The sequence below is a fragment of the Oncorhynchus mykiss genome, chromosome 32 (assembly GCF_013265735.2).
Source record: "Oncorhynchus mykiss isolate Arlee chromosome 32, USDA_OmykA_1.1, whole genome shotgun sequence".
NCBI classification, from domain to species: Eukaryota; Metazoa; Chordata; class Actinopteri; order Salmoniformes; family Salmonidae; genus Oncorhynchus; species Oncorhynchus mykiss.
In genome coordinates, this window is record NC_050572.1 from 24705509 (window position 1) to 24975033 (window position 269525).

Below are 269525 nucleotides of genomic sequence, written 5' to 3' on the forward strand. Positions count from 1 at the left end.
AGCCATCCTTGTTGAACTGACATAAATTCTGGCCACACTATATTCTCCCAAGGATTTAGAAAACAAATACAAAAACACAAAAACAAACACACACATGCACAAACACACATGAATGTGCACACACATGAATGTGCGCACACACACATACTTTTTCAAGCGCATTATTAAGTGAACTTCATGATTGGCCAGAAGTATTCTTGGCCAGTTGACTGCAGGGGGTAAAAACAACAGATGATGACCCTCTGATAACTAGAGCATGTCACTGTAGAGATCCCTCACAGGGAGGAAGAGAGTAGGAGAAAGATACTGGGCTCCTCTGCCGCAGTCTCAGTCCCAGTTTATCAGGACTGTGTGCCCTCTAACCCTTCCTGCATCAACCAGCCAGGGACTCAGCAGGCTGCTGATGGTAAGACATATATACCTGAGGCAGCTAGGCCAGAGGTGAGAGCTTAGTGTCTAATCTTATAACGAGAAAAGACAACGTTGGCAAGACAGCTAATGGCCGCCCTGGCTTTGAGCTAGGCTTGGGCTACAGAGAGAGAGATAGTGGCTAGAAGAAGCTGTCTCCAGGATGTGTGTGTGTGTGTGTACTGTGTTATTTTTCAACATTGACAAATGTGATAATTTACAGCCATGTCAATAACAAGTTCAGACCATCATTTATGAAGTGTGCCTTGTGGTATTGGACTCAGACCTTCAGTATTTCAGATGGCCAGCGGTTAACATTGCAGATAATATTTTCCAGTGGTAGGGACATTTGCTGGGTCTTCTATGATCATGTTGAATAGCATAATTTTCCCATTGAACGAGCAATTGATGATCTGAGTGTTTAGGCCTACAACATTTATCCCACTTGAGTAGATGATCATAGCCATTGAACATTTTAAACAAACAAACAACCAAACAGGGTAAGTGATTAGTGATTAGAGGTCGACAGATTAATCGGAATGGCCGATTAAATAGGGCCGATTTCAAGTTTTTATAACAATCGGAAATCTGTATTTTTGGGCGACGATTTCCGATTATTTTTGTATTTTTTTTTATACCTTTTATTTAACTAGGCAAGTCAGTTAACTTCTTTGATATAGGGGGCGCTCTTTCAATTTCTGGATGAAAAAACGTTCCCATTTTAAACAAGATATTTTGTCACAAAAATATGCTCGACTATGCATATATTTGACAGCTTTGGAAAGAAAACACTCTGGCTGTGGAGGAGCTAGGAGTCAGCTTACCTTTTCCACGTTTTCCCCAAGGTGTCTGCAGCATTGTGACGTATTTGTAGGCATATCATTGGAAGATTGACCATAAGAGACTACATTTACCAGGTGGTCGCTTGGTGTCCTCCGTCGCAATTATTGCGTAATCTCCAGCTGCAGTATTTTTCCGTTTGACTCTGATGAGAAACCGACTGCCAGGAATGATTTTTCATCGAATAGAATTGTGAAAAACACCTTGAGGTTTGATTCTAAACAACATTTGCCATGTTTCTGTCGATATTATGGAGCTAATTTGGAAAAAAGTTTGCCGTTGTAAGTGACTGCATTTTCGTTTTTTTTCCTAGCCAAACGTGATGAACAAAACAGAGCTATTTCTCTTACACAATCTTTTTGGAAAAAATGAACATTTGCTATCTAACTGAGAGTCTCGTCATTGAAAACATCCGAATTTCTTCAAAGGTAAATTATTTTATTTGAATGCTTTTCTTGTTTTTGTGAAAATGTTGCCTGCTGAATGCTAAGCTTAATGCTATGCTAGGCTATCAATACTCTTACACAAATGCTTGTGTAGCTTTGGTTAAAGATGACAGTGTTGTTAACAAAAGGCTAAGCTTGTGTTTCAATATATTTATTTCATTTAATTTGCGATTTTCATGATTAGGAAACGTTGCGTTATGGTAATGAGCTTGAGGCTATGATTACGCTCCCGGATACGGGATTGCTCGAAGCTAGAGGTTAAGAACACATTCTTATTTTCAATGACGGCCTAGGAACTGTGGGTTAACTGCCTTGTTCAGGGGCAGAACGACAGATTTTCACCTTGTCAGCTCAGGGGTCCAATCTTGCAACCGCACAGTTAACTAGTCCAACGCTCTAACCATTGTACTCCACGAGTAGCCTGCCTGTTACGCGAATGCAGTAGAAGCCAAGGTAAATTGCTAGCTAGCATTAAACTTATCTTATAAAAAACAATCAATCATAATCACTAGTTATAACTACTAATCCAGTTTAGCAGGAAATATTAACCAGGTGAAATTGTGTAATTTATCTTGCATTCATTGCACACAGAGTCAGGGTATAAGCAACAGTTTGGGCTGCCTGGCTCATTGCGAACTTATTTGCCAGAATTTTACGTAATTATGACATACATTGAAGGTTGTGCAATGTAACAAGAATATTAGATAAAATACCGAACGGTTCCGTATTTGACTGAAATAATAAACGTTTTGATTTCGAAATGATAGTTTCCGGATTCTATCATATTAATGACCAAAGGCTCGTATTTCTGTGTGTTATGTTATAATTAAGTCTGATTTGATAAAGCAGTCTGACTGAGCAGCAGCATGCCCGTAATCATTCATTCAAACAGCACTTTCATGGCTGGTGTAACCAATGTGAAATGGCTAGCTAGCTAGGAACCACCAACTTTCATATGTTCTCATGTTCTGAGTATGGAACTTAAACGTTAGCTTTTTTACATGGCACCCATTTTTACATGGCACATATTACTTCTCCAACACTTTGTTTTTGCATTATTTAAACCAAATTGAACATGTTTCATTATTTATTTGAGGCTAAATTGATTTTATTGATGTTTTATATTAAGTTAAAATAAGTGTTAATTCAGTATTGTTGTAATTGTCATTATTACACAAAAAAAAAAATGGCCGATTAATCGGTATCGGCTTTTTTGGTCCTCCAATAATCAGTATCGTTGTTGAAAAATCATATTCGGTTGACCTCTATTAGTGATGCATAGTAAACTGGACCAAGGGTGATGGTGGTGATGGAAGACATCGACCGACAATGAGCGTCATGCACTGTAATCATAGGGAGGATCCTTCTGAAGGTGTCAGAGTATAGAGAGATTAGAAGGGAACATAAAGACAAGGATTCCGTGGTTCTGTTGTTCTGTCCCATTCCATTAGAAGACAAAGAGAACATGACGTAACGGCCACCCAGCGTGGTAAGTGTCCATATCGTTTATTATACAAACATAAACTGAACACTAAGAACTACAAAACAATAAATGTGAACATGAACAAAAACCAAACCGAAACAGTCCCGTGTGGTGACAGACACGGAAACAAACACCCACCAACCAACAGTGAAACCCAGGCTACCTAAGTATGATTCTCAATCAGAGACAACTAACGACACCTGCCTCTGATTGAGAACCATACTAGGCCGAAACAGAAACCTAAACATAGAAACACAAAACATAGACTGCCCACCCCAACTCACGCCCTGACCATACTAAATAAAGACAAAACAAAGGAAAATAAAGGTCAGAACGTGACACATGAAGAAGTGATGCAGATTAACATTATCTACTCTACACAGCAGAGAGGAGTAATAGATTATACTTGTCATGATGATCGAAGATGGAGGAAAAGTATAGGCTGTGGGTGTGTGTGTGCGTGTGTGTGTGTGCATGCATTTGCAGCACACGAGCCACTTAACCACTATTCTTGCTAATGCAGATGTCACCCCGCTGTCACAGATGTCTCTCTCTCTCTCCCCATGTCTCTCTTTCTCTCTTCAACTCACTCTCTCTCTAACTCACTCTCTCTTCTTTTGTTATTTTCTTTCCTCCTATGCCAGTAGCAACACAATGCATGGTGAAGCTCAAATCCCCAGGAATAGCTAGCTAGCGCCTGCATGCATCAGCTCAATGCCAAGGCAAACAGAATCAGCAGGAAGGAGATTAACATAATGCAACAGAGACGAGAGGCCAATTCATCTAATATAGAGAGGAGGGGGGAGGATACCATGCGCTACAGAGAGATAGACAAGTGTACCGTGTGTGTGTGTGTGTGTGTGTGTGTGTGTGTGTGTGTGTGTGTGTGTGTGTGTGTGTATCATACTGTACACAGCTAGCGGAGTAAATTATATCCAGTATGTAAAAATAGAGCTGAAGGCACAGCTGGCCTATAATTTGAAAATAAATCCATAGGCTTTCTGAATTACTGGGATTTTCTTAAACACACAAGATGGTTTGAAATTATCTTCAGAGCTTGGTCTTAGTTTATCTCTACTCTTAGCTCTCTCCCTCTCTCTCATCTTTTGTTCTTCCTCCTCCACTTCTCGTCATCAAACCCCATTTAGATGGAAAATAATATCCTGATGACGTCACTGTAATCAATTATGGTATTGTTTAAGTTTCCATGGGCAACTGAGAGAGCACCAGCAGGCCAAGTCAATTATAGCCTATGGGCTGCGTCAGAATGGCACCCTATCCCATATATAGAGCACTACTTTTGACCAGAGCCATATGAGCCCTGGTCAAAAGTAGTGCACTTCATAGGGAATATAGTGCTATTTCGGACTAAACTTGTTAACTTTCATCATCAGGTAATCTAATGTATTTAAACCAGTAGTACTCCGCACAAAAAAGGAAAAACCTTAAAATAAATTCTCAACGTAATTCCACATACAATATCAGTCTGAGCTGGCATAATTATTGTTGGATGTTGGTGATGAGTAAGCAGCTATGCCCTCATCAGAAAGTATCATATTAGAGTGAAAAAAATGAGTGAGGGAGTGAGAGAGGGAGTGAGAGAGTGAGTGAGTGAGTGAGTGAGTGAGGGAGGGGAGGGGAGGGAGGAAGGAAGATCAAAGCTCTTCTCCTCCCCTGGAGGTGATCATCATCTGTCTTTCCAAGGACTTCCCGGCCTGCCAGGCCCATCCACACACACGCACGCACACACACACACACAACACAGTGACACACACAGTGCACAAGCCTCCTAATACAGACGCACTAGCCCATCGCCCGCCGTCATTAAAATTTCATACAGACACGCAGTGGAGCAGATTCACACAACCAGCTACTACCATATATACCAGGCCCTACAGGCTACAGATCTAGATCCACCTGACTGACTCTCACACACTCTGATCATCTTTCGCTCTCTTTCTCTCGCTCTCTTTCTCTCCCCCAATCTCTCCCATTCTCTTTCTCCTCTTTCCTCTCTTTGGCTCATGATCCCTCTCTCTCTTCCCTCCTCTCTAGAGACAAAGTAGAGTCGCAATTCAACGGCTCAGACACGACAGGTATGTGGCAGGGTCTACTGTCAATCACGGACTACAAAAGGAAAACCAGCCCAGCCGCGGACCACATGTCTTGCTCCCAGACAAACTAAACAACTTCTTTGCTCGCTTTGAGGACAACACAGTGCCACTGGCACGGCCCGCTACCAAAACTTGCGGGCTCCACTTCAGTGCAGCCAACATGAGTAAAACATTTAGACGTGTTAACCCTCCCAAGGATGCCGGCCCAGACAGCATCCCTAGCCACGTCCTCAGAACATGCGCAGACCAGCTGGCTGGTGTGTTAACGGACATATTCAATCAATCCTTATCCCAGTCTGCTGTTCCCACATGCTTCAAGAGGGCCACCATTGTTCCTGTTCCCAAGAAAGCGAAGGTAACTGAGCTTAATGACTATCGCCCCATAGCACTCACTTCCGTCATCATGAAGTGCTTTGAGAGACTAGTCAAGGACCATATCACCTCCACCCTACCTGACACCCTAGACCCACTCCAAATTGCTTACCGCCCCAATAGGTCCACAGACGACGCAATCGCAATCACACTGCACAATGCCCTAACCCATCTGGACAAGAGGAATACCTATGTAAGAATGCTGTTCATCGACTACAGCCCTCATTTAACACCATAGTACCCTCCAAACTCGTCATCAAGCTCGAGACCCTGGGTCTCGACCCCAAACCTGTGCAACTGGGACCTGGACTTCCTGACGGGCCGCCCCCAGGTGCTGAGGGTAGGTAACAACATCTCCACCGCTCTGATCCTAAACACTGGGGGCCCACAAGGGTGCGTTCTCAGCCCTCTCCTGTACTCCCTGTTCACCCATGACTGCGTGGCCATGCACGCCTCCAACTCAATCATCAAGTTTGCAGACGACACTACAGTGGTAGGCTTGATTACCAACAACGACGAGACGGCCTACAGGGAGGAGGTGAGGGCCCTCGGAGTGTGGTGTCAGGAAAATAACCTCACACTCAATGTCAACAAAACAAAGGAGATGATCGTGGACTTCAGGAAACAGCACAGGGAGCAGCCCCCTATCCACATCGACGGGACAGTAGTGGAGAAGGAGGAAAGTTAAGTTCCTCGGCGTACACATCACGGACAAACTGACACGTTCCACCCACACAGCACAGTGTGGTGAAGAAGGCGCAGCAGCGCCTCTTCAACCTTAAGAGGCTGAAGAAATTCGGGTTGTCACCAAAAACAGTTAGTGTTCAACATGTTTAATAAGGACAATAAACGTGAACACTACAAAATACAAAACAACAAATGTGAGAAAAAAACGAAACAGTCCTATCTGGTGCATAGACACAAAGACAGAAGACAACCACCCACAAAACCCAACACAAAACAGGCTACCTAAATATGGTTCCCAATCAGAGACAATGACTAACACCTGCCTCTGATTGAGAACCATATCAGGCCAAACATAGAAATAGACAAACTAGACATACAACATAGAATGCCCACTCAGCTCACGTCCTAACCAACACTAAAACACAAAGAAAACACAAAAGAACTATGGTCAGAACGTGACACAACATTAGACTTTATAACGTAGTAGAGGGCGCAGAAAAAGACTCTATGCCCAAATTCGTGGAGGGTCTATTCAAGGACATACTTGAAGACGACACCGACCTGGGACTCGAGAGAGAGCACACCTAGCTCTGGCCTCAAAACCCCTCAGCGGCGCCCCACCAAGATCCATAGTATTATGGTTCCTAAAATTCTCAGTCAAAGAGAAAGTCTTACATGCAACCTGGAAAAAGCCTGTTAACTTCCAAGGCTAATGAGTGTTCTTTGATCATGACTACGCGGGATAAATACTGAAAAGAAGGAAAGAATACACCCCCATTAAGAAAGCACTCAAAGAGAAGGGTATTCGCTTCCAAACACCATACCCGGTAAAAATGCAGGTATACCGCAGAGAAAGGCATGGATCGTCATTGTCGTTGTCGACAAGCAGGGTCATGGAGAAAGAGGGAAACCACCTCGGCGAACGGACGTTCACATCCGAGAGAGACTCAGGCATTTCCAACGGGAAGATGGAAGACACTGAATCGGATTTAACAGAATTAATAGTTACCGCGATCTGTTAAGACTTTGGGTTGTTACGGTTGACATTGCAATCGGTAAAATATCTCCCCTAATTTCCCGCAATGCTGAAGAAGGGTGAGTAGCCAAAAGCATGTGTTGTTTATGAACACACTAAGTAGCGTCACGTTAATAACATATATATTAGCTAAGGATTCATGACACATTGACAACGGGGCGACAGAAGGGCATATCAAGGGGAGGAATCATGATATGCACGCATGACCAATATATTTTTCACTTGTAATTAACCGATGTGTATAAGCGACGAAATAGGCACCCTTATTATTTTCGGTTCCACCAGTTCTTGTTTGTGACTACGTCACACATTTTCATATCTGAGCGAGGGGCCCATCCTGCGGACAGGCTCATCCCCTCAAACTCCAGAGGCAATAGACAGTCCTCTGACATGGGAGTCCAAATACCAAAGTATTTTCCCACTGTGGTTTACTTTATTATCGTTCTTGATTTGTCGTTCATTTTTAGGTTCATGATAAGCAGACAGATATGGTGCACAGGTTTTTTTTATTTATTTTGATGCATTATCGGGAATTTAAGGTCATAAGTCTCAATGTAAACGGACTGGGGAGTGACATCAAGAGAAGTAAGGTAATAGCAAAGATGAAACAGGAGAGAGGTGACATACAATTCTGGCAGGAAACTCACTTATCCACACCTGAACACGAGAAACTCAAGAAAATGGGATATAACACTTTTTTTTTCTTCTTACAAAATGGGTAGAAGGGGAGTTGCAATCTTGATCCCAAATTCAGTTAACTTTGAGTTTATGTCAGAAATAAAAGACAAGGAGGGTAGATTTATACTTGTTAAATGTAAACTGGATAACAAGGAAGTTACATTATTTAATGTATACGCACCCCCAGGGAGTGACATGGTTTTCTACGGGAAGGTGTTTGATTTAATTGCCACAGAAACCACTGGCACTCTTATCTGTGGAGGGGATTTTAACACAATTCTAAACTCAAAATTGGACAGCACAAATCAAAATAGGAAAATGAGCCTAGTTGCTAAAAAGATCAATAGGATACTGCAGGATCTAGGACTGCTCGATGTACATTTTCCATTAACTAAATATACTAAAGTATATACATTGCAATATGTTTATGAAACAATATCACAACATAACAGTTATAAAATGACATCACTACTGACAGTGTCTTTCAATATGCACATTTACATTAATGAGCCATTTGGGACAGGCACTACAAAGTCAGCCCAATTCCCTTAGCTCGGGTCCTTATCCAGCATACCCGGAAGCTACAGAGATAGAGAGGAACAGAATAAACAAACAAAGCGCTCATCCACAACATAGATAAGTATAATACATATTGCTTATATTAACTATGAACATTGTCATAAGTGTGAAATGTATGTACTAAGACAGAAGTTAACTTGTATGTCGACCCACATTGTTACCTTATCTGATAATGGAGCAGGGAGGAGTAATGAATGTGTGCGTGCTTTAAAGTACCAAATGCTGCCCACGGCCAGTGACGGACTTCTACGTCACACTCCAGGTTAGACTACTTTGTTATGTCCAGTGCAGATAGACACAGGCTTAAGGATTGTAGGATCGGGCAGAGCGACTTATCAGATCATAACGGAGTTTACCTTACTCTACACCTTGATAGCAAACCAAGAAATACTATATGTAGACTTAATACAAGCATGCTGAATGATCCAGCATTCAAGGAATCAATAAAGACAGAATTGAACATCTATCTGGAGAATAATGATAACGGGGAAGTATATCCTGCTATATTGTGGGATGCAGCTAAGGCGGTTATTAGAGGAAAGATCATAGCCACATCATCTCTCAAGAAAAAGATTAAAGCACAGAAACTGCTGAAATATATTATATTATTTCAAAATAAAAGACCCCAAAACAAAGAAAATCGCATGCAAATTAGAAGAAATAGAGAATGCATTTGAATCATATTACACAAATCTGTACAAGCAACCAGAGAAGGCAGATGCACAGACAATAGAGCACTTTTTGAACTCACTTCATCTCCCCTCAATTGGGACAGAGCAAAATAGCACCTCTACTTAAGGCCTGTTTTAACTGGACTCTGTGGGAGGGGGGTCTCCCACCGTCATGGAGAGGCCATCATATCTGTAATCCCAAAAGAGGGTAAAGATAAGAAAGAATGCAGTTCATATAGACCTATCGCAATTCTTAACACATATTATAAACGATATGCATCAATAATAGCCAAAAGAATGGAGAACAGAATCCCAGAATTGATTGACGGAGATCAAACTGGTTTCACACAAAATAGACAGACACAGGACAATATAAGGAGAACACTACATGTCATGGACCACATTACTCAGAATAAGACAAGTGCAATATTAATCAGTCTAGATGCAGAAAAAACATTTGATTCAGTGGGATGGGATTACCTATTCCAAGTTATAGAAATATTTGGTTCCAACAAAGAAGTGATACAGTGTATCAAAACACTGTATTCATGTCTGACCGCTAGAATAAATATAAATTGACATTTGACATAAATTATAAAATTAGAGCGAGGGGCAAGACAAGGACGTAATCTTTCACCCATGCTCTTCTCCTTGTACCTCGAACCATTAGCACAGGCAATAAGACAGGACCCAACCTTAGAGGGAATAACAATAAGAGACAGTCAACATAAGATATGCATGCATGCTGATGAAGTTCTGTTATACCTTGAAGACCCAGGCACAAGTGTACCCAGATTGATGGATGTTTTACAAACATTTGGAACATATTCAGGGTATGTGCTTAACGTACACAAGACCCAAGCCCTAGTATATAATTATACCCCACAGGAAGAGCTGAAGAGTAGATATAACTTCACCTGGACCTCTTCATCCATTAAATATCTGGGAGTAAATTTACCAAAAGATACACCCAAACTTTATTGCATGAATTACGTTCACATCAACAAGAAAATATACGATGACCTAGACAGGTGGAATTCACTTCCCTTTGATCTTAGTAGTAGAATTGAAACAATCAAAATTAACATCATGCCAAGGTTACTGTATTTGTTCCAATCACTGCCCATAGAAATCCCGCCTAAACAGTTTAGGGAATGGGATAAACGGATTTCAAGGTTCATCTGGAACAGTAAGAGACCAAGAACTAGATATACAACATTACGATTACCAAAAAACTGTGGGGGTATGGCCTTACCAAACCTGAAAGAGTATTATGTGTCAGCCCAATTGAGACCTCTGGTCTGTTGGTGCAATTCAGAATACGAATCCAAATGGAAAGACATCGAGACTACTTTGACAGAGATACCCATACAGTCAGATTTGGGAAATACGGACATGGTAAAATAAATATACAAGACAAAATCAGTGGATTAATTTCTCTCTGAAGACATGGTTTAGGGTAGTTAAGCAAAATAATTTAGACAGGGAGATCAAACTGCTGAGTTGGCCCGCATACGACCCCAGCTTCATCCCTGCAACTCAGGACAGCAGTTTTAAACAATGGACGCAGAAAGGCATCACATCATTCAGTGCAATTATAAGGAATGGGAGATAACTTCCAGGACCTAAGTAAAAAAAAATATGGCTTGGATAAACAAGATTTTTACAGATACCTACAAGTTTGACACTATTTCTTAAGGGAGATAAAAGTGACTGACCCTCGAGCACCTCCAAAATTAATCCAAGTATTCACTAACGCATACAACTTGGGGAGTAACAAAAAAAAACATTTCAAATCTCTACTTGAGTATTCAATCCTCAAATAAACATTCTACAAACTATATTTTTTTTAAATGGGAGGAGGAACTTAACATTGAAATAACTGATGAAACATGGTTGAACATATTAGAGACTCAACAAAGCTCCACTAACTCAAGGTCATGGAGAGAATTCTGTTGGAAGAATGTTACACGTTTTTTCATGACACCTAAACTGAAATCAAAACAGACTGACTCACTACACCCTTGTTGGAGAGAATGCGGTCTATTGAGGGCGGACCACTCTCATATCTTTTGGACTTGCCCCGCAATAGAAACTTACTGGGGAGAAATAAGATCTAACATTGGAAAAATAATGGGATTTGACATAGAACAAACATTAATTTCTTTGTACATGGGTGAAATACCTGAAAAGTACCTCTTGAAGGTCCTACTGGCAACCAGTAAAAAGGCTATCACTAGGAAATGGCTACAAAAAGACACAATGGATAGACATTGTAGAAGAAATACACCACATGGAGCGTATGACAGGAGAGAGGTCAAGAATACTGGGAAAAATGGGTTTTGTACTTGGAAAAGGTCTAATTCAAAGATGTCAATGTAACTAATATGATGATATGATGATGAAGATATGAAGTGCACTGTAACTGCCAGATCCTTTTTTGTTGTTCTTTTATTTTACTTTATTTGTACTTTCTTTGTGTTCCTACAATAAAAACAAAGTATTCAAAAAAAAATGTAAAAGCTGGGACCGAGAGACTGAAAAACAGCTTCTATCTCAAGGCCTTCAGACTGTTAAACAGCATTCACTAACGTTGAGTGGCTGCTGCCAACATACTGACTCATCTCTAGCCACTTTAATAATGAAAAAATTCATGTAATAAATGTATCACTAGCCACTTTAAACAATGCCACTTTATATAATGTTTACATACCCTACATTACTCATCTCATATCTATATACTGTACTCTATACTAGAGGTCGAGCGATTATGATTTTTCAGCGCCGATACCGATACCGATTATTGGAGAACCCCCCAAAAAATCGGCCAAACAAAAAAGATAACGTTTAAGTTCCTTGCTCAGAACATGAGAACATATGAAAGTTGGTGGTTCCTTTTAACATGAGTCTTCAATATTCCCAGGTAAGAAGTTTTAGGTTGTAGTTATATAGCAATTATAGGATTATTTCTCTCTATACCATTTGTATTTCATATACCTTTGTCTATTGAATGTTCTTATAGGCACTTTAGTATTGCCAGTGTAACAGTATAGCTTCCGTCCCTCTCCTCGCCCCTACCTGGGCTCGAACCAGGAACACATCGACAACAGTCACCCTCGAAGCAGCGTTACCCATGCAGAGCAAGTGGAATAACTACTCCCAAGTCTCAGAGTCATAAACAGCGCAATGCTTGAAGCACAGCAGAGAGCTTCTGGCAAAACGCACAAAAGTGCTGTTTGAATGAACGCTTACGAGCCTGCTGGTGCCTACCATCATTCAGTCAGACTGCTCTATCAAATCATAGACTTAATTATAACATAATAACACACAGAAATATGAGCCTTAGGTCATTAATATGGTCGAATCCAGAAACTATCATCTCGAAAACAAAAAGTTTATTATTTCAGTGAAATATGGATCCGTTCTGTATTTTATCGAACAGGTGGCATCTCTAAGTCTAAATATTCCTGTTACATTGCACAACCTTCAATGTTATGTCATACTTACGTAGAATTCTGGCAAATTAGGCGGCCCAAACTGTTGCATATAACCTGACTCTGCGTGCAATGAACGCAAGAGAAGTGACACAATTTCACCTGGTTAATATTGCCTGCTAAACTGGATTTCTTTTAGCGTAATATGCAGGTTTAAAAATACATACTTCTGTGTATTGATTTTAAGAAAGGCATTGATGTTTATGGTTAGGTACACATTGGAGCAAGGACAGTCCTTTTTCACGAATACGCACCGCATCGATTATATGCAACGCAGGACACGCTAGATAAACTAGTAATATCATCAACCATGTGTTGTTATAAATAGTGATTATGATTGATTGATTGTTTTTTATAAGATAAGTTTAATGCTAGCTAGCAACTTACCTTGGCTTACTGCATTCGCTTAACAGGCAGGCTCCTTGTGGAGTGCAATGAGAGGCAGGTGGTTAGAGCGTTGGACTAGTTAACTGTAAGGTTGCAAGATTGAATCCCCGAGCTGACAAGGTAAAGATCTGTCGTTCTGCCCCTGAACAAGGCAGTTAGCCCACCGTTCCTAGGCCGTCATTGAAAATAAGAATGTGTTCTTAACTGACTTGCCTAGTTAAATAAAGATTAAATTAAGGTGTAAAACATTTTTATTTTTTTAACAGCCAAATCGGTGTCCAAAAATACCGATTTCCGATTGTTATGAAAACTTGAAATCGGCCCGAATTAATCGGCCTTTCCGATTAATCAGTCGACCTCTACTCTATACCATCTACTGCATCTTGCCTATGCCGTTCGGCCATCGCTCATTCATATATTTTTATGTACATATTCTTATTCATTCCTTTACACTTATGTGTATAAGGTAGTTGTGAAATTGTTAGGTTAGATTACTTGTTAGATATTACTGCATGGTCGGAACTAGAAGCACAAGCATTTCGCTACACTCACATTAACATCTGCTAACCATGTATATGTGACAAATACAATTTGATTTGATTTGATTACAGGTGTGGTGTCGGAGCTTAGGAACTACTGGTTAGATATTCAGCTGCTGATGCCCAGTCAGCCTGAACAGAGAGAGAGCGTAAAAGAGAGCCAAGGGGTTATTGAGATAGTAGATACCTTGCTTATAATGTATACTAACATATCACATTGACACAACATTGCAAATAGGTTGTGAGAAAGTTGGTAATGACATACCATATGACAATGTTGCGACAACCATATTTTGCTTATAGGGGTTAAACATATTACACACAACACCCAAGCAGTAACATCAGTGATTCCTCCATATTTGGTTTTAAGGTACACAACACTATTTCTGAAAAAAGTAACTAGGAATAAAATAGGAATATCTTATTTTGAAGATGCTTAGGTGAAGAGATCATCTCCACTTTCAAAGGAGAGGAAGTCAATAGGCAGTTGACAACAACAATAGGTCTACATTCACCACGCCAAGGCCATGCCTTGCACACTTTGTGGATGAGGCAACGATACGATACGCCTTAAAACAGGGTTTCCCAAACTTGGTCCTCGGGACCCATGTTTTGTTTTTTGCCCTAGCACTACACAGCTGATTCAAATAATAAACTAATCATCAAGCTTTGATCATTTGAATCAGTTGTGTTGTGTTAGGGCAAAAAACAAAATGTGCACCCCTTGGTGCCCCGAGGACCAAGTTTGGGAAACGCTGCCTTAAGATATGATGCTTTAATACTTGGATGTATTCATCTCTTTTAAGCACAACAGCGTGGCCGTGGTAACCGTAGCGACCTCTCATGCAGTTAGATGCCACTGAACCCATTCAGAGGATTCAGCAATGGCTGTCACCCTCGTCCAACCCCTCTTCACAGATATAGAATAGCTCCTCTACCACTAAAATACCATGATACTCTTTTCAACTGTTCTGACATTGATGCAGCCGGCAGGGAGAATGGGAAGCTTTGATCAACGTTATCGTCATGTAAATTCCCCCTGCCTCCGGGGGTGGAGGCACATACTGTTGGCTGCTCTGACTGCTCTGTAACCTTGCTGATTGTGTTTAGGGGATGTGCCGCCAGAAAAACGCCTTAAACCCAGAGAGAAGAGAAGCTGCATCTTCCTTTTCCTGTTCCCGACACGCTATCATCCAGGCATGGCGAAGCGAGCACCGAGTTAGAAGAGTTGTCTCTCCCGACGACGATGTTAGGCTATTGTCATTCAGCGGGAGAGAGGGTTGGGACAGGAGAAAGAGAGAAATTAAGTGGATAGAAGCGATGTGTCAAGGCTACATTTGTGTCATCTGCCCAAACTCTGTTCTACCACGATACACTCTGTTTAACTAACTCGCCTGGCTGGCCTGGAATCAACTCATTTTGCCAATTTTCACGGTGAACCAGCAGGGGGTGGAGGCAATGAGGGGACATGAGAAATGAAAACAAAAAAAGGAAAAAATAGAATTGTCTCTCTTTTTTTTCATGTGCTTAGTACATTTGATCCAGCTCTGTCAGAGCTATTTAGAAGTCACAGCAGAATCAGACTAACTGGCAGTGAACTTTAGATGTGACAGATTTGTTGATAGGGATGGCCAATGCCTTAATAAGATATCATTTTCTCTTACAAAAAATTCCTTCAACAAAGAGGGAAAATTAGAGGGAACACAACTATCCATAACTTAAGCTACAAAACTGTTGTGTATAGGGCATATTTTATTTAACAACATTAACAAATAGGCTACATAAATAAAGAAATCATTAATAAAGCTATACAAAGTTATGTTAACACTTTTCATCAGACACTTTGGCTACATCAGTAGTAAATATAACAAAACAGCTACTAGACATCACATAATACCAGGAAGTGATGCATGATAGTGAAAACTGCTGTCTGCAGTACAGGGACAGTTTCTATTGAACCAGGAAAAAGTCAACATCAAAGGCCAATGAGTCTGCTGAGATATCATCAATATTATAGTATGCTTTTATCATTTAACATATCAACGCTATCTGATATTCATTTTACAAGGTGTCGATAGTGGAGGCATTTCAAAATTGGCAGAAGCAAAAATGCTGAACATTACTCAGAGGGGAGAGGAGAAAGAAAATGATGCGCTATAGTGGATTGGCTGGCTGGCTGGCTGAAACATACATTTGACAGTTCTCTACAACCACACTTTCCACTGAGTTGAGAGGCATTTCACTGATAGTTCCAAAACAACTTTAAAAAGAAAGTTCTTCTGGAGGAATTGTGTTCACCAAAACAAAACAACTTTATAATTTTTTGGAGAAATATGTATGACCTTTAGCTTGGTCTCAGATCCGTTAATGCTGTCTTACAAACTCCTTTAGTCATTTTTTAAGGAGTTGGAGAGACAGCACAAACAGATGTGGGACCAGGCGAAATGACTGCAAGGTAAGTCTTGTAATAAGATTACTAGAGCTGTGAAATCAAAAAGAAAGTATATGTTCAAAAAGTAACAACCCTTTGTCTACGTAAGTCTCACAGACTGCTGTTCACAGGGCATTCAATACAGAACAGGCAATGGTGTATTTTTAGGTTCCCTTGGCTTAGCCCATCCAAAAGTGTTGGTGGGTGTACTGTACTCAGAGAGAAACTTCAATTTTGTGGTACAGTTATGGCTTCAGCTTAGGCAAAAGCAGTGAAACCATACACATCTCATCTCCCCATTTTCAGTCAGTCCTCTAAGACGTTTGAGACCGAGACAGACAGTGTGCAGACTGTAGACTACAGGTCAGGCAGTATGGTTGTACTCTATGTGGGCTGAGTGTGCTCCAGTGAGCTCCAAAGTATCCGGCTGTAGTCTCTGGGAGTCTAAGGGAGATGGAGCTCTCACAGGCAGGACAATCATCTTTTAAATCCCCCTCTCTTTGATAGAACCCTGGAGTTCTGTCGGAGTTCTGCTAGGCTGATCCACCCTTCAAGCATTCATTAAAACTCAGCCACAGGGTAGCACAGGGCCCACGGCTGGGCAGGCAGAGCACACCTGACGGCACTCAGACAGTCAGTCTGAAAACTCAACTACTGAACAATACAGGCTAGTTTGTACATGCTGGAGACTATGAGAGAGAGAAAATGTTTTTGTCTTGACTGTCATAAATATTATTCTCAGACCAGTACAATCTTTAAATCATTGCTTGAATAACTTAGTCTAGTATACACATGACAGTTACTAAAGTAGGCCTCTTGTAACCATTATTTTGGTACAGTACATTAGTGTTTCTGGGTTTATTTTGAGTATTATTTTGTGGATACCCCCACTACCCAACCGTGCCCCCAAAAGTAACTGCAGGCCGACAACTAGCTGGATTTAAAGGGGATGGGGAAATAAATCATAAATCATTCAATAAAACTGGAATAAAATACAACTTTAAATATTCTCAAAGAAATAATAAATAAATTACAAAGCCATCTGAGACATGAGCATATTCATATACACTTTTGTTCAAAGTATTCAAAATATGAATTGATCTAGATTACATAAAAAATAGGGTTTGAATACTTATGTCATGCAATAAAATGTAAATTAATTACTTAAAAATCATACAATATGATTCTTTGGATTTTTGTTTTAGATTCCATCTCTCACAGTTGAAGTGTACCTATGATAGAAATGACACAGACCTCTACATGCTTTGTAAGTAGGAAAACCTGCAAAATCGGCAGTGTATCAAATACTTGTTCTCCCCACTGTATGTAATAATAGCTGTTGTCTCAATTGAAAATGCAAACACATACAGTAGGAATCACGAGTCAGTTTCATCCTCCTCCACCAAATATATGGAAGTTTTTGGGAGATGTTTGAATTTCACCATGGATTAATAAGTCATACGTTTATAACTTGGAAGGAGGAAACCCAGTGGTTTGATACAAAGCATGAAAATATAATCGGACATCAATGTTTGATGGAGTGGCATGTAGCCTGGAGGTTAGAGAGGCAGGCCAGCAGTCGGAGGGATGCTGCTTCAAATCTCAGGTCTGACGGGAAAAATATTTTTGGAAGATAGCTGGCTACCAGAGGGAGCTGCACACAAACACACACTCACAATAACACACACCAACAGTGTCCATACGCAGCGCCTCAATACTTGTCCCCACCAGTTAGGCTACAGACTGATGAAAGATTCAAAACACACACGATAAGGGCCTTCACTCTGTAATGAAGCTCCAGCTGCCTGAAGTAACACACACACACACACACACACACAAGCCCATAGAAAGTGCTGTGGCTGGTGGATTCACACACACAGCCTCTGAAATATTAAGACTCACATTGACAAGCGGGGCTCTGGAAAGCATATGCTGTCTACTTTTCAAATACTCATCTTAGCTGAACAGATGTAGTTCAGGCTGGTAGTGTAGGTTACTGTAATACACGTGAGTCTACCCATGTCTTCCCATGTCTTTGATTAAATGGCGGAAAAATGTAAGTCTATTGTTACTGTGTTTATCTTCATTTGTGTTTGGTTTTGAGCAAAGCCATTTCAGTCAGGGTGACTTAGTTTGGGCTTGTTACAGTTCTTCTGAAATAAATACATATCACACTCAGTACACATAGTGGTAATACAGTACATTGTCATGATAAAGTCTTTGTGATAAGATGGTATTCAAGATATGACCTGACAAAGCCTTTATATGTTTACTTGTGCACAGTGACTTATCAGAAGACCTGCAGTCAGAATTTTTTTTAAAAAGTCAATACTCTATTTGACCCCAAGGACTAAACTAATTCTGAAGAGAATATCAAAATGAAATTCATCTATCGGAAAAGGAAGGAAAAGCAATCAATGTCATACACGCACACACACAGACTGTCATCTTCAGGGGCAACAGTGATTCATGGTCATCAAATATCTAAAAGCTCACAGAGTAATAGGCTGTTATTTTTTGTAATGAGAGTTCTTCCAGTCACTCATTCATACCAGGGACAGATAAATTAACTATATTTCTATTAACTATATTTCTAAGTTATGGATAACCTTTTATTTCATATGAGCAGAGAATACAATGGTGCCATAATGTTTAGGCAGTTCATTCACAACGCATGAAAGCAAATCCAATTATGAAGAGCAGTGCTGGAAATGGCTGCTACTAACATTCATTTACAGTTAGTTAATATTCAAGTGTGAATGTCTAAGTAGTTTTGATATGACTGCATAATCTATGTTGCGTGTCAGTGTGATGATCATTTGTCGGCCCGCTGATGACATTGGTCATTAAGAGGATGATTTCCCGTGTCAGAAAGTTAAAACATTAGCTAACTCACGTAGAAGAGGAAGGATAGGGACAATTAATCATTCAACGCCTTTGTTCCTACAGCCTTCAACATTATTATGAGAGAGAGAGAGCAGTGTAAGAAAAAGGTGAGGGAATGAAAGATAAAGAGAGAATTCGAGAGAAATAGAGAGTATAAGAGAGAGAACAGTGCAATAAAAAAGTAAGAGAGAGAGAGAGGGAGAAAGAGAAAGAGGGAAATAGAGAGAGAAATAGAGAACCAGAGAGCGAAAGAGACAGTTTTCAGAGATCTGTGTTTCTCTTGAAAGGAATAAAGAGAAATGTCTTCTTCACGTAACCTTCAGACAAACATAAAATAAACAAATAAACAAGAAGCTCGCTGAGTAAACAGAACAGAGCAAGGGAAAGAGAATTGAAAGATCTCAAACATACTGTATGTAGGGTCTAATGATGTGGACCCGACCTATGATGTTTTGTTAACCATGCTCGAATGATGTGTAACGTTGCCTGAAACCTGAAGACTTAAGTTAGCTCCCCAAACTCAGCTATTTAATGCAGTCTAGTGGAACACAGGAGACCAGAGTCATAGTATTTATAGATATCCTGAAAATATGAACAGCTATTTCATTATCAAATTAGTGCAGAGTGTAAAGTATTAAAGCATTTACATGTGACATTCAAACAACCTTGAACTGAGACGCTTACGCTTCTAATTTGTTCAGTTATGGGATCCATTTCACTGGCTGCGTTGAGACCTGTAAGTCTAAAGGTCTGTGTGTGTGTGTGTGTGTGTGTGTGTGTGTGTGTGTGTGTGTGTGTGTGTGTGGTCTGTCTGTCTGTCTCACTCTCTCTTAAAAGTATAGTGGTTGAAAATCCCAGTGGAGACTCATTGGTCTTTATAAGGAGTTTTTTTTTAAACAGCCTAATACATGCTCACAGGCATTAAAAATTATCTAATAGCCATGATCACAGATAAAAGAGCTGTCCATGCAATGCATTACAAAGTCAGACCAAATTGAAAAAAATTATAAAATAATGTCTGTCTCTGGTGAATACTCAAAAGGGGTGTCAAAATATCCCCCCAAAATCACAAATAGGAGTTCTCATAAATTCTCTTTGTTTGTTTTTGACTACTGTGTCCTTGATGTGTCAAGGAAAAGAAAATCTGCCTTGGTGAAGATGCTCATAAATACTGTGAATACATTTCTCTTGACACCTCTTGAGGGATTTGGGGAGAAAAATCCCCATTTCCCAAAACAGCGGGACGTTTCTGTGAACTTTTCCTTACCTCACATGTTGAACGTGTGACTCAGAACATAACATCTTACTTATTTATTATTTGTAAATGTTCCTAGAACAATCCATTCTTGGCGCCAACCATCCAAATGTAATTAAGCATGTTTTAGTGAATTCTAATGCAGAGGGAAATAATTATCTTGAAACATTAACTCAATTCATACAAATCACCCAAGAGAATACTGAACGACTAAAACTCAGGCTGTGTTCAAATAATCATACTAACCGCACTAACCATACTATTTGTGACGTAAATTGAGTATATACAGTTGAAGTCGGAAGTTTACATACACTTAGGTTGGAGTCATCAGAACTCGTTTTTCAACCACTCCACAAATTTCTTGCTAACAAACTACAGTTTTGGCAAGTTGGTTAGAACAACTACTTTGGACATGACACAAGTCATTTTCCAACAATTGTTTACAGACAGATTATTTCACTTATCATTCACTGTATCACAATTCCAGTGGGTCAGAAGTTTACATATACTAAATTGAAAGTGCAAATCAATCACAGAACAACAGCAAAGGACCTTGTGAAGATGCTGGAGGAAACAGGTACAAAAGTAGCTATATCCACAGTAAAACGAGTCCTATATCGACTTAACTTGAAAGGCCGCTCAGCAAGGAAGAAGCCACTGCTCCAAAACTGCCATAAAAAAAGCCAGACTACGGTTTAACTGTGCTTGGGGACAAAGATCTTACTTTTTTGGAGAAATGTCCTCTGGTCTGATGAAATTGAAATAGAACTGTTTGGCCAAAATGTTTGGAGGAAAAAGGGGAGGCTTGAAAGCCGAAGAACACCATCCCAACCGTGAAGCACAGGGGTGGCAGCATCATGTTGTGGGGGTGCTTTGCTGCAGCAGGGATTGGTGCACTTCCCAAAATAAATGGTGTTATGAGGATGGAAAATTATGTGGATATATTGAAGCAACATCTCAAGACATCGGTCAGGAAGTTAAAGCTTTGTTGCAAATGGGTCATCCAAATGGACAATGACCCCAAGCAGAGTTCCAAAGTTGTGGCAAAATGGCTTAAGGACAACAAAGTCAAGGTATTGGAGTGGCCATCACAAAGCCCTGACCTCAATCCCATAGAAAATCTGTGGGCAGAACTGAAAAGGCGTGTGCGAGCAAGGAGGCCTACAAACCTGACTCAGTTACACCAGCTCTGTCAGGAGGAATGGGACAAAATTCATCCAACTTATTGTGGGAAGCTTGTGGAAGGCTACCCAAAACGTTTGACCCAAGTTAAACAATTTAAAGGCAATGCTACCAAATACTAATTGAGTGTATGTAAACTTCTGACACACGGAATGTGATGAAATAAATAAAATATTAAATAAATCATTCTCTCTGCTATTATACTGACATTTCACATTCTTAAAATAAAGTGGTGATCCTAACTGACCTAAGACAGGGAATGTTTACTCAGATTAAATGTCAGAAAATGTGAAAAACTGAGTTTAAATGTATTTGGCTAAGGTGTATGTAAACTTCCAACTTCAACTGTAGTATGCTTATTGGTCATAGTACGGATATATTTAGTATGCCAAAAGTTTGCCTTACAACATTTGCCAAAATAAGAAGTATACTGTACAAGCAGTGGACATTACTTCCATGCTTTTAGGACCCATAATGTAATTCTTCCGAAAATGGGTGTCACGACTTCCTCCGAAGTCGGTCCCTCTCCTTCTTTGGGCAACGTTCGGCGGTCGACGTCACCGGTCTTCTAGCCATCGCCGATCCACCTTTCATTTTCCATTTGTTTTGTCTCGTCTTCCATCACACCTGGTTTCAATCCTATCAATTACATGTTGTGTATTTAACCCTCTGTTCCCCACATGTCCTTGTCCGGTATTGTTGATTGTAAGAGTTTGTGCCCGTTATGTCTGGCGTGCGAAGGGTTTTGTCCGATTGTATTTATTTATTTGTGTTTTTTATTATTAAACTGCACCGTTGTAACATAGTATTTTCTCTCCTGCGCCTGACTTCTCTGCCGCCAGTACGCACACGTTACAATGGTCTTGGCTTCTCATCGTGTTCAGATTTGAAGAAAATGGCGGAAAATATGCAGCCGAAGTCCAACGAGAGCGGATAAAAATGTATTTCTTTGACAAATTATGACAAATGTTGAGCAATGTAATAAAGTCATGACTTTTCAAATAAGGTACCTTACGTTATGTTGGCTGACAATTTGTTAGCTACGTTATCCTTATGAACCACATAGCATATCATTACAGCAGTATGTACCGGTATGTTAGCTAGCGACCTAACATTAGTTGGCTACTAATACATCAAACTTTCCAGTATATTAACTATATGCTATCTAACTAACTACCCAAGCTTATTGACTTGATTATTCCTGTCGTTCTTAGCTTATCTACTGTAAGTGGTGTAGTCGTTGTGCAATCTGAATGGACATTTGGGGGCTTTCGTGAATTCGCGCTGGCTATCTACTCCGATTTCAGAACACTCTCGTCTGAGTGTACCAGAGTGCAGAATAAATTATGAATTTACGAAGGCTCAACACCCTTTGAATATGGCTGGTGTCAGTAAACATCGGCAAAAAGAGTAATTAAATTGTTGCCATCAGCACAGTTACAGTCACCAACGCTCTGAATAACATGAAAACTGCTAGGGCAAGTAAAATGGTCAGAGTGAGGAGTTCCCTTATTTGTGTCTGGAAATAGCTACCCAACGTTAACTTGGGAGCTTGACTGCCATTTTAAGGTCAGAACGCCCGAATCGACCCCACTCCCCGGCCAGAGCATCCACTGAAAGGATACAGTTTGTTTACAGTATACTAAATTGAACTATTAGTATATACTAATTAAATATGTACTATACAGTATGTTAGTACGGGCATTCAAACACAGCTTCTGTTTCTCTCTGTTTCAGAATTTTCTTTCACAATCCCTTATCTTTTTTCTTTCTCTCTGAATTTCTCTCTCTCTACTCTCTTTCCCTCTCTCTCTTCTGACCTGCATTTCACTCCTCTCCCAGGCCCATATTAACAGTAACTGAATCTTTACCTTCTTTGAAACTCTATTCACCATGGTCAGAAATAGGGCTAGTGAAAGGCCTTTTCAAAACATGCTTTAATCTAGCTGGAATGTCCGAGATTGCTTCCATATGTGCCGAGATGCACATCAAAGTTCCTATCCTTCTTCCTGGTCCAAATGAATGGATACTGACTCTCACTGTGGCTGTTTCCTAAAGTTACAGTGGTTAACCGAAGACATGTGTGTACACACACACACACACACACACACACACATATATACAGGGATTAACCGGAGATTGTAGACAGTCCCAGTGATGTCAGCAACTTGAAAAGGAAGGGTCGGTCGTAGAGGTCGACCGATTATGATTTTTCAATGCCGATACTGATTATTGGAGGACTAAAAAAAGCATAAATAAAAAATGAAACATGTTCAATTTGGTTTAAATAATGCAAAAACAAAGTGTTGGAGGAAGGTAAAAGTGCAATATGTGCCATGTAAGAAAGCTAACGTTTCAGTTCCTTGCTCAGAACATGAGAACATATGAAAGCTGGTGGTTCCTTTTAACATGAGTCTTCATTATTCCCAGTGTCACGACTTCCACCGAAGTCTGTTCCTCTCCTTGTTCGGGCGGCGTTCGGCGTCTTCTAGCCATCGGCGATCCACTTTTCATTTTCCATTTGTTTTGTCTGTTTTCCTACACACCTGTTTTTCATTTCCCTCATTAATTGTTGTGTATTTAACCCTCTGTTCCTTGTGTGCTTGTGCACATGTTTACTGGTTTGCGTCGGGTTTTGTACGCATGTTATTTCTTTATGCCGTTGGTTTTGCAATTAAACTGCTCCGGCTATTACCTAGTTATGCTCTCCTACGTCAGACTTCCCTGCCACCCCTTACACCCAGGTAAGAAGTTTTAGGTTGAAGTTATTATAGGAATTATATATTTCTCTCTATAACATTTGTTTTTCATATATCTTCAACTATTGGATGTCCTTATAGGCACTTTAGTATTGCCAGTGTAACAGTATAGCTTCCGTCCCTCTCATCGCCCCTACCTGGGCTCGAACCAGGAACACATCGACAACAGCCACCCTAGAAGCATCGTTACCCATCACTCCACGAAAGCCAGTGTGTCACTTCTCTTGCGTTCATTGCACGCAGAGTCAGGGTATAGGGGAACAACTACTTCAAGGTCTCAGAGTGAGTGACGTCACCAATTGAAACGCTATTAGCGCGCACCCCGCTAACTAGCTAACTATTTCACATCGGTTACACCAGCCCAATCTCAGGAGTTGATAGGCTTGAAGTCATAAACAGCTCAATGCTTGAAGCACAGCGAAGAGCTGCTGGCAAACGCACGAAAATGCTGTTTGAATAAATGCTTACGAGCCTGCTGCTGATGCCTACCTTTGCTCAGTCAGACTGCTCTATCAAATATAAAATCATAGACTTAATTATAACATAATAACACACAGAAATACGAGTCTTAGGTCATTAATATGGTCAAATCCGGAAACTGTAATTTCGAAAACAAATGTTTATGCTTTCAGTGAAATACGAAACTGTTCCGTATTTTATCTAACGGGTGGCATCCCTAAGTCTAAATATTGCTGTTACATTGCACAACCTTCAATGTTATGTCATAATTACGTAAAATTCTGACCAATTAGTTCGCAACGAGCCAGGCGGCCCAAACTGTTGCATATACCCTGACTCTGCGTGCAATGAACGCAAGAGAAGTGACACAATTTCCAAGTTTAATATTGCCTGCTGGCCTCCCGGGTGGCGCAGTGGTTAAGGGCGCTGTACTGTGCCAGATAGTCCCTGGGTTCGCGCCCGGGAGGTCGCGGCCAATTGGTCTAGCGTCGTCCGGGTTAGGGAGGGATTGGTCGGTAGGGATCTCCTTGTCTCCTTGTCTCATCGCGCACCAGCGACTCCTGTGGCGGGCCGGGCGCAGTGCGCGCTAGCCAAGGTTGCCAGGTGCACGGTGTAGCCTCCGGGTTGGATGCGCACTGTGTTAAGAAGCAGTACGGGTTGTGTATCGGAGGACGCATGACATTCAGCCTTCGTCTCTCCCGAGCCTGTACGGGAGTTGTAGCAATGAGACAAGATAGTAGCTACTACAACAATTGGATACCACGAAAAAGGGGTAAAATTCAAAAAAATATATATAATAAATAAAAATATTGCTTGCTAACCTGGATTTTTTTAAACTAAATATGCAGGTTTAAAAAATATATACTTTTGTGTATTGATTGTAAGAAAGGCATTGACGTTTATGGTTCGTGAAACTATTTTTTATTTTTTTTTGCAAATGACCTTTTGTTAAATCATCCCCCATTTGGAGAAGTTGGCTGTCTGTAAAGGCTTCTAGGAGTAGTGGGTGGAGGAGTCAGGCGCAGAGAGCAGGGTAGTTCAAAACGTGGATCTTTATTCCAAGAACAGAGTAACGGTCACACCAAACACAAGGGCGCATAAATACCCAGTCCAACAAACAGGACAAAACTGTCCGGAAAAACGGAATCTGCAATAATCCACACACTATGAACAGAAAAACAGGCCCGCACAAAAGCCGGCGGGCCTACCGGGTTTAAATAGCCCAAAACAAAACCCAAACAAGAAACAGGTGAAACTAATCAGACAAAACTAACTGAAACAAAAAAGGGGATCGGTGGCAGCTAGCAGGCCGGCGACGACAACCGCCAAGCGCCGCCCGAACAGGAAGAGGCACCATCTTCGGCGGGATTCGTGACACTGTCTTTGTCTTCTGTACTTAGATAAAATTCATATCAAGATCATCAGACAGGCTATATGTTCACCTGTCAGCCAGCCACACAGAAACACACACACCCATGCACACACACACATACCCCCACACGCATACAAACATGTGCACAGCCACAAACTCCTATTGAGTGAGCTGTTTGTTTGTCTAAATGCTGATAGTTTTTCTCTCTGAGAACTTTTGAGCTCATCATAGTCACAAACACAATGCAATCATTTTGCAAAATAACACAAAAGATCCTTCACAACATATAATATGACATCTTGACATTTAAAAGATAATACAGCAATCTGTTATTCATTTACATAACGACAAACTAAACCATACCATCAGAGTGCAAAAAATATATATCAATGTGTGACATTTACAATGGAAAATATGAAATAAATTACAGAAGTATAATTGCTTAGTGTGATAGATACTGCCACGCACACACACTCCTCTTCCCCGATCAATGGTGTTGGACAGGGAGCTCCCGTATTGACCAGCCCAGCAGGAGTGATGTCCCGTGCTGCCCCCTAGGCCTCATCCATCTCCCTCTCTGTGTCTTTGGGCTAACCAAACCACACGCCTTACTGCTCATTTAAATGCCACAAAAATCAGCATTGCAGACATATGGCCTAATCAGAATAAAGAGAGAGACATACTCTGGGTAGAACTGGTTGGTCGTACTACAGCTAAGATCCAATGGATTGGCCTAAAGGCCCTTGCAGTCACACGCCAATTAAAAATGTTTCCTTTGCATGACAAAGTAAATACAAGCACTGACTTCTTGAATGACCTCACCAACTCCATGTCCAAAAGGGTTACAAAGGGCATAACAAGGGTTGCGCTTGAGCTAGCTCAGGGGTCACACACGAACAGCACCCTACCAAGCTGCCTTCTCAATTTACTAAACTGCTAACAGAGCCACTCATTGTGAAATAAACACCTAATTGCCCCTAGTGGGGCAATAGAATGTAGTACTCAAGGCAAAACAGAACTGCCATCTCTGAGTGTGATATTTCTTCAATGGCTAAATCCCAAATGGCACGCTATTCCCTATGGGCCCTGGTTATAAGTAGTACACTATAAAGGGAATAAGGTGCCATTCTGGTGCCAATGTGATCTCAGACAACATAACCATTAGTGATAGAGAGGTATAATCCATGCCTTGTATAATCCAAGTATTGTATTCAGCGGTGGATGTGGTAGTAAGGGCCAATAACTCAGACAGGATGGAATTTCTGATTGGTTTTATGAAATTACATTTACATTTTAGTCATATAGCAGACACTCTTATCAAGAGCGACTTACAGAAGGAACTAGGGTTATGTGCTCACGGGCACATCAACACATTTTTCACCTAGTCGGCTTAGGGATTCGAACCAGCAACCTTTTGGTTACTACCCTGAGGATGAACATGTAGCTTAACATCCCAAATCACCATCATTGTAGTCTTGTTTGGTCCGACTTACATGCTAGCAGGACACTTTGAGTGGCTTGTTGTGAGACTTGTTGTTGTATTAAAAACCAGTAAGTAGGCCTGCACACTGTATTGAAAACTAAACTAAATATGACTCTTGTAATCACCATTAGAGGCTTTTATTTGGGGATTAGTAGGACTGTGGGATAATCGCAACCTTGTCCTCAAACGCTCTTGTGACAGGTTCATTGGCTTGAACCCCAGTTGTCCCCAACTCTACCCTGGCCCGGCCGCTGCTCTACCATGGCTCCTCTAGTAAAACCCCAGCTGTGTCAACAGGTGGTGTAACCAACCTCCCCTTTAAAACCACAGGTGGGTGGGAGCAGAGAGGAGAGAGAGATGGAGAAGCTAGAGGATAAAGTGGAGTAGATGTATATAGAGCGAGAAGGAGGAGTTGTAAATTAATAAACTATTTTTCGCTGTTGAGATAAAATGGAGTGTTTGTGGCTTTTGTGTCCTGGGACAGTAGACTACAAGGACACAAAAATTAAGATAAACAGCCTACACAGATATGGACACACAAACACTCACTCATTCACACACACACCCACAGTCTCCTTCCTCCGCCACCAGTTTTCCTGGAGTTCTTGTTTCCAGACGACTGACTGACTGTGTCCATCTGTGGTCACTCTTCATCCAACATGTCTTTTTCTCTGTAAACGTGCCTTTCCTTACATAATGAGTACTTGTAATGAGTGGAGTGGCTATGTTCATTAGGTTTAGTGGATGGAGGGACAGGCAGAGAACATCTGTCCCTGGATCTGTTTCTCATCACCATGACCTTCTATAGGTCATACAACAATCACACAGAGGTCACAGCCATCAGTCACAGTTATTTGACAGCACCATGGTGTTTAATACAGATGTTTTTTATTTATATTTTATCAGTATTTTATGAAGGTGTGTATGCACATCAAGTAACAGGGTACAAAAAGTTAATTAATGAAAAGAGATGAAACACACTTTTTGATTGGACCCAAATCAAAGCTAAACAGTAAGCTATACAAAATGGTTTCCTTACACAATAAATATTAGGCCTAAAATCAATAAAAGGTCTATGGTATATGTTCTGAGAAATAATTAACTGGTAGATTAAAAGTAGAGAGAGGAATGAATGAATCTGACAAAACCATGTTCATATGTGTGCTTTTAACCTTTTTCAAGACGTAGAGTGGTGAGGGTATTGTAATATACAGTTGAAGTCGGAAGTTTACATACACCTCAGCCAAATACATTTAAACTCAGTTTCTCACAATTCCTGACATTTAATCAGAGTAAAATTTCCATCTTAGGTTAGTCAGGATCACCACTTTATTTTAAGAATGTGAAATGTCAGAATAATAGTAGAGAGAATGATTTATTTCAGCTTTTATTTCTTTCATCACATTCCCAGTGGGTCAGAAGTTTACATACACTCAATTAGTATTTGGTAGCATTGCCTTTAAATAGTTTCTTGGGTCAAACGTTTCAGGTAGCCTTCCATAAGCTTCCCACAATAAGTTGGGTGAATTTTATCCCATTCCTCCTGACAGAGCTGGTGTAACTGAGTCAGGTTTGTAGGCCTCCTTCCTCGCACATGCTTTTTCAGTTCTGCCCACACATTTTCTATAGGTTTGAGTTCAGGGCTTTGTGATGGCCACTCCAATACCTTGACTTTCTTGTCCTTAAGCCATTTTGCCACAACTTTGGGAGTATGCTTCGGGTCATTGTCCATTTGGAAGACTCGTTTGCCACCAAGCTTTAACTTTAACTTCCTGACTGCCACATACTTTTCCATCCTCATGATTCCTTCTCAGCACCTCCTGCAGCAAAGCAACCCCACAACATGATGCTGCCACCCCCGTGCTTCATGGTTGAGATGGTATTCTTCAGCTTGCAAGCCTCACCCTTTTTCCTCCAAACATAACGATGTTCATTATGGGCAAACCACTCTATTTTTGTTTAATCAGACCAGAGGACTTTTCTCCAAAAAGTACAATCTTTGTCCCCATATGCAGTTGCAAACCGTAGTCTGGCTTTTTTATGGCAGTTTTGGAGCAGTGGCTTCTTCCTTGCTAAGCGGCCTTTCAGGTTATGTCGATATAGGACTCGTTTAACTGTGGATATAGATACTTTTGTACCTGTTTCCTCCAGCATCTCCACAAGGTTCGTTTGATCGATTTGCACTTTTCGCACCAAAGTACGTTAATCTCTAGGACACAGAACGCGTCTCCTTCCTGAGCGGTGTGACAGCTGTGTAGTCCCATGGTGTTTATACTTGTTCATCTGTACAAACAAAAGTACGCGTGGCACCTTCAGGTGTTTGGAAATTGCTCCCAAGGATGAATCAGACTGGATTTATTTAGCTTTTCCCATGATGTCAATCAAAGAGGCACTGAGTTTGAAGGTTGGCCTTGAAATAAATCCACAGGTAAACCTACAATTGACTCAAATGATGTCAATTAGCCTATCAGAAGCTTCTAAAGCCATGACATCATTTTATGGAATTTCCAAGCTGTTCAAAGGCACAGTCAACTTAGTGTATGTAAACTTCTGACCCACTGGAATTGTGATACAGTGAAATAATCTGTCTGTAAACAGTTAGAAAAATTACTTGTGTCATGCACAAAATTACTTGTGTCATGCACGACTTACCAAAACTATAGTTTGTTAACAAGAAATTTGTGGAGTGGTTGAAAAACTAGTTTTAATGACTCCAACCTAAGTGTAAGTAAACTTCCGACTTCAACTGTACATTTGCCTTTAGCAGTAATGCAATGCATTGACTAAAAGTTACAGTGACATAAGTTGTTTTTCAGCCCTAAAATGCCAGCATCCTGCTAGCGTCATCCTGCCATCACTCAGAAAATGTATCTTTTGAGACGGAGAGGCAAAACATAAGAAGAACCAGACAATGGACATGTTTGCCACAGTCTACGACACATCAGAGCATGCTGGGTAAAAGTACAAGGTAATGTCCCAAATGGCACACTATTCCATATATAGTATACAGATGTAGGATCTTAAGGATTTGAACCAGTTTTACTGCAGGAAAATAATCCTGCAGCAACAGGAAATGTGAATTATAATTAATGGACATTTTTATGGGGCTTGATACATTTTTCTCAAGGGAAAATCAAGTCTGAAATGTAAAAGTGTTTTAAACCTAATAATACACTACAAGTTGAACATTTCCTGCAGGGCCCATAGGGCTCTGGTCGAAAGTAGTGCACTATATAGGGAATAGGGTGCCATTTGGGACGCACGCTAAGAGTGCCCCTGGCAAGCCCAACTATGACAAATAGAGCTTTGGTTAGATACAAATTGAATTATTCAGACTCTTCAGGCTTACTGCTGGATGTGAAAAAGATCATTGGTTTGTGTTCTCATGTCCATCCTTCATGGTATGGCAAAATGACAATGCCTAAGGGGAACGTAAGGTCACAATCAATCACCCTGTATAGCAGAAAGAGTGAGAGAAGGGGGGAGTCTGTGTGTGTGGGAGATTCATCTATCAGCGCTGAGCGAAATCTGACCTGATCAAAGCAGGGAGGAGTGTCTGTGTGAGAGAGAATGTGGTCTGCACTGTAGCTACAGTATGTATGCACCCCAACAGGGTCTGTATATGGATGAGAGGAAAGAGAAAAATAGTAAAAGTAAGAATGATTAAATGACTATTACATGTCAATACACCTATAGTATAAGACAATGGTATGTTTATGTCATGTCCCTTTGAAGCATACAGTCATCACAGAGGTTCCGAGGGCCATTGTTGAATGTTGTATTCATCCTCAATTATTCAACAGCAAAGCAACCTGTTTCAAGGCTGCTGGGTAACCTTGACCTTTGGTGGTTAGATGTTTTCTGTTGAGCATTGCATGTATTCACCCACGTCCTTACAAACACACACGTCACACTCTCTTTGTACTCGTATGTTCTTTAAAGAATCACTGGAGAAGGCCTCTTTAAATGATGCTACACTGGCTTGATTCCGTGGCCATGACCCACTGAAAGCATAGGACAGCTACACATGTAAGTGTAATACTGTATATAGGACAAAAGCATGGACCGGTAAGTGTACATTCAATAAATGTCAAAAAGTATGTGGACACCTGATCGTCAAACATCTTATTCCAAAATAATAGGCATTAATATAGAGTTGGTCCCCCTTTGCTGCTATAACAGACTCCACTCTTCTGGGAAGGCTTTCCATTAGATGTTAGAACATTGCTGTGGGGACTTGCTTCCATTCAGCCAGAAGAGTATTAGTAAGGTCAGGCACTGATGTTGGGTGATTATGCCTGGCTCGCAGTCGGAGTTCCAATTCATCCCAAAGGTGTTCGTTGTAGTTGAGGTCAGGGCTCTGTGTATGCCAGTCAAGATCTTCCACACAGATCTTGACAAACCATTTCTTAATCGTCCTCGCTTAGTGCATGCAGGCATGTCATGTTGAAACACGAAAGGGCCTTCCCCAAACTGTTGCCACAATGTTGGAAGCACAGAATTGTCTAGAATGTCATGTATGTATGCTGTATGCTGTAGCGTTAAGATTTCCCTTCACTGGAACTAAGGGGCCTAGCACGAAATATGAAAAACTGCTCCAGACCATTATTCCTCCTCCACCAAACTTTACACTTGGCACTATGCATTTGGGAAGGTAGCGTTCTCCTAGCATCCACCAAACCCAGATTTGTCCGTTGAACTGCCAGATGATGAAGCGTGATTCATCACTCCAGAGAACGCGTTTCCACTGCTCTAGAGTCCAATGACGGTCAGCTTTACACCACTCCAACCGAAGCTTGGCATTGTGCATGGTGAACATAGGCTTGTGTGCGACTGCTTGGCCATGGAAACCCATTTCATGAAGCTCCCCAAAAAAGGTTTTTGTGCTGACGTTGCTTCCAGAGGGAGTTTGGAACTCGGTAGTGAGTGTTGCAACAGAGGACAGATGATTTTTCAGACTATTTTTTCAGCACTCGGGGGTCCCGTTCTGTGAGCTTGTGTGTCTACTACAGTACTTTGCAGCTGAGCCGTTTTTGCTCCTAGACATTTCCACTTCAAAATAACAACACTTGCTCCCGAGTGTTGCAGCGGTCTAAGGCACTGCATCTCAGTGCTAGAGACGTCACTACAGACACCCTGGTTCGAATCCAGGCTGTATCACAACTGACCGTGATTGGGAGTCCCATAGGGCGGCGCACAATTGGTCCGGTTTTGGCTGGTGTAGGCTATCATTGTAAATAAGAATGTTTTTATTAACTGACTTGCCTAGTAAAATAAAAACATACAGTTGACCCGGGGCAGCTCTAGCAGGGCAGAAATTAGACAAACTGACTTGTTGGAAAGGTGGCATCCTATGAACGTGCCACGTTGAAAGTCACTGAGCTCTTCAGTACAGTCATTCTACTGCCAATGTTTGTCTTTGGAGATTGCATGCCTATGTGCTCGATTTTTATACACCTGTCAGCAACGGGTGTGGCTGAAGTAGCCGAATCCACTCATTTGAAGGCGTGTCCACATACTTTTGGTGTAAATGCCAATAGCAAAGTGTCTTTAGAACAAAAGCAAAGCAAAAGCAAAGTGTCCATACATACAAAGTAGGTATGGACATACATACAAAGCCTACATAGGTTACATAGAGCGACATGCAACACATCGAGAGCAGATCTCCACAGAGCCGACATGAGACAAGTCATTTGTATTACTTTGGCGATACAGGGTGCATCGGCTCTTGACTCATCCTTAGAAGCTCTTTCTCTCTCGCTCTCTCTCTTTCACTCTCTCTCTCTCTCTCTCGCTCTCTCTCTTTCACTCTCTCCCTCTCTCTCTCTCTCTCTCTCTTAAAATAGTTCTCAAAGCTGAGAATCATTTGCTGAGATCCCTCCTCCTTCACAAAGTATAGATTTCAGTGCTGAGGAGTGAAGTTGCTCCATGGGTATTCTCTGGGCTGTGAGGCTCTGAGCTGGAGATCAAAGAAGATCAGGCCTGATGATCTGTGTAATGTTTTAGATAGTGCTCAGGGCCTGTGGACCTGACTGGACTGCTCAAACCTGTGTGTGTGTGTGCATGTGTTACAGGCCTCAGTCTGTAGAGGTGATGGACTTTATCACAGGCATAATATATCACTGCTCAGTTACTTACACTGACACTCCACTATGACACATTCAGTAGTACAACAGCCTACATACACTCTTAGAAAAAAGGGTTCCTAAAGAGTTCTTCAGCTGTCCCCATTGGATAACTATTTTTGAATCTATGTTTGGTGCTTAGGCTGCTACTAGGGCGCCATGGCAGCTTCCAGGTAGAACCCTTTTGGTTCCAGGTAAAACTGTTTTGTGTAAAAGGATCTACATGGAACGCAAAAGGGTTCTACCTGGAACCAAAAGGGCTCTTACCTGAAAGTTGCCATGGCGCTTTAGTAGCAGCCTAAGCACAGAGCGCCTGTAAATGTGTACATATTTAGTTATTTTTTTTAGGTGTTTTTAATTGTTGATTTTTTTATCAGCTCTTTTTGTTTTTGATAACATAGAGTTGTTAATGCATATATCTGGGTTTTTTGAGCCACAAATTTGCAGATTGACTGAGAGGTTTACACTTTTTGACTTTTAACCTTTATTTAACTAGGCAAATCAGATAAGAAATAATTCTTATTTACAATGATGACCTACCTTTGGCTAGCTAGCTAATGTTTTTGTTTGAAAAAACACATATGGACACAGTACCAGCTTTTTTTGTTTCACCTGGCTGCCAATTCTTGATCTTCTGAGAACATAATTTGAGGAGTGGCCTGAAGCGAGAGGAATGGGAACTGGAGGAATACAGCAGTGCTGAAGCTCGTAGTGAGGACGACTGGCTACTATTCTGAACTTTGTGTGGTGAGCTTTCTGGTGCCCAGAGCTGCTGAGGCATCACCCAAGTGGTGCTACACAGAGTGGAAGAGGAGCAGTCCAGTGGCTATAAGACTCAGGCTGGTTCCCAAATCTCTACAAGATTATCAGCAGACTCCAGCACCATCATCTGACCAGCTACCTCCACTCAAGCCATAAACTGCTTTCAAAGACAGCTTCTATTGGTTGACCTGTCATGATATATTCCTTGTTTGTTTTTTGCTCTTGAAGCGCTTTGAGATTCTATGAAAAGCGCTTTCGAATTAAATGTATTATTATTATAAATAAGACAGACAGTCGGGTTGGCATCAGTGCTATCTCACTGTCAAATGTTTTGACAGTTTGAAGAATCTAAAAATGCCTTTTTCCCTCCTGATGTTCAAAGGCAATTCGTTCTGTCATTCCTAACGCACTTGATGATAGCAGCAACCCTTCTGAGAAGAGGGGAAAATATACATCAGCTTGACAAGTCAGTCAGACAAATGACCGACCCCTCTTTCAACAAACGCACAACACACACACACAAACAGCTACACACACACAGTCTTCAGACATCTCTCTATCTGTTTTTTTTTTATCTGTAAGTCTGATATCAACCCAGGTGGAAACAAAACTCTGTCTCAGTTAGGGGGACAGACCTGGTTTGAACTAGCCCCCCACTTTGACTGATCTGTCACCAATTTTAACTAACAAGTTCATGCAAAATTTTCTTGTCATTCTTGATTAGTGCTGTAAATGAAGGGAGGGACATTCTTGCCTTGGACTCTGTGCTTTACAGACCCTAATAATAGCAGAGAATATCCCACTTACTAGTAGGAGGCCTACACAGACAGTTCCTAACCAGTCATCACAAACAACAGTCTCATGGGACCGTGATAACCATCAACCAGGGTTTGTATCAGCACCAACTGTTTATCATGAACTTTGTATCAAATGTGTTCAGCATCGAGGCCAATTCCAACAGAACAATGGATATTAAGGGAGGCTACTGTGCCAGCTGATCTGGTCACCAGTTAAATTACGTGGAGTTAATGGCGCTGGAGGAGATGACCGCCGTTTTACAGTCTCCTAACCAATTGTGCTATTATGTGGGTTTTTTCGCGATATTTGTAAATGATATTGTACATAATGTTTCTGCAACCGTATCTTACGGAAGAAAAGAGCTTCTGGATATCAGGACAGTGATTACTCACCTCGGATTAGACAAAGATTTCTTCAACAACAACAAGCAGGACTCACACAATATTCTCCAAACACCCCACAGGGCAGACGTCCCAATTATTCACAAAAGGAAGCGACGCAGAAGACGAAGAGCCGGATGCCTCGTCCGGACTCGAAGAAGACAAATAGGAAAGTTGCCGTTACCGTCAATATTACTCACCAACGTGCAATCATTGGACAATAAACTAAACGAGGCACGATCACGAATATCCTACCAACGGGACATCAAAAACCCTAATATCCTATGAATCGTGGCTGAATGACGACATGGATATTCAGCTAGCGGGATACTTGCTGCACAGGCATGATAGAACAGCACACTCCGGTAAGAGCAGGGGGAGCGGTCTGTGCATATTTGTAAACAACAGCTGGTGCACGAAATCTAAGGAAGTCTCTAGATTTTGCTCGCCTGAAGTAGAGTATATTGTGATAAACTGCAGGCCACACTACTTGCCTAGAGAGTTCTCAGCTATACTTTTCGTGGCTGTTTATTTACCACCACAGACAGATGCTGGCACTAAGACTGCACTCAGTCTTAGTGCCAGGAAATAAGGAAATAAGCAAACAGGAAACCACTCACCCAGAGGCGGCGCTCCTAGTGGCCAGAGACATTAATGCATGGAAACTTAAATCAGTTCTACCAAATCTCTATCAACATGTTAAATGTGCAACCAGAGGGGGAAAAAATTCTAGATCACCTGTACTCCACACACATACGCGTACAAAGCTCTCCCTCGCCCTCCATTTGGTAAATCCGACCACAACTCTATCCTCCTGATTCCTGCTTACAAGCAAAAATTAAAGCAGGAAGCACCAGTGACTCGGTCTATAAAAAAATGTTCAGATGAAGCAGATGCTAAACAACAGGACTGCTTTGCTACAGCTCCCTGATTGAGTCTGTAAAACCAACATTCTTCAAGCAGACCACCATAGTCCCTGTGACCAAGAACACAAAGGCAACCTGCCTAAATGACTACAGACCCGTAGCACACACATCCATAACCATGAAGTGCTTTGAAAGGCTGGTCATGGCTCACGTCAACACCATTATCCCAGAAACCCTAGACCCACTTCAATTTGCATACTGCCCAAACAGATCCACAGATGATGCAATCTCTATTGCACTCCACACTGCCCTTTCCAACCTGGACAAAGGGAACACCTATGTGAGAATGCTGTTCGTTGACTACAGATCAGCGTTCAACACCATAGTGCCCTCAAAGCTCATTACCAAGCTAAGGATCCTGGGACTAAACACCTCCCTCTGCAACTGGATCCTGGACTTCCTGACAGGCCGCCCCCAGGTGGTGAGGGTAGGTAGCAACACATCTGCAACGCTGATCCTCAACTCTGGAGCTCCCCAGGGGTGCGTACTCAGTCCCCTCCTGTACTCCCTGTTCACCCACGACTGCATGGCCAGGCACGACTCCAACACCATCATGAAGTTTGCTGACGACACAACAGTGGTAGGCCTGATCACCGACAACGACGAGACAGCCTATAGGGATGAGGTCAGAGACCTGGCCGGGTGGTGCCAGAATAAGAACCTATCCCTCAACGTAACCAAGACTAAGGAGATGATTGTGGACTACAGGAAAAGGAGCACCGAGCACGTCCCCATTCTCATCGACGGGGCTGTAGTGGAGCAGGTTGAGAGCTTCAAATTCCTGGGTGTCCACATCAACAACAAACTAGATTGGTCCAAACACACCAAGACAGTCGTGAAGAGGGCACAACAAAGCCTATTCCCCCTCGGGAAACTAAAAAGATTTGGCATGGGTCCTGAGATCCTCAAAAGGTTCTACAGCTGCAACATCGAGACCATCCTGACCGGTTGCATCATTGCTCGGCCTCCGAACCGCAAGGCACGACAGAGGGTAGTACGGCCCAGTACATCACTTGGGAAAAGCTGCCTGCCATCCAGGACCTCCACACCAGGCGGTGTCAGAGGAAGGCCCTAAAAATTGTCAAAGACCCCAGCCACCCCAGTCATAGACTGTTCTCTCTACTACCGCATGGCAAGCGGTACCGGAGTGCCAAGTCTCAGACAAAAAGGCTTCTCAACAGTTTTTACCCCCAAGCCATAAGACTCCTGAACAGGTAACCAATAAGCCTGACTAACAGGTGTCTGTATATAGCCTTGCTACTCTTTTTTCAAATGTTTTTTACTGTTGTTTTATTTCTTTACTTACCTACCTACACACACACACACACACACACACACACACACACATACCTTTTTTTCGCACCTGTAAGTAAGCATTTCACTGTCTACACCTGTTGTATTCGGCGCACGTGACAAATAAACTTTGATTTGATTTAATTGGTGGTTCTTGAATACTGTTATTTACTTGTCAATCCAGAAGGAGGAAGGGTTCATTGTAATCAGGCGTGCAGGGGAAACTGTGACTGACCAGACCATTCCTTCTGAGTGATATCACAGCCTCATAATCAAACCCACCCGTTCTCTGAAAATTTCCCGGAATGATACGGAATGTTAGGAATCTTCCTGGGAATGCCACTTTCAAGAGACTATAGAGACCAGGCCTAATTAAAACTCCAGAGTTCTGTGAGTCGAGTGGAGGACTCCCCTTTTTCCCTGGAGCAATCCCGAGAGGATTTCAAGAGAACTAGAAATTTGGAGCAACACTAAGTGTCACGACTTCCGCCAAAGTCGGCCTTTCTCCTGTATGTGCTAGTGTATATGTATGTTCCTATTTGGAATTTTTGCTTGACTTTTTTGAGTAAACTCTTGTGTTGCTCAAACCTGTGTCCTGCGCCTGACTCCGCTACATCTCTGCACCCAATCGCTGACACTGAGAGGAATTCCAGAGAACTAGAGAGAGGATTTTGCTGATGGGATGTACATAGCAAGAGTATAGCCTTAGCTACTGCAGAGGTTTTATTAAATCAACGACAATGCAAGCCAATATTTGCTGAGGCATGTTTTCCTCAAGTTTTTGCATCGTCTGGTCTGGTCTGTCTCAGTTGTGAGTGGGTGTGTGGGAGGCTGAGCAGGGTCGTATTCAATAGACTGACAGGAACTTGTCATGTGACCATACAGGAAGTCCAACAGGAAGCAGCCGGGCAGGGAAACAGGAAGGAGAATCCAGAGAGAAAGAGAGAAAGAAAGGAGAGGGTGTAGTAGGTTTGTTGAGATGGAGAGAGAAAGAGAGAGGGGTGGGTGAAAGAGCTCACGACATGGCTTGTTGATACACCGGCAACACTCAGCAATTTTTTTTCCTCATTGACTGACTGAATGGGGAGGAGATTTTCAGGAACACATTGAATGGATCTGGCTCCACATGCACTAGGAAGCTCACTTATCTCTAAAGAGGATTGTCTCTCTCCATCCCCATCTTCTTTGGGGAGCAAGCAGAGAGGAGAGAGGGTACTGGGCAGGGTGCCAGGGACGCCCCTCGCCAGACGTGGTGGATGGCGTATGGGTAGAAACGCTTGGCACGGACGGGGAGAGGATATGCCAACAGTCTCACTGGCATCCACCTACTCCTGCAGTTCAGAGAGAGGTGAATAACATCTCATATTGCCTCCAGTAAACTCTCAACACCCCACATACAGAATTCACACACACATGCAGGCTTCATTACATACAGAAACAGTCAAATATTTGGACACACCCACTAATTCAAGGGTTTTTCTTTATTTGTACATTGTAGAATAGTAGTGAAGACATCACAACTATGAAATAACACATATGGAATCATGTAATAACCAAAAAAGTGTTAAACAAATCAAAAAATATTTTAGATTCTTCAAAGTAGCTACCCTTTGCCTTGATGACAGCTTTGCACACTCTTGGCATTCTCTCAACCAGCTTTACCTGGAATGCTTTTTCAAGAGTCTTGAAGGAGTTCTTGTTGGCTGCTTTTCCTTCACTCTGCGGTCCAACTCATCCCAAACCATCTCAATTGGGTTGAGGTCGGGGGATTGTGGAGGCCAGGTCATCTGGCTGGGCGGTATACCGTATTTTACTATATACCGGTATTTATGCACGGACCGGTTTGGGTTTTTACTTTACCTTCTATAACAGTATTTTAATGTTTAATTTGTTAAATGTGATACGCCATGAATAACGTCCATTTTTATAGTTTACTCCGCTACTTGAGTCATCCCTCTCCGCTCTCTCTCTCTCTCCATGCCGCTTTCCACACAGACCTAGTCCCACCCCCAGTCACTCAAGGAGCGCATTTGTTGTTACTTGACCACAAGACACTTTCGTTCAGTCTGCATGGTCAATGCAGCACATGCAACAATGTTGATGACAACAATGCTGCTTCTACTTTGATCTTATTATAAATCCACAAGTGTTCTATAATTACAATATTAGTTTGTGTTTCTTACAACTGCAAACAGATAGTTTGTATTTTCTTAGCAAGTTAAGCTAAATCGTGTTAGCCACTAATGCTAATCGCTAGCTAATAAAAGTACTGAGTCAGAGCAAACGGAGCTAGCTAATACAGGCTGATACCAGTACTGGTGGAGGCTTAACTCAGCATGTTGTTTGTGCAACAGTATCTTCGAAATCAAAGAGGAATAGGTGAAGCATGAATATGTTGGATATATGAATAAAGATTAAATGTAGCCAAAGATTATAGGGTCCCCTTGGAAACACTGAACATCCCTTTGGTTCCTACCCTGTCACAATAACTTGTCAATGGCATTTTCATTCGTTGTCATGTCAAACAACACTGTATTCAAAGCGCCCACTATTACATTTTAACTATAGAATTAGAATAAACATACTATTTCCATGATTCCAAAAGTTTCCCCAAGTGCTTTGATCTAAATCGCAATTGCAACATTTGGTTAAAAATAAGGCCTAGTGGGCCTCCCGGGTGGCGCAGTGGTTAAGGGTGCTGTATTGCAGCGCCAGCTGTGCCATCAGAGTCCCTGGGTTTGCGCCCAGGCTCTGTCGTAACCGGGAGGTCCGTGGGGCGACGTACAATTGGCCTAGCGTCGCCCGGGTTAGGGAGGGCTTGGTCGGTAGGGGTGTCCTTTGGCGGGCTGGGCGCAGTGTACCAAGGTGGCCAGGTGCATGGTGTTTCCTCCAGCGCATTGGTGCAGCTGGCTTCCGGGTTGAATGTGCGCTGTGTTAAGAAGCAGTGCGGCTTGGTTGGGTTGTGTATCGGAGGATGCATGACTTTCAACCTTCGTCTCTCCCGAGCCCGTACGGGAGTTGTAGCGATGAGACAAGATAGCTACTACAACAATTGGATACCACAAAATTGGGGAGAAAAGGGGGTAAAAATTAAATAAATAAATAAATAAGGCCTACACGGACATTATCTCAAATGAGTGCAGGAAATGCAGAAATCTATGGAAATGCAGGAAATTATTTTAGGTTGATGTTATGGTGAGTAAAAGAGGACCCAAAAGCGAACTAACTTAAACAGAGCTTCTTTAATAACCAAACATAGGTAGGCTCAGATAGACCGGCAGATTCCGACAGGACAGGACAAGGTTACAGCAAACATGACGATAGTCTGGCTCAGGCATGAAACACAAACAAACAAGAATCCGACAAGGACAGGAGCAGAAACAGAGAGAGATATAGGGACCTAATCAGAGGGAAAAAAGGGAACAGGTGGGGAACGGGGTGAATGGGTAGTTAGAGGAGACAAGGGACAGCTGGGGGAAAGCGGGGGAGAAAAGGTAACCTAACACGACCAGCAGAGGGAGACAGGGTGAAGGGAAAGGACAGAGACAAGACAACATGACAGTACCCCCCCACTCACCGAGCGCCTCCTGGCGCACTCGAGGAGGAAACCTGGCGGCAACGGAGGAAATCATCAATCAGCGCACGGTCCAGCACGTCCCGAGAGGGAACCCAACTCCTCTCCTCAGGACCGTACCCCTCCCAGTCAACTAGGTACTGATGACCACGGCCCCGAGGACGCATGTCCAAGATCTTACGGACCCTGTAGATAGGTGCGCCCTCGACAAGGATGGGGGGGGGGGGGGGGAAGACGAGCGGGGGCGCGAAGAACGGGCTTAACACAGGAGACATGGAAGACCGGGTGGACGCGACGAAGATATCGCGGAAGAAGAAGTCGCACTGCGACAGGATTAATGACCTGAGAGATACGGAATGGACCAATGAACCGCGGGGTCAACTTGCGAGAAGCCGTCTTAAGGGGAAGGTTCTGAGTGGAGAGCCAAACTCTCTGACCGCGACAATACCTAGGGCTCTTAGTTCTACGCTTATTAGCAGCTCTCACAGTCTGCGCCCTATAACGGCAAAGTGCAGACCTGACCCTCTTCCAGGTGCGCTCGCAACGTTGGACAAAAGCCTGAGCGGAGGGGACGCTGGACTCGGCGAACTGAGATGAGAACAACGGAGGCTGGTACCCGAGGCTACTCTGAAAAGGAGATAGCCCGGTCGCAGACGAAGGAAGCGAGTTGTGGGCGTATTCTGCCCAGGGGAGCTGTTCTGACCAAGACGCAGGGTTGCGAAAAGAAAGACTGCGTAAGATGCGACCAATAGTCTGATTGGCCCGTTCTGCTTGACCGTTAGACTGGGGGTGAAAGCCGGAAGAGAGACTGACGGAAGCCCCAATCAAACGGCAAAACTCCCTCCAAAATTGAGACGTGAATTGCGGACCTCTGTCCGAAACGACGTCTGACGGAAGGCCATGAATTCTGAAAACATTCTCGATGATGATTTGTGCCGTCTCTTTAGCAGAAGGAAGCTTAGCAAGGGGAATGAAATGAGCCGCCTTAGAGAACCTATCGACAACCGTAAGAATAACAGTCTTCCCCGCTGACGAAGGCAGTCCGGTGACAAAATCTAAGGCGATGTGAGACCACGGTCGAGAGGGAATAGGAAGCGGCCTGAGACGGCCGGCAGGAGGAGAGTTACCGGACTTAGTCTGCGCGCAGACCGAACAAGCAGCCACGAAACGACGCGTGTCATGCTCCCGGGTGGGCCACCAGAAACGCTGGCGAATGGAAGCAAGCGTACCCCGAACGCCAGGGTGGCCGGCTAACTTGGCAGAGTGAGCCCACTGAAGAACGGCCAGACGAGTAGGAACGGGAACGAAAAGAAGGTTCCTAGGACAAGCGCGCGGCGACGGAGTTTGAGTGAGTGCTTGCTTTACCTGCCTCTCAATTCCCCAGACAGTCAACCCGACAACACGCCCCTCAGGGAGAATCCCCTCGGGGTCAGTGGAGGCTACTGAAGAACTGAAGAGACGAGACAAAGCATCAGGCTTGGTGTTCTTAGAGCCCGGACGATAAGAAATCACGAACTCGAAACGAGCGAAAAACAGCGCCCAACGCGCCTGACGCGCATTAAGTCGTTTGGCAGAACGGATGTACTCAAGGTTCCTATGGTCAGTCCAAACGACAAAAGGAACGGTCGCCCCCTCCAACCACTGTCGCCATTCGCCTAGGGCTAACCGGATGGCGAGCAGTTCGCGGTTACCCACATCATAGTTACGTTCCGACGGCGACAGGCGATGAGAAAAATACGCGCATGGGTGGACCTTGTCGTCAGAGAGGGAGCGCTGAGAAAGGATGGCTCCCACTCCCACCTCTGACGCGTCAACCTCGACAACGAACTGTCTAGAGACGTCAGGTGTAACAAGGATAGGAGCGGATGTAAAACGATTCTTGAGGAGATCAAAAGCTCCCTGGGCGGAAACGGACCACTTAAAGCACGTCTTGACAGAAGTAAGGGCTGTGAGAGGAGCTGCCACCTGACCGAAATTACGGATGAAACGACGATAGAAGTTCGCGAAGCCGAGAAAGCGCTGCAGCTCGACGCGTGACTTAGGGACGGGCCAATCAATGACAGCTTGGACCTTAGCGGGATCCATCTTAATGCCTTCAGCGGAAATAACAGAACCGAGAAATGTGACGGAGGAGGCATGAAAAGTGCACTTCTCAGCCTTCACAAAAAGACAATTCTCTAAAAGGCGCTGGAGGACACGTCGAACGTGCTGAACATGAATCTGGAGTGACGGTGAAAAAATCAGGATATCGTCAAGGTAAACGAAAACAAAGATGTTCAGCATGTCTCTCAGGACATCATTGACTAATGCCTGAAAGACAGCTGGAGCGTTAGCGAGGCCGAAAGGAAGAACCCGGTATTCAAAGTGCCCTAACGGAGTGTTAAACGCCGTCTTCCACTCGTCCCCCTCCCTGATGCGCACGAGATGGTAAGCGTTACGAAGGTCCAACTTAGTGAAAAACCTGGCTCCCTGCAGGATCTCGAAGGCTGAAGACATAAGAGGAAGCGGATAACGATTCTTCACTGTTATGTCATTCAGCCCTCGATAATCTATGCAGGGACGCAGAGACCCGTCCTTCTTCTTGACAAAAAAAAACCCCGCTCCGGCGGGAGAGGAGGAGGGGACTATGGTACCGGCGTCAAGAGCTACAGACAAATAATCTTCGAGAGCCTTACGTTCGGGAGCCGACAGAGAGTATAGTCTACCCCGGGGGGGGGTGGTTCCCGGAAGGAGATCAATACTACAATCATACGACCGGTGTGGAGGAAGAGAGGTGGCCCTGGACCGACTGAACACCGTGCGCAGATCGTGATATTCCTCCGGCACCCCTGTCAAATCACCAGGCTCCTCCTGTGAAGAAGAGACAGAGGAAACAGGAGGGATAGCAGACATTAAACATTTCACATGACAAGAGACGTTCCAGGAGAGGATAGAATTACTAGACCAATTAATGGAAGAATTATGACAAACTAGCCAGGGATGGCCCAAAACAACAGGTGTAAAAGGTGAACGAAAAATTAAAAAAGAAATGGTTTCACTATGATTACCAGAAACAGTGAGGGTTAAAGGTAGCGTCTCACGCTGAATCCTGGGGAGAGGACTACCATCCAGGGCGAACAAGGCCGTGGGCTCCTTTAACTGTCTGAGAGGAATGTCATGTTCCCGAGCCCAGGCCTCGTCCATAAAACAGCCCTCCGCCCCAGAGTCTATTAAGGCACTGCAGGAAGCTGACGAACCGGTCCAGCGTAGATGGACCGACAAGGTAGTGCAGGATCTTGAAGGAGAGACAGGAGTAGTAGCGCTCACCAGTAGCCCTCCGCTTACTGACGAGCTCTGGCCTTTTACTGGACATGAAGTGACAAAATGACCAGCGGAACCGCAATAGAGACAGAGGCGGTTGGTGATTCTCCGTTCCCTCTCCTCAGTCGAGATGCGGATACCTCCCAGCTGCATGGGCTCAGCACCCGAGCCGGCAGAGGAAGATGGTAGTGATGCGGAGAGGGAGGCGACGGAGAGCGCGAGCTCCTTTCCACGAGCTCGGTGACGAAGATCAACCCGTCGCTCAATGCGAATAGCGAGTTCAATCAAGGAATCCACGCTGGAAGGAACCTCCCGGGAGAGAATCTCATCCTTTACCTCTGCGCGGAAACCCTCCAGAAGACGAGCGAGCAAGGCCGGCTCATTCCAGCCACTGGAGACAGCAAGAGTGCGAAACTCAATAGAGTAGTCTGTTATGGATCGATTGCCTTGACATAGGGAAGACAGGGCCCTGGAAGCCTCCTCCCCAAAAACAGATCGATCAAAAACCCGTATCATCTCCTCCTTAAAGTCTTGATACTGGTTAGTACACTCAGCCCTTGCCTCCCAGATTGCCGTGCCCCACTCACGAGCCCGTCCAATAAGGAGAGATATGACGTAGGCGACACGAGCAGTGCTCCTGGAGTAAGTGTTGGGCTGGAGAGAAAACACAATATCACACTGGGTGAGGAACGAGCGGCATTCAGTGGGCTCCCCAGAGTAACACGGCGGGTTATTGATTCTGGGCTCCGGAGATTCGAAAGCCCTGGAAGTGGCCGGTGGATCGAGGCGGAGATGGTGAACCTGTTCTGTGAGGTTGGAGACTTGGGTGGCCAGGGTCTCAACGGCATGTCGAGCAGCAGACAATTCCTGCTTGTGTCTGCCTAGCATCGCTCCCTGGATCTCGACGGCTGAGTGGAGAGGATCCGAAGTCGCTGGGTCCATTCTTGGTCGGATTCTTCTGTTATGGTGAGTAAAAGAGGACCCAAAAGCGAACTAACTTAAACAGAGCTTCTTTAATAACCAAACATAGGTAGGCTCAGATAGACCGGCAGATTCCGACAGGACAGGACAAGGTTACAGCAAACATGACGATAGTCTGGCTCAGGCATGAAACACAAACAAACAAGAATCCGACAAGGACAGGAGCAGAAACAGAGAGAGATATAGGGACCTAATCAGAGGGAAAAAGGGAACAGGTGGGGAACGGGGTGAATGGGTAGTTAGAGGAGACAAGGGACAGCTGGGGGAAAGCGGGGGAGAAAAGGTAACCTAACACGACCAGCAGAGGGAGACAGGGTGAAGGGAAAGGACAGAGACAAGACAACATGACAGTTGAAGTTGAATTGAACAGTATAAAACAATCAGAATGGAGAACGACCCATTGAAATAATTTATAATATGTGTTGCCACGGACTACTCATGGACTACTCACGGACTACTCATGAAGCAAATGTAAAACTTTTATTAATCCAAACACAAAATACCGTCAAATACGACATACCATCAAAGATTGTAAAAATTCCATGATATGATATTTTGGCCATATCGCCCAGCCCTAGCACTCAAATTGCCCTTACACAGCCTGGAGGTGTTTAGGTAATTGTCCTGTTGAAAAACAAATGATAGTCCCACTAAGCACAAACTAGATGGGATGGCCTATCGCTGCAGAATGCTGTGGTAGCCATGCTGGTTATGTGTGCCTTATATTCAAAATAAATCACTTACAGTGTCACCAGCAAAGCAGCCCACACCATCATACCTCCTCCTCCATGGTTCACGGTGGGAACCACACATGCAGAGATTATCTGTTCACCTACTCTGTGTCTCACAAAGACGCTATGGTTGGAAACAAAAATCTCATCAGACCAAAGGACAGATTTCCACCGGTCTAATGCTTGTGATTCTTGGCCCAAAGTCTCATCTTCTTATTGGTGTCCTTCAGTAGTGGTTTCTCTGCAGCAATTTGACCATGAAGGCCTGATTCTGTTACTGGAACTCTGTGAAGCATTTATATGGTCTCCAGTCTGTGGTGCAGTCAACTCTAATGAACTTATCCTCTGCAGCAAAGGTAACTCCGGGTCTTTCTTTCCTGTGTCGGTCCTCATGAGAGCCAGTTTCATCATAGCACTTGATGGTTTTTGCGACTGCACTTGAAGAAACTTTCTAAGTTCTTGACATTTTCTGCATTGACTAACCTTCATCTCTTAAAGTAATGATGGACTGTCGTCTCTCTTAGATTATTTGAGCTACCTCGTAGGGGTGTTATACAACTGATTCGCTCAAACGCATTAAGAAGGAAAAAAATTCCACAAATTAACTTTTAACAAGATGGCATAGCAGTCAGACGTCTTTGTCCTGTCGTGTCCCTTGTATACATCTTTTTACATATTTTCTCTTCGCATATCCTCTAAAAATATTATCCTAAACCTCAACTTCTAAATACTCTCCTGCAACCCGCCTCACCCAATGTGGCATGGATCTGCTTTTTTCTAAAGTATTTCTATTTACTTCGGCTCTGGAATCCCTCAACTGAAGCTAGCCAGCTAACTACCTACCAGCTATCAGTTAGCAAACCGTTGCTAGCGGTCATCAGCTAAGCTTTAGCTCGGAAAGCTCTCGCCAGTTTGAACAACGTCACTCAAACCAGAGTATAACGGACCTAATTCTCTCCAAATCCGCAGATTCCTAACGCAAACTCTGAACATTTTCATCTGGATCTTGGCAACTAGCTAACCGCAATCCCGGGTGACCACTCCTGGCTAGCGTTTCCATCCCAGAGCAAGCACCAATTAGCCTGAAGCTAGCCCGGCCAGGGCTCCTGTGCTACAACCGAAGCCCAATGCTGGGCTACAATATCCGGACCCCTTCTACTGCCGGTATGGGGCACGGAACCCCGCGGATCCTCTACGACTGGAATACCGACATATCTGTCCAAGGATTCCAACAGGCCCCTCAGGCGCGACGCCCGCTGAAGGCCCATTCTGCTAACCGCGGCCTACTAGCTATCTAGAGCTACTTGGAAACCTACTACTTCTACGACTGGTCTATCGACGTCACCGCATGAAGAGGCAAAAACAGACTTACCCCCATCGCAACGTCCCCCAAAGGCTAACTTGCTAGCCCCGGTCTACTAACTGCTAGCTTGCCTGCCCCGGTCTGCTAACTGCTAGCTTGTTTAGCCCCGGCCTACTAACTGTTAGCGTGTTAGCATCAGACTGCTAACTGTCTGAATCGCCGTGTTCCCAGTCAGCCCAACCACTCACTGGACCCATATGTTCATTTGGCTACACATGCTTCTCTCTAATATCAATATGCCTCGTCCATTACTGTCCTAGTTAGTGATTACTGTCTTATTTCACTTTAGAGCCTCTAGTCCTGCTCAATATGCCTTAACCAACCATGTTGTCCCACCTCCTACATATGCGATGACAACACCTGGTGTAAACGTCTCTAGAGACTATATCTCTCTCTCATCAATACTCAATGCATAGGTTTACCTGCAATGTATTCACATCCTACCTTACCTTTGTCTGTACACTATGCCTTGAATCTATGCTATCATGCCCAGAAACCTGCTCCTTTTACTCTCTGTTCCGAACGTGCTAGACGGCCAGTTCGTATAGCATTTAGCCGTACCCTTATTCTACTTCTCCTCTGTTCCTCTGGCGGTGTAGAGGTTAATCCAGGTCCTGCAGTGCCTAGCTCCACTCCCACTTCCCAGGTGCTCTCATTTGCTGACTTCTGTAACCATAAAAGCCTTGGTTTCATGCATGTTAACATTAGAAGCCTACTCCCTAAGTTTGTTTTACTCACTGCTTTAGCACACTCTGCCAACCCGGATGTCTTAGCCGTGTCTGAATCCTGGCTTAGGAAAACCAACAAAAACCCTGAAACCTCCATCGCTAACTATAACATTTTCCGCCAAGATAGAACTGCCAAAGGGGGCGGTGTTGCAATCTACTACACAGATAGCCTGCAGAGTTCTGTATTACTATCCAAGTCTGTACCCAAACAATTCGAGCTTCTACTTCTAAAAATGCACCTTTCCAGAAACAATTCTCTCACTGTTGCCGCTTGCTAGAGACCTCCCTCTGCCCCCAGCTGTGCCCTCGATACCATATGTGAATTGATTGCCCCCCATCTATCTTCTGCGCTCGTGCTACTAGGTGACCTAAACTGGGACATGCTTAACGCCCCGGCCATCCTACAATCTAAGCGTGATGCCCTTTCACACAAATTATCAAGGCTAGCTTTTTCAAACAGAAATTTGCATCCTGTAGTACTAACTCAAAAAAGCTCTGGGACACTGTAAAGTCCATGGAGAACAAGAGCACCTCCTCCCAGCTGCCCACTGCACTGAGGCTAGGAAACCACCGATAAATCCACTATAATTGAGAATTTCAATAAGCATTTCTCTACGGCTGGCCATGCTTTCCACCTGGCTACCCCTACCCCGGTCAACTGCTCGGCACCCGCCACAGCAACCCGCCAAAGCCCCCACCATTTCTCCTTTACCCAAATCCAGATAGCTCAGTACAGGTGCATCAAAGCTGGGACCGAGAGACTGAAAAACAGCTTCTATCTCAAGGCCATCAGACTGTTAAACAGACACCACTAACATTGAGTGGCTGCTGCCAACACACTGACTCAACTCCAGCCACTTTAATAATGGGAATTGATGGGAAATTATGTAAAATATATCACTAGCCACTTTAAACAATGCTACCTAATATAATGTTTACATACCCCACATTATTCATCTCATATGTATACGTATATACTGTACTCTATATCATCTACTGAATCTTTATGTAATACATGTATCACTAGCCACTTTAACTATGCCACTTTGTTTACATACTCATCTCATATGTATATACTGCACTCAATACCATCTCCTGTATCTTGCCTATGCCGCTCTGTACCATCACTCATTCATATATCTTTATGTACATATTCTTTATCCCCTTACACTAAGGTAGTAGTTTTGGAATTGTTAGCTAGATTACTTGTTGGTTATTACTGCATTGTCGGAACTAGAAGCACAAGCATTTCGCTACACTCGCATTAACATCTGCTAACCATGTGTATGTGACAAATAAAATTTGATTTGATTTGACATTCATCTTCTGCACATCTACCATTCCAGTGTTTAATTGCTATATTGTAATTACTTCGCCACCATGGCCTATTTATTGCCTTAACTCCCTTATCTTATCTCATTTGCACTCACTGTATATAGACTTTTTGTTTTATTTTGTTCTACTGTATTATTGACTATGTTTTGTTTATTCCATGTTTAACTCTGTGTTGTATGTGTCGAATTGCTATGCTTTATCTTGGCCAGGTCGCAGTTGCAAATTAGAACTTGTTCTCAACTAGCCTACCTGGTTAAATAAAGGTGAAATAAATTAAAAAGGCACACCTATTAATTAAAATGCATTCCAGGTGACTACCTCATCAAGCTGGTTGAGAGAATGCAAAGAGTGTGCAAAGCTGTCATCAAGGCAAAGGGTGGTTACATTGAAGAATCTGAAATATAAAATATATTTTGATTTGTTTAACACTTTTTTGGTTACTACATGATTCCTTTCCTGACAAAATGGTGCCGGAAAAAATGACAGCAGTTTTACAGACGCCCAACCAATTGTGCTACTGTATATAGTCTGTCTACTGTATATTTCTTTACCTACCTATTGTTCACCTAATACCTTTTTTGCACTATTGGTTAGAGCCTGTAAGTAAGCATTTCACCTGTTGTATTCGGCGCACGTGACAAATAAACTTAGATTCGATTCCATATGTGTTATTTCATAGTTTTGATGTCTTCACCTTTATTCTACAATGTAGAAAAAGGTAAAAAAAAAAAGAAAGAAAAACCATTGAATGAGTAGGTGTCCAAACTTTTGACTGGTACTTTACATACACACACACGTACACACACTGCAAGCTACATCCAATATGCCAATATGCACACACATACACAAACACACACACACACATACACTGCAAGCTTGGGAGAAAAAACACTGTAATTTGACGGAAATATAATCAGCTGGAAATCAAAGCTAACATATGCACTTCCTCGTTGTGAGAGTGATTGCCGCACACTGTTATTAAAAAGAGAAAGAAATGCAAGTGATACTCAACATCTCAAGTTGGTCATCAGATTTGATGAGAGCAGGTTAAGTATGATGAGAATTAAGAAAACATTTATGGGCAGACGCTCAACGATTCCAACAGGCATCACTAATACATTTTACAGGTAAGACACACTTTACTATATTACCCATTAGATATTAGGCTTATTACTCAGGCTAACAGTCACCCCTACCCTTAAAACATTATTCAGATGTTTCAGATGCACAAAAGCTGTGATGAGGCTGTCAGTGTCTAAGGAGGAAGAGGAGAGTAGTTAAAACTTTGTCAGCGTTATTTAGACCTGCCGTCTCCTAGGTCTCTACAGAAACAACTATTCCACAAAGAGAGAAAAGAGAGAATCACATCTTTGGAGTGTGGTCATAAGTTGTTAATGAGATTTATTCAGTTCGGTTCATTAAGGCTGGCCGCCTATATAATGGATATTAAAGGAAACATGAGTCGTGGTGTGTGTGTGGGAGAGGGGGGGGGGTTGAACCGGGTCTGCAATTACCTCTAGAGAACCCCCTATATGAGAGAATTAACTCATCAGAGTGGATGAGAGCAAGAGAGAGAGCGATGGGGGGAGTAGGAGAGAGAGAGAGGTTTGTGGTAGTCATTTCTTGCTGTGGTCTTCAGTTTGCAAGTCTCCAAACTAAAGTACTGCATTGCACCGCTGCTCTGAATGTCTCACCAGCAGCAACATCAGACTAGTCTAATTCTGAATCCAAATCTCCTACACACCAAGAGAGGAGAATAGCAGGAGGAAGAGCAGAGGATGGCAGGAGGAAGAGAGAAGGAAGAGAAGAGGATGGCAGGAGGAAGAGAGAAGGAAGAGAATAGGATGGCAGGAGGAAAAGAGAAGGAAGAGAGGAGGATGGCAGGAGGAAAAGAGAAGGAAGAGAGGAGGATGGCAGGGGGAAGAGAGAAGGAAGAGAGGATGGCAGGGGAGGGGGAAGAGAAGAGGGTGACCAATCCGAACAGGATTGCAAAATTACATCTATATACTGTACATAGGCCTACACAGTGTATATTCTCAAATACTCTGAGCATGCGTTTTAGGACAGAAAATCTGCCCTTTACACAACACACACACAGACAAATTCACACACACATCCTCTGTGTGAAAGGTGTTACATGTAAATCCTTGGTGTCAATTAAACCACTGACAGATATAGGCTACTGAATGCATGACTCATATGGCACATGTGCACTGTTGTAAATACAGTATATAATTCATGGTTACAAAACCAAATACTCACATACTATTGGTTGCTGTTGAGAGTAAACTTTGATTATATAAAACTCACGTTACTCTCATCAAAACATTTACACAACAGGAAAAGTAAACTACAGTAAACGTCCATTGATGGCTCTCAGCCTGGCCTTAGGCGAGGGGGATTAGAATCTGGATTTGTGGATTCAGTTGTTACTACATCAAGGAGCACACTTGTATTTGCAGATGCAGTCCCATGAACTGATTGAACCAGACAAACTGCTGTGCACACAACAATGGTGAAATATAGCGAAATATGTGTATTTTTAGATTTTTTCTATTTAACCTATATTTAACCAGGTAGGCCAGATAAACTACGACCTGGCCAAGATTTTAAAAAAGCAGTGCGACAAAAACAACAACAGAGTTACACATGGGATAAAGAAACATACAGTCAAAAACACAATAGAAAAATATGTATACAGTGTGTGCAAATTAAGTAAGGAGGTAAGGCAATAAATAGGTCATTGTGGCGAAGTAATTACAATTTAACAATTAACACTGGAGTGATAGATGTGCAGAAGAGGATGTGCAAGTAGAAATACTGGTGTGCAAGAGGAGAGAAAACAAAAACAAATATGGGGATGAGGTAGGTAGTTGGATGGGCTATTTACAGATGGGCTGTGTACAGCTGCAGCGATCGGTTAGCTGCTCTGACAGCTGACACTTAAAGTTAGTGAGGGAGATATAAGTCTGCAACTTCAGTGATTTTTGCAATTCGTTCCAGTCATTGGCAGCAGAGAACTGGAAGAAAAGGCATCCAAAGGAGGTGTTGGCTTTGGGGGATGACCAGTGAAATACACCTGCTGGAGAGCGTGCTACGGGTGGGTGTTGCTATGGTGACAAGTGAGCTGAGATAAGGTGGAGCTTTGCATAACAAAGACTTATACATGACCTGGAGTTAGTGTGTTTGGCGACGAATATGTAGCAAGGACCAGCCAACGAGAGCATACAGGTCGCAGTGGTGGGTAGTATATGTGGCTTTGGTGACAAAACGGATGGCACTGTGATAGACTGCATCCAATTTGCTGAGTAGAGTGTTGGAGGCATTTTGTAAATTACATCACCGAAGTCAAGGATCGGTAGGATAATCAGTTTTACGAGGTTATGTTTGGCAGCATGAGTGAAGGAGGCTTTGTTGCGAAATAGGAAGCCGATTCTAGATTTAATTTTGGATTGGAGATGCTTAATATGAGTCTGGAAGGAGAGTTTACAGTCTAGCCAGACACCTTATTATTTATAGCTGTCCACATAGTTGTCCACACATTTAAGTCAGAGTAGTGATGCTAGTCGGGAGGCCAGGTGCAGGCAGCGATTGGTTGAAGAGCATGTATTTTGTTTTACTAGCATTTAAGAGCAGTTGGAGGCCACGGAAGGAGTGTTGTATGGCATTGAAGCTCGTTTGGAGGTTTGTTAACAAAGAAGGACCAGATGTAGATGTATACAGAATGGTGTCGTCTGCGTAGAGGTGGATCAAAGAATCACCTGCAGCAAGAGCAACATCATTGATGTATGCAGAGAAAAGAGTCGGCCCGAGAATTGAACCCTGTGGCACCCCCATAGAGACTGCCAGAGGTCCGGACAACAGGCCCTTCGATTTGACACACTGAACTCTGTCTGGGAAGTAGTTAATGAGCCAGGCAAGGCAGTCATTAGAGAAACCAAGGCTGTTGAGACTGCCGATAAGAATACGGTGATTGACATAGTCGAAAGCCTTGGCCAGGTTGATGAAGACGGCTGCACAGTATTGTCTTTTATCGATGGCGGTTATGATATCGTTTAGGACCGTGAGCGTGGCTGAGGTGCACCCGTGACCAGCTCGGAAACAGGACTGCATAGCGGAGAAGGTATTTGAAATGGTCGGTGATCTGTTTGTTAACTTGGCTTTCGAAGACTTTAGAATGGAAGGGGAGGATGGATATAGGTCTGTAACAGTTTGGGTCTAGAGTGTCTCCCCCTTTGAAGAGGGGGATGACCGAGGCCGCTTTCCAATATTTAGGAATCTAAAAAATCAAATCAAATCAAATGTATTTGTCACATACACATGGTTAACAGATGTTAATGCGAGTGTAGCGAAATGCTTGTGCTTCTAGTTCCGACAATGCAGTAATAACCAACAAGTAATCTAACCGAACAATTCCAAAACTACTACCTTATACACACAAGTTTAAAGGGATAAAGAATATGTACATAAAGATATATGAATGAGTGATGGTACAGAACGGCATAGGCAAGGTGCAGTAGATGGTATCGAGTACAGTATATACATATGAGATGAGTAATGTAGGGTATGTAAACAAAGTGGCATAGTTTAAAGTGGCTAGTGATACATGTATTACATAAAGATGCAGTAGATAATAAAGAGTACAGTATATACATATACATATGAGATGAGTAATGTAGGGTATGTAAACATTATATTAAGTAGCATTGTTTTAAGTGGCTAGTGATATATTTTACATCAATTTCCATCAATTCCCATTATTAAAGTGGCTGGAGTTGAGTCAGTGTGTTGGCAGCAGCCACTCAATGTTAGTGGTGGCTGTTTAACAGTCTGATGGCCTTGAGATAGAAGCTGATTTTCAGTCTCTCGGTCCCTCCTTTGATGCACCTGTACTGACCTCGCCTTCTGGATGATAGCGGGGTGAACAGGCAGTGGCTCGGTTGGTTGTTGTCCTTGATGATCTTTATGGCCTTCCTGTGACATCGGGTGGTGTAGGTGTCCTGGAGGGCAGGTAGTTTGCCCCTGGTGATGCGTTGTGCAGACCTCACTACCCTCTGGAGAGCCTTACGGTTGTGGGCGGAGCAGTTGCCGTACCAGGCGGTGATACAGCCCAACAGGAATCTCTCGATTGTGCATCTGTAGAAGTTTGTGAGTGCTTTTGGTGACAAGCCAAATTTCTTCAGCCTCCTGAGGTTGAAGAGGCGCTGCTGCGCCTTCTTCACAATGCTGTCTGTGTGGGTGGACCAATTCAGTTTGTCTGTGATGTGTACGCTGAGGAACTTAAAACTTACTACCCTCTACTACCCACTAATCTCAGACGATACAAAAGAGAGGTTGAACAGACTAGTAATAGGGGTTGCAACAATGGCGGCGGATCATTTTAGGAAGAGAGGGTCCAGATTGTCTAGCCCAGCTGATTTGTAGGGATCCAAATTTTGCAGCTCTTTCAGAACATCAGCTGTCTGGATTTGGGTGAAGGAAAAGCGGGGAGGGGTTGGGCCAGTTGCTGCGGGGGGTGCAGAGCTGTTGTCCGAGGTTGGGGTAGCCAGGTGGAAAGCATGGCCAGCCGTAGAGAAATGCTTTTGAAATTCTCGATTATCGTGGATTTATCGGTGGTGACAGTGTTTCCTAGCCTCAGTGCAGTGGGCAGCTGGGAGGAGATGCTCTTATTCTCCATGGACTTTACAGTGTCCCAAAACTTTTTGGAATTAGTGCTGCAGAATGCAAATTTCTGTTTGAAAAAGCTGGCCTTTGCTTTCCTAACTGACTGTGTATATTGTTTCCTGACTTCCCTGAAAAGTTGCATATCGCGGGGACTATTCGATGTTAGTGCAGTACGCCACAGGATGTTCTTGTGCTGGTCAAGGGCAGTCAAATCTGGAGTGAACCAAGGGGTATATCTGTTCTTAGTTAAAAAAAAATTGAAAGGTGCATGCTTATTTAAGATGGTGAGGAAAACACTTTGAAAGGACAACCAGGCGTCCCCTACTGACGGGATGAGGTCAATACCCTTCCAGGACTCCCGAGCCAGGTCGATTAGGAAGGCCTGCTCACTGAAGTATTTTAGGGACCGTTTGACAGTGATAAGGGGTGGTCGATGAGGCTGTGATCGCCTAGATCCTGGTTTAAAATAACAGAGGTGTATTTAGAGGGCAAGTAGGTCAGGATGATATCTATGAGGGTGCCCATATTTACGGATTTAAGGTTGTACCTGTTAGGTTCCTTGATCATTTTTGTGAGATTGAGGGCATCTATCTTAGATTGTAGGATGGCCAGGGTGTTAATCATATACCAGTTTAGGTCACCTAACAGTACGAACTCTGAAGATAGATGGGGGGCAATCAATTCACATATGGTGTCCAGGGCACAGCTAGGAGCTGAGGGGGTCTATACCAAACACAACAGTGAGAGACTTATTTCTAGAGAAAAGAAAAGTAGAAGCTCAAACTGTTTGGGCATAGATCTGGATAGTATGGCAGAACTCTGCAGGCTATATCTGCAGTAGATTGCAACTCCACCCCCTATAGCAGTTTTATTTTGACGGAAAACGTTGTAGTTGAGGATGGAAATTTCAATTTTTTTGGTGGCCTTCCTAAGCCAGGATTCAGACAGATACAGGACATCAGGGTTGGCGGAGTGTGCTAAAGCAGTGAATAAAGCAAACTTAGGGAGGAGGCTTCTGATGTTAACATGCATGACCCCAAGGCTTTTACGGTTACAGAAGTCAACAAATAAGAGCGCCTGGGGACTCACAGGGCCTGGGTTAACCTCTACATCACCAGAGAAACAGAGGAGGTGTAGGATGAGGGTTACAGCTAAAGGCTATAAGAACTAGTCGTCTAGTGCGTTGGGAACAGAGAATAAAAGGAGAAGATTCCTGGGCGTGGTAGGATAGATTCAGGGCATAATGTACAGGCAAGGGTATGTCAGGGTGCAAGTACAGTGGAGGTAAACCTAGGCATTGAGTGACGATGAGAGAGGTTGCATCTCTGGAGGTACCAGTTAAGCTAGTTGAGGTCTCCGCATTTGTGGGGTGTGTGACAAAGGAGCCATCTTAGGACTGTTGAGAGGGACTAGGGGCTTCGCAGTAAAATAAAAGAAAGAGAGGGAACCTAAACAACAGTATACAAGGCACATTGACATTAGAGAGAGGCATAAAGCAATCACAGGTGTTGATTGGGAGTGTAACGCTTTTCGTCCTCCTCGTCTGAGGAGGAGTAGGAGAGATCGGACGAATGCGCAGCGTGGTACGTATCCATAATTTATTTTAATGAGAATGAATACAAAAAGAACAAGAGAATCAAAAAGAAAACCGAAACAGTCCCGAATGGTGCAAACACTGAAACAGAAAATATTCACCCACAAAACACAGGTGGGAAAAGGCTACCTAAGTATTATTCTCAATCAGAGACAACGAACGACACCTGCCTCTGATTGAGAACCATACCAGGCCAAACACATAAACACAACCTAGAAAAACGAACATAGACTGCCCACCCTAACTCACGCCCTGACCACACTAACACAAAGACAAAATAAAGGAACTAAGGTCAGAACGTGACAGGGAGAGCTAAGACAACAAGGGGTAAGACAACAACAGGTAAACAGCTAAAACAACAACAACGGGTAAATGGCACTGAATGGGCAGAGGGTCAGTTGACTATACATAGGGCCTGAGTTCGAGGCTAGGGCCGACAGATAAACTAAATTAGGTACCGTGTTAATGAACGCCGTGTGCATGCAAGGCGAATTAACTTTGATGATGTTGAACAGAACAGACATGACTCCAACCTAAAATGGTTCTTTGGCTGTCCCCATACTGTAGGAAAACTCTACCTGGAACCTACTTGGAACCAAAAAGGCAGAGAGAGATAAGAGCGAGAGATGGGAACAAGTAAAGGGAGCAAAAGAAGGGAGCGAGTGCTCTCTCGCTATAGTACGAGTCATGTGCCCGTACCACAGTTGCGCGTGGCAGAGATGCCAGAGCATTAGGTAACAGAGAGGATTATTCAGATGAGCATTGGAAGTGATTTGCATTGCTAATGAACGCAGTATTTAAAGCAGAATAACATACCCTTTAAATAACATCTGCTGAGAGGAGAAATCCCACACCTCCTCTCTCCTCTCTCTCTCTCTGTCGCTCTCTCTTTCTCTCTCCTTCCCCCATCCTCTGTCTCTCTTCTCTCTGTTAAAATAGTTATAATGCAGGAGGGGGAGTGTAGCTCAGTAGCGGAACATGAAGGAGGCAGTGATCAATCCACGTCTAACATCGCACTGAATTAACGTTGGCTTCTCGTCTCCCCTCAGACGCAGAGAAATGTGTAATCAGCATTTAATAGATGGTTTTGCAAAGAGGTGAGAAACATGCTTCACATTAGAGGTCAACTGATTAATCGGAATGGCCGATTAATTCGGGCCGATTTCAAGTTTTCATAACAATCGGAATTCGGTATTTTTGGACACCGATTTGGCCAATATTTTAAAATGTTTTATACACCTTAATTTAATCTTTATTTAACTAGGCAAGTCAGTTAAGAACACAATCTTATTTTCAATGACGGCCTAGGAACGGTGGGCTAACTGCCTTGTTCAGGGGCAGAACGACAGATTTTTACCTTGTCAGCTCGGGGATTCAATCTTGCAACCTTACAGTTAACTAGTCCAACGCTCTAACCACCTGCCTCTTATTGCACTCCACGAGGAGCCTGCCTGTTAAGCGAATGCAGTAAGCCAAGGTAAGTTGCTAGCTAGCATTAAACTTATCTTATAAAAAACAATCAATCAATCAATCATAAACACTAGTTATAACTACACATGGTTGATGATATTACTAGTTTATCTAGCGTGTCCTGCGTTGCATATAATCGATGCGGTGCATATTCGCGAAAAAGGACTGTCCTTGCTCCAATGTGTACCTAACCATAAACATCAATGCCTTTCTTAAAATCAATACACAGAAGTATATATTTTTAAACCTGCATATTTCAAAATCCAGGTTAGCAGGCAATATTAACCAGGTGAAATTGTGTCACTTCTCTTGCGTTCATTGCACGCAGTCAGGGTATATGCAACAGTTTGGGCCGCCTAATTTGCCAGAATGTTACGTAATTATGACATAACATTGAAGGTTGTGAAATGTAACAGGAATATTTAGACTTATGGATGCCACCCGAAGGATAAAATACGGAACAGTTCCGTATTTCACTGAAAGAATAAACGTCTTGTTTTCGAAATGATAGTTTCTGGATTCGACCATATTAATAACCTACGGCTCATATTTCTGTGTGTTATTATGTTATAATTAAGTCTATGATTTGATAGAGCAGTCTGACTGAGCGATGGTAGGCACCAGCAGGCTCGTAAGCATTCATTCAAACAGCACTTTTGTGCGTTTTGCCAGCAGCTCTTTGTTGTGCTTCAAGCATTGCGCTGTTTATGACTTCAAGCCTATCAACTCCCGAGATTAGGCTGGTGTAACCGATGTGAAATGGCTAGCTAGTTAGCGGGGTGCGTGCTAATAGCGTTTCAAACGTCACTCGCTCTGAAACTTGGAGTAGTTATTCCCCTTGCTCTGCATGGGTAACGATGCTTCGAGAATGGCTGTTGTCGATGTGTTCCTGGTTCGAGCCCAGGTAGGGGCGAGGAGAGGGACGGAAGCTATACTGTTACACTGGCAATACTAAAGTGTCTATAAGAACATCCAATAGTCAAAGTTATATGAAATACAAGTGGTATAGAGAAAATTAGCCCTATAATTCCTATAATAACTACAACCTAAAACTTCTTACCTGGGAATATTGAAGACTCATGTTAAAAGAACCACCAGCTTTCATATGTTCTCATGTTCTGAGCAAGGAACTTAAACGTTAGCTTTCTTACATGGCACATATTGCACTTTTACTTTCTTCTCCAACACTTTGTTTTTGCATTATTTAAACCAAATTGAACATGTTTCATTATTTATTTGAGGCTAAATTGATTTTATTGATGTATTATATTAAGTTAAAATAAGTGTTCATTCAGTATTGTTTTAATTGCCATTATTACAAATACATTTTAAAAATCGGCCGATTAATCAGTATCGGCTTTTTTTGGTCCTCCAATAATCGGTATCGGCGTTGAAAAATCATAATCGGTCGACCTCTACTTCACATGTTTGATTAATTCATCCACATGGCCTAGTGTAGACTACACTCTGAACTGAGGTTTTGTGACATCAATAAGCACTTCAAAATAACTTGATTGTATTCATTTGGAAGTCAACACTGAATGACTTTCACGTCACAATAGGAAACAGAACACTAGAAAAAAGTACATTTCACAGCAAGGACTATAGTAATAACTATGTAATTACAATATAATTATTATGTAATTGAAACACAGTTAACACCCTAGTAAAGATACTGTTGCAATACAAGCACTCTATTCTCAATATAGCTCAGGCAATTGGAAGCTCTCGCAACCATTTATATGCAGATACAGTCTTATACTCAGCTAGCTTCTCCCCAGATTTTGTGTTAAACGGTCAACAACAAAGTTTTCTTAGTGTTCAACAAGCTTACTCTGCCCTTAACCTTGTTCTGAACACCTCCAAAACAAAGATCATGTGGTTTGATTACTACCGCTAAGGGTTTAGAGCTTGTCATCTCATACAAGTGCTATCTGAGATACATACAGCAACCCTCATCTTCCACATTCAACACCCCTTCTGACAGTCACATTATGCTAAAGGTCCCCAAACACACACATCCCTGGGTCGCTCCACTTTCAGTTCACTGCAGCTAGTTACTGGAACGAGCTGCAAAAAACACTCAAACTGAACAGTCTTATCTCCATCTCTACATTCAAAAACTCAATCATGGCCACTCTTACGGAAGCTTGTGGCTGCTTTGCGATATGTATTGTTGTCTCTACTTTTTTGCCCTTTGTGCTGTTGTCTGTGCCTAACAATGTTTGTACCATGTTTGTGCTGCTACCATGTTGTGTTGCTACCGTGTTGTTGTCATGTTGTGTTGCTACCATGCTGTGTTGTCATGTGTTGCTGCCATGCTGTGTTGTTGTCTTAGGTCGTGTGGTGTCTCTCTTGTCGTGATGTGTGTTTTGTCCTACATTTGTATTTTTAATCACAACCCCCGTCCCCGCAAGAGGCCTTTTGCCTCTTGGAAGGCCATCATTGTAAATAAGAATTTGTTCTTCATTGACTTATCTATTTAAATAAAATATTAAATTAAAATAAAACATCTGAGAAAAAAAAGGCCAGAAGGTGCATTATTTGTGTTTAACACACTCTTATACTTCTATTTCCATAAATTGACAACACTCACAAACCAACAAACCATATATTTAATGAAGCAAAGCAAACACAGACCATGATGCAATTTTTACATAAGGTTCACTCACTGACAACATTAAAGAAATAAATCAGTATGCCAGCTCAGTTCTGCCTTCCACTGAACAAGATATCTTCCATTCATTATTGATGCTGTGTGAGGGGTGTGGGGAGGAGAGGAGGAGGGGAGTTTTCCCCTCAAGGCACAGGAGGATTCCCAGAGCCGGGACTGGCATCAAAGCCTTCTCTCTAATCTGCTCTCCTCTCTTTCTCATCCTCTCTCTCTCTCTCCCTCTCTCTTTCTCTCTTTGACTATCAATATTACATGGTTTGTCTTACTCATTTAAGTCTGTTTTTCCTTCTCGATATGATTTCATTATACTGTGATTTGCCATGTGCTATGAGGGATAAGACAATACAATATTGCGGTATCATTAGTATTTATAAAATACCTAATTAGGACGATTAATTAGCATATGTACAATCAAATATATTTTGGGAGAGTCAAATCTATAGATGTTCTATAAACAGTATGTTCAGTTACATCACATTTAGCCATGCTTCCCCTTATGAATTTATTATGTTACATGATACAGTAAGTGGCAAGGGTTTAACTTAGGAAACTATGATACAGAACAAGATATAGAAAATTGATTTTGTCTGTGCCTTCCCTTCTGCTGACAGAAATAGGTTCGGAGATGAAGCCGTCACAGATCTAAATTCAAACATTTTGATGTTTGACATCTCATTGTCTGACATCTCCCCAGCTCTCCTCTACCATCCTCTCCCCTCATTCCCACTCCTCTGCTCCCCCTCCTCTCCTCCTCCCTTTTCTTTCTCCCCTCCTCTCCTCTCCCCTCCTCCCCTCTCCACTCTCAAAAGAGTGAGTACTCATAAAGCCGCCGGCCCAGATGGCATCCCTGGCCGTGTCCTCAAAGTGCGTGCTGACCAGCTGGCGGGCATCTTCTCTGACATCTTCAACCTGTCCCTGTCCCAGGCTGTAGTCCACACTTGCTTCAAGGAGACCACCATTGTCTCAGTGCCCAAGAAAAAAAGGTGACATGCCCAAATTAATATTGCCTCGCCGCACTCATAATTATCAGTCATAATGATGTGCTTCAAGAGGCTGGTCATGGCCCACATCCAGGCCAGCATGCCAGGCACACTGGACCCATTCCAACTTGCCTACCGCACCAACAGATCTACGGAAGACGCCATTTGTATTCACCTGGCCAAATCACATCTGGACAAGAGGAACACCTATGTGAGAGTGCTGTTCATTGACTACAGTTCAGAATTGAACACTATTGTTCCCTCCAAGCTCAACACCAATTTCAGAGCCCTGGGTCTGGACACCAAACTCTGCAACTGCATCCTGGACTTCCTAACGGGCAGACCACAGGCTGTGAGGATTGGCAACAACACCTCTTCCACACTGACACTTAACACAGAGGCCCCACATGGGTGTGTCCACAGCCCTCTGCTGTACTCCCTGTTCAACCACGACCGTGTGGCTTTGCACGACACCAACTCCATCATCAAGTGTGCAGACAACACCACGGTTGTAGGCCTAATAAGCAGTCAGCCTATAGGGAGGAGGTAAGTAAACTGGCAGCCTCTCTCTCCCTCAATGACAGCAAAACAAAGGAGTTGAATGTTGACTTCAAGAAGCAGAAGGAACATGCCCAAGGCCACATCAACGGGACTGCAGTAGAGAGAGTCAGCAGTTTGAAGTTCCTCGGTGTCCACATTACCGAGGACTTGACATGGAGCAACAACACTACCACACTTGTCCAAGGGGGCGCAACAGCATCTCTACTTCCTAAGGCGGCTGAAGAAATTTGGTATGCCACCAACGGTCCTCTCCAGATTCTACCGCTGCACCATCCAGAGTGTCCTGAACGTTTGCATCACGGCCTGGTACGGGAAATACTCCGTCCACGACCGCAAGACCCTCCAGCAGGTGGCAAAGACGGACCACTACATCACTGGGTCCGTGCTCCCATCCATCCAGGACATCTACTGGAAACGAGCCTGAGGAAGGCACGCAGCATCATCAAGGACCCCACACACCCCAGTCACGAACTGTTCACTCCCTTACCGTTGGGCAAACGGTATCGGAGTATGAGGTCTGATAACAACAGGCTTAGAGACCATTTATATCTACAAGCCATCAGACTGCTGAACACTTGAACTGGACTGACCACCTGCTCTGATTCTCAGCACTTTAGCACACAGGCCCTCACTCATGCACACACCCACCCACCCCGACATTCCCACATCCACACACAAACATATACATTCATGCTACACACACACACATCACAAGTGCTGCTACCAGACTCTTATTATTATTGCTATATACTGCACAATTTAAACACTTGCCCCCCAATCCCCCATTCCCCAAAATAAATTGTGCCTTCCTGTATTACAATAAATAAATTGTGCCTTCCTGTATTATACTTATGCTAAAAAATGTATTATATTCTACTGAGCCATTTACTTTATGTTCACAATCTTATATTTTATTGTTTCTTATTGTTGCTGCATTTTTTTAGAAAGAGTCAGCAAGTAAGCATTTCATTGGACGGTGTATACCATGTGTAACTTCAAACAGATGTTTCTTCAACCCCCCACTGCCCACATCCAGACCAGGACACTAGTGTAGGTCCCCGAGCAGGCAACAAGGCAGGCATTTGCTATGGTACAGGTCCCGGGAAAGCTCCAGTGAGCCAAGGCGGGTCTGTACAGACAGACAGGGGGCTAATATCAAAGTGACAGCAGAGCATCAGGATGACACAATACACTACAACTCTCACGGCGCAGGGAGAGGCTTTAGTGAATCATGTATTGATCTCATCAACTCACTGCTACATGCGACAACATATATTTTTCTCTGTAACGCTACTGCTACATTAGCGGAACATGGCTTTCTTTTCAATAATTTATAACAGGGTATCAGTGTTTTTTATGTTTATGGGATCGGCAAACACATATTACAGGTAAGCACACGAAAAGTTGGTGTTCAAGCTGTAACTCTTGCATTGACAATGCTAGCTTGTGTTGTGTGAGAGACAAGACATCAATTCCTTATGAGGTCTAAGTTACGTGCATACAGTTGCAGTCTGAAGTTTACATACACTTAGGTTGGAGTAATTAAAACTTGTTTTTCAACCACTCCACAAATTTCTTGTTACCAAACTATAGTAATGGCAAGTCGGTTAGGACATCTACTTTGTACCGCTCAGGAAGGAGACGTATTCTGTCTCCTAGAGATGAACGTACTTTGGTGCGAGAAGTGCAAATCAATCTCAGAACAACAGCAAAGGATCTTGTGAAGATGCTGGAGGAAACAGGTACTAAAGTATCTACATCCACAGTAAAAATGAGTCCTATATCGACATAACCTGAAAGGCCACTCAGCAAGGTATGCCAGCAGCATACCACCCTGCATACCACTGCTGGCTTGCTTCTGAAGCTAAGCAGGGTTGGTCCTGGTCAGCTCCTGGATGGGAGACCAGATGCTGCTGGAAGTGATGTTGGAGGGCCAGTAGGAGGCACTCTTTACTCTGGTCTAAAAAAATATCCCAATACCCTAGGGCAGTGATTGGGGACGCTGCCGTGTGTGGGGGCTGTCTTTCGGATGGGATGTTAAACAGGTGTCCTGACTCTCTGAGGTCATTAAAGACCCCATGGCACTTATTGTAGGGGTGTTAACCCTGGCTAAATTTCCAATCTGGCCCTCAAACTATCACGGTCACCCAATAATCCCCAGTTTACAATTGGCTCATTCATTCCCCGGGTTGTTGCTGCAAATGAGAATGTGTTCTCAGTCAACTTACCTGGTAAAATAACAGATAAAAAAAAATTTAAGGAAGAAGCAACAGCTCCAAAACTGCCAGAAAAAAGCCAGACTACAGTTTGCAACTGTGCATGGGGACAAAGATCATACTTTTTGGAGAAATGTCCTCTGGTCTGATGAACCAAAAATAAAACTGTTTTTATTATGTTTTGTTATGTTTGAAGGAAAAATGGGGATGCTTGCAAGGCGAAGAACACCATCCCAACCGTGAAGCACGGGGGTGGCAGCATCATGTTGTGGGAGTGCTTTGCTGCAGGAGGAACTGGTGCACTTCACAAAATAGATGGCATTATAAGGATGGAAAATTATGTGGATATATTGATGCAACATCTCAAGACATCAGTCAGGAAGTTAAAGCTTGGTCGCAAATGGGTCTTCCAAATGGACAATGACCCTAAGCATACTTACAAAGTTGTGGCAAAATTGCTTAAGGACAACAAAGTCAACGTATTGGAGTGGCCATCACAAAGCCCTGACCTCAATCCTATAGAACATTTATGGGCAGAACTGAAAAAGTGTGTGCGAGCAAGGAGGCCTACAAACCTGACTCAGTTACACCAGCTCTGTCAGGAGGAATGGGACAAAATTATTGTGGGAAGCTTGTGGAAGGCTACCCAAAACATTTGACCCAAGTTAAACAATTTAAAGGCAATGCTACCAAATACTAATTGAGTGTATGTAAACTTCTGACCCATTGGGAATGTGATGAAAGAAATAAATCACTCTGCTATTATTCTTACATTTCACATTCTTAAAATAAAGTGGTGATCCTAACTGACCTAAGACAGGGAATTTTTACTAGGATTAAATGTCAGGAATTGTGAAAAACTGAGTTTAAATGTATTTGGCTAAAGTGTAAGTAAACTTCCGACTTCAAATGTATGTATGGACTTCAACATAAAGAGACAACAGAGAGAGACACCACAAGGTCTCCGAAGGAGAAGCAATGCATAAGCAGCAGAACAAAATGAAAATGTCAGGAGAGAGAAAGGGGAAATAGAAAGAGAGAGAGATAAAGCAAAATATAGGGAGAGCGAAAGAGAGAGACAGAGAGATAAAGAGATAGAGAGAGAAGGGAGAGAAAAAGAGACGGAAGAGAAAAAGAGAGGGAAGAGAAAAAGAGAGGGGAGAGAAAAAGAAAGGGGAGAAAGAGAGAAAGAGAGGGAGAGAGAAAGAGAGGGAGAGAGAAAGAGAGGGGAGAGAGAGGGGAGAGAGAAAGAGAGAAAGAGAGGGGAGAGAGAAAGAGAGGGGAGAGAGAGAGGGGAGAGAGAAAGAGAGAGGAGAGATCGAGAGGGGAGAGAGAAAGAGGGGAGAGAGAAAGAGAGGGGAGAGAGAAAGAGAGGGGAGAGAGAAAGTGAGGGGAGAGAGAGAGAGGGGAGAGAGAAAGCGAGAAAGAGAGGGAAGAGAGAAAGAGAGGGAGAGAGAAAGAGAGAGAGACAGACAGACGGACAGACAGACGAAAGAGAGCTATAGAGGGAGAGGCAGCAGCGAAGACATGTATTGTAGTAGAGTATAATCAATATATCTTATTATTCATATATTTGAGATACATTGAGGATATGGAGTAGATACTGAAATTAAGAATCTATACATTTGACATTTTTCTTCCCTTAAATGTTTTTATATACTCAATTTCAGAAAAATGCACTCACTGCTAATGTTTAAAATGCAATGTTAATTTATTTGATTAATGTAAATATTGAAGATGTATGTGCATATTACATAGCTCTGATTTAGGCACAAGACTACACGTCAAAGTACTGAGTAAAAAAAGCTGTCAATCATTGTATTGCTGATACAATTAATAACATTATAAATGTAAGGGAGGACTCCAGGCTATTGCATCTCCAAGGTTTACTCCATTGATATATTTCTTAATCTCACTAATATTACATGGCTCAAGTCTTAATCATTATCCCCAATATGCAACATCTTCATTACCAACCAGCCAAGGTTTGCAAGCTGCTTCGCTCACAGAACTAATTTGGATGATACCACACATCATGAATTCTTATAAGAATTCCAAGAAGGAGCTCCTAGAATGGGATTTCACATAATTCTTTAAGCCCGAAGTTCTGAACCTTTCGTCTGTTGTACTCCACAGAACACAATGCTATGAGAACACTGCAGTTGAGAAAGATATCCTAATGTTGTAGCTTGTTAATTAGCAGATTCCTAAGTCAATCAGAGAGCATTAACATAGTGCAGAGCATGTGCAGTGCAGTCGCTTCAGTAGAAGAAACATCAAAGGGGTTCAGCATCAGGCATGAAAGGCATTGGAAATTAGCTTGGAAAAGAAGCGCCAAGCCATGCCTAGCCTGCACGAGGAAGAGAGGAAGAAAGTAGGGAGGGAAGAGACTGCCTGGTTGGCTGATACAGGTACTGCTGCCTCAAATTAAGTTGTTACCCAGCAGGCAGGCAGGGTATGAGAGGGAAGGTGGGGGAAAGAGAGAGAGCTAGAGAGAGGGAGAGAGATAGAGAGGGTAGGAGAGAGGGAGAAATAGAGAGAGAGGGGGGTGCTTGAATTGCAAAGATGCCTTTACATCTTTCCCAATTGTGTCAGTTCAGAGATCTCACGTTTTGATTATGCAGCACGTTTTTCTATTTCTGTGTTCCTACCACTGTTGCGCCCTCTATACAGGCAGAGTATGCACGATGATTATAAACACATGGATAAATGCTAATCTTTCATCTGTCTAACATCCATTTATCCATGTCTTATTACTTAATATGGGTGCAGCATAAACATCTAACAATCTTCTCAGATCAAATAATGAGCCCTATGTGAAGCACTTGGCCTGCATATCTGCAATAGAGATTTCCAAAGCTCAGGAATCATATAAAAGGCAAGGCAGTGAAGCTGTCAGCCAGGCATTCAATGTTATTACATGGTATTACTACCATTACTCTTTCACTTATCACTGTATACAATTGGCCACTGCTGAGGGACTGGAAGACACATCATCATCATCATCAAAACAAACTGTAGCAAAACAAAATTACCATACTGCAGACAACACTAAGCAACTGCATGTGCTGTCAATAGCAACAGAAATGAGGCTTGCCTACTCCGACTGAAGCGAGGCATAGGCTATTTGCCATTTGTTCATCTTAGATAGATCTAAAATATTCGCTTATTCCAGACTCAGCAACTATCGAAGTCAGACATCATGACGTGTATCAAAGAAAGCCTTCCCACGAGGGCATACTGTTAAGTTACCTACTTCAGTTTACCTTCTCCTTCACCGTGTGTGGACGGACTGGACAGGCTGAGCACCCACCAACACATCTCCATGACGGGCATATTTACTGTAGACATCATCATCTTCATGAGCTTCACGCTGTTAAACCGTATGACCTCAGCAAATAAGTTCAGAGAATTGTTTCATTCTCAGCGAAATACATTTTGCTGTGGTATAGCCTATGCAACCAATAGGCCTATGTCCACAAATGCAATTTATTGCAGAAACATACAGTAGCCTATAGAACCGTGACAGGCACAATTGAGTATTTTGACATCGTTTTAAATAACTTACCCGCAGCCCTCCGCCACAGCGGTCATCCTCGTATTGTTTATTCTCCGGTTAATATGCTGTTTTTTGTCAGTTGGAGTTGTTCACCTCCGGGCTCACCTTTGCCTGACACCAGGACCCTTCCCGCGTTTCAGTTAGAGTCTGGAGCGCTAGGTGTCTCGTGCCTAGGATTTCTGGCGCCTACGGACCTATAGCTTCTCGCGCGGGTTGTGGCTGACGCTGCGCGCGAGACAGCACTAAGAGTCAGAGAAAAACATGGGCAGGTGCTCAAGGTTGTCTCGAGGAAGCCTGCTAGTGACAGACAGTTGATGATTAAAGAGCGTGTTCCGTTGACACGGTTACGACATAAATATTTAGGAGGCGCAGGTGTTTGTGTAGATGACTGTAGTTCGCCGGCTCCTCGCCTCTGCCGGATGCCTTGCAAGTCAAACGCTGTAAAATAATGTAACGCATCAATTAAAAATTGGTTAGGCTATTGAAAATCTTCATACTGTATGAAATGGCAGTTAGCCTACATAGAAAAAAGGTTATATCTAGAACATGAAATGGTCACACCTGTCTTATGGGGACAGCCGAAGAACCATTTTAGAACAATATGTTTTAAGAATGTACGTCAAACATGTTCTAAACACCTTTGACAGATAGTCTAGCCAACACAATATCAAGTCAAAGGAGTCATCACATTATACAACTTTTTCAGAAACGAACAACCTTTCATCTTTCTGCCAAGACTGCCATTTTGAGATGCCCAGACTGATTTCATTCCTCTCAGTATGCAAATGTTAGAAGATTAAATACTGATCAAATGCTCAAATATTTAAAACTCTGTCCCTCCCTGTCTAACCAGTAGGCTATAAGTCAGTGACATAATTACAGAACCAACACACTTCTTCCTTGCAACAAGCCATTGTTCCCAAGATAATTAGGAAGTATACTATTCTCAACTACTACAGAGCAGGGCAGCAAGTTGAGATATATTGTGCTCAGTTTGGGTAAATCCTGCAGCAGAGTGGAGAAACCTGGGAATTGTGCTCAGTAACAACGGCACACGCCCTCCAGAGGTGCTTATGGTGTTATTATATAGTGCAGGTGAAAGATTGGAGCGTGTGCCATTGTCTTGTCAATGTTGCCCCTCTCTTCCCCTCTCCCCCTCTCTCTCCTCCCACACCCTCTCCCTAACCTGCTTCATTCAGTGGAAAAATATGATGTTATCTGCCGCACCGGGGCTGAGTGTGCATTCTTATTCTTCACAGAGATATTGTCTCTCCACTCCTCTGCAGACAGGCAGAGAAAAGAGAGTGATGGAGGGAGAGGGAGAAAAGAGGAGAGCGATAGAGAGAGGAAGAAGAGCGATGAAGGGAGAGAGAGAGAGGATGGAGAGCGATGGAGGGAGAGAGAGAGGGAGAGAGAGAGGGAGAAAGAGAGAGAGATAGACGGAGAGGAAGAGAAAAGTGAGAGATAGAGGAAGAGAGAGAGAGGAGGGGTAACTCCTATTTTTGACACAATATCAAATCACAGCTTTATATTGTGTCTTTCCAATTCACAACTGAACCAGATAATTACCAGTGGCTATATTCACACGGCCCTGACACTCAGTTAGTCTCTCTTACACACGCACGCACGCACGCACGCACATACACACACACACACACACACACACACACACACACACACACACACGCACACACACACACACACACACACACACACACACACACACACACACACACACACTCCACAGCAACAGAAACAGTGCAGGTTCATTACCAGATGAGCAGACCAAGGTGATATTTCAACCCAGAGTGTGTAGGTGTTGTGTGTGTGTGTGTACCTGTACAAAATCTGCAAGATGTCTACAGACAAGCTTTCCTTAACAAGAACAAAAACATTCTTAGTATATCTTGTTCTCCTAAGGTAGTCAGAGCAGACAGTTACCGTTATGGCACGCCTCCACTACAGTATCCACTTCCCTCACTAAGCCACTACAGTATCCAATACACTCACTAACACCCACTATAGTATCCACTACCCTCACTAAGATCCACTACAGTAGCCACTACCCTCACTAAGATCCACACAGTATCACCTACACTCACTAAGATCCAATGCAGTATCCACTACCCTCACTAAGATCCACTACAGTATCCACTACACTCACTAGGATCCACTACAGAATCCAATACACGCACTAAGGTCCACTACAGAATCCACTACATTCACTAAGCCACTACAGTATCCACTACAGTATCCACTAACCTCACTAAGATACACTACAGTATCCACTACACTCGCTAAGATCCACTACAGTATCGACTACCCTCACTAAGATCCACTACAGTATCCACTACCCTCTCTAAGATCCACTACAGTATCCGCTACACTCACTAAGGTCCAATGCAGTATACACTACCCTCACTAAGAACCACTACAGTATCCACTACACTCACTAAGATCCACTACAGTATCCACCACACTCACTAAGATCCAATGCAGTATACACTACCCTCACTAAGAACCACTACAGTATCCACTACACTCACTAAGATACAATGCAGTATCCACTACACTCACTAAGATCCAATGCAGTATCCACTACCCTCACTACGATCCACACAGTATCCACTACCCTCACTAAGATCCAATGCAGTATCCACTACACTCACTGAGATCCAATGCAGTATCCACTACACTCACTAAGATCCACTACAGTGTCCACCACATTCACGAAGCCACTACAGTATCCACTACACTCACTAAAATCACTACAGTATCCACTACCCTCACTAAGATCCACTACAGTATCCACTACATTCACTAAGCCACTACAGTATCCACTACCCTCAATAAGATCCACTACAGTATCCACTACCCTCACTAAGATCCACTACAGTATCCACTACATTCACTAAGCCACTACAGTATCCACTACCCTCACTAAAATCCACTACAGTATCTACTACCCTCACTAAGATCCACTACAGTATCATCTACATTCACTAAGCCACTACAGTATCCACTACAGTATCCACTACCCTCACTAAGATCCACTACAGTATCCACTACCCTCACTAAGATCCAATCCAGTAGCCACTACACTCACTAAGATCCAATGCAGTATCCACTACCCTCACTAAGAGCCACTTCAGTATCCACTACCCTCACTAAAATCCAACGCAGTATCGACTACACTCACTAAGATCCAATGCAGTATCCACTACCCTCACTAAGATCCACTACAGTATCCACTACACTCACTAAGATCCGATGCAGTATCCACTACACTCACTAAGATCCAGTACAGTACCCACTACACTCACTAAAATACAATGCATTATCCAATACACTCATTAATATCCACTACAATATCCACTACACTCACTAAGATTAAATGCAGTATCCACTACCCTCACTAAGATCCACTACAGTATCCACTACACTCACTAAGATCCAATGCAGTATCCTCTACCCTCACTAAGATACACTACTGTATCCACTACACTCACTAAGATCCAATGCAGTATCCACTACACTCACTAAGATCCACTACAGTATCGACTACCCTCACTAAGATCCACTACACTCACTAAGATCCAATTCAGTATCCACTACACTCACTAAGATCCAATTCAGTGTCCACTACACTCACTAAGATCCACTACAGTATCCACTACCATCACTAAGATCCACTACAGTATTCACTACATTCACTAAGATCCAATGCAGTATCCACTACCCTCACTAAGATCCACTGCAGTATCCACTACACTCACAACGATCCAATGCAGTATTCACTACACTCACTAAGATCCACTACAGTATCTACTACCCTCACTAAGATCCACTGCAGTATCCACTACCCTCACTAAGATCCACTACAGTATCCACTACACTCACTAAGATCCACTACAGCATCCACTACATTCACTAAGCCACTACAGTATCCACTACCCTCACTATGATCCACTACAGTATCCACTACACTCACTAAGATCCCATGCAGTATCCACTACACTCACTAAGATCCAATGCAGTATCCACTACACTCACTAAGATCCACTACAGTATCCACTACACTCACTAAGATCCACTACAGTATCCACTACACTCACTAGGATTCACTACAGTATCCACTACACTCACTAAGATCCACTACAGTATCATCTACATTCACTAAGCCACTACAATATCCATTACAGTATCCACTACCCCCTCTAAGATCCACTACAGTATCCACTATCCTCACTAAGATCCACTACAGTACCCACTACACTCACTAAGATCCAATGCAGTATCCACTACACTCACTAAGATCCAATGCAGTATCCACCTCCCTCACTAAGATCCTCTACAGTATCCACTACCCTCACTAAGATCCACTACAGGATCCACTACAGTATCCACTACCCTCACTAAGATCCACTACAGTACCCACTACACTCACTAAGATCCAATGCAGTATCCACTACACTCACTAAGATCCAATGCAGTACCCACTACCCTCACTACGATCCACACAGTATCCACTACCCTCACTAAGATCCAATGCAGTATCCACTACACTCACTGAGATCCAATGCAGTATCCACTACACTCACTAAGATCCACTACAGTGTCCACCACATTCACGAAGCCACTACAGTATCCACTACACTCACTAAAATCACTACAGTATCCACTACCCTCACTAAGATCCACTACAGTATCCACTACATTCACTAAGCCACTACAGTATCCACTACCCTCAATAAGATCCACTACAGTATCCACTACCCTCACTAAGATCCACTACAGTATCCACTACATTCACTAAGCCACTACAGTATCCACTACCCTCACTAAAATCCACTACAGTATCTACTACCCTCACTAAGATCCACTACAGTATCATCTACATTCACTAAGCCACTACAGTATCCACTACAGTATCCACTACCCTCACTAAGATCCACTACAGTATCCACTACCCTCACTAAGATCCAATCCAGTAGCCACTACACTCACTAAGATCCAATGCAGTATCCACTACCCTCACTAAGAGCCACTTCAGTATCCACTACCCTCACTAAAATCCAACGCAGTATCGACTACACTCACTAAGATCCAATGCAGTATCCACTACCCTCACTAAGATCCACTACAGTATCCACTACACTCACTAAGATCCGATGCAGTATCCACTACACTCACTAAGATCCAGTACAGTACCCACTACACTCACTAAAATACAATGCATTATCCAATACACTCATTAATATCCACTACAATATCCACTACACTCACTAAGATTAAATGCAGTATCCACTACCCTCACTAAGATCCACTACAGTATCCACTACACTCACTAAGATCCAATGCAGTATCCTCTACCCTCACTAAGATACACTACTGTATCCACTACACTCACTAAGATCCAATGCAGTATCCACTACACTCACTAAGATCCACTACAGTATCGACTACCCTCACTAAGATCCACTACACTCACTAAGATCCAATTCAGTATCCACTACACTCACTAAGATCCAATTCAGTGTCCACTACACTCACTAAGATCCACTACAGTATCCACTACCATCACTAAGATCCACTACAGTATTCACTACATTCACTAAGATCCAATGCAGTATCCACTACCCTCACTAAGATCCACTGCAGTATCCACTACACTCACAACGATCCAATGCAGTATTCACTACACTCACTAAGATCCACTACAGTATCTACTACCCTCACTAAGATCCACTGCAGTATCCACTACCCTCACTAAGATCCACTACAGTATCCACTACACTCACTAAGATCCACTACAGCATCCACTACATTCACTAAGCCACTACAGTATCCACTACCCTCACTATGATCCACTACAGTATCCACTACACTCACTAAGATCCCATGCAGTATCCACTACACTCACTAAGATCCAATGCAGTATCCACTACACTCACTAAGATCCACTACAGTATCCACTACACTCACTAAGATCCACTACAGTATCCACTACACTCACTAGGATTCACTACAGTATCCACTACACTCACTAAGATCCACTACAGTATCATCTACATTCACTAAGCCACTACAATATCCATTACAGTATCCACTACCCCCTCTAAGATCCACTACAGTATCCACTATCCTCACTAAGATCCACTACAGTACCCACTACACTCACTAAGATCCAATGCAGTATCCACTACACTCACTAAGATCCAATGCAGTATCCACCTCCCTCACTAAGATCCTCTACAGTATCCACTACCCTCACTAAGATCCACTACAGGATCCACTACAGTATCCACTACCCTCACTAAGATCCACTACAGTACCCACTACACTCACTAAGATCCAATGCAGTATCCACTACACTCACTAAGATCCAATGCAGTACCCACTACCCTCACTACGATCCACACAGTATCCACTACCCTCACTAAGATCCAATGCAGTATCCACTACACTCACTGAGATCCAATGCAGTATCCACTACACTCACTAAGATCCACTACAGTGTCCACCACATTCACGAAGCCACTACACTCACTAAAATCACTACAGTATCCACTACCCTCACTAAGATCCACTACAGTATCCACTACATTCACTAAGCCACTACAGTATCCACTACCCTCAATAAGATCCACTACAGTATCCACTACCCTCACTAAGATCCACTACAGTATCCACTACATTCACTAAGCCACTACAGTATCCACTACCCTCACTAAAATCCACTACAGTATCTACTACCCTCACTAAGATCCACTACAGTATCATCTACATTCACTAAGCCACTACAGTATCCACTACAGTATCCACTACCCTCACTAAGATCCAATGCAGTATCCACTACACTCACTAAGATCCAATGCAGTACCCACCTCCCTCACTAAGATCCACTACAGTATCCACTACCCTCACTAAGATCCACTACAGTATCCACTGCATTCACTAAACCACTACAGTATCCACTACCCTCTCTAAAATCCACTACAGTACCCACTACACTCACTAAGATCCAATGCAGTATCCACCTCCCTCACTAAGATCCACTACAGTATCCACTTCCCTCACTAAGATCCACTACAGTATCCACTGCATTCACTAAGCCACTACAGTATCCACTACCCTCACTAAAATACAATGCAGTATCCAATACACTCATTAATATCCACTACAATATCCACTACACTCACTAAGCCACTACAGTATCCACTACAGTATCCACTACCCTCACTAAGATCCACTACAGTATCCACTACCCTCACTAAGATCCAATCCAGTAGCCACTACACTCACTAAGATCCAATGCAGTATCCACTACCCTCACTAAGAGCCACTTCAGTATCCACTACCCTCACTAAAATCCAACGCAGTATCGACTACACTCACTAAGATCCAATGCAGTATCCACTACCCTCACTAAGATCCACTACAGTATCCACTACACTCACTAAGATCTAATGCAGTATCCTCTACCCTCACTAAGATCCACTACAGTATCCACTACACTCACTAAGATCCAATGCAGTATCCACTACACTCACTAAGATCCACTACAGTATCCACTACACTCACTAAGGTCCACTACAGAATCCACTACATTCACTAAGCCACTACAGTATCCACTACAGTGTCCACTAACCTCACTAAGATACATTACTGTATCCACTACACTCACTAAGATCCAATGCAGTATCCACTACACTCACTAAGATCCACTACAGTATCGACTACCCTCACTAAGATCCACTACACTCACTAAGATCCAATTCAGTATCCACTACACTCACTAAGATCCAATTCAGTGTCCACTACACTCACTAAGATCCACTACAGTATCCACTACCATCACTAAGATCCACTACAGTATTCACTACATTCACTAAGATCCAATGCAGTATCCACTACCCTCACTAAGATCCACTGCAGTATCCACTACACTCACTAAGATCCACTACAGTATCCACTACCCTCACTAAGATCCACTACAGTATCCACTACACTCACTAAGATCCACTACAGCATCCATTACATTCACTAAGCCACTACAGTATCCACTACCCTCACTATGATCCACTACAGTATCCACTACACTCACTAAGATTCCATGCACTATCCACTACACTCACTAAGATCCAATGCAGTATCCACTACAATCACTAAGATCCACTACAGTATCCACTACACTCACTAAGATCCACTACAGTATCCACTACACTCACTAGGATCCACTACAGTATCCACTACACTCACTAAGATCCACTACAGTATCATCTACATTCACTAAGCCACTACAATATCCATTACAGTATCCACTATCCCCTCTAAGATCCACTACAGTATCCACTACCATCACTAAGATCCACTACAGTATTCACTACATTCACTAAGATCCAATGCAGTATCCACTACACTCACTAAGATCCACTACAGTATCTACTACCCTCACTAAGATCCACTACAGTATCCACTACCCTCACTAAGATCCACTACAGTATCCATTACACTCACTAAGATCCACTACAGCATCCACTACATTCACTAAGCCACTACAGTATCCACTACCCTCACTATGATCCACTACAGTATCCACTACCCTCACTAAGATCCCATGCAGTATCCACTACACTCACTAATATCCAATGCAGTATCCACTACACTCACTAAGATCCACTACAGTATCCACTACACTCACTAAGATCCACTACAGTATCCACTACACTCACTAGGATCCACTACAGTATCCACTACACTCACTAAGATCCACTACAGTATCATCTACATTCACTAAGCCACTACAATATCCATTACAGTATCCACTACCCCCTCTAAGATCCACTACAGTATCCACTACCCTCACTAAGATCCACTACAGTATCCACTACACTCACAAAGATCCAATGCAGTATCCACTACACTCACTAAGATCCACTACAGTATCCACTACCCTCACTAAGATCCACTACAGTACCCACTACACTCACTAAGATCCAATGCAGCATCCACTACTCTCACTAAGATCCAATGCAGTATCCACCTCCTTCACTAAGATCCACTACAGTATCCACTACCCTCACTAAGATCCACTACAGTATCCACTACCCTCACTAAGATCCACTACAGTACCCACTACACTCACTAAGATCCAATGCAGTATCCACCTCCCTCACTAAGATCCACTACAGTATCCACTACCCTCACTAAGATCCACTACAGTATCCACTGCATTCACTAAGCCACTACAGTATCCACTACCCTCACTAAAATCCACTACAGTATCCACTACCCTCACTAAGATCCACTACAGCATCCAGTACATTCACTAAGACACTACAGTATCCACTACCCTCACTAAGATCCACTACAGTATCCACTACCCTCACTAAGATCCACTACAGTATCCACTACATTCACTAAGCCACTACAGTATCCACTACCCTCACTAAGATCCTCTACAGTATCCACTACCCTCACTAAGATCCCATGCAGCATCCACCCCACTAAGCCAGTATGAGCCACCAGTTTATCCTCTCATCTGAGCTCATTAATTACTCATCTGAAGTGCAGATGCTGGCCGTTAGGTCCTGGCCTCTCTATCAACCAATCAATGACGTAGAATAAGAGGTCTTAGAGCGCTATCATGATAGAGTGGGCATTGATCCTGAGTAGTGTGTCTGAGACAATCACATTGATAACGTGTGTGTGTGTGCATGTGTGTGTGTGACCTGTGTGTATGTGGTGTGTGTGAGCAATGTGTCTGAGGTTAACACATTAATAACGGTCCATAATGGTCTTACAACAGTAAGCTTGGATAAATGCATTAATGCAAACAAGATAAGGTAACTCATTCAGCGGTTAGAGGTCGAGAGTTAAGCTAGATATGGCCCAGAATGAACCACACACCAGGGAAGAGAATAGATCTATAGATGGAGGAGGTGGGTGTAAACCGAGAGCATCTCCCTAGGTGGTTAATCCGCTCAGCATTGTTGCTGTGTCTGCAGCAACCAGCTCAGTGCAATAATCAAGAAAAAGGTTGTGAAGGGGAGGGTTCTATTGCTGTGTGTGTGTGTGTGTGTGTGTGTGTGTGTGTGTGTGTGTGTGTGTGTGTGTGTGTGTGTGTGTGTGTGTGTGTGTGTGTGTGTGTGTGTGTGTGTGTGTGTGTGTGCATGTGCGTGCGTATGTGTGTGTGTGTGTGCCATAGATGCCCATCAAGCTGAAATATGAAGGACATTAGAGCTAGGTTGCTGACTTCACACTCTGAGAGGGGGTAAAAATATGTGATCTTGTACGGTATGAAAAAAAGGCAGAGGGGTTTAACCGTTTAAAACAGATGAGCTGACAGTGACAGGTAAGTGTTTAAACTCATATTTATAACATGTGGGGGGGGGGGGGGGGGGAAACCTGCACCAGAGGACATCTAAACCACTGCTGTCTGAGTGAAATATTCTCCTGCCAAATGTACTTTTTGTAATTATGTTGGTGATTGGAACGGTGCAGGAGGACAGAACATTTATCCTACAGCAGACTTACCCCACCCGGGAACCACACCAAAGTTATCTTCCCCACTTTACTCCTCAGTCGATAGATGGACGGATGGCAGCTCTGTCAAATGGTGAGCTGTTAATAGGAGCTGGCTGGTTTCTCTCTGTGAAGAAAATGAAAATAAAACATGGACACAATGATTACTGTACAGTATGGTGAGGTAATGGGTCAGCATTAAAACCTACTGGGTCACACACACACAACTTACCGGCCAACTGAAGCATCCATGTGACTGGCACCAATAAATCATAAAAAATGAAGAATCCATTAGAAAAGGTAAAGGCACTGACTGGGAATGTTCCCTCCAAACAGGTATCACTGATCTTTCAGTCTCATTGTCCAGACATACACATCCATCCATCATCCATCCCCATTCATTTAGGAATGTTTTCTATATTTTCCAATGGTCCCTATGGGAGGGTTGTTTTTCTGCGATACCTGACACTGTCTGTAGTTGATGATATTTTTCTAAAGCTTTATGCTGAGAACAACACCTTTCATTGAAGATGGATGACTTTGTATGTTCAGCAACCATGTGTGTGTGTGTGTGTCTGTGTGTGTGTGCGTGCGTGCGAGTGTGTGTGTGTGTGTGTGTGTGTGTGTGTGTGTACTCTTGGTCTATGATTTCTTATTTGTGACAGCAGACAGTGGTGAATTTATGTTCATGATGATTCCTGAGACAGTTCAATCCATCTGTGAGTACACACACACACACACACACACACACACACACACACACACACACACACACACACACACACACACACACAGAGAGAGCTGGAGGGGACTATTGAGGTCAAATTCAGGGCAGAGAAAATAACAATAACACAGAACCGATAATACCAGACAGACAGCCCTGAAAACGGTACTTATAGCGTTATTACAGAATCCTCATGGTCATCATATATTGGAATATTTTGTGCCGACGATGGATCCATATGAAATACCAGCACTCCCTCTAGTGATGAAATGGTGTATCCATAAAATGAGACTAATATAGTCACTGAGGAAAATACAGGTTATATTAATGCTGTAATGAATGGTTTGCAGAAATACAATGTTTGTTCAGTTGCTACTGTAGCTCCAAGTCAAGCTCTGGAAGGATTAGACTTCACTCAAGACATAAATTAGGTCAAATCTAAATTATTATGTAATCGTTAGCAGTGGTCCATTAGGAACTCTAGATCTTGACATAGATACTTAGTATTCAGTTCTAGATTTCCCAGTGCTAGCAACTGATATAAAAATAAAAATAAATTGCATTACATCAAATATTTGTGAATATATTTCACAGGCAAGTTGTACTGAAGACGTAGTACTTTTATATCATCACTAGATGGAAGTAGATGGTTACATTTGATATTGTTTGGCTGGATTTCAATCCCTGGAAAGTGTCCTACCAATTAAATAAGATAGTTAAACTACCAGTAATCATTCTGGACCAAATGTTTCACAGCCACCTTCACATCCTCAATACCAGCTTATCAACATGCCTGTGGGACGGAGGACAAGACATTGCCAAAGAACTCTGCTATAAAGTGTACCTTTTACCTCTCACCATTGTCAACACATGGTGCAAATGCCAGCATCACACACGGACACACACACACCGACACACACATACACGGACGGACGGACAGACGGATGCACGCAAATGCACATGCACACATGACCACCAGCAGCGTCCTTTGAATCACTTCTTGAACATGGTGGTCAAAGCCAGGATCCCTGTCTGGGTCGTTAGTGACAGTGTAGTCAATGTTAAATGCTGAATTTACTGTTTGTGTTTAAACTCTCTGGCCAGCTATTGTGATTTTGGTCTTGGAGAGCAGAGTGGAGAAAGAGAAGGGCTTTGATGTCCAGAGCAAAACTGGTTCTGGGGCTCCATTTTCAGACGGACAGCCCTGTGTGAACTGTGTTCCTTCACATTGGGATCACTTATCAGAAAATAATGACACTTGGAATGGGTGTGTGTGTGTGCGTGCATGTGTGTGTGTATAGAGGCCTTGACCTGGGCTGAAAACAAAACTCTCTTGGCCATAAAGACTGGGTGTGTCCTGTGCTTTTAGTCTTAAATCACACCGAAACTACAGTCCTGCAATATTGTATAACACAATGTATTTATATGCAAGATACATAGGCACGTACACTGTAATTACAGTGTAGTAGACATGATATAGTCTTGGTAATGTGGCATGATAATGTGAGCACCAGCATTTTTAAGTGAAGCGCAAACATTGTATTATATATGTTAATGATGCCATTTACCTATAGGGTCACCCAAGTTAATCTACGCCCACCTTTACAGTGAACTGAAAAATGCCTCCTTAATTGTGTGTGTATGTGTGTGTGTGTGTGTGTGTGTGTATGCCACGTGTGTGAATTGGTCTGGAAGTCTCCATGTTGATTTTAACGCCGGGCGACAGCTTCCAGAACAGCGTTGTGGTCGCCAGAGGGAGAGGGTGTGTGTGTACTCTGCAGCTGCAGCACTGAGCCTTTATTTATAGGGGGACTGTGGATCAGACAGAGGCTGGGTTCACAAGGCTGCCTCTCCCAGCACATTATCCTATTTGTATTTCACATTGCTGCATGGCACTATGACTGAAATCTGCACAAATGCACACACACACACAGATGTGCACACACACACAGATGTGCACACACACACAGATGTGCACACACACACACACACACACACACACGCGCACGCGCACGCACACACACACACACACACACACACACACACACACACACACACACACACACACACACTGGGAAAGCTCTTCTAGACCGGAGTCAGGTGACTACAAAGTAGAGAGTTATGTTGTTGTCAGCAGACAGAAATTGTGTTTTTTTCTTTCTCTCTCAAACTCATACTTGTCAGATTGTGTTAGGCAGATGTTGGTGAAGAGGTCAAATGGTGGGGATACTAGATTCATAGATGCTTAGAGTGTGCTGAGGCCCCAAGGACATCAAAGACTCAACTTCTGCTACTTGTGAATTTCACGTTTAGCACTTGTCTTGATGGGTAATAAAACATTCATATGGAAATGCCACACTAGGATATCCAAGAAGACTATGAAGTAAAGTTAGTACTGGAATCAGCCGTACTGACAACAAGTGCGAAGGCAAAGTGGAGTGAATGACTGTCAGGAATTGTGCTAGTGTAGCAGATCTGAAGTAGTGTCACCTTTAGCCAACCCAGACCATAGTTTTGGCAAGGTATTTGCCAGCACTAGCTTCGGGAGAACAAAGTGTTGTTGTTGCCGAGGGTTTGCGTACCAGTTTGACAAGTACAGGACCGTAACTCAAACATTATAGTTGGATCAACTCACAAGAGTAGGACACCATGTGTCCCAGAGATCCTGGTATGGATCTAAATCAGACAGAGGGGAAACAATAGAACAATGAGGAAGTAACAGAAGATCTGGGGTCCGAGTTTAATTAACAAGCTCTTAGACCCTGGACTGATTACCTCCTGTATCCCTCCACGCCTCTTCCTCCTCAGGCAGACAACAACACCATAGAAATATAAGGACTATCCACACTAGCATACCACAGAATAAAGCAATGTTTGCACATTGGAAGGTAGCCTTCCTTTAAAGTAAATGTTCTGTGATGTGTGGACCAGTTTTCATATTGAGTGTATATATGCCAAGGGAAAAAAGCAGGACATCCTAGTAATGTTCCCCATTCTAGTCATTGCATTTATATGGACAATACTCTAGACCATCCAGATCAAGAATCCCATTCACATGGATAAATTAAGGGGGTTAACCAGTTCACAGCACTCTGTCACACCTGATAAATTATATGATTACTGCATGGATCTGGGAATTCTATGGATGAGAGAGGTTACCTCAGTCTAAGTAGGATTCCAATGGTTCATCCACCAAAACCAATTGCTGCCTCTTAAATGGCATTTTGAGCAGGGTCCATGGGGTACTTTTGATCAGGGTCCATGGGGTACTTTTGATCTGGGTCTATGGGGTACTTTTGATCTGGGTCTATGGGGTACTTTTGATCTGGGTCTATGGGGTACTTTTGATCTGGGTCTATGGGGTACTTTTGATCAGGGTCCATGGGGTACTTTTGATCTGGGTCTATGGGGTACTTTTGATCTGGGTCTATGGGGTACTTTTGATCAGGGTCCATGGGGTACTTTTGATCAGGGTCTATGGGGTACTTTTGATCAGGGTCTATGGGGTACTTTTGATCAGGGTCCATGGGGTACTTTTGATCAGGGTCTATGGGGTACTTTTGATCAGGGTCTATGGGGTACTTTTGATCAGGGTCTATGGGGTACTTTTGATCAGGGTCTATGGGGTACTTTTGATCAGGGTCTATGGGGTACTTTTGATCTGGGTCCATGGGGTACTTTTGATCTGGGTCTATGGGGTACTTTTGATCAGGGTCTATGGGGTACTTTTGATCAGGGTCTATGGGGTACTTTTGATCAGGGTCTATGGGGTACTTTTGATCAGGGTCTATGGGGTACTTTTGATCAGGGTCTATGGGGTACTTTTGATCTGGGTCCATGGGGTACTTTTGATCTGGGTCTATGGGGTACTTTTGATCTGGGTCTATGGGGTACTTTTGATCTGGGTCTATGGGGTACTTTTGATCTGGGTCTATGGGGTACTTTTGATCTGGGTCTATGGGGTACTTTTGATCTGGGTCTATGGGGTACTTTTGATCTGGGTCTATGGGGTACTTTTGATCTGGGTCCATGGGGTACTTTTGATCTGGGTCTATGGGGTACTTTTGATCTGGGTCTATGGGGTACTTTTGATCTGGGTCTATGGGGTACTTTTGATCAGGGTCTATGGGGTACTTTTGATCTGGGTCTATGGGGTACTTTTGACCAGGGCCAATACAGTACAGGAGTTGGATCCCCTGTCACCATTCCAAGATTATTCACAAATGTTTTCAGTTCAAAATATCAAAACATGGTTAACCTAGACCTCTCTACCACTCTGACTTGGTTACAAAAAAATATGAGACGGAACACACTTCATAAAAAAAGTGGTTAGCCATATAGAGACATACTGTATAAAGACATTATTAACCGATTCCATGACACATGGTAAATTAACTGATAAATAAAACAATGCAGGAGCTAAACTCTACAAATAGCACTGCTGGTTGATTTGAAAAGTCTTATTCAATCGATCAATAATATAATAATACTCTTCTAAAAATGTTTTATCTGAAATTTACAATCTATAGAAACTATGATAATTGAAATTTTCAGAACTTTTGTGAAACATCACAGGACAGTTGAAACACAAATGTCAAATACAAATCAAAACTAGATGGTGTTCAGCAGTAGATGAGAGGGGTTGAGTGGAGCTGAAGGGTGGGACTGAAAACAAACAAAAGATAATTATTGTAAAATAATATGTGTCTGTAAAATGTATATAGTATGTATAAGCTAGAAGTAGAAGCATAAGTGTTGTTGTCCATTTGTTTACTCCAATTAGAGGAGGGTTAGGGGAAAATAATAAAGGAAAATATATATACATTTTACATAATTACACAAAAAATATATATATGGGGATTGGAAATTATGCAGACCATTACATGATGCAAGCCACAATCTATCTACAATATTGTAGCTGATCTACCCCCTAAAAAAATACATTATTAATCTACTAAATGATGTCAACAGCTGTCATTAGGTCATTAAATGTATTGGTAAAAGCTTCTGACTGCAGTGTCCAACTTGAGACAGACAGACAGACAGACAGACAGACAGACAGACAGACTGACTGACTAGATATATGCAGTTGCAGTCCAATGGCTTTTTTCTCTGTGCGGATGTGAGAGGTTATGTGGTTTGACCTGTGGTTTGGGTGCTTTGTGGTTTTATAGCCCGCTGCTCTCTCCCTGGTCCCTCCTCTGGCCTAATCCTCCCTCTCTCTCTCTGCTGCTGTATCCTCCCACTTGTCTATGTCTCAGACCTGGGTTCAACTACTATTTGAAATAATTGTAAATACTTTAGCTCGGCTTGATTGAGCTTGCCTGGCGCAACGGAACCAATAGAAACATTTCAAATGTACAAATCTCACTAATCTGACACTAAAATTATGCAGTCATTGCAGTGTAAATATTATTACACATTTATGTGTGAATTTTAACTCTGTTAGAGTGTGAAGGGACAAGGACAACCCAGCAGGCCACACCTTCCCCTAACTTGGACGAAGCTGGGCCAATTGTGCTCCGCCTCATGGGTCTCCTGGTCGCGGCCAACTGCGACACAGCCCAGGATTGAACTCGGATCTGTAGTGACGCTTCTAGCACGCTTCTAGCACTAGCAGTGCCTTAGACCGCTGTGCCACTCGGGAGGCTCCCCTCAGTTGAAGTTTCTGAAAGTTATTTGAAAGGAGTGGTTTAGGAAGTTCATTCAGTTCAGGCACATTAACGTTCAACCCATACAGGACTGTAGATGCTGTTCAAGGACATGAATCTTTAATGCTCTAAGTCACTGATGCATAACACAGCAGATAGTGATAGAGAGAGAGCAGACTACTCTATTCCCTAGTGCTTGGCTTAGGTCCTAGACAGCAAGGCAAGAGCTGCATGCTTAGAGAAGGTACTAACCGGGGTAGCTGTATAGTAGGCTTTTTAGTGAGTGATTTAGTGAGTGAGTAAATGGTAGCACTTTACATAACAGCATGGAATAAAGTAGTATATACAGTAAGCAATTCAAAACATATACGCCACTGAGAGCAGCAAGATTAATGGACAAATGCTAAGCAGGGTCAATGTAATTTGCTACTCTTTGAGTGATGGTTTCATATTTTACTGCAATGGGCTAAATCAGGTTCACTCAGGGTGATTCTTGGTAGTCTTAAACAAACATATACACCTCATACACATGGTTATGGGCTTTAAAAAAAGAGGACATCTGTACCATATCAGATATAGAGGTGAAATGTATTCAATTTTGAGTTTCACAGAAAACTGAAATATAACTAAACAGTTTGACATAGAAACACCGGATTTTGTCAGTTTAAAAAAAAAAAATCTTTATTAATTATGAAATTATGAAAAATAACCTGATCAAATGCACTTAAATATTTTGGCTTGCCCAGTCACCCTCTGAATGGCACACATACACAATCCCTGTGTCAATTGTCTCAAGGCATAAAAATCCTTCCTTAACCTGTCTCCTCCCCTTCATCTAAGTCAATTTAACAAGTGACATCAATAAGGGATCATAGCTTCACCTGGATTCACCTGGTCACTATATTTCATGGAAAGAGCAGGTGTTGTACAATCAGTGTACATTTTACACTAGAGTCCAGAACATTCTCAGACCATTACGGCAGTTACAACGGCACTAAAAACGACCAACAACCAGACATCCCAGCGACATATTAACACAGATGATATCATTAATGGAAGGGCACCTGTTTTAGCTTATAACTTCATTGCCTGGTGTCTGAACTACTGCCTGCCTGCCAGCCTGCCAGACAGTACTGTGTCACAGATACTTGACCAGAATTGATTGGTATCGAAGGACGCCCTACAGCACACCATGGTAAGGTTGGGACACATCGGACAGCAAAGAAAGACGGCCACTACCTAGCACTAAACCAGATAGATTACTGCAGATACCACTTTTATTACAGTCTAAGCCTACTCATGTGTTTGGTTGATAATATAACTTTATTCATAGCCTAAGGCTACACTTGTGGAAATAAAATAGATATAATTCTGTCATAGCCTAAACCCATTATTGTGTTATGTTTGAAATACACCCCTACTATGAATAGTTAGGGGGTGGTTAGTGCTTTATTATATGAAGCCAAAAAGGGAAAATGGATTTAACTTGTTTATGTTGGTACAGTCAGTGGCGACCTGTCATTCAGGGCAGGTAGGGAAGAGCATTTTTTGCCAAATAAATTATATACATGGGGGGGGGGGGGTTGCCTGTTTTGCATGTTATTTTGTCATTAATACATGTCACATATCAGTTAGCAAACAAAGTAAAATATTTAATTAAATATTTGAGTTAATAAAGCCTCCATACATTTTTGCTTTCTTGAATAAGGCAGCTACAAAATACAGGTGTTTCAGCCTAGCTCAGTGCTTTCTGTGGTGGTGGGGCAGCCAGCGGAAAACATGGAGCATAGGGGTTGGTAATGTTCTCTAGTTGCACCGTGATTCGCTCAGTGTTCTATCACTCATGGGGACACTACGTCACTGCCAAAAATGCAAGCCCCTTGGGTGCTACCGTAGAGTTACATTAGAAGTGCCCATCCAAGAAGGCTCAAGGTCATTGGCTACAGATAAAATGATGTCAAATCACATTATATCTACAGTAGCTTTGATTGGACTGTTCATGTTAACATCATATGTTCAAAATCTTAGCTAGCAGTCATCATCATGAATCAAGTCGACAATCTACTGGCAAATCCCTTTTAATCCTTGTCATTTGAATAGAAATAATGAAGAGAAATTAAAGGTAAATGTATTGGTGCTCATCGGCCATAAACATTAAACAACAAATTGGAAATTGCACTTTCAACAATGAGTGGTTTGGAAGGAATCAGTGGCTAACTGTAAACATTGCAAAGAAATCACTAGCCTGCTATTCAGTGGAGTGGGTGTGTGGTCCCAATTCTAGGTTTAAGGGTCTATTTTCCAAGCTTAAAATGATAAACATTCAACATTGGCCATGCTATCAATCCAGCATGATTTCTCAAAACAACTGTTAACTTAGAACTGGGAAATCTGACTTCAGTGAGTTCAAGACAACTGGGAACTCATGAAAACATTTGCTACGAATGGGAAAATAGGTTTTGAACGGTCAGCCAACTCGGAGTTGAAAATCGGGAACTTGGGCCTCTTTATAGAGCTACGACCTGAAGATCACTGATGTCTTCATGATGTGGCCTTGTTTTTTTACATTTCCCAGTTGTCTTGAAAGCACCATAAATCCGGAGAATGCCAAGACTTTGATGACAAAGTCTGATGACAAAATTTGCCCACAAAAGACCGCCGCACCACCTTCCTGTTCAAGTGAGCAAAGCACAACAAGGTGAGTCCAAAAATGCCTTGTATGCTGCTGCAGAAATTATGAAATATGCCAGGGAGATACGTATACTGTAGCTAAGAAAGTAATACTAAGTATGTTGTGTAGTAAGCTGTTAGTAGCCCATGTGCCTCACCCTAATAATTTGGTCTATTTTCCCCTCTTAATTTCTCCTACTGTTCTGACTTGGTGATGCACATGTAGCCTATAACCTAATTTAGAGAAATGTAATCATTGAATATTGTAAGAGCTTTCATTGTCTGCTTATATGCTCCTTTTATTTATCCTACGGTGCTGACCTGGTGTACAGGGAGAACACTGTAAGAACGGCCCATGTTCTAAATTCTGTCACTGTACATTTCAAAAGTGCTGAACAAATAGTTATATTCACTACGTCCTTCCTAGCTCGCTCATTAATGTCTTCATTGAAATTACGGATTGCCTCTTATCCGCTTGTCATCCACTTATGCCATATTTTGTACTTCTCAATTGTTAGTAGAAACCACATTTGTTTAAGCAAGTCAGCCATATATGCTATGTTTTTTGACTAGGGTTATGGTCATTAGTAGTGCACTATATATTGAATAGGGTGCCACTTGGGACATTGACCATGATATATTTAAGCAATAAGGCCAGAGAAGGTGTGTTATGTGGCCAATATACCACGGCTAAGGGCTGTTCTTTGGCATGACGCAACGTGGTATATTGGCCATATATCACAAACCCAGAGGAGCCGTACTGCTATTATAAACTGGTTACCAATGTAATTAGAGTAGTAAAATTAAATGTTTTGCCACACCCGTGGTACACGGTCTGATTTCACATGGTCTTCAGCCAATCAGAATTCAGGGTTCAAACCATCCAGTTTATAATCTGCCTTGAATTCCCCTCACAGTTAGGAGGCATACTAAATGTAAAGGTTCCCTGATTCTTCCAACCAGGTCCAGGTCCAACCAGGTCCAGGTCCAACCAGGTCCAGGTCCAACCAGGTCAAGGTCCAAGAGAGAGAGAGAGAGAGAAATGTGGTCAATGTCATTACAAGTAAACCTACTGCTGTTTATTCAGTGGTCTAGCCATGTACATGGTAGCCTATAGTTTGAAGAGAGGAGCATATTGACGCTATGAGATTAAAACACACACACATGCATACGCACACAGACACACGTCCACACAAAGGTGAACTGATTCTTCCAACCAGGTTAAGGTCCAAGATAGATCAATTGGGGTCAATTGTCATTACAGTAACCCTACTACTGTATATTCAGTGGTCTAGCCATGTAGGTGCAGTTTGATGAACATATTGACGCTATACACAAAAACAAATACACAGTCAGACACAGACACAGATAGACACAAACACAATATTATTTTGGGAGTAAGTGGATTCAACATCATTGAAGTTATAACTGTATGAATATGTGTTTTCAACTTAGGTTACACTACATCTGTCAGAAGACACATGTAAACTAGGGGTGATGCCAGTGGAGGCTCCTCAGAGGACGAAGGGGAGGACCATCCTCAGCGAATTTTCATAAAAATACAAATAGTGAAACATTTAAAAAGTTATCATTGTTTTGATAAAACTACACTAAATATATTAATGTGACGAAACAATTGATTAAAACACACTGTTTTGCAATAAATGTTTATAGTAGCCTCAACAGCACTCTGTAGGGTAGCACGATGGTGTAGCCGGAAGGACAGCTAGCTTCCGTCCTCCTCTGGATACACTGACTTCAATACAAAACCTAGGAGGCTCATGGTTCTCACCCCCTTCCATACACTTACACAGGAATTATGACAAATTCCTGAGTGTCACGTTCTGACCTTTATTTCCTTTGTTTTGTCTTTATTTAGTATGGTCAGGGCGTGAGTTGGGGTGGGCAGTCTATGTGTGTTTTTCTATGTTGGGGTTTTGAGTTCAGCCTAGTATGGTTCTCAATCAGAGGCAGGTGTCGTTAGTTGTCTCTGATTGAGAATCATACTTAGGTAGCCTGGGTTTCACTTTTGAGTTGTGGGTGTTTGTTCCCGTGTGAGTGTTTGTTGCCACACGGTACTGTTTCGGTTTTGTTCGATTCACGTTTATTGTTTTGTAGTGTTCAGTTTGTCTTTAAATAAACGTTATGGACACTTACCACGCTGCGCATTGGTCCTCGGATCCTTTTCGCTACTCCTCCTCAGAAGAAGAGGAAGAATGCCGTTACACTGAGGACATCTTCCAACCTATCAGAGCACTTGCAGCATGAACTGACGTGTTGTCCACCCCAAAAAAAAGAACAGAGTATGAATCTAGTACTGAAAGCATAAGCTACAGCTAGCTAGCACTGCAGCGCATAAAATGCGGTGAGAGAGAAAGACAATAGTTGAACAGCTTTGAACAAATACATTTCTTCAAAAGTGAAGGAGAAGCAAGAGAGAGAGAGACACCTACACAGAGGGATGCTATGTTAGCTAGCTGGCTATGACTATTCAACACAACACTGGATCTCTGGTCACATACAGCTGATGTGTTGTGCATTGAAGTCCACAAGCAAAGGGAAAAAGTGAGAGGAGTATTAAAAAAAAAAAAAAAAATCCACTTTAGTATAGTGCGTAGACGTGAGAAGGAACTCAATGTGGCTACTATGAAAATTAACTGTGTGTACGTTTGATCAGGGGTGTATTCATTCCACCGATTATGTAGAAAAACGTTTCTTAAACGGGAAGATAAAAACAGAACAAAACAGGGATAAACATACAATAATTTGTCCAACTGAAACTCTCATTTGCAACTGTTGGACTAATGATTACACCTTAGATCAGCTAGAAGCATGCAAGAGTGTGCAAGGCGGTATTGAATGTGTCACTGTCCATTTTTTCTTTCGACCTGTGTACACCTACGTTGTAAACTTTCATTCATAGGCTAGGTTGTAGCAACCTCAGGATAGGTATAGGGCAAATTTGAGTATAAAGTAGTAGTTTGAATCTATCGATGTTGGCCTCCAGGGTTGCACAGTGGTCTAAGGCACTGCATCGTAGTTGCTAGCTGTGTCCCTAGAGATCCTGGTTAGAGTCCAGGCTCTGTCGAGTGCCGGCCGCGACTGGGAGACCCATGGGGCGGTGCACAATTGGCCAAGCGTCGTCCAGGTTAGGTGAGGGTTTGGCTGGCAGGGATGTCCTTGCCCCATCGCGCTCTAGCGACTCCTGTGGCGGGTCGGGCGCATGTACGCTGATACGGTCGCCAGGTGTACGGTGTTTCCTCCAACACATTGGTGTGGCTGGCTTCTAGGTTAAGCAGGAATTGTGTCAAGAAGCAGTGTGGCTTGGTTGGGTCGTGTTTCGGAGGACGCATGGCTCTTGACCTTCGCCTCTCCCGAGTTCGTACAGGAGTTGCAGCTATGAGACAAGTCTAACTGCCAATTGGATACCATGAAATTGGGGTGAAAAAATGTCAAATAAAAATATCATAATAATAATAATAATAAATCAATGTTACATTGAGCTGGGTAATTGGAATATGAATAACAGTCACCCGCTATGCTGTAATAGAAATAAGGCCATGCTCATTAAAAAAATAATCATCCTCCCTCATCTTAAATGGCACCAACCGCCACTGGGTGATGCTTGGTTTGTTTCCTGGCTGACAGGGATTCAAACAACAGCTCTCTGATTCCCCATAGCGATCAATCCGAGCGCTGCAGTTGTCAGTAGGCTACACTTCGTTTTCCTGGGTCCATGTTGAAGTTGGTCAGCCCAGACTTTCTCGCATACTCAGCTTCGTCGGGTCATTCCAGGGCACGCGTTGCATCTGTTCCATCGCGCTCGTCCCGCTCGCAGGTACAACAAACACCGACTACATCCGCACAAACTCAGTAAGAGAGGAATGCCCCGGCGTAGTGTCGGAAAATAGCATTTCTGTGTGCCGACCTGCGTATGTGGTATGTTGCCCCATTTTTATGTTATTCTTTGCTGCGTATGTAGTATGTTGTCCAATTGTTGTGTTCCTCTTTGAAACATCAATATTCCGGTGCAGGGAAAAGGTGCTGTTGAAAAAATTACGTCCGTTTGTAGACGTTCCAGAAGTCGCTAGACTGTTCATTCGTTTGTCGATAAGAAACACTCCCTTTGCCTGATTATTGTCTACTTTCGTCGAATTGTTTTTTATACGATCTCTTGAGTTGGTGTTTGTTGTTCAGGCTAATGGCGGTCTGAAATCAAGGTTTTATAATGTGGGCGGATGTGAAATAATTTTGTGGCAGAATCGGCAGATTAATCTAGGTGTGCATTTCGAATATTTTTTTGTGTTGGCTACAGTTTGCATCAGAATTACAACTGCTGCATGCCATTGGCCAGTCAACAAGTATTTATAACGTTATATGGATTATAATTTGTTGCTGGTCAGTCTTTAGACACACACAGGCCGGGGCGCTTTATAATTCAAATGCGCTGTTCAGAACATCTGGATAGCCTGCCCCAAATATAAACACAACTTTGTCATGCAGGTTATTGTCTAAGTAGGCAAAATAAAATAGCCTATGCTCGCCTAACAACTTGATAGATGCAGAATGAATAATTAATAATGGCTTAAGAATGGCTTTGTGTACGTTAATAGGCCTTATTATTGGGCTATTAAAACTGTCTTGTAAGAGAAAATATTACGCGTTTCAAGTTTAAATGGTCAAGGGAAATGCCTTTCTTGCAAGCTCTGACCCAACAACGCAGTAATAAATATCAATGTAGTACTAAAAATAATATAAGGTGTAACATAAACACAAGAAATAGAAATAAGAAATATGTTGCCAATCACAATCAATGCTGAATTTCAAATGTTCAAAATAATATCCAATATGTATGAGTCATTCGTTCTTGAATCATATGAATCATAAGTTATGCATGAAGTAGCCTAACTGTAAGCTATTTGTCATTGGAGACACTGACCTATATAAGGCACAGACCTTTTATATGGAAAATAAATACGTAATTTAGGCCTAGGCCTATGGCACAACACGGAAAGTCTAGAGATGTTAAAGGGGTGAGGAAATGTTATACAAGGTAAGGAGGAAATAGATGGTTGCTCTCATCGTTGAGATAACGTAGCTTCTCATGGCTGATAGGCGGGGTTTTGATTGGGCACTGTGCAGGTCGTCTAATAGCCCATTGAAGGCATATCAGTCATGTTTGGAAGTAGCCAATATATTGCCTCTGTAACTTAATAATTATTTTAGGCTATAACGTTGCACCATCACTCATTCTTAGCCTAGACTACTAAGTGCTGTGAACGATTTTCTTTTCCGTTGTGGAAAGTTAATTATGATTTAAACCTCTACCATTGTGGGTAGTTACAATGTAACAATATTTTGTTGGAATGGTTACAATATTACGTCACGTGGATCTGATAAACATGTTCTGCAACCTCGTGTCAACGTGCCTCAGAATGAAATTGTCCTTCTAGTGTTGCCGTAGATAGAGTTTCGGGACATGTATCAGAATTCTCCGCTCTCATGGATTCTGCTGTTCTGGCTGGGGGTATTTCAGGTCAAACGACAGCCTTCACAGCGATGCCGTGTGAAAATTGAAGTCAATTTGCGAACTGGTGAAGAAATCAAAAGCTGACCTGACGGTACGAGTAGACTTACAACACCTACATCGATTAAATATACATTAGGATAATTTGTGACACGAGTTAGCCCTAGTGTAAATGAACCGGGCGATATCCTAATGTAGCCCAATTGAAAGCACCAAAGCACGCCTGCAGTGGATGTCTGATAGCCACTGGATTACGTAAATGTCCAATCCTTTCTCATCTGCCAGGGTTTTGTATTCAGGCTATTGAAACTTCGAGGTTGTTAGTTTGACACGGCATGAAAGCAGACTTTTGAATGTCCTCGGTTGGCCTGTACTATCAGTGGACTTGCAGGATAACTTCTGATAAGGGAGTGTTCGAAATGTACACAATTGTTACCCGGAGGAAAATGGGGGAGGGTCATGCTTTTTCAATTTCAGTGATCAGGGGGAGGGGTTATTATTTTTTTATTTAGTCAAGGGGGAGTCATGTCATTTGTAATCGATTAATTAACAAACCTAACACAATCGTAAATCTAAGCACTGATGGTAGCACTATAGTTATGGGGGTGTATCCAAAATATTTGTGCTATTTTCACCACCAAAAATTATCAGCACAGTGCTGGCAGTGGCATGAAAGGGCTGGGTTTTGATTAATAAACCAGTTGTGGGTTTATCGAGGTTAGGCCCCTCACTGGCCAATCAGAACGTGCTCGATTGATAAATATGTGGTTGCTTCAAGTGGTGTATTTTATGTTTTGCCTTGGAATCAACTTCAATGTTAGGCCATTATAGTTTGTTATACAGCTTACAGAAATGAAATAATTAAATATCGACCCATCCCATCTTTGCTAAATATGTTAACTTGAACCAAATATTATGTTTTATATAAATATCGGGGCCATCTTCGCATTCACACGTCTCCAGAAGTTGCATTGCACAGACGTTCTCACCATAAAACCAGGACAGTGTGTATCATTCAAGTTTTTCACAGAATTTTATTAAAATCAATTAGTTCGTTTTTTTCTCAACAACAACAATAAATGCATGTTCAATTTAATTATATCCTTAAATTGAGGTTAGCTGAAGGCTGGGACTAAAAACGAACAAAAGATAACTCATGTAAAATATACTGTCCGTCAAATGTATGTATAAGCCGAAAGTAGAAGACTAAGTATTGTTGTCCATTAGTTTACTCCAGTTAGGAGAGGTGTGGTAGGTTTAGGGGAAAATAATAAAGGAAAATATATTAAAACAAATATATTTTTACAAAATAATATACATTACCTGTCAAAAGTTTGGACACACCTAATCATTCCAGGGTTTTTATTTATTTTCTCCATTGTAGAATAATAGTGTCAATGTCAAAACGATGAAATAACACACATGAAATCATGTAGTAAACAAAAAAGAGTTAAACAAATCCAAATAAATTTGAGATTCTTCAATGTAGCCACCGTTTGCCTTGATGACTCCATTGCACACTCTTGGCATTCTCTCAACCAGCTTCATGAGGTAGTCACCTGGAATACAAGGTGTGCCTTGTTAATTTGTGGAATTTCTTTCCTTAATGCGTTTGAGCCAATCAGTTGTGTTGTGACAAGGTAGTGGTGATATACAGAAGATAGCCCTATTTGGTAAAAGACCAAGTCCATATTATGGCAAGAACAGCTCAAAAAAGCAAAGAGAAACGGCAGTCCATCATTACTTTAATATATGCCAGTCAATCCATAAAATTTCAAGAACTCAGTTTCTTTAAGTGTAGTCGCAAAAACCATAAAACTCTATGATGAGACTGGCTCTCATAAGGACCGCCACAGGAAAGGAAGACCCAGAGTTACCTTTGCTGCAGAGGATAAGTTCATTAGAGTTCACTGCACCTCAGACTGGAGCCCATATAAATGCTTCAGAGTTCATGTAACAGACACATCTCAACTAGAGGTCGACCGATTAATCGGAATGGCGGTTGATTAGGGCCGTTTTCATAACAATCGGAAATCAGATTTTTTTTTACACCGATTTGGGCGATTTAAAAAAAATATATATATATATATTTTTTTTACACCTTTATTTAACTAGGCAAGTCAGTTAACACATTCTTATTGTCTATGACGGCCTAGGAACGGTGGGTTAACTGCCTTGTTCAGGGGCAGAATGACAGATTTTTACCTTGTCAGCTCGGGGATTCAATCTTGCAAACTTACAGTTAACTAGTCCAACGCTCTAACCACCTGATTACATTGCACTCCACGAGGAGACTGCCTGTTAAGCGAATGCAGTAAGAAGCCAAGTTAAGTTGCTAGCTAGCATTAAACTTATTTTAAAAAACAATCAATCAATCATAATCACTAGTTAACTACACATGGTTGATGATATTACTAGTTTATCTAGCGTGTCCTGCATTGCATATAATCGATGTGATGCGTATTCGCGAAAAAGGACTGTCCTTGCTCCAATGTGTACCTAACCATAAACATCAATGCCTTTCTTAAAATCAATACACAAGTATATATTTTTAAACCTGCATGTTTAGTTAATATTGCCTGCTAACATGGCTCGTTGCGAACTCTGTGAAGACTATTTCTTCCTAACAAAGACAGCCAGCTTTGCCAAACGGGATGATTTAACAAAAGCGCATTTGCAAAAAAAGCACAATCGTTGCACGACTGTACCTAACCATAAACATCAATGCCTTTCTTAAAATCAATACACAGAAGTATATATTTTTAAACCTGCATATTTTGCTAAAGGAAATCCAGGTTGGCAGGCAATATTAACCAGGTGAAATTGTGTCACTTATCTTGCGTTCATTGCACGCAGAGTCGGTGTATATGCAACAGTTTGGGCCGCCTAATTTACCAGAATTTTACGTAATTATGACATAACATTGATGGTTGTGCAATGTAACAGGAATATTTAGACTTATGGATGCCACCCATTAGATAAAATACGGAATGGTTCTGTATTTCACTGAAAGAATAAACGTCTTCTTTTCGAGATGATAGTTTCCGGATTCTACCATATTAATAACCTACGGCTCGTATTTGTGTGTTATTATGTTATAATTAAGTGTATGATTTGACAGAGCAGTTTGACTGAGCGAGTAGGTAGGCAGTAGGTAGGCACCAGCAGGCTCGTAAGCATTCATTCAAACAGCACTTTCGTGCGTTTTGCCAGCAGCTCTTCGTTGTGCTTCAAGCATTGCGCTGTTTATGACTTCAAGCCTATCAACTCCCGAGATTAGGCTGGTGTAACCGATGTGAAATGGCTAGCTAGTTAGCGGGGTGCACGCTAATAGCGTTTCAAACGTCACTCGCTCTGAAACTTGGAGTAGTTATTTCCCTTGCTCTGCATGGGCCGCGGCTTTTGTGGTGCGATGGGTAACGCTGCTTCGAGGGTGGCTGTTGTCGATGTGTTCCTGGTTCGAGCCCAGGTAGGGGTGAGGAGAAGGACGGAAGCTACAGTGGGGCAAAAAAGTATTTTGTCAGCCACCAATTGTACTCAACTGTTCAGAGAGACTGCGTGAATCAGTCCTTCGTGGTCAAATTGCTGCAGAGAAACCACTACTTGCTTGGGCCGAGAAACACGAGACTGTCCTTTTGGTCTGATGAGTCCAAATTTGAGATTTTTGGTTCCAACCGCTGTGTTTTTGTGAGACGCAGAGTAGGTGAACAGATGATCTCCGCATGTGTGGTTCCCACCATGAAATATGGAGGAGGGGTGATTTGCTTGTTTGGGGGTGCTTTGCTGGTGACACTGTCAGTGATCTAGTTAGAATTCAAGGCACAGTTAACCAGCATGGCTATCACAGATACGCCATCCCATCTGGTTTACGGTTAGTGGGACTGTCATTTGTTTTTCAACAGGACAATGACCCATTTTTTTATTTTACCTTTATTTAACCAGGCAAGTCAGTTAAGAACAAATTCTTATTTTCAATGACGGCCTGGGAACAGTGGGTTAACTGCCTGTTCAGGGGCAGAACGACAGATTTGTACCTTGTCAGCTCGGGGGTTTGAACTCACAACCTTCCGGTTACTAGTCCAACGCTCTAACCACTAGGCTACCCTGCCGCCCCCAATGTGTAAGGGCTATTTGACCAAGAAGGAGAGTGATGGACTGCTGCATCAGATGACATGGCCTCCACAATCACCTGACCTCAACCTAATTGAGATGGTTTGGGATGAGTTGGACCACAGAGTGAAGGAAAAGCAGCCAACAAGTGCTCAGCATATGTGTGAACTCCTTCAAGACTGTTGGAAAATTATTCCTCATGAACCTGGTTGAGAGAATGCCAAGAGGGTGCAAAGCTGTCATGTCAAAGGGTGGCCTCTTTGAAGAATATAAAATAAATGTTGATTTGTTTAACACTTTTTTTGGTTACTACATGATTCCTTCTGTGTTATTTGGTAGTTTTGATGTCTTCGCTATTATTCCACAATGTAGAAAATAATAAAAATAAAGAAAAACCCTTGAATGAGTAGGTGTATCCAAACCTTTGACTGGTACTGTATATTGACAAAAAAAATATGTGGGGGATTGGAAATTATGCAGAAAATTACAATAATTGAAGCCACAATCTATCTGAAATATGAAGTCCTCTGTTTTAGTGCTTTTTGCTAAATGAGCTGTACAGGTTTTTGTTCTATTACAGTTACCTTAGGGTTGACGTACCAAATAACAATCATAATTATTTTGTGTATTTATTTGTGTATTTTCTCCCTAATTTCATGATATCCAATTGCGATCCAGTTATGATCTTGTCTCATCGTTTCGACTCCCCAATGGGATCGGGAGAGACAAAGGTGGAGTTACTCGTCCTCCGAAACATGACCCTCCAAACCGCGCTTCTTAACACTCGCCCGCTTAACCCGGAAGCCAGCTGCACCAATGTGTTGGAGGAAACACTGTTCAACTGATGACCGAGGTCAGCATTAATGGGTATTGTGTGTAGATTGCTGAGGATTTTTTATTTATTTAAGGGTGTAACGTAACAAAATGTGGGAAAAGTCAAGGGGTCTGAATACTTTCCAAGGGCACTGTACAGTTCTTGACCAAAGCTTGAAACTGAACGTGATTAGAAACACAGTTTGTGGATTTTGGAGTACTCTTCATTTCAAAGTACTTTTAATATCTACAGTGAGTAGAAGTTAGGTATTCTCATTAGAGAATATGAATATAGTCTAAGGTATTTTGGTATTTCTGTACTAGCTGTCCACTGCCATAGGGTGCGTCAATGCTCTGTTCAAAAGTAGTGTACTATGTAGGGAATAGGGCTCCATTTGGGATGCAGGCTTCATTCTTTGACTTTAATGAGATAACTAACTTTGGCAATGTTATTGGATTTGTACAGAGACTTGCATGGTATGCTACCAAGAGGTGTCTTTTAAAATGTCTGCCCTTTCAAACCCTGCATGTCTTGTGTCAGGAGCAATTTGAGTGTAGCCTAATCCTGTTTTATTGAGGGAAAAACTGAGATGGAGCAAATTGGGTGCTACATGGTTGGTTGTTATTCCAGCTTTGACTGCAAAATTCTGGAAACTTTCCCCAAATTCTCTGGTTTTCTTAATCTTCGTTGGAGGACTCAGGATTTCCTGCTTTTGCCCTCATGAGTCTGGGAATTTCTTACTGTTCAATACAAGAGCTTAAAAGAATAATATTAATATTGAATCATGGTTGTGATTATTTATTGCTTGGATTTAAATGCATCAATGTTGTAGAAATGGTTTGGTTTGATTGAGTATTTGTAGTGGTGATTGTTTGATTTGAAGGGTTGAGTAGACACTCTCAGCTTGTAGATACAGTGCTGGGTAACGGAGAGTTGTCTGTTGATCCTATTCCCTATATAGAGCACTACTTCTGACCAGTCCTATGGGACACTATGGTACCTTAAGTCACACACGAGGTGCTCCAAAAGGGAGAAGGTTTATCAAATAACATGCCAGTTTTCTTATATCTTCCAGAGGTCAAGGGCTTCTTCCGAACAAAGCCCATGGCGAAGTGGTGTACTTTTGTTTCCTTGTTGATTTTTTTTCTTTCTTCTTCCATGAATTGCATGTGTTTTATCTCCATGAAGGGGCAGACTGCCTGGCTATCTTTTTAAAGCAAAAAAAAAATCAACGTAAGGAAAGAAAAAAGGATTGCGTGGTTTTAAAATGTATAAATAGTTTTGAGTCTCAAAGTAAAGAAATAGTTTTACTAGATAAGCCTAGGCTATATTGTAAGTGAGGCTTGTCAGTTAGTCCCAGGGTTGTTTTCAGTGGTTGCCGTCTTTTGTTTTCTTCCAGTGAACAAAGTAACCCCAAGCCATTTGCGAAGAAGCTTTGAATAAAAAGAAACTTGCTCAAACCTTGCATTATGACAAAAAAGACTTGCTGTGTGTTGGTCAAACCTTTAGGGAATAGACCAAATGTCTAAAGGCTGGATAGGGCATGAGACTTGCAGCACGTCTTTTTAAAAGCTATGATTAATTTTAACGGCACAGCCAAGTTCAAACATATAACTCCTGCACTGTTGAATAACTCAACTATTACAACCCTCACATTCCCATCCCATTAAAGCCTACAGTGTCTGTGTCCCAAAGGGCCCATAGGGCTCTATCAAATGTAGTGCTCTATATAGTATCTCCATACATTATCTCCTCAACCAACAGTAAAGGATTGTTCTATGTCTGTCCGTCCATGCTTTCTCCATCCTGCTCTACTCCATGTTAGGCCAGTCACTCTTCATGAAAGTCATAGTTTAATTCTCTGACTTGCAGTCTCTTGCAGTCTCTCACCCTACATACACAAACATTTCATGAGCTATTACGGGTCAGGCCAGACTCATATGTTCTACTCGGAGTTCTGAGGCCTGCGGCCCGAGTTTTGGGTTCTCCATGTCAATAATCAGTTGATGGATACCGCTACACCCTGCTCCATGCCACCTCAGAGTTGTTGTAAGGGCTCAAGGTCTTCCTTCTAGGTCTGCTCAGACCTGGGTTCAAATACAATTTTTTTCCTTCAAATACTTAATTATCTTGCCTGGCAATATGGAACCTATTGAATAGTCTGTTAAGTACAAACCCACGCAAACCCCTTATGGGCCTTGGTCAAAAATAGTGCACTTTAAAGGGAATAGGGTGTCATTTGGGAGAGAACCGTTATCTCACATCTTTGAGCGAGCTAAAATGCTCTCACTCTCACTCACACTCACTCACTCATATTTCATCACTGACCGGCTGGCTGGCTGCAAGCTGTGCTGTGTTCTAACTGTTCTGACTATATTCAGGCTGCTAATGCCCACTAATCAGACTGCTAATGCCCACTAAATCACACTGCTAATGCCCACTAATCACACTGCTAATGCCCACTAAATCACACTGCTAATGCCCACTAATCACACTGCTAATGCCCACTAATCACACTGCTAATGCCCACTAATCACACTGCTAATGCCCACTAATCACACTGCTAATGCCCACTAATCCTCTGCTAATACCCACTAATCCTCTGTTAATGCCCACATTAAATTATATTGCACTTTAGCAGAATTTTTAACATAGAGGCTGGGATTCAAACAAATTGACTTTAGAAGGTGATTTCTGCTCTAGCTGACATTGGCATTGTTTTCAGCCAACAGCTTTTAATGCAGTGGGCTAAATTAGGGTCATGGAGAGTGTTTATTGTTTATCTTAAACAAATATAATTTGAAACAAAAGGATACACCACACACGTGTTTATGGGCTTAAACAAAAGAAGACACTATGTACCAGGTCAGGTATAGAGTTGAAATGTAATTACTTAAAACAAATATATATATTTTACCCCCTTTTCTTCCCATTTTCGTTGTATCCAATTGTTAGTAGTTACTATCTTGTTTCATCGCTACAACTCCCGTACGGGAGAGACGAAGGTCGAAAGCCATGCGTCCTCCGAAACACAACCCAAGCAAGCCGCACTGCTTCTTAACACAGCGCGCATCCAACCCAGAAGCCAATGTGTCGGAGGAAACACCGTGCACCTGGCGACCTGGTTGGCGTGCACTGCGCCCGGCCCGCCACAGGAGTCGCTAGTGCGCGATGAGACAAGGATATCCCTACCGGCCAAACCCTCCCTAATCCGGACAACGCTAGGCCAATTGTGCGTCGCCCCATGGACCTCCCGGTCGCGGCCGGCTGCGACAGAGCCTTGGCGCAAACCCAGAGTCTCTGGTGTCACAGCTAGCACTGCGATGCAGTGCCCTAGACCACTGCGCCACCCGGGAGGCCCTAAATGTATTACATTTTGAGTTTGCATACCAATATTACACTTTATATACATAACAAAAGACTGAAATATAACAAGACTTTGATTTTTATTTTTTTTAAGAAAAAAAGTGTTTTAATTTTGAAATGATGAAAAATATGTATAATATTCCACCCATGAGCACACTAGAGGGTGTTTAGTCATTTGACTGCAGGAAAGGGCTACAAGTCTAATGCTGTGTGCAGCTCGTTAAATCTGTGTTGGTTTGAATCCAGCGCTAGACCTTAACCTACCGTATGATGATCCTGCTTACAAAAGCAGAGATACTTGTTAGGTTATGGGCCCCGGTCAAAAGTAGTGCACTATATAGGGAATAGGGTGCCATTTGGGACGCAACCATTGAATGCAAACCACTCATGTGTTCCTGTGAGGTAAAACAAGATAATTGATCCAAGTTCTGATTTAGATAGTACAGTGTTTTGGAATGGTGCGATCGTTAATCACATGAATCTCTTGAAGCGGTAAGCGATCGGATTATATAATAGGTCAGGTTGTTTACTCCTGCAGGAGAGTAAGTATTATCCACCTGATTCAGCACTTCTCCACAGAGGCTCCTCTGTTTAGCTCAGTGGGTTTGTTTTTTCCTTAACGTGCCTATAGGGGAGTTTATGAATGTTGCAGAAAATAGACATTGGCCAGATGGCAAACAGACAGGCAGGCCGCTACAGGTAGCATTGGGTTGGTATGTTAAAATGGATGAGCCCACAGAATGCCCCAGAAGGAATTGTACCTGGTCCATCTCATCTCTGGAAGATGTGTCTCCTGATGTGCCACAGACCTGTGTTCAAATACTATTTAAAATATTTTATATAATTTTTTAACATTCAAGCCCAGATAAAATATTTCAAATGATTTGGAATGATATTTGAATCCAGGTCTGATGTGCATACAGGCCCCTGGGAGGGTCTGGATGGCATTCAGCAGGGGAGTTGAGCCACGGTTTGGAAGAGACAAGATGTTTTAAAGAATGTATGTTTTCTTCTGTTAAATGAACGGCGTAGTTTAATGGTCGTCGGTGTCAGATGACGCAACAAACAGCAAACGCATGTCTGGTGCTGTAAAGAACAGAACACACACACACAGCACATGCCTAGAACAGAACACCGCTGTATGAGGAAAGGACAGCATGAGAAAGACGACTTGACAGCTGAGTAATGAAATTGTCTTGTGTTCCTGTGGTCTGGTGTTTGTGTGTGTCAACCCTGGACAAAATGTGCAGCTTGGCAGCGAAGTGGCAGCTTGGCCTCTTGACTACCGACAGCAGCACCAAGGCTATGTCCCAAATGGCACCCTATTCCCAAATGGGCTCATAGGGCTATGTCAAAAGTAGTGCACTATGTAGAGAATAGGGTGCTATTTGGGACACAGCACAAGCATCTGAAATGGTTTAGCACAACCTCAGATAGTCAACCCAGCATGTTCTCAGGACCATCTTAATGATTCTTACATTTTTATCAAGATCACAGAAAAATGCTAAAGAGAGAGCTTTGCCCAAACACAAACACGGCTTCTTCTTTCTGCTAGCCTGTACATGTTTGAACATAATTGCTGCATTTCTGGTTTGTTTTCTTTACAATGTACTGTACCAACCGATGTGATGTGGTCTGGGAGGTGTAGGGTTCTTAATTTGACCACCCTGTTGCAGGATAACTTTCAATGCAATGCATTTGGATTTCCACTTAGAAATTTCAGACTTGATTTTCCCTGATGAAAATAATAATAATTCACATTTCCTGTTTTAGGATCTTCATTTGAGCCAGTTTGCTACATCTGTATAGTGGTGAGGCTTTGTTGATTGAACTGGTAAGACCTGATTCAGGTCTCTTCTCATTTCTGTTCCTGAAGTTGTCTGTAGTGACATACATTACCATGGCTCTTGTAGTAGTGACATGTACAGTACCAGTCAAAAGTTTGGACACTTACTCATTCCAGGATTTTTCTTTATTTGTACTATTTTCTGCATTGTAGAATAATAGTGAAGACATCAAAACTATGAAATAACACATATGGAATCATGTAGTAACCAAAAAGATTCTTCAAAGTAGCTACCCTTTGCTTTGATGACAACTTTGCACACTCTTGGCATTCTCTCAACCAGCTTCGTGAGGTAGTATCCTGAAATGCATTTCAATGAACAGGTGTGCCTTGTTTAGTTAATTTGTGGAATTTCTTTCCTTCTTAATGCGTTTGAGCCAATCAGTTGTGTTGTGACAAGGTAGGGGTGGTATACAGAAGATAGCCCTATTTGGTAAAAGTCAAACTCCATATTATGGCAACAGCAGCTCAAATAGGCAAAGAGAAATGACAGTCCGTCACTACTTTAAGACATGAAGGTGAGTCAATGCAGAAAATTTCAAGAACTTTGAAAGTTTCTTCAAGAGCAGTCACAAAAACCATCAAGCGCTATGATGATACTGGCTCTCATGAGGACCGCCACAGGAAAGGAAGTCCCAGAGTTACCTCTGCTGATAAGTTCATTGGAGTTGACTGGACCTCAGGTTTCAGCCCAAAGTAATGCTTCTCAGAGTTCAAATAACAGACACATCTCAACATCAACTGTTCAGAGGAGACTGCGTCAATCCGTCCTTCATGGTTGAATTGCGGCAGAGAAATCACTACTAAAGGACACCAATAAGAAGAGACTTGCTTGGGCCAAGAAACACGAGCAATGGACATTAGACTGGTGGAAATCTGTCCTTTTGGTCTGAGTCCAAATTGGAGATTTTTGGTTCCAACCGCCGGGTCTTTGTGAGACGCAGAGCAGGTGAACAGATGATCTCCGCATGTGTTGCTCCCACCATGAAGCATGGAAGAGGATGTGTGATGGTGCTTTGCTGGTGACAGTCTGATTTATTTAGAATTCAAGGAACACTTAACCAGCATGGCTACCACAGCATTCTGCAGCGATACGCCATCCCATCTGATTATGCAGTTAGTGGGACTATAATTTATTTTTCAACAGGACAATGACTCAAAACACACCTCCAGGCTGTGTAAGGGCTATTTGACCAAGAAGGAAAGTGATGGACTGCTGTATCAGATTACCTGGCCTCCACAATCACCCGACCTCAACCCAATTGAGATGGTTTGGGATGAGTTGGAACCGCAGAGTGAAGGAAAAGCAGTCAACAAGTGCTCAGCATATGTAGGAACTCCTTCAAGACTGTTGGAAAAGCATTCCTTATGAAGCTGGTTGAGAGAATGCCAAGAGTGTGCAAAGATGTCATCAAGGCAAAGGATGACTACTTTGAAGAATGAAAAATATTAAATATATGTGAATAAACACTTTTGTTTTTGGTTTCTACGTGATTCCATATGTGTTATTTCATAGTTGTGATGTCTTCACTATTATTCTACAATGTAGAAAATAGTCAAATTAAAGAAAAACCCTTGAATAAGTAGGTGTCCAAACTTTTGACTGGTACTGTACATTGCCACCCTTTGGCCTATACAGAAATACATTGGCCTGGTGTTCAGCAGTGTGTATGTAGGTAAAATAAGTAAGCCTTGCCCGAGCCAGAATGGCCCACAGGACAGCAGCCTCCCACTGTGCACAGACATCAATTCAACATCTATTCCATGTTGATTCAATGTAATTTAAACTAGTGTGTGCTGTTTCTGTAACGTGAGGCAGCTTGTACACGTTTCATCAGAGCAGAGAATCTTGTTTCTCATGGTGTGAGTCCTTTAGGTGCCTTTTGGAAAACTCCCAAGTGGGCTGTCATGTGCCTTTTAATGATGAGTGGCTTCCATCTGGCCACTCTACCATAAAGGACTGATTGGTGGAGTGCTGCAGAGATGTTTGTCCTTCTGGAAGGCTCTTCCATCTCCACAGAGGAACTCTGGAGCTAAGCGTCACGTCTGAAGAAAAACCTGGCACCATCCCTACGGTGAAACATGCTGCAGGGATGTTTTTCAGCGGCAGGGACTGGGAGACTAGTCAGAATCGAGGGAAAGATGAACGGAGTGAAGTATAGAGAGATCCTTGATGAACCTGCTTCAGAGCACTCAGGACCTCAGACTGGGGTGAAGGTTAATTTTCCAACAGAACAATGACCCTAAGCAGACAGCCAAGACGATGCATGAGTGGCTTCGGGACAAGTCTCTGAATGATCTTGAGTCGCCCAGACAGAGCCCGGACTTGAACCCGATCAAACATCTCTGGAGAGACCTGAAAATAGCTGTGCAGCGACAGTCCCCATCCAACCTGACAGAGCTTGAGAGGATCTTCCGAGAAGAATGGGAGAAACTCCTCAAATGCAGGTGTTCCAAGCTTGTAGCGTCATACCCAAGAAGACTCAAGGCTGTAATCTTTGCCAAACATGCTTTAACAAAGTACTGAGTAAAGGGTCTGAATCCTTATGTAAATGTGATATTTCCGTTTTTTTATTTTAAATTTGCAAAAATTTCTAAACCTGTTTTTGCTTTGTCAATGTGGGGTATTGTGTGTAGATTGATGGGGAAAAAACAATTTAATGATTTTTAGAATAAGGCTTACCGTAACAATGTGGAAAACGTCAAGTCTGAATACCTCCCCAATGCACTGTATATGGATGCTTTATAAAGCCAGACACATTTGTGGACGCAATTAAGTTGGTTTCCTCTCTCCTCATTTTTCTTAGACAATTAAGGCAAGGGCTGTTTTCTCATCTCTTAATTCTGATTTTGCTTCTGCCGCGTTGTTCTGAACACCAATATTATGGGTAACTTTGCAATTATGCACGTAGCAACATGGTCTAGAAAAAGGCACCAATTCAACAGCACAGTGATGCGTTTCAGAACCGCGGACAGCGACCATTATCCAATGCGTGAGAAAGCTAATTTGTCCTAAAAAAATAATATTTTTTGTGTTGCACTATTGTTCTTACGTTATATAACCATAAACAATTTCAGTAGCCTATGTCTTAGACTGCAGGACTGTGCCATACCCACTGCCTCAACAATAGATCAGTCCACTCAGACCGCATCGAATCAGATAGGTGTCTTGTACATCAAGGTTATTTATTTATTTGTTTTTTGCTACTGTTTGACTAAAGAAATCTCAGTTTACCAACAGCCTATCGACCAAAGAATTGAATAGTCGACTAAATAGTCAGCCCTAGTCCATAAAATGTTTTAAGCTTTACGTAGAAGCCTAAGTGTTGTTGTCCATTAGTTTACTCCAATTAGTGAGGTGTGGTGGGGTAAAATAAAAAAAAGGCAGGGATTGATAGATGGGTAACAATAACTAAGCAGACATTGAATATCTCTTAAGCATGGTCAAGTTAATAATTATACTGCGGATTATATTTAAATCACCCAGACACAAGATAGTCACCCTTCTGAAATGAGCTCCAAGACAGGAACGAAACTGCTCAGGGATGTTACCATGAGGCCATTGATGTTTTTAAAACTGCTACTGAATTCAATGTCTGTGATGGTAGAAAACTGAGGATGGATCAACAACATTGTAGTGACACCACAATAATGACCTAAATGACAGAGTGAAAAGAAGATACACATTTACAGAATAAAAATATTCCAAACATCTTGTGTGCAACAAGGCAGTAAAGTAATACTCCAAGAACAACACAGCAAAGGAATACACTTTTTGGCCATAAATGCAAAGTCTTATGTTTGGTTCAAATCCAACAAATCACTGAGTAACTGCCTCCTTATTTTCAAGCATGGTGGTGGCTGCGTCATGGTCGGGGTATGCTTGACATCGGCGAAAACTGGTGTGTTTTTCAGGATAAAAAAAAACGGCATGGAGCTATGAACAGGCAAAATCTGAGGAAAACCTTCTTCAGTCTGCTTTACTCCAGAGACTGTGAGAGGAATTCACCTTTCAGCACGGCAATAACCTACAACACAAGGCCAAATCTATGATGAAGTTGCTTACCAGGAAGACAGTGAATGTTCCTGAGTGGCCAAGTTACAGTTTTCACTTAAATCTGCTTGAAAATCTATGACAACTTAAAATTCTTCAAGTATCTTGACGGAGCTTGAATAATTATTTAAAACAATAATGGGCAAATATTACACTCCAGGTGTGCAAAAATCTTAGACTTACCCAAGAAGACTCATAGCTGTAATCGATGCCAAAAGGGTTTTTAACATGTATTGATTTAGGGAGCTAAATACTTATGCCACGACTATATTTTAGTTTTTAGTTGTTTTTTACTTTGACATTACTGTATTTTGTGTAGATTGTTGGCAAAAAAATTAAAATGAAATGTATCTTAATCCCACTTTGTAACAATAAAATGGGAAGAAATCCCAAGGGTCTGAATGCTTTTGCAAGGCACTGTACATTACCATCACTACATAATCTGAGATTAAATTGCTACATGATTTGCCATTTTAGAGGAACGGAAACTAGGAAAGAGTCGGTGGTTGTAATTGATTAAAAATATAAAAAAGTATGGATTTCAGAGACAGGCATGCAACAGAAGAGGACAAACATGGGTAGGGGTGCACAGTAAAGGGTTCAAAAAAGTTTAAACATTTTAAAGAATCTTTTGTGTTGCACCATTGTCCACATAGCTAGTTGAAGGTTCATTTCAAAAACTCTAGTCTGCGTTTAACTTCGTGGAGCAGTTGAGGCTCTTGGCTAAGGGAATAGGGTGCCATTTGAGAAGCAGCCATGACCTCCATAATTCAGTACAACATGCAACTCTGAGCCAAATTCCATCTGCTCATTTGCTGGATGAACTGTGGTGTGTTGTAAGCTGATTGGCTGACTGGGGTTCTACTCGCAGCTGTCAGAAGCAACTGTTTAGCAACCACACAGTATAGAGACAGTAAATCTCCTTGCAACAACAGTGGTCAATGCTGGCTGGAAGAGCTTTCTTTCTGCAATGCTTGGCTGCCAATCCTGCACATTGCAGACCTGGGTTCGAATAATATTTGATCTAATTTCAAATACTTAACACTTGGAGCGCGAGAATTCCATAACTGCTAGAATTGCCATGATGGTCATTCTGACCATTTTAATATTTCAATTGTGTAAATTTCAATGGTATATTCCAATTCCTAAATTAATGCATTTATTATGTTAAAATAAGTCATAAGAAACCTCACGATACCAAACGATGTTGAAACTAATTTCACACATATAATAATAGATGTGGCCTTAAGATACAATTGATAATATTGTTAATTTAAAAAATTGAGAATGAAAAGAATGATGGCCAGTGCAGCATCCATTGACACGAAGGGAACAGAGCTTAACAAACAGTCCATGTAGGCAAGACGTTTTGAGGAGATTCTACAGTTTCTAATGAACCTAGTTTTGCCAAAAAAACTCTCAAAATTGCACGGATGGGCACTGTTTCAAAATATAACTAGAATAAACACGGCTCACACGTTCCTCATGAGTACTGGCGACAATCAGCAATAGTCATTTGGGAAAAATATCCTTTCTATTTTATTCTGTTATGTCCCATAATATCCTTACTGTAAAATACACACTGAGTGTACAAAACATTAAGAACACCTGCTCTTTCCATATCTGAATCCAGGTGTGATCCCTTATTGATGTCACTTGTTAAATCCACTTCAATCAGCGTAGATGAAGGGGAGGAGACAGGTTAAAGAAGGATTTTTAAGATTTGAGACAATTGAGATGTGGATGGTGTATTTGTGCCATAAAGAGGGTGAATGGGCAAGACACAATATGTAAGTGCCTTTAAACGGGGTTTGGTAGTAGGTGCCAGGCGCACCGTTTTGTGTCAAGAACTGCAACGTTGCTGAGTTTTTCGCGCTCAACAGTTTCCTGTGTGTTTTAAGAAGGGTCCACCATCCAAAGGACATCCAGCCAACTTGGCACAACTGTGGGACACATTGGGCCAGCATCCTTGTGGAATGCTTCCGACACCTTGTAGACTCCATGCCCTGACGAATTGAGGCTGTTCTTAGGGGGGGATGGTGCTAAACATAGCATCTCCAGGACTCCATGCATACAAACCACTGATGAGCATCTTTGGAACATCTACCTTTTAAAAAAAGTCTAAAATCAATTTAATATACACCATCACAATACATCCATGATTTATTTTATTCAGCTCTAAAGAAACATTATGATATGAAGAAAATGTATTTCAGAAGAACAGAATATGAGTTTGTCTACTGTATGTTATCTGGCTATGTTCCATGCCATAGACTGTAGGCTAGTTCAGTTAGCAGACAAGATATGTCCCATGGCATTATTTTATATTATATGATTTTATAGTAAGAAGAATATTATTGAACTTAGCTGAATAAAATAGAAAGGATATTTATCCCATTCCGGAGCGAGTGTGCATATGAAGTGGCTATGTTGAGTGTAATAGTGATCATTTGAAACAGGTCCTATAGTGAATGGAGGCCGCTTTCCTTCACTCATGCTGGGTAGGCTACTCCAGTTAGTTCCCTCCACCCCTCAACCACTGTTTGAGGAGTTTGTAGCCTCTTGCTGTGCGACAGATGTTATTCCGCCCAAACTCTGTATGCCATGGACTCTCTAACGCTGTTCCTGCAGCTACCCAGTGCTTAATTTGGGAAGTGAAATCTGTTCGGGAACATCGATAGTAACATATTTTCACAATAAAACATAGGGAATTTTTACATGTATATAATTACTATTACTAGGCTATTCATAATCAAATAAAAATTCACTGTAATTGTAGACTAACTCTGTATACCGCCCTGTACCATCATTCACTGAACCAACATCAATGCCTAGGCCTTTATGTTCTCTCCCAGACTCATGAATAGAAAGTTTGGAGTCCGCTTTCCCGCCTGTTTGTTTCTCAATCATGCTGGTTAGGCTACTCCAGTTAGTTCACTCCACCCATCAACCACTGTTTGAGGTGTGGTTCAGGTAACCAGTCTATTCAGTATGCATAATAATACAGTCCACACTCAAAGGCCATTACTAGAATTTCTTACATTTTTGAGTGTAGTTTAGACCAATCATGACTTCCCAAATTAAGCACTGGGTAGCTGCAGGAACAGGGTTATCGAGTCCATGGCATAGAGTTTGGGCGGAATAACATCTGTCACACAGCAAGAGGCTACAAACTCCTCAAACAGTGGTTGAGGGGTGGAGGGAACTAACTGGAGTAGCCTACCCAGCATGAGTGAAAAACGTACCATTTAAAAAAAAAAAAAATTCTGCATGCGTAATATGCGGTAGGCTATATATTGTGTAATGGTACAATCATTGTAATTTTTTTAGGGGGGCTTGGGGTCATACAGTATGTAGCCCTATCCGTATGCGTACACTCTAATATGCATATAGGTGTTCTGAATTAATCATCACCTTAGAAAGTGCTGTCTATTTCATTGGATTTGAAACAACATACACAATTACCATGTTTTCCACTGAGTTTTGTCTTAAAATTGATCAATCACAGTGAGATGAAAAAAGCATGATACTTTTTTGATTATACTTTTTTATGTGCTTTTTGATTGCATTTGCATTGACGTCAGAGTGGTTAGAGGAATAGAGCCCTGAGTACCAGACCATTAGGACCTGATGGAGGAACAATAGAGCCCTGAGTACCAGGCCATTAGGACCTGATGGAGGGACAATAGAGCCCTGCGTACCAGGCCATTAGGACCTGATGGAGGAACAATAGAGCCCTGAGTACCAGACCATTAGGACCTGATGGAGGGACAATAGAGCCCTGAGTACCAGGCCATTAGGACCTGATGGAGGGACAATAGAGCCCTGAGTACCAGACCATTAGGACCTGATGGAGGAACAATAGAGCCCTGAGTACCAGGCCATTAGGACCTGATGGAGGGACAATAGAGCCCTGCGTACCAGGCCATTAGGACCTGATGGAGGAACAATAGAGCCCTGAGTACCAGGCCATTAGGACCTGATGGAGGAACAATAGAGCCCTGAGTACCAGGCCATTAGGACCTGATGGAGGAACAATAGAGCCCTGAGTACCAGGTCATTAGGACCTGATGGAGGAACAATAGAGCCCTGAGTACCAGGCCATTAGGACCTGATGGAGGGACAATAGAGCCCTGCGTACCAGGCCATTAGGACCTGATGGAGGAACAATAGAGCCCTGAGTACCAGGCCATTAGGACCTGATGGAGGAACAATAGAGCCCTGAGTACCAGACCATTAGGACCTGATGGAGGAACAATAGAGCCCTGAGTACCAGGCCATTAGGACCTGATGGAGGAACAATAGAGCCCTGAGTACCAGGTCATTAGGACCTGATGGAGGAACAATAGAGCCCTGAGTACCAGGCCATTAGGACCTGATGGAGGGACAATAGAGCCCTGAGTACCAGACCATTAGGACCTGATGGAGGGACAATAGAGCCCTGAGTACCAGGCCATTAGGACCTGATGGAGGGACAATAGAGCCCTGCGTACCAGGCAATTAGGACCTGATGGGGAGACAATAGTGCCCTGCGCACCAGGTTATTAGGTCCTGATGGAGGGACAATAGAGCCCTGAGTACCAGGCCATTAGGACCTGATGGAGGGACAATAGAGCCCTGAGTACCAGGCCATTAGGACCTGATGGAGGGAAAATAGAGCCCTGAATACCAGACCATTAGGACCTGATGGAGGGACAATAGAGCCCTGCGTACCAGGCCATTAGGACCTGATGGGGAGACAATAGTGCCCTGCGCACCAGGTTATTAGGTCCTGATGGAGGGACAATAGAGCCCTGAGTACCAGGCCATTAGGACCTGATGGAGGGACAATAGAGCCCTGAGTACCAGACCATTAGGACCTGATGGAGGGAAAATAGAGCCCTGAGTACCAGACCATTAGGACCTGATGGAGGGACAATAGAGCCCTGAGTACCAGGCCATTAGGACCTGATGGAGGAACAATAGAGCCCTGAGTACCAGGCCATTAGGACCTGATGGAGGGAAAATAGAGCCCTGAATACCAGGCCATTAGGACCTGATGGAGGGACAATAGAGCCCTGCGTACCAGGCCATTAGGACCTGATGGGGAGACAATAGTGCCCTGCGCACCAGGTTATTAGGTCCTGCTGGAGGGACAATAGAGCCCCCATTAGAACCTGATGATCGTTAGTGAGTGGTTTTTAAGATTTGAGACAATGCATGTCCTGAGTGCATAAGAGGAGATTACTGTGACTCAACGGTTACGTGGAATTTGACTGTGGTCATGACTCGTGACTGCCGGTGTGGCGATAATATGGTCACCGCAACAGCCCTAGGTGTTCCTTATGTTTGGTATACTCAGTGTACGTGTTGACTTTGGTAGAGCAGTGGAATATAAGTGTGAGATGTCAGCCATATAGCCTCGTCTACTAAGCACTAATACATTTAACTCAAAACATGCTATTCTGTTCTTTTGAAATACATTGTCTTAATATCATATTTTTTATGAATATCCAAAATTAAATATGAATGGTTTCTTTGTGTTTTTGTATATTAAAGGGATTTATTAGACTGGCAGCTATTGGTAATTGTTCAGGCCCGGAGATTCTACTGTTGAATATGCATACGGTCATTTTGACTGTCATGGCGCTTTGAGGTAGAAATACTCAGAAAGTTTTTGTCTTTTATGATATTTGCACTACATGTCCACATACTTTTGGTCACCTGCATCTCATTCCAAAATCATGTTCATTAATATTGAGTTTGTCCCCCCTTTACTGCTATAACAGCTCCCACTCTTCTGGTAAGGCTTTCCACTAGATGTTGGAGCATTGCTGTGGTGACTTGCTTCTATTCAGCCACGAGCATTAGTGAGGTCGGGGATTGATGTTGAGCGATTAGGCCTGGCTCGCAGTCAATGTTACAATTCATCCCAAAGGAGTTAGATGAAGTTGAGGTCAGGGCGCTGTGCATGCCAGTCAAGTACTTCCACACCGCTCTCGACAAAAGTGTTGCCACAAAGTTGGAAGCACAGATTTGTCTAGAATGGAACCCTGATGGAACCCTGGTCACTACTGATCATCCTATGAGGAGTTGGACTGTTTGGGAATTCGTTGTTTTCTAGTTGTTTTTAATGTTCACTTGCTGTAGCATTAAGATTTCTCTTCACTGGAGCTAAGGGGTCTAGCCTGCACCACGAAAAACAGCCCCAGACCATTATTCCTCCTCCATCAAACTTTACAGTTGGCTCTATGCATTGGGGCAGGTAGCGTTCTCCTGGCAATCACCAAACTCCGATCTGTCCGTCGGACTGCCAGATGGTGAAGCGTGATTCATCACTCCATTGAAAGTTCAGAGTCCAATGGCGGAGAGCCTGTCAGCAACGGGTGTGGCTGAAATATCCCAATCCACTAATTTGAAGTGGTGTCCACATACTTTTGTGTACATATAGTGTATTTCAAAGTACTGCTAGAGTATAAAATGCACATATTTAGGAAAAGTCAAGGACAGGTGGATTAAAGGTTTTTATTCAAATTAAATGATTGAAATTACAAAAATGTAAAACAGTCTGCAATCGCTCAAAGCAAATGCTCAAAGTAGTTGAAATATCTCAAATGGGGATTGAACCCAGGTCTGCATGTTGCACATACTGTACTCTGATATGAACACATTAGAATGTCCTAGGAGGGATATATTTCAAGAGGAGTTTGGAGTGAGAACTAAATGTCAACCCCTCCCGCTGTCCGAATCCTCCCACTCACAACTAATCATGACCCATGGCAGCCGCAGAGTTGGCTTCCTTTTCCCCATTATAGGAAGTGAGAAGTTTATGGCCAAAATCTCAACCACAGCTTGTTGTAACACTGAGCGTGTGATATATGTTTTGGCGGCAGGTAGCCCAGTGGTTAAGAACATTGTGCCAGTAAAGGAAAGGTCTCTGGTTCAAATCCCCAAGCTGACTAGGTGAAAAATCTATCAATGTGCCCTTGAACAAGGCACTTAACCCTAATTGCTTTTGTAAGTCTCTGGATAAGAGGGTCTGCTAAATGACTAACATGTATGTACTGCTTGGGCGGTCTCAGACATACAGCATGTCCATGGAGATATTTTGAGTCAGAGTGAGTGAGTAAGTGATTGTGTGTGTGTTCAGCTCTAGCTGGTTGTTTGACATTCACTGATTGCTTTCATGATAATCAACAGTGAAACTACTTCCACCCCCACACACCCCTGTCCTGTACACTGGGCCAACTTCCTGGTGAAGAGAGAGATGGTGCCGTTCTGTTGTCTCTATATCTCTCCCTCTCTGGCTCGCCCTCCCTCTTTTGTAAATGCTCAGTGCTGTTTCCATAATCACTGCACCGTAGTGGCAGCAAACAACACATTGTGGATACTGATAGTGTGAGTGGCGGTGAGAGTGGAAAAAGAGAGGAAGAGAACGTAATAGAGATGGCGATATATTGATAAAGAGAGAGTAGCAAAAGAAAGCACTTCATCGTGAGCGAGCTACTTGTAATTGGCCCTTGCTCAACCCCCCCCCCCCCCCCCCCCCCCACACACACACACAGGCAGAAGCCCTTATCCCAAAGTACCTAGCCACTCCTTCACCACAATGACTACAGAGGACGTCACAGCCAGGCCAACACTAACGATACAGACACTTATGATGCTTCATATGAATGGGCCGCTAGTCTAGTACTGATTAACTTGGTTTGCATCCCAAATGGTAGCCTATTTTTGCGTAGGGAATAGGGTGCCATTTGGGACTTACATTGGTGTCAGGCTGGGGCATCATGCATGCCAACTCAAGATTTATAAGATTTATACACTGGAAATATAAGCTTCTAGCAGATATTGTTTCCTTTATGGGTAATTCCCTCAAAGATAGGGAGTTTGGCCATCAGTGTGCCCTAAAAGAAAACCTAAGGGTACATGAAGCCTCTGGTATAAGGATATCATAATCTAGGCTAAATCATTTGGGATTGATAGTCCTTATTTACATATTTCACATTTCATATTTCTCCGCAGATAACAAATGAAAGAAAACAGTCAAGCGGAGATAGTTTTGAAACAGATGAATTTGTTTTGGAACAAACTAATTGACCTCAGTGGGGCCTTTCGGAGCAGTTGGCAAAGTGTTCTCATGCAGAGTTCTATGAAAGACTACGAGGCCTGTACCCTGGCAGAAAGCTTGTCAGGCCTGTTACGCCATTGTGTCTTGGTTTCCGTTTTCCCATCTACTAATACACTAATACCTTCACTATTGATGGTTATTGAGCATATATAGTGCACTACTTTTGACCAGAGCCCCATGCCTTATAGAGTATGGCTATGCAGTACAAATAGATTAGCATAATATCGTTCGAACTGCAGCAGCCCCCCCCCCCCCCCCCCCCCCCCCCCCAAAACGTTTTATTCTTGAGTTGGAGCTTGTTGAGCAGAGGCTGGCTGTACGCTAGAGAATACAAAACATAAAGAACACCTGCTCTTTCCATGACATTGACTGATCAGGTGAATCCAGGTAAAAGCTTATTATTGATGTCACTTGTTAAATCCACTTCAATCAGTGTAGATGAAGGGGAGGAGACAGGTTAAAGAAGGATTGTCAAAGTGCCTTTGAACGGGGTATGGTAGTAGGTGCCAGGTGCATGGGTTTGTGTCAAGAACTGCAGCGCTGACGGGATTTTCATTCCCGTGTATATCCCGTGTATATCAAGAATGGTCCACCACCCAAAGGACATCCAGCCAACTTGCCACAGCTGTGGAGTCAACATCCCTAATGCTTTAAAAAAAAAAAAAATAATAATAATTTTTTTTTGTTGAATTTTACCCCTTTTTCTCCCCAATTTCGTGGTATCCAATTGTTGTAGTAGCTACTATCTTGTCTCATCGCTACAACTCCCGTACGGGGAGACGATGCGTCCTCCGATACACAACCCAACCAAGCCGCACTGCTTCTTAACACAGCACGCATCCAACCCGGAAGCCAGCACCAATGCGCCGGAGGAAACACTGTGCACCTTGGTTAGTGCACACTGCGCCCAGCCCGCCACAGGAGTCGCTGGCGCGCAATGAGACAAGGACACCCCTACCGACCAAGCCCTCCCTAACCCGGGCGACGCTAGGCCAATTGTCCGTCGCCCCACGGACCTCCCGGTCGCGGCCGGTTACGACAGAGCCTGGGCGCGAACCCAGGGACTCTGATGGCACAGCTGGCGCTGCAGTACAGCGCCCTTAACCACTGCGCCACCCGGGAGGCCCCTGTGGAATGCTTTTGACACCTTGGAGAGACCATGCCCTGACGAATTGAGGATGTTCTGAGGGAAAAATGGGATGCAACTCAATATTATGAAGGTGTCCCAATGTTTGGTATACTCGGTGTATGTTTTGGTTCTACAAAGCTGTGTCCATCGATAACGTTCAATGATCAATTAATTTCTTTCATTCTTGCACCATGCGATCAATGATCAGTTATAAACATGTATTTTACTTCTCTATGCTGCCTGCAACATGATCTATTTTCCTGCGCACACATTTAAAAAAAAAATTGTGGTCGGAGCACATCTGCACAACACTATTTGGCAAGACAGCACAAAGAGATCTAGATCCAGGCTAAGCAAACCGCTGTATACCTAACTGATTGCTGTAGTCTCTGTTTGTGTATGTGTCCTCAGAGAGAGGTTGTTAGACAGGCAGAAAGATTAGGCCACATCAAGGTGATTTGATTTGAAGGACCACTCAAATGATGCGCCCTGATCTAAAGGAAGAGACGGAGGAGAAGAAAACAACATGTTTTTGTTGAGGCCGAGGGCCTGAATTACTGGAGGGTAACATTTGACGTCCTCCTATCTGTTATCTATTATCCTAATGTGAACTGTCTGGATTTCATCAGCATCCCAAGTTGCACCCTATTCCCTATATAGTGCACTACGTTTGACCAGGGCCCTAGGTGCACTTTGTAGGGAATAGGGGGCCATTTGGGATGCTGTTCCCTTTTCTCAAATCTGGATCTCCCCTTCAAGCAGAGGATTGGGGAAAATATATTGGCCTACAATATACAGTACCAGTCAAAAGTCTGGACACACCTACTCATTCAAAGGGTTTTCTTTATTTTTACTATTTTCTACATTGTAGAATAATGGTGAAGACATCACAACTATGAAATAACACACGAAATCATGTAGTAACCAAAAAAAGTGTTAAACAAATCAAAATATATTTCATATTTGAGATTCTTCAAAGTAGCCACCCTTTGCCTTGATGACAGCTTTGCACACTCTTGGCATTCTCTCGACGAGCTTCATGATGAATGACATATGCTGAGCACTTGTTGGCTGCTTTTCCTTCACTCTGCAGTCCAACTCATCCCAAATCATCTCAAGTTGGTTGATTGTGGAGGCCAGGTCATCTGATGCAACACCATCACTCTCCGTCTTGGTCAAATAGCCCTAACACAGCCTGGAGGTGTCATTGTCCTGTTGAAAAACAAATGATAGTCCCACTAAGCGCAAACCAGATGGGATGGCATATCGCTGCAGAATGCTGTGGTAGCCAAGCTGGTTAAGTGTGCCTTGAATTCTGAATAAATCATCGACAGGTGTCACCAGCAAAGCACCCCCAAAGCGGATATGATCCGTCCACCTACTCTGTCTCTCACAAAGACACAGCGGTCAAATTTGGACTCATCAGACCAAAAGGACAGATTTCCACCGGTCTAATGTCCATTGCTCGTGTTTCTTGACCCAAGCAAGTCTCTTCTTCTTATTGGTGTTCTTTAGTAGTGGTTTCTTTGTAGCAATTGGACCATGATGGCCTGATTCATGCAGTCTCCTCTGAACAATTGATGTTGATGTGTCTGTTACTTGGGCTGCAGTTTCTGAGACTGGTAACTCTCTAATGAATGTATCCTCTGCAGCAGAGCTAACTCTGGGTCTTTCGTTCCTGTGGCGGTCCTCACGAGCCAGTTTCATCATAGCGCTTGAGTGTTTTTGCGACTGCACTTGAAGAAACTTTCAAAGTTCTTGACATTTTCCGTATTGACTGACCTTCATGTCTTAAAGTAATAATGGACTGTATTGTCACGTTCTGACCATCGTTAGTGTGTGTTTGTTTTCCTTGTTTTAGTGTTGGTCAGGACGTGAGCTGGGTGGGCATTCTATGTTGTGTGTCTGGTTTGTCTATTTCTATGTTTGGCCTTATTTTCATTATTTTGTAGTTTATTCATGTATAGTTTTCCTTTATTAAACAAACATGAATCATCACAACGCTGCATTTTGGTCCGACTCTCCTTCACCTAAAGAAAACCGTTACATGTATTTTTTCTTTGCTTATTTGAGCTGTTCTTGCCATAATATTGGCACCCCTACCTTGTCACAACACAACTGATTGGCTAGTTAAAAGTTAATTGATGGAATTTCTTTCCAAGGCACACCTGTTAATTGAAATGCATTCCAGGTGACTACCTCATGAAGCTGGTTGAGAATGCCAAGAGTGTGCAAAGCTGTCATCAAGGCAAGGGTGGCTACTTTGAAGAATTTAAAATTTCAAATATTTTTTGATTTGTTTAACACTTTTTTTGGTTACCACATGATCAAATCAAATTGTATTTGTCACATGTGCCGAATACAACAGGTGTAGTAGACCTTACAGTGAAATGCTTACTTACAAGCCCTTAACCAACAATGCAGTTTAAAGAAAATTCCTAAAAATGTAAGAAATAAAAGTAAGAAATAATTAAAGAGCAGGAGTAAAATAACAATAGCAAGGCTATATACAGGGGGTACCGGTACAGAGTCATTGTGCGGGGGCACCGGTTAGTTGAGGTAATTGAGGTAATATGTACATGTAGGTAGAGTTATTAAAGTGACTATGCATAGATAATATCAGAGAGTAGCAGCAGCATGGGGGGGGGGGGGGGGGGCAATGCAAATAGTCTGGGTAGCCATTTGATTAGATGTTCAGGAGTCTTATGGCTTGGGGGTAGAAGCTGTTTAGGACCCTCTTGGACCTAGACTTGGAGCACCGGTACCGTTTGCCGTGCAGTAGCAGAGAGAACAGTCTATGACTAGGGTGGCTGGAGTCTTTGACAATGTTTAGGGCCTTCCTCTGACACCGCCTGGTATAGAGGTCCTGGATGGCAGGAATCTTGGCCCCAGTGACGTACTTGGTGGTACGCACTACCCTCTGTAGTGCCTTGTGGTCAGAGGCCGAGCAGTTGCCATACCAGGCAGTGATGCAACCCGTTAGGATGCTCTCGATGGTGCAGTTGTAGAACCTTTTGAGGATCTGAGGACCCATGACAAATCTTTTCAGTCTCCGTCTGGGAAATGGGTTTTGTCATGCCCTCTTCACGACTATCTAGGTGTGTTTGGACTATGTTAGTTAGTCTGTTGGTGATGTGGATGCCAAGGAACTTGAAGCTCTCAACCTGCTCCACTACAGGTCCGTCGATGAGAATGGTGGTGTGCTCTGTCCTTTTTCTTGTAGTCCACAATCATCTCCTTTGTCTTGATCACTCTGAGGGAGATGTTGTTGTCTTTGCACCACACGGTCACGTCTCTGACCTCCTCCTTATAGGCTCTTGTTGTTGTTGGTGATCAGGCCTATCACTGTTGTGTCATCGTCAAACTTACTTAATGATGGTGTTAGAATCGTGCCTAGCCACGCAGTCATGAGTGAACAGGGAGTACAGGATGGGACTGAGCATGCAAGTTATTTAGCTCGTCTGGTAGGCTCGTGTCACTGGGCAGCTCTCGGCTGTGCTTCCCTTTTTAGTCTGTAATAGTTTGCAAGCCCTGCCACATCTGATGAGCGTCGGAGCCGTTGTAGTAAGATTCGATCTTTGTCCTGTATTGATGCTTTGCCTTTTTGATGGTTCGTCGGCGGGCATAGCAGGATTTCTTATAAGCTTCCGGATTAGGGTCTCGCTCCTTGAAAGCGGCAGCTCTAGCCTTTAGCTCAGTGCGGATGTTGCCAGTAATCCATGACTTCTGGTTGGGGTATGTATGTATAGTCACTGTGGGGAAGACGTCATCGATGCACTTATTGATGAAGCCAGTGACATATGTTGTGTACTCCTCAATGCTATCAGAAGAATCCAGGAACATGTTCCAGTCTGTGCTAGCAAAACAGTCCTGTAGTTTAGCATCTGCTTCATCTGACCACTTTTTTTTTTATTGACCCGAGTCACTGGTGCTTCCTGCTTTAAGTTTTGCTTGTAAGCAGGAATCAGGAGGATAGAATTATGGTCAGATTTGCCAAATGGAGAGCAAGCTTTGTACGTGTCTCTGTTTGTGGAGTGCAGGTGGTCTAGAGTTTTTTTTCTCCGCCTGGTTGCATATTTAACATGCTGATAGAAATTATGTAAAACTGATTTTAGTTTCTCTACATTAAAGTCCCAGGCCACTAGGAGCGCCGCCTCTGGATGAGCGTTTTCCTGTTTGCTTATGATGGTATACAGCTCATTGAGTGCGGTCTTAGTCCCAGCATCGGTCTGTGGTGGTATGTAAACAGCTTCGAAAAATACAGATAAACTCTCTAGGTAGGTAGTGTGATCTACAGTTTATCATAAGATACTCTACCCCTGGCGAGCAAAACCTTGAGACTTTCTTAGATATCGGGCACCAGCTGTTGTTTACAAATATACATAGACTGCTTACCCCTTGTCTTACCAGAGGCTGCTGTTCTATTCTGCCGATAGAGTGTATAACCCGCCAGCTGTATGCTATTAATGGGGGATGAGGGCCTGTTTGGAGTAAATCCCTCTCGTCCGACTCATTAAAGAAAAATTATTTGTCCAGTTCAAGGTGAGTAATAGCTGTTCTGATGTCCAGAAGCTCTTTCGGTCATAAGAAACGGTAGCAGCAACATTATGTACAAAATAAGTTACAAACAATGCGAAAAAACAAACAAAATAGCACTGTTGGTTAAGAGCCAATAAATTGGCAGCCATCCTCTCCGGTGCCATTCTATAGAATGTATAAATTCCATATGTGATATTTCATAGTTTTGATGTCTTCACAATTATTCTACAATGTAGAAAATAGTAAAAAAAAAATGAAGATAAACCCTTGAATGAGTAGGTGTGTCCAAACGTTTGACTTGTACTGTATGCATGTGATAGTCTGCAATGTCCTCCAGTGTCCTGTCAAAATTCCGTAGTGGCTGACTGGTTTGGCATCCATACACAGTGATTCCAGAGGAACAAAGCTGGAGCTGAGGCAGTCTGATTGGCTGAACTGAGGTTTTTTCTAAAGGGAACCCGTGTGAATATTTAAAGAGGTCTGCGGTTTTCACAAAAATGCTTTGTCATATTTTGATGGCTGCTCTTGTCATGCCGTTTTGGTTTACTGTTTTTCTCCCTGCACAGTTTCCCTCAGAATGGGAGTTCCCATTCTGTTGTAGTCTGTTCTGTTTTTTTCAGTTTCTAGTTAGGGTCAGTTCTGTGTCGTCTGGCTCTGGCCTCCTCTGTTGACTGTCTCATGGGTGTTTTATGATGTAAGGGCGGTAAAAAATGGAGAGATTAAAAGTGATTTAGTTTCAGGCAGAGATTTGAAAATGAGCGAGAAAGAATTAGGGATGGAAAACGAGAGAGGGAGGAGAAGGGAAGAGAGCTGGGTTGTAGCCATGTTGAAAGAAAAGTCAATGCAGGCCCATTCTTATACTTCTCCCAGCAAAGACGTCCATATTTCAACTGACACGTATTCCATCCAACCTCACAGAGCTTTGTTCCCCTGCCTCTCTCTCTCTCTCGCTCTCTCTCTCTCTCATCTCTCTTTCTCCCCCTGTCCTTCTCTCTTTCTCCCCCCCTCTCCTTCTCTCTTTCCCTCCATTTCTCTTTCTCTCTCTCTAGGTGTATGTTTTTGATGATCAGAAGGGGACCTCTCTCTTTTCACAGAATGAGTGTCTGGCCATGACACTCTCTTTAGTCTGGCGCTCTCTGTCTCATTGTGCTGAGTAGCTGTCTGTCTGTCTGTGTCTGTTTGTCTCTGACTGTGCCACAGCTTCAAACACACCTTCCTCTACTGGGCTGTCCCCGACTAAAAACAAATCTTGGTTGACCAAGAGTAATTTGTTCTTAGACCAATCGATTGGCTGAAATTTTAAACATGTATTTTTCCATATATAGACACATCCTATGTGTTTTAATCAAATCAAATATATTCACTGAGCTTGTCTGATGTTTTAAGCTCACTGTTTGATTAAATAATTAAGAGGGAGTACGACCGCAATTGATTTGATTGTGCAGGGGTCAGACTTGCTGCGCTTTGTTAAAAACAAATGACAACTAGAGTCTGTGTGACTGGCACCCATTGTCTCTCTCACCTCCCTGCTGCAGCGACCGCCACAGAACATCGACAGTGTTTATCACGCTGTTCGCGTTGCTGAAGCAATAACATAATTACAGCCATTTCTGACTGAAAAGCTCTGTTACTGGAATTCCTCATTTGTTTAGGAAAAACATTCCCTATTCCCTCAACACTTGCTCTCTTTACGGGACACATGCATGCATCACATCCACGTGATCAATAGGGTCTGACCTATAGCATATGATAATCACATCAATAAATTGGTTATAACAAACTCTGAACACCGTAACATGTGACAGCAAAATGGATGTGACAAAAAAGTTTGAAACGGGAGAATGTTTACTGGTTGCGCTGGGGGTAAAGGGGAAGACAGATGTGTCGAATACATTTGACTAGTTGTGTAAAATACTGGAGATAAATAATGTATGGAGTAAGCTCTGCGTGCATATTATGTGTGTCAAACAGCTGCGGTTAGATTACAAAATACATTTTCTGACCGTTTGGAACAATGTAAACAACACAAAATATAATAATACGTTTACAAGAGAGTCCGTTGTAACTTTTTTTTGCTAAGCCTTTTTTTTACAGCAAAGACTAAAAACAGTCGCATTCATTTGTGAAGGCAATTTCCGAAATGGAATGGTTTTTGTATGGTTTACGCTAATTATTCAAGAGTCGCTTTGTTATTTTATAAAAATGCTTGATTGCATTTCAAATCATGAATGACTAGCATGCTGTGTGATGACATGACCAAATGAATGATTGATTGATACAGTAGCCTATAAAAGTATTGAAATACAGGCCTCCATATGTTATGGTATTAAGATTAAAAAGGATGTGCTCTTAGGCATACAGCTCAATGGTGGTTATACAAGGCTGCTATACTAAGTCTACTAATGACAATGACATTTATTATTATTTAATGATATTCATAATAATTATGCTAATAATACTAATAAGGAGATCAAGAAAAAGGAGGGTTATTATTATTGTTATAGATATTATTTTTCTGACAATTTGGAAGTTTAAACAACACTAAATAAACGATAAATAATACCAGAGAGGCTGTTCTAATGAAAAAGTGTGAAGCCTTTTTACAGCATAGCAAAGATTTAAAAACAATTTGTGAAATTGTTTTCCGGCATGTTGTAGTTGCTTGAGGATAGGTGCGGAATCAGTAGGCTATTAAACAAACACTCAAACAGGCAACAGAAGCAGGATCTTATTTCTCTACAAGTCAAAAGTTTGGACACACCTACTTATTCCAGGGTTTTTCTTTATTTTGATGACCTGGGAGAATGTTAAGAGTATGTAAAGCTGTCATCAAGGCAAAGGGTGGCTACTTTGAAGAATATAAAATATATTTTGATATGTTTAACACTTTTGGTTACTACATGATTCCATATGTGTTATTTCATAATTTTGATGTCTTCGCTATTATTCTACAATGTAGAAAATAGTAAAAATAAAGAAAAACCCTTGAATGAGAAGGTGTGTCCAAACTTCTGACTGGTACTGTATATGGATGATTTATAAAGCCAGGCACGTTTAACAGTTAAGCTATTGATTTATAGACCTAATTCAGTTGGGGTTTACTCCCTCCTCACTTTTCTTTCTTAATTAAGGCAAAGGTCGTTTTCTCATCTTATAATTCCACTGCTGCCTCCGCTGCATTGTTCTCAACACCCATATGCTGGTTAACTTTCCTATTATACATATGTCTAGGAAAAGGGGCCAATTTAACAGCGCATTGATGTGTTTCAGAACTGTGGACAGCGACCACAAGAAAGCGAGAAAGATAATTTGTTATAATATGTATTAGTGTTGCACCATTGTTCTTATGTAATATAACCATATACAATTTCAGTGTCTTAGAGTGATGGACGTTGCCATCCCAACGGCCTCAACAATAGATTAGCCCACTCAGACAGGTGCGAATCAGACTGGTGTATAGGCTACACACCATGGAAAAAAAAACATTTACTTTGATATTGCTCGACTAAAGAAATCTCGGTCGACCAACAGTCTATCGACCAAACAATCGACCAGTTGACTAAATGGGGTCAGCCCTACTACATTCTAACCCCTCTTATTCAATTGACAAAGGTCAAGCAGAAAGTTGAAACACCACTATAGTACATTAATAGCTGACTGGTGTGGCTCGCTGGCTCTTTACAAAAAGGTGTTTTAAAGTACATAAAGTTAGAGCCTGTGTAGGCTAAGTGGTGAACATACAGGTTTGAACATACTGAACTGGAACTTATATAGAAACTAAGGGTGTTTCTCTCAAATCCATACCACTTAAACTGGAATGGTTGCTTTGGCTTTGTCCCAAATGGCACCCTATTCCTTACATAGTGCACTACTTTTGATCAGAGTCCTATGGTCCCTGTTCAAAAGTAGTGCACTATGTAGGCAATAGGTCGCCATTTTTTTCAACATCCTAGAAATAAATAATTGAGTTTGGAGTATTTGACTATAATCCAAGTTGTGCAAGTTTTAAAAGAACTCTGTCCCCCTGGCTTAGCGCCATCCCCCTGGCTTAGCGCCATCCCCCTGGCTTAGCGCCATCCCCCTGGCTTAGCGCCACCCCCCTGGCTTAGCGCCATTCTCCTGGCTTAGCGCCATACTGTCATCTACTTAATAAGAGAGAGAGAGACTACATGTACAGTATTAGATAAGCCTTGTAGTTGCATTGTAACTAATATTATTTTTCTCTATATCTTTTCATGTGAATGGACCCCTCCTTTCCTCTACTCCACCTCTACTAACAGGTAAGTCCTTTCCTATAGAGTGAGCCATATGAGTGTGTGGTTATAACCGGGTTTAGTCTCTTAACTGAAGTGTGTGTTTACATGCGTGTGTACGTGCATACATTTATGCGCTGTGTGTGTCCAGGCCTTACATGTATTGATGTGTATACTGGGCTCATCTGGGAAAGAGACCTCCCACTGGTCACACTGGTTGAATCAATGTTGTTACCGCATAATTTCAATAAAATGACATTGAACCAACGTGGAATAGATTCTGAATTGACATCTGTGCCCAGTGTGTGTGGTCTCAGCATGACTTCCTGTGGAAGTAAAGGTTCCCCCCCCAAAAAAGCATGCTCCTTGTACAATGCAGCCTGATACTACCTCTGCAGTGAGGACTCAGTCAACTGTACAGCCGGGGAGGCAGTGGGCTGCTCTTCTGCACACCTGGGTTGAAATACTACTTGTTTTCTTTAATATTTAGAGTGTTACATTGAGCTTGCCTGGAGTACCAGATAGGCGGAGACCTGGGTGTGCACTTTTGGGATCTATTCTGTTGGTTCTGTTGCGCCAGGCAAGCTCAATCAAGCATGATTAAGTATCTGAAAGAAAACAAATCCTTGTTCAACCCAGGTCTGGCCTGCTAAACTGTGTTTATGCGCTTTATGGAGCATGGGCCGGCGAGGGACACACACACACACACACACACACACACACACACACACAGGGCTGGACAGACGGACTTCATTTTTACTTTTCAGACAACATCTTTTAGGTGCACTTACTCATACACACACACAATACACAAATCACCCCCTTACTCAGCCAGGCCAAGGAGAGTGAGGAGGGTTAGGGAGGGTTGCACCAAAGCAACCTATCATAGCTAGTCTTGTCTGAAGTGTGTGTGTGTGTGTGTGTGTGTGGTACCCATCAAAAAGCTGGTCTCTGGTTTTATTTTGCATCATAATTTTTCACCTAGGAGAAAAAAGGTATTTTTCACCTTTTGGATTTGAATGATGAGGGCGCACTGCACCTCTTCCATGATGATCACATTGTTTGGTTGCACCTCGACTCACGCTGGTTGAGCGCTCTTCTTACCATTTCTATTATTCTCATAATGTGCGGATGAGCTTAAAGGTAGTGTGCGACTACAAATTGAGCACATGGGATTATGCATTTGCTCCAGAATGTCCTGCTTTCTTACAATTATTCCAGTTGACTGGGGGAAACTTGGGAGTGATTTGAGAAACAGAAGTGTGAATCAGTGACAGGGTAGCACATAGCTTTAGGTGGCAGACACTCAAACTTTAGGGACTGGGGGACAGGTACACACACACACACACAGAGAGAGAGTGAAGGCTACAGAGCTCTTACATAAGAAGTCTGGGACTGTTGTATGTCATCTTCATATTCCCCAGTTCTTTTGTTCTCTTTCCTCTCTTCTGTCTTCTCCTCCTCTCCCCTTCTGCTCTTCCCCTCTCCTCTTATTCTCTCCTTCCTCTACTGTCTTCTCCTCTGCCAGGGACCAGCTAGCTCCTTTCACAGTTTATTCAACCGAGGGGTTTAGGTTTTTATCTCCCATCACACCTCACACATCTTAGTCCCCCCCTACAACCCCGCTCCAACCTCACACCAGTAATATTGTAATCACATACCACTTTGCACTTGTTGACTGTGTTCGTTGGGGAGAGGATTAGTTCTCAGCTAAACTCTTTCGGAAAATAAATACGTATCAATAAATAAGTATCTCTAAATACTGTTCGGGCCTCATGGCCCCCGGCAGTCCCTGGAAGTGTTTGCCTTGCTTTGCCTTGCCGAACCAGTCTTGGTGTTTCTTTACAGACTCTCTTTACAGACTCTCTTTAAAGACTCTCTGTTGATCCTGGGTTTAGATGGATTTCCTCAGGTTTTCTTTGGGCCATGGTGTTCTGTACTATCGTCCTGCCAAATGAATGGGAGATTACATAGGGAAAAAGTAATCATAGATCTGACAATGTGGAATGCAGGGTGACCTTGCTTACACAATCAGTTGTGAGATGGATGCACTGTCTGCTATCTTCCCACGAAGGAACTCTTAGAAAGGTGCATAAACAATAGCTAGTCTACATCCCGGATCACTGAAACGTATGCATGTCTAACGGGTTACTCTAGATAGGAACAAAAAGGGCTTTCGTTTTAGTGACTGCATCCATCCAATTAGGTTCATTTAGGCCACAGCAGAGACGGATGTAAAGTGCACCCATCAGTCCTAGACAGGGAGACCGTCTGTCTGTCTGTCTGTCTGTCTGTCTGTCTGTCTGTCTGTCCTGTCTGTCCTGTCTGTCCTGTCTGTCCTGGTCTGTCCTGGTCTGTCCTGGTCTGGTCTTGTCTGTCCTGGTCCTGTCTGTCCTGTCTGTCCTGTCTGTCCTGTCTGTCCTGTCTTGTCTTGTCTTGTCTTTCTGTTTTAATCTGGCCCAGTTGAGTTTCCTGACAGACATACAGACAGACAGGGGTTCTGTTTTAATCTTGCCCAGTTGAGTTTCCTGACAGACATACAGACAGAGAGAGAGACAGACAGACAGGGGTTCTGTTTTATTCTGGTCCAGTTGAGTTCCCAGTCACACACAGTCAGTCCAGGGCACAGTACTGTTATGCCACAGACTGTTTTGCCCACGGAGGTCCTGTCAAACCCACTCTCTCTGCTAGGCTCCCCGCGGTGTGTGTGTGTACTGTGGCCATATTCAGAGGTATTTATTTGTCTGTGTGTGTCTTGAGAGCTGTTAGTTTCTCCATCATTGACAACAGGAAACCAAATAAACATCAGGACTAGTAGTATATCCTGTCAAGGAAAACCACTGGTACTTCTAGTCTAGAGGCAGAGTTAGCATGGCTACTGCTTCTTATGCTACACCAGTAGCAGTGATTTTTTTGTTTAATTTTTTTACCTTTTATTTAACGAGGCAAGTCCGTTAAGAACCAATTCTTATGTTCAATTATGGCCTTGAACAGTGGGTTAACTGCCTTGTTCAAGGTCAGAATGACAGATTGTTACCGTGTCAATCTTGCAACCTTTCGGTTACTAGTCCAACGCTCTAACCACTGGACTACCTGCCGATTTGCTTCAGCTAATGATACAAATTTCTACTGATAATAGCCCAATCAAATACAGTTGAAGACAGTTGAATGGCTATCCAGAGAGCATTCAAAAGGTGGCTTAAGTGAGTCTTTGTCAACTCTTACTGACTGGGTTTCCTATTCATTCCTACATACTGTATGTAGAGTTCTACCTTTTGTGACTAGGGGGCAGTATTTTCATTTTTGGAAAAATAACGTTCCCGTAGTAAACAGGATATTTTGTCAGGACAAGATGCTAGAATATGCATATAATTGACAGCTTAGGATAGAAAACACTCTAAAGTTTCCAAAACTGTACAAATATTGTCTGTGAGTATAACAGAACTGATATTGCAGGCGAAAGCCTGAGAAAAATCCAATCCGGAAGTGCCTCATGTTTTGAAAGCGCTGCGTTCCAATGCGTCCCTATTGAGCAGTGAATGGGCTATCAACCAGATTACTTTTTCTCCGTATTCCCCAAGGTGTCTACAGCATTGTGACGTAGTTTTACGCATTTATGTTGAAGAATACCCGTAAGCGGCTACATTGCACAACTGGTCACCTGATGGCTCCCAGAGTGATTCTCGCGTAAAATACAGAGGTAGCCATTATTCCAATCGGTCCTACTGAAAAACCAATTGTCCCGGTGGATATATTATTGAATAGATATTTGAAACAACGTTTGCCATGTTTCTGTTGATATTATGGAGCTAATTTGGAATATTTTTCAGCGTTTTCGTGACTGCATTTTCCGGGCGATTTCTCAGTCAAATGTGAAGAACAAACGGAGCTATTTCGCCTACAAAAATAATATTTTTGGAAAAAAGGAACATTGGCTATCTAACTGGGAATCTCATGAGTGAAAACATCTGAAGCTCATCAAAGGTAAACAATTTAATTTTATTGCTTTTCTGATTTCCGTGACCAAGTTACCTGCTGCTAGCTGGACAAAATGCTATGCTAGGCTATCGATAAACTTACACAAATGCTTGTCTAGCTTTGGCTGTAAAGCATATTTAGAACATCTGAGATGACAGGGTGATTAACAAAAGGCTAAGCTTTGTCTCAATATATTTCACTTGTGATTTTCATGAATAGGAATGTTTTCTAGGAATATTTATGTCCGTTGCGTTATGCTAATTAGTGTCAGTCGACGATTACGCTCCCTCATGCGGGTTGGGGAGTCACTAGAGCTCCCACCTACTTCACAACCTGCTGCTCAGAGACTCTGTCTGTGTGCCGAATGGCATCTTATTCCCTATTAGAGGTCGACCGACTACGAAAAAAAGCTGATACCGATTAATCTGACAATTTCTTTATTTCTTTATTTTAATTTTTTTATTTTTTATTATTTGTAATAATGACAATTACAACAATACTGAATGAACACTTTTATTTTAACTTAATATAATACCTCAATAAAATATATTTCTCCTCAAATAAATAATGAAACATGTTAAATTTGGTTTAAATAATGCAAAAACAAAGTGTTGGAGAAGAAAGTAAAAGTGCAATATGTGCCATGTAAGAAAGCTATCGTTTAAGTTCCTTGCTCAGAACATGAGAACATATGACAGCTGGTGGTTCCTTTTAACATGAGTCTTCAATATTCCCAGGTAAGAAGTTTTAGGTTGTAGTTATTATAGGAATTATAGGACTATTTCTCTCTATACCATTTGTATTTCATATACCTTTGACCATTGGATGTTCTTATAGGCACTTTAGTGTAACAGTATAGCTTCCGTCCCTCTCCAGGCCCCTACCTTGGCTCGAACCAGGAACACATCGACAACAGCCACCCTCGAAGCATCGTTACCCATCGCTCCACAAAAGCCGCGGCCCTTGCAGAGCAAGGGGAACAACTACTTCAAGGTCTCAGAGCGAGTGACGTCACTGATTGAAACGCTATTAGCTCGCACCCCGCTAACTAGCTAGCCATTTGACATCGGTTACACCAGCCTAATCTCGGGAGTTGATAGGCTCGAAGTCATAAACAGCTCAATGCTTGAAGCACAGCTAAGAGCTCTTGGCAAATGCACAAAAGTGCTGTTTGAATGAATGCTTACGAGCCTGCTGCTGCCTACCACCGCTCAGTCAGCTCTATCAAATATCAAATCATAGACTTAATTGTAACATAATAACACACAGAAATACGAGCCTTAGTTTCTGGATTTCACCATATTAATAACCTATCATTGCGAAAACAAAATGTATATTCTTTCAGTGAAATATGGAAGCGTTCCGTATTTTATCTAACGGGTGGCATCCATAAGTCTAAATATTCCTGTTACAATGCACAACCTTCAATGTTATGTCATAATTACGTAAAATTCTGGCAAATTAGTACGCAACGAGCCAGGCTGCCCAAAATGTTGCATATACCCTGACTCTGCATGCAATGAACACAAGAGAAGTGACACAATTATCTAGTTTTATATTGCCTGCTAACCTAGACTTCTTTTAACTAAATATGCAGGTTTAAAAAAATATACTTCATTGTATTGATTTTAAGAAAGGCATTGATGTTTATGGTTAGGTACATTCGTGCATCGATTGTGCTTTTTTCGCAAATGCGCTTTTGTTAAATCATCCACCGTTTGGCGAAGGTGGCTGTCTTTGTTAGGAAGAAATGGTCTTCACACAGTTCGCAACGAGCCAGGCGGCCCAAACTGCTTGTTACGGTTTTCTTGCGGTGAAGGAGAGGCGGACCAAAACGCAGCGTGGTTTCTATTCATGGTTCTTTAATAAAGACTCTACACATGAACAAACTAACAAAACAATAAACGTGAGAAAACCTATACAGTCTATCTGGTGAAAACAAACACAGAGACAGGAACAATCACCCACGAAACACTCAATCAGAGACAACGATAAACACCTGCCTCTGATTGAGAACCACTCCAGACAGCCATAGCCTATACTAGATACCCCCACTAAGCCACAAACCCAATACCTAACAAAACCCCAAGACAAAACACACCACATAAAAAACCCATGTCACACCCTGGCCTGACCAAAATAATAAAGAAAACACAAAATACTAAGACCAGGGCGTGACACTGCTGCATATACCCTGACTCTGTTGCACAGAACGCAAGAGAAGTAACACAATTTCCCTAGGTAAAATAAATTGATGTTAGCAGGCAATATTAACTAAATATGCAGGTTTAAAAATATATACTTGTGTATTGATTTTAAGATAGGCGTTGGTGTTTATGATTAGGTACACTAGTGCTACAACAGTGCTTTTTTCTCGAATGCGCTTGTTAAATCACCTGTTTGGCGAAGTAGGCTATGATTCAATGATAAATTAACAGGCACCACATCTATTATATGCAACGCAGGACAAGCTGGATAAACTAGTAATATCATCAACCATGTGTAGTTAACTAATGATTATGTTAAGATTGATTGTTTTTTATAAGATACGTTTAATGCTAGCTAGCACCTTACCTTGGCTCCACGCAGGCTGTCTCCTCATGGAGTGCATTGTAATCGGCCATGATCGGTGTCCAAAAATGCCGATTACCGATTGTTATGAAAACTTGAAATCGGCCATTCCGATTAATCAGTCGACCTCTATTCCCTATGTAGTGAAATACTTTTGACCAGGGCCTATAGGGCTCTGTTTAAACGTAGTTCACTATTGGGTACCATTTGGGACGCAGCCCCAGACTCCACGGCCCTCAATAACAGGCTAACAACCTGGGATCTGGCGATATACACACAGTCATTGTGAAATGTCTATGGCAAATTTCCTCGCTACGGTCTGAGCTGTGAACTGGCGATCTCAAGGAGTGAACTAGCAGTGTGAGCCCAGGAGAAAATCATCCAGTGCCCTGACCAGTCCAACTGAATGGCCTGTGGGCCAATCAACAGCCTAAGAAACTACCAGGTCGAGCCAGTCAAGAGCCTGAACGGCTTTTTGTTATTTTTACTGATTGGCCTTGAAAGAGCTGATGCTTTCAAACATTATCACAGATGTTGTGGTTACTTAAAAGAAAAACAAGCTTTGAGAACACACATTTCCAACGTTAAACCTGGGAGGGTCAAAACCCAGTCCATTTCTTACCCACACAGAAACAAATTCAAAAAATGTTATTTCCAAAGAAAGTCTGTAGGCCTTAATGTTATTCTCTCCTGTTACGTTCCCATGCCACACATCTTCAACTCATCTGACTTATTACTCAGGAAAGCATGCCAGCGTTTGATTTAGAGTTGGAAAGAAGTCATACAACCAAGAAATTCTCCCACATAGATTGAAATACAGATCTGGATAGAGACATTACCCACTAGGTACAGACACCAATTCAACGTCTATTCCACATTGGTTCAACGTAATTTCATTGAAATGAACTGCAATGTTGGTTAAGGGCTTGTAAGTAAGCATTTCACGGTAGTCTACACTTGTTGTATTTGGCGCATGTGACAAAGTTTGAGTTTATTCAACCAGTGTGTGCCCAGTGGGTATCAACTGCTTTTAAGTCGAGGTCACTAAGAGGTTACCCTCTAAAGAATATCTCACGCAGAAAGGAATACAAATAGCAATGCATTCTCCGTTCCCCATTAGGTTTAACAGAGTGACAGGATGTTATGCGAATTGGTTAGAGATTTCTTGACTATTTGACTAATCAAATGATCCAAAACATTATTCAGTAAAAACAATGATAACATCAAAATTATGCAACCATTTCAAAGATTTTACTGAGTTATAGTTCATATAAGGAAGTCAGTCAGTTGAAATACATTAATTAGGCCCTAATCTATGAATTTCACATGACTGGGAATACAGATATGCATCTGTTGGTCATAGATACCTTGAATAAAAAAAAACAGTCAGTATCTGGTGTGACCACCATTTGCCTCATGCAGCGTGACACATCTCCTTCACAGATTTGATCAGGCTATTGATTGTGAACTGTGGAATGCTGCCCAACTCCTCTTCAGTGGCTGTGCAAAGTTTCCGGATTTTGGTGGGAACTGGAACGTGCTGTCGTACATGTCGATCCAGATCATCCCAAAATGCTCAATGGGTGACAAGGCTTCCAGGACTTGTGTACAGATTCTTGCGACATGGGGCCGTGCATTATCATTCTGAAACATGAGGTGATGGCGGTGGATGAATGGAGAGAGAGAGAGAGAGAGAGAGAGATTTAAATAGGGGTGATGAAACCTCCTGTGCGTGTTGGCAGGAGGACACACAGGGGCAGGACAGAGGCCATGTGGCTGGCTGAAAGAAACGGGTACAGCCAGCGGTTAAATAACAGAGCCGACAGGTCAAACCACCTTAGCGCTCGTCATCACACCGGGGCTGCTGCCACCACATTTCTTAAAGGTGAAGGCACAGGACCCGGCAGAGAGAGAGAGAAGACACACCATGGGAGCTAGGAAAACCATCCAGCCATGATTAGAAACCCTTCCCCTACCAACCCTCCGGCACACATCAACATGATGGAAGGCTAATAACTGGTAATGACAAAGTTTTGCACAGTAATAAATGAATGATTTGAAAATGATCTCTTGTAGTGATGTCTATTTCAATCTGTCCTCTGTAAAGGTCTTCTTTACTGTCTGTATAATAATGTCTGACTAACCGGCTGGGGTCTTGATTTACTGTCTACCCCGCCCTGCCATGAGATGCAGTGCATGTCAGTACACAGTCTGACATTATAATTATGATGTCCTTCCCTGTTATTATCACCCGAACACTATTTACAAAGCAGCGGAGGCGGATCTCTACGAGGAGATTGAGTAGGTAAAATATCATCTGGAGAGGAGGAATAGGAGGAGGAGGCGGATCTCTACGAGGAGATTGAGTAGGTAAAATATCATCTGGAGAGGAGGAATAGGAGAAGGAGGCGGATCTCTACGAGGAGATTGAGTATGTAAAATATCGTCTGGAGAGGAGGAATAGGAGGAGGAGGCGGATCTCTACGAGGAGATTGAGTAGGTAAAATATCATCTGGAGAGGAGGAATAGGAGGAGGAGGCGGATCTCTACGAGGAGATTGAGTAGGTAAAATATCATCTGGAGAGGAGGAATAGGAGGAGGAGGCGGATCTCTACGAGGAGATTGAGTAGGTAAAATATCGTCTGGAGAGGAGGAATAGGAGGAGGAGGCGGATCTCTACGAGGAGATTGAGTAGGTAAAATATCATCTGGAGAGGAGGAATAGGAGGAGGAGGCGGATCTCTACGAGGAGATTGAGTAGGTAAAATATCGTCTGGAGAGGAGGAATAGGAGGAGGAGGCGGATCTCTACGAGGAGATTGAGTAGGTAAAATATCATCTGGAGAGGAGGAATAGGAGGAGGAGGCGGATCTCTACGAGGAGATTGAGTAGGTAAAATATCATCTGGAGAGGAGGAATAGGAGGAGGAGGCGGATCTCTACGGGGAGATTGAGTAGGTAAAATATCATCTGGAGAGGAGGAATAGGAGGAGGAGGCGGATCTCTACGAGGAGATTGAGTAGGTCAAATATCATCTGGAGAGGAGGAATAGGAGGAGGAGGCGGATCTCTACGAGGAGATTGAGTAGGTAAAATATCATCTGGAGAGGAGGAATAGGAGGAGGAGGCAGATCTCTACGAGGAGATTGAGTATGTAAAATATCATCTGGAGAGGAGGAATAGGAGGAGGAGGCAGATCTCTACGAGGAGATTGAGTAGGTAAAATATCATCTGGAGAGGAGGAATAGGAGGAGGAGGCGGATCTCTACGAGGAGATTGAGTATGTAAAATATCATCTGGAGAGGAGGAATAGGAGGAGGAGGCGGATCTCTACGAGGAGATTGAGTGTGTAAAATATCATCTGGAGAGGAGGAATAGGAGGAGGAGGCGGATCTCTACGAGGAGATTGAGTAGGTAAAATATCATCTGGAGAGGAGGAATAGGAGGAGGAGGCGGATCTCTACGAGGAGATTGAGTAGGTAAAATATCATCTGGAGAGGAGGAGGAGGAGGCGGATCTCTACGGGGAGATTGAGTAGGTAAAATATCATCTGGAGAGGAGGAATAGGAGGAGGAGGCGGATCTCTACGAGGAGACTGAGTAGGTAAAATATCATCTGGAGAGGAGGAATAGGAGGAGGAGGCGGATCTCTACGAGGAGATTGAGTATGTAAAATTTCATCTGGAGAGGAGGAATAGGAGGAGGAGGGAATGCAACAGGCTGCAATGACTACACTCTCTTCCCTGGCAGAGAGGACACGTCCGAGCTGATGTAGGCCTACCCCAAACGTTTGATTGATTTTTCAGGCATTTTAATACCCTATGGACCAGGAGTTTTTCTGACCACATGACCTAACCAGGATAAACTCTAGGGTCTAGACCCTGGTTATATCCTACAACTAGGCCTTACTTCTAATCAAGCTGGGAGCCTGAGTAACCTGGGCCCAGAGTAACAGGCTCAGTTCACATGGTCAGAAATAACTCCTCTTAGTGCTAGGCATACTGTGGGAGATGATGTTGCTGTGGATAGTGGATGTCACAAGTGATAACCAAAAACTGTTGGGTATCAGCGATTAGAAGTGTTGTTTGTCTTTTGCAGGTAAGATTGAGGGATACAAACAATGTCAACATCTCTCCTAATTGCAGCCCATGCTGATGGGAGATTCTCCTTAATATTTCAGCTGAATATACTTTGAAGCGTTTGATTGAGCCTGTTTAGAGTGCATGCCACATGGACGGGGTGTGCACTTTTGGGACTATCCCAATGGTTCCATTGGAGCCAGGCAAGCTCAATCAAGTGCTAGTTCAAATATTTTAAAAGTATCAATTCTATTTGAACCCCAGGTCTGCCACACCACGGAGTAGTGATAACTTCACGGCCCGTTTCCCTTTGAGTTATTATTGAGTTTAGTTTGTCAGAGGTCCACACTCCGGGCTAGGTTGGCTAAAGGGCAAGCTTCACACTGTTAGTATTTGGTTGGGTTTGGTGTTGTTTAACAAAGTTGTCACAAACACATGCCGATTTAGACTTGTTTAGCTCACAAAGTATTTTTTATTCTCTGTCTGCCGATGCCAAGGATTGTGTCAAAAACAAAAGCAGTGGGGGGAAAAAGGGCTAAAATGTGGATACAGTACATGGAAAAAAACATCTTGGCGTTGGTCAAAAAATGTGTGCTGTGCTGCTTGGAAGTTGTGCTGCCTTCAAGCACAGAATGAGAGAAGGAGTAGGAGAAGAGGGAGAGGCAGCGATAGAGAAAGAGGAGGAGAAGAGGGAGAGGCAGCGATAGAGAAAGAGGAGGAGAAGAGGGAGAGGCAGCGATAGAGAAAGAGGAGGAGAAGAGGGAGAGGCAGCGATAGAGAAAGAGGAGGAGAAGAGGGAGAGGCAGCTATAGAGAAAGAGGAGGAGAAGAGGGAGAGGCAGCGATAGAGAAAGAGCAGGAGAAGAGGGAGAGGCAGCGATAGAGAAAGAGGAGAAGAGGGAGAGGCAGCGATAGAGAAAGGGGAGGAGAAGAGGGAGAGGCAGCGATAGAGAAAGGGGAGGAGAAGAGGGAGAGGCAGCGATAGAGAAAGGGGAGGAGAAGAGGGAGAGGCAGCGATAGAGAAAGAGGAGGAGAAGAGGGAGAGGCAGCGATAGAGAAAGAGGAGGAGAAGAGGGAGCGGCAGCGATAGAGAAATAGCAGGAGAAGAGGGAGAGGCAGCGATAGAGAAAGAGGAGGAGAAGAGGGAGAGGCAGCGATAGAGAAAGAGGAGGAGAAGAGGGAGAGGCAGCGATAGAGAAAGAGGAGGAGAAGAGGGAGAGGCAGCGATAGAGAAAGAGGAGGAGAAGAGGGAGAGGCAGCGATAGAGAAAGAGGAGGAGAAGAGGGAGAGGCAGCGATAGAGAAAGAGGAGGAGAAGAGGGAGAGGCAGCGATAGAGAAAGAGGAGGAGAAGAGGGAGAGGCAGCGATAGAGAAAGGAGGAGAAGAGGGAGAGGCAGCGATAGAGAAAGAGGAGGAGAAGAGGGAGAGGCAGCGACAGAGAAAGAGGAGGAGAAGAGGGAGAGGCAGCGATAGAGAGAGGAGGAGAAGAGGGAGAGGCAGCGATAGAGGAGGATGAGGAGAAGAGGGAGAGGCAGCGATAGAGAAAGAGGAGGAGAAGAGGGAGAGGCAGCGATAGAGAAAGAGGAGGAGAAGAGGGAGAGGCAGCGATAGAGAGAGGAGGAGAAGAGGGAGAGGCAGCGATAGAGAAAGAGGAAAAGAGGGAGAGGCAGCAATAGAGAGAGGAGGAGAAGAGGGAGAGGCAGCAATAGAGAAAAAGGGTGGGAGGAGACCAGGGAGAGGTAGTGATAGAGAAATAGGGTGGCAGGAGAACAGGGAGAGGCGGCAATAGAGAAAGAGGGTGGTAGGGAATGAAGTAAGTAGTGAGCAAATGAAAGAGGGAGATAGATAGACAGGTATCTTGTTTGTGTTTTCCTGAGTGCTTCGACCCCAGACCGTGCGTGTGCGTGCGTGTGCGTGCGTGCGTGCGTGTGCGTGCACTATGCTCATCATGTCATGTAGCTAGCTAGGCAGGCGACAAACTCGGCAATGTGACCTGGGCTGTCTTTCTCTTTAAGTTAAGTAATGGTTAGAGACTGTGGGAGAGAGGGAGATGGATAGAGTGAAATAGATACCAAGAGAGAGGAAGCTTTCCAAAAACAAGTTAGAGCTCACCCCAGCGCAATGCTGCTTTTATCATGAATGTTTTCTATTTTGGTTTTCATGGGTTGTGTCCCAAATTTCCTATGGGCCCTGGTCAAAAGTTATGTGCTATAAAGGAAATAGGATGCAATTTGGGAAGCATGCATGGGTTTAATTTGTGGCTCATAGTATTTTCCTCATTTTCTCCCTCTTATTTTCCCCTTTTTTATTTCAGTCTGTTTGTCCAGATAACGGCTCGAAGAATTATCCCGGATGCTGCTTTTCATTTGAACCCGACAACATCTCAAGCAGAAAGAGAGAGAGAGGGCTGTTGTGTTGTTTCAGACTGCAAGGTGTGTGTGTGTTTTCAAATAACTTAACTCAAAGTACTCAGGCCAACAAACAAACACATTTGACACAATAACACAACCAAATTTCAATTGTCATAATATAGATAAGGCATGAGGTTTTGTGGGAGAAAAAGAACCATGAAACGATGGGTGTTCCTCTTGTTTACAAGCTGTTAGCTGGACAGCTGCTCTCTAGCTTGTCTCCCGGTCATCTGTATGTATTAAAACATCTTAATGGGATGTACAGTGGGGTCCATAATTATTGGCCCCCTTTATAAAGATGTGATAAAAATACTCAAATAAATCATAAAAATACTGAGCTATATTGTATGTTCCAAACGTTTAGGAAAGGATGTTATGTTATCTGGAATTGAAGAGGGAAAGTCCATAAACACCGACTAAGGATATCAAGGATCTGGAAAGATCCTGTATGGAGGAATGGTCTGAGATCCCTCCCAATGTGTTCTCCAACTCATAAAACATTTTAGAAAAAGGCTCAGTGATGTGATCCTCACAAGGGGAGGGTGCACAAAGTATTGTCTATAGAGCTATACAGTAGGTGTTGTGGTTTTGGTTGTACCTCAGTTAAGCCTGTAGTTAGTCATCCATAAGGATTGTATACTGTTACAGCACATTCAGAAGGTATTGATACCCGTTGACTTATTCCACATTTTGTTGTGTTACAGCCTGGATTAAAAATGGATTAAATATTCACACTCTACACACAATACCCCATAATGACAAAGTGAAATGTTTTTAGAAAGGTTAGCAAATGTATTAAATTAGAAAATACAGAAATATCTAATTTCGTATTCACACCCCTGAGTCAATGCTTTGTAGCACCTTTAGCAACAATTATAGTCTCTAATAGTTTTGCACACCTGGATTGTACAATATTTTCCCATTATTCTTTTTAAAATTCTTAAAGCCCTGTCAAGTTGATTGGATCTTGCAAACCTTTCGGTTACTAGTCCAACGCTCTAACCACTAGGCTACCTACCGCCCCAATAGGGATAAGCCCTAATAGTTTTTTTGTAAAGGCTATAGGTTCATATAGGGTCAGACCCATTGTTAAACATGCTTCCCATGTACAGGTCTTATGTCCTTGTTCTCTATATTGCCTCACAGGGCCATGTGCTCGCTCATTCAGCATGCTGTTGTTGGCAGATGTGGTCCAATTCCTGACCTTTTAAATAGACGTAAATATTTTAGGTGACACGTGATATAGTACGAGCGTTTGTCGTCTAACACTGGAGTGTACTGCACTATACAGAAAACCAGGGTTCAAATAGTGTTTGTTTTCTTTCAAATACTTCATCTGCTCTTGATTGAGCTTGCCCGCACATATGGACACTCTTTCGTTAGTGACAGAATGCATCTCGATCTCTTGTAATTTTGTTTAGTGCAGCGGGTCTTGGTCAAAAGTAGTACACTATATGGGAATAGGGTGCCATTTGAGACACACAGTCTGCCTTAGAACAAGGTCAAGTTCTGCAGCCCTTCACTTTGTTCCTCTCCATTTGTTTGTTTTGTTGTGGGCCTCTGGGTCTTCTGACTCCACAGTCTCTCTCGCTCTGGTCATCCTGTAGCCTCTAGATTTCTAGGTTGTTCCATTCTTCCCCCATCTGTTTGTCCACACTAAGACAGTGATCCAGCAGTCATTTCCCCAAAGCAATTTAGTCCCTCGGTTTGTTATGTTATGGGACCCCCAGGAATGTACTTTAGATTGGAGTGTGATAGAGATGGACATACAAGCCTTAATCAGAAGCCTTTATGACGATTAGAACCACGCTAAATGTATTTGCATGTTGAAGTTTAATATAAAGCCATTAATAAAGGCACCAAGCTGGTTAGGAACGTGATTAGCTCAGTGAAAATATTACAATGATCTCTTTTATAATGCAGTCATCTCTCTGACTGCGCCCCAAATGGCAAACGGTATTCCCTATTTAGAGCAGCAGTATTGTCAGGCGGCGGGGTTGTCACACAAACAAAGACTGTTGCCGAATTCGGTGGAATTGATCTGCGTAGTTTTTGGAGGAAGGAAAGAAAGGAAGACTCCACACCACTCTCTCACTTGAGTATCTTAGCTAGTTATTTTCTGATGATCTCATTTTGTAGCTTTGGCAAGTATGTGTGTGTTTCCCATCCCAGTTTTCTCATCTCCCTGTAGGTTTTACAGACGCTCTCCACCCCATGGCTGCAACCTTTTCTAATTTATTGTACTCCGCACCCACAACCAAAGTGGAATTCCTAGTTTCCCTGCACAGTTTGGAACTGCCGATCTGTGGTCAAGAAGGCTGAGTTCATCCCGGCCTATGTTGCCCTTGTCCACTCTAGCTTAACATTGTTGTCATCTATCACCCACCAGGTGCCCTTGGAAAGTCAATGAGCTTGATATCTGGATAACCTAATTTCCCGACGATGGCTCACCACTCATTGTAATTGGCGACTTTAACCTCCCGACGCCTGACTTCAATAAAAAATGTTCCACCTCTTTCTTTACATTTCTTTACGCCCTTTCCAGTCCACGTCCACTCACAAGGCATGCAATATGCTTGACCTCATCTTCACTAGAGGCTGTTTGCCTACTAATCTCACTGCAACTTCCCTCCAGGTCTTTCACTACATTGTTTCCTTTTTTGTCTCTCTTTCTCCAGATGAAATCCTGCACCTAGTGGTGTCTGGCCGCCCGACAACCTGCCCATTCAACCCTATCCCCTCCTCCCTTCTCCAAACCATCTCTGGAGAACTTCTCCCATTCCTCACTTCCCTCATCAACTCATCACTGACCACTTGCTGCATCCCCTCTGACTTCAAGATGGCCAGAGTCGCTCCCCTCCTCAAGAAACCAACACTGTACCCCCTCTGACTTCCAAACTACAGACCCGTATCCCTTTTCTTTCCGAAACACTTGAGTGTGCTGTCTCTGACCAACTCTCTCGTTATCTCTCTCAGAACAATGTTCTTGACCAGTCAGGCTTCAAGGCAGCTCACTCAAATGAGACCGCACTCCTCTCTCACAGAGGCTCTCTGCTCTGCGAAAGCTTACTCTCTCTCCTCTGTTCTCATCCTTCTAGATCTGTCCGCTACATTCGACACAATGAACCATCAGATCCTCCTCTCCACTCTCTCAGGGTTGGGCGTCTCAAACTCTGCACATTCCTGGATTGCATCCTACCTGGCAGGTTGCTTCTACCAGGTGGCGTGGAGAGGATCTGAGTCTGCACCATGTGCTCTCACTACTGGTGTCCCGCAGGGCTCATTTTCTAGGCCCTCTCCTTTTTTCTCTACAGCAAATGACAAAACAGAGCTGCTCCTTCTCCCGGGAAAGGCTTGCCTGCTCCAAGACCTGTCCACCACGGTTGACAACTCCATGGTGTCCCCCTCCCAGAGTGCAAAGAACTTTGGTGTGACCCTGGACTACACCCTGTTGTTCTCCGCAAACATCAAAGCAGGGACTCGCTGCTGCAGGTTGATGCTCTACAACATCCGTAGAGTACGACCTTTCCTCACACAGGAAGCAGTGCAGGTCCTAATCCAGGCACTTGTCATCTCCCGTCTGGACTACCGCAACACTCTGTTCGCTGGGCTCCCTCCTTGTGCCATCAAACCCCTGCAACTTATCCAGAATCCCATAGCCTGCCTAGTGTTCAACCTCCCTAAGTTCTCCCATGTCACCCCGCTCCTCCGCACACTCCACTGACTTCCAGTCGAAGCGTCATCTTCAAACCCTGGTGCTTGTCTACGGAGCAGCTAGGGAACTGCACCTCCTTACATTCAGGCTCAAACCCTACATCCCAACCCGAGCACTCCGCTCAACCACTTCTGGTCTCTTGGCCCTCCCGGGAAGCTCCCGTTTTTAGCCCAGTCAAAAGCTCTTCTCTGTCCTGGTACCCCAATGGTGGAACAAGCCCCCTGCAGTCAGGACAGCGGAGTCATTGCCCATCTTTCGAAAACGACTTAACCTCTCTGAGCACGGAACCCGGTAGCGGGCTGAAATTCCACAACATACGGTGATCGCTACATAAATAGTCATATTAAACATTCATGAAAATACAAGTGTCTCACATGTATCGAAAGCCTAGAATATTGCTAATCCAACTGCGCTGTCAGATTTAATAAATGATTTACTGCGAAAGAATACGATGCGATTATCTGAGGATAGAGCCCCATAAAAACAACAATTTCAACTAGCACAGGCGTAACAAAATCACATACTGCATTAAAATAAATTGTTTACCTTTGACGATCTTCGTCTGTTTGCAATCCCAATGCTCATTATTACACAATGAATGATCTTTTGTTTGATAAAATTCATTTTTATAGCCTAACACAAAACATTTTGTGAACCGCTTGTGTCGTGAATTCCGTCTCATTGCATTTTCGACGACACATTCCAGGTAAATAACCCACACAGAACGTGACTTTTCCAGTCATCTTTGGTTTCATTGCAATCAACTGGTTTGTTTCTAACACAACCAAACCTGATGGGCCATTTCGCGGGACGTGTTGACTGAAAGAAACCGATTTGAAGACAACAAGTAATGACATCACTGTGCACCAATGATATGACCACTGTTTCGTTGATTGACTGTATTTTAACCCAATGACCACTGATCGTCTTGAAATCTAGCTGGGTAGATAGCCAATGAGCTGAGGTAAACGGCAATATGCAATGGTTGTGTGTTGGAAGACCAACCCATGTCGTAAACTCCAGCGTAAAGAGAGTCATTCGCTATTGAAGTTTTATTCCAGAAGGAGCTACGCATTTTACGCACAGCGTTGTTTTGGTAAACGCGCAGATTCAGCTGTTTTATTTATCAATCAGTATGGTGGCTAAGTCAGGGAAAGCTAAATCTAAGTCTAGATATACAGATGTACACACAATTTTAGAAGAAATTGATCGGAAGTGTGAGACAGAGATTGTTGTAGGACGATTCACTTAGCGATTCCCAAGTGTAGGAATATTTTTTGAACTGTGTACAAATCTGTAACGGTGCCTGCAGAAGAGGAACAATGTCACCGTTTTGGACCGGTAAGTTCTTCTCATGCTAATGCCCTTCTCATGCTAATGCAAATATTATTTGTGATTTTATTTTTTATTTTAGAAGCAATATATAAAAATGTAATGTAATGTAATGAATTGTGATGAAATGATGTAATGAAATGTAATGAAAAGTGATGAAATGTTTATGCCGCCCCACCCCAACCCACATGAAATAGCCTATTTGAGGCTGTTGAGGTGAGGGCAGGCCCACAACAATGGCCAAAGTGAAATGGAGACAGTATATACAGCCGGTCTGTTGTAATATAATAAAAACAGTAGATCTAGCTGGTCTGTCATAATATATTCAACCTTATGTTCTCTGTACTCTATATATATATATATATATATATATATATATATATAATCTGTTTATTATACCTCAGCAGCACAATATTGTGTAGAGCTTTGGCAAAGTGGGTGATGTTATATCCTTCCTGCTTGGCCCTGTCTGGGGGTCTCATCGGATGGGGCCACAGTGTCTCCTGACCCCTCCTGTCTCAGCCTCCAGTATTTATGCTGCAGTAGTTTATGTGTCGGGGGGCTAGGGTCAGTTTGTTATATCTGGAGTACTTCTTCTGTCTTATCCGGTGTCCTGTGTGAATTTAAGTATGCTCTCTCTAATTCTCTCTTTCTCTCGGAGGAGGACCTGAGCCCTAGGGCCATGCGTCAGGGCTACCTGGTATGATGACTCCTTGCTGTCCCCAGTCCACCTGGCCTTGCTGCTGTTCCAGTTTCAACTGTTCTGCCTGCAGCTATGGAACCCTAAACTGTTCATATTTACTCTTGAGGTGCTATCCTGTTGCATCCTCTACAACTACTGTGATTATTATTATTTGACCCTGCTGGTCATCTATGAACGTTTGAAAATCTCGGCCATGTTCTGTTATAATCTCCACCCGGTACAGCCAGAAGAGGACTGGCCACCCCTCATAGCCTGGTTCCTCTCTAAGGAAAGGTTTTGGCCTTTCTGGTGAGTTTTTCCTAGCCACCGTGCTTCTACACCTGCATTGCTTTCTGTTTGGGGTTTTTGGCTGGGTTTCTGTACCGCACTCTGAGATATTAGCTGATGTACGAAGGGCTATATAAATACATTTGATTTGATAGAGGACTGAGGGTCTTCCAAATATTGAAAGTGTGTAAATAGTTACCCATGTTATTTTGTAAATGTATATTTTGTTTTCTTCATTTTTCCCCCATATTTTTTTTCTCCATTTTTTTTTGGGGGGGGGGGTGTTAGAATACCATTTTGGCATTTTGTATATAGTTATTTGTTTCTAAATGTATACCTTCACCAATTTGGCCACTTGGGTACATTTGGGCTACTTGTGTGGGACACCTGGGTGACTTCATGATAAATGTCATGTAGCACACTCATTTTAGAAGTTATCATTCTGAAACTTTGCACAAGTACTGTTGCCCTCTTATTTTTTCACTGAAATTGTCCCCATCATCCTATCTGAATGTTTGTTTTGTCTTGTTCATTTTAAAGATAATACAACAATAAAAAGAAAAAACGTATGGTTTATTTCATTGTATAATCTAAACCAGATCTATTGTGTTATATTCTCCTACATTCTCCTTCAGAGTGTTTTCTTTCAAATGATACCAAGAATATGCATATCCTTGCTTCTGGGCCAGAGCTACAGGCAGTTAGATTTGGGTATGTCTTCAGGTGGAAATTGAAAAAAGTAGGGGGGTTAAACCCTACCTCTTTGAAGAGTATCTTAAATAACTCACGCCGCCTTCGAGACACTTCTCTGTTCCACTAGCACTGACTTTTCTGATAAATAGTTTATTGAGGGAAAATGTACTTGATACGATTGTGATGTGTCTCACATAGCTATGTTAAGATTAATGCGTTAATTGTAAGTCCTTCTGGATAAGAGCATGTCCTTAAATGACAAACATTAAAATGTTGTCTTGTTTGGAATCGGGACATCATGTTTACATTGAAACCATCGGGACATCATGTTTACATTGAAACCATCGGGACATCATATTTACATTGAAACCATCGGGACATCATGTTTACATTGAAACCATCGGGGCATCATGTTTACATTGAAACCATCGGGACATCATATTTACATTGAAACCATCGGGACATCATGTTTACATTGAAACCATCGGGGCATCATGTTTACATTGAAACCATCGGGACATCATGTTTACATTGAAACCATCGGGACATCATATTTACATTGAAACCATCGGGGCATCATGTTTACATTGAAACCATCGGGACATCATGTTTACATTGAAACCATCGGGGCATCATGTTTACATTGAAATCATCGGGGCATCATGTTTACATTGAAATCATCGGGACATCATGTTTAGATTGAAACCATCGGGACATCATGTTTACATTGAAACCATCGGGACATCATGTTTACATTGAAACCATCGGGACATCATATTTACATTGAAACCATCGGGACATCATATTTACATTGAAACCATCGGGACATCATGTTTACATTGAAACCATCGGAACATCATGTTTACATTGAAACCATCGGGACATCATATTTACATTGAAACCATCGGGACATCATGTTTACATTGAAACCATCGGGACATCATGTTTACATTGAAACCATCGGGACATCATGTTTACATTGAAACCATCGGGACATCATGTTTACATTGAAACCATCGGGACATCATGTTTACATTGAAACCATCGGGACATCATGTTTACATTGAAACCATCGGGACATCATGTTTACATTGAAACCATCGGGACATCATATTTACATTGAAACCATCGGGAGATCATATTTACATTGAAACCATGTAGGCCTATGAGTCCCAAATGGCACCCTATTCCCTATATAGTGCACTAATGTAATGCACAAAATAAGAGAATGGGTGCCATTTGGGATGCAGACCATATGTATTCTTCTATAGTTGTTATTTTGTTTTTGCTGAAGTATTACACACGTTGATTGGCTATTCTAATTATATTTGAATAATAATAATTTATAACATAGCGCTTTTCATAAGTCTCATTGCACTTCAAAAGCATAAAACAAACAAGAAATACATCATGAGTAACCTAGCTATAGTTAGGTCAACCAATAGAGGCCAATTATTTTGAATTCATACATCGTCCAAAGATGGAGAGGGACTGTTCATGGCTTGACCAGAGGAAGGTGGTCTGGGAGATGGTTGATGAAGAGTCTGGTAATGATCATGTAGAGGGCTACTCTGGGAACCAGCCTGAGTCATGTAGCTACTGGACTTCTCCTCCTTCACAATGTATGACACCCACTTGGGTGATGCCTCAGCAGCTCTGGGCACCAGAAGGTTCAGCACACACAGTTCAGAATAGTAGCCAGTCGTCCTCACTACGAGCCCTCTGCCTCAGCTTCCTCTCAAGCTTCAGGTGACTCTTCGATAGATGTTTTCAAAGGATCAACAGCCAGGTGAAACAAAAAAGATGGTAGAGTGTCCAGATGCATCATTCAAACAAAAATAATTTGATTTGACCTGTCAGTCCATGTGCAAATCTGTGGGTCAAAACTACTAGAAATATACAATAAATATGCAACAAAACTATTTTATCAAAAACAAAACAGCTGATTAAAAAAAAACTCAATTTAAAACACTAAATTCTGTACATATTTACAGGAGCTCTTTGCTTAGGCTGCTATTAGGGCGCCATAACAACTACCATGACAACCATCCATATACAGTTTGAAAATTGCCGTTTTGGTCACTGATTGGAATGCAGGGCTGTACAGTAACATTCTACCATGGTTATGCATATGCTTCTCATATTCCTTCTGTTAGAAACATTTACATTTGGTCCTATCCAAATTTAAGGAAGTAAGAGCTTCACTGTTAGTCTACATCTGTTGTTTACGAAGCATGTGACGAATAAAATGTGTTTTATCCATATAGGCCAAAGGGTTAACAATGCACTTGCTAACACTTTAAAGGTTGCATGTGCGAAAGAAAGGTAGAGTAGTAGTATTTAATGGAGAGTGACAGAGACAAAGGAGCAGTGAAACATTTTTCCTAGAGATTTCCAAGAGGCTGTTGTCTCCAACTGTGGAGCAATGTGAGCTCAGGTCTAAGACAGTGACTGGTCCAGTCCACTCCTCTTCTGAGAGAAGAGGATGAAGAGAAAAGAGAGAGAGAGAAAAATCTGTCCTGTCCCCTGACAAATCTTTATGGTTCTAGAATCCATGGAATTCCACCTGTAGTTTGGTAACCGATGTGACATCACATTGTTTGAGTTTTCTTTCTTCCTGGTTGGACATCTGGCAGAGTTTGATATATTCTTTGTCCAACTTTTCTCACGTAGGTAGTGAAATTCAATTCTGTGTAGCTGTCAAAAGGAGTGTGCTTGGTACTTACTGTAGAGCTAGGCTAGCTGTGTCTGTGACAAGGTTTGGCAGGTTTCCTAGCTAGCTAGGGCTCGGCCAATGTGGTATCCAGGTTTTGGCACCGGCACTGCTGGGACGGACCATTTGGAGGAGGAGTTTGGAGAAAATCTTTGGGCCCCTATTGCTGACCTATTTGCAGTTTGGCAACCTATCACATTCTCCTGGAGACCTCTGGGACAACAGAGGAGACCATTCGGAGGAGGATGTAGGGGGTGGGAGGAACACAGAACTTAAAGCATGGAGCCAGAGTAGTGTAGAAACGTTCTCTTTCTCTCTCTCGCTCTCTCTTTAGTCTCTGCTGGACTGTAAATACTGAGTACAGTATGTGTGAAAGTGTCATGGGTCTGACTTCAGCAAGTTAATTGTACAAAAGTTTATTTATTCATTTTCACAATGTTTGTTTTCTGTCTCTACTTTGTTGTGGTGTTTGGTGAATGGCATGGCCTGGCTGGAATGCCACAGTGTGTGGACTCAGGATTCAGACTGCTTCCTGTGGCTCTGCCAAGAAACAAACACTAGCCACGGTCTTTCTCTTGCACTCTCTCCCTCTCTCTCTATCCATCTATCTCTCGCTTCCCTTTCTCTCAATCCCCCCCCCCCCCCCTCTCTCTCTCTCTCTCTCTCTCTCTCTCACTTGTTGGCTGCTTTTTCTTCACTCTGTGGTCCAACTCATCCCAAACCATCTCAATTGGGTTGAGGTGGGGTGATTGTGGAGGCCAGGTCATCTGATGCAGCACTCCATCACTCTCCTTCTTGGTCAAATAGCCCTTACACAGCCCGGAGGTTTGTTTCGGGTCATTGTCCTGTTGAAAAACAAATGATAGTCCCACTTAGGGCTGTGGCGGTCACACAATTTTGTCAGCCAGTGATTGTCAAGCAAATAACTGTCGGCCTCATGGTAATTGACAGTTGATTAACATGAATACATTTCGCGTCTCCTGGCTTCCACACATCTTTAAAAAGTATAATAAATCCATGTAATATAGCCTACACCTTCACAATAAATCCATTATATATTTTAGACAGGTATGAAGAAACATGATGTGAAAAAAATGTAGTCTATTTCATAAGAACAGAATAGCATACTCTGAGTTGCCCTGATGTTAGGTACTGATCTGGCTATGCCATATGGCTGTGGGCTACACCAGGTCATTTAGCAGACAAGATTTGCTTATAATTCCGTTGCATTATTTTCTAGTATGAAGAATACAATTGAACAAATATTTTCTCCAAATGATTTGAGGGAGTGAGCACATGCGGCTATTCTGTGTTGAGCGGTTAACAAAAATAGGTACTCCTATATGCTCAATGTAAAGTTAATAATATAACTTGTTCTACAAACATTGGGCTACATATTTTGATGTTTAATACATTGTAAGGCTACATGATACGACCAATGATGATTTGAAAAAAGTTGCTTGAAAGGCATGAGGTATGCTTTGTTTTTTTTACGTAGTACCTGCAGCATCCCGGAGTTGCCTCTTCACTGTTGACGTTGAGACTGGTGATTCACGGGTACTATTTAATGAAGCTGCCAGTTGAGGACTTGCGAGGTGTCTGTTTCTCAAACTAGACACTCTAATGTACTTGTCCTCTTGCTCAGTTGTGCACCGGGGCCTCCCACTACTCTTTCTATTTTGGTTAGTGCCATTTTGCGCTGTTCTGTGAAGGGAGTAGTACACAGCATTGTACTAGATCTTCAGTTTCTTGGCAATTTCTCGGATAGAAGAGCCTTCATTTCTCAGAACAAGAATAGACTGACGAGTTTCGGAAGAAAGTTCTTTGTTTCTTGCCATTTTGAGCCTGTAATCGAACCCACAAATGCTGATGTTCCAGATACTCAACTAGTCTTAAGAAGGCCAGTTTTATTAAATAAATTCAAATCTGCATCAATCTACCAACAATACCCTATAATGACAACAGGTTTTTAGACATTTAAAAAAATGATAAAAAAATGTAATTCCTTATTCACATAAGTATCCAGACCCTTTGCTACGAGACCCGAAATTGAGCTCAGGTGCATCCTTTTTCCATTGATCATCCTTGAGATGTTTCTACAACTTGATTGGAATCGACCTGTGGTAAATTAAATTGGACCTGATTTGGAAACGTACACACCTGTCTATATAAGCAATCGGGGGAGAAGGGCCTTGGTCAGGGAGGTGACCAAGAACCCAATGGTCACTCTGACAGACCAGTTTCTCTGGAGATGGGAGAACCTTTGAGAAGGACAACCATCTCTGTAGCATTCCACCAATCAGGCCTTTATGGTAGAGTGACCAGACAGAAGCCACTCTTCAGTAAAAGGCACATGACAGCCCACTTGGAGTTTGCCAAAAATCACCTAAAGACTCTCAGACCATGAGAAACAAGATTTTCTGGTCTGATGAAACCAAGATTGAATTCTTTGGCCTGAATGCCAAACGTCACGTCTGGAGGAAACCTGGCACCATCCTTATGATGAAGCATGGTGGTGGCAGCATCATGCTGTGGGGATGTTTTTCAGTGGCAGGCACTGGGAGACTAGTTAGGATGGAGGGAACGATGAATGGAGCAAAGTACAGAGATCCCTGTTGAAATCCTGCTCCAGAATTCTCAGGACTGGGGCGAAGGTTCATCTTCTAACAGGACAATGACCCTAAGCACACAGCCAAGACAACGCAGGAGTGGCTTCGGGACAAGTCTCTGAATGTCCTTGAGTGGCCCAGCCAGAACCTAAAAAATAGCTCTGCAGCGACGCTCCTCATCCAACCTGACAGACCTTGAGATAGTAGAGAAGAATGGGAGAAACTCCTCAAATACAGATGTGCCTAACTTGTAGCGTCATACCCAAGAAGACTCAAGGCTGTAATCGCTGCCATAGGTGCTTCAACAAAGTACTGAGTAAAGGGTCTGAATACTGATGTAAATGTGATATATATATTTTTTCTTCTAAAAAACTGTTTTTGCGTTGCCATTATTGTGTGTAGATTAATGAGGATATAAAAAAACCCACATTTGAATAAGACTAACATTACACAATGTGGAATAAGTCAAGGGATTTGAATACATTCCAAATTAACTATATATTATATTTTATTAATCCTTTATTCTTTGTTTAACCAAGATGATGCTGATTGGTCTCATGATGTGACAAGCCCCTTACAGTGCAATCGGAACCATGTGATTCGTTACAATCAACATCCCCTTGCGGCCTCCAGCTGAAACACACATGCTTAAAAAAGCCCTTGTTGTGTGGAAGTGGTTACCAGTTTAGTTGGTACGTCTTCACGGAAATACATGTTTATTTTCGTTTGCTCAACCCTGAAACAATGACTCGATGCGATGGCAATAAATGTAACAATACGCGTTTTCACAAACTTGCATCAGACACAGGAACAGGATGCCATGTAAGATACCTAAACTCGCTGAAACTAGCAGATTTAGTTTCACAACCCCCTCTTCTCTCCTCCTCCCCCCCTTCATTCTCCTTCTTTATCTATCTTCTTTTTTTTACCGCAGTATCCTTAGTCCCTGCGTTTGTCCTGATTTACCCTCGCCTTTCCCCAGCATGCACTGTGGTGATTTTGGTGCTCTGTCAGAGCGGGGCGGGTGCACACTTTTGATGAGATGAGAGGGTGGAGGGAGGGAGGGAGGACAGTGGCAGTCGGACGTTGTACTCTCTGATGCTGTCTATATTTGTGCTGCTCTCTCACCAAACTACCCCACTCACACCGACCTCACCTCTCCTTCCCCCTCCTCTCCTCCTCCCACCTCCTGCCCCTTCCTCTCCTCCCTCGTTCTCTTCTCCCCCACCCCCTTCCCTCTCTTCTCCCCATTCTCTACTGCAATGGGTTTGCAAATTATTTTGCCCCCTTTTTTTCCCCTCTGTCATTCTGTCCCTGAAATTGTGTGCATATGGATGAAAACTATTAAAAAAAGTGGGTTACAAAGCAGAGCTGAGAGCTGTTTCTGTGAGCGCGCTGATAGCAGTCCTCATCTGACCTGCACTCAGACTGGCACAGTGGAGGGATGCAGGGAGTGAGGAAAGAAGAGAGAGAGAGACCGAGGGGGCGGGGCCCGGGGAGCCAAATGGATTCATGCATTTTAGACGATTCTGCGCTGTTCATTTGATCTAGTGTTCCAATGCTGTGTGTTCTCCACACATGACTGGTTCTCCCTCTCCCTCGGTACTCTCTATCTCTCTCTGGGGGTCAGTTCAGGAGCTTAGTGCTACACGCATATACACACACATCCACACACACAAGCTTACAGATCAAGTGGTTCTGTCTGGCTTGCGGCAGTTATTCAATCCTCCATCCCTCTTTTCTTTCTTCAATAAGAACTGCTCCCCCCTCTATCTGCGCTCTATCCTTAGGGGAAGCTTTTTTCCTCTGCTATTTGTCCTTTGGTGCACCTCAGTAAATATAATTACAGTAGATGACTGTCATGCCACAAGTGGATGAATACACTACCCTGTTCTGTTTATCGCCCTCTGCTGAGGCTAGTTATAAGCATAAGTACTGTATTAGCTACAGGTTTACAGTTATAGTGTAATGTATTTCTTCTCAACTCATTGTTGCCCATTCATTCTGTGACGGGTTTGTATTGACCCCCTCTAGCACTGACTACATATAAAGAACAATATACATGTACTGGCATTCATCTGGTTCCCAGAAACACATTCTGTCCTTCAGACCTGTCTGTCTGCCCGCTGTAGCAGCCTCCACATGACCTGCTGGTCTGCCCGCTGTAGCAGCCTCCTCATGACCTGCCAGTCTGCCCGCTGTAGCAGCCTCCTCATGACCTGTCTGTCTGCCCGCTGTAGCAGCCTCCTCATGACCTGTCTGTCTGCCCGCTGTAGCAGCCTCCTCATGACCTGCCAGTCTGCCCGCTGTAGCAGCCTCCTCATGACCTGTCTGTCTGCCCGCTGTAGCAGCCTCCTCATGACCTGCTGGTCTGCCCGCTGTAGCAGCCTCCTCATGACCTGCTGCTCTGTCCACTGTAGCAGCCTCCTCATGACCTGCCAGTCTGTCCACTGTAGCAGCCTCCACATGACCTGTCTGTCTGCCCGCTGTAGCAGCCTCCACATGACCTGCCGGTCTGCCCGCTGTAGCAGCCTCCACATGACCTGTCTGTCTGCCCGCTGTAGCAGCCTCCACATGACCTGTCTGTCTGCCCGCTGTAGCAGCCTCCACATGACCTGCTGGTCTGCCCGCTGTAGCAGCCTCCTCATGACCTGCTGCTCTGTCCACTGTAGCAGCCTCCTCATGACCTGCCAGTCTGTCCACTGTAGCAGCCTCCACATGACCTGTCTGTCTGCCCGCTGTAGCAGCCTCCACATGACCTGCCGGTCTGCCCGCTGTAGCAGCCTCCTCATGACCTGTCTGTCTGCCCGCTGTAGCAGCCTCCTCATGACCTGTCTGTCTGCCCGCTGTAGCAGCCTCCTCATGACCTGTCTGTCTGCCCGCTGTAGCAGCCTCCTCATGACCTGTCTGTCTGCCCGCTGTAGCAGCCTCCTCGTGACCGGTCTGTCTGCCAGCTGTAGAAGCTGTCATCAAGGCTACTTTAAAGAATCTCAAATCTAAAATGTATTTTGATTTGTTTAACACTTTTTTGGTTACTACACTACTACTACTACTACCATATGTGTTATTTCATAGTTCTGATGTCTTCACTATTATTCTACAATGTCGAAAACAGTCAAATAAAGGAAAACCCTTTGTGTCCAAACTTTTGACTGGTACTATATATATAATTTATAATTCCAAAAATGGATGTGGCAACAACAGACTTCCCCCGTTAAGTCTATCCAAAGTGTGCAAGTTTGAACATGTGTCCATTTGGCCTATGGATTTTTTCCCAGCATGTATTAGATTGAGCAAGAAAAGTCTCACTTTCATTCCATAGGCTGGGATCTGCAATATGCAGCTGTTGCAGGAGCACATTTTTCACTGGCTGTCCAAAACAATTATTGATAGGCAGCTTAAACTTCAAGAATTCAACCATTATTGGGTTTAAATACACATTTAGATTTGTGAACAGCCATCCACATCGGCTACAATCCGTAGGGCGTAAATAGGTAAATGAGAGCATTGCAGGGTGATTCACATCAATGAGTTTTATGTAGATATCAGTAATATCAGCCTAATATCTGTATCGCCGTAGACTACATCACTGCTGTCATCCTTACCTCCAAGCCTTTAATCAAGTTGGATAATCTCTGGATGCCGACAGCAGTCACACCATTGGAAGACATAGCTTGGACTATGTCCTACAAAAGCCAATTCCTGCTCTTTTCCCGCAATCCATCAAACACATTTGGTGTGTCATCATGGTGGTCTCTGGCTTGTGGTAAGACTTTATTATAATTTTTATTTCACCTTTATTTAACCAGGTAGGCCAGTTCTCATTTACAACTGCGACTTGGCCAATATAAAGCAAAGCAGCGCGACAACAAAACAACACAGAGTTAAACATGGAGTAAACAAAAGTACAGTCAATAACAATAGAAAACATCTATACACAGTGTGTGTAAATGGAGTAAGAAGGTAAGGCAATAAATAGGCCATAGTAGCGAAGTAATTACAATTTAGCAAATTAATACTGGGGTGATAGATGAGCAGATGATGATGTGCAAGTAGAAATGCTGGTGTGCAAAAAAAGTATATAAAAACATTATGGGGATGGGGTAGGTAGTTGGATGGGCTATTTACAGAGGGGCTGTGTACGATAAGGTAAGCTGCTCTGACAGCTGATGCTTAAAGTTAGTGAGGAAGATATGTCTCCAACTTCAGAGATTTTTTTTTGCAATTCGTTCCAGTCATTGGCAGCAGAGAACTGGACTTGCTCAGGTGGAACAAACTTAAAGTTGTGCCTTTTTTCAATGCTGATTCGAATGTCTTTGAGAAAATAGAGAAGTGTCAGATTTTTTTCTCGCAAACATCCTTTCTGAATTTAAAAGTAATCTGATTACAACATTTTTGCTGGTAACGTAACAGATTACAGTTACCGTTTCTGTAATCCCTTACATGTAATGGATTACATATCCATTACTCCCCAACCCTGCTCATATACTGTACCATGTCTTGAAATATGAGTTCTGCTTTTAATCACATGTATTTGTTGTATAGTATGCTACATGACAAGCTGGGTGTGAATCGTGCGTGCAAGCTTGTGTGTGGGCTACAAGACAATCTGGTCGTCAATCTCAAGAGGAAATAACAGCTTTAGTACATGGTATTCTAGCCAGAGATTATATACAGAGAGAAGCCACAGAATGTACAGTAGGGAACTCTTTTAGATTCAGAGTAATATGGGGTTGAATCCCAACTGTAGATACATGAGGGTCTTTGAAGAAAACATTCTACATTTGTTGTGCAGATAAGTGTGCATATTTATAGTCTTTATCTACAGTAGTATATTCAGTTCTTATGGAAGAACTTGGATGTGACATTTGACAGCTAAAATTACTAATTTCAATCTCTTTACAGAATTACAGAATCATTGTATTCTGGCAAATGGACTTTCAAAGAACGCAAATGGATATATTATATTCCTGTTCTATTTTATTCCATTTTTGGCTTGATGAAGAACTTTGAAGCCTGGTGTGTTTTTAAGTGCTGTGCATCAGATGTAGGAGAATGAGAGATGAATGCCAAGCTCTCCTCTGAATCATTGAGTCAACCTCAAATATAACTCAATCACCATGGAAACACAGGGAAATGATAGTTGATCAGAATGCATTGGGCAGATCTCTCTCTCTCTCTCATTCACTCACTCACTCACTCACTCACAGTACCAATGATGAAATGTGAGCTGTTTCAGACTAAAAGTATAATAATATGTAAACGATACTTCATGAAATATTAACATTCGCTCATTTACTGCCCCTTGTGCCCCATACTGCTGGTCAGGAGTGTATATTTGAATGATAGGTATGATATGCAATGAATAGATTTCTTTCATGTGAAATGAATATGGTGGATTTTTAAGGTTAGGGAAAAGTGCAGTGAATAGTGACACTTTTTAGGGTGTCAATATAAATGAATGTATTTATGGTTTGTAATTTTGTCTTCTCTTTTAAACATTATATGTGTTATTGTTTTTGCCATCGAGGACCACTTTGGAAACGAGCGTTTTAATTAATACTTATAAGTGATATCCTCTGGGTCCACATTGCACATTTGTTGTATATGTCTGTTACCAAAAATAAATTCAGTTCTATTATGAGCTTCCCGAAAAGTGTTTATGCAGTTCAATTCACTTGTGCGACAGACAGCCAGAGATATGTGATTACTGCCACCAGAAGAGGATTGGCTACGTGGCACTGAACTAATGGAGTCAACAAAACAAATAAACAAGTTGTTTCCTTTAGTTTGCTTTCTCCCTTTTCCTTCCTGCGTTGTGCAGTACTCTACTGCAGGGGTTCCAAAACTTTTTCACTCGCACTGTTCATGACATTAACTGTTCACACCGCTCTTATTTCTTGCAATTCTATAATTTTGTCATGGGGTATACTCTGTTATTTTTCTGTTTTTAAATAACTAATTGACCGACGTCTGTTAAATTATTTGAATTCCATTTTGTTCATTGTTTTTCTTCCTGGGAAATCAAATGCGCACATTGCGCAGTTTCTCTAGAGATAAATCAGATCAAGCCCGAAAAAAACGCCACTCGCTGGAGAAGACAGATTTTGGGATATCCCTCTCGCTTTGCCTCTTCCTCTCTGGTTTAGCGCAGAAAACGTGGTAATTAACTATAATGACCATAATCCATTGCGCGTTACTTGTCTGGGTGTTTCTTTTACACCTTCTATGTTAGGTTCGTCTGGGGCAGACACGGAAAGAGAGTGCGCGATCGAGAGGGTAGTGGCTTTGCGAGGTATCTCTACTTGAAAATTATGATCTAAGTGATTGATAGTTGGTATTCAGCATTCATAAAAGTATGCCTTATTTACTTTGAAGAACTACTAAAATAGTGATTTTGTCAGTCATTATAGGCATCAGCTTTATAGAGATGAGATAGCATTTATTTATTTTTTATCCATAAATTGACTGAGAACACGTTCTCACTTGCAGCAACAACCTGGGGAATAGTTACAGGGGGATGAATGAGCCAATTGTAAACTGGGGATTATTAGGTGACCATGATGGTTTGAGGGCCAGATTGGGAATTTAGCCAGGACACCAGGGTTAACATCCCTACTCTTACAATAAGTGCCATGGGATCTTTAATGACCTCAGAGAGTCAGGACACCCGTTTAACATCCCATCCGAAAGACAGCACCCTACACAGGGCAGTGTCCCCAATCACTGCCCTGGGGCATTGGGATATTACTTTTTTTTAGACCAGAGGAAAGAGTGCCTCCTACTGGCCCTCCAATACCACTTCCAGCAGCATCTGGTCTCCCATCCAGGAACTGACCACCCTGCTTAGCTTCAGAAGCAAGCCAGCAGTGGTATGCAGGGTGGTATGCTGCTGGTGATTTAAATAATAGTCATCAAATAACACAAATGTAATATACCCAACAACAGAAATACAGTGATTTCAGAAAGTATTCAGACCTCTTGAATTGTTACACATTTTGTTACGTTATAGCCTTATTCTTTTATTTTTTATTTTACCCCCTTTTCTCCCCAATTGCGTGGTATCCAATTGTTAGTAGTTACTATCTTGTCTCATCGCTACAACTCCCGTACGGGCTCGGGAGAGACGAAGGTCGAAATCCATGCATCCTCCGAAACACAACCCAACCAAGCCGCACTGCTTCTTAACACAGCGCGCATCCAACCCGGAAGCCATCCGTACCAATGTGTCAGAGGAGAAATAGTGCACCTGGCGACCTGGTTTGCGTGCACTGCGCCCGGCCCGCCACAGGAGTCGTTAAGTGCGCGATGAGACAAGGATATCCCTACCGGCCTAACCCGGACGACGCTAGGCTAATTGTGCGTCGCCCCATGGACCTCCTGGTTTGGGGCCGGCTGCGACAGAGCCTGGGCTCAAACCTACCACTCGAGGCACAGATCTGGGGAAGGGTACCAACACATTTCGTTAGCATTGAAGGTCCCCAATAACACAGTGGCCTCCATCATTCTTAAATGGGGTAGAAGGGCCTTGGTCAGAGAGATGCCCAAGAACCCGATGGTCACTGACAGATACAGAGTTCCTCTTTGGAGATGGGAGAACCTTCCAGAAGGACAACCATCTCTGCAGCACTCCAACAATCAGGCCTTTATGGTAGAGTGGCCAGACAGAAGCCACTCCTCAGTGAAAGGCACATGACAGCCCGCTTGGAGTTTTCCAAAAGGCACCTAATGACTCTCAGACCATGAGAAACAAGATTCTCTGGTCTGATAAAACCAAGATTGAACTCTTTGACCTGAATGCCAACCATCATGTCTGGAGGAAACATGGCACCATCCCTACGGTGAAACATGGTGGTGGCAGCATCATGCTGTAGGGATGTTTTTCAGTGGCAGGCACTGGCAGACTAGTCAGAAAGGAGGGAAGAATGAACGGAGCAAAGTACAGAGAGATACGTGATGAAAACATGCTCCAAAGTGCTCAGGACCTCAGACTGAGACGAAGGTTCACCTTCCAATAGGACAATGACCCTGAGCACACAGCCAAGAAGACAATGCAGGAGTGGCTTCTGGACAAGTCTCTGAATGTCCTCGAGTGGCCCAGCTAGAGCCTGGACTTGAACCTGATCGAACATCTCTGGAGAGACCTAAAAATAGCTGTGCAGCTACGCTCCCCATTCAACCTGACAGAGCTTGAGATGATCTGCAGAGAAGATTGGGAGAAACTCCCCAAATTCAGGTATGCCAAGCTTGTTTTTTGAAATTTTATTTCACCTTTATTTAGCCAGGTAGGCTAGTTGAGAACAAGTTCTCATTTGCAACTGCGACCTGGCCAAGATAAAGCATAGCAATTCGACACATACCACAACACAGAGTTAAACATGGAATAAACAAAACATACAGTCAATAATACAGTAGAAAAAAAATAAAACAAAAGTCTATATACAGTGAGTGCAAATGAGATAAGATAAGGGAGTTAAGGCAATAAATAGTTACAATATAGCAATTAAACACTGGAATGGTAGATGTGCAGAAGATGAATGTGCAAGTAGAGATACTGGGGTGCAAAGGAGCAAGATAAATACATACATACAGTATGGGGATGCGGTAGATAGATGGGCTGTTTACAGATGGGCTATGTACATGTGCAGTGATCTGTAAGCTGCTCTGATAGTTGGTGCTTAAAGCTAGTTAGGGAGATGTGAGTCTCCAGCTTCAGTGATGTTTGCAGTTCATTCCAGTCATTAGCAGCAGAGAACTGGAAGGAAAGGTGACCAAAGGAGGAATTGGCTTTGGGGGTGACCAGTGAGATATACCTGCTTGTAGCGTCACACCCAAGAAGACTCTGTAATCGCTGCCAAAGGTGCTTAAACAAAGTACTGAGTAAAGGGTCTGAATACTTACGTAAATATGTGATATTTTCAGTTTTTCATTTTGTATAAATTAGCAAAAAATTCTAAAAACCTGTTTTTGCTTTGCTATTATGGTGTATTGTGTGTAGATTGATGAATAAACAAGAACCATTTAATCCATTTTAGAATAAGGCTGTAAAGTCACCAAATGTGGAAGAAGTCAAGTGGTCTGAATACTTCCTGAATGCACTGTATTTTATTAAAGCAAAGTAATGTGAATAAATGATGGTTAATAAGTGATAAGCAGTAATGGGCAGTCACTACCATCATGGGTCTTTTTAAAATGTATTTTACATCTGTTGTTACAGCATTCAACCTACACATTGCATTGTGCATTTAATGTTTAAAACAATAATCAAAACCAAAGTCCAAAACTGTGGTTATTTTCTAATAATCTAACCTAAACTGAACAGACCAGAAAGCCCTAATCGCTCAGAGCTACAGTAACGGCAAAAATACCTCGCCCGCTTTAATAACTAGATTTGATCAGACATTACACACAGAGAAATGAGTCATCAGAGAGTGAGAGGGGGAAATGGAGAGAAATAAGCTGAGAGTGAGAGAGAGGCTGAGAGGCCCTAGTGAAAAAGAAGGGGGGTAAGAAGTGGAAAAGTTCTTGTGGGAGGTTAAGGGAGTCATAAAGCATCTCTGGGATCTTCAACCCTCTGCTTCTGCATATGTGTGTACCACGTGTGTACGTCGTGTGTGTACCACGTGTGTACGTCGTGTGTACCACGTGTGTACCTCGTGTGTACGTCGTGTGTGTACCTTGTGTGTACGTCATGTGTGTACGCCATGTGTGTACCTCGTGTGTGCCTTGTGTGTACCTCGTGTGTACCTCGTGTGTACCTCGTGTGGACCTCGTGTGTGCCTTGTGTGTACCTCGTGTGTACCTCATGTGTGTATCTCATGTGTGTACGTCGTGTGTACCTCGTGTGTACGTCGTGTGTACTTCATGTGTGTACTTCGTGTGTACGTCGTGTGTGTACCTCGTGTGTACCTCATGTGTGTACCTCATGTGTGTACTTCGTGTGTACGTCGTGTGTGTACCTCGTGTGCCACTGCGTATGTGTACATCCAGAGTGTCACTGTTTGTTTCTTCATAAAAGGCTAATGCTCGATGCAAGGCCCGATGCAAGGCTCGATGCAAGGCTCGATGCAAGGCCCGATGCAAGGCCCGATGCAAGGCCCGATGCATGGCCCGATGCAAGGCCCGATGCAAGGCCCGATGCAAGGCCCGATGCAAGGCTCGATGCAAGGCTCGATGCAAGGCTCGATGCAAGGCTCGATGCAAGGCTCGATTGTAAGGCTCGATGCAAGGCTCGATGCAAGGCTCGATGCAAGGCTCGATGCAAGGCTCGATTGTAAGGCTCGATGCAAGGCTCGATTGTAAGGCCCGATGCAAGGCTCGATGCAAGGCTCGATGCAAGGCTCGATGCAAGGCTCGATTGTAAGGCTCGATGCAAGGCTCGATTGTAAGGCTCGATGCAAGGCTCGATTGTAAGGCTCGATGCAAGGCTCGATTGTAAGGCTCGATGCAAGGCTCGATGCAAGGCTCGATGCAAGGCTCGATGCAAGGCTCGATTGTAAGGCTCGATGCAAGGCTCGATTGTAAGGCTCGATGCAAGGCTCGATGCAAGGCTCGATTGTAAGGCTCGATGCAAGGCTCGATGCAAGGCTCGATTGTAAGGCTCGATTGTAAGGCTCGATTGTAAGGCTCGATTGTAAGGCCCGATGCATTGTCTTAATACACGTTGCTTTTAGTGCCAGTACTCACAGTAGAAAGTGCGAGTTGCCAGTACTTGCAGGCTTTCAGCGGCCCACTATTTGTTTGGTAGTACATTTATTTGTTCATGTATGTGCTTCAGTGAAGGCTGTTAAGGGGAGGACGGATCATAATAATGGCTGGAATGAAGTCAATGGCATGGTACCCACCACATTAAAGTCAGTGGCATGGTATCCACCACATAGAAACCATGTGTTTGATACCATTCCATTGACTCCATTTCAGCTTATTATGAGCCGTCATCCCCTCAGCAGCCTCCACTGATGTGCTTTAACTCGTTGTCGAGCATTAGGCCTATACATGGACATTATTTTTGATTATAGCACCGCAAACCTCTTTGGACGTATTTGAATAGAAAACATTTTACAACTGTTATGATCGATTAAGAGACTGATAGTGTTGATCGCTCAGACACCAGAATCTGATGTTTGGTTCTCGTTCTTCCAGGATTCTGTCTGGGGGAACTCGGCAGACTCCTCCAATCCCTCCCTCTCTCTATGCCTCTCTCCCTCCCTCTGGTAAGAATGGCCTTTTGTCAGACAGCTAGCCAGCGTCCAACACTTCACACACACAGCGTCTCATAGCATGCCAGGGTCTGCTCTGCTCTGCCAATACCGAGAGCCGTAAGCTACACTTCAGCCCATCTCCCAGGCCTCAGCTAAACAGCACACACACAGACATTCAAAAACAGGGATGCATATATATGTGTGTGTGTGTGTGTGTGTGTGTGTGTGTGTCAGAGGAGGCTGGTGGGAGGAGCTGTAAGAGGTCAGGCTCGTTGTAATGGCTGGCATGGAATCATGTTTGTATTATTAACCTTTGTTTAACTAGGGGAAGTCATTGAGACCAGGGTCTCATTTCCAATGCTTCCCTGAGAACAACAGTTCAAGCAATGTGAACAAAAATTCAAGCATGATAACTACAAAATTGCAGTTACAGCATTTAAAATAAATTACGTTACATTCAAAATGCCAGTAGAAACAATATATACAATCAATTAAAACAAGTGCAATCAATCAAAACAAGTAAATTAACCTTTTGGGACCAAATAAGTTTTAGAGTGACCTGTATGTCATTCCGGCAGGTAGCCTAGTGGTTAGAGTGTTGGGCCAGTAACCAAAAGGATGCTGGATCGAATCCCCGAGCTGACAAGGTAAAAATCTGTTATCCTGCCAATGAACAAGGCAGTTAACCCACTGTTGCTAGGCTGTCATTGTAAGTAAGAATTTCTTCTTAACTGACTTGCCTAGTTAGATAAAGGTTAAATAAATAATTCCAGGACTGAGGGGTATAGTAACTGAAACCAGTCTCCCCTAACTCAGAGGAGACCTCTAGAACCAAACAGTCTTGAGAGTGAATCTTATAGATACTAGACTTCCAATTTAGAAGTGAGGTAGTATCAGAGTTTCTGGAGAAGTGCTTTATATACAAATAATAGCCCATGTTGGGACCTTCTGGTAGTCAAAGATTCCCAGCCAACAGAACTATATAAGAGACAATGGTAGAGTGGTAGACTGAATCGAGAGGTTTTAACACAGAGGTTGCTGTGTGCATGTATACTGAACAAAAATATAAATACAACATGTAAAGTGTTGATCCCATGTTTCATGAACTGAAATAAAAAAAATCGCTGACATTTTCCATCCCCCAAAAGCTTATTTCGCTCAAATTTTGTGTACAAATTTGTTTACATCCCTGTTAGTGACCATTTATCCTTTGCCAAGATAATCCATCCACCTGACAGTGACACACCCTGATCTGTTTCACCTGTCTTTGTGATTGTCGCCACTCCCCTCCCAGGTGTCATCCATCTTCCTCATTGTCTCCTGTGTTACCTGTGTTCTCTGTTTGTCTGTTGCCAGTTTGTCTTGTTTGTCAAGTCAACCAGCGTTTTGTCTCAGCTCCTGCTTTTCCCAGTCTCTCTTTTCTCGCCCTCCTGGTTTTGACCCTTACCTGTCCTGACTCCGAGCCTGCCTGCCTGACCACTCTGCCTGACCCTGTGCCTGCCTGCCTGACCACTCTGCCTGACCCTGTGCCTGCCTGCCTAACCACTCTGCCTGACCCTGTGCCTGCCTGCCTGACCACTCTGCCTGACCCTGTGCCTGCCTGCCTGACCACTCTGCCTGACCCTGTGCCTGCCTGCCTGACTACTCTGCCTGCCCCTGAGCCTGCCTGCCTGACTACTCTGCCTGCCCCTGACCCTGAACCTGCCTGACTACTCTGCCTGCCCCTGAGCCTGCCGGCCTGACTACTCTGCCTGCCCCTGAGCCTGCCTGCCTGCCTGACTACTCTGCCTGCCCCTGAGCCTACCTGCCTGACTACTCTGCCTGCCTCTGAGCCTGCCGGCCTGACTACTCTGCCTGCCCCTGAGCCTGCCTGCCTGACTACTCTGCCTGCCCCTGAGCCTACCTGCCTGACTACTCTGCCTGCCTCTGAGCCTATGCTAGGCATTAAAGTTTTGATATTGGGAAATGAATTATTAAGATTGCAGGGATTACCACCTTTGTGGAGCTGGAGAACAAGGGACGACTTCCACACCTTAGTACTAATACTAATACTAATAATGGATTAATTAAATATGTGCTAAGGGCTCCACAATCAGAGGTGCAGCAAGCTGTAGAAGACACGGGTCAAGCATGTCTGCCCCAGTGGACTATTTAACATCAACATCTAAGAGAGCGTCCAGAACTTCCTTAGTAGTGACTTGCCGAAGAGAGACCAGTGGGTCTCCATTTACAGTAGCAGGCGAGTCTGTGATTAACATTTGAATTAAGTATAGGACAGTGTATGGCATATTTTGACTAGCATGGCAAAGAATTATCTTGTAGAGATTGAGGCAAAACAATGTGTATAGAATAAGTGATAATCAGAGATGAGCCTGTGTCATGAACAGTCCTTTCATAGTCCCCTTTCAAATGAATGGTCTGATGCAATACAATATTGTTTAAAGGTGTCCTTTATTTAGCTTTTGTCTGTGTTGCTGCTTCTTTTTAGCAATTTAATAGCCTTCCAAAGCATAGCTGGATCGTCACAAAGGTCAGAAATGGAATTAATGAAATAGATTGACTTAGCCCTTTTTATAGAAGCAGTACATTTGTTTCTAAGTTGTCTGAAGGTCAGCCAGTCAGCAGTGCTACCAATGTGTCTGTCTTGCTTCAGACCAAGCTTTGTTCCTTAGCTGATTTAACTCAGCAAGATCTGGCATGAACCATGGGTTGACTCTATCTTTAATTCTTAATCTCTTCATTGGAGCATGTTTATCAGATACATAGATAAACATACTAGCGAATGGTTCAAGGGCAAATTGGAATGGCAACGGTCATTAAGGATCGTTGCTCATGGAAGGGTTTAAAGTTTCCCTAAGTGATAAGGCGTGGTTTCGTTTTAGGCAACTTTGTGTTCCTGACACAGACTATGGGACAGTGATCACTGAGGTCCGTTTCAAAGACACCACTAGTTCTGTATTTGAGGGTTATTTTTTGAAGTATGAGATCAGAGTTGATTTATCAGGATTCTTTATATTCAAACGAGTGGGGTCAGCAATCAGTTGAACTAAGTTCAGATCAATAAATGCTGATTTAAGACCATAAAACGAGAGAGTAATAAGCCAATCGAGTAATAAACCAATCGATCTCCCCAATATCACTATATCAGAATAAGTGGAACCGAGTCAAACATGGTTTCCATATGTTTGATGTGTTTCATACTGTTCCATTAATTCCATTCCAGCCATTACAATGAGCCGTCCTCCTATAGCTCCTCCTACCAGCCTCTGTGTATGTGCGTGTCTGTGTGCATGTGTTTAAATCAGTATTTGGTTTATGCTTTCTAGGAAGGAGGAACCATATGGGGCCTCTTCGGGGGGGGGGACATTACAGAACGCTTAGATAGAAATGTCTTCAACAGACATGATAATCTACCATGTAGAATAGGGATTTGGTACTGTGCCAGCTCTAGTCATTACATTTCTACATATATTTCTATCTGCAACGTATGTTCTAAAGTTTGAACGATTAATCTCACTGAGTAGAATTCACTCCCTGGTGTGTTTGGTTAACACACACACACACACTGGCTGGGTGGTGGGGTCAGGCAGTTCTCCTCAGTCTCTGAAAGATGAGGCCTTCCCAGTCAACTTCCTTATTCCGACCTGGGCTGCTCTCCAAATGGCACCCTATTACCTGTAGTGAACAACTTCTGACTAGGGCCCTTAGGACTATAATGGACGCATGCCTAGTTTAGGGCCAATACGGATGCAGGCCTAGTTTAGGGCCAATACGGATGCAGGCCTAGTTTAGGGCCAATATGGATGCGGGCCTAGTTTAGGGCCAATACGGATGCAGTCCTAGTTTAGGGCCAATGCGGATGCAGGCCTAGTTTAGGGCCAATACGGATGCAGGCCTAGTTTAGGGCCAATACGGATGCAGGCCTAGTTTAGGGCCAATGCGGATGCAGGCCTAGTTTTATGGCCAATACAGATGCAGGCCTAGTTTAGGGCCAATACGGATGCAGGCCTAGTTTAGGGCCAATACGGATGCAGGCCTAGTTTAGGGTATCTAGAAAGGGCGTCTCCAAATTCAAATATTTTCAGCATTATTTAGGTCGGATGTGGAGGATTTAGTCAAATTATTAAACATGAATGAGCTCAAGAATGACAACTTTATTACAGTTGAATTAACTTAGTATCCATCTTTAGGGAAATGTGTGGCTGTGATCAACAGTCTGGTGGAAATCTGTTAACCACAACTGGAACATTCAAGTTGTACTCTTTCAGAACACACAGCAGGGTTTGTCTCTGTATACTGCATGAGGCGATTGTGGTGCTTTGGTCCAACACACACACACACACACATATATATAGACGGTGTGTTTTTCCCCTAGTGGTTCAGCTCCATCTTAATGTAATGTAAAGTGCAGTCCAGAGGATTATTTTATCAGCCAAATAGTTTTTTTTATTGAAAACACCATCTGGTGGCCTTTATTTTGTGTGTGCCTTTATTATGGTTCCTCCGCAGTTGGATGATGATGATGATCAGGGCCATATTCTTCTCCTTGTGTAATGTTTTGTGTGATAAAGCTTGAAGTATGTTATCAAAGGGCCATGTTAGATAAGGGGCACAAGAGACGGTTATGAAGGCTCTGAGAATACAGCCACGTATTTAATTAATTACATTCATTTAATGTCATGATGCATGATGACATTTTGCATTAATAACTAAATAATTACCCCAAAGGCAGATACCACACAATTTATACAACTGGAGGCTTAGCTACGTGCGTGTCATTTATTTTCTCTGGTGCTTAGAACTCAAATAAGTCTTGACTCACTACATATGTGGATTTACTGCAGCTAGCATCCACCTAGTGCACCATTTAATCTGATTCAGCTTGTTTCCACCTCAGTCCCAAACCCATTTCATATTGGCTAAAGCTTTTACTGCATGGGTAAAGGGATGGGTAGGAGTCTTGGGTAGTACATCAAAATGTACAAAGTATTCAGTTGTACAGATTTCTTTGTTTTCCCAAGATTACCATTTGTGGGCAGTTATTCAGCACTTATTTCATATTGTTCTGGCTAATAGTATCCGGTGAAATGACTAAAATGTACTGCATTGTAAATGGACATGGTCTGTTGGCCGAGCTTCTCTTTCTCTCTCGCCACTGTGCTTTGGTTGCTGAGATACGGGCAATGTTTATTTTTAGATGGATATATTGGTAACCTACCCAGAACATTTCAAAACCTTCAGTCAATCTCAAAGGTATTTTATCCTTCTGCACACATTTCTAAATTAATAAATAAATAAATACAATAAATTTAATATTATGACTTTTTGATCTGCGCTGTTTAACATTTCAGTTACACCATAACACTTTTAAGCCTGAAACTCACTTGCTTGTGATTTCTGACACCTAGCTCTCTATCTCAACATCCATCCTTTACACCTAGCTCTCTATCTCAACATCCATCCTTTACACCTAGCTCTCTATCTCAACATCCATCCTTTACACCTAGCTCTCTATCTCAACATCCATCCTTTACACCTAGCTCTCTATCTCAACATCCATCCTTTACACCTAGCTCTCTATCTCAACATCCATCCTTTACACCTAGCTCTCTATCTCAACATCCATCCTTTACACCTAGCTCTCTATCTCAACATCCATCCTTTACACCTAGCTCTCTATCTCAACATCCATACTTTACACCTAGCTCTCTATCTCAACATCCATCCTTTACACCTAGCTCTCTATCTCAACATCCATCCTTTACACCTAGCTCTCTATCTCAACATCCATCCTTTACACCTAGCTCTCTATCTCAACATCCATCCTTTACACCTAGCTCTCTATCTCAACATCCATCCTTTACACCTAGCTCTCTATCTCATCATCCATCCTTTACACCTAGCTCTCTATCTCATCATCCATCCTTTACACCTAGCTCTCTATCTCAACATCCATCCTTTACACCTAGCTCTCTATCTCATCATCCATCCTTTACACCTAGCTCTCTATCTCAACATCCATCCTTTACACCTAGCTCTCTATCTCAACATCCATCCTTTACACCTAGCTCTCTATCTCAACATCCATCCTTTACACCTAGCTCTCTATCTCAACATCCATCCTTTACACCTAGCTCTCTATCTCAACATCCATCCTTTACACCTAGCTCTCTATCTCATCATCCATCCTTTACACCTAGCTCTCTATCTCAACATCCATCCTTTACACCTAGCTCTCTATCTCAACATCCATCCTTTACACCTAGCTCTCTATCTCATCATCCATCCTTTACACCTAGCTCTCTATCTCAACATCCATCCTTTACACCTAGCTCTCTATCTCAACATCCATCCTTTACACCTAGCTCTCTATCTCATCATCCATCCTTTACATCTAGCTCTCTATCTCAACATCCATCCTTTACACCTAGCTCTCTATCTCAACATCCATCCTTTACACCTAGCTCTCTATCTCAACATCCATCCTTTACACCTAGCTCTCTATCTCAACATCCATCCTTTACACCTAGCTCTCTATCTCAACATCCATCCTTTACACCTAGCTCTCTATCTCATCATCCATCCTTTACACCTAGCTCTCTATCTCAACATCCATCCTTTACACCTAGCTCTCTATCTCATCATCCATCCTTTACACCTAGCTCTCTATCTCAACATCCATCCTTTACACCTAGCTCTCTATCTCAACATCCATCCTTTACACCTAGCTCTCTCTCATCATCCATCCTTTACACCTAGCTCTCTATCTCATCATCCATCCTTTACACCTAGCTCTCTATCTCAACATCCATCATTTACACCTAGCTCTCTATCTCAACATCCATCCTTTACACCTAGCTCTCTATCTCAACATCCATCCTTTACACCTAGCTCTCTATCTCAACATCTATTCTAGTGCTACTGTATTTCTGTATTGGGCAAGAGTTCACCCGAGATAGAAGTAGCTAGGTTCACTTCCCATAAATGCATGGGTCAACTACAGTGTTGTGTGTGTGTGTGTATTGTGTGCGTTCATGCTTGCAATGGTACTTATCTCATGTTGCCCATATAGGTGTTTGAAGGGTATCCAAAGATGTGCTTTTTTGATGATGTAAGTGAGTGGCATGTGATCCAGCCAGCCGAGCAGGAAGTTGGCCCTGGAGGAAAAGAACTGTGGTTGTGTCTTAATAGACTAATGTAACATCCTCTCCTAGTCACATCATCTCCTTTCCTTCAGCTGCACTGATATGAAAGAGCTGGAATAATGACAGAAAATACTGGGTAGACAAGACCATAATGATTGTTAAGCATTGTTGGTTAAGGGCTTGTAAGTAAGCATTTCACTGTAAGGTCTACTACACCTATGGTATTCGGTGCATGTGACAAATACAATTTTATTTGATTTGTATTCGTAAGCTGCAGACTCCTTCCCTGTCAGTGGCTGGGAGGATCGTGTTCTTTTGCATTCAAGGTGTTCGGGCATGTGAACACTGACTAAACTGCTTGACTTAACCCTGGATTGTAAACTGTCATGGTCAAAACATATTGATACAGTAGTAGCTAAGATGGGGAGAACTCTGTCTATAATAAAGTGATGCTCTACCTTCTTAACCACTATCAACAAGACAGGTCCTAAAGGCACCTAGTTTTGTTGCACCTGGACTACTGTTCAGTCGTGTGGTCAGGTGCCACAAAGAGGGACTTAGGAAAATTACAATTGGCTCAGAACAGGGCAGCACGGCTGGCCCTTAAATGTACACAGGGCGCTAATATTAATGATATGCATGTCAATCTCTCATGGCTCAAAGTGGAGGAGAGAATGACTTCATCACTACTTGTTTTTGTAAGAAGTGTTGACATGCTGAATGCACCGAGCTGTCTGTTTAAACTACTAGCACACAGCTCAGTCACCCATGCATACCCTACAAAACATGCCACCAAATGTCTCTTTTTATTTATTTATTTCACCTTTATTTAACCAGGTAGGCTAGTTGAGAACAAGTTCTCATTTGCAACTGTGACCTGGCCAAGATAAAGCAGAGCAGTGTGACATAGACAACAACACAGAGTTACACATGGAGTAAACAATAAACAAGCCAATAACACAATAAACAAGTCAATGACACAGTAGAAAAAAGAAAGTCTATATACAGTGTGTGCAAAAGGCATGAGGAGGTAGGCAATAAATAGGCCATAGGAGCGAATAATTACAATTTAGCAAATTAACACTGGAGTGATAAATGAGCCGATGATGATGTGCAAGTAGAGATACTGGTGTGCAAAAGAGCAGAAAAGTAAATAAAATAAAAACAGTATGAGTTAGGTAGATTGGGTGGGCTATTTACAGATGGATTATGTACAGCTGCTCAGATAGTTGATGTTTAAAGTTGGTGAGGGAGATAAAAGTCTCCAACTTCTGCGATTTTTGCAATTTGTTCCAGTCACTGGTAGCAGAGAACTGGAAGGAAAGGCGGCCAAATGAGGTGTTGGCTTTGGGGATGATCAGTGAGATATACCCGCTGGAACGTGTGCTACGGGTGGGTGTTGTTATCATGACCAGTGAACTGAGATAAGGCGGAGCTTTACCTAGCATAGACTTATAGATGACCTGGAGCCAGTGGGTCTGGCGACGAATATGTAGCGAGGGCCAGCCGACTAGAGCATACAGGTCGCAGTGGTGGGTGGTATAAGGTAATTTAGTAACAAAACGGATGGCACTGTGATAGACTGCATCCAGTTTGCTGAGTAGCGTATTGGAAGCTATTTTGTAGACGACATCGCCGAAGTCGAGGATCGGTAGGATAGTCAGTTTTACTAGGGTAAGTGAAGTGAAGTGGAGGCTTTGTTGTGAAATAGAAAGCCGATTCTAGATTTGATTTTGGATTGGAGATGTTTAATGAGTCTGGAAGGAGAGTTTACAGTCTAGCCAGACACCTAGGTATTTATAGTTGTCCACATATTCTAGGTCGGAACGTCCAGGGTAGAGGTCGACCGATTATGATTTTTCAACGCCGATACCTATTATTGGAGGACCAAAAAAGCCGATACTGATTAATTGGCCGATTTTAAATGTATTTTATTTTCTTTGGAATAATGACAATTACAACAATACTGACTGAACACTTATTTTAACTTAATATAATACATCAATAAAAATCAATTTAGCCTCAAGTAAATAATGAAACATGTTCAATTTGGTTTAAATAATGCAAAAACAAAGTGTTGGAGAAGAAAGTAAAAATGCAATATGTGCTATGTAAGAAAGCTAACGTTTGAGTTCCTTGCTCAGAACATGAGAACATATGAAAACTGATGGTTCCTTTTAACATGAGTCTTCAATATTCCCAGGTAAGAAGTTTTAGGTTGTAAAAACGCACGTAAGTGCTGTTTGAATTCATGTTTACGCGCCTGCTTCTGCCTACCACCGCTCAGTCAGATACTTAGATACTCAGATACTTGTATGCTTGTATGCTCAGTCAGATTATATGCAACGCAGGACACGCTAGATAATATCTAGTAATATCATCAACCATGTGTAGTTAACTAGTGATTATGATTGATTGTTTTTTATAAGATAAGTTTAATGCTAGTTAGCAACTTTGCTTGGCTTAGTGCATCCGCGTAACAGGCAGTCTCCTTGTGGAGTGCAACGAGAGAGAGGCAGGTCATTATTGCGTTGGACTAGTTAACTGTAAGGTTGCAAGATTGGATCCCCCGAGCTGACAAGGTAAAAATCTGTCATTCTGTCCCTGAACAAGGCAGATAACCCACCGTTCCTAGGCCGTCATTGAAAATAAGAATGTGTTCTTAACGGACTTGCCTAGTTCAATAAAGATGTACATAAAAAAAAAAACGGCAAATCGGCGCCCAAAAATACAGATTTCCGATTGTTATGAAAACTTGAAATCACCCCTAATTAATCGGCCATTATTCGGTCGACCTTTAGTCCAGGGTGGTGATGCCAGTCGGGCGGCCGGGTGCAGGCAGCGAACGGTTGAAAAGCATGCATTTAATTTTACTAGCGTTTAAGAGCAGTTGGAGGCCACGGAAGGAGTGTTGTATGGCATTGAAGTTAGTTTGAAGGTTAGCTAGCACAGTGTCCAAGGAAGGGCCAGAAGTATACAGAATGGTGTCATCTGCGTAGAGGTGGATCAGGGAATCGCCCGAGCAAGAGCGACATCATTGATATATACAGAGAAAAGAGTCGGCCCGAGAATTGAACCCTGTGGTACCCCCATAGAGACTGCCAAAGGTCCGGACAACAGGCCCTCCGATATGACACACCGAACTCTGTCTGCAAAGTAGTTGGTGAACCAGGCGAGGCAGTCATTAGAAAAACCAAGGCTATTGAGTCTGCCAATAAGAATACGGTGATTGACAGAGTCGAAAGCCTTGGCCAGGTCGATGAAGACGGCTGCACAGTACTGTCTTTTATCAATGGCGCTTATGATATCGTTTAGTACCTTGAGCGTGGCTGAGGTGCACCCGTGACCGGCTCGGAAACCGGAGAAGTTACTGTGGGATTCTAAATGGTCGGTGATCTGTATATTAACTTGGCTTTCGAAGACTTTAGATAGGCAGGGCAGGATGGATATAGGTCTGTAACAGTTTGGGTCTAGGGTGTCACCCCCTTTGAAGAGGGGGATGACCGCGGCAGCTTTCCAATCTTTAGGGATCTCGGATGATACGAAAGAGAGGTTGAACAGGCTGGTAATAGGGGTTGCAGCAATGGCGGCGGATAGTTTTAGAAAGAGAGGGTCCAGATTGTCTAGCCCAGCTGATTTGTACGGGTCCAGGTTTTGCAGCTCTTTCCTAACATCTGCTGTCTTTATGAGCACACACCAGATCTTAGGGTTAACTCTTCTTGACATTATAATGGTGTCATTCTTGCTCATGGAAAACCTTGTAGCTGGTTAGATGGTACTGTACTTTTCATTGATACTTCTACTTTGCTTATATCCTTCCCAGACTAATGTGATGAGAATATGTTAGTTTTGATAACTGCATGAACATACTATAGCACAACTTTAGGTGGATACTGTGTTATGTATGCAGTGACTATTGCTAAACTGTATTTTGTATTCCACCACGTTAGGTGGCCCACTCATCCCAGCCACCGGGTGTGTCACAAATGGCACCATATACCCAATATAAACTCAGCAAAAAAATAAACGTCCCTTTTTCAGGACCATGTCTTTTAAAGATAATTCGTAACTTCACAGATCTTCATTGTAAAGGGTTTAAACACTGTTTCTCATGCTTGTTCAATGAACCATAAACAATTAATGAACATGCACCTGTGGAACGGTCATTAAGACACTAACAGCTTACAGACAGTAGGCAATTAAGGTCACAGTTATGAAAACTTAGGACACAACAGAGGCCTTTCTACTAACTCTGAAAAACACCAAAAGAAAGATGCCCATGGTCCCTGCTCATCTGCGTGAAGGTGCTGCACGGAGGCATGAAGATGTGGCCCGGGCAATCAATTGCAATGTCCGTAATGTGAGACGCCTAAGACAGCGCTACAGGGAGACAGGACGGATAGCTTATCATCCTCACATTGGCAGACCACGTGTAACAACACCTGCACAGGATGGGTACATCCGAACATCACAGCTGCGGGACAGGTACAGGATGGCAACAGCAACTGCCCGAGTTACACCAGGACAATCCCTTCACGTTTATTTGTCGAAGGAATGAGCGTTACACAGAGTACTCTGGAGCGGGATCGATTTAGAGGTGGAGGGTCCGTCATGGTCTGGGGCGGTGCGTCACAGCATCATCGGACTGAGCTTATTATCATTGCAGGCAATCTCAACGCTGTGTGTTGAGTAAGACATCCTCTTCCCTCATGTTGTACCCTTCCTGCAGGCTCATCCTGACATGATCCTCCAGCATGACAATGCCACCGCGCACAGAACGAGCAGTATGGCTGATGTCAGTGTTCTGCCATGCCCAGCGAAGAGCCCGGATCTCAATCCCAATGAGCACGTCTGGGACCTGTTGAATCGGAGGGTGAGAGCTAGGGCCATTCCCCCCCAGAAATGTATTTATTTATTTATTTACCTTTATTTAACCAGGTAGGCAAGTTGAGAACAAGTTCTCATTTACAATTGCGACCTGGCCAAGATAAAGCAAAGCAGTTCGACAGATACAACGACACAGAGTTACACATGGAGTAAAACAAACATACAGTCAATAATACAGTATAAACAAGTCTATATACAATGTAAGCAAATGAGGTGAGAAGGGAGGTAAAGGCAAAAAAGGCCATGGTGGCAAGGTAAATACAATATAGCAAGTAAAACACTGGAATGGTAGTTTTGCAATGGAAGAATGTGCAAAGTAGAAATAAAAATAATGGGGTGCAAAGGAGCAAAATAAATACATTAATTAAATACAGTTGGGAAAGAGGTAGTTGTTTGGGCTAAATTATAGGTGGGCTATGTACAGGTGCAGTAATCTGTGAGCTGCTCTGACAGTTGGCGCTTAAAGCTAGTGAGGGAGATAAGTGTTTCCAGTTTCAGAGATTTTTGTAGTTCATTCCAGTCATTGGCAGCAGAGAACTGGAAAGAGAGGCGGCCAAAGAAAGAATTGGTTTTGGGGGTGACTAGAGAGATATACCTGCTGGAGCGTGTGCTACAGGTGGGAGATGCTATGGTGACCAGCGAGCTGAGATAAGGGGGGACTTTACCTAGCAGGGTCTTGTAGATGACATGGAGCCAGTGGGTTTGGCGACGAGTATGAAGCGAGGGCCAGCCAACGAGAGCGTACAGGTCGCAATAGTGGGTAGTGTATGGGGCTTTTGTGACAAAACGGATTGCACTGTGATAGACTGCATCCAATTTGTTGAGTAGGGTATTGGAGGCTATTTTGTAAATGACATCGCCAAAGTCGAGGATTGGTAGGATGGTCAGTTTTACAAGGGTATGTTTGGCAGCATGAGTGAAGGATGCTTTGTTGCGAAATAGGAAGCCAATTCTAGATTTAACTTTGGATTGGAGATGTTTGATATGGGTCTGGAAGGAGAGTTTACAGTCTAACCAGACACCTAAGTATTTGTAGTTGTCCACGTATTCTAAGTCAGAGCCGTCCAGAGTAGTGATGTTGGACAGGCAGGTAGGTGCAGGTAGCGATCGGTTGAAGAACATGCATTTAGTTTTACTTGTATTTAAGAGCAATTGGAGGCCACGGAAGGAGAGTTGTATGGCATTGAAGCTTGCCTGGAGGGTTGTTAACACAGTGTCCAAAGAAGGGCCGGAAGTATACAGAATGGTGTCGTCTGCGTAGAGGTGGATCAGAGACTCACCAGCAGCAAGAGCGACCTCATTGATGTATACAGAGAAGAGAGTCGGTCCAAGAATTGAACCCTGTGGCACCCCCATAGAGACTGCCAGAGGTCCGGACAACAGACCCTCCGATTTGACACACTGAACTCTATCAGAGAAGTAGTTGGTGAACCAGGCGAGGCAATCATTTGAGAAACCAAGGCTGTTGAGTCTGCCGATTAGGATGTGGTGATTGACAGAGTCGAAAGCCTTGGCCAGATCAATGAATACGGCTGCACAGTAATGTTTCTTATCGATGGCGGTTAAGATATTGTTTAGGACCTTGAGCGTGGCTGAGGTGCACCCATGACCAGCTCTGAAACCAGATTGCATAGCAGAGAAGGTATGGTGAGATTCGAAATGGCCGGTAATCTGTTTGTTGACTTGGCTTTCGAAGACCTTAGAAAGGCATGGTAGGATAGATATAGGTCTGTAGCAGTTTGGGTCAAGAGTGTCCCCCGCTTTGAAGAGGGGGATGACCGCAGCTGCTTTACAATCTTTGGGAATCTCAGACGACACGAAAGAGAGGTTGAACAGGCTAGTAATAGGGGTGGCAACAATTTCGGCAGATCATTTTAGAAAGAAAGGGTCCAGATTGTCTAGCCCGGCTGATTTGTAGGGGTCCAGATTTTGCAGCTCTTTCAGAACATCAGCTGAATGGATTTGGGAGAAGGAGAAATGGGGAAGGCTTGGGCGAGTTGCTGTTGGGGGTGCAGTGCTGTTGACAGGGGTAGGAGGAGTAGCCAGGTGGAAAGCATGGCCAGCAGTAGAAAAATGCTTATTGAAATTTTCAATTATGGTGGATTTATCAGTGGTGACAAATGTCCGGGAACTTGGTGGAAGAGTGGGTTAACATCTCACAGCAAGAACTGGCAAATCTGGTGCAGTCCATGAGGAGGGGATGCACTGCAGTACTTAATGCAGCTGGTGGCCACACCAGATACTGAGTGTTACTTTTGATTTTGACCCCCCTTTGTTCAGGGACACATTATTCCAATTATGTTAGTCACATGTCTGTGGAACTTGTTCAGTTTATGTCTCAGTTGTTGAATCTTATGTTCATACAAATATTTACACGTTAAGTTTGCTGAAAATAAACGCAGTTGACAGTGAGAAGACATTCCTTTTTTGTTTACTATATACACAACTAGTGCGCCCAAAATAAAATAAATTGTGTGTTGTTTGGGACACAGAAACTGAAAATGTAATATTGCTGGTTTATCTTGGAGCTAGAGCATGAGCTGCGTCAGTTGTCTCAATCAGAGGAACCTTTTGTCTTTGAAGGAAAGGCCCATTGAAAAGGTCTATTCCTAAATAGATATCACCATGTGTTCTCTTGTACCTGTATGAAAGCATGAATTGACTGATACATGAAAGGCACTTATCTAGTCTTTTAACCATCACATCACAGATAATTAAAGTACTTGACTCCATTGTTTTAACAATCAGCTTCTTTCAAACCTAACAAGTAGGCAGTTCATTTGAGAGACATTGAAATAGAGTGAGCAAGAGAGGTACACAACCACATGGCTTTGACAGATAGGTGAAAGGGGAGGAGGACAGTGGGGGAACGGGGGGAGAGACCATGCTCTCTTTCTCTCTCGCTCTATCGCTCTCTCCAGCTGAATCAGGCCTGTGGGGTGTGTGTGTGTGTGTGTGTGTGTGTGTGTGTGTGTGTGTGTGTGTGTGTGTGTGTGTGTGTGTGTGTGTGTGTGTGTGTGTGTGTGTGTGTGTGTGTGTGTGTGTGTGTGTGTGTGTGTGTGTGTGTGTGTGTGTGTGTGTGTGTGTGTGTGTGTGTGTGTGTGTTCAGAGCCATTAGTATCACTGTGGTAATTCAGGACTCTATGTGCCCAAATTATAATTAGACATTCGCCAAAGCGCTCAACCAAGTGATTTCCTTTAAAAAAGGCCATCTGTGGACCAAGTGAGTGTGGGTGTATTCAGACAACACTCTGTCTCTCTCACACACACACACACACACTTTGAGCTTTATCACACAAAACATTACACAAGGAGAGTAAGTCTTGTTGTTCTGATTGTTCATTTACCAAGCTTGAATCGAGGAGTGTAATTGAAAATGGCCCCCATCATCATCATCGCGGAACTATAATAAAGGCACACACACACATAGTCCACCCACTGCTCCCTATATCTATCTAACCGGCAGGGTAGCCTAGTGGTTAGAGCGTTGGACTAGTAACCGGAAGGTTGCAAGTTCAAACTCCCAAGCTGACAAGGTACAAATCTGTCGTTCTGCCACTGAACAGGCCGTCATTGAAAATAAGAATTTGTTCTTAACTGACTTGCCTGGTTAAATAAAGGTAAAAAAAAAAATTAAAACCCAACTGATCTTTCATTTATCACTGCTGTGTCAGCCACTCTCACTCACACACACACAAACACACATCACAACAGACAACTTTCCGTGAACCCCACTACAGCCAACAGGCACTCCCCAGCTACCTTTGATAAGGCTACAATTATTGTCCTGATGCCAAGTTGCATGTAGATAGATTTATCATTTTATCCTTAAAATGATGTAAATAACTAAGTATAAGTGGATGTATGCACACCCCATGCCCTGTACCCATTATGCACTTCACCTCCAGCCAGCTGTTCATCAAAGGAGGGGGCTATGGGAGGAGGGTTTGAGTTGTGTACAGCAAACGTGCACACTAAGATGGCACCTCTACAATTTTCTCTTCACACTCTTCAATTACCAAATTTTCCTCCAATGTAGCACTAATGCAATTTCACAAAATACACAACATGTGCAGCAGCAGATTGGCAAAAATCTAATTGCACATTATCCAAACAGGTTGTCTCATGGAAGCCTTTAGCCTAGATTCAAAGCATACACATACTGTAATTGACACTGCCGGACTGCACACGAGACCCGACTGCAGTTTAGAGTTGTCATCAGAACTGAAAATTAGATCCCTGTCCGATGCAAGCCCGATGAGCTGAAGCCCGAGCCCAGGCCTGGCCCGACATCACAGAAATGAAATGAGGCCGAACCTGAAATAAAACTGATTTCTAGAAAACAGCAGGCTATATTGATTTAAACTGGTGTTGAGAACAGAGCGGCGGAGTTGGGTGGCAGCGGACTGAGGAGACGAGGAAACAGCTATTGGGCTTAGAAGAAGCGCAGAGAAAGGATAATTCACCTTCGCTATGATCAACTGAATGATGAAAATATTGTAATATTGTAATTGAAGGCATGTTTCAAATTCTTGCTTATACTAAAACTCCCAAAGTCATATACAACTGTTTTAAAGCAATAGTTGTGTGTGGTCACCTACATGATCATTTCAGCACCGTTTTGATTGGGACAGAGCCATGGCACTGCTTTAAGACAACGTGGGGGACTCATACAGATAAATCAATCAATGTCAGATCTTTGTTTTCACTGAATCTGCATTTCGATATTTGGTAACAATTAGGCTGGGGAAATGTTAGCTTAATTGAGGTGAGGGCCAATGATGAGTCCCATGTGGCTCAGTTGGTAGAGCATGGCGCTTGCAACGCCAGGGTTGCGGGTTTGATTCCCACAGGGGACCTGATTGTTTCACTGAATCTCTGTCTATATATTTGGTTAATGGATCTCTGGTTGGACAGGTGGAATTGGAAGCTAATTTATTTGTTTGCTCATCTATCACTAATCAGAAACATTTAGCATGCAATAATGTAGCCTAAATCAAGTGTATTATCTATCTATTGACTCACGTAGGAGTAGCCTTATATAGTGCCTAGGCTATTTTCCTATCATCCCAATTCCACTGAAACCCCAATCCCTGACTCCTGTCTCACATGAAAATATATAACTTAATTCTGTAATCCATAGGTTGCATTATCAAAGCACGTCTCGCCTATTCATGTAAAAATACCAGGGGCACAACTTTCACTGGGGATGGGGGGACATTCTGAAATTGCAATTTTGTCCTCCCCAGTTTTATGATACAAAACGAGGCAACGGTGTGCTTTAGGACCATGTGGACGCCTCCGAGTGGTCGGGTAGGCTGTTTAGAGTGTTTTTCCGACCGGATAAAAATGAAAAATAATAATTATGTCCCCCACCTCTAAAACCAAAGTTGCGCCCCTGTAAAATACCCTTATAACATTTCCCCTGCTTCTCTGCGCTGTCTTGTATTACTGCCCATATGTGAACTTCGGTTGAGAATGTGTGATCAACAAAAGGTATGAGAGTAGATATGGATATTTTTTTTGACAGAGTTGGTCCCCTTTAAGATACCTTGATATCTCCCGAGTGGAGCAGCGGTCTAAGGCACTGCATTAGAGTGCTAGAGGCGTCACTACAGATCCGGGTTCGATCCCAGGCTGTGTCACACCTGGCTGCGACCGGGACACCCATGAGGCGTCACAGTCTCTCTTTCTCTGTTGTGTGTTGTTCTCCCTGTTAAGGCTTTAGAGCTGTGCTTGTGTGTGTGTATATGAGTGTGTGTGTGGTTGAAGTTCCATCTATGTCCACTCTGTGTCGCTGTGGGAAGCATGTCTAGGGCACACTTGGCATATGAGACCTGTTCCTCGGGGGGCCAAGACTGTGACCTATAACAACAACAGAGCTGAATCTGACCTGAAAGGCATTCTACTAACAAACTCTACTGCAAAGTTCTCTCTGTTTGAAAGAGCAACTGAGCAAACAGACTTTCCCTCCGCAATTGTTTTTGTCAGCAGACAGTTTGCTTTGCATCACTTCAGTATTGGTTGAGATGTTGGGATCATCATTCATAGCCTATATACGGTACACACAAATGAAGCCTTCTTAAGCAAATCGAACAAAACCCTTCGTATGTCTTTCAGGCTCCAATGGTGTAAGCCGACGCATCACCGTGGGGGATTCTGACAGTCCGCACACAGGTGAGAATAAGTGCCATCAGAGACACTCATCTATACACGGCTCTGGGTACCTTCTGTATAGTTAACAATGTCCTACTGATCTCCTAGAAACTGACTGGGAATACAGAGAGCTAGAGAGTTACGTTTAAGTGCTATGTTTTCTGTGAGTTGTCCATGTAATCTCCAGCTCTATCCCCTCCAGCCCAGGCCAGTATCAGAAGGCAGGGGAGGGTATGAGAATGGTGTCTATGCCCTGAAGCCCAGCAGCATGTCAGGTAACACTTTTAAAATACATTGAAGTATCCATCTACTCTGTAGGAACAGTCTCTTTGGGGGGGCATATGTCACAGCACAGAATGCCTCACTGGTCTGGGTCAAAATCTGTGGGGGGGTTGTTTACTGCATTAAATTGAAAAGAATGTCCTCATCATCAGGGCTTTTGACCCAGGCGAGTGTGGCATGCTGTGCTGTCTTGTGCTGTGCTGTGCTGTGCTGTGCTGTGACGCTCACAAAAAAGAGACTGTTTCTGTTTCTAAATGCTTTCTGCTTCTCGTTTCTAGAGCAAGGAGACAAATGCACCACCCCCCGCTGGAAACATGAGGCCATGCAAAATGGTACGGTTCTACACCTCCCTCTCAACTATTCTAGCTGTCTATGTATCTACATCAGTGTTGGCTGCTGAGGGGAGGACAGGCTTGTGGTAATAGCTGGAATGGATCAATGGAATGGCATCAAACACATGTGTTTGCACTCCTTCTGCTCCAGCCATTACCACAAGCCTATCCTCCCCAATTAAGGTGCCACCAACCTCCTGTGATCTACATAGTACAGTTACAGTCCTCCCTGTCATTCTATCTCTCTACATAGTTCTGTTCCTCATCCTCATACTTCTCTATTCTATACTGTCTGTCTGGGTTGTGGGGTTATAGTAAAGTAGTCTTGTGGGGTTATAGTAAAGTCTTACATTGGGGGTAGTTGAACAACAGTGAAGAAACACTGCACTAAAGGGTGCACTCAGAATATATTTTGTCATTAGGAGAATGACATGTACTATTGAAAGGTATCTGACCCTATTGAACTCGATTTGATCTAATATACAGTGCCTTGCGAAAGTATTCGGCCCCCTTGAACTTTGCGACCTTTTGCCACATTTCAGGCTTCAAACATAAAGATATAAAACTGTATTTTTTTGTGAAGAATCAACAACAAGTGGGACACAATCATGAAGTGGAACAACATTTATTGGATATTTCAAACTTTTTTAACAAATCAAAAACTGAAAAATTGGGCGTGCAAAATTATAAAGCCCCTTTACTTTCAGTGCAGCAAACTCTCTCCAGAAGTTCAGTGAGGATCTCTGAATGATCCAATGTTGACCTAAATGACTAATGATGATAAATACAATCCACCTGTGTGTAATCAAGTCTCCGTATAAATGCACCTGCACTGTGATAGTCTCAGAGGTCCGTTAAAAGCGCAGAGAGCATCATGAAGAACAAGGAACACACCAGGCAGGTCCGAGATACTGTTGTGAAGAAGTTTAAAGCCGGATTTGGATACAAAAAGATTTCCCAAGCTTTAAACATCCCAAGGAGCACTGTGCAAGCGATAATATTGAAATGGAAGGAGTATCAGACCACTGCAAATCTACCAAGACCTGGCCTTCCCTCTAAACTTTCAGCTCATACAAGGAGAAGACTGATCAGAGATGCAGCCAAGAGGCCCATGATCACTCTGGATGAACTGCAGAGATCTACAGCTGAGGTGGGAGACTCTGTCCATAGGACAACAATCAAGTCGTATATTGAAAAAAAATCTGGCCTTTATGGAAGAGTGGCAAGAAGAAAGCCATTTCTTAAAGATATCCATAAAAAGTGACGTTTAAAGTTTGCCACAAGCCACCTGGGAGACACACCAAACATGTGGAAGAAGGTGCTCTGGTCAGATGAAACCAAAATTGAACTTTTTGGCAACAATGCAAAACGTTATGTTTGGCGTAAAAGCAACACAGCTGAACACACCATCCCCACTGTCAAACATGTTGGTGGCAGCATCATGGTTTGGGCCTGCTTTTCTTCAGCAGGGACAGGGAAGATGGTTAAAATTGATGGGAAGATGGATGGAGCCAAATACAGGACCATTCTGGAAGAAAACCTGATGGAGTCTGCAAAAGACCTGAGACTGGGACGGAGATTTGTCTTCCAACAAGACAATGATCCAAAACATAAAGCAAAATCTACTATGGAATGGTTCAAAAATAAACATATCCAGGTGTTAGAATGGCCAAGTCAAAGTCCCGACCAGCAAAAGGTGGCGCTACAAAGTATTAACTGAAGGGGGCTGAATAATTTTGCACGCCCAATTTTTCAGTTTTTGATTTGTTAAAAAAGTTTGAAATATCCAATAAATGTCGTTCCACTTCATGATTGTGTCCCACTTGTTGTTGATTCTTCACAAAAAAATACAGTTTTATATCTTTATGTTTGAAGCCTGAAATGTGGCAAAAGGTCGCAAAGTTCAAGGGGGCCGAATACTTTCGCAAGGCACTGTATGACATATATATGTATGTCATACGGTTGAGGTAGAAGGAACAGTCAGAACAGTCAGTGACATTCTAAACCACTGTATAGCAGCTCACATATGAATTAGAGATCCAATCATTAAATCATTTCCCCATTTCAGATGCACCTTGATCTTCCCTTTCATTCTCGGAAAGCTGTGTGTATGTGTGTGTGTGTGTGTGTGTGTCCGCTGGCCTTACTGACAGAGATCTGAACTAAATAGTAATGTCTGCGTGGGAGAGAGATAGCGTCATGCCAGCTGGGTACTCTCTGTGTCTGTGTTTTATTCATGTGGAAATGTCCAGGCTGAATATGGAAACGGACAGGGTTTGGTTGGGTCCTCTCTGTCACTGTTTAAAGAGGAGAAGCTCTTCTGCACACTGCGCTTGCAAAGTGTCAAATATATATTTTCTGTGCCAACGTTTCAGCCTCACAGCCTTAGGCAGAGCCATGAATGTTAGATGTTTGTTACTGTTACCTGGCAGAGGATCCGTGTGCAGTGCTGAGGTCAAAGGCATTCATGTGTCACTCCTTTTGCCATGGGTAACATAGAGGGCTGCTTCTGTATTGTTGCCGGGTAAAGTAGTATAATTGTGTGGTTTTCTCTTCTACAAAAATAATTTGACCCTAAGGCTGATAGTGTGCTATTTGATGAACCCATTCATTCTATTTCATGAACCCATTCAACCCAACCCCACCCCCCTCCACACACTCACACACACACTCCCCTCTTTTAGTGCTCCATTTTTAGGTTCCGTTTTGAATAATTCAGTTCTCTGTCTCTCATCCAGATGGATGCGGGACACAACATGCTGCCTGTCTGTCTGTCTGTCTGTCCGTCTGTCCTGTAGCTCTCACTGAAACCTTTTGAATGTCTGTCCATCTCTCTTTCTCTCCCCCTATGTCTCGCTCGTTCTCTCACTGAGAGAGAGAGAGAGAGAGAGAGAGAGAGAGAGAGAGAGAGAGAGAGAGAGAGAGAGAGAGAGAGAGAGAGAGAGAGAGAGAGAGAGAGAGAGAGAGAGAGAGAGAGAGAGAGAGAGAGAGAGAGAGAGAGAGAGAGAGAGAGAGAGAGAGAGAGAGAGAGAGAGAGAGAGAGAGAGAGAGAGAGAGAGAGAGAGAGAGAATTGAATAAGTAGGTGTTCTAAAACTTTTGGCCGGTTGTATAGTTATATTATATTGCAGTATCAACCCTTCGAGGTTGTTCAAGGGCTTGTCATTTGGACTTTTTTCCTAATATCTTTGTCTTACATGGCAGATAATTGTGTCAAGGCATCAGTTAGTTACTGTATCTCAAGGACCAGAGCCCAATGGAGATCTGGTCAAAACTAGTGCATTGGGTGTCATTAGGGGCACTTCAGTGCATCATTGAGTCATTGCGTCATACAGTACGTCTTGATAGGTAAGAACAAGAGAAGGGGAATGGAGGGTGATGAAGATTGAGAGACTGGATTCACATTTATTTATCCCCAAAATTAAAGTGTTTCTGGTCATCATGACTCATTCTGCTGTTGTTTTGTTGTCCATTTGGTGTCAGATTAGCATTAGCACATATTAACACAAATTAACAGAGCCTAAGGGACAGTTCACCCAAATTAGAAAATAACATATTTGTTTCCTTACCCCTTATCTATGGATGAGAAAAGACATCATTCCATGGTTTGGTTTTGGTTACCTGGCCACTGTCACCAAACGCTAACCTTAGCGCTTTTGTCCAAATATCTGTTCAAGACAATGTACCAGATAATAGCATATTTTACATTTCTTAGTGACATTATTGAGCTACACAATCAGTTTCCGACATGTTAGGTGATTTGGACCTGAATAGCAGTATTGACTACTAGCATCTGCTTGTCATTAACTATGACACCATTGCCTGAGATTCACCAAACACCATAATTCCTTTTCTGAGTAGGCTTCCCCTGTGAGCAGGTCAATAATGTGTAGACATTTCCCACTGAAAAGGTATCTAGTAGTAGGTATAACTCTGAACATGATCCGGCAGCACTGTGCACTGTTGTGGCACAAATAACTTTATGGATTACCAACTATGGAACTTCTAATTATCACACTAGCTACCAATATTAACGGAAGTGTAAAGAATATATGTTTATTTTAGTACCAGAAAATATAGGTGTCATTAGCAGAAAGCCCCAGGAAAAGAAAATTTTCTTGTTATTGTTAACGTACTTGAGACCTTGTGAGCTAATATAGTGATAAACCTAATAGACTTTAGTCACATTCACTTTGGGGTGAACATTGGAGTGTTCATTGAGAATCATTGAGGCTCTCCCAACGGTTTGCCTCGGCTCACCCCGGCCTTGTGAGGGGAAGGTTGCCCGGGGCCTGGTGTTAGCCTAGTGTCCTCCTCAGGTAACATAGTGTTGGACGGGGACATCTGGCTCAGGATAACACGTCACACCAGGCCCTATCCTTGCAAGACTGAAGCCTGCCATCTGAAAATTGTTGTTGACCAGCTTTGAACCCTCTGAGACCTCAAGTGATCGATCAGGGAGGGAATATATTAGCGAAAAGCCTGCTTCGCTATCCAGTATCGACAGGTGCTGAGGAACGGCTCTCCCGGGTACTGTTATACCCATATCCATAGATCCGCTGACCTTTCTGTGAGACCTCAGAAATACAACAGAAATGGCATAATTCATGTTTATCCTTGAATGTATTAACGCATGGGAACAACGGTCACCTCACCTCTGTGGATCAGTTAACGGTTCAACCCTAGCATTATCACTGGCAATGCCTGGGTCTGGAGGAACAATCACACTTGCTCCAAAAAAGATCCCAATCTTTGGGTGAGTTTTGAGTAGATATTAGTGTTTATGTTTAGAGGGAGATATTATTATTTTTTTAAATATATATATATATATTTTTTATTCAGGAGAGATTTTAATTTAGTGAAAGAGTGATTTTATGCTGTTTATGAACAAATAGTATATCTACGGTGTGTGCATGGCATCTAAGATTGAAATGATGCCTTTGCAATACTATATGTGATTGTTGAATGACTGTTGCTGTCTTGGTGTTTGGGGTTTTAGTGGTAAGCAGCTCGAGCTCTTTAAAGGGTCTGTAGAGTCGATGGAGTCATCAGAAGAGTGGATGTAGAAAACTCTGCTCTCTGAAACGTTTACTACTCAGTAACAGTTACTTAGTACCATGGAGATGTTCATTTCACCATGGTGCAACCCAGCAGACCAAATGAACAAATTCATTAACCTATTACTTGATCAGTCAATCAAGTAATTTAATCTTGAAGGATATGTTTGAATTCATCACTATTGACACATTGTGTTGATCAAATTCATTGAGTCAACATAGCGGAGCAATTTTTTTTAAGCGTTCTTTATCAACGTAATAACGTTGCATTAACGTTGTTAGTTGGTTGAATTTGTAAAAGTAATTCATGTACACAGCTTTGGTCTAATTTCAACCCAGATTTCAACCACAATTCAATAATAGGGTTTCAAGGTTTTGATTGAATTCATGTTTGATGGCAACTCAGGCAAACAAAACAGAATATAGATCAGACATCTTTTGTGTTTCTGTAAGAGCTATATAATTAATGATTATGTTGTATACTTGGCAATATTGGTCCAGAAAGTATGCAATCCCAAAGGAAAGTTGATCAATGTGAAGTGTGTTTATGGTCTGTTTCAATTCAGTGTAAAACTCGAATTCACTGTATGTTTTATGGTCACTTATCTTTTTTGTGTATAATGTATTTAAACTGTGTCTAAATTCCTCTTTCTGTTTCTGTCTCTATATGTTGTCTACTGCAAGCAGCACCATATCACCAAGTAACATAAATGATGGTTATGTGTAAATGTACTTATAAAGGTGAATAAAGGTGATTCTGATAATAGTAGGGCTGTGTAACGCCCTCAAACGTCAGCTTAAAAACAAGTTCTAGCTCTAAAGCGATCGATTCCTCAGATGAAGAAATAGTTACACTAGATACAAATAACATGAACAAAAAAGACAGATGGGCAACAACACCCCAAACTGAGAATAATACCCTTATCTAGAACAGATTGCAGAGTATTGACTGGAGTTATATTGTCTGATAAGAGGACTCGGGACAGAAACTGTCAAGCGTCTAAGAAACACGAATGAGATTAAGGGCCACGGAGGACTTCACCTCATGAAAAAGTTAAACTGGTATCAAGGGCCACTTTAGGAGCAGATTTGCCTCAAAGCGCCTTACTTTTAGCAGCTGTTATGTGTTGATTGTGTTGCAGTCTTAGCCACAATCGTCTGAGCCCACTCCGGTGTTGTGTCACTGGTTACGATAGGATGGCTGGTCATATTTTTAGAAGGGTATTTTTATGGATCCATTGGCTGCATCGGAAATGGTACCCCATTCCCCTAATGTCTCTGGTCAAATGTATTTGATTGTTCAGAATCACTTTATATGCGCTTTTATCTTTTGATTCATTAGTCTAGTAATGAAAATAAACAAATTGTTATTTTGTTTGTAAATATGTGTGCATTTATGTAATAATTAATCTAAACGTATTTAAGGTTCAACACAAGGGATAATCAACCAGGGGCTATGCGTTCTCTGGAAAATTGTGAACAATGTGGAAGATGTGTTCCATGACCCGCTAGCAGAGTGGAACTTACCCTCCACAGAGTTGCATTATTTTCCAAAGAACGCATAGAGCCCCGAGTTGATTATCCCTTTTATACAATGTCTATAATTTAACACATTTAGACATTTTGAAACGGTAAAAATTTGTTCAACATCCACTGAAGTAGCTAGCAAGGTTACTAGATAGGTACAATGGTTGCCTGGCTAACCAAACCATCAGTCCTAGCTTGCTATTATGAAAATCAACAATGACAATAATATTTCAATTTGACTTCTGCTTTCAAAAGCAGCTCAAACAGAACATGTATGAATGAACTATAGCCATTAAATTCTACCGTGCAAATATACTGTGTGTTATAGAGAATTATGCAACGGGTGGATCTAATCTTGGATGCTGATTAGTTAAAACCGCATACTTGGCTGGGCTGTGTCTATTCCATAAATTACCACCGGCTAAATCTATGACGTTGAAACGCCTATTTACTCTGTTCCATCTCACTGCGCAGTCCACTGTCTCATCAGCCCAGCCAAGCGATTTCTTTTAGACTAGCATTTGGTTTTCAACAGTGGAGATTTGTATATAACTTGCTGTCTGTCTTTCAATATTGAAATTCGATCTCCAGCTGTCCCATAGTAATGAACAGGTTGGGACGAGACAGACAGGCGGACAGCTTTTCTCAGCCAGTCGAACTCATGAATCAGCTGGCATAATTTTTATGGATATATATAAAGAAATGTCAATAGAAAACAGGTAAAACTAAACGAAATGCTGCTAGTTTGCAGTCTTGCAGCTTCAGTTTGAAGTGATTGTGTTAACTGTGTTGTTGGCTAGTTACTCTGAACAACAGTGATCTGAAGAGAGAGCACATTTTCTATGCCAGGTGAAATCGTGCCTCATTAGCTCATTGTTATGGAAGTATCCAAATAAATGTCACTAGAAAACAGCTTAAACAAATGCAAATGCAGCTACTTTGCTGTTATTCTGGCTGCACTGTTTGATGTGACTGTACAGTGAGTTAACCGTAGTTGGCTATCAAGCAAGAGATAAGAACGTTGCCAGGGCAGTATGGCAATGGAACATTTAGAACGAACCACTGGGTCGCGTCCATAGATACAGAAAAAAAGATTTAATGACAGTCTGGCAACCGAACTGATAGAACGAACAACTAGCCGGCTTAGGTAGCAACCTTAGATTTGTGTTGGATCTATATCTTGTGGAAGGATGAAATAGTATGAATAAATGAATCAAAATAAAGTTTTTATGAAAATATGTCAATAATCATTTATTAAATCTTAATAAGTACACTGAACAAAAATATAAATGCAACGTGCAACAATTTCACAGATTTTACTGTTACAGTTCATTTAAAGAAAATCAGTCAATTGAAATAAACTCATTAGTCCCTATTCTATGGAATTCACATTACTGGGAATACAGATATGCATCTGTTGGTCACAGATACCTTAAAAAAAGGTAGGGGCGTGGATCAAAAAAAACAGTCAGTATCTGGTGTGACCATTTGCTTCATGCAGCGCTACACATCTCCTTCGCATAGAGTTGATCAGGCTCTTGATTGTGGCCTGTGGAATGTTGTCCCACTCCTCTTCAATGACTGTGCGAAATTGCTGGATATTGGTGGGAACTGGAACATGCTGTCATACATGTCAGTCCAGAGCATGCCAAACATGATCAATGGCTGACATGTCTGGTGAGTATGCATTCTATGGAAGAACTGGGACATTTTCAGCTTCCAGGAATTGTGTACAGATCCTTGCGACAAGGGGCCATGCATTTTCACTCTGAAATATGAGTTGATGGCGGTGGATGAATGGCAATGGGCCTCAGGATCTCGTCACAGTATCTCTGTGCATTAAAATTTCCATCAATAAAATGCAATTGTGTTCGTTGTCCGTAGCTTATGCCTGCCAATACCATAACCCTACCGCCACCATGGGGCACTCTGTTCACAAAGTTGACATCAGCAAACTGCTCGCCCACACAACGCCATACACACTCTGCCATCAGTTTAAACTGGGATTAATCCGTGAAGAGCACACTCTTCCAGCTTGCCAGTGGCCATCAAAGGAAATCAAAGGAACATTCTGGCATAAATGAACCCTTTTGAATTAACTATTCTATTCTAGTCTGAAGTGAAGTCTAATTTTGACTTTAAATAGGCCTAAGAAGGCTAAACCCGCTTGATTATTCCAAGATTTGAACTGTAATGTGAATGATATTGTTGATCATCCGGATCTAATTGTCAAATTGAATTGACTCATCAGGTGTTGACAAACAAACCACACGTCTACCGAGACTGTCAGCTACTACTTATTCATACAGAAAAGTATTTCAGATGACTTTTCTTTTGTTATTTTGTTCTGTCTTAGTTTGTTGTTAACTTCCGCCAGCGGCACGGCACCACCATATGTGTATGACTAGGTGGTGGTGGTTGGTGAGACACATCACAGCCTTGAGTGCAAGGCTTTAATCTGCGAGAACATCACCATCTTGTTGCTGTCTGTCTGTTCCACTTCTAGGATTGACAGAGTCAGATTAGATGTCGTCATAAAGCTCCTGCCCCATTCGGCTGAGAGGGCACTGTGTTTTGGGGTGGGGCCGGGCGAGGACTGGCGGGGCAGGTGCTAGATGTTGTACTGTAGGGGTGGGCCAAGGACTCAGTATATAAGACACATTCTACCAACATAGCCCCTACTTGCTCCGTACACATCTTTCTTATCATATCCATATCCATATCAATCATTTAATTATTAATTTACCCTACTTGAACTTAACGCTGAATTAATCACGCTTAGCGCTGAATTGATACGTAACATTGTCTCCAGTCTGCTTTTTTTCTTATTTTTTTGTTGCCTTCATCAGCCTTTTGTATGTGCCTACCTGCCTTCGGTGCAGCCGCTGGCCATCATGAACTACTGCATGCCTGACATGTATGAGATGCCTCATGGCGTGGGCGGTGGCTACCTGATGCAGGGCGGTGGGGAGTACTGCATGTATGGAGGTGATGGTCCCGGGGGTTACGGGCACTGTGAGCCCCAGCCCATGCACCAGATCCACCCTCCCTGCATGGAGCAGGCTTGGCCCCCCAGCCAGCCCTACGCCTGCTCCTACCCAGGACCCAACCCCGTGTTCAAAAGTGAATACTGCACCATGGAAGTGCCTCTCAGCCACTACAACCACCAGCCCGACTACTATTCTGAGGGGAAGTCTGACTTCTCCCACATGCAGTGGATGCAAGAGGTTAACAAGAAAGGTAGGGAATTGGGACTAGCGCTTATGGTAATACAAGCTGGAAGGAACTAGGGATGGTGTGATGGTCAAGCTGAAAGGTAGGGACTAACCCGGTGGTGTGATGGGGTGACGGCCTGACAACTTGTGTTGGAGTGCAGTTGTAGAGACGTGTGACAGGTGCACAAATATCTCCTTTTGATTGACTACATCTGACCTGATATTGTTGTATTGTATGTAGTGTGTAACAGTATTTGATGTATACTAGTCTGGTTTGGCTTGAACAGTGCTTTATCTCATTTCAAACCGTTGCGGTGTTGAACCTTGCTCGTATGTGTATATATAATATGGTAATGACTCTTGATACACTATAATCGTAGTGATTCTGATACTATATGATTATTACCACCGAAATACTGAAGTCTGTGAGTTTATCAGTTGGTAAGTAGAACCATTATGGACAGTTTGTAGTTATGTACGTTGAACTATATATTCACTTTCAAACTCTTGAAGTTTAAAGGCAAATTCAGGCCACCAACATATTACGAGTCCATGGACTTTGAAAAACTTGTTGACAAACGTATGAATTGACTGTCAGCATGTCTCTGCGTTTGATTGTCCTGTTCTTAGCGTCTGTCATAATGATTTGCTACAGGTGGATATTAATTGTCTTGACGACCTGAGCTCCTTCGATCAGGCTTTAGTTTGAACTAATTGCAGTAAATCCAAGTCGACCTAAGGTGTCATACCGTGCCAGAACTGACCCGGCACCAGAGGACCTGTTGCATTTTGTTTGTGTGTGTGTGTGTGTGTGTGTGTGTGTGTGTGTGTGTGTGTGTGTGTGTGTGTGTGTGTGTGTGTGTGTGTGTGTGTGTGTGTGTGTGTGTGTGTGTGTGTGTGTGTGTGTGTATTGATTGCTGGTGCAGGGAGAAGGCCTACAGAAAGGGTAACAGAAGGCTGGAGCGTGCCGGTTGATGGATTGGCCCGGACTTCCCTCGACTAGTATTGATAATTTATTGACCTCTGCCCCCACCCTTCCCTTCCCTTCTTACCCCCCACCTGCATTCACCCTGCTCGTGTGTCCGGGCTGGATCACCTCCCTCACTGATCCTACCTTGTTAACTTGGCTTCTTAACTTGTTAATGCTACACGCTTTAGACCTTTTTGGAGAACTTTGTGTTGGAATAAATGATGCCAATCTTAAATACATCTGTTGGAATTCACCTCTTTGTTTCTAAGTTGCTTTGTCTAAAAAATATAATGTTCAGTGGTCTGCTTGTGGTCAGACAGTAGTAAATTAATACTTTATTATCTCATAGGGACATTTTTCTGCCAGCAATAGAGGCATTCCTGGCATACATAATTTGTTGTTTCTTAATGCTGTTTGTATCCAGGAAATTGTGTCGCTGTTAACGAATCATCACAGGCCTATATGGTGTGTTTACATTTGATATATTTCTCTTCTGTTAGGATACATCCCTAGTTACCTGGACAAGGACGAGTTATGTGTGGTATGTGGGGACAAAGCTACAGGATATCACTATCGCTGTATCACCTGTGAAGGATGCAAGGTAATACCAACAGTGGACATATGTATTAGTAACATATGTAATAATACCAACACTCTCTGACATAGTATCAATTAAAAAGGAAAAATGAAGTTGATGGAAAGAGATGATAATTGAATTCAAATAAATATTCCATGACCACTGCCACCAACCTGAACATAGACTGAATGTTGCAGATCATTGTGTTTCAAACATTCCTTTTATCTTTTTTACAAAGGGTTTCTTCCGGCGGACGATCCAGAAGAACCTGAACCCAACGTACGCGTGTAAGTACGAGGCAAAGTGCATCATCGATAAGGTGACCAGGAACCAGTGCCAGGAGTGTCGCTTCAAGAAGTGCATCACTGTCGGCATGGCAACAGACTGTAAGTACTATTCTGCTTAGTTGAGATCCCCAGAATAACTTTTATAGAGGATGTTCCCTCTTCTAGAGTGAGAGAAAAGTATATTAATGTAGCCTAATATTAAAGTTTTCCTATTTAATTGAGAGGACATTCACTACCACTCCAATAGCAGCAAAAAATGTTTTACAAATGAACTAACTAGCACTACTTCTGATTGCTCAAAAAATGTGTCTATATATACGCTCCAATCTAGAGATCTGCTTACTGAACTTGATGACTGTGCCTGGCTTGCCAGGTGGCTCATCTCGGAGAGCTGCTTAACCTGTCTATTTCAGAGTACAGGGATAGGAATAACTAATGTCATGACTCATCATAACAGATATAGACTGCCAACCAACCTCGTTGTTAAATGTTACTCTGTACAAATACTCTAAAAAGCTAATACATTCTTAGATCCAAAAAAGTCCTATTTTATTGTGTAATGTCTATCATTTCTATAATGTTTTATGTTTTTACTTGAATTTGTATTATTTATTTATTTACTTATTGACAATATTTTTTTAATGACGGCTATGATGAGAATATCAGTGTAAAAATCAGAGGCAGAGTGCATATGTTTTAAATTGTATATTGTATGTATTGTAAATTGTATGGGGCCATACTTGCTTACTTACATTAAAAAATGTAATTTCTTAAAATAGGTCAAGTCGGCCACCAGAGGGATACATGTAAATGTCCAACTTCAAGGTTTACATCTGGTGGCCGACTTGACCTAACTGCCAGTGGTTTGTGGAGAAAGAGTTTACGATCTTTGATAATCTGATGAAGAATTTGTGATGGGAAATAATCACAGCCACCTGGTGAGGTTAGCATAGTGCTAACGTGTGCCAGATTATCTGATGGGACCAGCTACAACACTATGTCAACAATTTTGAACTCAACCCTCTATGGCATGGTGTTGCCCTCAGGCAACAAACTACCTTTTTGGACCTCACACTATATATATATATATATATATATATATATATATATATATATATATATATGACTGTCTGTGTCCAATGAAATGAGGGGCTGAAATGGGTGTGGCCTTTTGTCTGGGGGTGGAGTCTGGGGGTGGAGCAGTCCTTTCAGGAAGCACAGTGCCACCAATTGGTAAGATAAAATCACTTTTTAACATGTTTAAATTGAAATAACTTTATATAAAAAATATGTGCATGAGTATGTTTGATTGTTTAAAGACTTATTTTATTTGTATTTATATACTAAAACTGTGTTTTTTGGTTTGTTGCCTCAGTTAGACCACTTTTGTGTGTGGAGATGTGCTCGGATGCATAATTATGACCATAGTCAATGTTTTTACTTTACTATCTACTGATACTTACAGGAAATGGACACAAGAACATTTTATGGGTGGAAGGAACATGATCGAGCAGTTAGGGTCATTCCCTGTGACAGTGAGGACAGTGAGCTTGAGGAGAGTGACAGTGAGCTTGAGGAGAGTGACAATGAGGACAGTGAGTTTGAGGACAGTGACAATGAGGACAGTGAGCTTGAAGAGAGTCAGGAGAGTGGATCCCTGAATCAGGTTTGAGAGACAGTTAGGAGGTCAGGGGTCAGTCAGAAAAGTAATGTGTGTGTGTGTGTTTGTTTGTATGCGTGTCAGTGAATGAAGAAGGGTATATGACACATTCAAATTTGTGCTTCCTGCTTTCTTTTTTAAAGGACAATGCCTGTCTGTTGACAATGAGACTGGGTCTGAGGATGAAGATGTAGAAACTGGTTTACGAGTGTCCCTCTTGTGCTCACACTGGCTCAGCAGGGAATTCACTGCACTGGTACCGTTAGTGGCATCAGAATACCAGGCGTCAACTTGATGTGTGATGATGAGCTGAAGAGAGCAGGACGTGGATCTTTTGAACAGAAGATGGCCGTGGTTGGAGAAACCACCTTGCACGTCGTGAAGTGGTACGATAACCGTTCAGTAACCCTTCTGAGTGATTACACTGGAGCCCACCCAGTCACCGAGTTTGACATGTGGGATCGCAAGCGAAAGATGATCACCAAAGTCCCCTGCCCTGCTGTGGTGAAAGAATACAACAAGAATATGGGTGGCGTGGATCTGCTTGACTCACTGATTGCACTGTACCGGAACAAAATCAGATCAAAGAAGTGGTTCCACCGGCTGGTGTTCCACTTCCTGGATATGATCATCGTGACCACCTGGCTGCTCTACTGAAGAGATTGTGAAGGCACTGGCATGAGAAAGAAGGAACAAATGAAGCTGTATACCTTCAAGTCAAACATCGCTGAAGGCCTATGCAAAGCATTTCGCTACACTCGCATTAACATCTGCTAACCACGTGTATGTAACCAATAAAATCTGATTTGAAAAGTGGAAAGAGTCTGGAGCGCAGGAAAGGTCGTCCAAGTTCCACAATTGCTGGTGAGTATGAGGAGAAGAGGAGAAAAGGACCCGTTGGATGATTATGGCTGAAAAGAAGGGGAGATGCAAGGTACCAGGGTGCACAGGTACACCAAAAGCCAAGTGCCGGAAATGTGATGTCCACCTCTGTTTCACATCCACCAGCAACTGCTTCCTGAGGTTCCACACAGAATACAAAATCAGAGTGTGCTTTGTCAAAAAGAGAAACACTGATTTAATTAATAACCCACACAAACACATTCAGACACACTGAAACACACACACACTCGCACATATACTCTCACACACAGGCTAACACATGCACGCACGCACGCACGCACGCACGCACGCACGCACACACACACACACACACACACACACACACACACACACACACACACAGACAGTCATTTGGATGTTGGTTTATATGTTTATATGAAATGTGAGAAACATTTATACATGAGGTGTTAGTTGTAATTAGTAGTAGTTTGTTTATTTGATTGTTTGATGTTTTGACTTTCAAGCTTCTAATTGTGATTGTCAAAATAAACTTTTTCTAGTACATATATTGCTTGTTTTCCTTATTCCACCTATCATATGTACTATAGAAAACCTTGGTGTTTCAGTACCCTTGTAGAACATTGTTGCCCTGAGGAAACACACCAATATCTGGTTGGGGGGGACAACACATTTTATGATGGATATATTATCAGGGACCCCCAAGCTCCCAAAAAATGGGGTGAAATATCCCCCCCCCCCCCCCCCCCAAATAAAAATTAATGCCATAGAGGGTTAAACTGTTTTAATGTTCGCAGGTATGGCCCCTATGTGGTTTATATTGTGGACTTACTCTCTCACTTCTTTTTCGCTTGATACTTGACAAAACCCCACCCTTCCTACCTCTTAATCCCCACCTCATTCGTGACTCCTTGCCCCCCTCTTTGACCCTCCCTTGCCCTACCACTTCACCCTTCCTCCTGATCCCTAACTCCTCCCCTCCTCTACCCCCCTCCCCTCCCAGTGGTGCTGGACGACAGCAAGCGGCTCGCCAAGCGGAAGTTGATCGAGGAGAACCGTGAGCGGCGGCGGAAGGAGGAGTTCCAGAAGACAGTGTGGGACCGGCCTGAGCCGTCCCAGGAGGAGTGGGACCTGATCCGCATGGTCACCGAGGCCCACATGTCAACTAACGCCCAGGGCAACCACTGGAAACAGAAACGCAAGTTCTTGGTGAGACGTCTTCTCCGTGGCTGACAGCGTCTAACCAACCATGTCTGTTCTGTGAAACATTCCCAGTTCCCAAAATCCCTCTCTTGTCCCCTTCCCTACCTCCCATCCCATCCCCAACCCACCACTGTTCCCAACGTTAATATGTCCATGTTTTTTGTATCTCCTTGTAGAATGGGGAGAATTAGCTGGACGCTGGAGAAAGTGTGTTCCTCAACGCAGCAGACACTAACTTAAAACGGAACAATCCATTCCTCTTGTTTTCTTCTTTCTCTCCCCTTTAATGCAGTGTTCTTTAATAATCTAAACAAATACTAAAAACAAATAACTGTTATCTCTCGCGCTTTCTTTCTCTTTCACTCTCTCTCTGTGTCTAGTGTAGTATCTACCTTATAATTTCACTCCTCACATTTTAACCTTTTTTCATTTTTTCATAAAGTGTAATCGTCCTCTGCAGTTTGAAGTCTGTCTCACTTTCTTTGACTCTATCCTGGAGTTTCCATGTAGGGGCTACATACATAGAAAGATGTAATTGTAATTTATTTAATTGAATTTATGTTTTTAATTAGTAATTAGTTCCAGATTTAGCTAAACAGCTCATTTTCATCCATAGTCCCTGTGCAGGGTATATTATTATATACTATTATATTAGTATTGTAGTATTAAATTATACTATATTATCATAATGTAGATCAGCTTTGATAAACTCATTTGTGAACGTTGACATACAACAGTATGATTTTGATCTGAAAAAGAAATAAATAAAAAAGTTTGAAAGAAATTGGAACCTGAATACCTATGTTTAAATATCAGTTCATAAGTATAAAACAAATGCCTCAGCCTGAGCCTAAATATTGTCATGGAAACTCCACTTTGCATTTTGTGTACTACTCACCTGTTTTCTCTCTCCGCACTTACTTGTCTGTCATCTACCTTTCCTCAGTTTAATTAAACTTGTTTTTTTTTTAGTTGGCTTGACACGGGTTCCTCATTGAAACGTTCTTCACAATCTCTGTTGATTGTCCAACAGGTCGAGGAAGCAATGCTACTTAATGAAATAACATGTAATTTATTCTATACTTCTGACCAGAGTGCAGTGGGGGTGAAGGAAACCAAGGTAAGAACTAATAGACAAAATATAATACTGAAAAATAAAATACTATAAAAACGCTTTTCAAATCGCACCTGCTATAGCTAGCTATTATATTATGGGCTAGTGTTAAAATACAGTGCTGTATATGAGTCATTCAAATTTGGGTTTGAAAAAATAATCTAATTTGGATCCTATTTTTAGACATATCTACTACTCACACACTTTTTGTATTGCATATTTTAATTGTTTCCTGAATTCCTTACCAGGCATTAAATAATTCACTACCGAAACAGTGAAAAGGTTTCTGTTAAGGGAGAACCGTGTACAGTATTGATCATTTTGATTAACCTTCTATTACAGATTAATTTGAGAAATGTTATACAAAATGTGATTTTTTATTTTACTTTCAAAACCTTTACATTTAATTTAGAGAAACATTTCACCATCAATGTCAGGCTCTGACCAATGGACAATTTTCCCTGTACTCACAGACCAAGCTTTACACACACTGTGGCTGCATTTACACAGGCAGCTCAATTCTGATATTTTTTTTACTAATTGATTTTTTGACCAATCAGATCACCTCTGAAAAAGATCTGATGTGATTGGTCAAAGACCAATTAGTGGAAAATATATCAGAATTGGGAAGCCTGTGTAAATGCAGCATATGTCATACACACTTTGGCTGATTTGGACATGTCGCTGTGTAACATTTTTGGGGGGGAGGGATTAGGCTGAGGAATTTGTCCACTTGTGTACCATATTGTAGCAACCTTAACCCAACATTTAGACCTCTTGGGATAACATTTAAGATATTGGCTTGACAGTCACTGGACCTGGGTTCGAGTCCTGGTCTGGGCTACCCCGAACGGTTGCTAGATTGAAACCCTGAGCTGACAAGGTAAAAATCTGTCGTTCTGCCCCTGAACAAGGCAGTTAACCCAGTGTTCCTAGGCCGTCATTGTAAATAAGAATTTGTTCTTATTAACTGACTTGCCTCGTCAAATAAAGGTTAAATTAAATTAAACACCCCGAATTCACTACAATATCATGTCCTGCATTTAAAGACAAAATAAGCGGTTTTGTGCATTACTTTGACTTCCAGGGAGAAGTGTTTAATGTAGATTATCATATCAATGTTTTATTTCAAGAGATGTGAAGGAATACAATGGATTAACAATCAAGTGTCTATTACCAAAACATTCATGTCAATACCAAAACGAAGCAAATTGTTTCGGTCGTGGCAGTTTCAGTTTTGACCATTTAAATGTATTTTGGACTTTAATGAATCCCCATAGCTACCATATGGCTAGTTAGCTATCTTTTAGACATCCAAAAAACATATATATATTATTGACACATCATGGGGCCATGATGGAGAGGGATGTAATCCCATTTCATGGTTGTAATTGTAGGGATGTGGTAAGGCCCATTCATTCTACAGTCTGTGTTTCAGTAGTGACATACAGGACAAAGTGGGGAAATCATTTTTCAGAGAGCGATTCTTTTTAAATAGACTAATTAGAACAGTATCTTTCAATCTAATAATAAAACAACTCAATATGTTCTAGTGAAATAATAGTGTTAAAAAGATTACAAAAATCATGGATGACTTTATTTTCAAACATGAATTTTAGGAGTCAGGGTGGGGTACAGCCACCTCAATAGAAAAGGGTATATAAACCATGATTTTGTACTATATTAATTTAACAATATGTGTGTTATTGCCTTGGCAGGAATTAAAATAGATCATTATGTTAATATGTCTCCTAAGTTTGAAGATTTTCTGGTAAAAAATAAAAAATCTGTTTTTTTGACCAGGGACAGGAATTTGAGCCACTTCTCTAGAATGCCCCATATATCTTTAAGTGCTGTGTATACATTATGGAGCTAGTTTTCCGCAAGCTGTGACAGTTTAAAGGCATACCGGGGAGAAGGACTCTTAAAGGGATAATGTTATTATAATTATTAATTAGTGTTTTATTATTTTGTCAATATGCCTATTGATTTAAAGCCAAAGCAACAGAATCTGGGAGGTGCTGTACACGGTGCTTTGTCCTCTGCTACTCAACTCAATCTGGGCTCTTTGTTTATTTACTTGCTCTACTCTCTATCGCTCTTATGTCACTTCTGGTCAGAAGGCAAGTAGTTGAATATGTTATGATAATAATAATAATACCGTATCAGTGGATAACCCTAGTCAAAGACTCTGCCGACTGAGTACGAGAAAAGGAATGGCTTGCACTTTCCCTCCTTTTTAAGTTTCCCTCCGTCTTTCCTCCTTGTCCCTCCTGAACAATCACAGTGGAAACGCCATCCACTTTGTTTTCCTGTTATGCTGTTATACTCGTTGACCTGTCTCACGCTTATTGGAGAAAGAGGAGAACGTGTTGTGTTGTGTGTGTGGTCTGTCTGTCTATCTTTCTAGCTGCGTCTGAGTTATCACCCTCCTCCCTGGATAGGGCACTGGTCAAAAGTAGTATACTATGTTAAAAGTAGTGCACTATATAGGGTGCACTCTGTCTTGTGGTCTTTTAACAGTGTCCCTGTCTAGCCCTGTTGAACGTACCTACATCCTCCCTCTTCTTTTTGTCGTTTCAGCCCGAGGACATTGGTCAAGCGCCGGTCATAAATGCACCTGAAGGGAGCAAAGTGGACATTGAAGCCTTCAGTCAGTTTACAAAAATTATCACCCCCGCCATTACCCGAGTGGTGGACTTTGCCAAAAAGCTGCCTATGTTCTGTGAGGTACGTAAGCAAGGTTGTTTTACTTTATTGAAACTAAAATAAAAAATGTAATTCTTATCAAGCTATATTTATTTTTGGGGGGGATGTGTTTCATATTTTTGTTCTCTTCATATGATTGAATTCCTCATTATTTATTATTGAGGATGGTAATAAAGACATTGGTTATAAAACACTATAACAGAAACATCAATAGCATAAGCAATTTCACTAAAATAAAAATAAAATGAGAGAAAATGTTCAAACTAAAAATGTAAAATTAATAAAATATTTAGTTTATAGTTAAATCTACATTTTGTGAATTATGTTCTTGTTTAGAGCTATATTCTACTGGTCTTTCATAAAAAATATATACAAAATACTTAGAAATTATCTCAACATGTAAAGCTTTAAAAAATCTACATAATTAATAATATATTAAACTAAACTGAATTTATCCATGTTCAAAAAATTGCTAATAAATAAAAAATACCATGGAATGTAGAGTTCAGTTTGTAATAACTGCTAACACTACTAATATATGTGAACATAAACGTTCTAAGTTTTTACCTCTCCTGCACATTCTCATATTTTCCCTTTTCATTCTTCAAATCATATCAGTCGTTCATCTTTATGTGCAAAACAATCAATAACAAAATATATAACGTTTGCTCTCTGTGTTTGTCTCTCTCCTCCCAGCTGCCTTGTGAAGACCAGATTATCCTATTGAAAGGCTGCTGCATGGAGATCATGTCTTTACGGGCGGCCGTTCGCTACGACCCCGAGAGTGAGACGCTGACGCTTAACGGGGAGATGGCCGTGACCCGCGGCCAGCTGAAGAACGGAGGCCTGGGTGTGGTGTCGGACGCTATCTTTGATTTGGGCTTATCACTGTCTTCGTTCCACCTGGACGACTCTGAGGTCGCTCTGCTACAGGCCGTCATCCTCCTGTCCTCCGGTGAGAGGGAGGGAGACAATCTTGCCGGCACACAAACACACGATACTTCACCATACTACCAGACATCTGGCCCTTTGTTTTCTCTACACGCAGGTTTATGGGTTATATCACCACTGTGACAAATACACCTGAAAGCGTTTTAATTGGGTCATGGCCATTGGAACTGAGGGACCTTAGTCTTGCAACAGTTCAATCCACTTGTAAGCTGACAATATAGAAGATTTAGCTTTTTTGCAAATAGTTAATTCAAAGATATCCTTGAAAAGTTGCCACTTTAAAACATTTGGTGAATTCAAACATTTCCAAAAGAGTGTTCTTTATCAATATTCTATTTTGTGTTGTTATTCATTTTTATTTGGTCACGACCTGACATTTTAATCTTGAACTAGTTGGCAAGATGACAAGTAGGTCACATTACAAGTAGATTAGGTAAGAAATGGGAATACATTGTGGGTGAGACAGTAAGAGAGCGGGTGACCCCTGAGTTCAAACAGATAGAGAATTGGTCTAACAGCACGCCATATTAACCCCTGGTCCCGTGTGTAGAAAGAGGATTTACATTAACGATATATCATGAAACGTACGTTACACATCTATAAACACACATGTAGATTTAGCGATAATATGTGCTTATAGATGTTTATACCATGGCATTGTTGAACACTTGTTTCTTATTGGCTTGAAGGTCATTCTAGAGCGTGCATTATTTCTCTATAACGCACAATATTTGCACGGTAGAATTCAATGGCACATTCTTACATGTTTGAGCTGCTTTGGAAAGCAAAAGTCGAATTGAAAACGTTATTCATTACAAAACCCACTGGTATTGCCAACTACTTTAATGATTGTTTCATTGGCAAGATTAGCAAACTTTAGGCATGACATGCCAGCAACAAACGCTGACACTACACATCCAAGTATATATGACCAAATTAGGAAAGACAAACATTGTACTTTTGAATTCCGTAAAGTGAGTGTGGAAGAGGTGAAACAATTATTGTTGTCTATCAACAATGAAAAGCCACTGGGTCTGACAACTTGGATGGAAAATGAATGAGGATAATAGCAGATGATACTGCCACTCCTATTTGCCATATCTTCAATTTAAGCCAAATAAGAAAGTGTGTGCCCTCAGGCCTGGAGGGAAACAAAAGTCATACCGCTACCTAAAAATAGTAAAGCCCCCTTTACTGGCTCAAATAGCTGACCAATCAGCCTGTTACCAACCCTTAGTATACGTCTGGAAAAAATTGTGTTTGACCAGATACAATGCTATTTTACAGTAAACAAATTGACAACAGTCTTTCAGCACGCTTATAGGGAAGGACATTCATCAAGCACAGCACTTACACAAATGACTGATGATTGACTGCGAAATTGATAATAGAAAGGCTGTTTTGTTTTATTTTATTGCGGCTTTTGACATTCTTGATCAGTATGCTGCTGGAAAAAACATATGTGTTATGGCTTTACACCCCATGCTTTGTGGATAAAGAGTTACCTGTCTAACAGAACACAGAGGGTGTTCTTTAATGGAAGCCTCTCCAACATAATCCAGATAGAATCAGGAATTCCCCAGGTCAGCTGTGTAGGCCCCTTACTTTTTTCAATCTTTACTAACGACATGCCACGGGCTTTGAGTAAAGCCAGTATGTCTATGTATGCGGATGACTCAACACTATACATGTCAACTACTACAGCGACTGAAATGACTGCAACACTTAACAAAGAGCTGCAGTTAGTTTCAGAATAGGTGGCAAGGAATAAGTTAGTCCTAAATATTTAAAAAACTAAAAGCATTGTATTTCGGACATATCATTCACTGAACTCTAAAACTCAACTAAATATTGTAATGAATAATGTGGAAATTGAATAAGTTGAGATGACTAAACTGCTTGAAGTAACCCTGGATTGTAAACTGTCACGGTCAAAACATATCAGTAGCTAAGATGGAGAGAAGTATATCCATAATTAATCGCTACTCTGCCTTTTTAACAACACTATCAACAAGGCAGGACCCACAAGCCATAGTTTTGTTGCACCTGGACTATTGTTCAGTCGTGTGTTCAGGTGCCACAAAGAGAGACTTAGGAAAATTACAATTGGCTCAGAACAGGGCAACACGGCTGGCCCTTAAATGCACACAGGGCGCTAACATTAATGATATGCATGTCAATCTCTCATGGCTCAAAGTGGAGGAGAGAATGACTTCATCACTACTTGTTTTTGTAAGAAGTGTTGACATGCTGAGTGCACCGAGCTGTCTGTTTAAACTACTAGCACACTCAGACACCCATGCCTACAAGACATGCCACCAGAGGTCTCTTCACAATCCCCAAGTCCAGAACAGACTATGGGAACCGCACATTACTACATAGAGACATGACTACATGGAACTCTATTCCACATCAGGTAACTGATGCAAGCACGAGCATCAGATTTAAAAAAAACAGATAAAAATATACCTTACTTAACAGCAGGCACTGTGAAGAGAAACACACAAAGTTACAAGTAAAATTGTTGTATGGTGGTATTATACATTTGTATTGTAGATATGTAGTGGTGTAATAATGTTATATGATGTACTGTTTTATCTTTTGTTTTATATGTAATGTATGTGCCTTAATGTGTTTCGACCCCAGGAAGAATAGCTGCTGCCTTTGCAACAGCTAAAGAGTACAAATACAAATTGGCATTGTTGAATTGGATTCTCATAATGGTAAGCTAGGACTGAAGGTTTGCTTAGCTAAACTAGGAAGTCTGTTTGTGTGGTTACCACAATAACTACTGTAGCTAGCTATCTAGTAAACTTGCTGGCTACTTCAGTGAATGTTGAACATATTTCTAGCAGCAAATGTGTTCAAATATAGCCATGGTATAAAAGGGATAATCAACTCGGAACTCTATGTGTTCTCTTGGAAATAATGCAACTCCACGTCGTTCATTATTTTCCATAGAACACATAGCCCCTCATTGATTATCCCTTACTTATTACTTCTGATGTACACAATAAATATTTATATATTATATATATTTATTCATATACAATAAATGATTAGCAAAGAGCCTGTAGTTCCTGTAGCTTACCACATAAAACCAAGAGCCAGCCTCCCGCGAGACATGTAACAAAACAGTCGGTAAGCAATGAATCAGTCGGTAAAGCCAGTAAGTCAGTGTCTGCCATCCATGTTTGATTAACCACAGTCAGTCACACGTCATTGCTGCAATTAAACAGTCAGTAAAACCTTGGTAAGTGTATAAAACAGTCAGTAAAGCCCAAAGCCAGTAAGTCCGTGTGTGCCGGCCTGTTTTCATGTGTGATTAACCACAGTCAGTAACACGTCAATACACTGCTGTTAACTTCCACCAGAGGTCTTTTTAAACCCATTAAGCCAATCTTTTACTTAGCGATCATCAGGGATTACAGAGCCCACCCGAGGAAAGGAAACCATCTAATGATGAGACTACAATAGCCGTCCGGGGGATTGACGTTCAAAATCAATAGCTTTGTGCTGGGGCCACACATCTCCCTCCCTCCGTCTCTAAGACAATACCTTCTCTGTTTTGGAAGCCATCGATCTATCATATCCCCATGCACAGATTGTCTGCATTGACTTTTATTGTTGTGAAATCAATGGCAAATGCGAGCCAATCTGCTATTTGTTCTAATAATTCTGTAGCATACTCAAAACTCAATATTTTATAAATCGAATGTTCTGTAAATCTATCGCACATGCAACCCCTGGAGTGATTAAAACAAGCTAGCAACAGATTACAGGACATCCGATTAATAAAAGTATTGAGTTTTAAAGGTATAGAGTCTATCTCCAATGAGATTGTGTTTGTACATTAGGGTTGGATTAGTATATAGTATTTTTCCATCTACGCGACAGTACTAACATACAGTACAGTATGAAAACTCTCTCTCCCTCCCTCCCCAGACCGTCCGGGGCTGACCAGCGTGGAGCGTATTGAGCGCTGTCAGGAGGAGTTCCTTCTGGCCTTTGAACATTACATCAACTACCGCAAACACAAGGTGGCGCAATTCTGGCCTAAGCTGCTGATGAAGGTGACGGACCTGCGGATGATCGGGGCGTGCCACGCCTCCCGCTTCCTGCATATGAAGGTGGAGTGCCCCAACGAACTTTTCCCTCCACTCTTCCTGGAGGTCTTTGAGGACTGACGGACAGACGGAGGGACAGACGCGCATGCACACACCCTGCCAAGGTGTGTGTGTTTGTGTGTGGTCGGGGTGTGTGTGGGCGCCTGTCGGGGGCTACGACAGTGGGCCTCAGAGTGGCTCTAGGCGTCTTGGGACACGTTGGAACTCTCATTAGCACTACTGAGTCATTTCATTCCATAGCTTTGGTATAGCCTAGCTTCTCAGCCTAGTTTTTATGGATGGAACCATCCCTTACGATGCGGGTACAAGTGAACAGCATTTTCTTTTGGTTTTTATTTTGTAAATGTTTCACCTCTCCTCAGTTACTTCTCTATAGGTTTTTTGGGTTAATTGTACAGTCAGTCAGTCGGCTTATTTGTGATTATGTCTAGTTGTTGTCGTTGACAGCGCTCGTTCAGTCAGTCATATGAACCATGCAACTTCTAGTGTTTCATTTTACTCCTGTTTATTATTGAGTGCTGACTCCACCAACCCTGAGAAGGTCAGTACTGTACAAGACAGTGACCGACAGCAGAAGCCAGTTAACCTGCATTATTCCATTCCCTTCCTTTTCGTATTCTCTTCCTACGAGACTTCCCCAGTCAGGGGATGTGTAGTAGCTTTCATATAGGTGTCCCTCTGGTGCTGGTGTTCTGTGAGAGCTATATCTATACCTGTTCAATGCTGCCATTCTAACACACTCTTACTGTACTCACATCATTCACACCATAGAAATAGTCAATGTTCTGTAATGGGTATGGCTATTCTTATTCTAATTCTATTTCTATGATTCACACCACAAGCTCCCACCTTGAGTAAACCTAGGCCCATTTCTAAACAATGGCAAGGCACAACACTAAATAACTCATCCATGTAGAAAAAGCTAGCTAAAAGACGGCTTGTTTCTCCTCTTCTGTGTTAAACCTAAACGACCAGGACAGATATATAAGCACACTTTGACACGAAGTCAGGGAAAAGATTAAAGCCATTCAATAGCTATTTCTTTTTTTTCATGATGCCACTCATGCAGTGCCAAAAAAAATTGGGAATTCATCCAATCATTTTGGATTGTTTCCCGGAACCAGGATGCATGATCTAACCTGATCTGATTGGCTATCAGTGACTTCTTCTAGAACATTAGAACATGCTTCCGGCTCTCATTCACGTTCTAGAGTGTAGACTTGCATCATGAAACAGAACGTTATTGAAACAGAGATAATTATTTTGTAGTTGTCACCATGGCGTGTAGTTCCTGAGCTACAGATGGACAAATCAGACAGACAGACACTGTGAGCTGTGATGCTGGCAGAAATTCCTCCTGCTGTCTCACAAGATTCCATGGGAACTTTTTAACTATGTTCAAGCGTCATATTATATTCTCAACATGTGAGTTACTGAAAGTGATCATGATCCTCCTATAAGGACTGGTTGTTGCTATGATACTTGCTAATTGGCTGATTCATGCCTGTATGAATGACATGTGGGTAGAGTCAGGGGGTCAAACCCTTTCTATGTTGACCACAGTCAATGGAATTCTGAGTCAGAGGAGAGAATCGCTGCCACTAGGGGTGTCACACCCTGACCTTAGTATTTTTTGTTTTCTTTGTTATTTTAGTTAGGTCAAGGTGTGACAAGGGGTGTATTGGTACACTATTTATACCGAAACGTTTGGTACGGGGACCTCGGTTCGGTCCACACTGTGAACCCGAATGAATAGATACAAAATATCTTAAAACAATAAACTACTAGGCCTATAGGTTGTATGCCTCTTGAGTAAATCTGAGCTGAAAAAAACATTTCAGACTATTCCGTTAAAACAACTAGAGCCTATGCACACATTGTAGGCCAATTAAAATGAGAATGTTAATTGGCGCATTTCAACCTGTCCTTTTGTGAGGCGCAGCCGGGAGCTAGTTCTGTACGATGGCAAGTGGTGGGGTCGATAAACCAGGAGGATTCTCCATCGACAGTTTGGGAACATTTTGGCTTCCCAGTAGATTACAATGGCGGTGGACAGAGAGAGTATATCGCCACTGCTCAAACAGAATAGCCTATGCAGCAGCCAACACCTCAAACATGTTGACACATTTACGCCAACACCATCCCAATATTCTTACCATAGGAGCAAAACGGAAACGCAAAAAAAACAAAACAATTTTGTCTCTCCTCTGCATTCAAGCAGCCCCCCGCAACTGATTCTGACCGGGCCAAAGAATTTCTAAGAGCGATAGGTATGTTTATAGCCACGGATATGCACCCATTCTTGGTGGTTGAGAACAGGGGTTTTCAGCACCTCATGAAAGTGCTTGAGACACTACGAAATTTGTACTCTTGCACCCATTTCAGCGGGTAGTACCCACTCTATACAAGCAAGCTAAAGACAAAGTTGTCAATGAATTGGCCAATATACCCTGTGTTGTGCTTACTACAGATGGATGGACCTCCAGGGCAACAGATAGCTACTTAACAGTGACACCCCATCACATTACCCGGAGTGGGAAATGAGAAGTATTGTGTGCCCAATTTGAGAGGCACACAATTGCGTGCCTTTGTGTCTTTGTAAGAAAACATTATAGCATACGTCTCTCTATATACAATGTCTGAGCCATATTTACATATTGATTTCACACATTAATTGCACTTTTTAGTGTTGTTGTTGATCAGTAAAAATACTGTGTTGGTATTCCTGATGGTGCTCTCATCAGGCATTATATGACTCATGATCATGTATGGAATCAGGAATACCAACACTTTGTATTTTCTTAAATAAACCAAAGTTAACTACAGTAAATGTTAGCCTGTCATTTTCCCCACTGTACCGAAACCCAATGGAATCGTGACCCCAAAACCACAATACATACAGAACCGTGGGTTTGGTGAACCATTACACCCCTAGCTGCCACAAAAAATGATGCAACATCAGCAGGGTACAGAGAAAAACTTGATGATAAAAAAAAGCTCTTTATTTTGGTTGTATATTTCTTTAAAAAAAAAAGTTGTATGATATTGTGGTTTGTTTGCAACAGTTAAAAAAAATGTATAAACTTTGCGTAAAAATCCAACTATTATAAGCTTCACACTACTCCTCAAAGCAGCTTGTGTTTTCTCTGTAAAAGTGATGCCTTTCATAAAGCAATAGACTTCGCAGTGTTTAAATGACTAGGACCTCACAACTCACACAAACTGCACAGTTAACAATGCGCAGACAATCAGAGAGAGACAGACAGGTAATTGGAAACAGGAAGTGGCGCAGGGTCCAATTACTTCCTGGTTTACAAGTTGAATGGGGACACGGGCTAAGTCAATGGCCCTAGAATGAGTTGTGACAATCAGCATATTTGAGGCAATTTGTTTGAGACAGGCAACGGCGGCGCAGAATGGCAAGTCTTGATCACATAATGAGTAGTTATTTGGAATGCAAGGTGATTTATAGTCGTCGGTAGTTGATCTCAAACATGCACTCTGCCGAATGTCACCTTATTCCACAAGATACTTCTTAAAGCGCCAGTGTGGTATTTTCTCTCGCAAGAGTGGTCACTCTTAATAACTCAGTTACAAACCAATAACAAATGTTGCACCAATAGAAAAGAAGCTATTTTACAGTACTACAGAGGATAAGGATGTATATTTTCAGACTGCAGAATTTTTTTACAGATATTGTATGCATTATGAACATTTTACTGTTTTACGTAAAAACCGGGAAAAAACTATCTTTCTCTCAATTTCATTGCAAAACCACAATGACATACTGTTCTAGATTTGCTTTAGATATAACTATGTGAACATCATGAACTAGTAAGATTCATAGACGGATTGAAGTGGTAGTTTCACCTTGACAAAATATCTGTTGGTTACAGTATGGAACTATATCAGTGGTGGCTGGTGGCACTTTGCATAGGGAGGACAGGCTCATAGTAATAGCTGTAATGAAATGAATAGTGGTCTCAAACACATCAAACATCTGGTTCCCATGTGTTTGATACCATTCCATTCACGCCATTCATTATTATGAGCCGTCCACTCGTCACCAGCCTCCTCTGAACTCAACATATACTATACTGCAAAGTTGGCCAGGACAATTTGAATAAAAACCAGATCCATTTCTGAAAGCCAAGCAAATCCACTCACTGTTAAAATAATAACAAATGATTTACTTATGTGTTTTCTTGACTTAATGTTTTAGCAGACAAATACCAACAATATGTTGTTCATGATGTAGTAAACGTTTATCAATGATATCCGGAATATTGGATGACAAGTCTTTGGAGAGAAAGAGTGAGAGAATGAACTTGTGGTGTTAGTGTAATTGATTGAGAATGAGTCTGTGGGTGTAGTGTTTTTGTACCAAATTGAAACGTGTTGCACACAGCGTTGCCCATGGAGTTGAATCTGACCTGTTTTGACTTGGGTACCCTGGAAGAAAAGACAAGTTGCACAAAAAATATAATAATTATGAATTTGGATCCTCATGATTATGATGCCATTTGCACGTAATGTGAATTGGATCTTGAGAATAAAGATGGTTTTAAGAAAATGTCCTCTGAACAGTTTTTTGTTTGTAAAATGTGTCTCACACCACGGTGGCAGGTAGCCTAGCGGTTGATAGCGTTGGGCCAGTAACCAAAAGGTCACTGGTTCAAATCCCCTAGTCAGCAAGGTGGAAAAATCTGCCATTCTTCCCTTGAGCAAGACAGTTTAACCCCCAACAACAGATGCTCCCCGGGAGCCGATGACATTGATTAAAGACACATTTCGGTTGAATGTAATTTAGTTGTGCAACTGACTAGGTATCCCCCTTCCCAAAGGACAAATTCAAAATGTCGCTCACAGCAAAGGGAACAAACAAAAAGTCACTTCAACAACCAAAACGGAACATTTTTCAAAAGGTGCGTCCACTGACAGTTGGCACACAACTAATAAGGGGTTTCTAAAAGACACACCATGAGTGCACATTCAATTTACCCCAGAGAAAACAAACTAAAGGAGCAATATGGAGCAAGGGAAAACAAAACTCGGGCTTCTTCCTGGCTAACTAACGTGCGGTGTAGCTCTCCCAACATGTCCTCTCCAACTGATGCACTGAGCCAGCACAGGTGAAACACATCCTCACTAATGGGATGACTCGCAGCACAGATGTAACACATACTGACCAATGAGGTGACTCCAATCAGTGCACGCCTCAGCTAACATGCTAACCAACTTCGAAATAGAGAAACCGAAACACGTAACACAAACAATCTTTGGATTAGATTTTCGACAGTCAGATCTACTATATACTGATCATGATATTGCGGTGAAGATGGTGTTTAATGACAATTCAGTTCATGAGTCAATGTGATAATTGCAAATCCCCTGCCATCCATGAAAGGCTCAGAGCGCTAAAAGCTGCTCTCTTTTTCTCTTTTCTATTTTGTAATTTTACCCCCTTCTCCCCATTTTCGGGACATCCAATTGGTAGTTAAGTTCTTGTCTCATCACTGCAACTCCACAACGGGCTCGGCAGTGGTGAAGGTCGAGTCATGCGTCCTCCGAAACATAACCCACCAAGCCGCGCTGCTCGCTTAACCCGGAAGCTAGTGGCACCAATGTGTCGGAGGAAACACCGTTCAACTGACGACTAAAGTCGGCGCCCGGCCCGCCACAAGGAGTCTCGCTAGAGTGCAATGAGACAAGGAAAGCTCCCCGGCCAAACCCTCCCCTAACCCGGATGATGCTGGGCCAATTGTGTGCCGCCCTATGGGACTCCCGGTCACTTCCGGCTGTGACACATCCTGGGATCGAACCCCAGTCTGGAGTGATACTTCAATGCTGCACCACTAAAAGCCTCTCTTGAATGAAACTGAAGTGCTACAGGTGTGGTATCTTAATTTGATCCCTTTCTCACAGCAGAAGAATAATCCTGCAGCAACAGGAAATGTGAATTATTGTGTGGATTATAATTAATGGGCATTTTTGTAGGGGTTGATACATTTTTGGTTGGGGCAAATCAAGTCTGGCATTTTAAAGTGGAAATTACAAACTTTAAAAGCCTTTTTAAACCTTATACACTACAAATGTGCATTTCCTGCACAACAGGGTGATCAAATTAAGATCCTGTAGGGCAACCAGCTCTAGGAAGAGTCTTGATGGTTCCAAAAATGATGGAGGCCACTGTGTTCTTGGGGACTTTCAATGCTGCAAAAATATTTTGGTACCCTTCCCCAGATCTGTGCCTTGACACAATCCTGTCTCGGAGCTCTACGAACAATTCCTTTGACCTCATGGCTTGGTTTTTGCTCTGACATGCACTGTCAATAAAGCTACATTTTGTTCAGTGGTTCATTTTCTATAAAAAGACAGACAAAAAAAAACAACAACTATTCTTTTGGTTGGTTATTAGAGCAACACTGCTCTCTGCTGGTGGAAGGTTGTACCAGGCCCAGGGATGATGGCGTCATTCTGGTGTTATGATGATCGATGCTTGGCTGCCATTTAATAAATAATTAAAAATAATCTTGCTCTTTTGTCCATATTAATCTCATCCACTATATCTAAGAGTTATTGGGCACATTCGTTATAAAACACCATTTTTGGGGTGACAAAACCACCAGCCGAGTAGAAAATGCGTTGGAAACCAAACTTGTATTTTTTTGATCTAACTAACTCAATAAAAGTTATTTTTTGTGCACTATGCCCCGAATTAAACGTTCGGGTGGAGATCTAAGAAATGAAGGTGTGGTACCTTAATTCCCTCATAATTCAACCACCTTTATGCACGACAAAACCGTGAATAAGGTCTAGCGATCCTGCCTGTTGCAAGTGGGAAAAGCATATTTTCCTCATAGAAATAACAGAATTCTCCATGCACTGTAATTTATAAATGGATAAGAGCTATTGATAAGGCCGAGGTAAATTACTAATCAGTTTATACACTATGCCCTCCGACAAACCATCAAACAGGCAAAGAGGAAATACAGGACAAAGATTGAATCCTACTACACCGGCTCTGATGCTCGTCGGATGTGGCAGGGCTTAAAAAATATACAAAAGGAAACCCAGCCGCGAGCTGCCCAGTAATGCGAGCCTACCAGACAAGGTAAATGCCTTTTATGCTCCCTTCGGGGCAAGCAACACTGAAGCATGCATGAGAGCACCAGCTGTTACGGACGACTGTGTGATCACGCTCTCCGTTGCCTATGTGAGCATTAACAAGGCCGCGGGGCCAGACGGATTACCAGGACGTGTACTCAGAACTTGCACGGACCAACTCCAATTTGCATACCGCCCCAACAGATTCACAGATGACGCAATCTCAATCTCAAAACCCCTCTTTTTAAGCTGCTGCTACTCTGTTTATCATATATGCAAAGTCACTTTAACTATACATTCATGTACATCCTACCTCAAATTAGGCCGACCAACCAGTGCTCCCGCACATTGGCTAACCGGGCTATCTGCATTGTGTCCCGCCACCCGCCACCCCCCACCCCTCTTTTACACTACTGCTACTCTCTGTTCATCATATATGCATAGTCACTTTAACCATATCTACATGTACATACTACCGCAATCAGCCTGACTAACTGGTGTCTGTATGTAGCATCGCTACTGTATATAGCATGTCTTCTTACGGTTTTATTTCTTTACTTACCTATTGTTCACCTAACACATTTTTTGCACTATTGGTTAGAGCCTATAAGTAAGCATTTCACCGTACGGTTCACACCTGTTGTATTCGGCGCACATGACAAATAAACTTTGATTTGATTTGACTCCAACACCATCATTAAATTTGCTGATGACAGAACGCATCTCCTTCCTGAGCGGTATGACGGCTGCGTGGTCCCATGGTGTTTATACTTGCATACTATTGTTTGTACAGATGAACGTGGTACCTTCAGGCGTTTGAAAATTGCTCCCAAGGATGAACCAGACTTGTGGACGTCTACAATTTTTTTTGAGGTCTTGGCTGATTCTTTTGATTTTCCCATGATGTCAAGCGAAGAGGCACAAAGTAGGCCTTGAAATACATCCACAGGTACACCTCCAATTGACTCAAATGATGTCAATTAGCCTATCAGAAGCTTCTAAAGCCATTACATAACTTTGTGGAATTTTCCAAGCTGATTAAAGGCAGTCAACTGAATGTATGTAAACTTCTGACCCACTGGAATTGTGATATAGTGAATTAATTTGCCTGTAAACAATTGCAGGAAAAATGACTTGTGTCATGCACAAAGTAGATGTCCTAACCAACTTGTTAACAAGAAATGTGGAGTGGTTGAAAAACGAGTTGAAAACGAATGACTCCAACATAAGTGTATGTAAACTTCCGACAGTATCTCATGTTTCCAGTAATGTCTTTCTCTCCCTGCTGAAAGTTGAACAAACCCAAAACTATTTTTCAATTATATAATGGTTGAGTGTGTGTGTCCTGAATAGAACTTCTAAGAATCAAGCTCTTCAAGTGAAAGTCAATTGAACTGGATCTGTGAAGGACTCACGCTTGTCAAGTTGATTTCTAAATAGCAGTGAGATTTAACCTGAGTAAATGTTGCCTATGTTATTGGTTCTTAAAGTTTCCTGATCATTCTTGGACTGTGGAGAAAAATCCACTGCAAAGGAATGACAACACTATATACAGATATTCAAAAAAAATTTAACAGGTCTATATATACACTGCTCAAAAAAATAAAGGGAACACTAAAATAACACATCCTAGATCTGAATGAAATATTCTTATTAAATACTTTTTTCTTTACATAGTTGAATGTGCTGACAACAAAATCACACAAAAATTATCAATGGAAATCAAATTTATCAACCTATGGAGGTCTGGATTTGGAGTCACACAAAATTAAAGTGAAAGCTAAAGTTAAAGCTGATCCAACTTTGATGTAATGTCCTTAAAACAAGTCAAAATGAGGCTCAGTAGTGTGTGTGGCCTCCACGTGCCTGTATGACCTCCCTACAACGCCTGGGCATGCTCCTGATGAGGTGGCGGATGGTCTCCTGGACTAAAGCATCCGCCAACTCCTGGACAGTCTGTTGGTGGATGGAGCGAGACATGATGTCCCATATGTGCTCAATTGGATTCAGGTCTGGGGAACGGGCGGGCCAGTCCATAGCATCAATGCCTTCCTCTTGCAGGAACTGCTGACACACTCCAGCCACATGAGGTCTAGCATTCTATTGCATTAGGAGGAACCCAGGGCCAACTGCACCAGCATATGGTCTCACAAGGGGTCTGAGGATCTCTTCTCGGTACCTAATGGCAGTCAGGCTACCTCTGGCGAGCACATGGAGGGCTGTGCGGCCCCCCAAAGAAATGCCAGCCCACACCATGACTGACCCACCGCCAAACCGGTCATGCTGGAGGATGTTGCAGGCAGCAGAACGTTCTCCACAGCGTCTCCAGACTCTGTCACGTCTGTCACCTGCTTTCATCTGTAAAGAGCACAGGGCGCCAGTGGCGAATTTGTCAATCTTGGTGTTCTCTGGCAAATGCCAAACGTCCTGCACGGTGTTGGGCTGTAAGCACAACCCACACCTGTGGACGTCGGGCCCTCATACCACCCTCATGGAGTCTGTTTCTGACCGTTTGAGCAGACACATGCACATTTGTGGCCTGCTGGAGGTCATTTTGCAGGGCTCTGGCAGTGCTCCTCCTTGCACAAAGGCGGAGGTAGCGGTCCTGCTGCTGGGTTGCTGTCCTCCTACGGCCTCCTCCACGTCTCCTGATGTACTGGCCTGTCTCCTGGTAGCGACGCCATGCTCTGGACACTACGCTGACAGACACAGCAAACCTTCTTGCCACAGCTCGCATTGATGTGCCATCCTGGATGAGCTGCACTACCTTTGCCACTTGTGTGGGTTGTAGACTCCATCTCATGCTACCACTAGAGTGAAAGCACCGCCAGTATTCAAAAGTGACCAAAACATCAGCCAGGAAGCATAGGAACTGAGAAGTGGTCTGTGGTCCCCACCTGCAGAACCACTCCTTTATTGGGGGTGTCTTGCTAATTGCCTATAATTTCCACCTGTTGTCTATTCCATTTGCACAACAGCATGTGAAATTTATTGTCAATCAGTGTTGCTTCCTAAGTGGACAGTTTGATTTCACAGAAGTGTGATCGACTTGGAGTTACATTGTGTTGTTTAAGTGTTCCCTTTATTTTTTAAGCAGTGTATAAATGTGGCAATGCTTTCAGAGAGGAGAAAACAGACTGACAGACCACAGGGCAGGTCAGCGATGAAACGATGCACACATGATTGACAGAACAGAAGCATTGAAGATGAAGAGCAGGCGAGTTGATAGAAGAGAAACTAGCGGTCTGAAATCAATCAACCTAATAACGGGAATTCCTGCAAGTCAATTGATTACAGGCCGTGCAGACTCTTGCTGTTATTTACAATCATACTGTATTTGAGTAGAATCCACCTATTTACATTACTTCATGGCTATATCTGTAGTCTGTGTGTACAGATTTGAAAAAGTATGGTAGAGGACAAAAGCATCAATCTATTCAAGTTTAGTGGTCCTCTGTTGAAACATTTGAGACAGTGGTATGTATAAGAGTCCAACTGAATGACAAAAACATTCCTACAATATTTCTCTCCCTTCTCACAACCACCGACCCTACAGCAACATGACACAAGTCTGCATAGCCTCCATGTGTTTATGTGTAATGATAGAAAGAAAAACAAATCAAAGTCGTACACCAATTGGTGCCCAGCCTGAATGGGCTTCGAAGACACGATATCAAGTATGTGCGCTCAAAACAACATTTTTACAGTAAACAAATTAAATGCATAATTAGCAATCAAAGTACAGTTTTCACCAGTAAAATCAAACCGCATGTTTTGATTTAACAATTTGCACCAAAGTGTAAAATATGAAATGGGTATAACCAGTGTAAAATATGAAATGGGTATAACCAGTGTAAAATATAAAATGGGTATAACCAGTGTAAAATATGAAATGGGTATAACCAGTGTAAAATATGAAATGGGTATAACCAGTGTAAAATATGAAATGGCTCCTTTTGACATGGAAATAACTCAAATATCTCCAAGTGGGGATGTGTTGATAGGTTATACTTGTTAGCAACGTTAACCTTTGGCAGTTCGAATAACCTCCATGTATTTGACTTCCTGTCTGTTTGCTCCCCTATTCTTCAAATTGGAGGTCTATCACAATACACTATAATGATTAAGTGACGGGAACACGTCTGTCAATGATGGACTTCAGTTAGTTCATAACCCAACATCATTACCTACAAGAACATTTCATGATTTACAACATAACCCCCTCTGGAAAATGATAGCGTGTAAAACATATACACCAAAGGATGTTGCTGAGGGGAGGACAGTTCACAATAATGTCCGGAACGGGAGCGAATGGAATGGCATCAAACACATGGCCATCCTCCCCAATTAAGGTGCCACCAACTGTCTGTGTAATACACACATACAACTGCTGCACCATCAACTCAAACTGTAAGCTTGAAATAAGAGATTCCTCTCAACAACAAATAAAAGACATTCAAAGCTCTTCCTCAGGTGACTAGCTAAGGCCACGCCGAGACAGATGTGAAGTAGCAGCGTTTACCCTGATTACATAGGTCTACCTATGCTTTTACCACATTCCCCTTGTCTCAACACAGTTTAGAAAGGAGACTTAACACTTCTCTGTGGTCATTCATTGTTATTGTCAGTTTACTTTGAACTAGAGGGGTTGAGTTTAACTAGCCCTAAACCCCTTTAGAATCACCCTCTCTTTAGGCAGTAAGCACAACATCCTTTTGGATTAGTCTGCCTAAATAAACCACAGACATACACCCAAGGTGTAGAACGGGGCTCTCTAATCCTGTTCTTGGAGAACTAGCTTCCTGTAGGTTCTAACACCAACCCCAGTTGGACCTAACCTGATTCAGTTTATCAACCAGCTAATTGTTAGAATCAAGTGTGCTAGATAAGGGTTGGAGCGAAAACCTACAGGAGGGTATCTCTCCGGGAACAGGGTTGGAGTTAAAACCTACAGGAGGGTATCTCTCCGGGAACAGGGTTGGAGTTAAAACCTACAGGAGGGTATCTCTCCGGGAACAGGGTTGGAGTTAAAACCTACAGGAGGGTATCTCTCCGGGAACAGGGTTGGAGTTAAAACCTACAGGAGGGTATCTCTCCGGGAATAGGGTTGGAGTTAAAACCTACAGGAGGGTTTCTCTCCGGGAATAGGGTTGGAGTTAAAACCTACAGGAGGGTTTCTCTCCGGGAATAGGGTTGGAGTTAAAACCTACAGGAGGGTTTCTCTCCGGGAATAGGGTTGGAGTTAAAACCTACAGGAGGGTATCTCTCCAGGAACAGGGTTGGAGTGGCGCAGCGGTCTAAGGCACTGCTTCTCAGTGCTAGAGGTGTCACTACAGACACCCTGGATCGAATCCAGGCTATATCACAACCAGCCGAGATTGGGAGTCCCATAGGGCAGCGCACAATTGGCCCAGCGTCGTCCGGGTTTGGCCGGTGTAGGCCGTCATTGTAAATAAGAATTTGTTCTTAACTGGCTCGCCTAGTTAAATAAAGGTTAAATTAATAAAAACCTACAGGAGGTTAGCTCTTCGGGAACAGGGTTAGGGAGCCTGCTGTAGAAAAGCTAAACAAAAAGTCTAAATAGTCAGTCACATATCATATTGCACAAATTATGCAAAAATGCACATTACACAATGTTAATGAAAGGTTATTCTCTAAGAAGAGTTGTACAGTCGCAAACTTGTCCTGCACACACAGAAACGAGACAAAGAAACATTACACATCCATCTTCTGCTTGCGTCTGAACGTTTACGTTCATGGTTATTACTTCAACAATAAAGGCCTTTTAGCCTCACAGTACGATAACTTTTAAGTCTTAAGCCTCCCTCCCCTGTAACCGTGACACATTTGCCCACTAGTTCAACTTGTTTGTGAAGGAAAAGATCACGTGAAGTGAGTGGCAGAATAAGAGGCTTGTCTTGGGAGGTCAGGGTTCATAGATCATTGGGATAGCTGGTCGAGGTGTGTCAGGGTGGGTGGATAAATGGGCTTTGTGGTCCTCAGGCTCAGTGTCCATGGTCATATTCATTAGGGTACACCTTAGCAAAAGGTTTTGCAATGGGGGGTGGGACGACGACAACGACAAGCATTTCTTATTGGACAAGTTCAGGTAGTACCTCCCCATTTCAGTAAATGTTCTTCCATTTGGTGCCTAATGAATACACTGCAGGTTCTGACCTTAGTTCTGGTCTAGGGATGGACCTTGAAGGCCAGCAGCTGCTCAGAGTGCATGTTATTGAGGGAGCGGAGGTCGGGCAGTCTGAGGAGCAGCTTGGTGAATATGGCCGACTCGTTAGGGTGGTTCTTAGTGATAAGGCCCCTCAGGTGCCGGATCAGAGTCTCCTGAAGAGCCTCCACAGAGTTTACGTTCTCAATCCCTGAGCGATCTAGAACACAAAAACCACAGTAGAACGTTATTAGACTTGGTTCCTATACTTTTCTCTGATCACCATGCATCCTGTATGTCTCTATGACATGAAGCTCGACCAACTGATATGGATAGAAGATGTAAGTAAGGAAACACTCACTATAATACAATGCATGCTTTCCAACACAACAAACATAGATAGTTACACTACTCTCTTGGTAGGAAGCCCTACACAGCACCATAACAACTCACAGTATTAAGTCAGTTTTTATGGGACCTATAAGAAAGTCTATATAAAAGGAACAGGAAGTGCAAATCCTGTGAGTGGGGTCACAACATCACAGTTTGTGAGCCTACCGGCAGAGATGAGGACAACAGCGGTGAACAGGCTCATTTCCTCCTCGCTGAGGCCGAGCCCCATCAGCTTGTCGCTGAAGTCCATCATGGAGGTCAGGAAGTCGCCGGCGCCCATGGCTTGTAACGTCTCCACGCTGTACTTGTTACCACCCAGAAACGTCACTGTGCGGTCTTTCACGTCAAACAGGGACGCAAAGCGAACCACTAGCACCTGGTGAAGTGACAGTAGACACTGGGATAAATCTGGGTGAAGTGACTGCAGACACTGGGATAAGTCTGGGTGAAGTGACAGCAGACACTGGGATAAGTCTGGGTGAAGTCACAAGCAGACACTGGGATAAGTCTGGGTGAGGTGACAGCAGACACTGGGATAAGTCTGGGTGAAGGGACAGCAGACACTGGGATAAGTCTGGGTGAAGTGACAGCAGACACTGGGATAAGTCTGGGTGAAGTGACTGCAGACACTGGGATTAGTCTGGGTGAAGTGACTGCAGACACTGGGATAAGTCTGGGTGAAGTGACTGCAGACACTGGGATTAGTCTGGGTGAAGTGACTGCAGACACTGGGATAAGTCTGGGTGAAGTGACAGCAGACACTGGGATAAGTCTGGGTGAAGTGACAGCAGACACTGGGATAAGTCTGGGTGAAGTGACAGCAGACACTGGGATAAGTCTGGGTGAAGTGACAGCAGACACGGGGATAAGTCTGGGTGAAGTGACTGCAGACACTGGGATAAGTCTGGGTGAAGTGACTGCAGACACTGGGATAAGTCTGGGTGAAGTGACTGCAGACACTGGGATAAGTCTGGGTGAAGTGACTGCAGACACTGGGATAAGTCTGGGTGAAGTGACTGCAGACACTGGGATAAGTCTGGGTGAAGTGACTGCAGACGCTGGATAAGTCTGGGTGAAGTGACTGCAGACGCTGGATAAGTCTGGGTGAAGTGACTGCAGACGCTGGATAAGTCTGGGTGAAGTGACTGCAGACACTGGGGTAGGTCTGGGTGAAGTGACTGCAGACGCTGGGTAGGTCTGGGTGAAGTGACTGCAGACGCTGGGTAGGTCTGGGTGAAGTGACTGCAGACGCTGGGATAAGTCTGGGTGAAGTGACTGCAGACACTGGGATAAGTCTGGGTGAAGTGACTGCAGACACTGGGATAAGTCTGGGTGAAGTGACTGCAGACACTGGGATAAGTCTGGGTGAAGTGACTGCAGACACTGGGATAAGTCTGGGTGAAGTGACTGCAGACACTGGGATAAGTCTGGGTGAAGTGACTGCAGACACTGGGATAAGTCTGGGTGAAGTGACTGCAGACACTGGGATAAGTCTGGGTGAAGTGACTGCAGACGCTGGGTTAGTCTGGGTGAAGTGACTGCAGACGCTGGGTTGGTCTGGGTGAAGTGACTGCAGACGCTGGGTAGGTCTGGGTAAAGTGACTGCAGACGCTGGGAATGTCTGGGTGAAGTGACTGCAGACGCTGGGTAAGTCTGGGTGAAGTGACTGCAGATGCGGGCTAAGTCTGGGTTAAGTGTCTGCAGACGCTGGGTGAGTCTGGGTGAAGTGACTGCAGACGCTGGGTAAGTCTGGGTGAAGTGACTGCAGACGCTGGGTAAGTCTGGGTGAAGTGACAGCAGACAGTAAGTCTGGGTGGATCAACTGCATTTCAATGATAGCCTTATCAGTTCGGTTTTTCTACTGTTTTCATTCACATACACATGAGACAAAGGGGTAGAGAAGAGAATACAATAAAAGATTGTAAGTGAGTGTTCTGAGGGTGGTCTTTACCTCAAAGGTACCAGCCTTGAGCAGGCTGACCTGGTCATGTTGGGAGAGGTCTCTGAAGCCTGGGATCCGCTTGGCAAATTCCACCACCTCCCTGACAGCTGGGGTGAAACTGTGGCTGAACTCCTCCCAGATCCCATGGCCTAAATTATGGGGGTTCACATGGGGAGACGTGTTCATGGGACACAGCTGAGGATGGAGAGAGAAGGGAAAGAAGGACTTGGGTTAGGAGGAAGCATACGCGACATATCATTCACATACTTATTAAATGGTAGATAAGACGAGTACCCCAAATACAATGTGTTTTGTTAACCCAATCTAAAAGGTGTGCACACGCCCCCTCTAGAGATCAACTGTGGTGTTCCACAGGGATCGACTCTTAGACTCTTATTTGATGTCAAATGCATCAACACTGCTTTCTCAAGTGCTTTGAGAATAAAGTGTTATATAAATCTAGTTGATCATTATATGACAAATCATAACATGTATATTAAATTAATTATAATATATCATACACTCCTTCTCCATCTGTCTATCTTGGACTCACCAGATGCATCCTGTTGCCCCTGTTCCACAGTAGTCCACTGAATCCTCCATGGGAATTGGAGGTGGCCTGGCTAGTGCTGTTGTTGCCTCCTCTCAGGCCATGTTGGGCGTAGGATGGGCAGTGGCCACTAGGGGAGCAGGTGGGCAGTCTGTCCCTGCTGTAGGGGCAGGAGTTCTCGCTAAGGCTGGTGGTGTGGTCCTCCTGGCGATGGTGGCTGTCAGTACCCTGAGGCCCAGTGTTGGTGGGCCTCTCCTGAGCCTGGTAATGGGCCTGAGCGGCTGTGAATGAGGCCAGGTCATTTTGGTGGTTCTGGTTCTTAATCTGCTGGTTCCCGGCCTCCTGTTGGTTCCGGTTCCTCTCGTCTATCCTCTTTCCAGTGTCACTGACATGTTGCTCCGCCCCCGGGGAGGTCAGCTGGGCGTAGGCCTGGGACTGGGGGGAAGGGCTACCTTGCTCCTGGTTGTAAATGAAGGTCTCCTGGTGGGCCCGGGTCACCGAGCCAATCACCTCCTTTGACCCGCAGTCTGAAGCACTCGATGGCGACACAGAGTTAGGGCTGGGGATTTTATTCTTGGTGACCGCAGGCTCGCGGTCGGAGCTGGTCTCCTCAGATTGGTTGGACCTGGGGGAAGCAGCGGGAGAGGTGGAGGAGGGGACGGAGCCTAGGCCAGAATCAACATATTGGGGGCGGGGCTCCACGGGGCAGGCTGGCGACTGAAGCTGATTGGCCAGGGGGAAGGGTGTGTTGCAGTGGAACTGGCTGTGTAGCTGGCTGTTGTTCATCATGTTGTTCACGGCACTCTGCATCTCTAGCAGCATGCGCTGCTTCTCACGCTTTGGGATGCGGCCGAAACGCACAGCTAAGGAGGAGAGAACATTTAGAAAGGGTCCTTGCCAAAATATATGCTTGTCTACGGATAATCAAATACTGTAAATCCCTGTTTGAAATTATCAAACCAACTCTTTTCTTCATCTACTTCTTTCTCAATCATATATTTATCTAACCCATGACAACCAACAATAACGGTAATACACTATGTATTATTGTAACTGAAGAGAGGATGTAGTTATAGAAGGTAATAGAAACATACAGTCCTTGGACATGCCAACAAGCAGACACTTCTTGAAGCGACACTGCTGGCAGCGGTTCCTGTTGATCCTCATGATGGCACAGCTCTCGTTCTTCAGGCATTTCTTATACTGGATGTTCTGCTGGATGTTCTGCTGGATGCTCCGACGGAAGAAACCCTACAGACAGACAGACGGACACACTGGTTAAGTCAGAGTTACTGGATGTTCTGCTGGATGCTCCGACGGAAGAAACCCTACAGACAGACAGACGGACACACTGGTTAAGTCAGAGTTTTCATAAATGTTTTATATGTGGGCCTTTTTCTAGAGTTACATCTGTGTTGGGGGGGTTTTGCACTTTGTCGATTTGTATGGTGAAATCTAGAAGATATTATTTATATGAATAATTAATTATTTGATATCAAATTTGGCCATAGAAAAACGAGCCCCCTAAAACAGAGTGTATTAGGGTGCATGACGCCTCTCAGCTTTAGAGGTAGAAGGGGAGTTCATGTATTTTTTTAGTGGGTAGATCAGCATTAATATTGCAGATTGGTTGTGGCTTCCATCAATGTAATTGTCTGCATAATTTCCAATCCTCCATATTTATTATTTTGTAAATAAATAATTTATTTTGTATATATATATATATATATATATATATATATATATATTTTTTTTTTTTTTTTTTTTTTTTTCCGTTGTTATTTTCCCCAAACCCTACCACCCCTAATAGGAGTAAACTAATGGAAAACAATACTTAAGCTTCTACTTTTAGTTCATACATACTATACACATTTTACGGACACAGTTTATTTTACAATAGTTATATTGTTTGTTTTTAGTCCCGTCCTTCAGCTCCACTCAACCCCTCCCATCTATCTCTGAAGAACATCATGTTTTGATTTATATTTGCCATATATTTTTCAACTGTGCTGTGATGTTTCACAAAAGTTATGAACCTTTCTCTTCTAAATTAAAGATACATTTTTTTTGCTAAGAGTATTATTATATTATTGATCAATTGACTATAGCTGTGTTAAAATACCCATACTAACATACTGTATAATACGTGCTTAATGAGTATATACTACATACTATTAGTTAGTTTGTTTACAGTATACTAAAACTATCATTTCAGTTGAGTGTACTAGCGCCTCGCCTGTCTACCGGAAGTTGATGCTCTTGCTTTGCAACCTCTTACTAGCTTGTTAGCTTAACAAATGACCAGATAGACATTTTATGACTTCGGAAGAAATTTCAACTAACTTTCTATGGCTTGTTTTAAAAATAGCAATATTTTGGAGATTATTTCATTTTCAAATAACCGAAAGTGAGATGTTGTAATCAGAATAAAGGGAAAAAGGCCATTCTACAACATGGGTGAGACATTCATACTAATCTGCTACAGAACCAGTTCGGATTTACAGTGCATTGCGAAAGTATTCGGCCCCCTTGAACTTTGCGACCTTTTGCCACATTTCAGGCTTCAAACATAAAGATATAAAACTGTATTTTTTTGTGAAGAATCAACAACAAGTGGGACACAATCATGAAGTGGAACGACATTTATTGGATATTTCAAACTTTTTTAACAAATCAAAAACTGAAAAATTGGGCGTGCTAAATTATTCAGCCTCTTTACTTTCAGTGCAGCAAACTCTCTCCAGAAGTTCAGTGAGGATCTCTGAATGATCCAATGTTGACCTAAATGACTAATGATGATAAATACAATCCACCTGTGTGTAATCAAGCCTCCGTATAAATGCACCTGCACTGTGATAGTCTCAGAGGTCCGTCAAAAGCGCAGAGAGCATCATGAAGAACAAGGAACACACCAGGCAGGTCCGAGATACTGTTGTGAATAAGTTTAAAGCCGGATTTGGATACAAAAAGATTTCCCAAGCTTTAAACATCCCAAGGAGCACTGTGCAAGCGATAATATTGAAATGGAAGGAGTATCAGACCACTGCAAATCTACCAAGACCTGGCCGTCCCTCTAAACTTTCAGCTCATACAAGGAGAAGACTGATCAGAGATGCAGCCAAGAGGACCATGATCACTCTGGATGAACTGCAGAGATCTACAGCTGAGGTGGGAGACTCTGTCCATAGGACAACAATCTGGCCTTTAGTGGCAAGAAGAAAGCCATTTCTTAAAGATATCCATAAAAAGTGTCGTTTAAAGTTTGCCACAAGCCACCTGGGAGACACACCAAACATGTGGAAGAAGGTGCTCTGGTCAGATGAAACCAAAATTGAACTTTTTGGCAACAATGCAAAACGTTATGTTTGGCGTAAAAGCAACACAGCTCATCACCCTGAACACACCATACCCACTGTCAAACATGGTGGTGGCAGCATCATGGTTTGGGCCTGCTTTTCTTCAGCAAGGACAGGGAAGATGGTTAAAATTGATGGGAAGATGGATGGAGCCAAATACAGGACCATTCTGGAAGAACCTGATGGAGTCTGCAAAAGACCTGAGACTGGGACGGAGATTTGTCTTCCAACAAGACAATGATCCAAAACATAAAGCAAAATCTACAATGGAATGGTTCAAAAATAAACATATCCAGGTGTTAGAATGGTCAAGTCAAAGTCCAGACCTGAATCCAATCGAGAATCTGTGGAAAGAACTGAAAACTGCTGTTCACAAATGCTCTCCATCCAACCTCACTGAGCTCGAGCTGTTTTGCAAGGAGGAATGGGAAAAAATGTCAGTCTCTCGATGTGCAAAACTGATAGAGACATACCCCAAGCGACTTACAGCTGCAATCGCAGCAAAAGGTGGCGCTACAAAGTATTAACTTAAGGGGGCTGAATAATTTTGCACGCCCAATTTTTCAGTTTTTGATTTGTTAAAAAAGTTTGAAATATCCAATAAATGTCATTCCACTTCATGATTGTGTCCCACTTGTTGTTGATTCTTCACAAAAAAATAAAGTTTTATATCTTTATGTTTGAAGCCTGAAATGTGGCAAAAGGTCGCAAAGTTCAAGGGGGCCGAATACTTTCGCAATGCACTGTAAGTACAACTTTTGTATGACTGAAGCCTTTAGTGAGAGGTCTAATGCTTTAATCATTTCTGCCCTCCGAAATCATATTCATTATATAAATAGGCCAGTTTAATTTAGTCTGGCTTGCCGTTCCAAATAAAATGGAATATATTTTCCTCATATAATTTGAAAAACAAATCTCTAGGTGTAGGTAAGGCCATAAGCAAATAGGTAAACTGGGATATGACTAAAGAGTTAATAAGGGAGATTTTTCTACAAATAAACAGGTATTTTCCTTTCCATGGCAGCAAGATCTTATCTATTTTTGCTAACTTGGGGCGACAGGGTAGCCTCGTGGTTACAGAGTCGGACTAGTAACCAAAAGGTTGCAAGATCAAATCCCCGAGCTGACATAGTAAAAATCTGTATTTCTAGGCCGACATTGAAAATAAGAATTTGTTCTTAACTGACATGCCTAGTTAAATAAAGGTAAAAATAAAAAATAATGTTAAAATGTATTGTAGCAAGATCGTTGTTTTTCTTTTGGATATGAATACAGAGTATATCCACTTCACCATTAGACCATTTTTAAAAGCTGTATATTTTCGTGATCCAATACGTAATATTGCATTTATCATAATTTGGTTGTATTCTAGAGAGGTTAGAAAAGGTATCTAGATCCGCTAGAGGGGGTGGCAGGGAGACTTTTGCTTGTCCCAGTGCTCTGACAGCAGAACTAGGTCATTAAGAGAGGAAAGAGTTAGGGGCTGTGGATAAAAATAAGGCAGAACTACTTAAAGCCTTATGGGTTCGATGAGGATGGCTGCTGTGATGATTTGACCCAGTTAGGCTACCATACCTTTATGTCACCACGCCCTCTCTCTCACGTAACTATGATATTGAGGAACAACATGATGCAACATTGATTAGGTGTGTGTGTGTTCTCACCTTGCAGCCCTCACAGGCATGAACCCCATAGTGGAATCCAGATGCAATGTCTCCGCACACCTTACACAACAGCACCAGGCCGTTGATTTCTGCAAAAGCATCTCATCAGCACCCACTGAGGAATTACCTCTACAAAAATGTAATAGACTTTATTCATCCACAAATGATATAAGCAAATAGTAATTGAATAGACATTCAAGTTATTACACAGCAGAGAAACCACTCACTAGTAATGTCGCATTTTGCAGTGGAGGCCGAGCGTCCGGTCTTTGCGATAGTGTGGGCCAGCGGGAGGGTGAGGCCTGCCATGTTTAGGGGCTTGTTCACCACGTTGTCCTGGCGACAGCTGTGGGAGGAGTTATAGCTGCAGTCATTTGAGTCACTATGACATGACTCAGGGCTAGAGGAGCTGATGTAGGCTATTACACCCCCTAAGTGGAGAGAGAAACATGAAGATTAGGCTAATAGTTTGACAGGATCAAATCTCTATGGACAGGGTTGCCTACTGGGGTAGCAGAGGTTCAAGTTACACAAAGAACAATGCATTTACATGATCTTATAAATAGAGTGAGTGTTTGAAAGGAATTTGAATAAATGTTGTTTCTGAACATTTTTGCAGACCGAAGGATCTGGAAATGGTACAGTCCAAAACTATTCTTAGCATTGAATTATTCCATCTATAAAATACTGCTGCCCCTATTTAATGCAACTATCAGAACCACCCCACTCCAAACTATCATTAACAGCCCCCATTTTACAAGCACTCAGTTTCCCTGATTCACATATAGCAATCAAGCGACACTGATGTCACATGTTTCTCCTATAGAAAACAAATCTGATCCTGATTGAACCATAGCATAAAGAGGCTGTTTTATATTCGTAGCCTAGTGCCTATCCATAATTCCCTGGTGCTAGTAGCTCTGAGCCAGGAAGAGAGGCTGAGCACCCGCCCAGTAAGACAGCCTTGTTTTTTTATTCCCCTATTTCCAGATCAGACTGACCTGGTTTCTCTCCCTCCATTCTGGTTAGATAACGCTCCTGTTACATATTGTCAGCAGGGTGTGTGGAGAATAGCCTGGCTATACGGCAATTGTTAGATATTGCTGCACTGTCGGAACTAGAAGCACAACCATTTCGCTACACTCGCAATAACATCTGCTAACCATGTGTATGTGACCAATAACATCTGCTAACCATGTGTATGTGACCAATAACATCTGCTAACCATGTGTATGTGACCAATAACATCTGCTAACCATGTGTATGTGCCCAATAAAATTTGATTTGTTTGAACACACACACGGCTCAAGATGGAAGCTCATCATCATTCAATCAAGAGGCAGGGCCAACATGGACGGATTGCGATTAATGCCTGCCAAATGTTATGTGGTCTAATGGAAGTATAACCTAATGTGATGTGTTCATGAGTTGGTCGTCTGCATGTTCCTTGTTGATCGAATTGCATTACAGAAGTAGTTTAGGCAAAATTCTAAAACAATCTCAAAAGGCAGAACTGAACTATTTTTCACAACCGAGGTAAAGTTTGGACATTCGCCAAAAACCATTTCAAAATGTAAAAATCAATAACTAAATCACCGTGTCACAGAAACATCAAACTATATAGGATTTATTCTAGAAATGTCTAACATACCTTCACAACATTTGTTTTGAGGTAAAATTCCAGTTGACTTGATTGAAATAAATAATATATACACTGCTCCAAAAAATAAAGGGAACCCTTAAACAACACAACGTAACCACAAGTCAATCACACTTCTGTGAAATCAAACTGTCCACTTAGGAAGCAACACTGATTGACAATACATTTCACATGCTGTTGTGCAAATGGAATAGACAACAGGTGGGTCAGTCATGGTGTGGGGTGGCATTTCTTTGGGGGGGGGGGGGGTCGCACAGCCCTCCATGTGCTCGCCAGACTGCAATTAGGTACCGAGATGAGATCCTCAGACCCCTTGTGAGACCATATGCTGGTGCGGTTGGCCCTGGGTTCCTCCTAATGCAAGACCTCATGTGGCTGGAGTGTGTCAGCAGTTCCTGCAAGAGGAAGGCATTGATGCTATGGACTGGCCCGCCCGTTCCGCAGACCTGAATCCAATTTAGCACATCTGGGACATCATGTCTCGCTCCATCCACCAACGCCACGTTGCACCACAGACTGTCCAGGAGTTGAGGGATGCTTTAGTCCAGGTCTGGGGGGAGATCCCTCAGGAGACCATCCGCCACCTCATCAGGAGCATGCCCAGGCGTTATAGGGAGGTCATACAGGCACGTGGAGGCCACACACACTACTGAGCCTCATTTTGACTTGTTTTAAGGACATTACATCAAAGTTGGATCAGCCTGTAGTGTGGTTTTCCACTTTAATTTTGAGTGTGACTCCAAATCCAGACCTCCATGGGTTGATAAATTTGATTTCCATTGATAATTTTTGTGTGATTTTGTTGTCAGCACATTCAACTATGTAAAGAAAAAAGTATTTAATAAGAATATTTCATTCATTCAGATCTAGGATGTGTTATTTTAGTGTTCCCTTTATTTTTTTGAGCAGTGTAAAATGCCATTTCAAACTGTTTAATTAAATCAATAACTAATTTCCACTTGAAATGAACATTTCTTTAAAGTTATTGCAAATAAATGCATAGTTTAACTTTTTTCTGCGACAATCACTGAATTAGTTATTGATTTATTCATCTTTAAATGCAATATTTGAGCTTTTATGCATTTCCATCAAATCAAAACTGGAATTTCTACTCAAATTGAAGGTTGTAAACTAGACAGGTATAGAATAAATCCTACCTAGTTTGATGTTTGTCATAATCAGTGAAAATGTTATTGATTTACACCACTTTAAATGGCATTTTATAGATTATGTATTTCTATCAAATCAAAGCTGGAATTTGTATTAAAAAAAGGTTTTAAAAGTATGCTAGACATTTATAGAATAAATCATATCTAGTTTGATGATTGTGACAAATGGTGAATTAGTTACTGATTTATACAGCTTTAAATTGTATTTGAAAGATGATTTTAAAATGGAAAAAAATAAATAACTAATTAATTGATTGTCACAGAAACATAAAAACAGATATGGTTTATTCTATAAATATCTAGCATACAACATTTGCTTTTAATAAAAAATCCAGTTTTGATTTGAAGGAAATTTTGTCTAATGTCTATTGAGTGTCTGTTGAGTGTCAGAATATAAAACCAACTTTACCTCGGGTTTTCACCGTTCATAAAGCATGAAAACCATAACAATCCCATATAAGAGTCACTTACATAATGGATAGTTGATTAGGTTGTGAACGTCTTGGCCTAATGATCAACTATGATAAACTTGGCTCACTGATTACGTTTTTGGAACCCACCCCCACGTGGAACAGGCATTCTCGAAATACCCAGTGGTAGAAAACTATGGGACGCCGTTTGGGTCTTTGCAAGTCAACACTATTTGACGCGTCAAAATAACAATATGTAAACTATATGCAAATGTTGGCCAATCACTGTATGAAAAACTTCTCATTCATCATCACCAACAAACTATGAAAAATGGGTCAGTTTACATTGCTGCAACCCTCTAAGTGCATGCAGTTTCACGTGTATCTCTACACCAGCTCCCAGGGCAGGAGCTTTGGCAGAATTATGCAATGTTAACGTCACATCGCTTCTTCGCCAACCAGAGGACGCAAGGGGAGCGTACGTCACAGCGCTCCTCAACCAATCAAAGAGAGCGTATACAGTCGCACATGGCTAGCGACGGGTCCATGTGAGAAAAGGGACCTGCAACACTGTCCCAGCCTATTGATTCTGAAATAATACACTCATTGGCACTCCTAACCCACTTTAACCCAGTTTGCATTAAGGCTGATTACAGTAAGAAAGATCGGACATTAATGAGCAGGTTATAGCAAACCATTAGCTTATGTTTTGATTCAGAACATCACGCAACCCTTTAAAAATCAGGATACTGACAAGAAGACTTGAAGTTGTAACATTCATCTAGGTCACAAAAAAACTAATTAAACACTATCAAGATGCAATGTCACAAACAGCTATTGTGTAGACACTAAAATATACTATAGACCTACAAATAGATCTTTATAAATCTATTGAGCATAAAAATGATCTTACCTGCTTTTGTAGATTCCATGTCCTCTGAATGAAATCCCCTTCTAGCAACCTGAAGTCTGATGACGTGTTAGCTTGTTTTTAGCAACTTTTTCGGTCGCTAGTTGATACTATGATCAATGAATTGAAGCGTTCAGAAAATAGTCGGCAAACGCATTTAGGCCTACTAGTTCCGCAGATTACATCTATAGCGCAACAGCTGTTGCCAACCAGACTAATCACATAAATTCAAATGTATTCGTTTTTTTTTAAAGCCCGGAATCAAACCAAAGATTGTAGCCAATTTTCTTCGCTTCAGAATGACTCGAACGTTCGGAATTCCGTATCTTTTTCTTTCCGTAGAGCGCTCCAAAAATCTCAGTCAGATGTTTTTTTTCCTTCCGTAGGCTAAAGATAGGCCTAAGTCTATGTATACAAAGCCTAAGTCTATAGCATACAAAATATGTATTTTCTTGACGGAAACGATAGCAAGGAGTAGAAAGTTATCCTCTGCCAGAGAGATTCGTTGGATGACTGTTTCGATTAGAGCTCTCGACTCAAACTGCTATACTACCATGTGACCCATTACAGCGGCTCCTCCTTCCCTAAGCTAGCTAGCGCTGGTGTCAATGGGTAGATTAGTTTTGCATGGCCCGGTTCCCCGGGGGATGGCGATTTCGCTTAAGGACCAATGGAATGGTCTCACCCGGGCACCGGACCATGCAAAATGAACAAGCCCAATGTAACCCACTGACACACTTTTTACAGTTCAAAGTGGGGTGTGGCTATCCCAGCTTTGATGCACCTGTACTGACCCTGCCTTCTGGATGGAAGCGGGGTGAACAGGTAGTGTCTCGGGTGGTTATTGTCCTTGATTACCTTCCTGTGATATCGGGAGTTGTAGGTGTCCTGGAGGGCAGGTAGTTTGGCCCCGGTGATGCGTTGTGCAGAACGCACCACCCTCTGTGGTTGTGGGCGGTGTAGTTGCCTTACCAGGCGGCGATACAGCCCAACAGGATGCTCTCAATTGTGCACATGTAAAAGTTAAATGAGGATTTTCGGTGACAAGCCATATTTTTTCAGCCTTCTGAAGGTGAAGATGCGCTATTGCGCCTTCTTCACCACACTGCATGTGTGCGTAGACCGTTTCAGTTTGTCGTTGATATGTACACCGAGGAACTTAAAACGTTCCACCTTCACCGCTGCTGTCCAGTTGATGTGGATATGGGGGTGTTCCCTTTGATGTTTCCTGAAGTCCACGATCATCTCTTTTGTTTTGCTGACATTGAGTGAGAGGTTATTTTCCTGACACCAACACTCCGAGGGGCCTCACCTCCTCCCCCTAGGCTGTCTCGTCGTTGTTGGTAATCAAGCCTATCATTGTAGTGTCGTCTGCAAACGTAAATATTGAGTTGGCGCGATCATGGCCATGCAGTCGTGGGTGAACATATATTGCTGATGGGTTCCAGTAGTATATCGTATAGCAGCATCAAAACACATAACATTTCCTCAACATATTGAATGCACTGAGGCATAAAATCAGAAATGATTATAACAATATTTTTCCCACATGCAGTAGTTTATGTGTCGGGGGCTAGGGTCAGTTTGTTATATCTGGAGTACTTCTCCTGTCCTATTCGGTGTCCTGTGTGAATTTAAGTGTGTTCTCTCTAATTCTCTCTTTCTCTCTCGGAGACCTGAGCCCTAGGACCATGCCCCAGGACTACCTGACATGATGACTCCTTGCTGTCCCCAGTCCACCTGGCCGTGCTGCTGCTCCAGTTTCAACTGTTCTAACTTATTATTTTATTATTCGACCATGCTGGTCATTTATGAACATTTGAACATCTTGGCCATGTTCTGTTATAATCTCCACCCGGCACAGCCAGAAGAGGACTGGCCACCCCACATAGCCTGGTTCCTCTCTAGGTTTCTTCCTAGGTTTTGGCCTTTCTAGGGAGTTTTTCCTAGCCACCGTGCTTCTACACCTGCATTGCTTGCTGTTTGGGGTTTTAGGCTGGGTTTCTGTACAGCACTTTGAGATATCAGCTGATGTACGAAGGGCTATATAAATTTGATTTGATATATTGAGCTCTCAGGATTTTAAAAACGAATAAAAGAAGAATAAATATATCAAGCAGTTTATATTTATTCTAAATGGCATATATTATTATATTATAAAATGCATTCTCACATTGGCAGCAAAGGCTTCTTCACACAGTCCAATATAAAAAATATTTTTTGTTCAAATTATTTTCATTATTAAAAAGAATTTAACAATTTATTGTGCATAATAGAGCATGCCAGCTTGTTGTCCTAAAACCCGGAAATTAGTTACCTCTGGTTCGTTCAGCCTTTCCTATAGGGAAAATTAATTGGGAAAGAATAGTTTGGAATAAATGGCGAAAATAAGGTTTGAGATTAACACCGGTTTAGATCTTATACGTTTTGTTCTTTGAGCTAATATCAGTCAGTTAACACGGCCTTTATTAATTATGAAGACTTTATGTGCTTTTTATTTTATTTTTTACATAAGTGCTTAAAAATTCACAGAAAGTGACATTAGCTGATGAAGATTATCTTATAGAACCACAGACCTTATTTTCAGTAAAGCTGTTTTGATACTGTAACAACTATTCTAACAGTCTCTTCGGGAACCTACACTCTCACTGTGCTCCCAGATAGGGCATGTTAGGAGAAAAGTGGTCCTCCTGTCCAAGAGGTGAGGCAGAGGCCACAGAGAGGGGAGGAAACATGAGGGCAGACACATGCAGAATGACACACACACAGGTAACAGCTTGGTTCTTTACTCAGGAAGGAGGGCAAAATTTAGATATCTGGGTGTAGGTCTGCATGTGCATTCAAAACACATGTAGCAAAGCACAGCAATCACAGATAAGTACACTAGTGTTTTCACATAGCTAACCAAGGAGGAAAATAATGAAGTAGTTGTTTATCAGGACATTGAGTAGCTGGTTGACTTTACTGCAGCATCCTCTGGATATATTGGAGGTATTATGTTCAACCACGCGAGGGACAAATGGAACCCAAAGGGTTGTTGAAAACCTCTCATATCTTCACACACTTTGTTCCTGAATCCATGCACCTTGGTTGAAATGGGATGAACCACATCATTTCTCCATCAGCACCCTCTGTCCCAGAACAGGTCAAACTGACATGAGCTGTTTCACTAGATCTCCCACTTTCTTGTCATATTGTTCAACAAGAATAAGGTGTCTACCTTTTCAACCAAGGTCAGCGCAATAACGAGGAGCAAATTTGAAGAGAAGTAAAACAAGGATTTTTCAACAACTCAAGAGGACAATGGAAGTTCACTTCAAATATGACAACTTTATAGATTCCCTGCTTCACTGTTGCCTGACAGACATGCAAACCACCACCTCCCGGTATCAAGCTGCCTTGATGGGTTTGGAAGTGCCATAGGGCAGCACACAATTGGCCGAGCGTTGTCCGGGTTTGGCCGTCATTGTAATTAAGAATTTGTTCTTAACTGACTTGCCTAGTTAAATAAAGTTTTTTTAAAAAAGGCAGGGAGAAATGTGAGAAAGTTCTATAAATAACCACATCGTTCTCCAATTCAAGACCCTTGCTGCTCTAGCTTGAGTCCTTTCAAACAGTGGTCTTTGAAGCTTGCGTCTTTACGTTGAACTGAGTAGTGGTGCAACAGGTTAGGGGAAGAGGGCAGTGCTTCACATCATGTGACTTTACCATTTATCTGAAAACCTGTGCTTAACGTTGAGCAATTTATATTATTAAGGCGTCATCTTTAAAACGTGAAATTTCTTCCAGTTTAGATTAATTAAACTGACATTTAGCCCATATGTCAATTGAGTGAAAAATATTTTATTCAATGAGAGAAGGTAACTATACTTTTTCATCTTTGAAAATACATTTCCCCTTCTGACCTGGGACTTGAACCAACCACCCTCCAGATGCTGTCCCACTTCTTTAACCTCTAGATCAGGAATCTTCAACAGTTCCTGAAATGCTACCCTTCTGTAGGTTCACTCCAACCCGTTACCACCAACTTGATTCAGCTCATCAACCTGCTAATTATTAGAGTCAGTGTTATAGAGAATCTTTCGTAGCACTCCCGAATCGTGTTGAGTGCTCTGCTCTAGTACTCACAGGGTCACTTACTATTATCCCTAAAAACACATTAAACCCATCCTGGGGATAACCTAGATAATGACAAAAATCCATGTGTGCACTGTAGATGCTGGTTCAACTCAGTCATATTGGTCAATTGTTTTAACAGGGTGCCTTTTCATGAATCACATTTCACAAGTTTGTCAACGTTGCTTATCATAGTTACTAACCACTATATATGTATCACTTCCTCGTCTAAGATATCAAATAGCAGCTTACACCCAAAATGAATAGCCCTTACAAATACAACACAGACCAACAATTTGTCACCATAAAAAGGCATATGTTTATTTCTTTAAATGTACAGACACCCTCTAGCGGTAGCGGTGCAGCTGCAGGGTATTGCGTCTCTTCCAGGCTGCCCGGCGGGAACCACCCATGGTCAGGTGGAACTTGTGGCCCTTGCCCAGGCCGCGGCTCTTCTTGCCCGCGGACGTCAGGCCACGCATCTCCCTGTGCTTGTGCACAGGCCTGGTGATCCATTGGGTGTCGGGGTTGCGTCTGATAGTCTTGTGGAAGGTGTCGATCAGGATCACCTCAAAGAACTTGTAGGTGGAGTCCTCTCCTACCCAGTAGGAGGCCAGCACCCTCAGGCCTCCACAGTGACGGCCAGCACGCTCCTGTTGGGGAGACCGAAGACCAAACAGGTCAGACAAGTCACATCCAGAAACATAGGTATAAATGTAAATCACTGATATGCAGAGATGTTACACAGCCACAATAATAGCAGGTCAAACCACTCAACATTTCACAACAGATAGAACGTTATACCAGGGGTTGGTCTAATGATGACACTGCCGACCCCAGACTGCCCACGCCCCCCAGGGCGGTAGGGTTGTTATCCCCACTTACAGCACCTTCAAGTCTGTCTACCTCATCCACACTATATACCATCCGTTGAGAAATTCTAGCTGTATGCTTCAATCTAAACTGCATGGGAAAGATCTGAAATCAGTGGCCAATGTCACATTAATTTGAGAGTGAGGCATATACAAGATAAAGTAATCACAAAATCCAATGTGAAGAGAATATTATTCACATTATTCATAGGGCAATGGGGTCAATATGAAATTACTTGTACTTATCCTATGAACTAATATCTGCACAAGTGCCGAGAAGCAGGGGGAATGGTAGATTTGGAATTGAGCATAAATGTGTTAAAATGAAGACAGATCAGTGACATACTTATGCAGTTCTTAGTAACCTCCCCGAAGTGTGCAATCATTCACTACCCTCATGGATTTAAAATAAATACGGAGTAAAATTGTATAGAAAAATTAACTGTTGCCCAAGTTTACACCAATCCTATGCTTTAAGTCCTAGAACAAAGTGAGCAAGTACAACATTGGGGAGTGAGATGAGAATCAGACCACAACCTGGGAGATGCACCTGTACAGGAGCTCTTACCTCAGCAGTGGACTGGAGGCTGCGGGCGAACTTGATCTGGTTGACACCATGGTGGACGGGCTTGCCGTAGGTGGCACCCTTGGGCACGGGCCGCTTGCGGCCTCCACGGCGAACGCGGACACGGTAGATGACGTAGCCTGTTATATGGAGAGAAGTCAGGAAGAGAACAATGATGTAAATAACAATCTGGCATAAGAGATCAGCAACATATCAAATAATAAAATACAATATAAATGGCACAACCACTTGGTCCACCTTTAATGTGAATAAACACTTAAACGGATAAGTGACTCACAGGTATTAATGAAAGCACAAATAAGCGATCAGAATACTGCCTAATCACATCAATAGGGCTACAACACTTCACATATTTAACTTATCACACCATTGCATCTGACAACATCTTATGCCCTGCCTCAGACATGTGGCAAACTTGAGGAGCAAAGGTGACATGAGAAACGATCAACTATGAAGCACAAGCATGCAACAGATTTGAATGGAACAGACACCCACCTTGTTTGCACTTGTACCCTAGTCTGCGGGCCTTATCGGGTCTGGTGGGTCTAGGTGCACGGTGGAGACCAGAGAGCTGACGGTACTGCCAGCAACGGACGCGCAGGAGGAAGCGCATCACGTCGGACTGCTTCTTGCGCCATAGCTCCTGCATATATTTGTACGCTCCCATGTTAGACTAACTGTGAGAAAAGGCAAAGCGAAAAATGTAACCAATGACCACCATTCAATGTTGCGATTTGGCAGTTAGTTGGAGAGAAATAAGGCACCGACAAGTAACATTTGGTAGTTAGCTAATCTTCATTAAAAGCCATGATTTGGCCAAGTTGGCTGGCCAGCCATCCAGCACGTTTAGTTTGTTTACAATGTACCTTGAACTATTCAAGTCATGAATGACATCTTCGGGATACATTTCATTTAGCGGGTATTAAATTAGAGTCTACGGGGAAGTGCTTTTGGGCTAATTTCTGTTAAATTCCAGACCCGCTGGAAATCTGTCTTCTGGAAGCAGGAGGCTCGCAGTAGGCCCCGACGCTTACAGTCCTACACACTGGATAGATGGCTAACACTACATAGTAGGCAATCACTTACCACAACAAAAACACACCAAATAGACACAAGAAAAACCTCAACGCACAAAATACACACATTTTAGAAACACAGAATGTCAATGGCTATCAACTTTCTAACCTCGCTCAGTGGCAGTACATAGAAGACAGATAGGAGACCCGTGCACAATGCAATATTCACATTTTCATCAATTCAAATGTAGAAATTGAGGTACTGTGTTATTAACGACGAACCCCACCAACCAAATCCACAACTATACAACCTGATGGTAATGATTTAATTCTGATTTTTGATGGATTGTACATTTTGAAAAACCACAAAAATACTCGCTTACATGATGGCGTACCAGCCGGAAAGAAAGAGAAAACGTACCCAGCATGCTTTATGAAAACGTCAGTGACACGGTTCAGGTCAGACACGCCTGGGTGTTGTAGTTTATTCCAATGACGTTAATATTTTTCATATACTTTTCACCTAACTTCATAACCTGGGATTTTGATGCTTTTTAAATTTTAGAATTGAAAATCACCACCAGATTGAAAGAAAATAAGCTACTTTTGTACATTGTGCGTTAAAATTTGGTCCACTACACTTTTATCAATTTTACCATTATCATTGGCAGCTGGTAATATACCATTTTCTTTTACATTTATCTATGCACATTACAAATAACATGTATATATTTTATTTATACCGTGCATTTTTTCCTCAAAGTTTGACCCCCACCCCTTGCCTCTGCACAAGCGCAGAGAATCATTGGGATTTCCTTGTTGTCAAAACACAGAATGGATGCTGTGATTTTAGCTAACGTTAGCTAGCTAAATCACTTCAAAGTTACGTAGATACCCAGTTTATTGCTATAATAATTGTAATCTCTCTATTTGTCCAACTCTGTCAGCTTTTAAACCAAGGTACTTATTTTATTGCATCAAGCTAACGTTAGCTAGGTAACTTTGGATGCGATGTTTACGAAGATGCTTCCATAGATAGAACAATGAGCAAATATTTGATGCTTCCCGCTAGTAGTTAGCCAGCTCATCTTCTAGCTATTTTACGTTTCATTTTCTGCTATTGCAGGTTTTTGCGTTATCGAAATGGGGAAAGGTTGCAAAGTTGTGGTGTGTGGTTTGGCATCTGTAGGAAAAACAGCCATCCTTGAACAGCTGTTGTATGGCAATCACGCTGTTGGTAAGTTGATGACTGTAAACTTGAACTTGCCTGTGGTTGTGAGAGATGAACACTGTAAAATGTGCTTGTAGTGTTCAAAGGGAATTAGCATTGCATTGGAAAATGTAGCCTGTAATGTCCAGTTATTTGGAGCAAGACAGCGTTCTACTTTTCTTTCACTATGCAACTTTAGCAGATTAAATCTGTGACTAAGTATATGCATGGCTTCATATGAAGGTGAATTGAAGACCATGATCTGGGGTGAAGCAGAGAACTGATAAAGACCATCCAGCATGGTGTGGGCTTGTTGTGGCCTTATAGCCAATGAAGAGACTATTTATGCTTGATCCGAAAATGTGGTCAGAGGAGCCTTATGGATGGTGTGACCCAATGAGCTACATACTACATTGCTGTGCGCATCTCAAATGTTGTAACAATGCAGAGGGCTCCACATAACTCTGCATTGACATGATTGGCTGATGGTAGGGGAGGGAGGGAGGTCCTGTTTAAACACAAATTCACTTCCTTGACAACTTTCTTCACAACAGCTCTGCATTGCTCCTCCAAGCCAAGAAGTATGAATGCCCTGAATTCTGCAGAGGCCGTATCACTGTAAATGCTGCACGGCCAATGCAGACGTTGGATTGCTGTTCATTGACTATAGCTCAGGCTTCAACACCACAGTACCCTCTGTAATATTCATATGTGTAAACATACTGAATTGTAATTGGATGCATTTTACCGCCATATCATACTGTGCTATGATTGGTTAAGACCACCCAAATGTTTAGGTCATGGTCAGTTTGATCCTGGTTGGCGATACGTGAACATAACAGTTATAGCTAGCTAATAAAGAGCTTCGTTAAGAAATATCCTGTAGTACTGCATTTTATTATTTTGTACAAAGTGTGCAAAACAAGACACCCTCCAAGGTCATCATTAAGCTCTGGGACCTGGGTCTGAACCCTGCCCTGTGCAACTGGGTCTTGGACTTCCTGACGGGCCATCCCCAGGTGGTGAAGGTAGGCAACAACACCTCCACTACGCTGATCTTCAACACAGGGGTGCCATAAGGGTAAATGCTCAGCCCCCTCCTATACTCCCTGTTCACCCCTGACTGCGTGGCCACGCATGACTCTAACCCAATCATCAAGTTTGCAGACGATACAACAGTAGTAGGCCTGATTACCAACAATGATGATGAGCCTACAGGGAGGAGGTGAGAGGCCCTGTCGAAGTGGTGCAAGGAAAATATACTCTCCCTCAACGTCAACAAAACAAAGGTGCTGATTGTGGACTTCAGGAGACAGCAGAGGGAGTACCCCCATCCACATCATGAAGGTGAAAAGCTTCAAGTTCCTCGGCGTACACATCACTGACAATCTGAAATGGTCCAACCATACAGATAGTGTGATGAAGAAGGCGCAACAGCGTCTCTTCAACCTCAGGAGGCTGAAGAAATTTGGCTTGGCCCCTAAGACCCTCACAAAATTTTACAGATGCACCATTGATAGCATTCTGTCGGGCTGTATCACCGCCTGGTACGGCAACTGCACCGCCTGCAACCGCAGGGCTCTCTAGAGGGTGGTGCGGTCTGCCCAACAGATCACACTGCCTGCCCTCCAGGACAGCTACAGTACCCAATGTCACAAGAAGACCAAAAATATCAAGGACATCAACCACCTGAGCCACGGCCTGTTCACCCCGCTATCATCCAGGAGGCGAGGTCAGTACAGGTGCATCAAAGCTGGAACCGAGAGACTAAATAATAGCTTCTATCTCAAAGCCATCAGGCTGTTAAATAGCCATCACTATCCGGCCTCCACCCAGTACTCTGCCTTGAACTTAGTCACTGTCACTAGCCGGCTACCACCCGGTTACTCAACCTCGCACCTTAGAGGCTGCTGCTCTATAGACATGGAATCACTACTCACTTTAATAATGGAACACTGGCCTCCCGAGTGGCGCAGCGGTCTAAGATATCACTAGATACCCGGGTTCGATCCCAGGCTGTGTCACAACCAGCCGTGACCGGGAGTCCCACAGGGCAGCGCACAATTGGCCCAGCGTCGTCCGGGTTAGGGGAGGGTTTGCCCGGGGGGGCTTTACTTGTATCATCATGCTCTAGCGACTCCTTATGGTCGGCCGGGCGCCTGCAGGCTGACTTCGGTTGTCAGTTGAACAGTGTTTCCTCCGACACATTAGTTCGGCTGATTTCGGGGTTTGGCGGGTCATGTATCGGAGGATGCATGACTCGACCTTTGCCTCTCCCGAGCCAGTTGGGGAGTTGCAGTGATGAGACAAGATTGTAATTGGATATGACGAAATTGGGGGGAAAAATACAAAAAAAATCTAAAAAAGAATAATGATGGAACACTGGTCACTTTAATAATGTTTACATACTGTTTTACTCATTTCATATGTACAGTGCCTTGCGAAAGTATTCGGCCCCCTTGAACTTTGCGACCTTTTGCCACATTTCAGGCTTCAAACATAAAGATATAAAACTATTTTTTGTGAAGAATCAACAACAAGTGGGACACAATCATGAAGTGGAACGACATATATTGGATATTTCAAACTTTTTTAACAAATCAAAAACTGAAAAATTGGGCGTGCAAAATTATTCAGCCCCCTTAAGTTAATACTTTGTAGCGCCACCTTTTGCTGCGATTACAGCTGTAAGTCGCTTGGGGTATGTCTCTATCAGTTTTGCACATCGAGAGACTGACATTTTTTCCCATTCCTCCTTGCAAAACAGCTCGAGCTCAGTGAGGTTGGATGGAGAGCATTTGTGAACAGCAGTTTTCAGTTCTTTCCACAGATTCTCGATTGGATTCAGGTCTGGACTTTGACTTGGCCATTCTAACACCTATATGTTTATTTTTGAACCATTCCATTGTAGATTTTGCTTTATGTTTTGGATCATTGTCTTGTTGGAAGACAAATCTCCGTCCCAGTCTCAGGTCTTTTGCAGACTCCATCAGGTTTTCTTCCAGAATGGTCCTGTATTTGGCTCCATCCATCTTCCCATCAATTGTAACCATCTTCCCTGTCCCTGCTGAAGAAAAGCAGGCCCAAACCATGATGCTGCCACCACCATGTTTGACAGTGGGGATGGTGTGTTCAGTGTGATGATCTGTGTTGCATTTTACGCCAAACATAACGTTTTGCATTGTTGCCAAAAAGTTCAATTTTGGTTTCATCTGACCAGAGCACCTTCTTCCACATGTTTGGTGTGTCTCCCAGGTGGCTTGTGGCAAACTTTAAACAACACTTTTTATGGATATCTTTAAGAAATGGCTTTCTTCTTGCCACTCTTCCATAAAGGCCAGATTTGTGCAATATACGACTGACTGATTGTTGTCCTATGGACAGAGTTTCCCACCTCAGCTGTAGATCTCTGCAGTTCATCCAGAGTGATCATGGGCCTCTTGGCTGCATCTCTGATCAGTCTTCTCCTTGTATGAGCTGAAAGTTTAGAGGGACGGCCAGGTCTTGGTAGATTTGCAGTGGTCTGATACTCCTTCCATTTCAATATTATCGCTTGCACAGTGCTCCTTGGGATGTTTAAAGCTTGGGAAATCTTTTTGTATCCAAATCCGGCTTTAAACTTCTTCACAACAGTATCTCGGACCTGCCTGGTGTGTTCCTTGTTCTTCATGATGCTCTCTGCGCTTTTAACGGACCTCTGAGACTATCACAGTGCAGGTGCATTTATACGGAGACTTGATTACACACAGGTGGATTGTATTTATCATCATTAGTCATTTAGGTCAACATTGGATCATTCAGAGATCCTCACTGAACTTCTGGAGAGAGTTTGCTGCACTGAAAGTAAAGGGGCTGAATAATTTAGCACGCCCAATTTTTCAGTTTTTGATTTGTTAAAAAAGTTTGAAATATCCAATAAATGTCATTCCACTTCATGATTGTGTCCCACTTGTTGTTGATTCTTCACAAAAAAATACAGTTTTATATCTTTATGTTTGAAGCCTGAAATGTGGCAAAAGGTCGCAAAGTTCAAGGGGGCCGAATACTTTCGCAAGGCACTGTATATACTGTATTCTAGTCAATGCCATTGTATTCAACTATTGGTGTATATGTACTATTCTATCCTATGTATTCTACAGATATACTAAATATTCTTTCCACATACTGTCCAGTGTCTATACATTCCATCATATATACATATATACACACACAAACACTCCGACATTGCTCACCCTAATATTGATATATTTCTTAATTCCATTGTTTTACTTTTAGATTTGTGTGTATTGTTGTGAATGATTAGATATTACTGCACTGTTGGAGCTAGGAACACAAGCATTTCACTACACCCGCAATAACAACTACTAAATACAGTGGGGCAAAAAAGTATTTAGTCAGCCACCAATTGTGCAAGTTCTCCCACTTAAAAAGATGAGAGAGGCCTGTAATTTTCATCATAGGTACAGTTCAACTATGACAGACAAAATGAGAAGAAAAAAAATCCAGAAAATCACATTGTAGGATTTTTAATGAATTTATTTGCAAATTATGGTGGAAAATAAGTATTTGGTCAATAACAAAATACTTTGTTATATACCCTTTGTTGGCAATGACAGAGGTCAAACGTTTTCTGTAAGTCTTCACAATGTTTTCACACACTGTTGCTGGTATTTTGGCCCATTCCTCCATGCAGATCTCCTCTAGAGCAGTGATGTTTTGGGGCTGTTGCTGGGCAACACGGACTTTCAACTCCCTCCAAAGATTTTCTATGGGGTTGAGATCTAGAGACTGGCTAGGCCACTCCAGGACTTTGAAATGCTTCTTACGAAGCCACTCCTTCGTTGCCCGGGCGGTGTGTTTGGGATCATTGTCATGCTGAAAAACCCAGCCTCGTTTCATCTTCAATGCCCTTGCTGATGTAAGGAGGTTTTCACTCAAAATCTCACGATACATGGCCCCATTCATTCCTTCCTTTACACGGATCAGTCGTCCTAGTCCCTTTGCAGAAAAACAGCCCCAAAGCATGATGTTTCCACCCCCATGCTTCACAGTAGGTATGGTGTTCTTTGGATGCAACTCAGCATTCTTTGTCCTCCAAACACGACGAGTTGAGTTTTTACCAAAAAGTTATATTTTGGTTTCATCTGACCATATGACATTCTCCCAATCTTCTTCTGGATCATCCAAATGCTCTCTAGCAAACTTCAGATGGGCCTGGACATGTACTGGCAAAAGCAGGGGGACACATCTGGCACTGCAGGATTTGAGTCCCTGGCGGCGTAGTGTGTTACTGATGGTAGGCTTTGTTACTTTGGTCCCAGCTCTCTGCAGGTCATTCACTAGGTCCCTCCGTGTGGTTCTGGGATTTTTGCTCACCGTTCTTGTGATCATTTTGAACCCACAGGGTGAGATCTTGCGTGGAGCCCCAGATCGAGGGAGATTATCAGTGGTCTTGTATGTCTTGCATTTCCTAATAATTGCTCCCACAGTTGATTTCTTCAAACCAAGCTGCTTACCTATTGCAGATTCAGTCTTCCCAGCCTGGTGCAGGTCTACAATTTTGTTTCTGGTGTCCTTTGACAGCTCTTTGGTCTTGGTCATAGTGGAGTTTGGAGTGTGACTGTCTGAGGTTGTGGACAGGTGTCTTTTATACTGATAACAAGTTCAAACAGGTGCCATTAATACAGGTAATGAGTGGAGGACAGAGGAGCCTCTTAAAGAAGAAGTTACAGGTCTGTGAGAGCCAGAAATCTTGCTTGTTTGTAGGTGACCAAATACTTATTTTCCACCATAATTTGCAAATAAATTCATTAAAAATCCTACAATGTGATTTTCTGGATTTTTTTTTCTCATTTTGTCTGTCATAGTTGAAGTGTACCTATGATGAAAATTACAGGCCTCTCTCAAATTTTTAAGTGGGAGAGCTTGCACAATTGGTGGCTGACTAAATACTTTTTTGCCCCACTGTATGTGTATGCGACCAATACAATTTTATTTGGATTGGCCATGCAGCGCCTTTTAAGAGTTGAATAACCCTGCTATAGAATATAAATACGGTATTTAACCGAGAGTTGAATGAGCACTGCCTACCTACACTACCTACTAGACTGTTGTGTTGAACACAACCATTGAATGATCCATTGTCTCCTGTCTGTTGCAGGTTCAGAGTCCACTGAGACCCAGGAGGATGTGTATGTGGCATCGGTGGAAACGGATCGTGGTGTAAAGGAACAGTTACGTCTCTATGACACCAGGGGGCTCCACGACGGCCTGGACCTTCCCAAGCACTACTACTCTGTGGCAGACGGCTTTGTGCTGGTCTACAGTGTGGACAGCCTGGAGTCCTTTAAGAGGGTGGACGTCCTCAAGAAGGAAATAGACAAGTCCAGAGACAAGAAAGAGGTACTGGGATTGTGAATGATTGAAACTCTCCCTAAGGATTGATAAGTGTGTGTGGTTTTAACATTTTAGTCAAATGAGCCAGGTTTCATTTATTGTTTTGGTCACAAACAGCTAATCAATCAATCAAATGTATTCATAAAGCCCTATTTACATAAACAGTTGTCACAGTGGTTTTATTCTAAACCGGCGTAGACTCTTAATGGCAAGCAGAAGCACATTGTCCACAAACCAGAACCTCATACTATTGTTGTTGAGTTTAGTTGGAGTGTCCCCTCTTCCGCCGTCTTCCTCCAGGTGATGGTGATCGTGCTAGGGAACAAGACAGACCTGCGTGAGCGTCGTCAGGTGGAGCAGGAGGCAGCGCAGCAGTGGGCACGGGGGGAGAAGGTCAAGCTCTGGGAGGTCAGCGTCACTGAGAGGAACTCTCTCATCGAACCCTTCACCATGCTTACCAGCCGCCTCACACAGCCTCAGAGCAAGTCTGCCTTCCCTCTTCCAGGACGCAAGAGCAAGGGCACGGCGTCCAACGACATATGAACTGAACTCAACCTCAAGAGCACCTAAGTTCCAAGTACTTAAGGGGGGAGATGTTACAGAGTAGGGTTGATGAGTTAGCCAGCCAACTTCAATTAATATTCTGACTTCATATCACCATGACTCTACATTCCATAGACAACCAACAACCCATATTAAGAGCTTTTTATTTGATTTTTTATTGACTAGCAAATCAAGAGATGTATCTTAATGTTTATCAAAGTGAGCTGGCTAAATGAGTGAGCCTGCTTTTTGGTGTCATCATACACCCCTCTGGTTTCAGTGTGTCCCATCCTATGGGATGACTATAGTAGCCGCTGTACAGCAAGGTCTAGGCCCATCTAATGCGCCTTTAGAGTGAGGCATATTACCTAGTGTGTGGCCTACTACCATATAGTGTACGGCATATTACTAGATACTACCTAGTGTATGGCCTACTACCATCTAGTGTACGGCATATTACTAGATACTACCTAGTGTATAGCCTACTACCATCTAGTGTACAGCATATTACTAGATACTACCTAGTGTATGGCCTACTACCATCTAGTGTACGGCATATTACTAGATACTACCTAGTATATGGCCTACTACCATCTAGTGTATGGCATATTACTAGATACTACCTAGTGTATGGCCTACTACCATCTAGTGTACGGCATATTACTAGATACTACCTAGTATATGGCCTACTACCATCTAGTGTACGGCATATTACTAGATACTACCTAGTGTATGGCCTACTACCATCTAGTGTATGGCCCGGTAGCAATAAAAAAAACAATGGTACGACCTTGATCAGGTATGTTGCTCATGTCTGATTATTAAATGTCTGTAAATGGTTGTTTTTGTGTATTTGTTAATACAAAAGCTGTGTAGTTTATTAGCTTTGTACATGTTTTATTTACCTAATTTATTTGTCACTTTACTAAAAACTTCATTCCTAGCGGGTAGGAATGGGATGAAATGTGGCTTCTGTCTCTCCTGAAGTGTACACTCGTTCGGTACTACAAACGTAGAAGCATTGGATTGGTGGAGGCATGGGCCAGGACATTCCACCATATTTCTGAAAGTAATTTTCTGTGAATACTGAGGATGGAGGGATAATTTTAACATTGCCTGTGTCCTTCATGTCTTGTGTGAGACCTAGCTAAATAAATGTCATATTTTATGCTGCTACTTAGTTTGTTTTGTTTGTTGCTGTCCATCTGCTTCCTGACATATGCACATTTCAGTTTGACCGCCATTGAACAATGACTGTATATCAGCAACACACCTATACATTATGTGCTGTATAGGCTAAATACCAATGTTTCAGCAATATGTTATAGCAGATGAAATAATAGATATGCAAGAGCGCTTACACCAACGGTTACTTTATTATGTGAAATTCACGTTGACATGAGATTAGGAATTCTACCAGAAAACCATTGTACATTTATACAAGCAGTCCAACAATTTCAAATTAATTTCATTTCGTAGTACAATTAGCAAAAAAATCATTTACAGAACGTTAAGGAAACATTGAAAAGCATTATTACCAAAATCTTCATTATAATATACGGGCCGAGAACTTAAAAAAGACCATGAACAAAATATCAGGAGATAAGACAAATTCCAAGAAAAATCCTTCCCTAGTCTCCAAGCTCCCATTTCCCCCAACCTGACAGTCCCCAAGTCATCCCAGAAAGACGACACCTCCCCCTCATGTTGCCCCGGATTGTAGTCATTAGGGCATGCAACAGAAAACCTTTTGCAATGGGAAACAGAAATGAACGTTTCTTATTGGACAATTCCAAGTAGTTCCTCCCCGTTTCAGTCCCTAATGAATACGACCCAGTCCTGTGTGTCTATGTGGCGTATCTCTTGGTCCACTGTTTGGCTATCCTGTCGTGCTCTGGTCTGTTGGTTGTGTACTGGGTGGCGATGCTTCCTACCAGAGGGTCAGCTGTGAGGGGTGGAGATAACATAGTTATAGATAGGCATCAACTATAGCTTTGACCAGCCAGCACGTACACACGGAATTCCACATATGACAATGTTTGAAATAAGACTACAATGCCCGTCAAATCAGCCACTGTAATTAATTCATTTCAATTGAACACGCATTACAGTAGTATATGGTACTTAAGTCTTACCAGGGTTGCAGTCAGTGAGCAGGGAGCAGATGGACAGCAGCACTTTGGAGATGGTGAGGGCGGGGCTCCAGTTGTCCTTTAGGATGTCCAGACAGATCACACCCTGACTGTTGATGTTACAGTGGTAGATCCTGGTACGGAATGTCACCTAGGAAACAACAACGTTTCTCTAGAAATCAATACACCCGACTGTCATTGATGTTACACTGGTAAATCCTGGTACGGAACGTCACCTAGGAAACAACAACGTTTCTCTAGAAATCAATACACCCGACTGTCATTGATGTTACGGAAGGTCACCTAGGATACAACCAAGTTAAACTACAGTTGAAGTCAGAAGTTCACATACACAGTCATTAAAACTCGTTTTTCATCCACATCACAAATTTATTGTTAACTATAGTTTTGGCAAGTGAGTTAAGACATCTACTTTGTGCATGACAAGTAATTTTTCCAGCAAATTTGTACAGAGATTATTTCACTGTATCACAATTCCAGTGGGTCAGAAGTTTACATACACTAAGTTGACTGTGCCTATAAACAGCTTGGAAAAGTCCAGAAAATTATGTCTGGCTTTAGAAGCTTCTGATAGGCTAATTGACATAATTTGAGTCAATTGGAGGTGTGGATGTATTTCAAGGCCTACCTTCAAACTCAGTGCCTCTTTGCTTGACATCATGGGAAAGTCAAAAGAAATCAGCCAAGACATTAGAAAAAAAAAATTGTAGACCTCCATAAGTCTGGTTCATTCTTGGGAGCAATTTCCAAACGCCTGAAGGTACCACGTTCATCTGTACAAACAATAGTACGCAAGCATAAACACTATGGGACCACGCAACCGTCCTACCGCTCAGGAAGGAGACGCGTTCTGTCTCCTAGAGATGAATGTACTTTGGTGCGAAAAGTGCAAATCAATCCCAGAACAACAGCAAAGGACCTTGTGAAGATGCTGGAGGAAACAGGTACACAGGTATCTAAATCCACAGTAAAACGAGTCCTACATCGACATAACCTGAAAGGCCGCTCAGCAAGATGCCACAGCTCCAAAACCTTCATAAAAAGCCAGACTACGGTTTGAAACTGCACATGGGGACAAATATCTGACTTTTTGGAGAAATGTCCACTTAAATAGAACTGTTTGGACATAATGACCATTGTTACATTGGGAGGCTTGCAAGCCGAAGAACATCATCCCAACAGTGAAACACGAGGGTGGCAGCATCATGTTGTGGGGGTATTTTGCTGCAGGGACTGGTGCACTTCACAAAATAGGATGGCATCAGGAGGTAGAAAAATTATGTGGATATATTGAAGCAACATCTTGACATCAGTCAGGAAGTTAAAGCTTGGTCGCAAATGGGTCTTCCAAATGGACAACAGCCCCAAGCATACTTCCAAAGTTGTGGCAAAATGGCTTAAGGACAACAAAGTCAAGGTATTGGAGTGGCCATCACAAAGCCCTGACCTCAATCCCACCTAAAATTTGTGGGCACAACTAAATAAGCGTGTGCAAACAAGGAGGGCTACAAACCTGACTTAGTTACACCAGCTCTGTCAGGAGGAATGGGCCAAAATTCACCCAACTTATTGTGGGAAGCTTGTGGAAGGCTATCCGAAATATTTGACCGAAGTTAAACAATTTAAAGGCAATAATACCAAATACTAATTGAGTGTATGTAAACTTCTGACCCACTCGGAATGTGATGAAAGAAATAAAAGCTGAAATGAATCACTCTCTACTATTATTCTGACATTTCACATTCTTAAAATAAAGTGGTGATCCTAACTGACATAAGACAGGAATTTTTACTAGGATTAAATGTCATGAATTGTGAAAAACTGAGTTTAAATGTATTTGGCTAAGGTGCATGTAAACCTCTGACAAACTGTAGATCAATGCACACTGTGGTTTATGTGCTTTTTCCAGTCCTTCTGGAGCTGAGCATCTCTTTGTGCCAGTAACACAGAAGAAGAGGAGCGAAACATTAGGAAGACAAGAGACAAACATCATTAGGGAGCCACCTCTGACCTCCGGGCTGCCTGCCTGAACAGTGGAGGGATCAGAGTGGGAGTGACATTGGAGACGCACCCTTTGACTCAATCACAATCTCCCTAGCTGACTCATTCTCTCTCAATCACTTCATGAGTGACTAACCATGCTGGCCTGCTTGTGGAAACTGTGCTCCATAACTGTGCTCCCAGGTTATTCCAAGGTGTGGAGGGGATCTGCTAGTCTAGTCTGTGGTGTACCCTGTTCTCAGACAGCAGCTATAGGAGTGAGTGAGTGAGTGAGTGAGTGAGTGAGTGAGTGAGTGAGTGAGTGAGTGAGTGAGTGAGTGAGTGAGTGAGTGAGTGAGTGAGTGAGTGAGTGAGTGAGTGAGTGAGTGAGTGAGTGAGTGAGTGAGTGAGTGAGTGAGTGAGTGAGTGAGTGAGTGAGTGAGTCAGTCAGTCAGTCAGTCAGTCAGTCAGTCAGTCAGTCAGTCAGTCAGTCTGTCTGTCTGTCTGTCGCCCTGTGCACAGCCAGGCAGTAAAAACAAGGAAACAACTAAGTTTCTCTAGATCAATACACCCTGACTGTTATTGATGTTACATTGGTAGATCCTGAAAGAAACACCAAAATAATCTGCTCAACAATGCTTGGAGGATGGAAACTCAGTCTAATCATGGAAGCCACATTTCTATTCAAGCCTTTTGAGTCTGGTTTGGTTGGTTGGTTTGGTTAAATTGACCATTAACTGTAATTGGCAGAAAGAACTAGAGGCCCTGCATTTCAATAAAATCCAAGTGCAATCGCTCCCTCCAGCGGTCAACTTTGCAATAACAAGTTCCCTTCTCTAGTGAGAAAGTGGTAGCCTACAAAGCTGTGTAATCGAGGAGTGTTCTATTCATTGTTTGAGTTGTTTTGACTGGAGTCTTTACCTTGGGTGGTTTGAAGGGGTAGTCTGGTGTGAAGGCGATATCTAGGAAGAAGACTCCTCCCTCGTATACAGAGCCTGGTGGTCCCAGGATGGTGGATCTCCACTCATAGATGTTGTCTCCTTTTGGACCCGCACTGCAAACACACAAACAGGCAACATAGGTACATTGCACTGTTTCATGGCATTGGAGAAATGAAGGGTGAAAGACAAGATGACAGAATGTGATGAAGGAATGCAATAATATTGTGCTTTACACTTGGTTTCTCTGTAGAACATACAAACACACAGGCTATTTGATTTATAGAGATTGAGGCTTTCTAAAATATCTGATCTCAAACTAATAACTAGCTCACAAAAGTAAAGGTTAACTAACACATTAAAATGCTAATACTTGTGTATCAGAAAACAGAAAAACAGAAATGTAGGCATCATTGTAATAATAATTCCATATATATATAAATATAATCCACTATCATTCACAGCATTATCGATGTAGCTCATTACCAGCGCAACCTGCCACGAGTCAGGTCATCGCCTCGTAGTAAAACCAAAACAAAGCTATAGTGCTATGCAGTTTATTTGCTCAGTGACATAAGACAAGTTGACAGGGGTTGAATGGAGCTTCTGATAGTCCACTGGATTAAGGCCACCCACCAGTATTGAGTAATGTAAACACAGAAATGGTCTACGACGAAAAACGCCTTGTCATTACTCATCGACCAAAATGCATGCTTTACATTGAAGCTAACAGCAAAGCTAATTAGAAATCAATGTGAAAACATAACACTTAATTTTATGCCTATCACCCCCCAAAAAATACTTTGATGCCAAAAACACAGGACAGTTTCTTTATAAAATACAGTACTTAATTCTATGCCAAAAACACAGGACAGTCTCTGTATAAAATACAGTACTTAATTATATGCCAAAAACACAGGATAGTGTCAGTCTAAAATACAGTTCCTAATTCTATGCCAAAAATCTGTATATAGAAGTATTGTATCATTTCACATTAAAACATCCAGCCTGTGTGGTTTCTCTGCCTGACAACAGATGTGTGTGATACACAGCAGAGCCACAGAAGAGAGTCTGTTCTCCACCCCAACAGACAAATGTCACGTAGTGTTCCCAGCAGGGGTGATATGGCATGCTGCAGTCAATGTAGTCGTTCAGTTCAATATGCCACACTAATAGTCACTGTTGTGTTGTCATTCAGTTCAATAACAGGCAGGGGCTTCTTTTCTGACCTCTGAAAGGATACAGACAGAGAGAAAGGAAAGGTGGGGCAAGATCAGTCCACATTTCAGCTGGGAGACTGTGTTTGTGATGAAGAACCATCAAAATGTCTACACTCAATGCATCAGTGAGGTAACAAGTGGAATAACAGATTTTTCTGATTCTCCAAAACGCTTTTGTTTACTTCTGTGATACTGTGTCTTGTTTGTTTATTTTGAATCTTTTTGCAAACAACAGGGGATAATCTTCCAAGTGTAAATAGAAATGGTCATCCCTGTGAGAGTACAGGCCAGTTGTATCAGGGGCCAGCATAATGCATGCAACTCCTGACTTCAGTCTGTATCTCAACTCTCACTTGACACCTTGGCTTGCCAGGAATATGTCTAAGTGCAGATACTGTCCTCTTTATGTGTCATCACATCATCTCGAACCCATTAGCAGCTGCTAGCACTACCTCTTTTTATAGCACTAACCAGAAACACAGTGTAATGTACACTAGGCTGTCATAACAAAATAGATAGCATAATGACGGCACTTCAACAGAGCGGCTGAAAGACTGAAGAAACACTACCCATTCCTGATAATGGCAATCGCACAGAGATGCAGTATACATAGAATAATATCAAATTTTTTTTGTTTTGGGGGGGGGGTGTAATCGGCCTGTGAGTGAACCTTCTTTTCAGTAACGTAAAGATAATATTTACCAAGCATTCCAGGAGTAATGGGAATGCTTCAAGGCTGTTTTCTTCATTCAGAGATTTTATAGGAATAGGTCATGCATTTCATTAAATAGGAGAGTACAAATAATTCAGCCGACATTCATATCATTATAGACTATGGGGATATTGTGTATAGGATTATGAATACAGCTGCCACTGTATTGAAGCCAATGGACAGTTTATCATAGCGCACTACGTGTTTATCATAGCACACTACGTGTTTATCATAGCGCACTACGTTTTATTACGGGCAATAGGCTGGCCCTCTTTGAAGTCTCGTAGATCGATGCATTGCACTCTAGTTTATAAAGCCCTCCTGCATAAACTTCCTCAGTATCTTACTTAATTGTTAACTTATAGAAGTACGAGATACCAGACCCGGCCTCAGGGATGGCCATCTCTGGAGATCCCTTCCAGTTCCACTGAGTTGGGTCCAACTGCTTTTTTTTTTTTTTTTGCACCTTACGTGTGGAATGATCGCCAATGCCCTTTAAAATTGGAGGAATTGGTGCCACTAGGGCAGGGGTATACAACCGGGGTCTGCGGGCCCCCTATGGGTCTATATAGGTACTGCAGTGAAAATATATATACTGAAAAAATATATAAAACGCAACATGTAATGTGTTGGTCTCATGTTTCATGAGCTGAAGTAAAATATCCCAGACGCATAAAAAGCTTATTTCTCTCAAATTGTGCACAAATTTGTTTACATCCCTGTTAGTGAGCATTTCTCATTTGCCAAAATCATCCATCCACCTGACAGGTGTGTCATATCAAGAAGCTGATTAAACAGCATGATCATCACAGATGCACCTTGTGCTGGGTACAAAAAAAGTCCACTCTTAAAATGTGCAGATTTGTCACACTACACAATGCCACAGATGTCTATATTGAGGGACTGCACAATGGCATGCTGACTGCAGGAATGTCCATTAGTGCTGTTGTCAGAGAATTTAATGTTAATTGTTCTACCATAAGCCTCCAACGTTGTTTTAGAGAATTTGGCAGTACGTTCTACCGGCCTCACAACCCCAGACCACGTGTATGGTGTTGCGTGGGTGAGAGGTTTGCTGATGTCAACGTTGTGAACGAGTGCCCCATGGTGGCGGTGGGGTTATGGTATGGGTAGGCATAAGCAACGGGCAACAAACACAATTGCATTTTATTGATGGACATTTTAATGCCAATTGTTGTGCCAGTCATCTGCCACCATCACCTCATGTTTTTCAGCATGATAATGCATGGGCCCCATGTCGCAAGGGTCGGTACACAATTCCTGGAAGCTAAAAATGTCCCAGTTCTTCCATGGCCTGCATACATAATCAATGGGTGACATGTCTGGTGAGCATGTTTGGAATGTTCTGGATCGACATGTACGACACCGTGTTCCAGTTACCGCCAACATCCAGCAACTTGGCACAGCCATTGAAGAGTTGGACAACATTCCACAGGCCACAATCAACAGCCTGATCAACTCTATGTGAAGGAGATGTGTCGCACTGCATGATGGTGGTCACACCAGATACTGACTGGTTTTCTAATCCATGCCTCTACCTTTTATTATTATTATTATTTTTTAAATCTGTGACCAACAGATGCATATCTGTATTACTAGTCATGTGAAATCCATAGATTGGGGCCTAATGAATTCATTTCAATTATCAGAGTTCCTTATATGAATTGTAACTCAGTAAATTATTTGAAATTGTTTCATGTAGCGTTTATATTTTTGTTCAGTATTGTACTAAAGCGATTAAAAAACAGCTAATGTGTATATTGTGTTTTAATGTGTTGTTGTGCCAAACAGGGCTCTTCTGGAAAACAGACCTTGGTCTCAGTATTGACTCCCTGTCAAAATAAAGGTTAACTAAATAAATAAGGCAACACTTTCCCAACGGACCATGAACACAGCAGGCAAAACAGCCTCCATTATCCCAACACTAGGTCCCACTCCAATGATCATGACTACCGAATAAACACAACTCCTTTCAGAAATACCAGCTCAGAGGTACAGTAGGTAGCAGCAGTACTTTGGGTTTTTAACGCTCGCTAACAACACAGCATGGTGCTAGACACTTCCTCCCCAGTGGGGAGTCCTTTTTATAGATATGAAAAGCTTTAGAGAGACTTAGACAGCAGCCATCACAGTCACACATACAACAACTTCAACACTCTGGAACAGTAACACTCCATTTTGTGTCAAGAGGAGACAAAAATCCTTGGCTCGCAATCTCTCACTCTAAACATTAGCTCAGAGTACACTAGAGGGTATAAACAAAGAATCACAAGCACCTCAGATGGCTTACAATAACTACTGGCACGCTTCCTGAAGTGAAAACACCTTCAGAAGCACACACACAGACACAACACTCATTAGCCAGCAGTCAATGCTGGGGCTACACAGTGAAGGGGTGAGAGTGAGGGGGGTGAGTAAGAGGCAGTAAGAACACAATTGGAACCCACTGTTTTCCCTTCTCATCTGATCTAGGAAGGTAAGCAGGGTCGGGCCTGGTTAGTACTTGGATGGAAAACTGCCTGGGAATACCAGGTTCTGCAAGTTTAGGGCGGCAGGTAGCCTAGCGGTGAGAGTGTTGGGCCAGTAACCAAAAGGCCACTGGCTCAAATACCCGAGCCAACAAGGTGAAAAAGCTGTCTATGTGCCCTTGAGCAAGGCACTTAACCCTAGTTTGCGCCAGGGGTGCCGTACTACTATGGCTGACCTTGTAAAACAACATTTCATTTTTATTTTTTTGACCACTATCCCAGTCACAGAGCAGTTACACACACACACACACACACACACACACACACACACACACACACACACACACACACACACACACACACACCAAGCTTTCAATGTTCAATTACTATCATGAGCCCTAACTCTGAGAATGTCAAGAATCCAATGAGACGCCACCGCAAGGCCAGACACCCAGGGGCTACATCCTGAAGGGAGGGACAGAGAGTGTGTTTGTCAAAGAAAGGAAACAAGTGCTAGAAAAAAAAGTGCAAGGGAGTAGTAGCCAAAGAGCAGCTAAGGAAACAAATGAAGGTGAGAGAGAGCATGTGAGGGGGAGGGAGAGAGCATGTAAGGGGGGGGGGGGAGAGAACATGTGAAGGGGGGGGGGGGGAGAGAACATGTGAGGGGGAGGGAGAGAAAACATGTGAGGGGGACGGAGAGAAAACATGTGAGGGGGAGGGAGAGAAAACATGTGAGGGGGGAGAGAGAGCAAACATGTGAGGGGGGAGAGAGAGCATGTGAGGGGGAGGGAGGGAGAGAGCATGTGAGGGGGAGGGAGGGAGAGAGCATGTGAGGGGGAGGGAGGGAGAGAGCATGTGAGGGGGAGGGAGGGAGAGAGCATGTGAGGGGGAGGGAGAGAGCATGTGAGGGGGAGGGAGAGAGCATGTAAGGGGGGGGGGAGAGAACATGTGAAGGGGGGGGGAGAGAACATGTGAGGGGGACGGAGAGAAAACATGTGAGGGGGAGGGAGAGAAAACATGTGAGGGGGGAGAGAGAGCAAACATGTGAGGGGGGAGAGAGAGCATGTGAGGGGGAGGGAGGGAGAGAGCATGTGAGGGGGAGGGAGGGAGAGAGCATGTGAGGGGGAGGGAGAGAGCATGTGAGGGGGAGGGAGAGAGCATGTGAGGGGGAGGGAGAGAGCATGTGAGGGGGAGGGAGAGAGCATGTGAGGGGGAGGGAGAGAGCATGTGAGGGGGAGGGAGAGAGCATGTGAGGGGGGGAGAGAGAACATGTGAGGGGGAGGGAGAGAACATGTGAGGGGGAGGGAGAGAACATGTGAGGGGGAGGGAGAGAACATGTGAGGGGGAGGGAGAGAACATGTGAGGGGGAGGGAGAGAACATGTGAGGGGGAGGGAGAGAACATGTGAGGGGGAGGGAGAGAGCATGTGAGGGGGAGGGAGAGAGCATGTGAGGGGGAGGGAGAGAACACGTGAGAGGGGGAGAGAGCACGTGAGGGGGGGAGAGAGCACGTGAGGGGGGGAGAGAGCACGTGAGGGGGGGAGAGAGCACGTGAGGGGGGGAGAGAGCACGTGAGGGGGGGGAGAGAGCACGTGAGGGGGGGAGAGAGCATGTGAGGGGGGGAGAGAACATGTGAGGGGGGAGAGAACATGTGAGGGGGGGAGAGAACATGTGAGGGGGGAGAACATGTGAGGGGGGGAAGAACATGTGAGGGGGGAGAACATGTGAGGGGGGAGAACATGTGAGGGGGGAGAACATGTGAGGGGGGGAGAGAACATGTGAGGGGGAGGGAGAGAACATGTGAGGGGGAGGGAGAGAACATGTGAGGGGGAGGGAGAGAACATGGGAGGGGGAGGGAGAGAGCATGTGAGGGGGAAGGAAACGAGTGTGTGATGTTAGCACTATGACAACGACAAGACCATTTAAAAATAAAACAAGGCTGGAGTGTGTGTGTGGCATTCCCCGTGTCAAGTATAATTAGCTTTTGATGAATGTCATCTGAGGAACTTGCCATGTAGTGGCCAGAAAACATGACATGCTAGCTATGGCAGAAAACATCCAGTTCAGGAAAACCAACTGATAGATTCATGAAAACTACTGACAAAACCACTATATAAATTGCCTCATGCAAAGAATGTATAGTGTATCTAAAGATAGGTCCAAGGCCACAAATACCCTTTCCACACTCACTACCTGCACTGTAGGCATACTGGGCTGGCTTGGATGTTTTCACATTGTCACTCCGAGCCATAAGACTGTACTAGTCTGATGAGCTAAAGCCTAGGCATTAGCTCAAGAAGCTAATGCACGTCTTCAGGTCTCAGGCAAGGCGACTCGTCACACAAGCATGGTTCACTGAATTACTTCCATTCTATGACACAACCGTCAGGTCACTAAGGTGGCAGCAGAATGTCTGGTTGGAACATAGTTCACTGGGTCAGCCCCCCAAAACCCCCTCTTTAGTTCACTGGGTTCCAAGCATCTGGGCAACACGTGGTGATGTGGTTATAAACCCCCATAATCCCTCTGGATTAACCAGAGCTCCTTCCACTTTCCAATACCACAGCAGCACCATAGTAGCCCACTACACTAGAGCAGGCCACAAAACCCACCAATGGATGGAATGACTAGAGTCAGTCAAATAGGATTCCTTCCTTCATGGTCCTTTCCAGCTGCAGAGCACAAAGCTCCTGTCTCAAAACATGCCATTACTCTCTGACATGTTGAGTGAGCCAGCCAAATCCATAGCAGTCATATGCCAGGGTCATCAGCTAGCTAAATGTCTGTTTTGGAACTGGTTTGTGTGTGTGTCCAACTGGTGGTCTGGAGAGCTGCGCCAACATGTAATCAGCTCACTTCTCAGGGTCTAGACAGGATCATCATGACCCACGGTTTCCTAAGTGCGTGTAGACTGGCAAGTGTAGACTGACCGCAGCACAGCAGCTTGTCAGCAGGTGAGCGTAAATTCTGACCTCATTGAAGATATACATACAGAGATTAACTCCCTCAGTGGCCTTCAAGGTTCAATAACACACGACAAGGAACTGCTTGTACATCTCCTGTCTCTCTAGAGAGTGTGTGTGTGTGTGTGTCTGTGTAGCACATCTCTTCTCTACCACTTCACTGGCCTTCCAGGATGCATGTCAGAAGAACTGTGTGCATCATGCCTCTGAAAATACGGAGCGTAGGGGTTAGTAATGTTCTCTAATTGCGCCGGGATTGGCTCAATGTTCTGTCACTCATGGGGACACTAAGTCACCGGCAAATCTAAGGCCAGAGCTCGAAAAATTCAAGCCCCTTGGGTGCTGCCATAGAGTTACATTAGAAGTGCCCATCCAAGAAGGCTCAAGTTCATTGGCTACAGATAAAATGATGTCAAATCACATTATATCTACAGTAGCTTTGATTGGACTGTTCATGTTAACATCATATGTTCAAAATCTTAGCTAGCAGTCATCATCATGAATCAAGTCGACAATCTACTGGCAAATCCCTTCTAATCCTTGTCATATGAAGAGAAATTATAGATAAAACGTATCGGTGCTCACCGGCCATTGGACATAAACATTACACAACAAGTTGGAAATTGCAAACTCAACAATGAGTGGTTTGGAAGGAATCAGTGGCTAACTGCAAGCATTTCAAAGCAATCACTAGCCTGCTCTTCAGTGGAGTGGGTTGAGTGGGTTTATGGTCCCAATTCTGGGTTTAAGGGTCTTCCAATGATAAACATTCAACATTGGCCATGCTGTCAATCGAGCATGATTTCTAAAAAACAACTGTTAACTCATAACTTGGAAATCTGACTTCAGTGAGTTCAAGACAACTGGGAATTCAGGAAAAAAACTGGCTCCGACTGGCAAAATACGTTTTGTACTGTCATCCAACTCGGAAATGTAAGTCGGAAACTCAGACCTCTTTCTAGACCTGAAGATCACTGATGTCATTGTGATTCGACCTTGTTTTTTTCAGAGTTTCCAGTTGTCGTGAAAGCACCATAAATCCAGAGAATGCCAGACTTTGATGACAAAATTTGCCCATGAAGGACCGTCGCGCCACCTTCCTGTTCAAGTGGGCACAGCACATGGTGAGTCCAAACATGTATTTTATACTGCTGTATAAATTATGTAATATGCTGGGGAGATATATATACTGTAGCTAAGAAAGTAATACTAAGTATGTTGTGTAGTAAGCTATTAGTAGCCCATATGCCACACCCTAATAATTTTGTCTATTTTCCCCTCTTAATTTCACCTATTGTTCTGACTAGGTGGTGCACATGAAGCCTATAACCTGTTTTAAAGAAATGTAATCATAAAATATTTTAAGAGCTTTCAATGTCTGCTTATATGCCCCATTTATTTATCCTACAGTTCTGACTTGGTGTACAGAGAGAACACTGTAAGAACGGCCCATGTTCTAAATTCTGTCACTGTACATTTCAAAAGTGCTGAACAAATAGTTATATTCACTACGTCCTTCCTAGCTCGCTCATTAATGTCTTCATTGAAATTACGGATTGCCTCTTATCCGCTTGTCATCCACTTATGCCATATTTTGTACATCTCAATTGTTAGTAGAAACCACATTTGTTTAAGCAAGTCAGCCATATCTGCTATGTTTTTAAAAAGGCAGTAAATGAGGCTGAATAAACTGTTTCGCTGTCAGACAAGGCTCCGCTGATAGCCAGGTGTAGCAGTGGTAAGGTGTTCGGACTGCTGTTGGGACCCTGCTGTTGGGACAGCTTTATGTAGGCGCTAACAGTTTGTGTGCACCGTTATAGCGCAATTAATCTATTGTTCAGAGTTGTGTAGTGGCTTTACTAGCATGCATCCCCCCCCCCCCCCACAAAAAAAATGTTGTTTTCCCCCACCAACATTTACATGCTAAAATCGCACACACACACGCGCCTACCTGCAGTTCGGTGGCGGATCCAAAGTAATGTCAGCCAACTCCTTCTGAATTCTGAAATAATGCACAAAAATGAAAATGGTCACTCACATAGTCCTTCTTGATTCTAACAGAAGATTAATAATAGGGAACAAGATACATTGTCATGGCAGACACTCAAAATATCCAGAATGCTAATTTTACCAAAGGATCAAGACAGACAGTAAATCAGGATGAGGACAAATATAACTATAGATAGACTGCACTGTGCCAGATTTGTTATTTTATTTTCTCTAGTCTTACCACAATAAACACTGAAAATAAATATGCAAATAAGTTAGTCATCTATTGAATCATAGGCTATTTACAATTTGACAACAATGCACTAGGAAGGTTAAGAACATATTCAAAACGGTAAACAAAAAAAACATTATTCGGAAGTTAATATTTATATATACAGAACCGAATTCAGAAAATGGTCCACTGTAAATTAAACACTATAGTGACACGCGCCAGTCAATGACAAGACGATACATTGTAACAAAAGTGGCCGCGAGTGAGCTACGGTATTATAAAATATCAACTCAGTGAAACGTTGCATTTTTTTGACAGCCTTACCTTTTGGCGCTGGTGGAGAGGAGTTTGGAAGTCTTGCTCATGCTGGCTTTGCTTTCTTCTCGTTTCTTAGGCGCGTTTTTTTCTAACTGCTGATGAGTTGAGGACGAAGAACTAATGCTGGCACGCGAATCCTCATCCGACATACCGATCTGTACAGACAAAAACAAAAAGCAACATTCAGGCCACAGAAAAACAACAAATACACCTAAGATCCACCCCCCCAATTTCAGCAGCACTGCAAATATTCAATGTAGGCTATCAATAACCAGCGCCATCAATACGACCTTTAGCCTATTGTTGTTAGGCTCCAACCAACGATGTGTTCATAGGTTTACAGACAATTCAATATGAGTTTATCGTCAAACCATTACCCCCAGTCTTTCTTAACGCTCTAACAGATTAGCCTACTGACCTAAAGCTGATGTTTGCACTGAAGCGTTATTTTAGCTGAGTTGTGCTACAACAAAGGAGCCCACTCCGCTCTTATTGTGAAATGATTACATTTCATTACAGCAAAATAAGAACGACGAGGAGGTAGCCTGTAGCCTAATTTCCTCAACTGATCAAATAGCCCAATGTAGCCTAAAGTGTATTGGGCGATGTCGCATTCGTTTGGGGAACCTTCCTCATTCTTCATTCCCACTGAGCATTCGTTGACTTGATGAAACTTTCACTTTGAAATCAGATGCTCTTCAATCACCCATAAGAGAATATGCCGAACATGTATGCCAAACTAGTTGAATCTGTAGACCGAAGCCAATGTGTTTTACAATTAGATTTTATATTGGCATCCCTCGATAGGCAGCTAAAGCTGATCTCAGCCCAGTCTTTAGGACGGACCGTTTTCCTCAATTTCAACCCCAACGGCTATAACCTATCCACAGTGGAGATCCAAATGTCGATCCCTCAGACGCGCCAAACAATACAATATGTATTTCTCGATTTAAAAAAAAGCATTTAGTGTTAGATAGGCCCACCTTTCTTTGTGTCTGTGAGTGCCTCCGTCGCCTGGACGCGTGCCTTTTGCCTCTCGCGGAGCGGAAGTGTGGGTGCAGAGGCAGCAGCAGACGAAGCTAGAGTTATCCAGGGCAATGGATTCCGTCTCGGTTGGGCACACTCGATGACAATGTCAAATTGAGAGAGCTAGCTGAGCACTACTCTATAATTGGAAAGGGGGGGGGGGGGGGATGATTCTGACCATTGTGGATACCATAAACCTATATATAATGTTATCAATGCATCATGTAAAAGTGAAGTCCACCTACACTCCCAATAATCAGCAGAGGTTGACAGAAATATTAGATGTTCTTATCTCTTCTTTATGATGGTCATATTAGGCTACATGAAGTTTCCTGCATTTCAAAGCATTCCTGCAAAATTGGCTTGCATCCTCTTATTGCAGATAGAAATGGACCATGTAGGCTAATGGATAACCTAGCGGAAGAGGCTAACTTGCAGGTACATGCAAGCTACTGCTTTATACCGTCTGAACTCACCTGGTGTATTTGCTTCACCACATGAGAGAGCTTCTTCAATGTGACGATGGCAGTCCATACAATGTCCACTGAGCTGCATTTTGAATGTAAACATGACCAATATAAGTCTTAAAATGGTTCATTTGAGTTCAGTAGGCTACAGGGCAAACAGTCAACCTCTCCAGTCAGAGGGTCTGATTGAGCCTAACATTAACCCATTGACCAACACCAACAACCTGTGGGATTTACTGTCCTCAAAGGAGGAAGAACACACCATACTGGCAGCTAGCCCATCAAAAAAGAGGTTGAGATATAAGACTTTAAGTGGTATTGTCTTTACCAACCAATCCCCCCTGCCCTGGTCTCTTAGGACAAGCTGGGGGTTGAGGAAGAGAACCAGTGAGATTATGAGGCTCTGCATCAGAAACAATAATCATTCTTCTTCTCCCTGTGGGGTAAAGATGAGGAGGTAGAGTCCCAATGTCCCCCTTCCATTCCCTGCCTGTCAACAATAATTACATCCCTTTGCTGGTCTCTCTACACTTTGCCGCTTCTCTTTGACGAATAAGAATTAGGATCCAACCTACACCAAATCATTTACAGCAGCAAAACACAGAATGTTAAGGCCCGACTCCACTCCTTTCAACACTGGCTGTCAAAAGGCAAAGATTCTACTAATTCATCCTGGATCAGTTCTCTTCTCACCACTAATGCTGCAACAGTCTCTCTAGCGAGAGATGAGAAATCCATGTGCAAGAGGGAGGATGTGGTGCTGGTTTATATTGGAATAGGCCTACAATGACTGAGAGGCCATTGTCGTAATTAGCAATAACAAGCAGCATTGCTGCCTATTTAATAATGGATGAACTCTTAACTAATAAATCATTTTCACAAAACAAGACTCCACAAAGCACAAAACCAAACATTTCATTTGGAATGCCAAGGCTGCACAGGGTTCAGTATTCCAGGTGCTGTTCCACAGGCAGACTGGATCCTTTCATGAAAACCTGCAACATATTAGAAGGTAAGGGATGCATCCAGATGTTCCATTCAGTTGCGGGGGGGGGGGGGGGGGGGGGGGCTACATTTTGGGACTGGAATGTCAGGAACTAGTTATACTAGTCGGGACTCAGAATTGTAGAATTACAGAATGGAATCTCAGAACCCAGAGTTTCATTCTAAGGGCATTTGTATATGGGAACTGTGTTTGTGTGTTTCAGTGTTTCTGTGTGTCTGCGTGCAGCAGATCCTTCAATAGAGCTCTGTATTTGAGGCAGCCAGCCAGCTATCAAAGAGCTTTTAAACTTCTCATGAAAATACACAGGACAAGATGAGAGTTTTGAACTTGAACAAACAGTAGCTTTAACTTTCATCACTGATCATAAAAAGGAAATGTTCTTGACAGTGGAGCTTTAAAATGTGACATGAGAAAATAACATAAATCATCTAAAATGGGTGTATAATATTAATATTTTAATGACCATTAAATATTATAGATTATGCATTGAAATTCCCCACTGTTAACCCAGTGAAGAAGACAAACAGTGAGCACATTAGCAACAGATTAGCCAAGCCAGAGTTAACATTACAACCAGTGTTTAATTGAGTATTCCATAAGTATGTATTCTCACAAGGCAAATGTACAGCAAACAACTGCCAGCTGACTAGTACCACAGGAGGTGAGCAGCAAGACCAGCTACACACAGATCCAGACAGACTTACTGTCATGGCAATAACTTCTGGGGGCAGAAAAATAATAACAACAAGTGATTAAATCATAGAAAAAGGTCCACTCTGCATCTGTAAACACTAATTCTGCAGACAGGCTCTAACTGAAGATGACCTCTTAAACAAAAACGCTCAGCATGGACTGTATCAATAGAATGTATCTAGAATGCTCTAGAATAGAATGCATTTTTCATCAATCACATAAAAAGGGCCTAGGATGATAATGCAATAAACAATGTAGTAATAATAACAACAACAAACAATAACAACAACAAGAATAACAGTATTAAAGCTTTTCGTGACCATATCAACATTCAGTGTATTGGGGAAAAAAATCCAATATTCTCTTTGTATATAAAAAAAGAAGCGATCAAGTTCATGTTCTCAGAGGAGGGGTAGTGGGGGGGGGGGGGGCTGAAGGTGTGAGCACAGGAGGCTGGTGAGGGGAGGAAGGCTTATAATAATATCTGGAATGGTGTAAATGGAATGGCATTAACACACATGGAACCCATGGGTTTGATGCATTTGATACATTTCTATTTACTCGTTCCAGTCATTACTATGAGCCCGTCCTCCCCAATAAAGGTGCCACCAGCTGCCTGTGATGAGGAGGGGGGATCAGGTCAGGTGCTTCCACACATTTGGGGCTCAGAGAGAGGGGCAAGTAGCTTTGTCCCAAATCTGTTTGTGCTGTATAGCCAACTACTATGGTCTAACTAAGTCGCTCTGGATAAGGGTGTCTACTAAATGACACAAATGTAAATGTAAATGTCATTGTCATGCCAAACATGCCATTAATAATTCATTGTTTGGCATGCAATGACCACAGGAGTTGGCTATACAGCACAAACAGATTTGGGACCAGTCTAGGAGCAGAGGGGCGAGGGATGGGTGTGCTCAACAGATTTTGGGTGGCGGAGGTGGGTCAGAGAAGGGTGGTGGAGCTCCTTGATGTCCGTCTATGTGGCGTATCTCTTGGTCCACTGTTTGGCTATCCTGTCGTGCTCTGGTCTGTTGGTCGTGTACTGGGTGGCGATGCTTCCTACCAGAGGGTCAGCTGTGAGGAGGGAGAACAACATGGATTAGAGTATTTTAACCACCATTAAATCACATTTCATCACATCCATTGGGTGTTTGTCTACAGTCAGAGAAACGGTCACCCCAACGGTCACCCCAACTACTTAGATACATTTCATACCATTAACTCTGATTTTTATAGCCTTTAACAACCCACATTTAACAACCCATTAATTTGCCATGTCGTCAAGCCTTGTTTATCTGAAGTAGGATACTTCATAATTCTATGACATTTAGAGATCTAAATCAAGTGTCCACAGCAGGTTTGTCTAGTAATACAGGACAGCAGGGCGAAGCACGATGACAGAGACAGGTTCCCTTTACAGCATATCATCACAGTACTCTGACCTGGGGTGTATTCAGGGAGGTGAAACACTCAGAATCATTCAAACGGCAGAGGCACCCTGCCGAGCTCCTTGTGCAAGTTGAGTAAGCAGCAGTGGGGCCTCAGCAGAGCCAGGTTCAGGTCGGGAGTGAAAACACACTAGAGCTGCAGAGCATCGTACAGGGTCTCCTTGTGGCACCCCGTCTCAGGCAGCCAGGAAATATACAATTATTAAGCCTGCGAGGGTTAATTGTCATTCTGCTCTCTCCTTCTTTAATGAACTATATCCCATAATATCCCATTGATCCTCTAGACCCCTACTACCGCATGAAAAAAGACACATTCAGGGGAGAGAAGGGCAGGAGGGGGAGTTGGTCGCGGGGAGGCAGTGGGAAGGGCATTTAGACTCATGGTCGGTCCACAGCGACAGCGCCAAACCCACTATGCAGTGTGGGAGGGAGCCTGGGGGGAGGGGCCTGGGGGATAAATAATGACCAGACTGATTATGAGAAGGGTTGAGCGACTGCCTTGTTATTATATTTTTAAAGGATTCCATTATTGTTTTATCTATATTATGTGTACATGTAACATTTTGTGGGTCTGTGTGGTCTGTGGGAAATATGCATCTTTAATGTGGTCATACATTTAGCAGGAGGTTAGGAAGTGCAGCTCAGTTTCCACCTCATTTTGTGGGCAGAGGGCACATAGCCCGTCTTCTCTGCCTATGGCAGCTTCTCTAAATAGCAAGGCTATGCTCACTGAGTCTGTACGTAGTCAAGCATTTTCTTAATTTGGGGTCAGTAACAGTGGTCAGAAATTCTGCAACTGTGTATTCTCTTTTTAGGGCCAGATATCATTACAATTTGCTCTGTTTTCTGGTTGATTCTTTCCTGTGTGTAAAATTGTTTTCTTTTTGCTTTCTCATAATTTGGTTGGGTCTAATTGTGTTGCTGTCCTAGGGTTCTGTGGGGTCTGTTTGTGTTTGTGAACAGAGCCCCAGAACCAGCTGGCTGAGGGGACTCTTCTCTAGGTTCATCTCTCCGTAGGTGAGGGTTTGTGGTGGAATGTGTGGGTATCACATCCTTTTAGGGAACTGTAGAATTTAACAGCTCTTTTCTGGATTTTGATAACTAGCGAGTATAGTCCTAATTATGCTCTGCATGCATTGTTTGGGGTTTTGCATTGTATAAAAAGTACATTTTTGCAGAATTCTGCATACAGTCTCAATTGGGTGTTTGTCCCATTGTGTACATTCTTTGTTGGTGAACGGACCCCAGACCTCACAACCATAGAAGGCAATGGCCTCTATAACTGATTGAAGTATTTTCAGCCAGATCCTAATTGGGATGTTGAGTTTTATGTTCCTTTTGATTGCGTAGAAGGCCCTTCTTGCCTTGTATCTAGGGTCGTTTACAGCCTTGTGCAAGTTACCTGTGGTGTTGATGTTTAGGCCGAGGTAGGTATAGTTCTTTGTGTGCTCTAGGGCAACAGTGTCTAGACAGAATATGTATTTGTTGTCCTGGCTACTGGACCTTTTATGGAACACCATTATGTTGTTCTTACTGAGATTCACTGTCAGGCCCCAAGTCTGACAGAATCTGTGTAGAACATCTAGGTGCTGCTGTAGGCCCTCTTTGGTTGGGGACAGAAGCACCAGTTCATCTGCAAACAGTAGCCAATAGATTTCAGAGTCTAGTAGGGTGAGGCCGGGTGCTGCAGACTGTTCTAGTGCCCTCGCTAATTCATTGATATAAAGTGAGCTCCAAAAGATTTGGAACAGTGACATTTTTTGTTGTTGTTTTGGCCCTGTACTCCAGAACTTTGGATTTGAAATGATACAATGACTATGAGGTTAAAGTGTAGACTGTCAGCTTTCATTTGAGAGTATGTTCATCCATATCGGGTGAAACGTTTAGAAATGACATATTTGTTGAATGAAGTTGAAACCCTTCTTGTCACAGCACAATCCATTAAAGGCAAAATATCTTACATCTATAGACTCCTTTCTGAGAAAGGAAGCTCCTCCTTTACTCCTTTGAAAATAATCTGGGAAAAGGACCTTGGTCTGACTATCAGTGATGAGTTATGGGCGGAGGTTTGCGACAGGGTATACTGCTCCTCTACCAGTGTAAAAATGAAAGAATCTAATTACAAATTTTTGTACAAATTTTATTATACTCCTTTGAGACTCCATAGAATGAAAACAGATATGTCTCCTAACTGTAAAAGATGTACCTCTGAAAGTGGAACCTATATGCATGTATTTTGGAGCTGTAGGGAGATTGCCAGATTCTGGCAATCTACATACTGCTGCACAGAAAATACTAGATGTACAGTTTGATATGACCCCGTGTATCTATCTTCTTAATAATGCCCAGCAGGACTTTGTTCTTGATCCTGACAGAGAAAATTTGCTTATGACTATTACATACTTTGCTAAGAAATGTATTATTCTATTGTGGGCCTCTAATACCCCTCCTACATTTAAAATGTGGATTGACCAGATTGTTGACTTTCTTCCTCTTGAAAAGCTCACTTATGACCTCCACAAGAGACAGCCCAAGTTTGATAAGACTCTGGTCTCCACTATTCAACTATATTTCAAACTGGACAGAGTGAACGGGGTGACTAGGGAAATGCGCAGATACATGTTGTGTAAGGTACTGTAAAACCTAAAAACAAATTATTGGCCCGTCGTCTCAGCGAATGCTTGAAAAAGCTGATAAGAACCTTGACAGTGCTGCTGCAAGTGTTATATGTTTTTTTTTTTTTTTTTTTGTGTGTTTTTATTTAAATTTAGTTTTTGAGTACGTGTGCGTAGGTGTGTGTGTGTGTATGTATATGTGCGTATGTATGTACGTACGTATGTGTGTGTGTATGTATGTATGTATATATATATATATATATATATATGTACCAAGGAAAATATATAGATTAAGAAAAATAAATGCTTTTATTTGACTTTATCATTCATTTTAATTGTATTTTTATTTTTTCAAAAGTATTATTATTTTTTTATTTTTTATTTTTTTAAAGCCTGTCACATCTGTGAATGTGGAATGTGTTTTGTTGGTTGATTGAAAAACAAGAAAACGTAATAAAACTTTAAATTGAAAAAAAAGAAATGACATATTTGTGCGTGTAACTTTCTCACTCATCACAATTCATTCAGGATTATTCATAATCATGGTAGCATCCACATTAATTAGAAGTGTTCAGACACATTCTATTCTTATTTACAATAAAATTGACTCCAAAATGACACAATACACTATTTACCATTCATTTATATTGGTCACAAAATAATAAGTTACTGTCCCAATACTTTTGGAGTTCACTGTACTGTGTCACCCCACGGCCCGAAGGAAAGAAGTCTGTATGTTTATTGCCCATTTTAACTGCACACTTGTTGCTTTTGTACATGTTTCCCCCCCCTCCTACACAGATTTCCATCGATTTGCATAGCAGACCCTCATGCCACATTGAGTCAAAAGCTTTTTTGAAATCAACAAAGCATGAAAAGACTGCTTTGGTTTTGTTTTGATTGTTTGTCAATAACGGTGTGCAGGGTGTATACATGGTCTGTCGTACTGTATTTTGGTCAGAAGACAATTTAACATTTGCTCAGGACATTGTTTTCACTGAGGAAATTTTGGAGTCTGCTGTTGATGATACTGCAAAGGATTATTTTTTGATTTTTCAGAGAGAATCTCTCTCTCTCTGAATGGGTGATAGGGGTGTCACTCACCAGGGTTGCAGTCAGTGAGCAGGGAGCAGATGGACAGCAGCACCTTGGAGATGGTGAGGGCGGGGCTCCAGTTGTCCTTCAGGATGTCCAGACAGATCACACCCTGACTGTTGATGTTACAGTGGTAGATCCTGGTACGGAATGTCACCTAGGAAACAACAACGTTTCTCTAGAAATCAATACACCCGACTGTCATTGATGTTACACTGGTAAATCCTGATACGGAACGTCACCTAGGATACAACAAAGTTTCTCTAGATCAATGCACCCTGTGGTTTATGTGCTTTTTCCAGTCCTTCGGGAGCTGAGCATCTCTTTGTGCCAGTAACACAGAAGAAGAGGAGCGAAACATTAGGAAGACAAGAGACTAAACATCATTAGGGAGCCACCTCTGACCTCCGGGCTGCCTGCCTGAACAGTGGAGGGATCAGAGTGGGAGTGACATTGGAGACGCACCCTTTGACTCAATCACAATCTCCCTAGCTGACTCATTCTCTCTCAATCACTTCATGAGTGACTAACCATGCTGGCCTGCTTGTGGAAACTGTGCTCCATAACTGTGCTCCCAGGCTATCCCAAGGTGTGGAGTGGGTGGATCTGCTAGTCTAGTCTGTGGTGTTTGTGTACCTTGTTCTCAGACAGCAGCTATAGGAGTGTGTGTCTGTCTGTCTGTCTGTCTGTCTGTCTGTCTGTCTGTCTGTCTGTCTGTCTGCCTGTCTGCCTGTATGTATGTATGTATGTCTGCAGCCCTGTTCACAGCCTAAACCCAGCGGGAGGCCTGGCTCTCAGAGCAGCAGATATGTTTCCGTTCATCCTCAGTCAGCAGAGGAAAGAGAGAGACAAGGAAAGGAAGAGACAGATGGAGAGAGAGAGAGACAATGAAAGGAAG

At 42.6% G+C, this 269525-nt stretch overlaps 6 protein-coding genes across 24 annotated transcripts in view; 2 read left to right on the forward strand and 4 right to left on the reverse strand.

The window, feature by feature from the left end:
• The first annotated feature begins 91809 nt into the window (after nucleotides 1-91809).
• On the forward strand, nucleotides 91810-209792 carry LOC110488157 (thyroid hormone receptor beta). 12 transcript variants are annotated; one of them, XM_021560232.2, is made up of 12 exons: nucleotides 91810-92086; nucleotides 138832-138949; nucleotides 180314-180370; nucleotides 180552-180624; nucleotides 180910-180963; nucleotides 192231-192331; nucleotides 192546-192693; nucleotides 196119-196324; nucleotides 197352-197438; nucleotides 200016-200162; nucleotides 200838-201096; nucleotides 205038-209792. In XM_021560232.2, exons 4-12 carry the CDS (start codon nucleotides 180618-180620, stop codon nucleotides 205277-205279), a joined length of 1251 nt encoding a protein of 416 aa, XP_021415907.1. In that variant the 5' UTR covers nucleotides 91810-92086; nucleotides 138832-138949; nucleotides 180314-180370; nucleotides 180552-180617; the 3' UTR covers nucleotides 205280-209792. The 12 variants fall into 12 exon arrangements, with proteins under 12 accessions (XP_021415907.1, XP_021415906.1, XP_021415914.1 ...); XM_021560235.2 differs by lacking the exon at nucleotides 91810-92086 and adding an exon at nucleotides 93619-93768; XM_021560231.2 differs by lacking the exon at nucleotides 138832-138949.
• Nucleotides 209793-217721: 7929 nt separating this feature from the next.
• Nucleotides 217722-231124, reverse strand: LOC110489410 (nuclear receptor subfamily 1 group D member 2). Of its 4 annotated transcripts, none has more exons than XM_036970748.1 (9): nucleotides 230550-231124; nucleotides 226625-226743; nucleotides 226398-226486; nucleotides 222677-222705; nucleotides 222472-222611; nucleotides 221381-222240; nucleotides 220837-221022; nucleotides 219051-219261; nucleotides 217722-218712 (listed from the first exon to the last, which is right to left on the reverse strand). In XM_036970748.1, the coding sequence occupies exons 2-9, from the start codon at nucleotides 226704-226706 to the stop codon at nucleotides 218516-218518; spliced, it is 1794 nt and encodes a 597-aa protein (XP_036826643.1). In that variant the 5' UTR covers nucleotides 226707-226743; nucleotides 230550-231124; the 3' UTR covers nucleotides 217722-218515. The 4 variants fall into 4 exon arrangements, with proteins under 4 accessions (XP_036826643.1, XP_036826640.1, XP_036826642.1 ...); XM_036970745.1 differs by having other exon boundaries at nucleotides 226625-226828; XM_036970747.1 differs by lacking the exon at nucleotides 230550-231124 and adding an exon at nucleotides 229698-229846 and having other exon boundaries at nucleotides 226625-226828.
• Nucleotides 231125-234957: 3833 nt separating this feature from the next.
• On the reverse strand, nucleotides 234958-237583 carry LOC110488158 (60S ribosomal protein L15). Its single transcript, XM_021560244.2, has 4 exons — nucleotides 237520-237583; nucleotides 236616-236797; nucleotides 236103-236239; nucleotides 234958-235315 (listed from the first exon to the last, which is right to left on the reverse strand). Exons 2-4 carry the CDS (start codon nucleotides 236785-236787, stop codon nucleotides 235010-235012), a joined length of 615 nt encoding a protein of 204 aa, XP_021415919.1. The 5' UTR covers nucleotides 236788-236797; nucleotides 237520-237583; the 3' UTR covers nucleotides 234958-235009.
• A 335-nt stretch (nucleotides 237584-237918) lies between these two features.
• On the forward strand, nucleotides 237919-246461 carry LOC110488160 (NF-kappa-B inhibitor-interacting Ras-like protein 1). 2 transcript variants are annotated; one of them, XM_021560247.2, is made up of 4 exons: nucleotides 237919-238096; nucleotides 238263-238373; nucleotides 244507-244748; nucleotides 245043-246461. In XM_021560247.2, exons 2-4 carry the CDS (start codon nucleotides 238280-238282, stop codon nucleotides 245283-245285), a joined length of 579 nt encoding a protein of 192 aa, XP_021415922.1. In that variant the 5' UTR covers nucleotides 237919-238096; nucleotides 238263-238279; the 3' UTR covers nucleotides 245286-246461. The 2 variants fall into 2 exon arrangements, with proteins under 2 accessions (XP_021415922.1, XP_036827324.1); XM_036971429.1 differs by having other exon boundaries at nucleotides 237920-238373.
• A 177-nt stretch (nucleotides 246462-246638) lies between these two features.
• On the reverse strand, nucleotides 246639-261433 carry LOC110488161 (ubiquitin-conjugating enzyme E2 E1). Of its 3 annotated transcripts, none has more exons than XM_021560248.2 (6): nucleotides 261261-261433; nucleotides 260284-260432; nucleotides 259690-259740; nucleotides 250340-250472; nucleotides 247421-247568; nucleotides 246639-247230 (listed from the first exon to the last, which is right to left on the reverse strand). In XM_021560248.2, exons 2-6 carry the CDS (start codon nucleotides 260424-260426, stop codon nucleotides 247133-247135), a joined length of 573 nt encoding a protein of 190 aa, XP_021415923.1. In that variant the 5' UTR covers nucleotides 260427-260432; nucleotides 261261-261433; the 3' UTR covers nucleotides 246639-247132. The 3 variants fall into 3 exon arrangements, with proteins under 3 accessions (XP_021415923.1, XP_036827322.1, XP_021415924.1); XM_036971427.1 differs by lacking the exon at nucleotides 261261-261433 and adding an exon at nucleotides 260909-261174; XM_021560249.2 differs by lacking the exon at nucleotides 261261-261433 and adding an exon at nucleotides 260696-260850.
• Nucleotides 261434-263337: 1904 nt separating this feature from the next.
• LOC110488159 (ubiquitin-conjugating enzyme E2 E2-like) overlaps nucleotides 263338-269525 on the reverse strand; it is an 81592-nt gene continuing 75404 nt past the window's right edge. For both annotated transcript variants that reach the window (XM_036971431.1, XM_036971430.1), the window contains exons 5-6: nucleotides 268637-268784; nucleotides 263338-264543 (exon numbers count right to left, since the gene is read on the reverse strand). In XM_036971431.1, the coding sequence (XP_036827326.1) occupies nucleotides 264446-264543; nucleotides 268637-268784 (246 nt within the window). In that variant the 3' untranslated portion in view covers nucleotides 263338-264445. The remainder of the gene's footprint in view (nucleotides 264544-268636; nucleotides 268785-269525) is intronic.

Bases quoted from the DNA above. Each gene is read 5' to 3' on its own strand.
- LOC110488161 (XM_036971427.1), bottom strand. The intron at 250,473-259,689 runs GTAGGCGCGTGT...GTGTGTTTGCAG, and splicing joins GATCCGCCACCGAACTGCAG to TGCGGGTCCAAAAGGAGACA. The intron at 247,569-250,339 runs GTAAAGACTCCA...GTTGTTTCCTAG, and splicing joins ACCCCTTCAAACCACCCAAG to GTGACATTCCGTACCAGGAT.
- LOC110489410 (XM_036970745.1), bottom strand. The intron at 222,612-222,676 runs CATCCAGTAACT...CTTCCGTCGGAG, and splicing joins CGTCGGAGCATCCAGCAGAA to CATCCAGCAGAACATCCAGC. The intron at 221,023-221,380 runs GTGAGTCCAAGA...CTCCATCCTCAG, and splicing joins GGGGCAACAGGATGCATCTG to CTGTGTCCCATGAACACGTC.
- LOC110488160 (XM_021560247.2), top strand. From the start codon at position 238,280: ATGGGGAAAGGTTGCAAAGTTGTGGTGTGTGGTTTGGCATCTGTAGGA. The intron at 238,374-244,506 runs GTAAGTTGATGA...TGTCTGTTGCAG, and splicing joins GTATGGCAATCACGCTGTTG to GTTCAGAGTCCACTGAGACC. The intron at 244,749-245,042 runs GTACTGGGATTG...GTCTTCCTCCAG, and splicing joins AGTCCAGAGACAAGAAAGAG to GTGATGGTGATCGTGCTAGG.
- LOC110488158 (XM_021560244.2), bottom strand. From the start codon at position 236,787: ATGGGAGCGTACAAATATATGCAGGAGCTATGGCGCAAGAAGCAGTCC. The intron at 236,240-236,615 runs GTGGGTGTCTGT...TCCATATAACAG, and splicing joins AGGGTACAAGTGCAAACAAG to GCTACGTCATCTACCGTGTC. The intron at 235,316-236,102 runs GTAAGAGCTCCT...TCTCCCCAACAG, and splicing joins GCCTCCAGTCCACTGCTGAG to GAGCGTGCTGGCCGTCACTG.
- LOC110488157 (XM_036970749.1), top strand. From the start codon at position 190,440: ATGAACTACTGCATGCCTGACATGTATGAGATGCCTCATGGCGTGGGC. The intron at 192,332-192,545 runs GTAATACCAACA...TTTTTTACAAAG, and splicing joins TCACCTGTGAAGGATGCAAG to GGTTTCTTCCGGCGGACGAT. The intron at 197,439-200,015 runs GTAAGAACTAAT...TTGTCGTTTCAG, and splicing joins TGGGGGTGAAGGAAACCAAG to CCCGAGGACATTGGTCAAGC.